This window comes from Aulonocara sp. 'chitande type north' Nkhata Bay, linkage group LG3, assembly GCF_057382095.1.
Source record: "Aulonocara sp. 'chitande type north' Nkhata Bay isolate Kocher_YH1m ecotype deep benthic linkage group LG3, A_spYH_male_GT1.1, whole genome shotgun sequence".
Taxonomy (NCBI): Eukaryota; Metazoa; Chordata; class Actinopteri; order Cichliformes; family Cichlidae; genus Aulonocara; species Aulonocara sp. 'chitande type north' Nkhata Bay.
In genome coordinates, this window is record NC_141346.1 from 66,704,560 (window position 1) to 66,992,917 (window position 288,358).

The 288,358-nt window shown below is 41.8% G+C and overlaps 9 protein-coding genes, 1 non-coding gene and 3 pseudogenes across 12 annotated transcripts; 3 read left to right on the plus strand and 10 right to left on the minus strand.

The window, feature by feature from the left end:
- Positions 1-3,443: 3,443 nt before the first annotated feature.
- On the minus strand, positions 3,444-210,323 carry LOC147336683 (NACHT, LRR and PYD domains-containing protein 12-like). The gene is made up of 12 exons (XM_086285538.1): positions 210,247-210,323; positions 207,183-207,318; positions 202,678-202,754; positions 200,701-202,561; positions 194,111-194,287; positions 192,184-192,360; positions 189,495-189,671; positions 173,200-173,376; positions 97,897-98,073; positions 12,747-12,923; positions 6,208-6,381; positions 3,444-5,533 (listed from the first exon to the last, which is right to left on the minus strand). The coding sequence occupies exons 2-12, from the start codon at positions 207,290-207,292 to the stop codon at positions 5,521-5,523; spliced, it is 3,297 nt and encodes a 1,098-aa protein (XP_086141664.1). The 5' UTR covers positions 207,293-207,318; positions 210,247-210,323; the 3' UTR covers positions 3,444-5,520.
- Positions 26,762-37,673, minus strand: LOC147336684 (protein NLRC3-like). The gene is made up of 6 exons (XM_086285625.1): positions 37,591-37,673; positions 32,603-32,734; positions 32,341-32,490; positions 32,121-32,234; positions 28,710-28,786; positions 26,762-28,593 (listed from the first exon to the last, which is right to left on the minus strand). The coding sequence occupies exons 2-6, from the start codon at positions 32,689-32,691 to the stop codon at positions 26,762-26,764; spliced, it is 2,262 nt and encodes a 753-aa protein (XP_086141751.1). The 5' UTR covers positions 32,692-32,734; positions 37,591-37,673.
- On the minus strand, positions 44,012-45,683 carry LOC147336685 (uncharacterized; annotated as a pseudogene).
- Positions 78,998-83,822, minus strand: LOC147336686 (uncharacterized; annotated as a pseudogene).
- On the minus strand, positions 81,128-95,554 carry LOC147336687 (uncharacterized). The gene is made up of 2 exons (XM_086285559.1): positions 95,385-95,554; positions 81,128-94,709 (listed from the first exon to the last, which is right to left on the minus strand). Exon 2 carries the CDS (start codon positions 86,469-86,471, stop codon positions 84,396-84,398), a length of 2,076 nt encoding a protein of 691 aa, XP_086141685.1. The 5' UTR covers positions 86,472-94,709; positions 95,385-95,554; the 3' UTR covers positions 81,128-84,395.
- On the plus strand, positions 112,253-115,113 carry LOC147336688 (uncharacterized). Its single transcript, XM_086285578.1, has one exon. The coding sequence runs from the start codon at positions 113,107-113,109 to the stop codon at positions 114,730-114,732; it is 1,626 nt and encodes a 541-aa protein (XP_086141704.1). The 5' UTR covers positions 112,253-113,106; the 3' UTR covers positions 114,733-115,113.
- On the minus strand, positions 119,974-124,078 carry LOC147336689 (protein NLRC3-like). Of its 2 annotated transcripts, none has more exons than XM_086285587.1 (3): positions 124,005-124,078; positions 122,052-123,885; positions 119,974-120,154 (listed from the first exon to the last, which is right to left on the minus strand). In XM_086285587.1, the coding sequence occupies exons 2-3, from the start codon at positions 123,686-123,688 to the stop codon at positions 119,974-119,976; spliced, it is 1,818 nt and encodes a 605-aa protein (XP_086141713.1). In that variant the 5' UTR covers positions 123,689-123,885; positions 124,005-124,078. The 2 variants fall into 2 exon arrangements, with proteins under 2 accessions (XP_086141713.1, XP_086141712.1); XM_086285586.1 differs by having other exon boundaries at positions 122,052-123,888.
- On the minus strand, positions 127,395-137,787 carry LOC147336690 (uncharacterized). Its single transcript, XM_086285615.1, has 5 exons — positions 137,756-137,787; positions 135,816-135,947; positions 135,639-135,731; positions 132,130-132,231; positions 127,395-127,512 (listed from the first exon to the last, which is right to left on the minus strand). The coding sequence occupies exons 2-5, from the start codon at positions 135,902-135,904 to the stop codon at positions 127,395-127,397; spliced, it is 402 nt and encodes a 133-aa protein (XP_086141741.1). The 5' UTR covers positions 135,905-135,947; positions 137,756-137,787.
- Positions 210,324-214,605: 4,282 nt separating the features above from the next.
- Positions 214,606-216,319, plus strand: LOC147336691 (uncharacterized; annotated as a pseudogene).
- Positions 216,320-216,386: 67 nt separating this feature from the next.
- LOC147336692 (uncharacterized) lies at positions 216,387-218,298 on the plus strand. The gene is made up of 4 exons (XM_086286219.1): positions 216,387-216,443; positions 216,541-216,719; positions 216,816-216,909; positions 217,924-218,298. Exons 1-4 carry the CDS (start codon positions 216,387-216,389, stop codon positions 218,296-218,298), a joined length of 705 nt encoding a protein of 234 aa, XP_086142345.1.
- Positions 218,299-234,990: 16,692 nt separating this feature from the next.
- LOC147336693 (protein NLRC3-like) lies at positions 234,991-247,730 on the minus strand. 2 transcript variants are annotated; one of them, XM_086285547.1, is made up of 6 exons: positions 246,242-247,730; positions 244,304-246,122; positions 241,911-242,087; positions 239,990-240,163; positions 236,573-236,746; positions 234,991-235,897 (listed from the first exon to the last, which is right to left on the minus strand). In XM_086285547.1, exons 1-6 carry the CDS (start codon positions 246,507-246,509, stop codon positions 235,888-235,890), a joined length of 2,622 nt encoding a protein of 873 aa, XP_086141673.1. In that variant the 5' UTR covers positions 246,510-247,730; the 3' UTR covers positions 234,991-235,887. The 2 variants fall into 2 exon arrangements, with proteins under 2 accessions (XP_086141673.1, XP_086141674.1); XM_086285548.1 differs by lacking the exons at positions 234,991-235,897; positions 236,573-236,746; positions 239,990-240,163 and having other exon boundaries at positions 241,907-242,087; positions 244,304-246,125.
- A 932-nt stretch (positions 247,731-248,662) lies between these two features.
- LOC147336694 (uncharacterized) lies at positions 248,663-251,940 on the minus strand. The gene is made up of 4 exons (XM_086285614.1): positions 251,815-251,940; positions 251,632-251,730; positions 251,375-251,473; positions 248,663-248,862 (listed from the first exon to the last, which is right to left on the minus strand). The coding sequence occupies exons 1-4, from the start codon at positions 251,901-251,903 to the stop codon at positions 248,712-248,714; spliced, it is 438 nt and encodes a 145-aa protein (XP_086141740.1). The 5' UTR covers positions 251,904-251,940; the 3' UTR covers positions 248,663-248,711.
- Positions 251,941-284,680: 32,740 nt separating this feature from the next.
- LOC147336695 (5S ribosomal RNA) lies at positions 284,681-284,799 on the minus strand. Its single transcript, XR_015128691.1, has one exon. It is a non-coding gene; the product is annotated as a 5S ribosomal RNA (ribosomal RNA).
- Between the last annotated feature and the right edge of the window lie 3,559 nt (positions 284,800-288,358).

Here is a 288,358-nt window from a genome sequence, read left to right on the forward strand (position 1 = left end):
CAAAGAAAAGCATCTGGACTTCTTTGAGTTGCTTGAAGACGTTTCACCTCTCATCTGAGAAGCTTCTTCAGTTCTAAGGGTCAGTTGGTGGGGAGTCCCAGATTTAAACCCAGTGGGAGTTTCCCCCCAAAGAGGGACAAAGGACCCCCTGATGATCCTCTACGTAATCACATGAGCCAAGGTGTGAAAGTGGGTGGGGGTCCTAATCAGCCAGGGTTTCGGGTGAGCTCATTGTGAAACCTGGCCCCACCCTATCATGTGATTTCCTGAGGTCAGATGGCCCAGGATGTGAGTGGGCGTTAAGGCGTCTGGGGAGGGAACTCAAAACTGGATTATAGATTATTTATATTATATATTGATATTATTTATCTGAATATTTATCTATCATAACTGTTTCTACACTCACTTTATATGAGTGCTTGTTGTTTCTTGTATATTTGCTGCTATGACAACTCAGTTTCCCTCCTGGATTAATAAAGTTTCTCTGATTCTGAAATACAGTGAGCCATTATATTTGTAGTTTCTAACTAACAATATAAAGGCTCAGAAACCGATAGAGCCACAGCACGTCCCACTGGCAGCTGAAGGAACTTTTAAACAAAGGACTTTGTAATTGAAGCTTTATTTATACAGGTCGGCTCATTGAGACTCAATGTCTCATTTACAAGAGAGACCTGTTCCAGACAAACATATTAAAATTACAACAATAAAAGAAAAGTTTGTGTAATGTACTCAGTCACATTAAAAACGAGAACAAGTTCCCAGAGATGGTTTCACCAAAACATGTGTACGTCTTTTGAAGTCTGCAAGTGAAATCAACGGAGAGCCTTAAATCTTTCGGTTATGTTTTCCATGAAGACGGAGCAGAAAAGGAGAACGCCTTCTTCCCAAGCTCTGCATGAACTGATGGAACAGTGGATGTAATGATGTCCTGAGACTGCAGGCTGTGACTAAACTGTTTGCCTAACATGTACTCTGATAAATAGGAGGCAGTAACCCAGAAACAGATTGATCGATAAAATGATACTAATGGACCATCCTGTGTAAGACCAATGAGGACCAGTTAACCAGAGAACACAGAGTACAGTGATGTGTTAAAGGTTTACAGACAGTTATAAATCTTAATGCCCCATGATGGACAAAATCCAACAGATGAAGAGAGCGAGCAGAGTCATTCATATAAATCATGTCACTGTAATCCAGGGCAGGTAAAGAAAAGGTGGCAGCAACAAGCTTTTTCCTGTGAAACATGATCTGTTCCTGGAAGAGAAGCCCAACTTCAGCCTCAGTGTCTTTATTAGATGTTCAATGTGTGGCTTATAGGAACGACTGTCATCAACCACAATACCGAGGTATGTGTACGAGGCCACAGTTTCAATAGAAATACTTTGAGCTGAACGCACTGCTGATGTCCAAAAGAACATTAGAGAAGCAGCCAGCTGCTCGGTTTGAAAGGCCTATTTCCAGTAATCTATGACATAAAATGCTGTGGTCAGCAGCTCAGCTCATAAACCAAGGGACTGGGAGCAGCTGCTGCTGAGTGTTGCTGGAGTTCCTGTGCTGTTAGATCCTCATCCTCTCCACGCAGCTTGGAAGTAGGTGAAGTTGTGCCAGAAGAGTTTTTGTTGTGGTCGACAGTGTCAAAGACTTTGATAGATCAATAAAAAGAGCTGCACAGTAGTTCTTTGCATCCAGCGCTTCATAGACGTCTTTGAGAACTTTTATCGAAGCAGTTCCAGTACTGTGCAGTTTCCTAAAACCAGACTGGAAGGGAGATAAAATCCTATTTTCATCCAGATAACTTTGAAGTTGATTATTTACCAGCCTTTGAAGAACCTTAGATAAGACACAGAGTTTGGAAATTGGCCTGTAATTACTAACTGTTGAAGAATCACCAGCTTTCAGTGGGGGAGTACAGAGGCACACTTCCACATCTGTGGTAAAGCCTTCTGTTGTAGAGAAAGATTAAAAATATAAGACACTGGCTCAGCTATGATATTTGCAGCCAAGTGCAAGAAGGAAGGAGAACGATTGTGAGGACGAGTTTCTGGTGTTGGGGCTGTTCAAAGCCTTACAAACCTCTTCTACTGTGACAGGTGTGAAGGAAAAGGTATCAGTAAGCAGGAACTACGAGCAGAGTTGTGTGCAAGAGGTTTACCATCAGATACTGTGCTGAACAAAGAACAAGAAGCAACAAAGTGTTTGTTAAAGCAACATTTCAGTTTTGTCTGACACAGGAGTGGAGTCGATATTTAAGTGAGGAGGAAGCTCTGAGGAGTCACAGCTGGCAGAGACACTTTATAGTTTGCCAAAACCTCCTACGGTCGTTTGGACTGTCAGTCGTTAAAGTAAAAAATAGTTACATTGGATCTTGATGATGGAGGCAGTAATCCAATTACACAGCTAATGAAAACGTAGCCAATCAGCATCCGAGCCAGACTTCCTGCCCAGGCCTGGTTTCTCTCATGTAGGAGATCGGCCGGTACTGAACCAAACCAGGCCTGTCCCGACCTTTCACCCTGACCTGGCAAAAAGGGGCGTGTCTGTCCACAAAGTAGACACAACTCTCCTGTAAATGTTCCCAAACTGACATTGTCAGCCTGTTTAATACGACCCCAGTTCAAACTGATGCGGGGCTCGGAGCGTGAGATTTTAGTGTTTCTCACAGCACCAACTATGCAGTGATCACTCAGGTCGTTGGCAAAAACTGCAGATGTGGAAAACTTACGCAGCATATTAGTTAAAAAAGGTCAATAAGAGCAGATTTATCTGGGTGTTTAGGATCAAGGCGTGTGAGGCTTTAAATAATTTGAGTCAGTTTTAAAAACAAGCAGCGTGCCTTAAACTCATCAGACACAGAAGAAAGCCAGTCCCAATGAAAATCATCCATCTGAAAGACGTCATTAAAATGCAGCTCAGATAAAAGTTGAACCAGAGACGGTGATGTGCTGGGGGAAGCAGGTGGAGGCTGATAGCAGCCAACAACAGTCTGATTTCCAAACAGATCAATAGTTAAGGCCAAGATTTCAAATGGCTGAGGTGCAGATGGAGAGAACAAGACTTGAGCAGCAAGACAGACCTTCACATAAACTTCCAGACCTCCGCCTTTTCTGGGACAGTCTGAGTGCTAAATGTTAAATCCATCAGTTGCTACGTTTTTATCCAGTAAAGATTTGGAAAGTCTCAGAAACAACAATGATACCAGCACCGCTTGAACAGGCCCAGATTCCAATCATATCCATGTCAGGAAGCACACGACGTGATGCACGTGTAACCCAGACAGTTTTTAACATCTGCTGGTGTTTCACATTCAGCCAGAGGCCCAGGGTTAGGTTGGATACCAGACAATAATAAAAGCATCGTTATTAGACTCTAGAGCTGGTTTATAGCTGACACCACATGTAGAGTTTAAGTTCACACAGAGACGATGACATTTTTCTACAACCAGCAAACAATAAACAAGAAATGTAACAAGAGTTTCAGAAGAAGCTGTTTTACAGAGAAATGATTCCCTGAAGACAAAATTATTATTATCATCTTTATTTCTCCAGGTGAAAATTTAATTGAGATTAAAAATGTTGTTTTCAAGAGAGACCTGGCATCATGGCAGGAAGAGTCAGAAATACATCATAATTCAAACAAATACAAAATAGGAAAAACATCCTACATAAACTTCATAAAGTTTCATTAACAGACTTTGAACAATGGACTTCAAACTTCCCCCCAAAACAACAGAAACACATTTGAAGATAATGAATGACATTTATCCCTCTAAAGAAGGACTTAGAATACGATTTAATATGAATGAGAACATGTTCATAAATGGATGCAACCAAAGATTTCATCAATCCCTGATTTAGAGACAACAGAACATTTGGTTTGATTTCACAAGATAAGAATGACGACTGAGTTGGAAGATTGTTTTATGTTTAGTCAAATCTTTCCTACATAAAGTCGGATTACAAAATCATCCCCTAAGTTTGTTGTTTTATTCAAGGAATTGAAATTATAGAGAAAATCTGTGAAATGACTTAAAGAAAACAAACCACAAAAACTCTATGATGCTCTAAACCCCCTGGTTTAGGTCGGCAACCTTTCTGATGATGAGTGCATCTAAAATCCTCAGAAGTCAATGTGCCATATGATTGCATTAGCAATAAATTACACACTATATAGAACCACTTTATAGGATTATATTTGTGCGCAGATGTTTGCAGCTATCAGCGAATAGTTATCAGCTATTTTGAAACAAAAAAAGACTTTTTATCCATAACAGCAAATGAACTGTACAGCAGAAAATACAAATGCTATTTATGGTCTCCTCACAACAATGATAAGAAAAATAAACTGGGCCAAAATGGCATGTTTGTTAATACAGTGACCAGTGTTGGTCAAGTTACTTGAAAAAAGTAATCAGTGACTAATTACTGATTACTTCCACAAAAAAGTAATCCCGCTACTTTACTGATTACTTATTTTCAAATCCTCCTCAAATCCTCCAGGGTTGCCGACCCCTGCTCTAAAGCATCTGATTTGGATTCCTGAGATCAAATATATTTTCCTTTGCCTTTGTTTTCTTCCCATTTGTGGCTTTAATGTAGTGTTACATCCTGTTTGTTTGCTTCCATCTGTATACATGTCCAGATTCACTGTTATGTTTCTATTCTTACATTGCTGTGTGATCACTGTTCCCTCTGCTGACTGATGTGACCTTTTGTATCTTACACTGATATTTGTCATATCTGTATCTGCGCCTAAAAGATAAAAAGTTTTCCATGCTAAAACACAGCTCCACCTCCTGCAGTTCTCCCTCTGAACCACTAGATGTCTCTGTTATCTAAATGAAGACGTGCAGCACAGCAACCACAGCAGCTCTCAGATCACACGTGTCCTGTTATTATGTATAAAAGCATGAAACAGGTGAGACAGGTGGGATCAATATTAATGTTGTGGAAATATATGAAAAAGCAACAGAAGAGTGAAAACATTTCGTGTTTCTAGAAAGATCTTTCAGCTCACAGCTGCTCACCGACTGTATTTACAAGTGACAAACTGCAACTCTACAGTACATCTACAGTATACATCAAATATATTCTGTATTCAAATCTATTGAGTGATGTTTGAAAGTCTTTCCAGGTGAGTTTGATCCAGGAGGGTCTGAAGCCAGAGTCAGACAGAGACTGTGCAGAGACTGTAGAAGGACAGAGCAGCAGCAGAGCAGTCCAGATACACTGATGATCCTCTGTCAGATCCAGAGGGACACACAGGGATGATGCTGGACTCTACATTGTGTCTGACAGTGGAGCTGTTCTCAGAGCAGTTCACTCTGCAGCACTGACAGTCATCTGCACGTCTTCTCATTCCTCTGTCAGTCACTGCTGGATGAAGCTCTCCTCTCCACCTCCCAGTAACATGGCCCAGTCAGAGCGTCTCTACACACAAGCTGCTGCTGCTTCAACCTCTCTGGATCATCAGGACACAGCTCCTCCTCTCTCAGCACACACACCGTCCTGTTTACCATCATTGCCTCCACCTGCAGAGAGAAGAAGGAAGAGCAGAGGAGATAAACGAGTGTTTCCAGAGACTCTTCATCAGCTGTCAGTCAGTGATGCAGCACATCCAGTATAAAGAGCAGCAGGGACTTCAGTGCTGGGACTGTACTAGGACTCATTGTTGCTTCACTTTTTCTAATTTTAGATTTTTATTGAAGTTGATGAAAATGTTTTTCCCTCCTAGTTTGAGTTTGGACTTTCATTCATTAGAAGAACCTTGGTGTGTCCACTCTGAGCTCTGTAGGAACCCCAACAACAAGCCCAACAATCCAGATGGACGGTTCCAGCTGTTAACTGGAGGAATTCCATCCAAACATCTGCTCTCACTAAATTCTTCCTCACCTACAGACTGTGTTCTTCACTGCTTTAAACTTGGAAATGAATGCAGTCATTGGTCTGCGTGCTGCTTTGTTCAGAGAGCTGATTGGCTGTTGACAGCGTTTGATCAGAGCCTGTCAGCCGTTACTATGGTGACCATAAAGGTCAGAAACAGGAAGTGTTTGTGTCCAATCCTGAAGCCTGTCACCATTCTCCTCTCACAGCTTCACTGAGAAGCTGCAGCTTTACAGGAAACACTGGATCTTTGTTTCATACTGACTGTGTTTAGTACAATACTGCTGACAGCACCACCCACTCACTCCATCACTCTACCGACCTCAGAGTCTCCAGTCTGTAGTCTGGACTCTGCTGAAGATCAGACAGCTGCTTCACATCTGGATACTTCAGGTAGTTTCCTCTCAGGTCCAGCTCTCTCAGATGGGAGGGGTTGGACTTCAGTGCTGCTGCCAGATAATCACAGCTGATCTCTGACAAACCACAGCTCCTCAATCTGTATAAAGAATGAAAGATGTAAGTTTATTAGACAAAGTGTGAGCTTGAAATCATTCAGTGTTTCATCATCTGTTCAGAGCTGAAGAAGGTTCAGAATGTAGAAGTTTAGAAAATGGAAACTCCAAACAGCTGAAGCCAACAGGAAGCAGCTTCAAACAGGAAACTGTGCAGAGTTTCAGACTATATGTCCTGATGCAGCCAGTTGGATTTTGGAGATTTGAATCTCTGTTCTGTGACTAAGTCCTTGAATCATTTCTTCCAGTTGGTCCAACAAGACAGACTAAGTGTTGGACATGTGTTGTGGCTCCATTAGGGGAGCTTTTAAATGTGATGTGATGGCCCCTCTGGGTCTGTCAGGTCACAGGACTGAAGAGAGCTCAAACTGGGCACACAGTTGTTCCAGTCTGGACCAAAGACTCTATACTGGGACTGAGGGACTGCTTTGACTGCACCCACTGGGACGTTTTAAAGGCTCATGTTCTCACTTAGATCATCGATTTCTACTGACATTTCTTTCTGGGGAAAATGGGGATTACTTTGGAAACAGGAAGTATTTTCCCCAATAAGCAGCCCTGGATTAGTAAATCACTCCAACATGTTCTCAGGCAGAAGAAGCTGTCTTGTTATGAGGGAGAGAAGAAAAAGATTGAGGCACAGAAACTTGTTGAAAGAGAGATAAAGCAGCTAAAATCAGGTGTAAAAGTAAAGCAGAGGATGAGCTGAATAAAGGACACTCAAGGCTGGCTTGGACAGGAATGAAGTCCATGGTGGGGATGCAGAACAAGGAGCAAAGATGAATGTGATGCTGAATCAGCAGAAGACTTGGACTCATTTGATTCCAGCTTTGATATCATTGATTTCAATGAAGAGCTTTGTGATTGTAGCAAAGGGCTGGTAGCTCTGAGAGTCCCACTGATGAGGTGTTTGTGTGGAAATCTCTTAGTGGGACCAAAGAGAGAAAAAGCCCTGGTTGTCACGGTCCTGGGTTTCCTGACCCAGCGTTTTTAGTTCTTTGTGATGTTTGTATTATTGTACTTGTGTGAGTTATTCTATGGTTTCTGGTTTCGATCCCTTGCCCTTCATGTTTCTCTGTGTCCCCTCTGTTCTGTGTAAGTCTGTGTCTGCATGTTTGAGTTCCCCTCTGTGTCTCTCGGTTCTTAGAGTCCTCTGCCTTATGGTTTATGTCTGTATCTTTCTTAGTTGCTGTTTCCACTGTGTCAAGTTCGCGTCTCTGTGTGATACTTTCTGTTTTACTTTGAAGGTCCATGTCTTATGTGAATGTGTCCTGCTTTGCTTGTCTCGTCAGTCCTGATTTCTCCCAGCTGTGCCCTCCTGTGTCTCATTCCCCTCGTTACTCCCCAGTGTATTTAAACCCTGTGTTTCTCTGAGTCAGTGTCGCGTCGTCCCTCATGCTGTGTGGATCTCCCTGTGTCGCTCTGTGAGTTCTTAGTTTGTTGTTTCCCAGTTTAGTTTAGTTTAGTTTGTATGTTTGTCCTACCAGCAAATAAAACTGTGGTTTTTGAGTTCTTCCCCTGAGTCTGTGAGTCTTGCATTTTGGGTCCACATCTCCTGCCTGCCGCACAGCGATTCATGACACTGGTCCTGATGCTGTGGGGGGGAAATGATTGAAGTGTGCTGTGAGGAACTGACTGGGAGATTTTCACACATTTTCCAGTCCTCCTTGGAACAACAGGAAGTTCCCAGCATATGGAAACAAAGGTTAAGTGTCCTATGGCACTCAGTGATGATGGTGCTGTGGCCCCACCACCTCCACCTCTTTGTAAAGGAACTAAGTGTAATCTGAAGCTTCAAATAGAACTAAGACTTCCTCCACTAGGTGGAAGTGTCTGATGAGAAAGTGTTAGTGGAGCTGGCCTGGAGTCAGAAACGGGAAGATACAGGAGGATGCGGTGCCATCTTATTATACCAAGATGGTGCCGCATATGGATGCCCTGGTGCTTCAGTGCGTTACTTTTGTTTTGTTTTTGTGCATTTCTTCTGTGTCTGGGCACTCCTCTGGATACTCTTACACCAGAGAAGAGCTCCTTAACTACAGGACTACAACGCCTGTGGATTTATTTCCAATATTTGTCACATCTGCGGCAGATTTACTGCAGACTCTGACCAGGAAAGCGAGACGCCGAAAGAGAGGGAAGCGAACCGGCGTACTCGTGCGTTTGAGGAGACGCGGACTGCGAACTGCTCTTCCTGGGATCTTCCTTTCTAATGTACGCTCACTCGGGAATAAGATTGACGAACTGGCCCTGATGAGAAGCATGAACAGAGACTTTGCCTCCTCCTGTGTCTTATGTTTTACGGAGACGTGGCTCTGTGAGGACATCCCAGACTGCGCGCTCAAGCTGGAGGGCTTCCATCTGCTGCGTGCGGACCAGCAGGCCGCTCTTTCCGGTAAGTCCAAAGGTGGAGGTGTCTGCTTCTACATCAATAGTGGCTGGTGCACAGATGTGACAGTGATTGCTCAGCACTGCTCTTCCTCTCTGGAATATCTTTTTATTCACTGCAAACCGTTTTATTCTCCGCGGGAGTTTGCTTCATTCATCCTGGCCGCTGTTTACATCCCGCCAGACGCGGATGCGCAGGCAGCTCAGTGCGCACTCGCGGAGCAGATTCTCCACATGGAGCGGACATTCCCGGACTCTCTCATCATTGCTCTTGGGGACTTTAACAAAGCCAATCTGAGCCATGAGCTTCCGAAATATAAGCATTATATTAAATGCCCGACCAGAGAGGAGATGACACTGGACCACTGCTACAGCACGATCAGCGGGGCCTATCGCGCGGTGCCCCGCGCTTCACTCGCACTTTCTGATCACGTCATGATCCACCTAATCCCCGCGTACAGACAGAGGCTGAAGCTCTCCAAACCTGTCGTGAGGACTAAAAAACTGTGGAGCAACGAGGCTGTGGAGGAGCTTCGCACGTGTTTGGAGTCTACAGACTGGGACACAATGAAGGCTGCTTCTAACAGCTTGGACGAGTTTACGGACACTGTCACCTCCTATATCCACTTCTGTGAGGACAGCATTGTGCCATCACGCACCAGGGTGAGTTATAACAATGACAAACCCTGGTTTACTCCTAAACTCAAAAAGCTGTGGCTGGAAAAGAGAAAGGCGTTCAGAAGCGGAGACAGGGACTGCTACAGAGAGGCCAAGTACAGGTTCACTAAAGAAGTGGACATTGCTAAACCTCAGCACTCTGAGAAGATGCAGCAGCAGATCTCAGAGAATGACTCGGCCTCTGTGTGGAAAGGTTTTAGGAATATCACCAACTACAAGCCTAAAACCCCCCACTCCACTGATGACTTGCTCTTAGCCAACACCCTTAACGACTTCTACTGCCGTTTTGACGAGCCATCAGGCAGCCTTCACACCTCCAACGGCCCCAACAATAGAGGCACTTTGGACACTAATTCCCCCACCTCTCCCCCCTCCATAGGGCCATCACCACCTTCAAACTGTTCACCTACAACACCCCCCTCCTCACCCCACACAAAAGAGGATTTCACACCACCTCCTCCCACCACAACTCTTCATATTCATGAAGCAGATGTGAGGAAGCAGTTTAAGAATCTGAATGCTCGGAAAGCTCCCGGCCCAGACGGCGTGTCTCCTGCCACCCTCAGACACTGTGCAAACGAGCTGGCCCCAGTGTTTTCTGGCATTTTCAACTCCTCACTGCAGGCATGTCATGTGCCTGCCTGCTTCAAGTCCTCTACCATAATCCCTGTCCCCAAGAAACCTAGGATCACTGGATTAAATGACTACAGACCTGTGGCTCTGACATCTGTGGTCATGAAGTCATTTGAGCGCCTAGTTCTCTCCCATCTCAAGACCCTCACGGCCCCCCTCCTGGACCCCCTGCAGTTTGCATATAGAGCCAACAGGTCTGTAGACGACGCCATCAACATGGCCCTACACTTCATCCTGCAGCATCTGGACTCCCCAGGAACCTACGCCAGGATCCTGTTTGTGGACTTCAGCTCTGCCTTCAACACCATCCTTCCAGACCATCTCCGAGGCAAGCTTTCCCAGATGAATGTGCCTGATCCCATCTGCCGGTGGATCACTGACTTCCTGACGGACAGGAAGCAGCATGTGAGGCTGGGAAAGAATGTCTCGGACTCCCGGACCATCAGCACCGGCTCCCCTCAGGGCTGTGTTCTTTCTCCTCTGCTCTTCTCCCTGTACACCAACTGCTGCACCTCCACCCACCAGTCTGTCAAGCTAATCAAGTTTGCAGATGACACCACCGTTATTGGGCTCATCTCGGACGGGGATGAGTCTGCCTACAGGAGGGAGGTTGAACGTCTGGTGTCCTGGTGCAGCCACAACAACCTGGTGCTGAATGCCCAGAAGACAGTGGAGATTATTGTGGACTTCAGGAAGCACACAGCCCCACTCCCCCCCATCATCCTGACTGACACCCCCATCACCTCTGTGGACTCATTCCGCTTCCTGGGTACCACCATCACCCAGGACCTGAAGTGGGAGCCCACCATCACCTCCAAGAAAGCCCAGCAGAGGATGTACTTCCTGAGGCAGCTGAAGAAATTCAGCCTGCCAACACGGACGATGATGCAGTTCTACACTGCAATCATCGAGTCCATCCTCACCTCCTCCATCACCGTGTGGTACGCTGGAGCCACTATCAGGGACAAACAGAGACTGCAGCGTGTTGTGCGCTCTGCTGAGAAGGTGATTGGCTGCAGACTCCCATCTCTGCAGGACCTGTACACCTCCAGGACATTGTGGCGTGCAGCTCGGATCTCAGCTGACCCTTCTCACCCTGGACACAGTCTGTTTGACCTGCTCCCCTCAGGCAGGAGGCTCCGGTCCATTCGCACCAGAACCTCTCGCCATAAGAACAGTTTCTTCCCCTCTGCTGTTGGACACATGAACAATAACCGTATGACTGTTCCCACCACTAACACATGACCCTACGCTGTGTTCACTGCATCATTCCATGTTTGGCACTGATCACCACCTGCACTCATGTATATATCTTTCTACGTAGCGCTCTTAATTCTTATTCTCATGTATATATCTCATGTATATCTCATGTATATATCTTTCTACGTAGCACTTTTAATTCTTATTCCTACTTTTATTTTTTTCATGTCTATTTAAGTGCTATTTATGACACTATGTTTGCACTGAAGCACCGCAGCAATTTCCTAATGTTGTAAACCTGCTCAACATTTGGCAATAAAACCCTTTCTGATTCTGATTCTGATTATGATTCTGATTTGGGCTGAAATGGGGAAAGGTGGTTAGCACTAGTGCCTTAAAGCAAGAAGGTTGTAGGTTGAAGCTTGTTGGCCTTTCTGTGGAGGTTGGATGTTCTCCCACAGTCCAATGAAATGCTGCTTAGGTTCATTGGTGCTTCTAAATTGGCTGTAGGTGTGGATGTGAGAGAGTGCTTCTCTGTCTCTCTCTGCTGGCCCTGTGATGGACTGCTCACCTGTGCAGGTGGACCACGCCTCTTGCCCTGTGACAGCTAGGGCACAGGCTGCAGCCCTGTGAGCCTAAGCTGAATAAACAGTTAGCAAAAATGATCCATAGATGGCCTGAAACCCCCCAGTTAGCAGTTTGGTAGATAGCTATGACATGCTAATCCCATCCAGCAGCTGTATTCTACCTGTAAGCTGATCCCTGCTGAGCCAAAGCACTTTTTCATATACAAATTACAACCTTTAATATAAACCTATTGGTCAGCATCTTATTAGCCTGCTGTTAGCTTCATTCCACAGAAAACTGAGAGAAACTAACAGAGTTGATAAAGAATAAAGAGAAATGTGCTGATTTAAAGCCTTTGAAGTGCTTCAGATGATCTCTGTCCACTTCTATCCACTCATTCATTCATGTAAGCTTTCTAATGCAGCTTTGATCTTCACAGCCTGCTTCATGAAACTCATTCTAACCCTGAATGTCAGAGTGTTCCTCCTTCTCTTTCCCATCATTCATGCTGGCAGTGGAGGAGATTTGGATGTTGGACTGTGTTTTGGATGATGTGTGTATGTTTGTGTTGGACTGCTGTCTGTAAAGCAAACGCACATTTTGCTTTGGATTTCAGTGTCAGACAGACTTTAAGGTGGAATGAAGAGTTGGAGAGTTTTACAGTGAATTATCCAGTGGAGGATTTGTCTTCTTCTTTGAAGGTTTGAAATGTGAACATTGTTCTGCTGCAGTCAATGGACTAAACCAGAGAAGAAGAAAACAGACTTTACCATGAAGATCCTCAGTGTGGATCAGTATAATATCAGCCTGATGTCTGCAGTTTAGTGTCAGCACAACTTTCACATCATATTAATCTCAGCACAACTAAAACATGCTGACTGACCTCAGAGTTTCAAGTTTACACCCTGGACTCTCAAGGAAACCACACAGATGCTTCACTCCTGAATCCTGCAGCTTGTTCTTGTAGCTCAGCTCCAGCTCTCTCAGATGGGAGGGGTTGGACTTCAGTGCTGCTGCCAGATAATCACAGCTGATCTCTGACAAACCACAGTACCTCAATCTGTATAAAGAATGAAAGATGTAAGTTTATTAGACAAAGTGTGAGCTTGAAATCATTCAGTGTTTCATCATCTGTTCAGAGCTGAAGAAGGTTCAGAATGTAGAAGTTTAGAAAATGGAAACTCCAAACAGCTGAAGCCAACAGGAAGCAGCTTCAAACAAACACAACAAGAGAAAAAACTCTGAATGTTTCACATTAAAGTCGTACATTTCTCATAAAAACAGGACAAAGACTTGAAAAAGTCGTGTTTTTCCTTCCAGGAACCACAAGGCTTCACTTTTAAAGGTGAAGTGTGAAAGAAATGGACATATTTGAAGTCCAACACCTTTTTCCAGTCACATTATTAAAGCAGACAAACTACAAGCTCATTTTCATTCCAACAAGTCATCTTCTGACCTGGACTAACAACACTGGTCTCTATGTGCAGCTGACTGTGAGAGCAGTGCTCAGGGAGCGTCTACAAAGTGCAACACTGAAAGAACATCACACACTCATTTGCTTCCATCATCCAACCTGAAGAGGAAACAGAGACGCCTCCCCTTCAAAGTAAAAGCTGCTCCTTTTGGACACAGTATCAAAGAAAGTCTACAGTATAACATAGAAAAGACAGAACAAAGTTTTGGTTGTTTTTAAATTGTGCAGAAATGAAACTACACTAAGCTCAATTATGTGACAGACATTTCATCCCATGTCAGTTTGGCCTCATCCTGGGCCGGATTATCCAGCACACACTCTGACCACAGGCCCAGGGGCCATGCACAGCTGGCTCCATCCAAGAGACAGGAAACAAACCAACATAATAATAAAAAGCACCATGTGATCTTCTTACATCTTCAAGACAAACATAGTAAAAACATGAGCATATTTGTTTCCTGATAAAATGATGTGACAGGTAGAACAGAGTAAAGTGGTGGTGTTACAGCCTTTCTCCCCTCTGCTGCCGAGGCTGTTAGTCTCTCCCAAACTCAGCTACAGGACTTCCAAATGAATGAAAGCAGCAGAAGTGGCTTTACAAATGAAAGAGGAAGAGGAGAAGAAGAGGAGAGGGAGGCCACCCTGACCATCACTCCAGCTGAAAACATCACACTTCCATTAAAGTTGGTGAGGAAATGTTGAGCAGGATGAGCTGCTGGCTAATCTGGAGGCTGTAGCATCAGCTCACAGTCACAGTGGATTTCCACTCATGAAAAAGCTCTGGCTGCTTCATTTCTCATCTCATATCAGAGACTTTAAAGCTTCACTGAAGCTGTACTGTGATGCTTCCATATCCCAGTGAGGCCTCCATAATGATTTCAGCTGTTCTGTACACACACTGTGTGCCCTGTATGACTCAAAGTCTCTGCAGCCTGTTTTTACCTGCTATCATCAGATCTTCATCATCCTCATTCACATCCCTCACACACTCTACAGCCTCATCAGCACTGACTTCATCTTCACTGACTGATGGAGCACAACATGAACCTGTGGAGGCTGAAACACTGTCCTGTCAAACATCTCCCCGTCACCACTCCACTTCTGTCAGCCTTTAAATGAACCCTGCTCAAGTCTGTCACTTCTGTTTGGAGCCAAAAGGAAAAACTGTTGTTCAGTCGTTTGGAAAGACAACATTTCTGAAAGCACTCAAACTTCTTCACATTTGTCTTCAGACACATCCTGAAAGTTTAGGAACTAAAGAAATTTTCAAACATCAATCAAAGACCTGAAATATAGAAAAAGTACAACAGCTGCAGTCAGTGAATTCACCTCAGAGTCTCCAGTCGACAGTTTGGACTCTCCAGTCCAGCACACAGAAGCTTCACTCCTGAATCCTGCACCTTGTAGTTTCCATTCATGTCCAGCTCTGTCAGATGGGAGGGGTTGGACTTCAGAGCTGAGGCCACAACTTCACAGTGAGTCTCTGAGAGTAGACACTCAGTCAGTCTGTGATGATAGAAAATATAAAATGTGTTATTATAAAAGCAGAAAATCTGCATTATAAACACAGACTGAATGTATATGAAGACAAAACAGAGTGAGGTCATAATCTGATGAATCTGCTCTTCACATCTGTGCTTCAGCTCCTCTTACTGTGTTTGACATGACACAACGATTGAGTCTCTCTCAGACCTGCAGACTTTTAATGAGAATCTTTGTTTGGCTTTAATCTGCAGATGAAGGAGGAAGATGGTGTCACATTTAGGCTTCCATAATGTCCACAGTCTGTCACTGAGATCTGATCCAGAGTCAGAGTGAAGACACACATTTGGACTGTTTCCTGTTTTGACTCCAGAACATTTTGAATGAGTTCAGCTCAGTGAAGAGTTCCAGCTGGAAAGATGATCTCTGTTTGCTACCTGCTGTCAGGTACGACTGTTCACGTCCACACGCAGGAAAAACCTGCTGACTGTTACCAAACGGAGCAGAAATCTCATCACTGGACAATAATGATGAATGAACTCAGAGCTGCTGATATCAGATCTGATTTCAGGGGAACTAAACACAGAAATGATTGGCTCATTTGAGCTTTCTGAGCCATTATCTGCTGGTGTGTCGCTAGTTGGCAGAAAATGATTTGTATTCCTGTTCAGGGCTTCAGTGTTTATGAGTCCAGATCCAGATGACAGCAAGTCAAAATGATGTTACCTGTCTGTGTCCAGCAGCAGCCTGTATTCACTTTGAATATTGTTATAACCTGACATGGATCAGTTTGTCTTTGATTGGTTTGTAAATGTCACTGTTTCCATTGGACCTGAGTGACGTACAAAGACAGAGAGGGAGAGAAAGGAGAGAGAGGATGGAGACAGCAAAGAGAGAGCAAACACAAACAGGTGAGAGTGGACAGGTGACCAAGGTCAGCAACCAATCAGAGAGCTTCTGTTTGACCCACAGTCACTGATGATGACTGCACATAACCAAGCAGTGTGTTACTCTGATATCAAATATGGATCCTGCTCTTATAATAATGATCATCAGATGATGTTATTGTGTTATTTTATACCTTGTGTGCCACAGACTGCTCCCAAACACGAGGGGACAAGTAATGCCTCTAAAACACTTAAGTTGGCTTTATTAAACGTTAGATCTTTAGCTGGGAAAACATTTTTAATTAATGATGTAATCACTGAGCACAGCCTTGATTTTATGTTTTTAACTGAAACTTGGTTGGACCAAAGTAACAGTGGAGCTGTTCTCATCGAGATAACCCCTCCTAACTACAGTTTTATCAGTGCAGCCAGGGTGAGCAGGAGAGGAGGAGGGGTTGCTGTCTTATTTAATGAATCATTTCAATGTAAGCAGCTATCTCCTGGAAGTTTTCAGTCTTTTGAATATGTGGCTTTACAGCTGAAGGCCCCATCCAAAGTTGTGTTTCTTAATGTTTACAGGCCTCCCAAATACTGCACAGACTTTTTTAATGACCTCAGTGAACTGCTGTCTGTGATCTGTGTTGATTTTGACTGTGTAATTATTGTTGGGGATTTTAACATCCATGTGGACAACCCTCAGGACAAAGGGACTAAAGACCTGAGTAACACTCTGGGCAACTTTGGGCTGACTCAGCATGTAACAGAGGCCACACATAATAGAGGACACACTCTTGACCTACTGATCTCCAAGGGCCTGAGCATTTCAAAGGTTACTGTGTCTGATGTGGGCGTGTCTGATCATTACGGTGTTTTCTTTGAAAGTAAAATCTCAGCCCACATAAATATATCAACAACAGTGATCACAAAACGGTGTATAACTGAACACAGTAGTGCAATTTTTAACCAGGTCTTCCCATTAACACCTGACCTGTCCAGAGGGTCAGTCAATGAGCTCGTCAATAGCTTCAATGCTAACGTGTTAAATGTAATGGACACTATTAGTCCCATTAAGGTGAAGGTTATCTCTGTGTTACATCCCCCAGGAGGATGTCTCTTCTCCCTATTAACCCTTTGTTTTGTCCAGGCTCCTCCACCTCTGTCCTGATTGGCTGTTGCGCAGAGTCCGGCTAATTGGTAATCAGCAGAGCACTACTTAAGGCCTGTGGAGCTGTGCTTCTGTGCCCTCTGGCCATTTTGGTTGCCATACTTGTGCAGGCTTGCATGCCTTTGTATTTTGTGTGAGCATTGTTGTTTCATGTTCAGACTGCTTGTAGGGGAGAGCTGCCTTTTGTTTTGACACCCTGTTTTCTCCTGTTTATGTGTTGTTAGGTAGGTTATGGTTATAGGTTGTATATTTTGTTTCTTTGGAGTTAGGTAAGTTTCTTTTATTTCAACATCAGGGATGTTTTGTTTGTTATGTTGGCCTTGGCTCTCCCTGACGTTATACCTCAGTCTGATCCCATCACCAGTATGAAATAAACCTTCTAAAATTACCATCTCGGCTCCTCCTTCTCCATCTACCTTTATGTTCGTCCGTTCAACCCCCTAGACTAGCCAGGGGACGTAACATAAACTGGCGGCTCGTCCGGGAGAAAATCCTGTTTTATCCATTTTTAGATGGTGAAGGTTTGGAGTTGTTTGTTTCTGCTGGTGTATTTGGCAGAGGTAGTTAGTATGGTGACTGGTGTTTTCACTTTGAGTGCATTTCTGAGTAATCCTTCTTGGGAGGAGCTACATGTGTGTAGAAAACATGATTTGTTTGCTATAGCAGCACACTTTGAGTTAAATGTATCAAGGCAAATGGTGAAAGATGACTTGAAAACTGTTGTTTCAAACAAACTTGTAGAAGAAGGCCTGCTTCCTGTTTCTAAATCACCTCGTTTGCCAGTTCCTCTTGACAGGTCCCCTAATGAAGGACTGAAGCCTGCTGTGTTAAAGGAAGAAGGGCAAAACCCTGCTGCTGGGGAGCAGCAAACGGTGGAAAATTTAAGCACTAATGGCTCACCTTCTTTTGCTACTCCATCTTCTCCTCGTTCAAGACAGGAAGTATTACTCAAGGTACGTTTGGCTAAATTACAATTGGAGGCTCAGGATAAAGCCCAAGCTTGTCAGGCAGAGTTGGAACTTCGCAGGTTGGAGTTGGAAACAGAGACAGAAAAGGTGTTAAAGCTGAAAAGGTTGGAGCTGGAGTTGCAGATTGAAAGGGAGGTCAGACTGCGTCAGTTGGAGTTACAGGCACAGACTTCAAGAAGTACTACTCAACCTAGTTCTGCAAATTCATCTGTTGACCAAACAACCTCCTCCCATGTAAACCCAGGTGGTTTCAATGTGAGTAAAAACATTGTGTTGGTACCTCCATTTCGTGAATCAGAAGTTGATACATATTTCAATGTGTTTGAACGTGTTGCGGTGTCATTGCACTGGCCGAGAGAAGTTTGGCCATTGCTTCTTCAGTGCAAATTGGTAGGCAAAGCACAAGAAGTCTGTTCTGCTTTGTCTTTGGAAGAAAGTTTGAAATATGATGTAGTGAAGTCTGCCATCCTTGCTGCTTATGAACTTGTTCCCGAAGCGTATAGGCAACGCTTTCGCAATCACAAAAGAACAGCAAATCAGACTTTTGTAGAGTTTGCTCGTGAAAAAGCTACTCTTTTTGATAGATGGATAACAGCAAGTAAAGTTCCTGACTACAACTCTTACGTGAACTGATACTGCTGGAAGAATTCAAAAATGGCCTGCCAGAACGCATTGTTGTACACCTTAATGAACAGAAGGTTTCCACTTTGAAAGAAGCAGCTGTGATAGCTGATGAATTTGTGCTGACTCATAAAACTGTTTTTGTGCAGAAACGTGAAGTTATCACCAGAGAACCTCCCCCACGAAAGGATCCTTCAAGCCCACGACGGACTTTTGCTTCAAGGACTGAAAGGGAATGTTTCTATTGTCATAAACTTGGTCATGTTGTTGTTGAATGTCCCGCTTTGAAGCGCAAGAACCAGTCACCAAAAGGAATAGGTTTAATTAAAACCATTCGTGCTGAGAGAGGGGACCAAAGTGAAGGAGTTGATCCCTGCTTCAAACCCTTTCTCTTAGATGGCACTGTGTCATTGACTGGGAAGCCTGAGGATGAAAAACCCATTCAAATACTCAGAGATACGGGAGGGTCACGATCTGTGATTTTATCTGATGTATTACTCTTGAGTGACCATTCCTCTTGTCGTGGTAGCATTCTGATTCAAGGAGTTGAAATGGGCTATGTTGAAGCTCCTTTGCATTATGTACACATCAAATCAAAGTTGGTTAATGGCATCTTCTCTGTGGCAGTACGCCCCTCACTTCCCATAAAAGGGGTGCAGTTTATTTTGGGAAATGATATTGCTGGTGGAAAAGTGCAACCTGTTCCCGAAGTAACAAATGATCCAGAATCAAACTTGAAGAGCAACGACCTAGCAACATGTTTCCCATCTGTTTTTCCTGCTTGTGTTCTCACCAGGGCTCAAGCAAGACGTAAAGCTGCAGAAATTGATTTGTCAGACTCTTCGTTGGCTCAGGCTCTGGCTACAGATGATTTGCAAACCCTGATTGATCTTAAGTGGTTCAAAGGATACTACTGAGAAGTGGAAGGATCTCCATCTCCCACAGTGAGACTTGCCAGTCACACGTGAAAGCCTTGTTGCTGCTCAGAAGTCTGATCCCTCATTGACTAAATGCTTTACTTCTCTTTCTGAAACAGGAAATAAAAAGGCTTCTTATTTCTTGGAAGATGGGGTCTTGATGCGCAAGTGGACTGCCCACCCAAGTCTAACAGCGGACGTAGAGGGAAGCTGTTCTGATGACTGTGACTGGAGCACTACTTATCAGATTGTTGTGCCTCTTGAGTATCGTCACTACGTAGTCTCCCTTGCACATGAGCACCCCCTGTCTGGTCATTTGGGAGTTACAAAAATGTACAACAAGATACTCAACCATTTCTTTTGGCCAGGATTGAAGGCTGATGTAGTTGAGTTTTGCTGCACTTGTAAAACATGTCAGATTGCAGGAAAGCCAAACCAGACAGTTCCTATAGCTCCTCTTAATCCTATACCAGTACTTGGTGAACCTTTTGAACGTGTCAGTGTGGACTGTGTTGGTCCATTGCCCAAGACAAAGAATGGTAATCAGTTTTTACTGACTGCAATGTGTACTTCGACTTGTTTTCCAGAAGCTGTCCCACTCAGGAGAATAACTGCACCTTTGGTGATTAAAGTTTTGACAAAGTTCTTCACTACTTTTGGTTTACCAAAAGTAGTCCAGACAGACCAAGGAACTAACTTTCTGTCTAAACTTTTCAAGCAGGTCATGCAGACTCTGGGGATTAAGCATGTTGTGTCAAGTGCATACCATCCTGAGTCTCAAGGAGCATTAGAGCGCTGGCATCAGACACTCAAGGCAACTTTGCAGAAATACTGCTTGGATACTGGAAAAGAGTGGGATGAGGGAATTCCCCCGATGGTGTTTGCCATGCGTGAAGCTAAGCAAGAGTCCCTTGGGTTTAGCCCAAATGAACTAGTGTTTGGTCATTCTGTTCGGGGGCCTTTGAAGTTGTTGAAAGAACAGTTCTTGTCAACAGATCATGTTGTGAAAACTAATGTTCTGGATTATGTTTCACAGTTCAGAGAGCACCTCCATAAGGCCAGGTTGGCAGCTGCAGAAGCCCTCTCCTCTGCTCAGGGGAAGATGAAGAGTTGGTATGATAAGAAAGCCGTTCCTCGATCTTTCAATCCAGGTGACAAGGTTTTGGTTCTTCTACCAACTGCTAGCTCTGCATTGTCTGCCCGCTTCTGTGGACCATATCAGGTGGATAAGAAAGTAAATGACACTGACTATGTGATTAAAACACCAGATAGGAAGCGTAAAACACGCTTGTGCCATATCAATATGCTCAAATCCTTTCATTCTAGAGCTGACTCTTTCTGTGGCACCGCAGATAAGTCTGTGGCATCTCCGTCAGAGCAAATCTCATCTCCAGAAACTCTCTTGTTGAACTCTTCCTTAGGATTGAGGTCAAGTTTAGATGAAGACGGGCTCAAACTTTGTGATGCCAGCTACCAGAATGCCAGAATGCTTAATTCTGAGGTACTGTCGCAGTTGTCTGTATATCTGTCCCACTTGACCCGTGAGCAACAGTTGGACATTGAAAGGCTCGTCAACATTCATTTAACACTCTTTGGGGACATGCCTTCCCGTACTACTGTAATAGAGCACGACATTGATGTTGGGAATGCAGTGCCTATTAAGCAGCATGCTTACCGTGTGAATATGGCGAAAAGGGAAATGATGAACACAGAAGTAGACTACCTTCTGAAGCATGGATTGGCTATCCCAAGCTATAGTCCATGGAGTTCTCCGTGCCTGGTTACGCCAAAATCAGATGGAACACCTCGCTTTTGCACAGATTTCCGCAAGGTAAATGCAGTAACAGTACCTGATTCCTTCCCACTGCCCCGTATTGAGGACTGTATTGACAGTGTCGGATCTGCTGCTTATGTGAGTAAGCTTGATCTTCTTAAAGGTTATTGGCAAGTACCTCTGACAGAAAGAGCATCAGAAATCTCAGCTTTCGTAACACCTGATCACTTTTTACAATATACAGCCATGGCATTTGGAATGAGAAATGCTCCTGCTACCTTTCAGAGGTTAATGTCAACTGTATTATCTGGTGTGGCGAACTGTAATGTTTATCTTGATGATGTGGTCATCTATTCTTCCAACTGGTCAGAGCATGTCAACACTTTAACCACTGTGTTCAAGCGTTTAGCTGATGCTTCCTTGACCCTCAACTTGGCTAAATGCGAGTTTGGTAAGGCTACAGTGACCTACCTTGGAAAGGAAGTTGGACAGGGCAAGGTTCGCCCTATCAGTGCAAAGGTTAATGCCATCCTCAACTTTCCTGTGCCAACAACACGCCGTGAGCTGCGCAGATTTCTGGGGATGGTTGGTTACTACAGGTGTTTCTGTAGGATTTTTTCTGAAGTCGTAACACCACTGACAAACCTGTGCAGCCCGAAGGTACCATTCATTTGGAGTCCTGAGTGTCAACATTCTTTTGAATGTGCAAAAGGTCTTCTGTCGAGTTCACCTGTTCTTGTCGCTCCAGACTTTTCTAAACCTTTCAAGCTTGAAGTGGATGCCAGTGAGGTGGGGGCTGGAGCTGTTCTTCTTCAGGATGATGGACAAGGAGTGAGTCATCCTGTCTGCTTCTTTGGCAAGAAGTTCGATACTCATCAAAGGCGGTACTCGACAATTGAAAAGGAGACTCTGGCCATGCTTCTGGCTCTTCAGCATTTTGACGTGTATGTGGGATCTACTTCCCAACCTTTAGAGGTCTTCACTGATCACAATCCTCTCGTGTTCCTCTCTCGTATGTATAACAACAATCAACGATTGATGAGGTGGGCTTTAATTTCACAAAACTACAACACTGAAATAAAGCATAAGAGAGGATGTGAAAATATTGTGGCCGATGCCCTCTCAAGAATGTGATGGTGTAAGGTTAACAAACTTATACGTTTGTTTTTCTGGGTGGGGGTGTTACATCCCCCAGGAGGATGTCTCTTCTCCCTATTAACCCTTTGTTTTGTCCAGGCTCCTCCACCTCTGTCCTGATTGGCTGTTGCGCAGAGTCCGGCTAATTGGTAATCAGCAGAGCACTACTTAAGGCCTGTGGAGCTGTGCTTCTGTGCCCTCTGGCCATTTTGGTTGCCATACTTGTGCAGGCTTGCATGCCTTTGTATTTTGTGTGAGCATTGTTGTTTCATGTTCAGACTGCTTGTAGGGGAGAGCTGCCTTTTGTTTTGACACCCTGTTTTCTCCTGTTTATGTGTTGTTAGGTAGGTTATGGTTATAGGTTGTATATTTTGTTTCTTTGGAGTTAGGTAAGTTTCTTTTATTTCAACATCAGGGATGTTTTGTTTGTTATGTTGGCCTTGGCTCTCCCTGACGTTATACCTCAGTCTGATCCCATCACCAGTATGAAATAAACCTTCTAAAATTACCATCTCGGCTCCTCCTTCTCCATCTACCTTTATGTTCGTCCGTTCAACCCCCTAGACTAGCCAGGGGACGTAACACTCTGGAAGGAAAAAGTCTCCATGGAGAAACTCCACACTGGTGAAAAATGAAAAAAGAGAGTGTAGGAAAGCTGAGCGCAGATGGAGAAAAACAAACCTCCAGGTTCACTATGACATCTATAAAGAGAAACTTCACATTTATAATTTACAACTGAGGAGTGCAAGGAGGTCCTACTTCTCTGACATCATCACTAAAAACAGCCATAATGCTCGGGTCTTATTTTCTACAGTTGACAGGCTAACAAACCCTCCTGTGTCAGTGGCAGCTGAACTTCATTCGACCATGGCCTGCAATGATTTTGCCAAATTCTTCACAGAAAAAATCCAAAAAATTAGACAAGCAATTGGTACATCAACAGCAGATCCAGGATATGTACTGTGTCCACCAAAAAACTGTTTAAACACCATGAAACAGTTTCACCCGATTAACAGCAAAGACCTGGAGGACATCTTAGGTCAACTGAACTCCTCCTCCTGCTGTTTAGATGTCCTGCCAACAAGTTTTTTCAAAAAGGTCTCAAAGACTTTAGAGTCAGACCTGTTACAGATCGTCAACTTTTCTTTATTATCAGGTGTGTTTCCAGAATCACTAAAAACTGCTGTAATAAAACCTATACTGAAAAAGGACAATCTTGACAAGACACAAATGAACAACAACAGGCCGATCTCAAATCTCCCATTTTTAAGTAAGATCACTGAAAAAGCAGTTTCTCAACAGCTCAGTTACTTCTTAAAACAGAATAACTGCTACGATGCCTTCCAGTCAGGTTTTAGACAGAACCACAGCACTGAAACTGCTCTGACCAAAGTATTTAATGACATATGTCTGAATACAGACAGTGGAAAAATGTCAGTCTTAGTTTTACTGGATCTCAGTGCAGCATTTGATACAGTTGACCACAACATATTACTCAAACAACTGGAGAACTGGACAGGTCTTTCAGGAACTGTACTAAACTGGTTCAAGACATACTTAGAAAACAGGAAATACTTTGTATCAATAGGTAACTTCACATCTGAGCAGACAAGTATCACATGTGGAGTTCCCCAAGGTTCCATCTTGGGACCCCTTCTGTTTAACATTTACATGCTCCCACTGGCACAGATTATAAAGAACAACAAAATAAACTATCATAGCTATGCAGATGACACACAAATATATATCACAATGTCACCAGGAGACCAAGGCCCTGTACAGGCTCTTGGTAAATGCATTGAGGAAATTAATGACTGGTTGTGCCACAATTTTCTCCAGCTAAACAAAAACAAAACTGAGGTAATAGTCTTTGGCGCCAAAGAAAAACGATTACAGGTCACCAGAGAACTTCAATCTATACATCTAAAAACCACAAACCAGGCGAGAAATTTGGGTGTAGTGATGGATGCAGACCTAAACTTAGAAAAACACATTAAGACAATAACAAAGTCAGCTTACTATCACCTCAAGAATATTTCAAGGATAAAAGATCTGATGTCTCAACAGGACCTGGAAAAACTAGTCCATGCATTCATCTTTAGTAGGCTTGATTACTGTAACAGCATCTTTACAGGTCTACCTAAAAAAAATCAGTCAGACAACTACAGCTCATTCAGAACTCTGCTGCTCGAGTCCTCACTAAGACCAAAAAAGTGGACCACATCAGTCCAGCTCTGAGGTCTTTACACTGGCTGCCTGTCCGTCAGAGGATAGACTTTAAAGTTCTAATGCTGGTCTATAAAGCTCTGAATGGTTTAGGACCAAAATACATCAGTGACCTCCTGACCCAGTATGAACCTTCCAGATCCCTCAGGTCATCTGGATCCGGTCTTATATCAGTTCCCAGAGTCAGAACCAGACACGGAAAAGCCGCATTCAGCTTTTATGCTCCTTATATCTGGAACAAACTCCCAGAAAGCCTCAGATCAGCTGAAACACTCAGTTTATTTAAATCCAGGTTGAAGACTCACCTATTCTCAGCTGCATTTGAATAAAGCACCAAATCCACACTTTAAAGCTTAAATTTCAAAACTTACATTAACTACTGATTTTATCTACTGTTCTGATTTTATCTGTTTTGATTTTATATACTGTTTTGTTTGTTTGTTAATTAGTTAGTTAGTTTGCTTGTTTTAATCAATTTTAAATCATGCTTTTTATTTGTTTTTGTTTCTAATGTCTCTGTAAAGCACTTTGAATCACCTTGTTGTTGAATTGTGCTATACAAATAAATTTGCCTTGCCTTGCCTTATTTTGTAGCTGAATACGATGTTTGTGTGATTATCAGTGAAAGAAGCAGTGAGGAGGATGGAGAGAGAGAGAGGACAGAGGGTGAAGTTAGAAACACTAAAAGGATTTTTCATGGATTTCATGGATGATTTGAGTGATTTCCAGCAGGACACTTAAACATTAGGGGTGCAACGATACACAAAATTCACGGTTCGGTTCGATACTTTGGTGTCACGGTTTGATATTTTTTCGATACAAAAAAATGTTCATGCCTTTTTAATTTGTCATTTATTAAAATTATAAATATATATTTTAACTCAAAAGTACAGTTTTTTAATTTAACCTTAACCCTTGTGCGTGTTTTTTATTTTGACAGCGAATGCGCACCACTTATGTGCACCCCTGGTTATTTAGCTCGTCATATTGCAGCCACAGAAATTCTGTTGTCCATGAAACCATAAAGCTGCACTTTCTTTTTGCCTTATAGTCTGATTTGTCATAACTTCTCCGTTTTGTGGTAAGCTTTTCTTTGGCTGTCACTTCTTCACCCTGACCTGTCTTATTTGGCTCAGCAGAACTAAAATAATATAAAATATATATCATATATCCTGCTGCTTTTACACACGCACTCACATAAGCTCAGCGATTCTCTGTGCGATCAACCTCTCACATGTTCAAGCTTGCTGCGGGAGATTTCACTTGTCATGTTTGCATAGTAAGCTAACGATTAATAAGACGATGTCAGAGGAATTGGTGCACAAATTATCATCACTCACAGATCAGTGCTGTCGCTCTCTATACACAGTTCGCACGATTGCAAAGTGAAAGCAAAAAAACAAGCGCAAATTCAAACGCGATTTCAATATGTCACATATTGACATTGGCTCACCGATGCCAATGACATAATTACCCAGCTACATTTCTGAAAGAATGCAAAAGCATTGACATATATTTTTCCTTCCTACAATAGCCCGACGGGCAGGGCAGAGATAGATTTTGGTACCCCGACTGAAAAAAATCGCTAGCCCGACGTCCCGGGGCTAGCGATATTGCGAGCCCTGTATCTGATTGAGGAATCACTCATCTTTGTCTTTGCACTAGGATGATGTCGGCGTAAATGTGCAGTCATATTCGTTGTGTTCCCACTAGTGCTTTCAGGTTAATCTCGTTGAACGCTCAGTGGATCTGCGCTGGACAGTGCAGCCTAGGCGGAGTAGTCAAACGCAGATTCACTGAGCGCTCAACACAGACAGCATCGTCAGAAGGAAAGTTGATAAAATAAATTACAAATTTTGTATTGTTCGATACATATGCGTACCGAACCGAAAGCACTGTATCGAACGGTTCAATATCGATACGAATATCGTTGCACCCCTATTAAACATGTCAGTGGACGTCCTAAAGAACATATTCACTGATATGAAACATGTCATTGAACAGGATTAATATCAGTGGAAACATGGTGGAAACAGCTGTGACTGCATGGATGTGACACACTTCAAATCTGTTCTCCACTCTTGGATTTGGGATCCATGGAGCTGCTGCTGAGTCTGTACAATAAAGGAATGGTGTGGAAGGTTGCAGCGTACGGACACAAACACTTTGTGGTTACAATCTGATTTTATTTTCAATATTAAACTACTAACCTACACTGATCAATGATGTTAATGATCACATCTGGACTCACCGAGCCTTTCTGCAGTTCCTCACAGCTGGAATCAGTCTCTGTCGTCCCCGCTTTGATGTATTGTACTTCTGCAGGTCCAACTCATCCAGAACCTCCTCTGACATCTGCAGCATGAAGGCCAGAGCTGAGCACTGGATCTCAGAGAGTTCCTTCTCTGATCTGTTCTCTGACTTCAGGAACTCTTGGATCTCCTGATGTACTGAGAGGTGGTTCATCTCCATCAGACAGTGGAAGATGTTGATGCTTCTGTCAGGAGAGATTTCATCACTGTTGATCTTCTTCAGGTTGTTGATGACTCTCTGGATGGTTTCTGGACTGATCTCTGTCTGACCCAGCAGACCTACTAAGAGTCTTTGGTTGGACTCCAGACAGAGGCCATGAAGGAAGCGAACAAACAGGTCCAGGTAGCCATTTTTACTCTGGAGGGATTTCTCCATGACTCTCCTCAGAAATACATCAAGTGATTGGAGATCTTTGTCATCAAAAACACTGAAAATCATCTTGGTGAAAGATTCTGATTTTAGAAACATCTTCAGCACCTCTGTCTTCCTGTTGGTGTGACATTGGAACATGTAGACAGCAGCCAGAAACTCCTGAATGCTCAGATGAACAAAGCAGTAGACTGGTTTCTGGAAGATCACACACTCTCTTTTGAAGATCTCTGTACAAACTCCTGAGTACACCGAGGCCTCTGTCACATCCAGACCACACTGCTCCAGGTCTTCTTGGTAGAACATGATGTTTCCTTTCTCCAGATGTTCAAACGCCAGCCTCCCCAGCTTCAGAAGAACTTCCCTGTCAGCCTCCGTCAGCTCCTGTGGACTCGTCTCACGTCCCTCATGGTACTTGTTCTTCTTCCGTTTTGTCTGAACCAGCAGGAAGTGTGAGTACATGTCAGTCAGGGTCTTGGGCAGCTCTCCTCTCTGCTCTGTAGTCAACATGTGCTCCAGAACTGTAGCAGTGATCCAGCAGAAGACTGGGATACTACACATGATGTGGAGGCTCCTGGATGTCTTCATGTGGGAGATGATTCTGCTGGACAGCTCTTCATCACTGAATCTCCTCCTGAAGTACTCCTCCTTCTGGGCGTCAGTGAAGCCTCGTACTTCTGTTAGCCTGTCAACACATGTAGGAGGGATCTGATTGGCTGCTGCAGGTCGGGAAGTTATCCAGACGAGAGCCGAGGGAAGCAGATTCCCCTGGATGAGGTTTGTCAGCAGCTGGCTGACTGATGACTTCTGTGTGACATCAGACAGCAGCTTCCTGTTGGTGAAATCCAATGAAAGTCTGCTTTCATCCAGGCCGTCAAAGATGAACAAAAGCTGAGAGACAGCCAGCTTCTCTGCTGTGACCTTCTGTAATGTTGGATGGAAAACATGGAGCAGCTCCAGAAGACTGTACTGCTCATCTCTGATCAGGTTCAGCTCCCTGAATGAAAGCAGAACAACCACACTGACATGTTGGTTCTCCAAGCCCTCTGCCCAGTCCAGAGTGAACTTCTGCACTGAGAAAGTTTTTCCAACACCAGCCACGCCGTTGGTCAGAACCACTCTGATGGGTCTCTGTTGGTCAGGTAAGGCTTTCAAGATGTCCTGGCACCTGATTGGAGTGTCATGGAGGGCGTCCATCTTGGAAGCTGTCTCCAGCTGCCTCACCTCATGTTGGGTATGAACCTCTTCACTCTGTCCCTCTGTGATGTAGAGCTCAGTGTAGATCCTGTTGAGGAGGGTTCCACTTCCTGTTTCATCACTTCCTTCAGTCACACGTTCACATCTCCTCCTCAGACTGATCTTATGTTCATCTAAAACCTCCTGCAGACCAACATCTGCTGAAAGAAAGAAAAACAATGAGACTAAAGAGAAAGAAAACTCTTCAATGTCTGAACAACACAAGAAGTCCAGTTTTCAGAAATGAGTCCATCAGCAGACAGATGTTCAGTCTTACTTTGTACACAGCTGCTCTGACTGGCTGTCTGCAGTCCAGCTCTGCTTCTGGATCTTTCACCACACTGTGCAGAAGCTCTGATGGTGACACAGAAAAGTCAAAGTGGAGATACTTCTGTGCACCTTTGATTAGACTCATTATAAAAAGGAAAACAAAGTTTGAACACAGTCATGTTTCCAGTTCACTGACTTACATTTATTCCATGGACACTCACTCTAACCTGAACCACAGCTACAACCCAACATTGTTGAGGCCTCATCTCCTCCTTTCCTGACTGTAGAGGTTAAATATGCAACAACCAACAAATAAAAGAATTTGGTTCATTTCAAAGAAATTCACACGGTGACCAAGTAAAGTAACCGTAGTAAAGGAGACAACATCCCGTTGATGGTGGGATTATTTGAAAGATTTACTTTAGTCACGTCACCAAATGCAGTTGAACCACCCCTGGATCCATGTTTGACCATTCTACCACTCTGAGCTCTGCTTTTTAATCATTTTATTATTATCATCATTCATTTATTCATTCTTTGGAGGGGGGCTATTTCCTAATGCCGCCCTAATAAGCTGATGTTCAAGGGGAAATATAACAGAAACTCGTTCAGTGTTATTCATTAATAAATTAACAGATAAACTGTGAAGAAGAAAAAAAACTGAGATTTAAAGGAGAGAGTGAGAAACTTGATCATCCATCCTCATAATACATGTTTATCAGTATCTGCTGTGACCATACTGCAGTAATAACTACAAGTCTACATTTCTGTGACTGTTGATCAATCACAGCAGGAATCTGAGCTCATCTCTGCACACAGAGCAGCTTCAGCTCTGGGATAAACTGCTCGCTTCACGTCCTTCTCAGCTCACAGACACTCATCCTGATATTTTCCTTTAACATTTGATGGTATAATTCATCTGAGTTTACACTTTATCTGCATGAATACAGAAAAACAGACCCAAACACCATAAACCATCAGTTTCACCATGTAGAATATATTGTTGTTTCCTTGCTTTTAATTCAGAGAAAAACTCTGATTTGGATTTTCTCTGTTTTCTTTGCCACAGCCCATCCCAGCAGCAGCTGAAGCAGCTGACTGTCACAACACTGAATAACACTTTAGGAGGAACGTCTTGATGCATTCTCAATCATCCAGGAAAGTAAATCTCCAAAAGTTGATTCTGTTCATCGGGACGTAGCGCAAATGTGGTTATCCCAGCTGGACTTTTGTCAAAGCTGGAAAGGTTCCTAAAGAAAGCTCCAGCCGATCCAGGAGAGAAGGACAACCACTGCCTAAGAGAAAACCTGTAGCTATCCCGTATGTGTCAGGAGTATCGGAGCAGTTGAGACGCATTTTTTTTCTAAACACCGGGTCTCTGTGGCTTTTAAACCCCAAAACACGCTGCGCCAAAAATTGGTCCACCCCAAGGATCGGGTCCCCCGACAGAAACAGAGTAACATAGTGTACGCTGTTAAGTGCAGGAGGATTGCCAGGATTTATACATCGGGGAAACCAAACAACCTCTGGCTACAACACAGAAGAGCCACCTCGTCAGGCCAGGACTCTGCAGTCTATTTACACCTACAGGCCAGTGGACACTTTTTCAATGATGAGGATGTAACATCCTGGACAGGGAGGAACGCTGGTTTGAGGGCGGAGTCAAGGAGGCCATTTACGTGAAAAGGGAAAGACCATCTCTGAATGGAGGAGGGGGCCTAAGGGTACATCTGTCACCATCTTACAATGCTGTGATTGCAGCCATTCCCCAACTCTCTGGGAATGGGACTCACGGCCATTGATCTTTGATCAGTGGTTGTTGATCAATGGTCATGAGAATTTTCATAATTAAGATTAAGGAACTGACCTCCCAGCCCCTTGTTCCTTCAGTGGGCTGGTTTCAGTCATTATGCAAATGTCCTGTTTATAAGATTGAAACCTGCTGTCAGCTGAGACTGAAGGAGTCACCTGGATGAGTGACGAAATGTTTCTCTCACAAAACGCTACGAACAGATGAACAGAATCAACCTTTGGAGAAAGTTAAATCAGTATTTAAGCTTTAAGAGGGTATTTTAACACAAACATCAGTCCTTCTACTTAAGTATGTTTGCCACTTTGTTTACGCCTAAATTAACTTTACTGTTAACGAGTTTTCATGTTTCTGTAATCCACCAGTGTGCTCATGCTTTTTTAAGTGAAAACATATTTTTAATGATCAAATATAATTATGTTTGTTATTTGTGGATTTTAAATGTCCTTGACAGAGACAGATGATAATCATTATCCTGCACTGTGGTCTCAGGTTTGGTCAAGCTAGCACAAAGAATGGCTATGTTGAACTTCCTCCTGGGATCCACACTAAGAAGTGAGTCCAACATTAGCAGGGTCTCTTTCCTTTATCTGGATTCACTTTAGCATTCACAGTCACGTGAAGCTTGTTATTAACTCGATAAGTCAACCCAGGGTTTCAGCTGAGCGCTCACATGAAACACATGGTGTTGGCAGCATCTGATCAATCATATTCATGGAGACGTGTATCAGCAACAGAGCAGCTGAGTTTGCAGAAGGAAGTCAAACTAAACCACAGGAACAATATGAGGAGATTACACACATAATAAAATACTAGCAGTAACACAGCTGCTGCAGACAAATCAGTCGTGTGATCGTGTGTGAGAGGAGAAGGGCTGTAAAGGAGTTTGGTGTTAAAAGGTCTGTATGAATGTGGGAGACTTTGAAGGGCTTTAAAAAGGCCAATATAAAATAAAAGGCAGCAAAATTGCTGAGTGTGAAAGTCACCAGACTTATCAGACCTTTGTGATTAAGACCTGTAAGAACACCTATTTGTACTTGTTGGCATTATATCAAACACACACGTATATTAAGCCTTTGTTTGAACTCTGGTTGAATTTGTTACTTTCAGACTGTGAAACATCACAGAGGCTGCAGCTGCAGATCTTTTATTCACCTGGAAATTTACTTTAAATGTTAGATGGAAAATGTATTACTCAGTTTCACCAAAGTAAGAACAAGAATCCATAAACCTTCATAAAGACAAACATCTCCCAGAATTGAGCAGCTGAAGTGTCACTGAAGGGAAAAACTATTTGTCCTCCTCCATCCAGCAACACCTGAAACACCTGAGTGGAAGCTCCTCCCTACACTGTGTTTGAAGCAAAGCACAAAGGAGACACCTGCTGGAGCAGCTGGAGTCCTACGGACACTCAGCCTCTTCACTACACAAACACCTCCTACAACATCCACTCTTTCCACTCTGACTGCTGTGTTTGTGGAAACACTCCAACACACACCGCTTCACATACCAACATAGAAATGTGTGTGAAAAAGAGCTGAGCTGATATTAAACATGAGGATTTATTCAAAAATACAGAGTCAGGAACAACATCTGGACACACATTACCTCTCAGCAGCAGAAGAACAGCCTTTAAAGTCTTCACCAATACCCTTCGAGTCGTTGCTCTTTAAGGAAACACAGCTGGGTTCAGGTCCAGGAGATTCTGGCCTCTTATTGATCCTAAAAGAAAAACAATAAATGTAACAGTTTCATGAGACAGGAAGGAAAAACTGGAAATATTAAATTAAAGACATGATGAACAATCTCATAAAAATAATGTACTTACTCTTTGTCACATAACAGTCTTTTGTTAAAGTTTTCACCAATTTCCTTCGAGATGTTGCTCTTCAAGGAAACACAGCTGGGTTCAGGTCCAGGCTCTGGATTAGTTTCAGGGTTATGTCCAGCTGAGCCTGGTACGCCCCACAGCTCTGGGCTTTAAAACAACACACACAGAGGTATGAGTGTGAATAATGATGGAGCAGTGATGTGAGTGCTGAGCTGTGACATGGAGAAGAGTCATGGACAGTTAGAGATGGTCATCTCACCTCTGAGCTTTGGTCTGGCTCTCATGTTCCCCACACAGAGTGCTTTTAGAGGGAGGGACTCCCTCCTCTCTGTCCTCACACTGATCCATGCTGCTCAATTCACATCAGCTCACACACACTTTCTACCTTCACCTGCAGAGGAAACACAAATCATTCATGTGCACATCAACTGAGAGCTGCAGAGGTCGTGTCTGATGTGTTGGACTAACATCCATCTGAGACGCAGCTTTCATCAGTTCACTACAAAAAGTGTCACAGAGCCGAGTTCAGCCTCCAAATCCTCCATTACTGTAGTCCTACAAAGCAGCAGGTCAAACATGGCTGCAGAGAGCAGCTTTATGTCAGTAACCATGTCCAGGACCGAGCTGACTGCTTACAGAGTTCATACTCTAACTGCTAGCTGCTCTGCTAGCCAAGCTAACTCAGTAACAGTGACTCTGACAGCAGTTACTGTGGAACAGCGGCCGAGCTCAGGACACATTCAGTGTGTTTAGTCTGAGTACTGGACTCTGATTCAATGGATTCAATCCAGCTCAGAGTTTCATGTGTTCATCAGAATAAAATACATGTACTAATATAACAAAAGTAATGCTCTGAATGCAGGACTGTAATGGAGGATAAATAAGGTTTTACAGCCTGAAAGAAACATTCAGTTCATATATTTAATGCAGATCTGTTAAATGATGATGGGTATGTTAAGATAGTTAAAGAGCTCCTCCATAATTTACAACAATGTAACAATTGGCAATTACATACATAGATGGGATTTTTTTTTAAATTTAAAGTTAAAGAATTTTCAATTACGTTTAGTAAAATGAAAAGTAGACAATAGAAGGAATTTGAAAGTAAATTACTTTACAATATAAATAACTATTGTAATAGACATTTTATGTCAGAGGCTGATAAGAAATCCCTGTTGTCTTTACAGGCTCAATTAGATGATCTATACAAGAAAAAGGCTCATGGAGATTACATTAGAGCTCGTGCAAAATGGATAGAAGGTGGTGAAAAAGTGCTTCATATTTCTACAATTTGGAGAAACGGAAGCAAGAAAAGAAATCTATCAATACAATAATCGTAAATGGGGAGAAATGCACAAATCATAAGACTATAGCAGAAGAAAAACATAAATTTTACTCAAATTTATACTCCTCGAAATATTTAATCACTGATTCATTAACTTGTTTTGATCAGATTGAATCTTATATTCCAAAAATCGATTCTGTATTCAGAGAAATGTGTGATTCTGATATATCACTGGATGACTGAGATCAAGCCTTAACCCTTTAAGACCTACCATAGAACCAAGTCCGCCAGAGCTTATAGTATATTTTTACATGCTGCGGAGCCATTTTTGGGAGCATTTCAAGTTGCTATACATCAATACAACCATTATAGCCCACATTTTAATAATATGTATTCATTAAGTGCATAGTAATTACATAAATTGCAAAAAAGTGCAATAAACTACAAAAAAATTGAAAATCGTTTTTGCTTTTTTAACATATATTTGTAGTTAGAGAAATTTAAGAGGCTTATCCCTCAAAACTGTAAATACAAAAAAGTTGCACAAAATAGTTTCCCACCACAGGAAATTTATTTTGAGTGTCTTCATAGTTTTATTTTTGAAATACACCAATTTTTATACACTGCAGGAAAAACGAAAATAAATATTATACTGCAAATTTGCAAAAAAGCAGCATATGCATCAAAATAAACTATTTCCAGCAGTGCAATATGAGTCCTAAGCATCCCAGAAACGACACAGAAAGTCATAAAGTCAAAGATAACTTTTAAAAAGACCAGTATAGGCCCTGAGGCCCTGATGGTAAAAAAAGACTACATTTCCGCGAAAATGACGTCACTTCCGGTTTCGGGCAGGTAATGGCGGAAATGCAAAAGTTCGCGCTGACGTCTATTCCAACGTAGGAAGTGTTATGAACAGCTGATCGGATTGGCAAAGCGTGTTTCTGGAATATTATGTTTTTGTTCCTGCAAGCGCTTTTTATGCAGTTTTTGCAAAGCTTTATGTGGAAGGAAACCGTGACCTAGGACAAGCTGATGGCATAAGATGTAAGTACAACTCCTCCGGTTTCATATGCAAAAAAATTTTTTGGGCTAGCTTACGTGGTTGCAGTGCTACCGGGATTTAAAAATAGTTACACCAAACAGAGCGTGCCCGCTCCGATCGGCTCTAAAGGGTTAAACAAACTGAAAATGGACAAAGCTGTTAGAACAGCTTTGAAATTCATATGAGTTGTTCGCACTAAAGAAAAAATGTGAATTATTAACTATTCATGATTGTGACCTAGTAGCTCTCTTAACATAGCTATTAAAACTGACATTAAATATTTGGGTATTATAATGTCAAAGAACACAAATAATAGAGAAAATCTAAATTTTGAGCAAATTACCCAGAAATCTAAAAAGATTTTAAACAGCTGGCTACAAAGACACCTCTCCATCTTTGGACGTCTCATGCTTACTAAAACAGAAGGTATCTCTCGATTGATTTATCCATCACAATGGTTATATGTTTCCAATGGTCTAATCAATAATATAAATCGAATTAATTTCAATTACATTTGGAGAAACAAGCAACATTATGTTGGGAAGAAAGATATAGTGAAGTCATTTGAAGAAGGAGGTTTGAATGCGATTGATTTTGAAGCAATGATGGTTCCATCAAACTCAAATGGTTGCAATCTTGCATAAATATTTCAAACGGTATTTTGGTTTTATTTCCCCAAAGTAATTTTCAAGAAGCAGGGTGGCATTGAATTTCTTATAAAGTGCGAGTTTGAAATATCCAAATTAAATTATCCAATTTTCACAAACAGGTTCTCCAGTACTGGAAAATGATATACAAGCATATTTTTTCTCCACATACAAATTCGATTTGGAACAACAGATGTATACGATAAAAGAAAATCCATCTTTTATAAGGATTGGATGGATCATGGAATTTGGACGGTTTTACACCTTTTAGACAATGACGGAAATGTGTTAACATATAACAAATTCATAGATAATTATGGCATATCATGTACTCAGAGTAAATTCATTAAAGTTGTGAAAGCCATTCCCCCTACAATGATTCAGATGTCTTCCCCAGATTGAACAACAACCCGTCAACAACATGCTGAGCTGTGACTCTTCTTCCCTCTAAAGTCCTGGTGTTAACACTCACCCTGCATCAGCTTCACCTTTTTTAAATTGTTTTTACTTTTCAATTTTGTGGAATCCCTCTTTGATAAATCTTGTGGGTCTGTGACCGGGGAACACCACAGACGAGTGCAGGAGACGTTTCAGTGCAACTGTAACATTCCTGACTGCCCGACAGACGGTAGCCTTGGAAACGTGCTCAGCGTCACCAATATTATACAGAAAGCTCCCGTTTGCCAAAAAACGAAGTGCAATACAAATAATATGTACAGAACTGAGAGAATGTCCGCGATGTGTCACATGAGCAATATTAGGCCTGAGGATGTTATTCAAATAAATTATAGATTGTGCTGAAAAACGGTAACGTTCACACAGAAAATCATCAGGAAATGATAAAATGTCCGAACGCGCTCTAATCACTCTCTCCCGGCGGAGAGCTCTGCGGAGAATTTGGGCTTCAACATCTACTGGCTCTTCAAGGACGGGGCACGCCATGTCTGACACTTCCTACAGTCAGGTTTCCGACAAAGAGGCGGAGAAGGTCAGGGTTAGTTGAAGTAAACCTGCTAGGGGGCAGGTTAGCTTCACGGAGTGTGTGGTCATAGTGACTCACTCAGGATTAATCTAAACTCGCTTTGTGAAACCAAAAACCCAGAGTTTTCGTTAACTCAGGGTATACTTACTCAGAGTTTGCACTAAACCGGCTTCCTGAAATAGGGCCCAGGCAGAGCTCTTTGAGTTTCTTGTGCATGAGGGAGAGAACTGGACAAAACTCATACTGGAGACATACAAACACATCTGTGTTTGTATGTCTCCAGTATGAGTTTTGTGTGGGGGTCAAGATGTGACCCCATAAACAACTTCCCTAAACCTGCAGTCCAGCTATTGTTGGGATTTAAATATATATTCTTAATTCTTATTTACTCATATTTTTTTATTTATTTTAATATGAGATGCCTTCAGAAACTGAGCTCAGAGGAGACAAGACTAGGCATAAAACAATAAAATAAGGTACGACCTCTCTCATGATCCCAAGTTGTGTGTGCATGCCAGAGCACTCTGGAAGGCACACAGAGTCTTTACAGACTACTAAGGATCAAACCTCTATCATCATGCAATCGATTATAAAACTCTAAGCATATATGAGTAAATATTTCTAAGCATAAATGACAATCAACAATATTAACCTTACAATTGGCATCAGGGATTTACTCTTAGGCAATAGGGCAGTTTTACTTGCTGCTCAGCAAAAACATATTTATGTTACAGTTTTTTCAGCTAAGAAGAGCTTAAAGACTCTCAGCTTTTATACTCAAGCCCCTGTAAATAGTTGGACAAAAAAATAATTTTCTCAGAAGTGTTCATGTTCATGTTCCTTTATTCACAGATTATTTCACAGATAGAGACTGAATAACATTTGTAACCCGGCACTTTGCAAAAACCAATGACTTTAAATAAGTATTGTATTATTTTAAAAGTCGGAAAATAGTATAAATACTATGCCTAACCAGAAACTTGTGACTTTTATTAAAAAAATATTTTTAAAAAATTGATCGTTTAAATGCATTTATCTTTAAATAGTTTTTGTCATTAACCAAAATGCAGTGAGTTTATTTTCGAAATGTAAAACCTGTCAAACCCGTTTATGGTGTGAACAAAGCGGACATTTTATGACGCAGTATTTTAAAGCAGAGTCAGACATAAGAATCTAGAAACTATCAACTACATGTAGGTAAAAGACTAACTTGTGACTTTTTTTTAGCTTGTGCTGTTTCCATGAATACAAAGACAAACTGTTAAAGGAGGAAACAAAGCAAACTTACAGTTTCTTCACACACCAACAAGCTCCGCTCCACACCTGGACACTAAACACGGACACACAGCTGAGCTTCTTCCGGGAAGGAGGCGGGACTCCACCTGAAGCTCACAGGTGGGAGGGGCTCAGCTCTGTGTGTGCTGATGTGTTAACTTTAAAAATATGCCGTCTGACTGCTCAGACTGAGTCAGAGTAAAGTTCACATGCTGACGTGTGGAGACATGAAACCTTGTTGTAGCTGCAGGTGTGAACACACTGATCCCAGATCAGCTCTGCTGTATTTGTAACATGAACATTTCTGCTGCAAAGCTTCAAATGTTCAGCATGTTTCTTTGTTTCCAGTCTATAGAGCCAGTCACACTTTCTACCTTCACCTGTGCAGCAGAGGCGGAGGCAGACATTTGAAACCAACCGTCCAATCAGTGAGCAGCATCAACACCTGAGCTTCATTCAGACTCTGTTATTGAAGATGTTGTTGGTACAAAGTTCATCTGCTGCTCACATGAATCCTGTGATGAAAGCTTTGTTTCACTGAATGTTTCTTCAAAGCTCATTTCAACCTGTTGAAGTCATGAATGAAAGTGCAGACTGAGAGTGGATCACATGATGTTTAAGGTGTGTCATGTGACATGTTCAGTATTGTCACACATGTCTAGTTTGTCCCTGATATCATAACTGCTCAAACACTGATGATTATATTTGAAGAATTATTACTGATGGCAGCAAAGTTTGAATTGAGCTCTCTGTCTGTGCAGATTTGTCGCCCTCTGGAGGTCAAAGCACAAACTGCATGATGTCACTGTAACCAGTGACATCATGCAGATATATATACATATATATACATATATATATACACACATATACATATATCACTGACTTTCAGCTTGTTGTGTTTGTGGATGTATGACTGACTTTAATTATTAAACATTCGCACATAAATAAGTGACGTCATATTCAGTACTTTTGACAGTTCACTCTTCAGCTGCTCCATCTTATTAGGGAAATTCCATGTACATAAATGTAAATTTCAAAACTCAACCCCATCATTTAATTTGTTTTTGATTGAAATTGAATATTACTTAAACTCTCTTAAATTAACTTCCAATAAAAAAGGTTTATCATTGATTTAAATTCATTCAGAAATGTTTAATGAATGAGCTGTCACAATTTTCAAGTACAAAGTTTTTATGAAGTCTGTCACATTCCCCCCTTTTTTTTCTTTTTTTCTCCTTTATTTATTTATCCTTCTTATTTCATTGTACTGTATATTGTTACTCTTATTTGCCTTGTATGTCTACTGTACAAACTGAACTGGAATGACTGACTGTTCACTTTTTAATTTCAATAAAGTTTTGGGGGAAAAAAAGAAAATCTCTTCGGCCGCTCCCTTCTGCCGTATTTTGCGGCAAAATTATCCACACCCACCGCTGCGCTATGAATTGTGGGATATATGGGACCACGAAGCATGCGCCGGACCACGCTTGATATTTGGGGAAATCGACGGCTCATTTGGAGTATGCATTTGAAGTACACTTCGAATTGGGACAGCCGTCGTTGCGTGGCGGTGACGTAACCGCACTTAAAATGCGTACTTCAAGCATGCAGACCCTGAATTGGGACAGAGCCATCAAGCCATCCTGTCACACTGAGCATGTGCAAACACAGCAGCCAACATCCTGTTGCACTGAGCATGTGCAAACACAGCAGCCAACATCCTGTTGCACTGAGCATGTGCAAACACAGCAGCCAACATCCTGTTACACTGAGCATGTGCAAACACAGCAACCAACATCCTGTCATACTGAGCATGTGCAAACACAGCAGCCAACATCCTGTCACACTGAGCATCTGCAAACACCGCTCTCAGCTTCCATCACTCATAAGCTCCACCCTCCACTTAAAAGCCCAGAACAAAGCTTGTGACCAACACAGCGCAGACAGAGGTGATGTTCACGCTCTGTTTCTGGGTGGGAAACTCACCTGTGGGTGTGGCTGTTCCTCCCCTACAATCTCTGATGTCACAGCTGCTAAATTAGACTGAACTGAAGCCAGACTCAAACAGAAAACATCCTCAAAGACTTAGAGAGAGCGCTGCTCTATCTCTGGACCCAAAATATATGTTCCACCACCACGCTGCAATGCATCTTGGGATAGGGTGGGCCCACCTGTGCTTCAAATCCAGGGAGAAGGTGGACATGTTTGTGGGAGGCTAGGATTCTGGACGCCCTTTGCGGCCACACTGTGATGTCATGGACCTCCAGAGGAAGCAGAGGCTGAATTTAAACACACCTGCTGACTTCATGTGTTCTGCTCTGACAGCTGCCATGTGTCACAGCGTGGATAATAAATCCATCAAACTTCACTCAGCTCCAATAACACCATCAGTGTTTGATGTCCAGAGGATTCATCAGCTTTAACCATGATAGAAGCAGGAAGTTAAGATGAAGATGATAAACCACACTGAGCGACACACTGCGAGCAGGTTCGCAGAGATCTGAGCAAGAGCGAATGAAAAAACTGAGCGAGAGGGGCTGTTATTAAATGAATGAAGTCCTCACCTCCCAGCTTCAGTCAGACTGGTTCACCTGTCCCCACACCAGTCACACCACTGGCTGAGAACATGGATCAGCACTTGCACTTGAGCACATGGATAATGTGACTTGGAGCTCTTTTGGTTCAGAGACAGCAAGCAGTTAGGCAAAGAGAGAAGAACTCAGCCTGTGGGATTCACTGAAAGATGTCATATAAATCCTCAGCACCATCCACAAGCATTTGCATTATTTGCAAAGAACATGGAGAACATCGGTGTATGAACGCAGCAGTACTCGTCTATATTGGAAAACAACATTTACAGCTACATTTACCAGAGGATCACAGACCCGCGCAGTAAACACAAGAGAGATAAACATGTTTGTGAACTCAGGTTTGTTCTTACAGATTTATGACTTAATGCCAAACTATTCTGATCTCATTTTAAAATGAAACATGTCCATGTAATGACTGCATTAACCTGATGGGCCTGAGGTCAAGTTTAGAATATATTGTTCATTTCTTCAAAAGATATTTCAGATTGGTCGTACCTGATAAGTAGAAAAAGTAAAAATTATCTTTGAATGGTGTTTTTGTGTTTATTTATTTCTAAATGCTTGGACTGGCCAAAATGAAAAGGATTAGCAATGAGTATGTAACACTGGTGGTGCAATACTAGTAATGGGCATGTAAGACCTATTAGTGCTACTTCTTGCCTTCGTTGCCTGTAGTACGGCAGTATAGTTACCTTTAACCACAGTACGAGGACAGAAGGGAAATATGGACCAGATCAGACAGGTTCTAGATTTGTAGGAGCTAAGGGTGTATGACAACAGAGGACTTGTACACAGTAGGTGTAGAAAACACAATTGCATTTATTAGCAATTATTAAAGTTGTGCACATTTAACAAAAGTAGAGTGCGCTTCTTGAAAACAAAATAAAATAAAATAAACCCCACAAATGGTTGACCCAAGGATATATTGTCTTTTGTGTCTTTTTTAAAGTCAATTTCAGTCTTTCAATGTTCAATAGTCACTCAGTGTGTTTGTAACCAGTCGGGTTAAAAACTACCAGTTCATCCAGCTATTTGGGCTGGGCTCGCCATCCAGTACTGGAAAAGGGATCCTCGATTCTTCTCAGGTCCTCAAAACCAATCCAATCCAAATAAGCAAAGGGAAAAAACCTGACCTGGGGACCAGGCCAGAACACAGTAGTTCAACATTTAAGCTATCATGCCTGTAACTTATTATTACTACTGGTTGCTTGTAGTGCTTCTAAATTTCTTTCAAAATATTCTATGTTGTACAACAAATTATTCTCATTTCAAAGGGAAAAAGTGCATAGGAAATACACATTTAAAACAATACTAAATAGCTCAGCAGTGCATTAAAAATACACATTGGCTTGAGACTTATCAAGTTTCAGCTAAGTACAGTGCAGGTGAAGGCACTTAATTTCACGTTGCTAATACTTAATTGTGCAGAACTATAATTAGCACCATGAGAAAAGTGAACATGTGCTAACATAACAACTTCGCACAAAACCATACATCAATACCACAGTAATGTGACATAAACCTTTAAAGAACATCTCGTATAAAGTGCAGCAGACTCAGTGCTAATTGCTTTAGCCTCGGAAAAGGGACTTTCATTGCAAAATGGCTAACGGAAGTTAGCATCGGAGCTAGCGGCAAGTAGCATGCTATGCTAGCGCACGTGTTTGTTTTTTTTGTTTTTTTTTTTGCGATCAACTTTTTTTTTTTATTAACAATTGAAACAATACAGTCACAAACAACATAACACATTATAGTGCAAATGAACTCTCGTGGAGGATAAAAAAAAAAAAACAGTCAATACAACAAAACTAACAGCAAGGATATGGGGGGAGGGGGCTAGACAAAAAATCCACAGTATTAACGGGGAAGAATTAAAAAAAGAGCACAGGTTGATACACAATAAAGGTAATAATCAAAACAGTAGCAAATGGGAAATGTCATCATAGATTGTGGCAAATCTGCTTGACTTCAGTTTTTTAAGTGACATGAAATAATGTTTAAAGTCATTGATGAACCATGTAAAGGATGGTTTTCTATTCCTCCATTTACAACAATGTATATGGTATTTACCTAACAGGATGACAATGTTAATCACAGTAGAGACAGATGGATGTTGTTTAGCCATATAGAAAATAATATCAGAAATATTAAACTGGGGAATATCGTTGATCTTGAGGGATAACCAACTGTGTAGTTCTAACCAAAAGGCAGCTGATACAGGACATGAGAAAAACAAATGGTGTAATGTTTCACAGGCTGAATCACAAAATGCACACTGATCAACCTCAAATTTAAACCTCCTCTTCAAAAATTCAGACACAGGATATATATTATTAATTATCTTGAAATGAGTTTCTTTTACTTTTGGGGAGACAGGCCACTGAGTGAATTTTGAGAACGCCTTTTCCATGAGTGACTGGTCCCCATGAAGGGCCTGCAAATATCTACCTGAGTTAAACCCCTGGAAAAGAATAGATTTAAAATTCACACTGATAAATTTATTGTTACATTTACTATCATTTAGGATGGAAAACAACACTAAGCTTTCTGTCTTTATATGCTGGCGATAATCAAGCATATCAAAAATCAATCTAATGTGATTGTGTATATGTCTTCCTTTTATAAACGCCGACTGACATTCATCCACTAAATGTGATAAACAATCATTTAAGCGGTTCGCATATACATGAGCCAGTAATTTATAATCATTACACAGAAGGGTTATGGGTCTCCAATTATCCAGAAGTAGTTTGTCTTTGTTGGGTTTTGGAATTAAAGTAATTAGACCTTGTTTCATTGTAGGTGAAAGATTAGTTGATGAGATACATTCTAAGTAAGCACTGTAAAGAGTTAATCTAATGTCATGCCAGAAAAAGGAGTAAAATTCCACTGTTAGCCCATCAATACCTGGTGATTTGCCCCTGGGCATTTGTCCGATTGCCTTGTCCAGCTCTTCGATTGCAAGTTTACTCTCCATACGAACCTTTACATCCACATCCAATGTCCCATTAAGGCCTCTAAGACTTTCCAGAAACACAGTGCCATTCTCCGTTGAATAGGTTGACTTGTAAAGGTTACTGTAAAAATGAAGTATTTCCACGTTTATTTTGTCATGGTCCTCAGTCAAAACCCCCTTGATATTCAGTGATTGGATCTTCTTATTTGATTGTCTGTATTTCTCTAAATTAAAAAAGTAGGAAGAGTTTTTCTCACCCTCCTCAATCCACCGGGCTCTTGAACGAACATAGGCACCATTGGCTTTCTCTAAGAACATTTTGTCTAGTTGAGATTGAAAAGTGTTTAGTTGTATATGTTCGTCCAGAGATAAATCCTGTTTGCAGCATAGCCTGTTAATTCTTTCTATAATGCTTTGTTGCTCCTGTCTTTTCTGTTTAGCAATGGATTTGCTAATTTGAATTGCTACCTGTTTAACTTGGAATTTAAACCATTCCCATTTGCTCACATGTGACATATCTAGTTTAACAATTTCTACAATTAAATTTCTCACTTCAAGGCAGAAGTTGTCATTATGCAGGAGGTTGTTGTTGAATTTCCAAATAAGGGATTGATGTTTCACCTTGGTTAATGAAATGAATAAGGAAATCAAACAGTGATCAGTTAGAGGGGAAGCTGAGATTTCACACTTAGAAATGTTGTTGATCAAATTGTTAGAGACTAACCAGTAATCAATCTTGGAACACTGACCATTATTAGATGAATTAAACCAAGTAAATTGAGATACAGATGGATTTTTCAGCCTCCAAATGTCACAGAGACTAACTTTGTTGACCAAATTAAGGATACTTTCATCGTAACTGTGGCATGAGGTCCCGGATGGAAGACGATCAACAGAGGGATCAGGAGCTAAGTTAAAGTCTCCCCCCACAACAACTTTGTCAACAAGATAGCTCAATTTCCATTGCTCTAACTGTTCGCAAAGGAAGGTTAGAAGTTTCTTATTCTGAGCTCTATTAGTATAACCATATACACACAGCAGAATGTATTTTGAACCATTAATCTCTGACACTATCATCAGCCAATGACCATCAGAATCACTTTTACAGTCTATGACATTTCCCAGAAACCTATTAAATAAAATCATCACTCCAGCTGAGTGAGACGTACCATGACTAAAGAAAACAGATTCACCCCACTGTGTTTTCCAGAACTTTGTGTCTGCCTCTGCCGAATGGGTCTCTTGTAGAAAGACACAGTTAGCCTGTTGCTCCTTGCAAAAAAGAAAGATAGCCTTACGCTTCACAATGTTTCTTAGCCCCCTGACGTTCAAAGAAATAACAGATAACATATAACACTATTACAAAAGTATTGGGGAAAAAAAAAGAAACTTAAGAAGACACGCAGGAACGAGCAGCTGTGTCCTGTATAAAAGAACTATTCAGTGCAATAACCCATAACAACCGGGAAATTTTTAATTAAATGACATGCTAAGCAATAGGCTTAATCAACAGCAGCATACCTGAGAGGTGAAAAAGGTCACACAAAAGAAAATCAGTTCGGGTCCACTCTTTGGTTATCAATCAGAGCGTAGCCGTCCTTCAAAAACGCTCTCTTTCCCTTACTCCTGGCGTCCTGGACCAGCGGCCACAGCTTCACTCGAGCCTCCCGATCTTCCTTGGAGAAGTCTTCCTTGAAGCGGATGTTCATCTCCATGCCTCGATTTCTTCCAGACGTCGTCCCGGACCGTTCTCATGCCAAACTGGATAATTATGGCTCTCGGGGACCCGGAAGATGCAGCGTTCCCCTTCTTTCCCAGCCGATGAACAGTATCAACAGTCTCTCTCAGTTTATCCACAGACAAGGGCACAACTCTGGTGAGAATCCCGATAACTGACTCTCTCGTGTTTTCATCATCTTTCTCAGGAAGACCAGTCAGCCTTAGGTTCCATCTCCTCTTATATCGAGCATGTTCCTCACAGGAGCTGCGCAGGGATTTGTTTTCTTTCTGCAGCTCACCAACTTTCTCCTGGAGTTCTACTATACTCTCTTTATTTTTTCTTATTTCCGCCGTGTTCATATCAATGCGCTTTTCAAACTCACGCAGCAACGCCGTCTGTTCATCCATCTTATGCTTTAACACATTGACTGCTTGCAAGATAGCTGCGGCGGTGTCCTCTTCCTCCAGCGGCTGCGCTCGCACCCCTCTTGCTTTCTTCGGGTTAGGGCTTTTCGTCGGAGTGTGAGCCCAGTTGATTCTGGAGTCATTGGAAGTTATGTCAGTGATCTCCAAATCTTGAATATCCTCCTCGTCACACGCCTCTCTCAACACCGAAGCGTTGTAGTCATGATCCATCGTGGTCATAGGACAAGTATCAAAATTAACCCCGGAAAAATTACAACTTAAAGCTGGTTTATAGTTAATTCTTCAGTGGCTGGTTGAAGTGCACAAAAAGCGCAAAAGACGGGTTATTGCTTTTAATAAATTCACAGTTTCAGGACAAAAGAAAGCCAAAAAATTTCGGACGCCTGCAGTAAAGTTGCTGCACACTCCGCCATCTTGTTTCCTCCCCTGAGGGAAGAGGTCTCTCAGTCCTGACAATCCACATTTTTTTTAATTTATTTTTTTAAGGAACTTTATTTACAAACAACAGTATAACATACAAGGCACCATCATTAATCCGAATATGTAACATCCTCGGTTGAGCATTATTGCAAGAAAGAAAAGGAAGAAAAAAACAAACAAAAAAAATAAAAATAAATAAACACAAAGCCAAAAGAGCTAGCACAAAAAGAAAGAACAGTCGTTGAAGGATTTGAACCAAAGGCAAAAAATAACATGAACAAAAAAGGGCAGTCAAGATTATAAATTAGGGAGGTTTCTTTTTTAACATAGATTAAACTCTTTAAATAAAACAACAAGTTTATGAGCTTTCTTGTTATTCACAAGTTTCAGCGATTTAGCCCAGAGTTTAAAGTCATTCAGCCATCTGTTTATACATGGTTTAGCTTTAAAGTATCTGCATTTCTGAATAAAAAAGATTTCTCATTAACAAAAACGTCCTAATCAACAGGTCGAAATCTGCATTCTCAGCAAGAATTCCAAACTTTATTACTGTCACCGTCAAATGTGGTAACTGAATTCTCCTGGACTGTAGCCAGCTCCACATGTCAGTCCAGAAGGAGTGCACTGATTCACAGTAGAAAAACAAGTGATCCAGACTTTCAATATCATTTTCACAAAATGTGCAGGCGTTCACATCTAAGTTTAATTTCCGTCTTAAGAATTCATTGGTTGGATAAACCTCATTAATGATTTTAAAGTGAACCTCTTTTACTTTAGGGGAAAGAGGAAGTGAAGTATACTTTTTTCTTATCGCCTTAACCTCCATGGTCTCAAATTCTTTAAGGATAAAATTTCTTTTAACCGGATTAGGGCAAATTTCATTTATCAAAATATAACTGATCACTTTGTTTGTAAACCTGCTATCACCAAATTCAGCTCCAGCTATGCAGAGCTGTTTGACAATCCACATTGATGGTACATGAGCATCTGGCTGCAGCCACAGGGGGGCGCCATATTGCGACCGGAAACACGTCACTTCAGTTAAATCGACTTTGACAGCGAAAACTAAATTGCATTTTTGTTACTATTGATGCTGCTGATAAATAAATTTGAGTCTAAGTGTTTTTTTTTAACAATCTGGGTTCATTGAAAAAAATCACCATCCCTTCAGCTTGTTCGTGGCCAAAAGTGTCCATGTGTTATGTGTTTGTTTCTTTGCTACTTTTTCTGCATAAAGTTTTTTCATAAATATAAAATAGTCATTACTTTTTACATTTTTAATCCTTCAAACACCCTTTTCTAGTACAATGCACTTGTTTGAAGACAACCTCAAAACTCACCATTTCATATACCAGCAGTGCTACTGGACATTATTGTACAGCGGTCCCTCACTGTAACGCGGTTCACCTTTCGCAGACTTGCTGTTTCACTGATTTTTTTTTTTCTTTAACAGCACATTGTGTTGTGCGTTCTGATTGCTGTAGACCATTGTCAATCAATCTAGTGCCGCGTATTTTTGTTCTAATTATTTAAAATTTTAACTGAAAATTTATGCGAAGTAACGGTGCTGTTAATTCTCATGTTGGCAATGCTGATAATGTGGGTGATGACGGCGGTGAATGCAATCACACACCATCCTCTACAGAATGGTTTGATGAAACTGGTGATATTGATGCCACACCTTCTGAAGGGCATTTTGACATTGATGAGCTTCTTTCACAATCTGTACTTTGGTATCAAGCAATTGACAGTGTTAATGACGACCTCCTATCGTCACCTACTGTGCATTCTGATGCAACTGGTAGTCTTGATGTTGTGTCCTCTGCTGACCATTTTGACTCTCATGAGCATCCGCCTTCTCCTAGCAATGATTTTGATGCAGGTGTTGATGTATTAGATAATACGAATGAAAGTGACACTGTGCAGATTGGCGGCAGCAGTGGTGATGGCAGCGGTGGGGTTAGGAGTAGGGACATGCCTCATTTTAATTCCAGAGAACTGCGTCAGTGTCTTGATTTTAGAGAGACTGGTCTAGATAATCTGCAACAGGTTCCCTGCAGGGTGCGAGAGAGTTTAGCTAATTTAGGTAATTAAATGTAATTTAATTCAATTGACCAAGCCTTAGAAGATGCATGACATCTGTATAATCTGTATAATGACATCTGTATAATCCTCAAAATAGTAATAACAACCTGTGTTTTTGTCTGTGCTTGGCGCATGCTCTCAATGCTGAGGTGTCTGAGGATGAGAAACTACTCTGTGCAAAGCAGCTACACATTGATGCAGGGCTCGACCCCAGGCAGCAGGTTTCTTTCACCAATGTCAGCAGTTTTGAAAAACAGCTAAATGTTAAAATCGTTATTTTCCATCATACTGCAGGACGAAAACAGCTACGGTGTTTCAAAACACACGACACACCGCAGCCTCAAACCATATATATGTATTTACACGATGGTCATTATTATGTCATTGAAAGCACAACAGGGTTTTTTGGAGTTAGCTATTTTTGTAATTATTGTTATAGTACATATCAGACTCCACTGTGCCACACATGTAGATTCAGATGCAATGTATGCTTTACACTGTGTCAAAACTACCCGTCACAGACTGTGAAATGTGCAGACTGTAAACGTGTCTGTAAGTCGCAGCATTGCTACCATCAGCACAAACTAGTAGAACCGGTACATAATCTAATACCGTGTGATCGTATGAAATACTGTGAAACATGTGGTACGGTATACAGGAAGTCAGACAAATCAGAACACAAATGTGCCCCAAGTGCATGTACACTCTGTGGAGAACGCCTGGTAGACACTGGCATGAATCACGAGTGTTTTCTTCAGCCTGCTGAAATGAAACAACCTCATGAAAAATACATAATATATGATTTTGAGACCCGGGATCATGACGGAAAGCATGAGGCCGTTTTGGATATGCATGGGAAAAAATTCTGTTTCAACAAATTGAATTGTGTGTCTGCATTCGTTGGGCACTACAGAAGGCCTAAATACCGTGGCTATACATTTATAGCCCATAATTCTTCGGGTTTCGACAGCTATATTCTCCTGGAATACCTCGTTAAACAGGGTATTGCTCCGGGTGTAACAATGAGAGGGAGTCGTGTCGTTCTAATGTATGACAAATCCTATGATCAGAGATGGATGGACTCATTTAGCTCTCTGCCCATGCGTTTGGCCAAAACACCTTCTGCCTTGGGATTCGAGGACCTTGAAAAAGGCTTCTTTCCACACACATTTAATACAAGGGCTGACGAATTCTATGTAGGTCCTTATCCTGCCCCGTCTTTTTACGGGTATGAAAAAATGTCTGAATTTGAAAAGGAGAAATTTATGGCGTGGTACAAGCCTGCCTGCGAGAAACCATTTGATTTACAGGCTGAAATGCGTAAGTACTGCATTAATGATGTCGAAGTGTTGAGAATGGCTTGTAAAATATACCGCGAGACCTTGATGGAGTGCACGCAGATTGATCCATTTTCACACGCCACCCTGGCATCATACTGCATGGGGATTTTCAAAACCTTGTTTCTTCCAAAAGACACCCTGGCATTGACTCATCACGGTGCGTATGTTGATCAGAATAAGACATTTTCAGACGTGTCTCTTGAATGGCTTCAATACGAAACAAAACATTGTTATCAAGCATGCTCTCAGAGGCGGCGAACAAAAAGTAGGACCTTATTTTGTGGATGGATTTGATGCTTCCAGCAGAAGTGCATATGAATTCTTTGGGTGTTTCTATCATGGCTGTCTCCGCTGCTACCCGGAGAGTGATGTTAACCCTGCCGCCAAGCGGTCATATGGCGAGTTGTATCATGCAAGTTGTGAGAAGGTGAATGCTCTAAGAATGCATTATGGTCTTAATGTCGTGCTCATGTGGGGGTGTGATTGGTCATCATTAAAGTCGACTGATCAGTCAGTCAAGGACTTTATGCACAAATACAAAAAGCCTGAGCCTCTGGACCCTAGAGACGCGTTGTTTGGGGGGAGGACTAATGCGATGAAACTGTACCAGAAGGTTGATGATGGTGGAGATGAAAAGATCAGATACTATGATTTTACAAGTCTTTACCCCACTGTTCAGTGCACGAAACATTATCCAATAGGTCACCCTCAGATCATATCCAATAATTTTGACAGAGTTGAAAATTATTTTGGGTTTGTTAAGTGCACTGTGCTTCCTCCAAGGGGTCTATTTCATCCTGTTCTGCCCTACAAGTGCCACAATAAGCTGATGTTTCCTCTCTGCAGAACGTGTGCTGAAGAGCAGCGCCAGCACAGTGTGCATGCTGAGAGTGAGAGGCAACTGTCAGGTACTTGGGTTTCCTTTGAGCTTGAAAAGGCTATTGAAAAAGGGTATCAGATTGTCTGCATCGCTGAAGTTTGGCACCTCCCTAATAAGACTGACACACTCAAAACATTTTTGAAATTGAAGCAGCAGGCATCTGGATACCCGAAAAATGTCAAAACAGCTGAGGAGCAGCAGAAGTTTGTTCAAGACTATTATGAGAGAGAAGGCATCAGACTTGACCCTGCTAAGATTTGTGTAAACAAAGCAATCAGAAGTTGTAATAAACTGCTTCTGAACTCTCTCTGGGGGTGATTCTGCATGCGAACAAATATGCAATCTTGCGAGCTGATTACAGACCCTGCCAGATTCACACAGCTGATGTTCAGTGACCATTATGACGTTCGCCAGTTTTGGTTCATCTCTGATGATGTTGCAGTGGTTCAGTGGTGTCATGCTGATGGTAGAGGGTCGCGGGTGAAGGATGTGAATGTCTTTGTCGGTGCTATGACTACGGCCTATGCGAGGCTCACTCTGTAGGACTTGTTAGACAAGCTGCAGGAACGCATTCTTTACTGCGACACAGATTCAGTTATCTTCACCTCTCATCCCGGGGAGTGGGTACCCCCTTTAGGACCATACCTCGGTGAGCTGACTGATGAGCTCAATGACGGCGGGTCTGGAGAGGATGATCACATTACTGAGTTTGTCTCTGGAGGTCCAAAATGCTATGCTTATTACACAAAACAGGGCAAGACTCAGGTTAAGTGTAAAGGTGTAACACTCAATGATGTTAATTCTAAAGTTGTTACCCACGAATCGTTGAAAGGCTTAGTCAAGGCATTTGTGGCCAACAGGGATGCGCGTTTAGTTGCAGAGTCTGACACCATCAAACGCAATAAGAAGAGGTTTCATCTCAGGAATGAAACAGTTGTAAGAAAAGTTCAGGTGGTCTATAACAAGAGAAGGGTGCTGCCTGACTATACAACACTCCCTTATGGATACTGATCAGGATCAAGCCTTTGATGGGAGGCTCCAGCACCCTTTAGTTTAGTTATTAGCGGGCCGAGTAATTGTGGAAAGACTTTCTTTGTCAAAAGCATAATTGAAAAAGCATCTACTATTATTTCAGCCAAAATTGACAATATTGTTTACATCTACTCCTGCTGGCAGCCTTTATACAATCAACTTCTTCAGATAAGAAAAATCACCTTTGTGAATGGTATACCGGAGTCTCTGAGTGACGATGTCCTTTTACCTCCGGATAAGAACAACTTGCTCATTATCGACGATGTGATGAATACTGCGTCTGACAGCATAGAAGTTCAAAATGTGTTCACACAATATGTTCATCATAGGAACTTGGGCTGCATGTGTTTAGTTCAGAATTTGTTTATGCAACAATTTTGTTGAACACTAATTATTTAACTCTGTTTAACAACCCGAGAGATAAATATCAAATTTCAGTTTTAGGTAGACAGATGTTTCCAGGTAATACAAAATACTTCTTAGAAGCTTTTAATGATGCCACATCCACCCCATACGGGTATCTTCTAATCGATTATAAATCTAAGACGCCTGAGTATTTAAGACTCAGAACCAATTTGTTGTCGGATCGTCAAGTTGTTTATATCCCCAAAAAACGGCTAAAGCGGTAAGAAGGATGTCGTATTCACGGATGCAGAGAAACATTGCACTGTTGGAGTTGTTGTATAAATCCCCACGCAGCGTACGGAGGAATATTATTTGTAATGCAAGCAGGGATTTTATTAATGCTCTGTGTGAGATATCGCTCAATGTTTTGAAAGGTGTTATCCCGCTGACTGATCAACAGTACAGACAACTAAAAAAGAAAAAAAGGAATCAGGCTGGTTGCAGACAAAAAGGTCAAAATTTTGAAAAAGAGAAGATCCATCAACCAATCTGGAGGATTTTTGCTACCGTTATTAGGGGCTGCCATACCCTTCATCACCAGTCTTATAGCAAACAGGTGAAAATGGAGCACACACAGAAAATGTTTTTGGTCCCGCAGCATCAGTTGGACATGTTAAACCATCAGCAGCAACAACATACAGGCTCCGTCAGACATGTAGAGCAAAACGAGCGAGACAAAGCTATGGTTGAAGTGCTGCAGCTGCAGATTTGGATGTGTATGAGAGGCTAAAAAGTATTCTGCCATTCTTCAGAGATACCGTTCACTTGTGAAACAAGGCATGAGTGAAAAAAATGTGCTAACACTATCTTTGCCTTCTGAAACCGGTCAGGATGCATCTGACCGCCAAAGCAATGTTGGTGGCGACAGACAAAAAGACATGTTTGGGATGAGATTTTGTCCTATATGGCAAAAAGGAGCAGAAAGAATGCAGAGCTTATTTTAACAGCGCTCACTCGTGCGTCGGGAGTTTCTTGGAATGATAGGGGTGAGATTATTATTGACAACCAGAGAATCAGAGGTTCGCATCTCTATGATTTGATCAAAAGTGCAACAGCAACACGTAGAGCAACAGATGTTTCATGGCCTGCAGGGTGGTCGACATTTCTAAAAACACTCGCTCGCTTAAATGTTCCTCTGTCTGCTTTTCCTAATGCTGAGGTGAGGAGGACTATTAGCCAATATAAAGGCGACACTGGCGACCCGAGTGTTGAAACAAATGGTTTGCACAAGAAGCGGTCACTGAGCGATCAAAGCTTATTTACCACACATAAAAAATCAAGGCAGAGTAGAAGCGGGTGGATCGATTTTTAATGAATTTTAAAATTATGTTTGTTTTTCTTATTCTTGAAAAAAAGATCATTTAGCCTCGCATTTGTTTCCCTTTTTATATACTACTACTTATGTGTTTTTTTCTTATTTATGTCTATATTGTTTTGTTAAACAGATGACAGTTTTCCCCTTTTTACTACTTTTTGAACTCTATGCTGATGTTTAAAGATTTTATTATTACTAAATAATGTTTTTAGCAATTAGGTGAAAATAAATACCAGATGAAACGATATTCTCTTCTGTTATCTTTTATTATTTGTTACTTGAATCAGTATCCGCACTGCACACAATCAAAGTTATTTTCAAAACATGCAGAAACAGGTCTTATTTTGTTAACAAAATGACAAACCATTGCATCGTTACAAACAAGGTTATCACTGTACATATTAATTAGTCTTGAATAAGACGCTCCTTTTTGGACATGATATAGAAAAAACACACATTGTTGTCCGCAGGTTACTGAAAAGTCCTTCTGAACCTGTCTCCCAGAATACAATATCCGAGCGGTGTTTTTAAAAGAAAAAGTTTTATCTCGGGTGAAAACGTATCAGGTGAGTTACCGAAGCTGTCAAAAAAGTGCCCTTGCTTGTCTTTGTGATATTGAATGCCAACCAGTGCTTCCCAGGTAAGTCTGATGGATCTGTATTCACAATGCCCATGCATGGATATCTGATGGGCTTTGTTGGCAGCTGGTCACATGCTAAGACGCCTAGAAGATGAGCCCTGTTACTAATCCTTTTAACAATGCTGGTTAGTTCTATTTTTATGGACAGGATTTCTAGGCGCAGCCAAGTGGCGGAGGGCTTTCGCTTTGGTGGCCTCAGAATCTCATCTCTGATTCTTGCAGATGATGTGGTTCTGTTGGCTCCATCGGGTGAGGGCCTCCAGCTCGCACTGGAACGGTTCGCAGCCGAGTGTGAAGCAGCGGGAATGAGGATCAGCACCTCCAAATCTGAGGCCATGGTTCTCAGCCGGAAAAGGGTGGAGTGCCCACTCTGGGTCGGGGATGAGTTCCTGCCCCAAGTGGAGGAGTTCAAGTATCTCGGGGTCTTGTTCGCGAGTGATGGGAGAAGGGAGCCGGAGATCGACAGACGGATTGGGGCTGCGGCTGCAGTAATGCGGACGCTGCACCGGTCCGTCGTGGTGAAGAGGGAGCTGAGTGTAAAAGCGAAGCTCTCAATTTACCGGTCGATCTACGTCCCTACCCTCACCTATGGCCACGAGCTGTGGGTAGTGACCGAAAGAACGAGATCGCGGATACAAGCGGCAGAAATGAGCTTCCTCCGAAGGGTGGCTGGCCTCTCCCTTAGAGATAGGGTGAGAAGTTCGGCCATCCGGGAGGGGCTCAGAGTAGAGCAGCTGCTGCTCCACATCGAAAGGAGCCAGCTGAGGTGGTTCGGGCATCTGACAAGGATGCCCCCTGGGCGCCTCCTGGGTGAGGTGTTCCAGGCATGTCCCACTGGGAGGAGGCCCCGGGGCAGACCCAGGACACGCTGGAGAGATTATATCTCTCGGCTGGCCTGGGAACGCCTTGGTGTTCCCCCGGATAAGCTGGAGGAGGTGGCTGGGGAGAGGGAGGTCTGGGCCTCTTTGCTTAGGCTGCTGCCCCCGCGACCCGGCTCCGGATAAAGCGGATGAAGATGGATGGATGGATGGATGGTTAGTTCTATTGTATTCATTTTGAATCTTTAGTAGTCGTCCAGCAGCACTTGTCTCATATTAGATATTTGGATGACTGAATCAAATACAGAGTAACACACCAGGTTCGTTGTTCGGGGTAGCGGATTTCTGAAACGGGTTTCCAGCCTCACATTCCCTGTTTGAACTAACGATACATTCCCTGAATGTCCTTCATCAGCTTCCAGATTGAAACAGAATAATGTGTAGCCAAAGTCCTCACGTGTTATGGCCAATGGTCTATCCTTTAAATGTCTTCCAGTGGTTTGTATCAGCTGATAAAATTCTCTGGTGTAGTGTTTTCTCTGAAAATTTGGCTGGAATTGTTTGGCCGGATACGACTGTCCATCAGCATATAAACACATGAATTCTATATCACAGTTTAAAAATTAAATGGATTACGTGTAAAAGAACCAGGATAAGCTTCGTTATCCACGAAGGCGATGATGACAAACTTAGGCAACCTGCCCATAAATAAATTAGTTGATATTGTTGCCCCAGCAGGTGTGGAGGTCTTTAAAGAAACTCTGTCTACAGCATATTTTGCATTTGCATGATGCAGCGCCTTGCCGTGTGCCAGCCTGACACTTGGTGAGACACTGATTCTTTTCACAAATAAGCTGGCAGAGACAATTTTAACTTGATACGCGGTGTTAGCTCCAGTCATGAGAGCAAATTCGTCTTTAGAGCGCACAAATTTCAGCGACAGATCGATTCCATTAAGTAATAATTTTTCTTGAAAAAACAGGTCTGCGTGTACTGGAGCAATCAATTCAACAACATTCTTTTCACATACATATTTTGCTTCATCTGTGTTGTAGACAGACATCCTTATTTTTTAAAAATGGTGTCTTATGGGTCGGAAGTGGAGCTTGACAAACACCTTCCCGTATAAAAAGGGTATGTGTTGATTTTGGTCGTCTTTCAAATCAATTTCTATGTCATCGATTAAGGATTTGGTGTGTAGTGTGGGCTGTCAAATTGAAGAATGGCTACCCGACGGTCATCGTCTGTTATATTTATTGCTCTTAATAGCCGCGCATGGACGTCACGCACAAGCTGGTAATCAACGATATCTGCATAAATAAAAATTTTCTATTTTCCTCCGTATATGTCTGCAGGATGTGGTGCGTATGTGTTTTTATAATGAAGTACAAACGGGTCTTCTGATTTGAATCCTAAGATTCCTGCCAGTCTCCCTCTAAATGTGAGAACTGTGCCCCTATAGGGCCCATAACACTAACATAGTTACTAACTTCACTGTATTGTGTTTTAATGTCGGTGTTATGTTTTAATGTTTTATTATCTGCGCCACAGATGCATAACGCCCCACAGACAGCTCAATCACGGTTATGGACAATGCTCCATCTTTGACTGGATCATAAATTTCCACTCGCGAATCTGATTGTGGAAAAGACAACCATAGTCTTGGGTATTGAAATTCTATAACACCGACCTCATACGGTTCATTTAAAACAATAGGTTTTGCTAGCTTTGTTCTAAAATTAGATATCGTATTGCCTGGATAAACATGTGCTGAAGCATTCGAGAAGAGGCTCACATAAAAGCCTGCGTTGTTGTTCGTTTTATCCATTCCTTCCTTCCTTCCTCAGTCTTTGTCTAGTGCAGAATGAAAGTATGCAGAGCTGCGGCGTCTCTGTTAATCACACTTCAATGATGTCTTTTTCAGGGATCCATGAATTCAAATGAGAAGGCCAACCGAGCCATTTGACCAGCGCTAACTTTTTCCGGTCCTCTTTTTTTCTGCCAAGTATTTTCTCTATTTTAAACCTTTTGTTTTTGTCAATAGTCACCTGCTGTGTATTCATAAATTACACCTTTCACTGCAGCTCCTGTGAGATCCTCTAGTTTGTATACGGGAGGGTCTCTTCCTAAACGCTCCTTTATGGTAAAGTACTCGTCTGTGTAGGTCTGATGGTAACCCTTTCAGAATATGCCTCGTAGTTTAGATATTCTCTCTGTATCGCCCACATTAAATTTAAAAGTCACCGGTTTTTGGGGTTTCATTTTGTACAGGGTGTTAAAGACTGCTTTCTCATTATCTTTGCACACCTCGGTGGGGGTCATTTTGATAGAGCTGTGATAAGACAGGTTATAGGACTGTACAAGATCTTGGATCACATTAACATATCTTGGCGAGTTAACTGATGTTAAGTATTTCCACATTTTCCCCTTTAAGGTGCGGTTAAAACGCTCTACCACACATGATTTCATTTCACTAAAGGTTGAAAAATGTGTGATGTTATGCTGCTCCATTAGTTTTTTAAAATGTTTATTATAAAACTCTTTCCCTAAATCTGTTTGGAGTTTTTCAGGCGCACGGCCCTCTCTCAGAATATCACCAAAAGCCTCAGCAACAGCCTGTCCTGTCTTGGTTTCAAGGCACCTAACCCATGCATACTTAGAAAACACATCTATGCATGTCAATAAGTACCTAACATTATCATCATCCGCAGAATATTCACGCATGTCAACCAAACCAGCTTGAAACGGTTTGTCAATCCCGTTGTCAGAGATTTACAGTTAACAAACAGTCAGGTGAATAAACAACACTGAGACACTCGAGATAGTTAACGTGCTGCACGGGTGAAATACTCAGAGAGCAATCACACCGAGCTGCAGTAGTCGTTTATTTTTATATAAAGCAGTTTCCTCTAATTTTGCATATGTGTGTGTGTGTGTGTGTGTGTGTGTGTGTGTGTGTGTGTGTGAGAGTTTGCTTGTGTCAAAATTGGGGACTTCTGTCAGCTCACACACCAGTCAATTGGGGACACCTCTACCTTTGGGGACCAAAACCACCGTCCCCAATTAGATTTACCTCTAACAACGTTCAGCATGCTCTAAAACATATTTTAATCCAAAAATCTCACCTGTCCCCAAAAGTGACATTTTTTAGATTTTTTGTGTATGTGTATGACATTGCCCCCAAAAATTTTTGCAATCTGTGTATAACTCTATGTTGCCCCTAGTGGAAGTGTGTGAAATTGCAAGAATTTCCACTGTCCCCAAAAGTGACATATCTTGGATTTTTTTGTGTGTGTATTACCTCTCCCTAACCCTTATATTATTATAGTGTAAGATTTCTTTTAATATATTGATCTTTTTTGAAAATCTTATTCAACATTCTTCTGTATGAATGGTTTTATATAAACAAACATTTGTTCTCTTGACTAAATAATAGAAATCAGTAGACTATTTAGTAGATTATATTTTTAAAGGGTAAAGAAGACACTAGAAAATACAAAAGAGTCATATTTCACGTAATTATGATATAAATAGTTTTAATATTTTTTAAAGAATTATTTGGCATGATGTGAAGCAGATGCATAAAATAATGGAGCACTTTAGGTTCATATTTGCTTTCTGAACTGCAGCTTGACATAAATTAGTCTAAATTCTTGATACTTTTAGTGCAAAATATTTAAGATGTTTCTTGAATTTCTGTTGGATGGTGCAGGGATCCAAAATTTGGTGAAACAGCTGAGCTAAATTTAAATTTCAATGTTAATACCTAAAAAGCATAAAAAGTCACAAGCATATGGCATAAAACTTAATTCTCACCAAAGTTTCTTTAAGAGCTGATCAAAAACTGTGTAAGACAATGGTCATTACATATGGATCATGACAGAAAAAAAAATTATATCCTGGATACAAGTGGGAAAGATTAGCTTCTGTAGCATGGTTGACTGGGTCTTAGAGATATGTGCAGAGCTTGACTCAAGTCAAGTTCAAAGTCAGCTTTATTGTGAAAACCCACATGTACAGATGATACACAGGAATTTTAAATTGTAATGCTCCCACGGTCTACAGTGTACAGTGAAAACCTTAAAGATAAAAACAAAACAAAAGTCCTATGTACAACATAATACAATGAACACTAGTGTCATACAATCAGAGTGCTTTCAGGAAAGAGTTTGTGTGCAAGTGGGGGTGGGGCAGTAAGTCAAAGGGCGATGTTTAGAGTTTTGTATGTCTGTCGGGTGGGGGGGCTCAGAGGAAAGAGATGAATGCAGGTCTGGAGTTCGTGTGTGTGTGAGAGTGAAGAGGCACAGAGCAGGGACAGCCTAAAGATAGGGGAGGTGAGGTAAGACCTCTATGTCACCATAGGCCTTGATCGCAGCCATAGAGGTGTGTGCAAGCAGCAGCATGTAGAGCAGCTTTAAAGGTATGAAAAGTGATTAAAACTTTTTTAGTTTTTTATACCTATATCTTAAGGGTTCTGCTGACAAGTTTCAGCATTTTCTGTTTGAATGTAAGAAAGTTATTTAGTAATAACTGCTAATACTGGCTTGCTAGATGTGCCCTTGATGATTTGGGAAAAAAAAGATTCGAGCTAATTAGCCCGAAAAAACTAGCCACATATAAGTTACACATTCAGAGCCGTCTTGGATTAAACATCAAGGGATGTTTGAATGAACCAAACATTCAATATTTTAGGGGATTTAATTTTTTTTATGCTTTTATGATTCTAAAATAATAAAGGATGTTTATTAGCATCCTTAAGTTTTTCATGTGCAAGCTAACAATGAGGATTATCTTGTTAATTAAGAGAGGCTAATGAAATGGAAAAAATAAATAAGCTTTATAAAGAGGAATATTATGCTATTTGTTTAATTTATTTATTTATTATTCTGAAACAAAGAAACATAAATAAACTGCAGGATTTTGAATGTCCCCATTTAGGTTAAAGTGGAGTGTATTTGTGTTAGAAACGTCCCCAAAAGTCATAAGAATATGGCATACTAGTGACTATAGTTGGATATAGTTTTGTATTTTTTTTTTTGATATCATGTCCCTATTTTCTGTATAAAACTATCCATGAAGTCAGAGAACAATTTATCAATGATTCCCACACTCAAGTAAGGGCTATGTTGTAAAATCCTTCATTATGTCTAAGATTTGAAAATATGGAACAAATACCAATCAGAATGAGGATTAAGATAAAGCAATCCATCCCCCACATCATTACACATACCTCAACATATGCATATGTTTAATAATCAGAGTTCATTGTATTTACCAGTTCCAGTTATTTACCAGTTATTGTATTTTTAAAAATAATGTCATGTCCCTTTTTCAGTATAACTCCATGCATGAAGTTCGAGAACAATTTATCAATGATCCCCACACTCAAGTAAGGGTTATGTTAAAAAAAACCCAACCCCTTCATTATGTCTAAGATTTAAAAATACAGAACAAATACCTTAATATATGCGTGTGTTTAATAATCAGAGTTCATTGTATTTACCAGTTCCCTAAGGAAAGTTTCCCATTCAATGTCCCCATTTAGGTTAAAGAGGAGTGTATTTGTGTTAGAAACATCCCCAAAAGTCATAAGTATATGGCATACCTATGACTATAGTCGGATATGTTTTTGTATTGTTTTTTAAAAATAGTGTCATGTCCCTTTTTCAGTATAACTCCATACATGAAGTTCGAGAACAATTTATCAGTGATCACCACACTCAAGAGTTATGTTGTAAAATCCTTCATTATGTCAAAGATATGAAAATATGGAACAAATACCAATCAGAATGAGGACTAAGATAAAGCAATCCATCCCCCAAATCATTACACATATCTTAATATATGCAGATGTTTAATAATCCGAGTTCATTGTATTAACCAGTTCCCTAAGGAAAGTTTCCCATTGAATGTCCCCATTTAGGTTAAAGAGGAGTGTATTTGTGTTAGAAACATCCCCAAAAGTCATAAGTATATGGCATACCTATGACTATAGTCGGATATGTTTTTGTATTGTTTTTTAAAAATAGTGTCATGTCCCTTTTTCAGTATAACTCCATACATGAAGTTCGAGAACAATTTATCAGTGATCACCACACTCAAGAGTTATGTTGTAAAATCCTTCATTATGTCAAAGATATGAAAATATGGAACAAATACCAATCAGAAGGAGGATTAAGATAAAGTAATCCATCCCCCAAATCATTACACATACCTCAACATATGCATATGTTGAGGTATGTGTAATGAGTTCGTTGTATTTACCAGTTCCCTAAGGAAAGTTTCTCATTGAATGTCCCCATTTAGGTTAAAGCGGAGTGTATTTGTGTTAGAAACGTCCCCAAAAGTTTATGGCATTCTAATGACTATAGTTGGATATGCTTTGGGATTTTTTTAAAAGATGTTATCATGTTCCTTTTTTCTGTATAAATCTACCTATAAAGTCAACAAACAATTTATCAGTGATCTCCTCACTCAAGTAAGGGTTATATTTGTAAAATCCTTCATTATGTCTAAGATTTGAAAATATGGAACAAATACCAATCAGAATGAAGACTAAGATAAAGCAATCCATCCCCCAAATCATTACACATATCTTAATATATGCAGATGTTTAATAATCAGAGTTCATTGTATTAACCAGTTCCCTAAGGAAAGTTTCCCATTGAATGTCCCCATTTAGGTTAAAGAGGAGTGTATTTGTGTTAGAAACGTCCCCAAAAGTCATACGCATATGGCATACTAATGACTATAGTTGGATATGTTGCAGGATTTTTTTTCTAAAAATAGTATCATGTTCCCTTTTTCAGTATAAATCTATCCATGAAGTCTGTAAACAATTTATCAATGATCCCCACACTCAAGCAAGGGTTATGTTAAAAGAAAGAACAACCCCTTCATATTGTCTAAGATTTAAAAATACAGAACAAATACCAATCAGAATGAGGACTAAGATAAAGAAATCAATCCGAAAAGTAGTTACACATACCTTAACATATGCATGTGTTTAATGATCAGAGTTCATTGTATTTACCAGTTCCCTAAGGAAAGTTTCCCACTGAATGTCCCCATTTAGGTTAAAGAGGAGTGTATTTGTGTTAGAAACATCCCCAAAAGTCATAAGTATACTGTACGGCATACCTATGACTATAGTCAGATATGTTTTTGTATTGTTTTTTACAAATAGTGTCATGTCCCTTTTTCAGTATAACTCAATAGATGAAGTTCGAGAACAATTTATCAGTGATCACCACACTCAAGAGTTATGTTGTAAAATCCTTCATTATGTCTAAGATTTGAAAATATGGAACAAATACCAATCAGAATGAGGACTAAGATAAAGCAATCCATCCCCCAAATCATTTGTGTTAAAAACGTCCCCAAAAGTCATAAGCATATGGCATACTAATGACTATAGTTGGATATGCTTTGTAATTTTTTTAAAAATAGTATCATGTCCCTTTTGCAGTATAAATCTATCCATGAAGTCTGTAAACAATTTATCAATGATCCCCACACTCAAGCAAGGGTTATGTTTTCATTATGAAACATATGCATATGTTGAGGTATGTGTAATGAGTTCGTTGTATTTACCAGTTCCCTAAGGAAAGTTTCTCATTGAATGTCCCCATTTAGGTTAAAGCGGAGTGTATTTGTGTTAGAAACGTCCCCAAAAGTCATAAGTATATGGCATTCTGATGACTATAGTTGGATATGCTTTGGGATTTTTTAAAAGATGTTATCATGTTCCTTTTTTCTGTATAAATCTACCTATAAAGTCAACAAACAATTTATCAGTGATCTCCTCACTCAAGTAAGGGTTATTGTTGTAAAATCCTTCATTATGTCTTTGAAAATATGGAACAAATACCAATCAGAATGAGGACTAAGATAAAGCAATCCATCCCCCAAATCATTACACATATCTTAATATATGCAGATGTTTAATAATCCGAGTTCATTGTATTAACCAGTTCCCTAAGGAAAGTTTCCCATTGAATGTCCCCATTTAGGTTAAAGAGGAGTGTATTTGTGTTAGAAACATCCCCAAAAGTCATAAGTATATGGCATACCTATGACTATAGTCGGATATGTTTTTGTATTGTTTTTTAAAAATAGTGTCATGTCCCTTTTTCAGTATAACTCCATACATGAAGTTCGAGAACAATTTATCAGTGATCACCACACTCAAGAGTTATGTTGTAAAATCCTTCATTATGTCAAAGATATGAAAATATGGAACAAATACCAATCAGAAGGAGGATTAAGATAAAGTAATCCATCCCCCAAATCATTACACATACCTCAACATATGCATATGTTGAGGTATGTGTAATGAGTTCGTTGTATTTACCAGTTCCCTAAGGAAAGTTTCTCATTGAATGTCCCCATTTAGGTTAAAGCGGAGTGTATTTGTGTTAGAAACGTCCCCAAAAGTCAGAAGTTTATGGCGTTCTAATGACTATAGTTGGATATGCTTTGGGATTTTTTTAAAAGATGTTATCATGTTCCTTTTTTCTGTATAAATCTACCTATAAAGTCAACAAACAATTTATCAGTGATCTCCTCACTCAAGTAAGGGTTATATTTGTAAAATCCTTCATTATGTCTAAGATTTGAAAATATGGAACAAATACCAATCAGAATGAGGACTAAGATAAAGCAATCCATCCCCCAAATCATTACACATATCTTAATATATGCAGATGTTTAATAATCAGAGTTCATTGTATTAACCAGTTCCCTAAGGAAAGTTTCCCATTGAATGTCCCCATTTAGGTTAAAGAGGAGTGTATTTGTGTTAGAAACGTCCCCAAAAGTCATAAGCATATGGCATACTAATGACTATAGTTGGATATGTTGCAGGATTTTTTTTCTAAAAATAGTATCATGTTCCCTTTTTCAGTATAAATCTATCCATGAAGTCTGTAAACAATTTATCAATTGGATCCCCACACTCAAGCAAGGGTTATGTTAAAAGAAAGAACAACCCCTTCATATTGTCTAAGATTTAAAAATACAGAACAAATACCAATCAGAATGAGGACTAAGATAAAGAAATCAATCCGAAAAGTAGTTACACATACCTTAACATATGCATGTGTTTAATGATCAGAGTTCATTGTATTTACCAGTTCCCTAAGGAAAGTTTCCCACTGAATGTCCCCATTTAGGTTAAAGAGGAGTGTATTTGTGTTAGAAACATCCCCAAAAGTCATAAGTATACTGTACGGCATACCTATGACTATAGTCAGATATGTTTTTGTATTGTTTTTTACAAATAGTGTCATGTCCCTTTTTCAGTATAACTCAATAGATGAAGTTCGAGAACAATTTATCAGTGATCACCACACTCAAGAGTTATGTTGTAAAATCCTTCATTATGTCTAAGATTTGAAAATATGGAACAAATACCAATCAGAATGAGGACTAAGATAAAGCAATCCATCCCCCAAATCATTTGTGTTAAAAACGTCCCCAAAAGTCATAAGCATATGGCATACTAATGACTATAGTTGGATATGCTTTGTAATTTTTTTAAAAATAGTATCATGTCCCTTTTGCAGTATAAATCTATCCATGAAGTCTGTAAACAATTTATCAATGATCCCCACAGTCAAGCAAGGGTTATGTTTTCATTATGAAACATATGCATATGTTGAGGTATGTGTAATGAGTTCGTTGTATTTACCAGTTCCCTAAGGAAAGTTTCTCATTGAATGTCCCCATTTAGGTTAAAGCGGAGTGTATTTGTGTTAGAAACGTCCCCAAAAGTCATAAGTATATGGCATTCTGATGACTATAGTTGGATATGCTTTGGGATTTTTTAAAAGATGTTATCATGTTCCTTTTTTCTGTATAAATCTACCTATAAAGTCAACAAACAATTTATCAGTGATCTCCTCACTCAAGTAAGGGTTATTGTTGTAAAATCCTTCATTATGTCTTTGAAAATATGGAACAAATACCAATCAGAATGAGGACTAAGATAAAGCAATCCATCCCCCAAATCATTACACATACCTTAACATATGCATGTGTTTAATGATCAGAGTTCATTGTATTTACCAGTTCCCTAAGGAAAGTTTCCCACTGAATGTCCCCATTTAGGTTAAAGAGGAGTGTATTTGTTAGAAATATCCCCAAAAGTCATAAGTATACTGTACGGCATACCTATGAGTATAGTCAGATATGTTTTTGTATTGTTTTTTTACAAATAGTGTCATGTCCCTTTTTCAGTATAACTCAATACATGAAGTTCGAGAACAATTTATCAGTGATCACCACACTCAAGAGTTATGTTGTAAAATCCTTCATTATGTCAAAGATATGAAAATATGGAACAAATACCAATCAGAATGAGGACTAAGATAAAGCAATCCATCCCCCAAATCATTACACATATCTTAATATATGCAGATGTTTAATAATCCGAGTTCATTGTATTAACCAGTTCCCTAAGGAAAGTTTCCCATTGAATGTCCCCATTTAGGTTAAAGAGGAGTGTATTTGTGTTAGAAACGTCCCCAAAAGTCATAAGCATATGGCATACTAATGACTATAGTTGGATATGTTGCAGGATTTTTTTTCTAAAAACAGTATCATGTTCCCTTTTTCAGTATAAATCTATCCATGAAGTCTGTAAACAATTTATCAATGATCCCCACACTCAAGCAAGGGTTATGTTAAAAGAAAGAACAACCCCTTCATATTGTCTAAGATTTAAAAATACAGAACAAATACCAATCAGAATGAGGACTAAGATAAAGAAATCAATCCGAAAAGTAGTTACACATACCTTAACATATGCATGTGTTTAATGATCAGAGTTCATTGTATTTACCAGTTCCCTAAGGAAAGTTTCCCACTGAATGTCCCCATTTAGGTTAAAGAGGAGTGTATTTGTGTTAGAAACATCCCCAAAAGTCATAAGTATACTGTACGGCATACCTATGAGTATAGTCAGATATGTTTTTGTATTGTTTTTTACAAATAGTGTCATGTCCCTTTTTCAGTATAACTCAATACATGAAGTTCGAGAACAATTTATCAGTGATCACCACACTCAAGAGTTATGTTGTAAAATCCTTCATTATGTCTAAGATTTGAAAATATGGAACAAATACCAATCAGAATGAGGACTAAGATAAAGCAATCCATCCCCCAAATCATTTGTGTTAAAAACGTCCCCAAAAGTCATAAGCATATGGCATACTAATGACTATAGTTGGATATGCTTTGTAATTTTTTTAAAAATAGTATCATGTCCCTTTTGCAGTATAAATCTATCCATGAAGTCTGTAAACAATTTATCAATGATCCCCACACTCAAGCAAGGGTTATGTTTTCATTATGAAACATATGCATATGTTGAGGTATGTGTAATGAGTTCGTTGTATTTACCAGTTCCCTAAGGAAAGTTTCTCATTGAATGTCCCCATTTAGGTTAAAGCGGAGTGTATTTGTGTTAGAAACGTCCCCAAAAGTCATAAGTATATGGCATTCTGATGACTATAGTTGGATATGCTTTGGGATTTTTTAAAAGATGTTATCATGTTCCTTTTTTCTGTATAAATCTACCTATAAAGTCAACAAACAATTTATCAGTGATCTCCTCACTCAAGTAAGGGTTATTGTTGTAAAATCCTTCATTATGTCTTTGAAAATATGGAACAAATACCAATCAGAATGAGGACTAAGATAAAGCATTCCATCCCCCAAATCATTACACATATCTTAATATATGCAGATGTTTAATAATCCGAGTTCATTGTATTAACCAGTTCCCTAAGGAAAGTTTCCCATTGAATGTCCCCATTTAGGTTAAAGAGGAGTGTATTTGTGTTAGAAACATCCCCAAAAGTCATAAGTATATGGCATACCTATGACTATAGTCGGATATGTTTTTGTATTGTTTTTTAAAAATAGTGTCATGTCCCTTTTTCAGTATAACTCCATACATGAAGTTCGAGAACAATTTATCAGTGATCACCACACTCAAGAGTTATGTTGTAAAATCCTTCATTATGTCAAAGATATGAAAATATGGAACAAATACCAATCAGAAGGAGGATTAAGATAAAGTAATCCATCCCCCAAATCATTACACATACCTCAACATATGCATATGTTTCATTATGAAACATATGCATATGTTGAGGTATGTGTAATGAGTTCGTTGTATTTACCAGTTCCCTAAGGAAAGTTTCTCATTGAATGTCCCCATTTAGATTAAAGCGGAGTGTATTTGTGTTAGAAACGTCCCCAAAAGTCAGAAGTTTATGGCATTCTAATGACTATAGTTGGATATGCTTTGGGATTTTTTAAAAAGATGTTATCATGTTCCTTTGTTCTGTATAAATCTACCTATAAAGTCAACAAACAATTTATCAGTGATCTCCACACTCAAGTAAGGGTTATATTTGTAAAATCCTTCATTATGTCTAAGATTTGAAAATATGGAACAAATACCAATCAGAATGAGGACTAAGATAAAGCAATCCATCCCCCAAATCATTACACATATCTTAATATATGCAGATGTTTAATAATCAGAGTTCATTGTATTAACCAGTTCCCTAAGGAAAGTTTCCCATTGAATGTCCCCATTTAGGTTAAAGCAGAGTGTATTTGTGTTAGAAACGTCCCCAAAAGTCATAAGCATATGGCATAGACTATAGTTGGATATGTTGCGGGATTTTTTTTCTAAAAATAGTATCATGTCCCTTTTTCAGTATAAATCTATCCATGAAGTCTGTAAACAATTTATCAATGATCCCCACACTCAAGCAAGGGTTATGTTAAAAAAAGAACAACCCCTTCATTATGTCTAAGATTTAAAAATACAGAACAAATACCAATCAGAATGAGGACTAAGATAAAGAAATCAATCCGAAAAGTAGTTACACATACCTTAACATATGCATGTGTTTAATGATCAGAGTTCATTGTATTTACCAGTTCCCTAAGGAAAGTTTCCCACTGAATGTCCCCATTTAGGTTAAAGAGGAGTGTATTTGTTAGAAATATCCCCAAAAGTCATAAGTATACTGTACGGCATACCTATGAGTATAGTCAGATATGTTTTTGTATTGTTTTTTTACAAATAGTGTCATGTCCCTTTTTCAGTATAACTCAATACATGAAGTTCGAGAACAATTTATCAGTGATCACCACACTCAAGAGTTATGTTGTAAAATCCTTCATTATGTCAAAGATATGAAAATATGGAACAAATACCAATCAGAATGAGGACTAAGATAAAGCAATCCATCCCCCAAATCATTACACATATCTTAATATATGCAGATGTTTAATAATCCGAGTTCATTGTATTAACCAGTTCCCTAAGGAAAGTTTCCCATTGAATGTCCCCATTTAGGTTAAAGAGGAGTGTATTTGTGTTAGAAACGTCCCCAAAAGTCATAAGCATATGGCATACTAATGACTATAGTTGGATATGTTGCAGGATTTTTTTTCTAAAAATAGTATCATGTTCCCTTTTTCAGTATAAATCTATCCATGAAGTCTGTAAACAATTTATCAATGATCCCCACACTCAAGCAAGGGTTATGTTAAAAGAAAGAACAACCCCTTCATATTGTCTAAGATTTAAAAATACAGAACAAATACCAATCAGAATGAGGACTAAGATAAAGAAATCAATCCGAAAAGTAGTTACACATACCTTAACATATGCATGTGTTTAATGATCAGAGTTCATTGTATTTACCAGTTCCCTAAGGAAAGTTTCCCACTGAATGTCCCCATTTAGGTTAAAGAGGAGTGTATTTGTGTTAGAAACATCCCCAAAAGTCATAAGTATACTGTACGGCATACCTATGACTATAGTCAGATATGTTTTTGTATTGTTTTTTACAAATAGTGTCATGTCCCTTTTTCAGTATAACTCAATACATGAAGTTCGAGAACAATTTATCAGTGATCACCACACTCAAGAGTTATGTTGTAAAATCCTTCATTATGTCTAAGATTTGAAAATATGGAACAAATACCAATCAGAATGAGGACTAAGATAAAGCAATCCATCCCCCAAATCATTTGTGTTAAAAACGTCCCCAAAAGTCATAAGCATATGGCATACTAATGACTATAGTTGGATATGCTTTGTAATTTTTTTAAAAATAGTATCATGTCCCTTTTGCAGTATAAATCTATCCATGAAGTCTGTAAACAATTTATCAATGATCCCCACAGTCAAGCAAGGGTTATGTTTTCATTATGAAACATATGCATATGTTGAGGTATGTGTAATGAGTTCGTTGTATTTACCAGTTCCCTAAGGAAAGTTTCTCATTGAATGTCCCCATTTAGGTTAAAGCGGAGTGTATTTGTGTTAGAAACGTCCCCAAAAGTCATAAGTATATGGCATTCTGATGACTATAGTTGGATATGCTTTGGGATTTTTTAAAAGATGTTATCATGTTCCTTTTTTCTGTATAAATCTACCTATAAAGTCAACAAACAATTTATCAGTGATCTCCTCACTCAAGTAAGGGTTATTGTTGTAAAATCCTTCATTATGTCTTTGAAAATATGGAACAAATACCAATCAGAATGAGGACTAAGATAAAGCAATCCATCCCCCAAATCATTACACATACCTTAACATATGCATGTGTTTAATGATCAGAGTTCATTGTATTTACCAGTTCCCTAAGGAAAGTTTCCCACTGAATGTCCCCATTTAGGTTAAAGAGGAGTGTATTTGTTAGAAATATCCCCAAAAGTCATAAGTATACTGTACGGCATACCTATGAGTATAGTCAGATATGTTTTTGTATTGTTTTTTTTACAAATAGTGTCATGTCCCTTTTTCAGTATAACTCAATACATGAAGTTCGAGAACAATTTATCAGTGATCACCACACTCAAGAGTTATGTTGTAAAATCCTTCATTATGTCAAAGATATGAAAATATGGAACAAATACCAATCAGAATGAGGACTAAGATAAAGCAATCCATCCCCCAAATCATTACACATATCTTAATATATGCAGATGTTTAATAATCCGAGTTCATTGTATTAACCAGTTCCCTAAGGAAAGTTTCCCATTGAATGTCCCCATTTAGGTTAAAGAGGAGTGTATTTGTGTTAGAAACATCCCCAAAAGTCATAAGTATATGGCATACCTATGACTATAGTCGGATATGTTTTTGTATTGTTTTTTAAAAATAGTGTCATGTCCCTTTTTCAGTATAACTCCATACATGAAGTTCGAGAACAATTTATCAGTGATCACCACACTCAAGAGTTATGTTGTAAAATCCTTCATTATGTCAAAGATATGAAAATATGGAACAAATACCAATCAGAAGGAGGATTAAGATAAAGTAATCCATCCCCCAAATCATTACACATACCTCAACATATGCATATGTTTCATTATGAAACATATGCATATGTTGAGGTATGTGTAATGAGTTCGTTGTATTTACCAGTTCCCTAAGGAAAGTTTCTCATTGAATGTCCCCATTTAGATTAAAGCGGAGTGTATTTGTGTTAGAAACGTCCCCAAAAGTCAGAAGTTTATGGCATTCTAATGACTATAGTTGGATATGCTTTGGGATTTTTTAAAAAGATGTTATCATGTTCCTTTGTTCTGTATAAATCTACCTATAAAGTCAACAAACAATTTATCAGTGATCTCCACACTCAAGTAAGGGTTATATTTGTAAAATCCTTCATTATGTCTAAGATTTGAAAATATGGAACAAATACCAATCAGAATGAGGACTAAGATAAAGCAATCCATCCCCCAAATCATTACACATATCTTAATATATGCAGATGTTTAATAATCAGAGTTCATTGTATTAACCAGTTCCCTAAGGAAAGTTTCCCATTGAATGTCCCCATTTAGGTTAAAGCAGAGTGTATTTGTGTTAGAAACGTCCCCAAAAGTCATAAGCATATGGCATAGACTATAGTTGGATATGTTGCGGGATTTTTTTTCTAAAAATAGTATCATGTCCCTTTTTCAGTATAAATCTATCCATGAAGTCTGTAAACAATTTATCAATGATCCCCACACTCAAACAAGGGTTATGTTAAAAAAAGAACAACCCCTTCATTATGTCTAAGATTTAAAAATACAGAACAAATACCAATCAGAATGAGGACTAAGATAAAGAAATCAATCCGAAAAGTAGTTACACATACCTTAACATATGCATGTGTTTAATGATCAGAGTTCATTGTATTTACCAGTTCCCTAAGGAAAGTTTCCCACTGAATGTCCCCATTTAGGTTAAAGAGGAGTGTATTTGTTAGAAATATCCCCAAAAGTCATAAGTATACTGTACGGCATACCTATGAGTATAGTCAGATATGTTTTTGTATTGTTTTTTTACAAATAGTGTCATGTCCCTTTTTCAGTATAACTCAATACATGAAGTTCGAGAACAATTTATCAGTGATCACCACACTCAAGAGTTATGTTGTAAAATCCTTCATTATGTCAAAGATATGAAAATATGGAACAAATACCAATCAGAATGAGGACTAAGATAAAGCAATCCATCCCCCAAATCATTACACATATCTTAATATATGCAGATGTTTAATAATCCGAGTTCATTGTATTAACCAGTTCCCTAAGGAAAGTTTCCCATTGAATGTCCCCATTTAGGTTAAAGAGGAGTGTATTTGTGTTAGAAACATCCCCAAAAGTCATAAGTATATGGCATACCTATGACTATAGTCGGATATGTTTTTGTATTGTTTTTTAAAAATAGTGTCATGTCCCTTTTTCAGTATAACTCCATACATGAAGTTCGAGAACAATTTATCAGTGATCACCACACTCAAGAGTTATGTTGTAAAATCCTTCATTATGTCAAAGATATGAAAATATGGAACAAATACCAATCAGAAGGAGGATTAAGATAAAGTAATCCATCCCCCAAATCATTACACATACCTCAACATATGCATATGTTTCATTATGAAACATATGCATATGTTGAGGTATGTGTAATGAGTTCGTTGTATTTACCAGTTCCCTAAGGAAAGTTTCTCATTGAATGTCCCCATTTAGGTTAAAGCGGAGTGTATTTGTGTTAGAAACGTCCCCAAAAGTCAGAAGTTTATGGCATTCTAATGACTATAGTTGGATATGCTTTGGGATTTTTTAAAAAGATGTTATCATGTTCCTTTTTTCTGTATAAATCTACCTATAAAGTCAACAAACAATTTATCAGTGATCTCCTCACTCAAGTAAGGGTTATATTTGTAAAATCCTTCATTATGTCTAAGATTTGAAAATATGGAACAAATACCAATCAGAATGAGGACTAAGATAAAGCAATCCATCCCCCAAATCATTACACATATCTTAATATATGCAGATGTTTAATAATCAGAGTTCATTGTATTAACCAGTTCCCTAAGGAAAGTTTCCCATTGAATGTCCCCATTTAGGTTAAAGCAGAGTGTATTTGTGTTAGAAACGTCCCCAAAAGTCATAAGCATATGGCATAGACTATAGTTGGATATGTTGCGGGATTTTTTTTCTAAAAATAGTATCATGTCCCTTTTTCAGTATAAATCTATCCATGAAGTCTGTAAACAATTTATCAATGATCCCCACACTCAAGCAAGGGTTATGTTAAAAAAAGAACAACCCCTTCATTATGTCTAAGATTTAAAAATACAGAACAAATACCAATCAGAATGAGGACTAAGATAAAGAAATCAATCCGAAAAGTAGTTACACATACCTTAACATATGCATGTGTTTAATGATCAGAGTTCATTGTATTTACCAGTTCCCTAAGGAAAGTTTCCCACTGAATGTCCCCATTTAGGTTAAAGAGGAGTGTATTTGTGTTAGAAACATCCCCAAAAGTCATAAGTATACTGTACGGCATACCTATGACTATAGTCAGATATGTTTTTGTATTGTTTTTTACAAATAGTGTCATGTCCCTTTTTCAGTATAACTCAATAGATGAAGTTCGAGAACAATTTATCAGTGATCACCACACTCAAGAGTTATGTTGTAAAATCCTTCATTATGTCTAAGATTTGAAAATATGGAACAGTTACCAATCAGAATAAGGACTAAGATAAAGCAATCCATCCCCCAAATCATTACACATATCTTAATATATGCAGATGTTTAATAATCCGAGTTCATTGTATTAACCAGTTCCCTAAGGAAAGTTTCCCATTGAATGTCCCCATTTAGGTTAAAGAGGAGTGTATTTGTGTTAGAAACATCCCCAAAAGTCATAAGTATATGGCATACCTATGACTATAGTCGGATATGTTTTTGTATTGTTTTTTACAAATAGTGTCATGTCCCTTTTTCAGTATAACTCCATACATAAAGTTCGAGAACAATTTATCAGTGATCACCACACTCAAGAGTTATGTTGTAAAATCCTTCATTATGTCTAAGATTTGAAAATATGGAACAAATACCAATCAGAATGAGGACTAAGATAAAGCAATCCATCCCCCAAATCATTACACATATCTTAATATATGCAGATGTTTAATAATCAGAGTTCATTGTATTAACCAGTTCCCTAAGGAAAGTTTCCCATTGAATGTCCCCATTTAGGTTAAAGCGGAGTGTATTTGTGTTAGAAACGTCCCCAAAAGTCATAAGCATATGGCATACTAATGACTATAGTTGGATATGTTGCGGGATTTTTTTTCTAAAAATAGTATCATGTCCCTTTTTCAGTATAAATCTATCCATGAAGTCTGTAAACAATTTATCAATGATCCCCACACTCTAGCAAGGGTTATGTTAAAAGAAAGAACAACCCCTTCATTATGTCTAAGATTTAAAAATACAGAACAAATACCAATCAGAATGAGGACTAAGATAAAGAAATCAATCCGAAAAGTAGTTACACATACCTTAACATATGCATGTGTTTAATGATCAGAGTTCATTGTATTTACCAGTTCCCTAAGGAAAGTTGTCCACTGAATGTCCCCATTTAGGTTAAAGAGGAGTGTATTTGTGTTAGAAACATCCCCAAAAGTCATAAGTATACTGTACGGCATACCTATGACTATAGTCAGATATGTTTTTGTATTGTTTTTTACAAATAGTGTCATGTCCCTTTTTCAGTATAACTCAATACATGAAGTTCGAGAACAATTTATCAGTGATCACCACACTCAAGAGTTATGCTGTAAAATCCTTCATTATGTCAAAGATATGAAAATATGGAACAAATACCAATCAGAATGAGGACTAAGCTAAAGCAATCCATCCCCCAAATCATTTGTGTTAAAAACGTCCCCAAAAGTCATAAGCATATGGCATACTAATGACTATAGTTGGATATGCTTTGTAATTTTTTTAAAAATAGTATCATGTCCTTTTTGCAGTATAAATCTATCCATGAAGTCTGTAAACAATTTATCAATGATCCCCACAGTCAAGCAAGGGTTATGTTTTCATTATGAAACATATGCATATGTTGAGGTATGTGTAATGAGTTCGTTGTATTTACCAGTTCCCTAAGGAAAGTTTCTCATTGAATGTCCCCATTTAGGTTAAAGCGGAGTGTATTTGTGTTAGAAACGTCCCCAAAAGTCAGAAGTATATGGCATTCTGATGACTATAGTTGGATATGCTTTGGGATTTTTTAAAAGATGTTATCATGTTCCTTTTTTCTGTATAAATCTACCTATAAAGTCAACAAACAATTTATCAGTGATCACCACACTCAAGAGTTATGTTGTAAAATCCTTCATTATGTCAAAGATATGAAAATATGGAACAAATACCAATCAGAATGAGGACTAAGATAAAGCAATCCATCCCCCAAATCATTACACATATCTTAATATATGCAGATGTTTAATAATCCGAGTTCATTGTATTAACCAGTTCCCTAAGGAAAGTTTCCCATTGAATGTCCCCATTTAGGTTAAAGAGGAGTGTATTTGTGTTAGAAACATCCCCAAAAGTCATAGGTATATGGCATACCTATGACTATAGTCGGATATGTTTTTGTATTGTTTTTTAAAAATAGTGTCATGTCCCTTTTTCAGTATAACTCCATACATGAAGTTCGAGAACAATTTATCAGTGATCACCACACTCAAGAGTTATGTTGTAAAATCCTTCATTATGTCAAAGATATGAAAATATGGAACAAATACCAATCAGAATGAGGACTAAGATAAAGAAATCCATCCGAAAAGTAGTTACACATACCTTAACATATGCAGATGTTTAATAATCAGAGTTTATTGTATTAACCAGTTTCCTAAGGAAAGTTTCCCATTGAATCTCCCCATTTACGTTAAAGCGGAGTGTTTTTGTGTTAGAAACGTCCCCAAAAGTCATAAGAGTCAGGTATACCAATAACTATTGTTGCATATGTTTTTGCAATTTTTAAATGGAGGTATATTTCTGTATTTAGTATTAATCTACCCTTGAGATCAGTGACAAAACCGTTAATGGTCACTGATCGTTAATGACGATCAGTTAATGATCACTGTACTCTGGTACTATATCAATTCAATTTCATTTATGTATATCCTTTTGATTGTCCTCATTCAGGTTAACGCAGTGCATTTTTGTTAGAAATGTCCCCGGAAGTCATAAGAGTCATCTTCTTTGGCAGTTTTTAATTGTCGCTTGTCTATTTGTTATTCATGTTAAATCTACTCGTAACATCAGTGAAAACTAAAATTAAGATATCCATTCTAAAATCGTACAGCTTGTCTTATCACTCACAGATCTTTAATACTGTACTTATTGGTGCCCTGATGTAAAGGATATTTTGATTGCTTCTAATGTAGGTTAAAGTATTGTGTTTATTAATAATTAAATTAAATCTTTTATGATAGGTTTGGATAGTTTCTGAAAATCAAATGAACTCTTGGTAATTGTGTTCAAATTATCTGTGTTAACAATTCATAGGTGAAATTAGAAATTTCTTTTAGTTTAAATAGAATATAAAAACTAGTTTAACTGTCTAATGTTTGCCTATTTAACTGATGTTTATCTACTCAAGACTAACCAAGCTGAAGCAGCATCATGAGAAATGCCTGAAATGTAAAAAAAAATTGATCTGCAAAATCCAGATTCCTCAAGCAATGAGATTGAGTCTCTTCTGTCAGGTATGGAGCCAACAAAAACACAATAGAACAAGAAAACGGATCAAGATGAAGACAGGGGACCAGGGACTTCTTCCCAGTGAACATATTTGGAAGCAAAGTTCTTGCCTTACAATTTGCTGGTAACAAACACTCAATAGTACAGATGATTTTTTTTTTATCCAAGTTTCTCTGCATTAATGATGTGCATATAAACTCCCAAAACAACACAGTAGTAATAAATGCAGTCAAAAATTTAAATTGTTCTGTGGCCGAGACATTGGACATAGTTTTGATTTCTTCAAGATAAATAGAGACCTTAATTATTGTTTAGATTATTGTTAGATTGGGTAGTTAACATTACATTGTACTTTGAAGGAATTGCCTTTAAGGGAAGTATGGTCCCCAAAACTGACATAAAATAACTTGTGTATGTGTGTATTGCTGAAGACCCCGAATGGAAGTAAGGTCCCCAAAAGTGGCATAAAATAGTTTGTGTATGTGTGTGTCGCCGAAGACCCCAAATGGAAGTAAGGTCCCCAAAAGTGGCATAAAATAGTTTTTTTTATCTGTGTATCGCTGAAGACCCCAAAGGGGACATTAAACATTCCAAGTCCCCAATGGGAAGGTAAAAATACTGTCTGGACAAAAGTTGCTTAAAATTAAAATCTCAAGTGATTTTTTATTTCTGTGGTCTTGGAGGAGTAAAACTGAGTTGCCAGCTTGCTTCTAAACCATACAGAAAGTGGTGTCCCCAAAGGGGGGGAGTTAAGATATGCGACCCCAAACGGGACTTAAGCGAGTATGTGTGTGTGTGTGTGTGTGTGTGTGTGTGTGTGTGTATAAATGTCACTGGGTGCACTTCCTGTTTCTAGAGACAGTGTGTTATTTGAGAATTTGAGGTTTGGTGGGTTTTTTTTTTTTTTTTATACACTTCTGTCTTTACATTTCTCACAGTTCATAGCTCACAGCTCTAAAACTAGGCATTTATAAATTATATGTCTAATCACTATGTGTAATTGTGATTCACAAATTTGTTTCCAAACCAACAAAATAAAATAATCAAACAAAACCGAAAACATACATGAGTCAGGACACAAAAAGAAAAATGCTGCTACTAAAACAGAGCAGAAGTGTGAGGAAAAACTGAGCACAGACAGCTGCATGTGTTGGCTTTTAATAGCATGCAGCCTCTGCTCTAAAAACAAATAAATCAAAATAAATGAAAATGTGTAACATGTTCATCAACTTAGCGGTGTCCACATATTTAATTCAGCTCCTCAATCCTGTAGGTTTAGCTATTATCTACAGGGTTTGGCTTATTAGTTGTTATTATAAATGTGCTCTACATCTCAGTAATATTTATCTAGGATAAATGACAGGTTTTCAAGCAGGTTAAGTGCCTCTATGCACCTAATTGGTTTAGATATTGCCTTTATTTTCTTCATCTCATATGTCATTATGCTGAGTTTGAGCAAACCTTAAGCTTGATGCAGACTACGTCATAACAATTGTCCATCTCACATCATACTGACTAGGATACTTCTTGTCATTAATATTATATTTTTATTAATATTATCATCTTTTTCTTTTCATATAATAACAACAGTATATTACAACATTTTATCAGTGTATCTCACTATACTACTACTGAGCCAATTTAATAGTTAGATCATCTTACTCAGCAAACAGATAATTTAGAATTCATTCAACCTGTACAAATTTGCTTTTTCTCTGAACAGGTTTGTGCCTACTTTTAGACTGGTCTTCTGTTTGCCTCATGTCAGATCCAACTTTCAGTCACATTCATTCACTCTGTTGCATGTCGAACCAAGTAATTTATTATTATATATTTTATATTTTATTTTGTATCCATCAAGGGCTTCGGGTGATCTGCAGTTTCACCCGTTCCCAAGCTGGAGACATCTACCCTTCTACACACTTTCCTTGGCTGAACAGTGACACAGCCTTAATCTACCTTATGCATCTCTCTTTTTTATAGAAAAGGTTTTCATGTGAATGATTTCCTTTTATTTATTTTATACAATCTGGGCATGATCGTCATGCCAACTATATTTCATTGTTTAGTTCTGTTTGTAAGGTTCCTCTTAGAATAGTTACTGCAGAGGGACTGCATTTCCCCTCCCACGCAGGACAATTTAGTTTTTTAGGATTTCTCCAACGATTTGCGCTAATTAGTCCTGCGCCTGAACATTTTATCTCTAACCACTGTTCATCAGCTGTTAGGTCAGGCTTTGTTTGTTTGTTACCCATTTTAATTTATTAAATTATTCACAGAACTGTGAAACTGTCTCTGGCACGAGAGTCAAGAGAGGTTACTAAGACACCCTTCAACCCCTGTCCTATTGTCAGGGGCGGTCTCAGTTTTATGTGATGAAACACAACCTTTTTTTCTCTTTCCTCACCAGTACGTAAGTTATCACAGGAAAAACAGTGAGAACGGTGTAGGGTCCTAAAGTCCCTTCAAAGGTCACTCATTCTCTCAATACATTTATTCAAACAGTTCGCGCAATTTCTATCCTATGTTAGTTGACACTTTCGTACACTTATTTACCTTCTAGTAAATTTAGACTTCCAGCTTTTTTTTTAACTGCGAAACGAGTGTCTATTACACTGCCAGTTTCGTCTTACAAGCGAGTCTTAAAACTGCCAGTCCCCGTAGGACGAGTTTTCTAGGAACAGTGTCACCCTAAACACCGATAATTTTACGCAAGGTGTGTCAAATGTGGAATAATCACCTGGCTTCGCTGTTGCCGGTCTGTCGGGTGTCCTCCTTCAAGCCCCACCGCCGTGGGCCTTAATAAAACGTTGGCCAGGACCTGAATTTTAACGTCCCTGGACTTTCAACCCTTCCTGGAGGGTGCTCTGCAGAGGCTTCAACGCAGGTTTGTCACGGTGTAGGGACTTGAGGAAGGATACCACTGTGAAATGGAGCATAATATTATTATTAATACCAGTCCATTAACGGCTTCGAAGGACCAATTAAATGTCAGAGATTTACAGTTAACAAACAGTCAGGTGAATAAACAACACTGAGACACTCGAGATAGTTAACGTGCTGCACGGGTGAAATACTCAGAGAGCAATCACACCGAGCTGCAGTAGATGTTTATTTATATATCAAGCAGTTTCCTCTAATTTTGCGTGTGTGTGTGTGTGTGTGTGTGTGTGTGTGTGTCTAAGTTCGTATAAATGTCACTGGGTGCACTTCCTGTTTCTAGAGACAGAGTGAGTAGTACATTTTGTTCTTGTCTTATTAAGAGTAAAATATGAACATATACTTTAATGCAACATAAAACTCATAAAAGCGTTTGTTCTTTGACACCCGTTAACCAAAACTCTATTTCTGTATCCTTGCATTTCTGTGTCCTCTATCCTTGCAGGTTTATGAAGAGTATATGTGTCATCTCCTTTTAAAAACGCTCCACGTCAGGTAATGACGGCTTTAAGCCTGTTGCCTCACTGACAGCGATACGGAGCTTCTTTACACTTCCTAAACCCCCTGGGTGTGCAGGGTTGGGATATATTTTTCTCAGCGTGTTTTCCATAATCACTTTGACCAAACACAAACACAAATGACCAGAAAAAAGTGTTAGCATACGTTTTTATTAAATTTTCTGTGTAGTGCACAGTAAGGTTTTTATAACAGATGTACATTAAATCTTGTGTCTCCCAGACCAGTAGTTTCCAATCATGTGGAGCAGCGCTGATTTAACTCCGCGGGTGTGATGATTGGTATTTAGCAGGTATCCGACATTCTCATCAGTGGTGCAAACAATGTGCGGCGCTGATCTCAGTTCACACAGAAGACGCTCTGCAGTGCTGATGATTTGTGCTTTAGCCTCACTGACACTGTATGAGCAAACAAACAGACAGATGGCCGGGATGAATCGGGGCATCCGGAGCTTTTCCATCACCTCATCATAGTAGGTCTCGAAGAAAAACACAGGCAGCTCAAACAGGCAACTGTGTTGTAACTGGCTGGGGTGACCGGATTGGCATCCATAACATATCTCCTGCACATACTCACTCAGTGCCATCGACAGCAGGTGGAAGGTTGCGAGTTTAATGTTGAGTTCCGTTTCCTCAGACGGGTTCGATCCTGCAGAGTCCTGTGAGCATCCTGGAGAGGGGGGCGGAGTCGGTGTGGTCTGGATTAGCAGTGCTGGAGGGGGAGACTCTGAGCGGTCCACAACATGGCAGATGTTGTCTGTAAAAGAAATCCACACATTGCATTTTTTAAAATATCAGGTATAATGCCAACGTCTCTCACACAGAGACAACCTACCATTTGTTTTTTCTTTTTTTTCTTTTTTCTGTCCTCAGGGTTTTTGATGATTTTTGGCCTGAACATGGCAGAAGGTAAACCAATCTTCGGGCCATGTGTGAGCTGATCATATACAAGACGCTTCCTAATATTCTCATAAGAAGAGTTGACCTTGTCTCTCTTGATAGTCTTATCGACCTCATTAAACACCCGCTGCAGTGCTCTCCAGTCTGAGCACTGAATAAAAACAAATCCTTAAAACACGATAAACGTTCTTCAAGGGTGAGGGGGTATGGGTTCAACCTCCAGTTTTCAAGGCCCCTGTCCTCAATTACACCCTCCCTGTCTTCACACACACTAAGAAAAATGAAGTTGTCACCAGGACGATTGAAACGGTCCGCTTCTACACCGTAGAGTTCAGGTCCTGTTGGACTGACCCTATGCGAAACATAAAGCATCTCCGGGACCCCTGGTTGATCCAGGTCCGGACAGACGACTGAGCGAAACAGTTTCCAATTTTTGATAGACATAGAGTGTGTCCCGCCAACTCCCCAAATCTCCCCCTCACCAGAATCTACACCAGAGGTGGGGGCAGACATTTGATACAACCCGGACTTAGCTCTAAAGGATAGTATGCATGAGGGATTTGGGGGGGGGGGGGATGACTGAAAGATTAATTGGCTCTGTTTTGAGTTTTGTTCAAAAGAGAATGACTTCATATAGGGAAAAATATATATCACATATGCAGGACACCTTAAACTAGTTTTTAATTAAGCAGCAAGGCAGAACAAAGTCGGGCTGTATCAAGACACGAGGACTAAACCCCAATTCAACCAGACCCAGAACTGATCCAGAAATAAAACAGGACTACAACAGTTCAAAATCAGGACTACTGAGGACTTAACCAAGACAGAACCAGAATCAGAACAATAAAAAGTAAAAATAATTTGAGTCAGTTTTAAAACAAGCAGCGTGCCTTAAACTCATCAGACACAGAAGAAAGCCAGTCCCAATGAAAATCATCCATCTGAAAGACGTCATTAAAATGCAGCTCAGATAAAAGTTGAACCAGAGACGGTGATGTGCTGGGGGAAGCAGGTGGAGGCTGATAGCAGCCAACAACAGTCTGATTTCCAAACAGATCAATAGTTAAGGCCAAGATTTCAAATGGCTGAGGTGCAGATGGAGAGAAGAAGACTTGAGCAGCAAGACAGACCTTCACATAAACTTCCAGACCTCCGCCTTTTCTGGGACAGTCTGAGTGCTAAATGTTAAATCCATCAGTTGCTACGTTTTTATCCAGTAAAGATTTGGAAAGTCTCAGAAACAACAATGATACCAGCACCGCTTGAACAGGCCCAGATTCCAATCATATCCATGTTAGGAAGCACACGACGTGATGCACGTGTAACCCAGACAGTTTTTAACATCTGCTGGTGTTTCACATTCAGCCAGAGGCCCAGGGTTAAGTTGGATACCAGACAATAATAAAAGCATCGTTATTAGACTCTAGAGCTGGTTTATAGCTGACACCACATGTAGAGTTTAAGTTCACACAGAGACGATGACATTTTTCTAAAACCAGCAAACAATAAACAAGAAATGTAACAAGAGTTTCAGAAGAAGCTGTTTTACAGAGAAATGATTCCCTGAAGACAAAATTATTATTATCATCTTTATTTCTCCAGGTGAAAATTTAATTGAGATTAAAAATGTTGTTTTCAAGAGAGACCTGGCATCATGGCAGAAAGAGTCAAAAATACATAATAATTCAAACAAATACAAAATAGGAAAAACATCCTACATAAACTTCATAAAGTTTCATTAACAGACTTTGAACAATGGACTTCAAACTTCCCCCCAAAACAACAGAAACACATTTGAAGATAATGAATGACATTTATCCCTCTAAAGAAGGACTTAGACTACGATTTAATATGAATGAGAACATGTTCATAAATGGATGCAACCAAAGATTTCATCAATCCCTGATTTAGAGACAACAGAACATTTGGTTTGATTTCACAAGATAAGAATGACGACTGAGTTGGAAGATTGTTTTATGTTTAGTCAAATCTTTCATACATAAAGTCGGATTACAAAATCATCCCCTAAATTTGTTGTTTTATTCACGGAACTGAAATTATAGAGAAAATCTGTGAAATGACTGAAAGAAAAAAAACCCACAAAAACTCTATGATGCTCTAAACCCCCTGGTTTAGGTCGGACACCTTTCTGATGATGAGTGCATCTAAAATTTCCTCAGAAGTCAATGTGCCATATGATTGCATTAGCAATAAATTACACACTATATAGAACCACTTTATCTGATTATATTTGTGCGCAGATGTTGGCAGCTATCAGCGAATAGTTATCAGCTACTTTGAAACAAAAAAAGACTTTTTATCCATAACAGCAAATGAAATGTACAACAGAAAATACAAATGCTATTTATGGTCTCCTCACAACAATGATAAGAAAAATAAACTGGGCCAAAATGGCATGTTTGTTAATACAGGGACACACATGTTAATGTGATCTCTGGTCTCCCAGTCAGAGACAGAGGTCTCCGAGTGTCCAGCATTCAGACCTGAGGACTCTCTTCATGTGAGAGAAAATCTGCTCACACAGATATGTAGAGCCAAATACTGTCAATAAGGCCTCTGCAATGTTCTGAAGACAGTTAAACCTGTCAGGTAGTCCAGCAGGTGAACATGCAACTCCATGAACACGCACAGCTGTGGATTCCAGCTGTGTTCATAGTTCTGCAAACTTTGACCCCACAGAGTCGAGCTTTTCAGTTCAATCAGCTGCATTTCGATGTCCTCTGTGTCCAGCCAGTTAATGCGACACAAATCCAGCTGCTCATTAAAGCTTTCTGGTTTGATCAGAAAAGAAAACATTGGTCCAAACACCTGACGCTTCGGGTCTCTCCTCCTCCTGGGTTACCGACCCCTGCTCTAAAGCATCTGATTTGGATTCCTGAGATCAAATATATTTTCCTTTGGCTTTGTTTTCTTCCCATTTGTGGCTTTAATGTAGTGTTACATCCTGTTTGTTTGCTTCCATCTGTATACATGTCCAGATTCACTGTTATGTTTCTATTCTTACATTGCTGTGTGATCACTGTTCCCTCTGCTGACTGATATGACCTTTTGTATCTCACACTGATACTTGTCATATTTGTATCTGTGCCTAAAAGATAAAAAGTTTTCCATGCTAAAACACAGCTCCACCTCCTGCAGTTCTCCCTCTGAACCACTAGATGTCTCTGTTATCTAAATGAAGACGTGCAGCACAGCAACCACAGCAGCGCTCAGATCACACGTGTCCTGTTATTATGTATAAAAGCATGAAACAGGTGAGACAGGTGGGATCAATATTAATGTTGTGGAAATATATGAAAAAGCAACAGAAGAGTGAAAACATTTCGTGTTTCTAGAAAGATCTTTCAGCTCACAGCTGCTCACAGACTGTATTTACAAGTGACAAACTGCAACTCTACAGTACATCTACAGTATATATTGTTGTGAATTTTAGCACTACGGTTAGCATTTACAGGATATTGTTTTATATCTTTTATTGTTTCTGAGTCGGGAGCAACCCTCAGCACAAACGAAAGCTAAGCCATCACTTTCTGGGCTATACTGAGACGGAGATGCTGGCACAACTACCGGCACGGCGGACAGCGCAGCGGGGGATGAGGAGGAGTTTACACCTGCATCACGAACAAAATAAGGCTTCATCAAATTAACATGACACACACGATGCTTTCTCCTACGGTCTGGGGTACCTATAACATAATCTGTGTCACTCAGTTTCTCTTGAACCGTATAGGGCCCACAGAACTTTGCCTGGAGAGAGGATCCAGGAACGGGTAGGAGAGTCAACACTTTGTCACCCACTTCAAATTTTCTCTGCACGGACTTTTTGTCGAATATCCTTTTCATTTTTTCCTGAGACGCGGAAAGAGCCTCGCGTGCAATTCCGCATGCTTTATGCAGACGCTCCCTAAAACAACTTACGTAGTCTAATACGTTCTGCTCGGGGGTAGCTGTGTCGGACAGATATCTCTCTTTAAGCAGCCGCAGGGGACCACGCACTGTGTGTCCAAACACCAGCTCTGCGGGACTGAAACCTGTGGACTCCTGCACACTCTCCCTCACCGCTAGAAGAAGAAGTGGCAGACCTTCGTCCCACTCTCTTCCTGACTCGAGGCAGAACTTCCTCATCATGGCTTTTAAAGTCTGGTGGAAACGCTCAAGCGCACCCTGTGATTCGGGGTGATATGCACTGGATTTTTGATGCTTGATGGATAGCGATTTTAAGACCTGAGCGAATATCTTGGACATGAAGTTAGACCCTTGGTCCGTTTGAACTGATTTAGGCAAACCGAAAATGGAGAAAAAGTTTACTAATGCTCTGACAATGGCTTTGACTTTGATAGTGCATAACGGAAAAGCCTCGGGGAAGCGTGTGGCGGCGCACATCAAAGTCAAGAGGTACTGATGTCCTGACTTTGTTTTTGGAAGCGGACCGACACAATCGATGATTATGTGCTCAAATGGTTCGCCTAAGGCTGGGATTGGATGCAATGGAGCAGGAGGAATAACCTGGTTGAGTTTTCCGCTGACCTGGCAAACGTGACAAGAGCGGCAATATTTGGTCACATCAGTCTTCAAACCTGGCCAGAAAAAGTGACGCAGAATACGAAGGTAAGTTTTCCTAACTCCTAAATGTCCAGAGAAACTGTCATGTGCTAGGCTGAGTACTTGGTGTCGGAAATTTTGCGGTACAACCGCTTGTTAAAATACGTTCCAGCCAAGATCACTAGAGGAGGGAGGATGCCATTTGCGCATTAACACATCATTTTCGATGCTGTAGACACAGGGATTCTGATCGCTTGAGTTTGCGGCAAGTAAACATTTGGCCAAAGTCGGGTCATTCTGTTGCGCATGAATAAAATCTGTTTTGTTTACCTCAAAAGACAGGTGAGGTGTAGCGGGTAGCATTTTATCAGACACACATTTTTCAGCTATTTCCACAGGCAGTTCAGCTTTCTCAGGAACAGCTTCAGAACATAGAAAAGAGTCAGACAAGTCAACATCACCATATTTGCGCTTGTGGGCGCGTGTGACAACACAGGCAGGAAAAACAGAGGGCAGACTGTCAGCAGCAGGCTCAGAAACAAAAACATCGACGGGGTTTTCAATTACTTCCGGGATCGGGAAAACTTTTCCATTGGCTAGATCATTCCCCAGAATCATAGTAACCCCCTGCACGGGCAAGCGAGCGTGCACCCCAACTGTTACCGGGCCCGAAACTAGAGGTGACTGTATGAAAAGTCTGTGCAGCGGAGCTCGTAACACACTCATTTTCACTCCCCACACGAGAGCATCAGCACCACAAAACGAGTTACTTGAAAAAGGCAACGCGCTTTCCAAAATGAGAGACTGGGCAGCCCCAGTGTCGCGCAAAATTACAATCGGCACGCGATCCTCCTCTATTCCAGTCAGTGAGGCGAACCCTTGTGAAATGAATGGTCGGTAACTGCTGTCAAGACTGTCATTTCCTGGTTCATCACTGACGGGATTAGGAGTAGAAACCGACTGAACAAAACCAATGCTTTTTGGCTTTTTCCATGTGTGAGTTTGCTCTTTGCGACGGAGCGACGGACAATTGGCAATGAGATGGCCAGTATCATGGCAATAAAAGCATTCTCGGACAGTCATGGGGACCTGATCAGGGCGCGTTTGACGCTTAGGAGAAACCCTCAGACTCCTCGCAGGTTTCGACAACGGGGCACATTCACGGCGCACAGCTGAAAACGCAACGCGATGGGTCAACACAAACTCATCTGCGAGAACAGCAGCTTTAGACAACGAATCCACCTTTTGCTCATTGATATATACAACAACATTCTCTGGAAGACACGTTTTGAATTCCTCCAGCAGGACCAATTCTCTTAGCTGAGCCAAGTCCTTCACTTTACTTGCAGCTAACCACTTATCAAACAAGACAGTCTTCTCCCTGGCAAACTCTACATGTGTTTGGTTGGCAGATTTTTCACATGACCGAAACTTCTGGCGATATGCCTCCGGAACTAGCTCATAAGCCCTTAAAATAGTGGATTTCACAATTTCATAATCCAGGCTGTCATCAATAGATAAGCTCGCACACACTTCCTGTGCCTTCCCCACCAATTTACACTGCAGCAACAAACTCCACACATCCTTGGGCCATTTCAAAGTGGTTGCGATGCGTTCAAAGGCATTAAAGTAAGAGTCAACCTCACTTTCTCTGAAAGGTGGCACTAAAGCAATTTGCTTGCTTGCTTCAAATTGGTCAGAGGAGAACGAATCAGAAGATTTACTCACAATTTTACTCACTGGGGTAGAGGTAACCGTGCGTTGTCGGGAAGGATCCAGCTCCATAGCCCTTATGCGGAGATGCATAAGCTCAACGTCTTTGGCTTTAGCCGCAAGCTCCACCTCTTTCAGGCGGAGGGTGAGCCTAAGATCCTCCGTAACCAATCCTGTTGATTGTCCGGCTGGGCTAACGTTTGGGATCTGAATGACAGCAGGAGCCTCCGCCCCTGGCGACACCCGTCCACTGGCAGCTTGCGGGGTGGTTGCAGCAGCTTCTGCCCCCGCATCCACCACCAAACTTCCAGTCGCCTCAACCGGCCGAGGTTTCGACTCCGCAAATACCCCCTTATCCACCAGCTGAGCTGTCAGGCACTGCCTAATTTCTGCCTTTTTAGCATGTAAAGGCACACTAACATTAAACAAATCCGCCACCAACAACAAATCTGCCTTTCTGCATCGATCCAACTTATCCATGGTGGGTCGCAGTGCAAAATCATCCACGTCAAAAGTCATCGTGACTAGATCACCCCCAACACCACAAAAAAACTGCCAACCAAAAACTGCAGACAACCCACAAAACACAACGAGCAAAAAGAACGGCAAAAGAAAAAAAAAATGGACGAGCCCCCACTTTATGTTACGCCCCAGTCTAGGGGTACAGGAACGCAACACAAGTTTGGAAGGATTGCCCCGCCCTGGTCCCCAAAACCATACACAAAGGGAAACCAATTTCTTAGTGAATCGTGATTTATTTTCCTGCACTGCACAAAAAGCTCCGGGGTGATCAAAGGCCAAAATAACAAACAAAACAAGCTAAGTCAGGAGAAGGTGTTATCTAAAACCCTATGTGAAATCAAACATCAAACGAAAGACAAGCGCTACACCTAACTCCCTAACTGAAATAAACAGGAGAAAACAGTGCAAGGGAAAACAATAAGGCAGCTCACCCCTTCTGTTGCAGTGATATTTACAATGTGCTATTTACAATGAAACTAATGTACACACTATATACAAAACTCAGAAAAGTCGCACAAAGTCACAGGCACAAATGTCTCAGGTTTTTGAGGCCAGGGTCAGGTCTGCTGCTGCTGTCAGTGGCTGCCCCAGGACAACTGCTGGTGAGGGATTTGAAGAGGATCACATGGCCAGGGGACCAATCAGCAGCCGTCAGCTCATCCACTCCGGGACCTGCAAAACTTAAAGGCACAGACAACAACAGCCACCAAAACAGATTATGGACAGGGCCATAACAGTGATATTATACAGGAAAACTGTTACTCAATAAGGCCCATTTACTAGTTGTTTTTCTCTTTCTCTGTGACCCAAGAATTAATGTGTAAGAATCACAGGCTGGTACTTCAAGGTCGAAAATACCACAGAGACCACTTCCTTACTCCCATCCTCCCTTTCTTATCTCTTAGGAAAGGGCTTGTTAAAGGCCAGGTGGTTCGTTTCAGAATTCACTAATGAAAGAACTCTGTATTCTATGTCTAGGAGTGTATTTTGCTGGGATGATCATAAATTGTAGCTGAACTGATAAACTACACAAAGGATACTTCTTTGCTCAGAGGGCAGGAAGACGTTTCCTTATTTGGTCTGTACCGGTCTGAACTGAGAATCTGTTGACACACGAACCTCTTTCCTCTATATATACTGTTGTAAGATGAATAAACCTTTGAGTTGGTTTGGGAAGGCAACCTGAAGCAGTCTGTGTTTCCTTGTTCTCCCAAGCTACTCCCGGCGCTGTAACTAACCCGCTGAACGGCATACCTGAGTGTTACTTGAGACTAATTTTGAATCTTAAACAAAACTCTGCTTATCGGTGCTCACGCCTCGAAGGAAACCCGATCCACGGACCTGGGACGGAGATTTCTTTCAATTTGGAGTCAGAAGTGGGATCCGCTGACGAAGGTAAATACGTGTCTTTTATATTTATATGGGACTGTATTATACCTTTCTCAGTGATCGATCCATAAAGAAACGGGATATGCTGACGAAGTTTCACTTAGTGGCCCAGATAAATGGGATACACTGACGACTTCCTTAGTCCCCGATTAAAGTAAATTAAAAGCAGAGAGACACAGGAAGTTGCCTGTTGTTTTGCGAGAAGTTGCTCGTTAAGTGAGAAGTTGCTCACCCAAAAAAAAAAAAAAAAAAAATATTGCTAGCAATAAATCGAAAGTAACCTCAGCTGTGCCACAGCGAAATACTAACATAAATCCTTCAAGCGTGTAAACCCCTCTGGAAATCACTGAACATGGGTCAGAATAATTCAAAGACCTCAGACAGGTCCGATGAAAAATCGAAATTAACTGTAAAACCAAAAAAAATAAAATATAAAGTCACAAATAACGGCTCAGTACGACTCCCACTTCCGGTTACGTGTAACCCACATTCGCGAATCGGTGAAGACTTCCATGATTATGTATCCAGAACATGCGGAAGTACTTACGTGACTGACTTTGTCTACAACTTAAGAACTGTAAGTTCAATGCATTCTAATTTATTTCCGGAGCCCTATCCCGAACGATTATCGCCAGAAAACAGGTCAGTAAAACTGAAGGCCAGTGCAGAACTTTTCCCTACTACCACGAAAGCTAAAAGTGTTAAAATGATGCAGCCTCCAATAGAGCACGCGCGCCTCAACCACAAAATGCAGGACAAGTTCCTGCCACTAGGCGTCAGCAGAGCTCTTCCAGTCAAGGTAACTGGCAACAACGGGAAGCATGCAATAATGGCCCCACATACAGGCTGCAGTCTTACAACCCGAATTTTAACCAACAAGGTAGACAAGCTAGAGGTGCAAATTTAGCTCAGTCTTCCAGCAGCCGCAGACACCCAGAGCAAAAATGAATTTGTGTAACACAAAGGGTGAAATGTTTGCTGACACTGATAACAGCTTATGTTTTTTCTGCCCTATGCACCGACATCATGGAGAAGGAACAGCCTCTGTGTCAGCTGGACGCCTCAGCAGAGAATGAAATCAACATCCTTTTTGTCCGGTACTCAATGTCACACTGTGCCAAACACGTGTACAGACACAACTAACAGGTAATCGCACATCTGGGAGCCACACTTTTGTCTCTCTCACACTGTTCAACAACATGATAACTGCTCACACCAGTGAAGGTCAAACAGTGGTTTTGTCACATAACTCAGACATAGGTCTAACCTACTCTATCCACTGTACTATTTCTGCAGTTACGTTGCCAGCTGAATACCAGAATATGACATTATGGTCAAAGGGTGAGAATGATGTAGGATTTATTGACTTTACACCTTATCACGCACAGCTGAAACACAACAAGCCAGTATATGTCAAGCAATGTCCCATTTCCACCGAAAAAGCCGCAGCCCTAGATGTCATCATAGGAGATTTATTGACTACAGGAGTAATAAAGCCCACAGTATCTCCATATAACACTCCTGTCAATCCTGTGCCAAAGCCTAACAAACCTGGCGTATGGTGCTTTACACAAGACTTAAGGCAAGTTAATGCAGTCATTATGCCTCTGCCACCTCTCGTCCCAGACGTTCCCAGCATATTGACATCCATTCCATCCACAGCTACACATTTTACCGTGGTGGACCTGTGCTCCGCTTTTTTTCTCAGTGCCTGTGCATGAAGACACACAGCCGATATTTGCATTCACACATAGAAATAAGCAGTACACTTGGACTCGTTTGCCCCAAGGCATGGTAGATAGCTCTACTGCTTTCTCAATGGTGGTCCGTGCTACCCTGGACAGCTTCACTCCTCCGGAGGGCTGTACCTTGATACAGAAATGACAGATGACCTCCTCCTCTGTGCTCCGAGTGAGGAACTATGTCAAACTGCTACACACATGCTTCTCCAGCACCTCCAACAGACTGGCCACAAAGCATCGGCAAAGAAAATGCAGTACTGTCAGACTTCTGTTCAATATTTGGGATTCACACTGTCTCACGGAAAACGTTCCATGACTGCAGACAGGGTCAAAGCTGTGACCTCCGTCCCTCGGCCCACTACACAGAAGGAAATGTTGTCCTTCCTAGGCATGGTGAACTATTGCAGACAGTGGATACCAGACTGTTCTTTTCAGGACCACATTCTGCGTGACTGTTGTAAAAAAAGACAAGCCTCCTCAAATACTGTGGTCCACAGAAATGACTGCCTCTTTCAATACATTAAAGGGAGTGCTGACCTCCGCCACTCAAAGGTGCTGCCTGTGGTTGTTCAGGGGATGCCGGCCTGCCCGAGGACAGTAGCAGCTTGCTCTATCATGATAAGGGACTGCGAGAAGCTCACACTCTCACATGACACTATTCTACACACCAATCACCAGGTCACGACCATTCTAGCAAACATAACTACACAACACATGACCGCACAAAGTCGCTAAGGTTATGAAGCTACACTGACCTCCACAGCTAATCTCACCATAAAAGCGAGCAGCACACCCAATTCGCCAGCACATTTATTGATTCGTATGCTGTGTTCCTCTGACCGACAGGATGGCTCAGACGGGCTTGACGTTCATGACTGCATGACACGCATACAGGAATCCACAGCACCACGTCCAGATCTAGAGCAAACACCTATTCCAGACTCAGCCACGGTTTATGTGGACGGGTCCTGTTCAAGGCCGAATGACAGCTCATTTCTTTGTGGCTATTCAGTGGTGACATTGCCTGACATTATACTAGAGGCTCATTCATTACCATTTCACTCAGCACAAAAAGCAGAGCTCATGGCTTTAATACGCGCCTGTGAGCTACATGTGGATAAGCGTGTGACAATTTACACAGACAGCCGTTATGCGTTTGGCGTCGTACATGACTTTGGCACATTGTGGAGACAAAGAGGATTTAGATCTGCTGACGGAAAATCAATTGCTAGATTCTGATCTTGTGCAAAGACTTTTGCAGGCTATACAGCTACCATCGGCTGTTGCAGTCATGAAAACGAAAGGACACAGTACAGCTGACACAGACGAAGCAGCAGGTAATGCCCTAGCAGACGTGACTGCCAAGGCTGCAGCTGCGTCACAGCTCCCACCTCCACAGGAAGTATTATCTGTGCCCCTACAGCTGCCACTTGTTACACTTCCAGACTATTTAGAAACAAATGTTGATTTGAAATTTATACAAGAGCAGGCCTCTGCATCTGATTACACCTATTGGGAGGATAATGACTGTACCTTAGATGACAGAGATGGCCTATACAAAATCTTAAGGGTTTGATTGCCCTCCCATCTTCCCTGCTGCCAGTCCTTGTCCGACATTTTCACGGTGTGAGTCATGTCGGACAGGGAGGGGTAATAGGGGCAATAAAATCAAGATTTGTAATTGAGAAAACATCACATGCAGTAAAAAGCATATTAGCAACCTGTCTAACATGTGCACGAATTAATGTAGGGAGACCAAAAGCGAAACATCAGCATTTATCACAACCAGATTTTCCATTTCATACATTATGACTCCATCCGCAGCAACCAAATTATCTCCATTTGAAATAATTATGGGAAGACCATTCCCAACACCATGGTCAGCCTCCAGAGGGGCACCGCTATTGGAAGGGGACATAGACACTGCATTGTCCGACTATGTTCACAATTTGGTAGAAACACTGAATAATAACTATCAGAAAGTTTGTCTCTCTCAGCCTCTCCCCTCCACAGTTCCATCAGTGGAGACAAGGAGATGCGGTGTTGGTGAAGTCGCTAAAACCAAGGAAACTCGGGGAGGCCGCGTTTTCCAGCCCCCAGACTGTACTGGCAGTGACGAAGAACCAGCATCCTCACAGACGGACAACCTCAGTGGATTCATGCCAGCAGGGTTAAGACCAGCCCAACCAGACCACCTCAGGTGTCGGATCAAGCAGATGACGTCTCCGGCGAGCCAGCGCCCGGATCCAATACACCTACACACACGCAATCACTGATTAACACACAACGCCTGAAAGAGCCAAGGCTCAGAGCTCTTTGATCCTCCACGTGAACAACAACAAGGTACTCGAACATTCAGCAGGAACAGAAAGCCGAGAGTACCACACGATGTCTAACCTGATAAAGATAGACTCATTCCATCCTGATAATGGAGAAAATGAAATGCCCATTGTCATCATACGACGCTTATTCTATGTCTCTCGAACCTGGGACCAGGCCAGGAGACAACTGAAGAACTGTTTCTCTTATATTTTTTCTTATATATTTAGGTTATTTATCATATCTATCGCATTAACTTTAGGATTTTTCTTTGCTATTTTGTATTGTAAACTGCAACCATGTTCACATTTCTGCAGGTCATATTTTGCTGACAATACCTCATGCTCTATTTTGCGAGACACCTACTTAATACGCTCCTCACAATCAGTAAATGGCAACATAGACGCCACTAATAAACCATTTTATGCGCCCTCTAGAGCAGGAGTTAACTCCTGGTATGAAAATGCTAGAACAGCTGCTCGTGATTTAGGAAACAGTAACTGTTATGTCTGTTCAAAGGGTAATCCAGAACAGGTTATAGTAGGATACCCCATATCCGGTTTCCCCCTCACTGAGGGACTAGAGAAAATCGGCGGAGATAATGCTCTCCTTAAAGACACTTTACAGTTGACTCTGAGCCCTCTCGACTGCCTACTTAGACACACACACACACCAACTAACCCTGAGACTCCATTAGGCGAATTATTGAAGTTATCTAATGACACCGCAGGGACCTGCGCCCCAATGAAACGCCCTAAGAATAGGTTAAAGCCCTCACTACCCCTAGGACAGATCCCTTCCCATTTTAATACTAGTATGATATGTCTGCGCAGACTAAAGTTAACTGGCCCAGACACCCACATAGATTATACAAAGGATAACTATACATTCTTCTCTGACTCCCCAGGTGCACGCTGTAATGAGACATGGCTAGCTGTCTCTGTGGCTGAAGTTTTATCATATCTGGAGGAACACACACACAGTTCAAGTTCGAGCGGAGAATCGATCATTGTTCCCCCAGAGGGTGTATTAAATGATACTGACTGGGGGGAGTTAGTTAAATCACACATGGTCACGCGCTTAACTAGAGCAATCCCTAACGGTTATTGGTTGTGCAATAATACTCTTAGATTAGCTTTACCTGTTAATTGGACCGGTACCTGTGGTCTAGTAACTTTAGCCCAAGAACTACTAATACAACAAACCTCTGATCCGCCTGTATCCAGCAGACGTACAAAACGCTCCGCTTACTCACATAACGTTTACATAGATGTATGCTGTACTTTCATTTCCAATAATACCGCCCCTAACGGTTCATTCACACAAGCTATGAATAGACTTGAAGCATTGCAGATAGAACTAAGAGCCAATACAGGTCACGGTCAGTGGCTAGACAAGTGGCTACAGGACACGTTTGGAAAATGGAAGGAACTAATTGTAGCCTTTGTAACCGTTGCAGCATGTTTTATTTTGTTTTTGATTATTATTGTCTGTTGTGTGATACCATGTATACGCTCTCAGAATTTTTGATATTAAGCTTGCTCGAAGGACTAGTTACATTTATGATTTGTTTTATGTTTATGATTTGTCTGTAGATTATGTTATTACATTCTGTCTTTATACTATGTTATCATTTTATGATAAAAGGAGAGAACTGTTGTGAATTTTAGCACTACGGTTAGCATTTACAGGATATTGTTTTATAGTGACATTATACAGGAAAACTGTTACTCAATAAGGCCCATTTACTAGTTGTTTTTCTCTTTCTCTGTGACCCAAGAATTAATGTGTAAGAATCACAGGCTGGTACTTCAAGGTCGAAAATACCACAGAGACCACTTCCTTACTCCCATCCTCCCTTTCTTATCTCTTAGGAAAGGGCTTGTTAAAGGCCAGGTGGTTCGTTTCAGAATTCACTAATGAAAGAACTCTGTATTCTATGTCTAGGAGTGTATTTTGCTGGGATGATCATAAATTGTAGCTGAACTGATAAACTACACAAAGGATACTTCTTTGCTCAGAGGGCAGGAAGACGTTTCCTTATTTGGTCTGTACCGGTCTGAACTGAGAATCTGTTGACACACGAACCTTTTTCCTCTATATATACTGTTGTAAGATGAATAAACCTTTGAGTTGGTTTGGGAAGGCAACCTGAAGCAGTCTGTGTTTCCTTGTTCTCCCAAGCTACTCCCGGCGCTGTAACTAACCTGCTGAACGGCATACCTGAGTGTTACTTGAGAATAATTTTGAATCTTAAACAAAACTCTGCTTATCGGTGCTCACGCCTCGAAGGAAACCCGATCCACGGACCTGGGACGGAGATTTCTTTCATATATCAAATCTATTCTGTATTCAAATCTATTGAGTGATGTTTGAAAGTCTTTCCAGGTGAGTTTGATCCAGGAGGGTCTGAAGCCAGAGTCAGACAGAGACTGTGCAGAGACTGTAGAAGGACAGAGCAGCAGCAGAGCAGTCCAGATACACTGATGATCCTCTGTCAGATCCAGAGGGACACACAGGGATGATGCTGGACTCTACATTGTGTCTGACAGTGGAGCTGTTCTCAGAGCAGTTCACTCTGCAGCACTGACAGTCATCTGCACTTCTTCTCATTCCTCTGTCAGTCACTGCTGGATGAAGCTCTCCTCTCCACCTCCCAGTAACATGGCCCAGTCAGAGCGTCTCTACACACAAGCTGCTGCTGCTTCAACCTCTCTGGATCATCAGGACACAGCTCCTCCTCTCTCAGCACACACACCGTCCTGTTTACCATCATCAGCTCCACCTGCAGAGAGAAGAAGGAAGAGCAGAGGAGATAAACGAGTGTTTCCAGAGACTCTTCATCAGCTGTCAGTCAGTGATGCAGCACATCCAGTATAAAGAGCAGCAGGGACTTCAGTGCTGGGACTGTACTAGGACTCATTGTTGCTTCACTTTTTCTAATCTTTGGATTTTTATTGAAGTTGATGAAAATGTTTTTCCCTCCTAGTTTGAGTTTGGACTTTCATTCATTAGAAGAGCCTTGGTGTGTCCACTCTGAGCTCTGTAGGAACCCCAACAACAAGCCCAACAATCCAGATGGACGGTTCCAGCTGTTAACTGGAGAAATTCCATCCAAACATCTGCTCTCACTAAATTCTTCCTCACCTACAGACTGTGTTCTTCACTGCTTTAAACTTGGAAATGAATGCAGTCATTGGTCTGCGGGCTGCTTTGTTCAGAGAGCTGATTGGCTGTTGACAGTGTTTGATCAGAGCGTGTCAGCTGTTACTATGGTGACCATAAAGATCAGAAACAGGAAGTGTTTGTGTCCAATCCTGAAGCCTGTCACCATTCTCCTCTCACAGCTTCACTGAGAAGCTGCAGCTTTACAGGAAACACTGGATCTTTGTTTCATACTGACTGTGTTTAGTACAATACTGCTGACAGCACCACCCACTCACTCCATCACTCTACTGACCCCAGAGTCTCCAGTCTGTAGTCTGGACTCTGCTGAAGATCAGACAGCTGCTTCACATCTGGATCCTTCAGGTTGTTGTAGTACAGCTCCAGCTCTCTCAGATGGGAGGGGTTGGACTTCAGAGCTGCTGCCAGATAATCACAGCTGATCTCTGACAAACCACAGCTCCTCAATCTGTATAAAGAATGAAAGATGTAAGTTTATTAGACAAAGTGTGAGCTTGAAATCATTCAGTGTTTCATCATCTGTTCAGAGCTGAAGAAGGTTCAGAATGTAGAAGTTTAGAAAATGGAAACTCCAAACAGCTGAAGCCAACAGGAAGCAGCTTCAAACAGGAAACTGTGCAGGGTTTCAGACTATATGTCCTGATGCAGCCAGTTGGATTTTGGAGATTTGAATCTCTGTTCTGTGACTAAGTCCTTGAATCATTTCTTCCAGTTGGTCCAACAAGACAGACTAAGTATTGGACATGTGTTGTGGCTCCATTAGGGGAGCTTCTAAATGTGATGTGATGGCCCCTCTGGGTCTGTCAGGTCACAGGACTGAAGAGAGCTCAAACTGGGCACACAGTTGTTCCAGTCTGGACCAAAGACTCTATACTGGGACTGAGGGACTGCTCTGACTGCACCCACTGGGACTTTTTAAAGGCTCATGTTCTCACTTAGATCATCGATTTCTACTTACATTTCTTTCTGGGAAAAATGGGAATTACTTTGAAAACAGGAAGTATTTTCCCCAATAAGCAGCCCTGGATTAGTAAATCACTCCAACATGTTCTCAGGCAGAAGAAGCTGTCTTGTTATGAGGGAGAGAAGAAAAAGATTGAGGCACAGAAACTTGTTGAAAGAGAGATAAAGCAGCTAAAATCAGGTGTAAAAGTAAAGCAGAGGATGAGCTGAATAAAGGACACTCAAGGCTGGCTTGGACAGGAATGAAGTCCATGGTGGGGATGCAGAACAAGGAGCAAAGATGAATGTGATGCTGAATCAGCAGAAGACTTGGACTCATTTGATTCCAGCTTTGATATCATTGATTTCAATGAAGAGCTTTGTGATTGTAGCAAAGGGCTGGTAGCTCTGAGAGTCCCACTGATGAGGTGTTTGTGTGGAAATCTCTTAGTGGGACAAAAGAGAGAAAAAGGGAAATGATTGAAGTGTGCTGTGAGGAACTGACTGGCAGATTTTCACACATTTTCCAGTCCTCCTTGGAACAACAGGAAGTTCCCAGCATATGGAAACAAAGGTTAAGTGTCCTATGGCACTCAGTGATGATGGTGCTGTGGCCCCACCACCTCCACCTCTTTGTAAAGGAACTAACTGTAATCTGAAGCTTCCAATGGAACTAAGACTTCCTCCACTAGGTGGCAGTGTCTGATGAGAAAGTGTTAGTGGAGCTGGCCTGGAGTCAGAAACAGGAAGATGCAGGATTTGGGCTGAAATGGGGAAAAGTGGTTCGCACTAGTGCCTTAAAGCAAGAAGGTTGTAGGTTGAAGCTTGTTGGCCTTTCTGTGGAGGTTGGATGTTCTCCCACAGTCCAATGAAATGCTGCTTAGGTTCATTGGTGCTTCTAAATTGGCTGTAGGTGTGGATGTGAGAGAGTGCTTCTCTGTCTCTCTCTGTTGGCCCTGTGATGGACTGCTCACCTGTGCAGGTGGACCACGCCTCTTGCCCTATGACAGCTAGGGCACAGGCTGCAGCCCTGTGAGCCTAAGCTGAATAAACAGTTAGCAAAAATGATCCATAGATGGCCTGAAATCCCCCAGTTAGCAGTTTGGTAGATAGCTATGACATGCTAATCCCATCCAGCAGCTGTATTCTACCTGTAAGCTGATCCCTGCTGAGCCAAAGCACTTTTTCATATACAAATTACAACCTTTAATAGAAACCTATTGGTCAGCATCTTATTAGCCTGCTGTTAGCTTCATTCCACAGAAAACTGAGAGAAACTAACAGAGTTGATAAAGAATAAAGAGAAATGTGCTGATTTTAAGCCTTTGAAGTGCTTCAGATGATCTCTGTCCACTTCTGTCCACTCATTCATTCATGTAAGCTTTCTAATGCAGCTTTGATCTTCACAGTCTGCTTCATGAAACTCATTCTAACCCTGAATGTCAGAGTGTTCCTCCTTCTCTTTCCCATCATTCATGCTGGCAGTGGAGGAGATTTGGATGTTGGACCGTGTTTTGGATGATGTGTGTATGTTTGTGTTGGACTGCTGTCTGTAAAGCAAACGCACATTTTGCTTTGGATTTCAGTGTCAGACAGACTTTAAGGTGGAATGAAGAGTTGGAGAGTTTCACAGTGAATTATCCAGTGGAGGATTTTTCTTCTTCTTTGAAGGTGAACATTGTTCTGCTGCAGTCAATGGACTAAACCAGAGAAGAAGAAAACAGACTTTACCATGAAGATCCTCAGTGTGGATCAGTATAATATCAGCCTGATGTCTGCAGTTTAGTGTCAGCACAACTTTCACATCATATTCATCTCAGCACAACTAAAACATGCTGACTGACCTCAGAGTTTCAAGTCCACATCCTGGACTCTCCAGGAAACCACACAGATGCTTCACTCCTGAATCCTGCAGCTTGTTGTTGGAGCTCAGGTCCAGCTGTCTCAGATGGGAGGGGTTGGACTTCAGCGCTGCTGCCAGATAATCACAGCTGATCTCTGACAAACCACAGCCCCTCAATCTGTATAAAGAATGAAAGATGTAAGTTTATTAGACAAAGTGTGAGCTTGAAATCATTCAGTGTTTCATCATCTGTTCAGAGCTGAAGAAGGTTCAGAATGTAGAAGTTTAGAAAATGGAAACTCCAAACAGCTGAAGCCAACAGGAAGCAGCTTCAAACAAACACAACAAGAGAAAAAACTCTGAATGTTTCACATTAAAGTCGTACATTTATCATAAAAACAGGACAAAGACTTGAAAAAGTCGTGTTTTTCCTTCCAGGAACCACAAGGCTTCACTTTTAAAGGTGAAGTGTGAAAGAAATGGACATATTTGAAGTCCAACACCTTTTTCCAGTCACATTATTAAAGCAGACAAACTACAAGCTCATTTTCATTCCAACAAGTCATCTTCTGACCTGGACTAACAACACTGGTCTCTATGTGCAGCTGGCTGTGAGACCAGTGCTCAGGGAGCGTCTACAAAGTGCAACACTGAAAGAACATCACACACTAATTTGCTTCCATCATCCAACCTGAAGAGGAAACAGAGACGGCTCCCCTTCAAAGTAAAAGCTGCTCCTTTTGGACACAGTATCAAAGAAAGTCTACAGTATAACATAGAAAAGACAGAACAAAGTTTTGGTTGTTTTTCAATTGTGCAGAAATTAACCTACACTAAGCTCAATTATGTGACAGACATTTCATCCCATGTCAGTTTGGCCTCATCCTGGGCCGGATTATCCAGCACACACTCTGACCACAGGCCCAGGGGCCACGCACAGCTGGGCTCCATCCAAGAGACAGGAAACAAACCAACACAATAATAAAAAGCACCATGTGATCTTCTTACATCTTCAAGACAAACATAGTAAAAACATGAGCATATTTGTTTCCTGATAAAATGATGTGACAGGTAGAACAGAGTAAAGTGGTGGTGTTACAGCCTTTCTCCCCTCTGCTGCCGAGGTTGTTAGTCTCTCCCAAACTCAGCTACAGGACTTCCAAATGAATGAAAGCAGCAGAAGTGTGTGACCAGGAGATATTTTATTTTGTATTCTTATGATCACAGTTATAATCAGAAGTATCAATCATTAATCCTTTACCATTGTTGAACCAGTTGACAGAATAATCTTTGAACCACATCTATGTTAACATTAGTCTACACAGATTATCAGTACTTTAATCAGTCTATTGTTGTTCTGTACTATTCATGTTATTTGCTTAAAGCTGTTTCACAGTTCTGTAACCACTCAGAAGCCTGTGGGTCCTGCTGGACCCTGCCTTAGTTCTATGTTCAGTTCTGCACGTACGCCGGCCTGTAACTACATGCACGCACTTATGTAACACACACGCACGTTCACCTACACACTTAGTAATAATAGGAGGGTCGTCTGAGGACAGTTTTCTGATAGATATACTTTCACAAAAGGCACGAATGTAATACACACTTGTTTTTCTCTAACAACTAACAGTTGATGTCCATATTAGGTAAACTCTCTGAACAGGCCCAAACGGTTATCATTTCCAGTAAGGTCTGACTGTGTGACGTCATCATGGGTTATATAAGGATGGGGAGCTGTCCACTCTTTGGAGATCTGTGGCTGTACGCTTGTCTTCCCATGCTTCAGTCTTAGAAGTGTGTAATAAAATCACTATGTTTGTCACCTACACGGACTCGGCTGTTTTTCCTTCTTACCCAAACTGAACCAGACGTAACAACTTGGTGCCGAAACTCCGGTTGGGGGAGGAGGGAGCTTGCAGCTATCGTGTGGGTGACAAACAGGGGCGAAGGCCAGCAGCCTATCTGAGTGACGCCAGGCGACATAAGAAAGGTGAGTGCCACCTGTTGATTTTTATCCGAAGGCGCTATATTGGAAGTTAAGACTAAATTTAATTAAATAATATTCACTCGGTCTGGGTTTCTGGTGTTTGTCCATAGTGATTTTTTTGGGTAATTTGCGTTTAAAGTTTGGGGAACATTTGATTGATAAAATTTATTGCTGTTCATTGTGGGAGCGAATTTTAAGAGGTTTAAGAGGTTATATGAGGTTAAACTAATACGGTTTAAGGTGTGTGGAAACCGATGTGGGTGGCTGGATGCCAGCAGTCACCTGGGTAGTGTAGGGGATTTGGTTTAATCGATTAGCAGAGACTGGGTCTTGGGCGTCAGATAATTAAACTGGAGGCAGCGACCTCACAGTGACGCTTATAATATATTGAGTAAATCTGTTTAGGACTGGGGACCGGGTCCCCTAAGGGCGCAGCCGCTCAGCGCCGTGGCGGCGACACCTAATCGCGGACGCGTGGCTAGGCTTTTTGCTCGGTTGGATTGCCGGGGGAGGTCGAGCACCCCGAAGAATCGGAAGTGATCGACGGAGATCGCTTTCTTTACTGCGCCAGATTGATTGAGAAGGTTAGACCTGGCTGCATCCTATCTAACGTTGGGCACACTGAGCTTTAAGTAAAGCCAAAAGCGTGATCTGTGATGTGTCACGTGGCTGGTGGAGCTCCGTGCTTTCCTGGCGGGGAAGTAGTTTTAAAGTAATTAGAATTTAGTAATCTGACCGTTTTCAAGGTGGCGTACTTGAGACGTTAATTGATCAGCAAGGCTAGGCCTGGGCTATAGGTGCTTTTAAATTAGTCAAAAAGTTAGGTGTAACCTCTTCTGGCATATGACGTCTATGCGGGCCCGTGTGTATATAGAATATAAATTACCCGTGTGTGTGTGAATTTAAGAGTGTAAATTGTAGAAACTGTCTTGTGTTGTTGAATTTCTTCTGTGTGGATCCAGAGTGTGACAAAACGAAAACGCCTTTCTCTTCTCTCGCTGTTAGAGAAGAGGAGAGTGTGTGTGTGTATTTCTCCTTAGGAGAAAGGAGGGGTTGTGTGGTGCTGCGCGGTAGCGGGCACACGCGCGCGAGTACGAGCGGAGTGTGTGTGTGTGTGTACAGCTGCGGCCCTTGGTTTCATCTCCCTATTTCTCCATTTCTGTCCTTCTGAGCTTCTCTTCGTTAGGTGAAAGGGGGTCACAGAAGTATGGTTAAAATATTTCAGTATATTAAATAAACTAAACCTTGTAGTCTTGTGTTTGTGATTTCCTAATGTGACTATGGTTTAATAGAATTCCATGAGTAATGATCCCTTGTGTAAAACTCCCGTAAGGTAGGAGTGCGGGGATAAATATCTTGACAAAATTTGAGAACTTTGTGTGATTGCTGGGAGATTTTTAGTTGGGTCATATTTCCTTCTCTACCTGGAAAAGGCAGAGATCTGTGCTTTATTTGATGATGTGTATATAAAGTCTTTTAAAAGTTGGTTGAGTCTCTCGTATGAGGAGGGAAAACGGTGCATGGTAGATTGTCTGGATTAGTTTTGTATGTGAAAACTTTGTGATTGTTAGGGACGTGAATGTGAGAGTGAATTTTCGCTGGCTTTGCGTGCTTAAAACTGTTGCAGTAGACGTTTGTGAAGTTTTGTTGTGAAAGGACGATTAGAGTGTGTGTGTGTGTAGGTGTGTCTGTGAGAGAAAGACAAGGTGGGGGCCGAGTGCTGTGTGTGTGTGACTTTCTGCATGACAGAAGAGGAAGGAGAAGTAGGTCAGTTGATTTTCTGTGAAATAATAATAGTCAAGGAAAAGGGAAAACAATAAAGTGTGGAAGTGTGAGTGAGATATTGTCTCTGACTGGGGAAGCAGTGAGAGTAGAGGTCACCATATTCCCCTGCTGGACACAAGAGAGAACATGATTTGGAGTGTTGTGGAGGAAAATGATTAGTAATAACATCAAGCAGTTTTTGTGTTTGCAGTCAAGAACATATGAAATTTTTACTTGTGGGGTTTAAAGTTAGTAAAGAGTTAAATCTACCCTCCTCAAGACTAGGAGTGAGTGATAAATACGGGAAATGAAGCAGGATTGATAAGGTCTTCAACTGATGCTTGGTTCAGTTCAATAATATAGGCAGTTATGCTTATACAAATACTAAGTGTATGTTTAGTGTATTCATACAGGTGGTTTTTTCTTAACCTGGAAACCTGAGTACGGCAGCAGAAAACAGGCCAAGCTTTGGCTCAAAAATTCACGGCAGGACACCAGACACCAGACAAAAAGAGGGAAGCCAAGTTTTAGGCAAGTTTTTCTCGCTGAACTGCTCTGGGTGCTGTGTCCCTGAATCTCACCAGTGTTAACCTCTGGCGGAAGACATGGAAAAAAGGAAAAGATGTTCCTGGTAAATGACTGAAACAAATAAAACCACACACAACCAGAGAAAGGTATGAGAAGTGTGAGGAACAGACACATGTGCGTGTTAGAGAAATGCCTCATTTGAGAAAAAGTTAAATTAACCCATACACTGCATTTCGTTGCCCTGTACCTGTGCATGTGCAATGACAATAAAGTTGAATTCTATTCTATTTTATTCTATATACAGACGCACCCATACATGCAATGAAGAAACAGCTTACATACATGTGCACGTACATGCAAGGTTAAAGTAGCGACACTTAACATACACCTGTTTTTAAATGATATAGTTTATCCACTACTGACAAATAAACTCTCTGGGTTGCAAGACAACAACTTAACGTCAAAAGACAAAGACACTGGTCTGATGATTAAGTGAGGATACGACAAATTTAGTGGTTAAATTGGGACATGTTTTTGTTGATTGTTTAAGACAAATGACTACTGAATGGTAGAAAATTCCTTTTTAGGTTTCTAAACAGGATCTTAAGAATTTTAACACGTATCTGTGTTGTCCTGTCAACTTGGGGGGTTATGAGTTGATTATATGGTGAGAAAAAACAAAAAAGGGGGGAGAGGAGACCCCGTTGTTTCTCCCCTCTCTGGATAACACAGCCAACACAACACAGTCAGCACAACATCATTTTCCTGTTCGCCTGTTTTGTTTTGTTTTTGTTTTTTCTGAAAGCCGAAGCTGACCAGGGGCCCGTTCTTCGTACCTCGCTAAGTAAGTTAGCTGGATTTGATTGTTGACGATTTCGCCTGATCTTGGATCGTTCGGTTCCCCGAAGCTCATCCGGGACTTGCTGTCATAGCAACAGAGCCGTAAGCGTAAACCTGCTCGGGAGCAGGTTTACTTTATGTAAACAGGATTAGATCGCGGCCACGCAGGTATGTCCGCTTCATTTATACGAAAGCAACAGCGATATTCCACCACTGTTTCACCATAAATAAATAACATCAATGTAACTAAAGATAATGCAGCACTTGATCCTTTTATTGATTTCACACAGATACATACAGGTCATTTCCTAAAAAAGGGAAATGTACTATTAACATTCTATCACATGTATGTGATTATTACAGATGTAATTCATATTTCAGAGTAGCAATTGCAAATTACTTTGTGTAATCAAGATGAGAGACCACGGCTATAAAAGCGAAGGTGGATTTGGGAAGCCTGTCGCAGCCATGTCCTGTCCGTATACGCGAGCCACCCATTGCGGAAGGTGCAAGATTGATAAGGAGAGTTTTCAGAATCCAGCGTATATTGCGGGACAGACAGGATCCTTTAGCTCAGCGCGACAGTGTGCTCATAGAGAGATATCGATTTTCCCATGAGGGTATTATTTACTTAACCAACTTGTTGACGAGGGGGTGCAGGACCACCACCTGTCTTTTTTTTTTGCTCTGCCCTTTTCTTGGTTGCTGTTATGAACAAACAGATTATTTCAGGGTCTCTTTCCAAGAGACGAAAAGCAATATAAGTGATAAATATTACCATTCTGTAGAATATTCTTATATTTCACTTTTACCTGTTCCCATGTTCTAGTGGGTCCTGTTGTGGCTCTAATGTGAAAGGGGATATAATATAACATATTATAATATAATATAATGTAATATAATATTGGATAATATGGTGTGATATGATAAATCTACCCTACCGCCTACTGGTGTTGGCCAGAGGGGCCGATGGCGCGATATGGCAGCCTGGCTTCTGTCAGTCTGCCCCAGGGCAGCTGTGGCTACAACCGTAGCTGCCTCCACCAGTGTGTGAATGTGAGAGTGACTGAATAGTGGCATTGTAAAGCGCTTTGGGTGCCTTGAAAAGTGCTATATAAATCCACTCCATTATTATTGTTATTATTAAATTACTTACGAGTTTAATTTGTCAGCAACTTTCTGCCAGCCCTCTCTCCTTGCTTTTGCAGCCTTTGCAGTGTTCCCTTGCGTTCTGATTAAACTCTGAAACTCCTGAAATCCCTCACTCAAGAGTTCTTGCTCTGCTGCCGAAAAATACCGAGCCGAGCGCGCTCCGTCGACATTTTCGCCGACCAATCAGAGGGTTGCCGATCAATGTTTCCACTATCGATGCGTAGCCCCTTTTACGACACCCAGTGATGTCACATTACTGCGTCCAGCTGTACTAATCGTCAACAGCAGGTGTGTTCGGGGAACCGGATTAGCGAGCTCACGGTTAGCGCGATGGTTTGGTCTCGGATGTGTCATTTGATCTTGGATGTAGTGAGCGACGTACGAAGAACGGGCCCCTGGACTCCTACCCTCCCCGCTATCATCGTTGCCCTCTCCGCGACCATCTTTGACCCTTTGACCCCTGAAGGCCACAGCAGCTGGACTCACAACAACAACTTGAGGATGTCAACAGTGCTGCAAAAAAGCGATCTCATGCAGCAGAGACGGAGAGCACTAAACCTAAAGCCCGTTTCACTATACGGGGGAAATTCCCAGAACTGCGTCAGCTGACAGAGCTGTGACGAGATGCGCATTAAGCCCGGAGGAAAAGGGAGGGTGAGCAAAAGAATGCTGACCTCTGAAAAGAGCCGAACAGCAGAGCTGCAGAAGGCCGTGGAGCAAAGTAAGGACAACATAAACAGACTCCAATCTGACGTGGAAGGAAAAGACTCTGAGGTTTTTGCCCTCAGTAAGAGCTCAAGGCATCAGAGCAGAAATTGAGCATGGCTCCGGAGGAGCTGGCTGCTAATTGAACTCATCAGTCAGACTTGGAGTTTCACGTACAGGACTTGAAATCAGGCGGAAGCTTGCTGGAGCAGGAGGTCGTCAGACCTGACGCAAAGCTCCAACAGCAGGAGCAAACCCTGAAAGAGTTACAGAAGCAAAAGGGTCAAGTTACAAGGAGAAGATGCAGGCAGCTGCAACAACGGATGAAAACAGACCCAAAGAGGAGGGGAGGACCCCAGGGCATGCTTCAGGCCGCTGGTTTACCTAAACTACAGAACAGGAAGGTGATGAACACAAACATACACCAACCCACAAACACACACTTCTGCATGCTCCGACTTAGAATGAAGAGAAACACACACATGAACACTTATGCACTCGTTGAGGGAGTGAAAACTGATACATACCCATGCACCAAAATCAAAATGTTGATTTAATTCACTAAGAAGTGACACACAATGCTCCAGCTGCTGCAATGAAGAATGCTTTACTGACAAAGGCTCAATGCTGCACACAACAAATTCAAATATAGAATCTGTTACAATAATAAGCCCAGAGGGCATTTGTGTGGTCTGGGGAGCAGAGTCCGGAGCGGTTTGGTTATGAAAACGATGCCTGTGCGAGATATCTGGGGCTTAAGGCCTCGACTCAATTGTTTACTGTACACTAAAAAGAAAAGAAAACAGCCTGAGCAGTGGTGCAGAGTGAAAACGATGAATTAACAGTGTGAGTCTTATTTCAGAGCGCCACATCATTGTGATGGAGACTTAATAAAAGGAGGAACACACGGACAAAGAAGAAGAGAAAGGGGGGGCAGCCCTTGAACACGATTGCCTGAGGTATTAAAGTGCTGTACTAAATTCTGGTTTCCAGTGTGAGAAAAGTCACGCAGTGCCAGTAGTAGAGCTAGGTTGAGTGATGATTCTAAATTACTGTAAGTAAATCATCGTACACCCGTTCAAGTTTCATGATAACGGGGATCTAGACTTTGTTGAACTCTAGGCAATTTGAACAGCTAAAATTCGAGTGACCAAGTAGCAGTTGAATAAAAGTCATTGAATAAGTGTTGAAATAAACTGGCAGAATTAAGAGAATTAAAACATTTCAAGAGCTCAAATACTTAATATGGAAACGGGTCTATTTTGTTTCACGAACGCAAAACATATAGGTTTAGGAATATGAAAAGGTTGAGGTGGTGTTGATTTGACTCTGTGTAGGTTTAGGTTGGTATTTTTATTGATGGGAGGAATATTCAGTGACAAGTCCTAAGACCCGGGCGTTGGTATTTTTGTTTTTGTTATCTTTCATTTTATTTTGTTTTATATTTTGAACAGTGCACTGATTTTTGTTTGTGAATCTTTTCTTTAAGCAGATCTGCACATCGGAAATTACAAGCATTACACGTCGGCGAGAAAATTGTTGTAAGTGAGTTTCTCCGCATTGAAATGGGTTCTGGAGGAAACACTTGTGGGGACAATTAGAAATGAGAGTCCCTGTCTAAAAAAGGATTCAGCGAGGTAATCCAATTTCAAGTTCTTGTTTTCTTTTTGAGATGACGTCATTTTGCTGAGTGTGGAAACTAAATGCGACGACAGGTTTCACTATCAGCAAAGAAAGAAAGAAATGGATGAATGGATGAATGGATGAAAGACTGGAAATAGAAACAAACGGACTGACTGGTAAAAGATGACGAGACTTGACCATGACTCAAGGTTAACCACCTCCACCTAGATAGGATAAAAGGGTGGATGAATTTATGTGTGTTTCTTTTTACAGGAGTAGAAGGATGACAAAATATTCGAGGATGAGTGAACCTGTAAATGCCATTTTTGTGTCTTGTGTTGTTTACAGAGGTAACTGCGCAGCGTTACCATTTACATTTTCTTCCCTACAGGGTTACAGTTTTTAATGTTTTTCTATTACAGGATTTCTGGGCGGATGTGTGAAGAAACGGTGTTTATGGGTTAGGAGTTGATGATGCTATTACACTGTATTCTGGTGAGAGTGTTGGGGGAGACACACCCTGCCTTGAAAACTGTGATTCTTTTACAGGAAATGTTTTTATAGCACCTATGGGATGTGGATGGCTGACTACGGTCAATGTGCTGCTAATGTTTGCTTTGCTTTGGTGAGAAGGGTGCAGTAGAAAACAGACAAGTGACATGAAAACAAGTAATAATAACAAATAACAAATTTGGGGACAGTTTAACCTAGAGCCCACTAACTGGCCATTAGGGGCTCTCTCTCTTGGAGTAACATTGCCCAAAGGGTGAATAAAACAAATTGTGGCAATAATAGTGATTTAATGATCAGAGAAATCCTGAACATGATACTTGTCTGTTGTGCTGAATCTTTTTATTACTCTTATGATTTGCAGATGGTTGTAAATAAGCTGTTTGCTTTAACAGGTTTGCTTTTTAGCTGAATTGCAAAATACAACTAGAACGATTAATTGAGACTAATCGCAACTAACCTGAAACTGAGGAGGTTCTATATAAGGAAGAACTAAAACAGGTATAAAGTGCATTTGATCTTTAATTGCAGGTGTGACCATGAAGATTTTTGGTACAGATTGCAGGTTGTTGCTCATTATTGAAGTGTGCTCATAAAGGCAAAAGCTATATAGGGGGTCTATGATTTGGTTTGTGTTTTAATAATTTAGGTATGGCAAAATTAAAGGTTTCTAGACAATTTAGGGAACGTGTGAGAAGCATAATTAGATGATCAGAAACTGAGTACTACACTCAAGTTAGAATTAAGAATGCCCAATTTGTTTGAGTTCTGTTGTTCATTTTTATACACACATTGCAAATGTGCTTATAAGGAGCTGGCACTTAGTCTGTGAAGGTCAAAAGCTTCATCCGACAACGGATCGGATTGATATATTGGAGCTATTGACTTCACGTGCAGAGGGTTAAGTGCATGCACGCTTACACACATAAGCATGGCATAGGATTGGAATAAACAAAGTCAACATCATTTGGTTAGGAGAGCCAGCGCAGGAGAGGTGTTGGCTTTCTGTCTCTTGCAGAGAAGGGAACAGACACCAGACGGGGACACGGAGATATGGGGACCCTTCACAGCAACTGGGGTCAAGTGTCATGGCCTTGGGGCTCCTTGAGAAGATGGATCCCATAACCACAGCGATAACCAGGAAGGGGTTGACGAAAACTAGGAACACCAGAGACCAACGAGGTTCGAGAGGCTTTTGGCAAAAAGGGGGACACGGCGGTGACAACGGACAACAAACACACAGATCTTTGTTTGAAAGTGGGGCAGAATAATCCCCAGATCTGTGTAACGACTGAAGGGTGGTCTAACCCCGGAAGCCGAAGAAAGAAGAATCCGAGGGCGTTTCTTCACTCCAAGAGGAGGTGGTAAAGGGGCCTGAAGCGTGACAGGCTGAAACTCGTGTCTGAAGCTAAAAGAACAGCTGGGTTGTGGGAAAATTGGAAAACAACGGAGGTGTTGGGGTTGATAAGTGTCATAACGTGTTTGTTTGGTTTGGAAACAAATCCTGGTGTGAGTTGGGCTGGCAAGCCAGCCCAAAGAGGAGGAATGTGACCAGGAGATATTTTATTTTGTATTCTTATGATCACAGTTATAATCAGAAGTATCAATCATTAATCCTTTACCATTGTTGAACCAGTTGACAGAATAATCTTTGAACCACATCTATGTTAACATTAATCTACACAGATTATCAGTACTTTAATCAGTCTATTGTTGTTCTGTACTATTCATGTTATTTGCTTAAAGCTGTTTCACAGTTCTGTAACCACTCAGAAGCTTGTGGGTCCTGCTGGACCCTGCCTTAGTTCTATGTTCAGTTCTGCACGTACGCCGGCCTGTAACTACATGCACGCACTTATGTAACACACACGCACGTTCACCTACACACTTAGTAATAATAGGAGGGTCGTCTGAGGACAGTTTTCTGATAGATATACTTTCACAAAAGGCACGAATGTAATACACACTTGTTTTTCTCTAACAACTAACAGTTGATGTCCATATTAGGTAAACTCTCTGAACAGGCCCAAACGGTTATCATTTCCAGTAAGGTCTGACTGTGTGACGTCATCATGGGTTATATAAGGATGGGGAGCTGTCCACTCTTTGGAGATCTGTGGCTGTACGCTTGTCTTCCCATGCTTCAGTCTTAGAAGTGTGTAATAAAATCACTATGTTTGTCACCTACACGGACTCGGCTGTTTTTCCTTCTTACCCAAACTGAACCAGACGTAACAAGTGGCTTTACAAATGAAAGAGGAAGAGGAGAAGAAGAGGAGAGGGAGGCCACCCTGACCATCACTCCAGCTGAAAACATCACACTTCCATTAAAGTTGGTGAGAAAATGTTGAGCAGGATGAGCTGCTGGCTAATCTGGAGGCTGTAGCAGCAGCTCACAGTCACAGTGGATTTCCACTCATGAAAAAGCTCTGGCTGCTTCATTTCTCATCTCATATCAGAGACTTTAAAGCTTCACTGAAGCTGTACTGTGATGCTTCCGTATCCCAGTGAGGCCTCCATAATGGTTTCAGCTGTTCTGTACACACACTGTGTGCCCTGTATGGCTCAAAGTCTCTGCAGCCTGTTTTTATCTGCTATCATCAGATCTTCATCATCCTCATTCACATCCCTCACACACTCTACAGCCTCATCAGCACTGACTTCATCTTCACTGACTGATGGAGCACAACATGAACCTGTGGAGGCTGAAACACTGTCCTGTCAAACATCTCCCCGTCACCACTCCACTTCTGTCAGCCTTTAAATGAACCCTGCTCAAGTCTGTCACTTCTGTTTGGAGTGTCGAGGAGGGAAATTATTTTACTGCTATTGTCAAATAATTGTCATTGCATTAATAATATAATCTGCAGCATGGATATTGCATTCCAAGGTTTAAACAGTGTCTCTTTCAGAAAGACTGAGTTGCAGGCTGACAGGAAGTTGTATGCAGAAAGAAGCAGGAAGTTATTTTGAGCCGCAGGCTAAGACGAGGCTTTAACAATGTAACAGATAGCTTTAAGAAGGCCTTAAGCAGTTATGACTATTTTATACACAATGCATATCTGTGCTTATTAAAGAGTTGGAGCTCGGTCAATTAATTGGGGGTCGGAAGCTTTGTTCGGCGCGATGTTCGGACAATCTATTGTGCAAGTGACTTGGAGCCAGAGAAGGAATTGCAATACATGCTTACAAAACACTTATATATCAGATCATTTTATATTAAGGTTTTAGTAGAGGTTCTTGATTAAAACATTTATTTAGTAGAAGACATACACATAGTCTCAGTGAGCTTCTGGTCTGGTAAAAGGTCAGAAGTGCAACAGGTGAATTGAGAAAGAGCATTTGAGGACGAGACACAGACAGTAGGTGAAGAGATGACACAAAGAGCATGTGAGGTCAACACACACACACACACACACACACTTTAAATTAGATTTATTTAGAGGAGAGGTTAGTTATGTTTGGCTGTAACTGCAAAATTGTCTTGGTAAAAGAGGAACCGTTTCTTGGTGTCTCGGCAAGAAAGAGGAACAAGACAAGAACTGAAAGGTAGACAGGAAGGGCTAGCCATGAAAATAGAAGATGATTTTCTAGGTGAAAAGTCATGATGATGTTGATCTGATCTATGTATAAAATGTATCTGTGACGTATGAAGGGGCGTCAGTAAATAAACCCTGATGCTATAAAATATCTGTTCATGCTTTGATTAAGTCGAAGACTACTTCCTGTCTGCGTACAGAGTTGTCTTCCCACGCGTGTATTCATTAAAATCTTCGTTTGACTTCACCCGGCCGGATCGGTGTGGTTATTCTTCGATCACCTCTTGTACCCTTCCTCAATATTGAATCCTAACATTTGGGGGCTTCGTCCGGTTATTGAGGAGGGAGAGTTGGAGGTTTGGACGGAGAAATCCGGGGTCTTGGGTGGTCTGACGGGCAGACATGAATTCCAGTGGTCTAAGTGAGTGGGCATAAGCCGGCTTATCCAAAAGGTAAGGCACTACCTGTTGAATTATTTCCAAAGTGTGCCAAATTGGATATGATAAAATTTAAGTCTACTCACTGAAGTTACTGGTGCATGTCTGTTTTGATTTTGATAAGAATCTGAGGATTTAAAGCAGTTGGACTGCTGGTAATGATTGAATGCGGTTGGACCGTTTAGTAGGTTAGGGAATTTGGTTATTTTTTGGTTATAAGGTTGGACCTGCTTCAGTCTTACACTTGGTTGGGTGTTTTACTGTTGTTCCAAAGTATTATAAATTACTCAAGAACGCCAGTTGGACTGGTAGGAAGCGCAGAGCCCGGAGGTTACGCTCCCTCCTTGTCGTGGACGCGCGACATTGACCTCTCGGCGAAGAGGGTTAGTTCAGTGTGGTTTAGCTGTGGGGTACAGGGCATCCCGGAATTAAGCTAGGAGATAGAGTCTCCTTACCGTTTGGAACGGTATCTGCGCTTTTTTGGGCAGCAAAGGTTGGACCTTGGGTGTTGGACACTTTTAAATTGAGTTAGGGAGTTTAGAGATGAGGCCAGAAACTGTTGGACAGATACTGGTTAATTGATCGTAAAAAACTCAGGGAGTTTATCAGTTAAACTGTTATGTTAAATTTGTCGAAATTCGATAGGTGTTAAAAGGTTTAAAATCTGTGCAGTTGTAAATATAAGACGTCTCTGTATTAAAAAAGATCTCTGTGGGTCGAGTCAGCAATGCACTGACTGCCTGCTGCTATTCTTAGATGAAGAGTGTGTGTGCATGCAAATGAGGCAGCTGATGCAGAGCGCATGAGAGGACTATGCTTTCGGTTTTGTGTGTCATTCAGCTCTATAACTATTGTTTGCAAATGTGGATAAATGTCTGCAATTAAAATGCTGGCTTAGTAAATAATAACATTGTAAATATATGAATGGTGACAGCGTTTCAAAATAGAATATAAGAATTGTTTGTGTTTAAAACCAACGTTTAGGTAAAGAAGATTTAAGGTGGATTTGAAGGCATAAACAAAAAATAAAAGGGTTACAGTCTGCAAGTGTTGTTAATTCATGAGCTGACTGGATGCAGAGTAAGTGGAGTGGTCATCCTGGGAGGATTGAATGATGCTCTAACTCTGTGGTCAAGTCAGACATAGGCTTTAAGCAACCATGAGCCACTAATAAGCGTGACAAATTAATGAGTATGTGTAAATTGAATTTGTTAAATAGTTTTGATAGGAGTAACTCAATGAGCACGCAATAAAGTGGACTTTTTAGGGGCAGTTTATCACTGACACCATAAAAAGCAACTTAATTAGTAGTTCAATAACAAATTGTAAAGATAACCTTTGTTATTTGATAAGAGAGAGAAAATTCAGGTTACATATAGTGAATAAATAAGGAAATGTTAATCTCTGCGTCATTCCACACTGAAATTTCAATTGTAGGGGATCATTTGGAGGTGAATTGTGTAGGACACGGGGAGACAGAAGAATCTCCCCATGAGTTTTCAGTGTGCATAGAAATTGAGGAGGCTGAACTGGAAGCCTGCCTGGGTCGTTGTTTTTGTTTATTTGAGGGTCTGCTGGAAGTTTGTGAAAACGACCACCTTGATATGTGGGAGCCTTCTCGGGCAGCGATTTTTTGTTAAACCTGTGGCAGGCTGTGCAACATGGAGAAAGCTTTGACATAATGTCATAAAGGTGATTTCTTGGTTTTAGACTTATTAGTACGGGACAAGTTGAGGGACCCTTGAGGGTGTGTTGCTGTAAAGTATATAAGGGACGCGCAGCGCCGTTAATGGGTTTAAAATAAATGAAAAAACACTAATCCGAGGAACTATTGGAGAGGTAAGTATACGGAGGTGAGCGCGTTGCGCATAAGGGTTGCTGGTGTCATATATTAACACTTTGAGGGCGAATAATTTTGATTGAGTGTCAACGCTTGAGAACGCGAGGACAGCGTCTAAAGTGCTGGGTTAAACTTTGTGTATCACCGAGCAGGGGAAGAGGAGCCAGTGGTTGCGAGAACAGCGAGACGAAGACTGAAACCGAAAGTTAAGCGTGTCTGGGTGACCTAGACCAAGAAGGTGGAGTCGACCAACGCCATTGGAAGAGGTAAGTCTGTGTTTCAGAGAATGGCTGACAGCTCGGGTGCGACACCTAGTGGGAAAAGGGGATGCAAACCTCTGAAGGATCAGCTTGAACAGCTTAAGAAAGCTATTCGTTTGGCTTCCCCTGGAGTATTAAAATCAGCAGAGAAAGAGTGCCAAGCGATGGAGGTTGAGGTAAGTAAACTTATTACATCCCAACAGAAAGGGCTGGGTGTTAAAATACCGCTGAGCTTGGTGTTAAAAACTGAAGGAGAAGTGTACGGACAAATGCATGAGGCCCTACGTGCGTCCATAGAGGCATTAACGGCATTGGAGGTTATAAAGCAGAGAGTAATGCAGGGAGGGCCAGAAGAGGAGAATGAAGACCGTGCGACGTCATCAGAAGAAGAAGACGATGAGGAGGACGAAGATGGAGGACCTGAGCCCCAACCAAGTACAAGCCTAATTTTGAGGAAAAGAAGTGTGAAGAGAGACCAAGCACAGAGACAGCCCATATTTAGGAGCTCAAAGGGAAAAGGAAAGTCGAGGAAGAGTAGAAAAGTGAGTTTTGAACAAGGAGCTCCTGACCCTGGTTTAAGTCTGCCTCTAATAGCAGGTCCAAAGAACGAACCAGTTTATCGCGCCTATAAGGTGAGAGATTTGGAAGCATTGGTTAAACAACTTCCACCAATAACCAAGGGAGAACATTGGGAAGGAGAAGAATTAGCGCTGGGCGACTTTCGCGCTTTGGCCGGACGTTGTATGCTGGGTGGTGGGTTAGCAGATGTAGAGCAGATAGCTCAAACAACTAGATATGCAAATGACCTGAAATATCATGAGGTGCAGAGTGACTTAGCAGATGCAGTTCGGGAGAAGGACCCAACTCCTAACTTTGGAGCCATTCCAAAAATTATTTGGGATCCTAAAAACACACCCAGAGAGTGTTTAGCTAAAGCAAAGGAACAATGGTTGTTAGGAACAGGAATACATCCGGGGAAGGAGGGTGAAAGTAGAGCGTGGTTTCGTTCGGCAGTGCTGGCAGGGCTGCCCAACCAGGTTGCAGTTGACTTGGAAAAGAACCCAGATTTTGCCGTTGCAGACTCGGTGCAGTGGGACAGACATGTGACCCACAGACTTCAGCAGGAACAGGATTTGGCAAACAAACAAAAGAAAGAGTTGGAGGAAGCCCAGGCGTGGCTGGTCAAGTTGCAGCTGGCAGAAGCAAAAAACAAAGCAGGAGACAGAAAGAAAGAGGATAAAGAGAGCGCAAGGAAAATAATGGTGGCAAGGCCTCAGCCCGATCCTGTGCCTGACTGGCCAGATCAGGATCCGGGTCTCTACCCTGATGACCGTTGGCCCGCCAATGCACCAAGGCAGCGTCAACCCGTAGGGAATTGGGGGACCGGTGGACCGCAGAGAGGGCGTGGTGGATCCGTGAGGGGAGGACAAAGGGCTCGGAATCCGGGGAATCCTGGCAGTGTGTCTTGGACTGGCTGTTACAGCTGTGGAGCAGAAGGACACTGGTCCCGAGAATGCCCTGAATCGCAGCGAAATTATCAGAGGCGAGGCTATCAACCCCAGGCACGAGGAGGCCCAAGACAAAGAGTTGCTTACAGGGGAGCACATCAAGCTCCAAACCCGAATGCAGCACCAGCCCCCAGTACCCAGTAGCCGACTGGGGCTGGGAGGGGGAGCAATACTGATGGAGCCCGGAGAAACTGAACAGCGTGGGGACGGCAGAACCTATGCTGTCAATGATGATGATCCAGCATTGACACAGCTGGGAAAACAGACTTTGAAGCACCAATATGTGGTGTCCTGACAGGTGCCTGGAAAATCTCATGGGCAGGGACCTGCTTGTGAAACTGGGATCACCTTCAAAGACTCAATATCTAGTCCAGAACTCTGAACAACCCACTGTCGAAATCTACTGGGGGAGGCTAGTGGAAGAAGGCATTTTGAGACATTATCAGCTGTGGAAACCCTGGGTAATGAGCCTGGCCGTCTATTCCCCCCCGCGAGATCCTTTCCACGTTACACTCTTTTATGATAGGGAAGATAATGATATCTATCGGGAACAGTTCCAGTCTGATCTTGAGGGACAGACGTGGAATGTGCAAACACATAACATTTATGTTGGACCAGAAGGTGTGGCCGCGGCTGTGAAATTTACTGATGAACAACTGCCTTGGTACAATGTGGGAGAGGATTCAGCCCCTCACATTACATTGGCGGTCCACGAGGGTCATGGGCCAAGAGATCTGGGACCAATGGTCAAGCGGGCGCTGGACAACGCATGCTGGCAAAGCACCCAAATTCCAAATGTCTGGTATGCACCAAAATGTAAAATATATCGCATAACTTGTTTGTCCAACGATGCAGTGATCTTAGAACATAAAGAAATCTCCAGAATACATGGCAGGGAAAGAATGGATCATCCTGATGCAGTAGCTGAGCTCTCAAAATTGCCTGGTACTTTGTGGTCTGCAGGGCCCACAGATGTAGGTCTAGCTAACTGTTCGCCTGTCCTGTTCCAGCTGAAGTCTGACATACCATTTAACAGACCATAATAGAAGCACAAAACTGAAGACCAAAAGTGGTTCACATGTATTGACCTAGCGAATGCATTTTTTGTCTCCCACTGCACGAGTCACTCAGAGACATTTTCTCATTCACATACAGAGGCCGCAAATTTAGGTACACACGCCTACCACAAGGCTTTGCACTCTCACCAGGAATTTTTAATCAGGTGTTGAAAGAGACATTGTCCCCATGTCAACTGCCAGGGGGCTGTACATTAATAGAGTATGTTGATGATCTTCTTATTGCAGCCCCGTCAGCAGCGGCCTGTACGGCAGCATCGCTCGTGGTGTTGAACAGATTGGCGGAGTGTGGCTTCAAAGTGAGCAAAGAAAAACTGCAGTTGGTCCGGCCAGAGGTAACATTCCTGGGCCGGGTGATCGCACACAGATCAGTGGGGTTAATGAACACACACAGAGACCAAATTCTGACACATCCAAAACCAAGAACTGTGAAGGAGTTGCTTTCCTTTCTTGGCTTGACAGGTTACAGCAGGCAGTTCATTCCGAACTATGCGGGTAAAACGGCCCCTTTAAGGGACATGATCAAGAAAGTTGGTGTTCGAAATCTGAAGGCTGAATTGCCTTGGACGCCGGACACAGAGACAGCGTTCATTTCACTAAAACAGGATTTGTCAAGAGCCACAGATCTGGCCACACCTAACTATGATGAGGCATTTTACCTTGATGTTTCAGAAACAAAGGGAGTTGTGAATGGTGTGTTGTTTCAGAAAAAAGGGGGAGGTAGGGATGTACTTATGTATGTCAGCATAAGATTAAATTCAACAGAAGCAAGGCATCCCACATGCACACAACACGCAGCAGGAGTAGCAAAGATAATTCAGAAAACAGCACATATAGTGAGGGAACACCCACTGAAAGTGCTTACTACACACAGTGTAGTGGCCTATGTGAACTCACAGGCATTCACAATGACTCCACTGACGCAACAAAGGTTCAGCAAAATTTTAGAGGCGCCAAATCTGATATTCACACATGAAGGAATAAATATGGCAGACCTAATGGGGTCAGGAGAACCACATGACTGTATTAAGAAAGCCCAGGTTGAAGGAAAAATCGAGGGACAACAGTCGGCCCAGAGAGCTGAAGTGATAGCCCTAACTCGAGCCCTGAGGTTGGCTAAAAACATGAGAGTGAACATCTACACTGACTCAGCATATGCGTTTGGAGCAGCTCAGGTGGAACTGGCTCAGTGGAAGAGAGCCGGGTTCAGAACGGCCACTAAGGCACCCATCTGTCACAAAAAGGCCCTGGAGGACCCAGACGAGGTAAGTATTATAAAATGCAAAGGCCACTCACAAGCAGACAGTATGGTGGCAAGAGGAAATCAGAAAGCTGACGAAGCCGCAAAGGAAGCAGCGGGCTACAAAGGACAGAGACAACTGGTGCAGGTAACCCCAGAAGAGGAGGTTAGCACTAACAGCATGGAAGAAGTTAGACAGGCTCAGGAGGAGACATCCCCAGAGGAAAAGGGGGTGTGGGAAAACAAAGGAGCCTGGCAAGATGGCGGTTTGTGGAGGGGGCCAGATGGGCGTCCCGCTTTAACGGCCAAAATGGCGGAACAAAAGGTGAATGAGGCTCACGGGCTTGGTCACGTGGGAGTGGAACAGATGGAGAGAAATTTGTGCCGATGGTGGCATCCTGATTTGAGAAGGATGATACTGGAAAAGGCCAGAACGTGCCTAATTTGTGGGGCACACAACCCAAAGCCAGCAGTAAAACCTGAAGCTGGTAAGTTTCTCATGCCAGAAAGGCCAGGAGAAGAGGTCGTGATTGATTATACCGACATGATTGATACAGGCCCAGGTGGGGTGAGGTATTTGCTGGTGTGTGTGGATGTTTTGACTGGATGGCCCGAAGCATGGGCGACTAAATGTGAAGACGCGAAAAGCGTGATTAAGTGCTTAATCAATCATTACATTCCAAGGCATGGGTTTCCCAAGAGAATTAGATCAGACAATGGTACTCACTTCAAGAATAAAGATTTGCAAGAGGTAGAGAGGATGTTGGGAGTGCAACATAAGTTCGGGACGGTCTTTCATCCTCAATCTCAAGGAAAGGTAGAGAGGATGAACCTAAATTTGAAAAGCAAGTTGGCTAAAATTTGTGCGCAGACAGGGCTAAATTGGGTCGCAGCCCTGCCCATTGCTTTGATGACCATAAGATGTTTATGATGATGTTAACTTTGTATTTCAGGTGCAGTTATAACTATTTTATACATATTGCATTTTGTGCTTTTAAAGGAGTTGTGGCTCAAATTTGTCTCTGGAGGGTCATGAGCCTTTGGCTAGCGCTATGATTAGCCAATCTACTGTGAGGATAATATGAGTTCATGAAGGATTGCACACGCTTACAGACACAGAGTTAAGAAACACACATGACAGTATTGATTCCAGGCAAAAGGCCCTAAATTCATTTAGCTTTTAACTGAACTTAAAGAAGGACCAAAGAGGAAGGAAAGCATATATTTTGGTTAAGTCTGATACATTAGAATTAGAAGGTATTGTTACATTAAGGGAGCAAAATGAAATAAAAAGGTTATACCAAAACAGGTGATAACATAGGAAATGTGAGGTTTTAAAATGAAGTTAGTGTTAACACATAGGAGTTGTTTCAAGGCAGCATTTAGCTATGATGAAATGTATACAGGAGTAATTGCTTATATGCTTAAACTTAATTGATTAAAGTGGTTGTTTTCTTTTGGAGTAGATTAACTTGCAGCAGCGACAACTTGTGCACAGGATGTTGATGATCAGATAAGGGAAAGTAGAGCGAGCAACTGGACGTGAAACCAGCGCTTAAAAGAATTTTAAAGTGATGAGTAACGTTGAAGAGTATACATAAATACAAGTCAATAAGTTAAGAAGGTAATTAGGATCAGGCTTTTGATTAAAGAGTCCCAGATAGGATAAGTTAGGGAGATGCAAGAAAAGGTGTTTTGTTTCCTTTGCAGAAGATCGATCTCGGCGACCACAGGAGGGGCGAGGATCCTGGAGATCTCGAGGTTCGAGACCACCAGAGAAGGGTCTGCGTGAGGACACAATGTATTGTGACCTCTGGTGTTCCAGAGGTCAAAAGGGGGAGTGTCGAGGAGGGAAATTATTTTACTGCTATTGTCAAATAATTGTCATTGCATTAATAATATAATCTGCAGCATGGATATTGCATTCCAAGGTTTAAACAGTGTCTCTTTCAGAAAGACTGAGTTGCAGGCTGACAGGAAGTTGTATGCAGAAAGAAGCAGGAAGTTATTTTGAGCCGCAGGCTAAGACGAGGCTTTAACAATGTAACAGATAGCTTTAAGAAGGCCTTAAGCAGTTATGACTATTTTATACACAATGCATATCTGTGCTTATTAAAGAGTTGGAGCTCGGTCAATTAATTGGGGGTCGGAAGCTTTGTTCGGCGCGATGTTCGGACAATCTATTGTGCAAGTGACTTGGAGCCAGAGAAGGAATTGCAATACATGCTTACAAAACACTTATATATCAGATCATTTTATATTAAGGTTTTAGTAGAGGTTCTTGATTAAAACATTTATTTAGTAGAAGACATACACATAGTCTCAGTGAGCTTCTGGTCTGGTAAAAGGTCAGAAGTGCAACAGGTGAATTGAGAAAGAGCATTTGAGGACGAGACACAGACAGTAGGTGAAGAGATGACACAAAGAGCATGTGAGGTCAACACACACACACACACACACTTTAAATTAGATTTATTTAGAGGAGAGGTTAGTTATGTTTGGCTGTAACTGCAAAATTGTCTTGGTAAAAGAGGAACCGTTTCTTGGTGTCTCGGCAAGAAAGAGGAACAAGACAAGAACTGAAAGGTAGACAGGAAGGGCTAGCCATGAAAATAGAAGATGATTTTCTAGGTGAAAAGTCATGATGATGTTGATCTGATCTATGTATAAAATGTATCTGTGACGTATGAAGGGGCGTCAGTAAATAAACCCTGATGCTATAAAATATCTGTTCATGCTTTGATTAAGTCGAAGACTACTTCCTGTCTGCGTACAGAGTTGTCTTCCCACGCGTGTATTCATTAAAATCTTCGTTTGACTTCACCCGGCCGGATCGGTGTGGTTATTCTTCGATCACCTCTTGTACCCTTCCTCAATATTGAATCCTAACAGGAGCCAAAAGGAAAAACTGTTGTTCAGTCGTTTGGAAAGACAACATTTCTGAAAGCACTCAAACTTCTTCACATTTGTCTTCAGACACATCCTGAACATTTAGGAACTAAAGAAAGGTTCAAACATCAATCAAAGACCTGAAATATAGAAAAAGTACAACAGCTGCAGTCAGTGAATTCACCTCAGAGTCTCCAGTCGACAGTTTGGACTCTCCAGTCCAGCACACAGAAGCTTCACTCCTGAATCCTGCACCTTGTAGTTTCCATTCATGTCCAGCTCTGTCAGATGGGAGGGGTTGGACTTCAGAGCTGAGGCCACAACTTCACAGTGAGTCTCTGAGAGTAGACACTCAGTCAGTCTGTGATGATAGAAAATATAAAATGTGTTATTATAAAAGCAGAAAATCTGCATTATAAACACAGACTGAATGTATATGAAGACAAAACAGAGTGAGGTCATAATCTGATGAATCTGCTCTTCACATCTGTGCTTCAGCTCCTCTTACTGTGTTTGACATGACACAACGATTGAGTCTCTCTCAGACCTGCAGACTTTTAATGAGAATCTTTGTTTGGCTTTAATCTGCAGATGAAGGAGGAAGATGGTGTCACATTTAGGCTTCCATAATGTCCACAGTCTGTCACTGAGATCTGATCCAGAGTCAGAGTGAAGACACACATTTGGACTGTTTCCTGTTTTGGAAAAAAACCACAAACCAGGCGAGAAATTTGGGTGTAGTGATGGATGCAGACCTAAACTTAGAAAAACACATTAAGACAATAACAAAGTCAGCTTACTATCACCTCAAGAATATATCAAGGATAAAAGATCTGATGTCTCAACAGGACCTGGAAAAACTAGTCCATGCATTCATCTTTAGTAAGCTTGATTACTGTAACAGCATCTTTACAGGTCTACCTAAAAAATCAGTCAGACAACTACAGCTCATTCAGAACTCTGCTGCTCGAGTCCTCACTAAGACCAAAAAAGTGGACCACATCAGTCCAGCTCTGAGGTCCTTACACTGGCTGCCTGTCCGTCAGAGGATAGACTTTAAAGTTCTGATGCTGGCCTATAAAGCTCTGAATGGTTTAGGACCAAAATACATCAATGACCTCCTGACCCAGTATGAACCATCCAGATCCCTCAGGTCATCTGGATCCGGTCTTTTATCAGTTCCCAGAGTCAGAACCAGACACGGAGAAGCTGCATTCAGCTTTTATGCTCCTTATATCTGGAACAAACTCCCAGAAAGCCTCAGATCAGCTGAAACACTCAGTTTATTTAAATCCAGGTTGAAGACTCACCTGTTCTCAGCTGCATTTGAATAAAGCACCAAATCCACACTTTAAGCTTAAATTTCAAAACTTACATTTAACTACTGATTTTATCTACTGTTCTGATCTGTTTTGATTTTATATACTGTTGTTTGCTTGTTTGTTTGTTTGTTTGTTTGTTAACTAGTTAGTTAGTTTATTTGCTTGTTTTATTCAATTCATGGACCAGTTTGTCTGTCTTTGATTGGTTTGTAAATGTCACTGTTTCCATTGGACCTGAGTGACATACAAAGACAGAGAGGGAGAGAAAGGAGAGAGAGGATGGAGACAGCAAAGAGAGAGCAAACACAAACAGGTGAGAGTGGACAGGTGACCAAGGTCAGCAACCAATCAGAGAGCTTCTGTTTGACCCACAGTCACTGATGATGACTGCACATAACCAAGCAGTGTGTTACTCTGATATCAAATATGGATCCTGCTCTTATAATAATGATCATCAGATGATATTATTGTGTTATTTTGTAGCTGAATATGATGTTTGTGTGATTATCAGTGAAAGAAGCAGTGAGGAGGATGGAGAGAGAGAGAGGACAGAGGGTGAACTTAGAAACACTAAAAGGATTTTTCATGGATTTCATGGATGATTTGAGTGATTTCCAGCAGGACACTTAAACATGTCAGTGGACGTCCTAAAGAACATATTCACTGATATGAAACGTGTCATTGAACAGGAATAATATCAGTGGAAACATGGTGGAAACAGCTGTGACTGCATGGATGTGACACACTTCAAATCTGTTCTCCACTCTTGGATTTGGGATCCATGGAGCTGCTGCTGAGTCTGTACAATAAAGGAATGGTGTGGAAGGTTGCAGCGTACGGACACAAACACTTTGTGGTTACAATCTGATTTTATTTTCAACATTAAACTACTAACCTACACTGATCAATGATGTTAATGATCACATCTGGACTCACCCAGCCTTTCTGCAGTTCCTCACAGCTGGAATCAGTCTCTGTCGTCCCCGCTCTGATGTGTTGTACTTCTGCAGGTCCAACTCATCCAGAACCTCCTCTGACATCTGCAGCATGAAGGCCAGAGCTGAGCACTGGATCTCAGAGAGAAACTCTGATCTGTTCTCTGACTTCAGGAACTCTTGGATCTCCTGATGTACTGAGAGGTCGTTCATCTCCATCAGACAGTGGAAGATGTTGATGCTTCTGTCAGGAGAGATTTCATCACTGTTCATCTCCTTCAGGTTGTTGATGACTCTCTGGATGGTTTCTGGACTGATCTCTGTCTGACCCAGCAGACCTACTAAGAGTCTCTGGTTGGACTCCAGACAGAGGCCATGAAGGAAGCGAACAAACAGGTCCAGGTGGCCGTTTTTACTCTGGAGGGATTTATACATGCCTTTAGTCAAAAAGACATCCATTGATGGGAAGCTATAAGACTTGAACATGTTCTTAAAAAAATATCTGTTTTTGTTTTCTTCTCGGAAATTCCCTAGAAAACCTTCTACCACCTCTGTCTTCCTGTTGGTGTGACAGTGGAACATGTAGACTGCAGCCAGAAACTCCTGAATGCTCAGATGAACAAAGCAGTAGACTGGTTTCTGGAAGATCACACACTCTCTTTTGAAGATCTCTGTACAAACTCCTGAGTACACCGAGGCCTCTGTCACATCCAGACCACACTGCTCCAGGTCTTCTTGGTAGAACATGATGTTTCCTTTCTCCAGCTGTTCAAACGCCAGCCTCCCCAGCTTCAGAAGAACTTTCCTGTCAGCCTCCATCAGCTCCTGTGGACTCGTCTCATGTCCCTCATGGTACTTGTTCTTCTTCCTCCTTGTCTGAACCAGCAGGAAGTGTGAGTACATGTCAGTCAGGGTCTTGGGCAGCTCTCCTCTCTGCTCTGTAGTCAACATGTGCTCCAGAACTGTAGCAGTGATCCAGCAGAAGACTGGGATACTACACATGATGTGGAGGCTCCTGGATGTCTTCATGTGGGAGATGATTCTGCTGGACAGCTCTTCATCACTGAATCTCCTCCTGAAGTACTCCTCCTTCTGGGCGTCAGTGAAGCCTCGTACTTCTGTTAGCCTGTCAACACATGTAGGAGGGATCTGATTGGCTGCTGCGGGTCGGGAAGTTATCCAGACGAGAGCCGAGGGAAGCAGATTCCCCTGGATGAGGTTTGTCAGCAGCTGGCTGACTGATGACTTCTGTGTGACATCAGACAGCAGCTTCCTGTTGGTGAAATCCAATGAAAGTCTGCTTTCATCCAGGCCGTCAAAGATGAACAAAAGCTGAGAGACAGCCAGCTTCTCTGCTGTGACCTTCTGTAATGTTGGATGGAAAACATGGAGCAGCTCCAGAAGACTGTACTGCTCATCTCTGATCAGGTTCAGCTCCCTGAATGAAAGCAGAACCACCACACTGACATGTTGGTTCTCCAAGCCCTCTGCCCAGTCCAGAGTGAACTTCTGCACTGAGAAGGTTTTTCCAACACCAGCCACGCCGTTGGTCAGAACCACTCTGATGGGTCTCTGTTGGTCAGGTAAGGCTTTAAAGATGTCCTGGCACCTGATTGGAGCGTCATGGAGGGCGTCCATCTTGGAAGCTGTCTCCAGCTGCCTCACCTCATGTTGGGTATGAACCTCTTCACTCTGTCCCTCTGTGATGTAGAGCTCAGTGTAGATGGTGTTGAGGAGGGTTCTACTTCCTGTTTCATCACTTCCTTCAGTCACACGTTCACATCTCCTCCTCAGACTGATCTTATGTTCATCTAAAACCTCCTGCAGACCAACATCTGCTGAAAGAAAGAAAAACAATGAGACTAAAGAGAAAGAAAACTCTTCAATGTCTGAACAACACAAGAAGTCCAGTTTTCAGAAATGAGTCCATCAGCAGACAGATGTTCAGTCTTACTTTGTACACAGCTGCTCTGACTGGCTGTCTGCAGTCCAGCTCTGCTTCTGGATCTTTCTCCACACTGTGCAGAAGCTCTGACGGTGACACAGAAAAGTCAAAGTGGAGATACTTCTGTCCACCTTTGATTAGACTCATTATAAAAAGGAAAACAAAGTTTGAACACAGTCATGTTTCCAGTTCACTGACTTACATTTATTCCATGGACACTCACTCTAACCTGAACCACAGCTAAAACCCAACATTGTTGAGGCCTCATCTCCTACTTTCCTGACTGTAGAGGTTAAATATGCAACAACCAACAAATAAAAGAATTTGGTTCATTTCAAAGAAATTCACACCGTGACCAAGTAAAGTAACCGTAGTAAAGGAGACAACATCCCGTTGATGGTGGGATTATTTGAAAGATTTGCTTTAGTCACGTCACCAAATGCAGTTGAACCACCCGTGGATCCATGTTTGACCATTCTACCACTCTGAGCTCTGCTTTTTAATCATTTTATTATTATCATCATTCATTGATTCATTCTTTGGAGGGGGGCTATTTCCTAATGCCGCCCTAATAAGCTGATGTTCAAGGGGAAATATAACAGAAACTCTTTCAGTGTTGTTCATTAATAAATTAACAGATAAACTGTTTAGAAGAAACAAACTGAGATTTAAAGGAGAGAGTGAGAAACTTGATCATCCATCCTCATAATACATGTTTATCAGTATCTGCTGTGACCATACTGCAGTAATAACTACAAGTCTACATTTCTGTGACTGTTGATCAATCACAGCAGGAATCTGAGCTCATCTCTGCACACAGAGCAGCTTCAGCTCTGGGATAAACTGCTCGCTTCACGTCCTTCTCAGCTCACAGACACTCATCCTGATATTTTCCTTTAACATTTGATGGTATAATTCATCTGAGTTTACACTTTATCTGCATGAATACAGAAAAACAGACCCAAACACCATAAACCATCAGTTTCACCATGTAGAATATATTGTTGTTTCCTTGCTTTTAATTCAGAGAAAAACTCTGATTTGGATTTTCTCTGTGCTCTTTGCCACAGCCCATCCCAGCAGCAGCTGAAGCAGCTGACTGTCACAACACTGAATAACACTTTAGGAGGAACGTCTTGATGCATTCTCAATCATCCAGGAAAGTAAATCTCCAAAAGTGGATTCTGTTCATCTGGACGTACATAAATGTGTCCCAGCTGGACTTTTGTCAAAGCTGGAAAGACTCCTAAAGAAAGCTCCAGCCGATCCAGGAGAGAAGGACAACCGCTGCCTAAGAGAAAACCTGTAGTTATCCCATTTGTGTCAGGAGTGTCGGAGCAGCTGAGTCGCATTTTTTCTAAACACCGGGTCTCTGTGGCTTTTAAACCCCAAAACACGCTGCGCCAAAAACTGGTCCACCCCAAGGATCGGGTCCCCCGACAAAAACACAGTAACATAGTGTACGCTGTTAAGTGCAGGAGGATTGGCAGGATTTATACATCGGGGAAACCAAACAACCTCTGGCTACAACACAGAAGAGCCACCTCGTCAGGCCAGGACTCTGCAGTCTGTTTACACCTACAGGCCAGTGGACACTCTTTCAATGATGAGGATGTAACATCCTGGACAGGGAGGAACGCTGGTTTGAGGGCGGAGTCAAGGACGCCATTTACGTGAAAAGGGAAAGACCATCTCTGAATCAAGGAGGGGGCCTAAGGGTACATCTGTCACCATCTTACATGCTGTGATTGCAGCCATTCCCCAACTCTCTGTGAATGGTACTCATGGTTATTGATCAGTGGTTGCTGATCAATGGTCATGAGAATTTGCATAATTAAGATTAAGGAACTGACCTCCCAGCCCATTGTTCCTTCAGTGGGCTGGTTTCAGTCATTATGCAAATGTCCTGTTTATAAGATTGAAACCTGCAGTCAGCTGAGACTGAAGGAGTCACCTGGATGATGACGAAACGTTTCTCCCACAAAACGCTGCGTCCAGATGAACAGAATCAACTTTTGGAGACAGTTGAATCAGTATTTCAGCTTTAAGAGGGTATTTTAACACAAACATCAGTCCTTCTACTTCAGTATGTTTGACACTTTGTTTACGCCTAAACTAACTTTACTGTTAACGAGTTTTCATGTTTCTGTAATCCACCAGTGTGCTCATGCTTTAAGTGAAAACATATTTTAATGATCAAATATAATGATGTTTGTTATTTGTGGATTTTAAATGTCCTTGACAGAGACAGATGATAATCATTATCCTGCACTGTGGTCTCAGGTTTGGTCGAGCTAGCACAAAGAATGGCTATGTTGAACTTCCTCCTGGGATCTACACTAAGAAGTGAGTCCAACATTAGCAGGGTCTCTTTCCTTTATCTGGATTCACTTTAGCATTCACAGTCACGTGAAGCTTGTTATTAACTCGATAAGTCAACCCAGGGTTTCAGCTGAGCGCTCACATGAAACACATGGTGTTGGCAGCATCTGATCAATCATATTCATGGAGACGTGTATCAGCAACAGAGCAGCTGAGTTTGCAGAAGGAAGTCAAACTAAACCACAGGAACAATATGAGGAGATTACACACATAATAAAATACTAGCAGTAACACAGCTGCTGCAGACAAATCAGTCGTGTGATCGTGTGTGAGAGGAGAAGGACTGTAAAGCAGTTTGCTATTAAAAGCTCTGTATGAATGTGGGAGCATTTGAAGGACTTTAAAAAGGCCAATATAAAATAAAAGGCAGCAAAATTGCTGAGTGTGAAAGTCACCAGACTTATCAGACCTCTGTGATTAAGACCTGTAAGAACACCTATTTGTATTTGTTGGCATTATATCAAACACACACGTATATTAAGCCTTTGTTTGAACTCTGGTTGAATTTGTTACTTTCAGACTGTGAAACATCACAGAGGCTGCAGCTGCAGATCTTTTATTCACCTGGAAATTTACTTTAAATGTTAGATGGAAAATGTATTGCTCAGTTTAACCAAAGTAAGAACAAGAATCCATAAACCTTCATAAAGACAAACATCTCCCCAGAACATTAAGCTGCTGAAGTGTCACTGAAGGGAAAAAACTATTTGTCCTCCTCCATCCAGCAACACCTGAAACACCTGAGTGGAAGCTCCTCCCTACACTGTGTTTGAAGCAAAGCACAAAGGAGACACCTGCTGGAGCAGCTGGAGTCCTACAGACACTCAGCCTCTTCACTACACAAACACCTCCTACAACATCCACTCTTTCCACTCTGACTGCTGTGTTTGTGGAAACACTCCAACACACACCGCTTCACATACCAACATAGAAATGTGTGTGAAAAAGAGCTGAGCTGATATTAAACATGAGGATTTATTCAAAAATACAGAGTCAGGAACAACATCTAGACACACATTACCTCTCAGCAGCAGAAGAACAGCCTTTAAAGGTTAAAACAAAATCCTTCGACTCGTTGCTACTTAAGGAAACACAGCTGGGTTCAGGTCCAGGAGATTCTGGCCTCTTATTGATCCTAAAAGAAAAACAATAAATGTAACAGCTTCATGAGATAGGAAGGAAAAACTGGAAATATTAAATTAAAGACATGATGAACAATCTCATAAAAATAATGTACTTACTCTTTGTCACATACCAGTCTTTTGTTAAAGTTTACAATAACACCATTGCTTAGTCTTTGCTCTGTACTGCAGTACTTGCACTGGTTTCACTGGACAAGTCTGCATGTGAATCTACAACTGATCTGACATTGTGGCACAATCACACACATACTACGACCACCTTGTTTCATGTGCAGTGGCTTTCTTCTCATTCTGTTACTGAACACTGTATGAAAAGCCTCTCACTGCCAGCATCCTTCCAGCCCCACGACAACAAGACCAACTCACATCTTCACAACACCAAGAATTTTTCCCCTTTTCTTTGGAGAAACTGAGAAGCCAATAGGATTGTAGCTCAAACTTGCCCACAGTCCTGCTTCATCACTGCTCACTCCTACCTGTGTTGGTGCTCAGTGGACAGTCATAGCCTGCTGCTAGCATGAATGCTAAATGTACTGCTGTGGATGATCAGCAGAAAAAGATCTTGTCAGTTTGACTGTTTGCTGTATTTAAAGTGTTTTTCTCAGTTCGTCTGTATTCAAAGTGCATTCGGGGCTTTAGCTGACAGCTCTTTGTGCTAACAAACTAAACTCTCTTAGTTTAAGCCAACATACTTTACCAAACACAAAGCCTGCTGCTGCCTCCATGGGTTAGCTTGTGTGACTGGTGTTTGCACCACTGAAATCTAAATCACACTGTGTCCTCCAAGGTGTTTGGTGGGAGCACTGAGTGAAACATTAGAGCTCTGGTAAAATAACAAACAGGGCTGTGAGAGCAACTGAAGTGATAAAAATACTGCTTAAACTCAACTTGGGATCAACTTGATCCCTATTTTCTTAAGTTGGCTGCAGATTTTATAGCAGAACCAATAACTTACATTTTTAATCTTAGCCTCTCGAAAAGTGAGATCCCTGTAATATGGAAATCTGCCTATGTTCTCCCTTTGCTGAAAGGAGGTGATCCTTCAGATGTTAATAATTACAGGCCCATATCTAAATTGTGTGTTCTAGCAAAAGTTCTAGAAAAGTTCATTAGTGAACAACTGAAAGACTTTTTGGACAAAAATTCAGTTCTTTCCCAACATCAGTCAGGATTCAGAAAACAACACAGCACAATAACTGCTGCTATTAAAGTGGTTAATGACATTGTTGAATCAATGGACTGCAAAAAATACTGTGCTGCTCTTTTTCTTGACTTGTCAAAGGCTTTTGATACAGTTGACCATGCTATTTTATTAAATAGACTAATCAATATTGGTCTATCTCTAAATGCTGTAAGTTGGTTTTCAAATTACTTGTCAGCAAGAAAACAGTGTGTCCATGCTGCTGGGTCTTCTTCCTCTTTTCTCCCAGTGTCCAAAGGAGCTCCGCAGGGCTCCATATTAGGACCATTGCTATTTTCTCTTTACATAAACAACCTTTGTGATAATTTGTCAAATGCAGCATTTCATCTTTATGCAGATGACACAATTATTTATTGTTCATCCCCTTCAGTAGCACAAACCCTGCAGTTTCTTCAGTCTGCCTTTGATGTCGTTCAGTCCCATTTAACTCAAATTAAGTTGGTGTTAAATCCAGAGAAATCCAAGTTCATGTTATTCTCAAATGGCAAAGAGTTGTTAGCTACGTCTCCTAAGATTAAAACAATTCAAAGAACCGAAATTGAAATGGTCACGTCTTACAAGTATCTAGGGATCATTATAGATCAGAATTTGTCATTTAAGTCTCACATTCAAAGGCTTGTGTCGAAGTTAAAACTAAAACTAGGTTACTTTTTTAGAAACCAATCCTGTTTCTCCCTCCAAGTGAGAAAACATTTGATTCGTGCAACCTTTTTACCTTCATTGGATTATGGTGACCTGCTTTTTATGAATGCACCTGCCCACTACCTAAAGAGGTTGGATACTGTATACCATTGTGCTTTACGTTTTATTACTGGCTATGGAAATCGTGTACATCATTGTTCTTTGTATGCTGCTGCTAAATGTCCATCTTTGCATATTCGCAGACTCTCCCATTGGTTGATCTTTATCTATAAATCTCTCCTTGGGCTGGTTCCATCTTATTTATGTGTTTATATGTGTAAAAACCACAACCAATACAGCCTTCGTTCGCACAAAATCATACAATTGATTGTCCCAAAAATCAGAACAGAATTGGGGAAAAAGGCTTTTAAATACGCTGCCCCTGCTTATAATAATAATAAACTGCAGAAGGAACTGAAATTATCAGAATTGGTTACCTTGGGAGAGTTTAAGTCTGTCTTAAAGGAACGAGAGAACAGCTCTTTTACTCAGTGTGATTGTTTTTAATGTACTCTTAATTTGATCTGTTATTGTATATTTTACACATGTTGGTATGGGATATTCAGGGCTCTAGAGTACGACCAAATTTTTCAGTGGTGCGACTAAAAATAAATATTTGGTCGCACCTGTGTGACCAACTGTTGGGGTAACAAAAAATAAATAAATTCTCTGCAACTCTCCATGTGGTCAACAACAGACACACATTATGCCCCTATCGTGGACTAAACCAATCAGAGATAGTCAGGGGCGGGACCTCTCTGATTGGCCGTGGTCCAGTTGAAAGTGCAGGTGGAAGAGAGAGGTGAGTAGCTTGAATAAAGCGATATCAATTCATTAACGGATTCCACACAAAGACGTAAACACAGAGCGGACCCGACGCATCAGAATTAGCTTTGTCTTTCTCAGCTTTCTCACCTGACGGCCCGTAGACGGACACACTGTCGGAGCTCAGCGATTCTGATGCGTCGGGTCCGCTCTGTGTTTACATCTTTTTTGCGCTGATTCTGAGCTGCAGGTTTTGCCTCTCTCCAACCAAAATTTGCCGAGCCAGCAGCAAAAGAAGCAGCAAACTACGCTTCACAGTTGATCAATGTCGTCATGAATTCCCTCTGAGTTTTGCTGTTTTGCTTCCACCACGATAAAAATCACACTTCCTGCACAGCTCTCTCTCTGTGTACTTCAGGAACAGTTTCCCGTCTCAAATCTGTTTTCTGCATTATTCATTTGCTTATTACCCACCAGTCTACCCTTGTTTACAGCGCTGTCTTTTTATTTTTTCACTTAAATGACCTCGGACAAGAAAGCCTAATTTCTGCTGGTCAATACTGAAGAAATTTAAACTTCTTAAAATCATGCAAAATTGCAGAATATTGCAGAATATTTTTAAGGTTATCTGCTATAAAAAGCCAGACCAGGAAAATCTCCTTCATGTTTTTCTGTGTTTTATTCTCAGTTACTTTCACACAAAGGCATCTACTGTGATGTTCACAATTCTGATGAAGTCTCATGTACTGATAAATGATCAGAGTTATAATATTTCTGACTGTCTGAGGCTAAATTGAATCAAATCAGGACTTTGAGAACCGGAATCGAATGGATTATAGAAATCAGTGATGATACCCAGCCCTAGTGAGCAGCCTACGCCCGACAGAAGTGGATGTAGCTGTGGGTAATAAGAGAAGATGAAAAGAACGATTGATAACTTTTTTGTTAAGTTAAGGCCTGAACCGTCTGAAATTCATAGCCAGTGCTCTGACATGGTGCCATCAATCTTTGAATGCTGACAAAGCACAGTGTATCCAGGAAACACATTATATGCTGCAATAAATGCACTGCCCAAGTGTCCCCTCTCCCCACTGCCTTTCAGCAACAGACAGCAGCAAAGAGGTCGTCAGAGGAGGCCGAGATGATGATTAAGTTTAACATTTTCTACAATATTGAATAAGCACTTTAAGCACAAGTTTGTTAGTTAATAATTTAGAAATGAATATTGTCTGTATGGACTTCCCCCCCAAAGAAAGTGCACATGTAAAACTGCGGTGTTAAGCCATGCGGTTGAAAAATTTGAGTGCGCCTAACTTTTGTGCTGGTACGCCTAAATTTTTAAAGTTAGGCGTACCGGTGCGCCCATGTCAAAAAGTTAGTCTAGAGCCCTGATATTGTATTTGTTTTAAATGTTATATACCTATGTGGTATGTGACTTTTGTTGCCATGATGCCAGGTCTCTCTTGGAAATGAGATTTTTAATCTCAATGAGATTTTTTTACCTGAATAAATAAAGGACTAATAAAAATAAAGATAAAAAACACTTTGATGTTCTCTCGTCACCTAACAAAGTCCAAACCCTGTGAACTATTTTAGCTTTAATAACTGTGGATTCAGGTATCCTGAACCCATCTTTGGACATTTGTAATTAAATATTTTAAAACTCCATCAAAGACTCCTGATGTGGCTGTTTGGAGAAGGAAAAGAGGGACAAAGTGGAGCGTCGAGCTGAGGCTTCATTCACTGCAAACCTACAGTTATGTTTCCTTATTTCTGCTGTTTGCATGTTCACAGCTGAAATAAAGCTGCCTCTTTGACTTCATCCTGTTGTGTTTGGGTCCAATCCTGCCTGCCACACAGCGCTACAGGACAAAGTTTAAGATTTTTATCTTTTTAATGAATCTTTGGTCATATTTATCCAGGAAAACACAAACATGTAAAGGAGTCATCACAGTTCTCTGACCTCGTTGGTCCAGGTTCAGCACTGAAGTCTGGAGGGTGATGTATGGACCAGTCACTCCTCACAGACGGACAGCTGGATCCTGCAGACTGTGACCTCTGACCTCTGCAGACACAAACATGTTTTATTCAATGATCAATTCTCTGATAAAGTGATTGAAGCAGCTGTGATCACACAGACTGCAGATAATGCAGCTGTTTGCTGTCAGTAACAGTCCTCTTAGATTAGAGTTCAGCTTTTTACAGGAAAACAAATGTCCCTGAATGCAACAGTGAGACACAGTCTGCCTGTGTGGCTGTGATAGCTGCCGTTAGGAGCGCTCATGTGTTTGCAGTTAGACGAGGAGATGTTACCATCATGGACATGTTAACAAATCCTGCAGCATCACGTGGCACAAACACTTTGTGTTCCTGTCATCTGCAAGCAACAGGAAGTTCATTAATAAAGGCGGGATGGAGACGTGACTGTGATGGTTCTCCTTCATCCAGCTGTTACACACATCTGGGCTCACACGACAAGCCTTTGTCTAATACAGCAGCTGCTCTCTGAACACTTTTTTTTTCTTTTTTTTTTTTTGCCTGTCCCGTTTGGCTCTTTTGCCATCAGAATTGTTGTCTAAAGGCAAAGAAAGATGCCCAACGGATTTACTTTACCAAATTGACCATCCCAGCCTTGCCGTAATGGTCCATTTGATTCACCTTTTATTGTTTATTTTATTTTCACTTGCTGAATACGGGACAGACTTGACTGGGGGAAAGAAGGGGAGAAAGAAAGAGGGAAAGAGAAACAGCTGAGAAGAGGGACGGGGGAGAAGGGCAAAAAACAAAAACCAACAGAATGGGCAGAAAAAAAAAATGCATATATCGATCACCTGGATCACCTGTTGAGAAAGAAAAAAGAGAACAAGCAGAAGAAAACAAGAGTAATATAATAAACAACATCACAATGATATATGGGAATATGACAGTAAATACTAAATATTAAACATTATTGTGCAGCACATAAGATCAACAGAACACAGTGTGCTTTGAGGTAGGAGCCAAAAAGGGTGTAGTTTGTGGGTGTGATCACCCGTGTGTACACCTGTGAGCATGGACGCGCTTGTTTTTAAAAGGTTCCTTCATGTAATGATCTGCTAGAGGGTGTGGGGGGGCCACAGCCCCGTCCTCCAGGGCATGAAGCAGGTATGGAGGAGATCAAAACTCCAGACATCCAGAGGCCCCCAGAACACAAGAGACCAAGGAAGACCAACAGAGGGGCAGCCGCGCCACTGTCCCAGAAAGAGCTGAGGAGAGTCCCAGATGAGGGCTCACCCAGCAGCCGCGGAGCAGAAGCCAGGGGGGGTTGCAGTGACGCGCCCGTGAGCTCCGCCGGCAGCCAGCTGTGCCTGAGTGACCGAGCCCCAGGCCGAGAGGTCGGGGGCACCCCACCTCCGAAGTGGCCCGAGCGAGCCCCGGGCTCCAGGCCCCGATAAGCGGCGCCAAGGAGTGAGCCGGTGTGTACCTGGACGCCCATCCCCAGACACAAAGAACCACCAACACACCGATGTCTGAGGGAGTCCGCCACTGGCAGGGGAAGTGGTGGTGGTGGTGGTGGTGGTGGGGGGGGGGGGGTAGGACTCCAAACCTTGGAGGGCCTGAGATGTCCCCAGAGAGGTGGCGTCTCAGCAGGCCGCAGAGAACGGGGGTGAGAGAAGACTCCAAACCTCCCTCCACCCGCTCATTGTAGTGTTGATGCATGTGTGTTCTAAGGTGCATTTAAAACCCAGGAGGGCATGGAGCTACCTGCCAGAGAGCAGCAGGTAAGCGCATAGTCCCTCCTGCTAGCCCTCAATGTCTACGTGTATTTAAAATCGAGAGGTGGGCAACGACGCCAAGGGTGAGGTGTACACCCTGATGGTAACTTGGACTCCGTGTATCGTGCCCACCCCCAAGATCCTATATCTATGTGTAATGAGGGTGTGAGTAATGTGAATGTCTAAGTTGTGGGATAAAATTGAGGCAGAGGCAGCCGGAAGGGGACAGAGGGGGGGGGGGGGTAGCCTCCTCTGCACCGTGGTGACATACCCCTACTCCAAGGCCCTGCATGTGTGGGTGGTTGTGGTGGAGCGGGAAGAGGGAGGCAGCTGGAGATGGGGTGAAGGTGACCCCTCCCTGGGGCCAGCTCCCCCGCTGACCCCAGTAGGCACCCCCATACTCCGCGACCCGCCAGGGAAAGGGGGCCCAGGCCCATCCAGACCGGGGCCCAGTGCAGCAGCACCGCCCGGCCCCACAGAGTCCGGGACAGTCCACCCAACCCCACCACAGAGAAAACTGCACCCACTCCACCATCCACTCATCTTCCAGACTACATAAGACAGTAAACGCCCAGGCTGAGATCTTCCTCCACCTCTCCTGTATCTCCCCCTCCTGCAGAGAGAGTTCCTGAGGAGAGGAAAGCTCCTGCAAGGTGTGACAATCTCCCCCACCAGTTGAAGAGCCCCCCAGGTGGCTCGACGCACCGGCGGCACCCTGCGCCAGGGCCAGGCCCCCATGCACCCACCCGCCCACCACCCCGGCAACACACCAACCAGGACCCAAGCCCCTGAGGCCCGGCCAGAGCCCCGGCCCAGAGACGGAGCGCCTCCAGACCCTCACGCCCATCCCGGACCCACCCAGGGGCAGCCAGGCTACCAGGTCAGTAACCCACGTCCGTCAGCACAGACCCTCCCCTAGCCCCGCTGCACGCAGCCACGAGGAAACAGTCACCTAAGAGCCAACAGAGCCCCCAATGGGACATGACCGCTACCCCGGGTTGAGCCCCCCAAGGAAGATGCCTCCGGGGAACCCCCCGACGCCCTAAGCCTGTCCCTACCCCCACACCAATCACAGCAGTGAAGGCGGGACCAAACTATGACCCCCTACCCCCACTAGGTGATGGAGCTGATCAAAGGAGCCCAGAGCAATTGATCTGATGTGGTGGCAGAGGCTGTATCAAGACTAATGTAATCTAATAGATAATTTCTATATTGGTTAGAATTAAGATTATTTTTATTTTTCCAGATCATGAGGACAGTTTTCTTGGCTATGCATAGGGCAGTGAAAATCATATGGGCTATATTCTTTTCTGAAGTGACATTATCTAAGCTGCCCAACAAACACACTAAAGGGGAAGTTGGAATGTTACATTTCAGACACTTTGATAAGTGTCTGAACACTTTTCTGAAGAGGAGCTGCACAAACCTTTGTTTGCTTTCTAGAGCAGCGTATCAGAGTCAGACTACCCACTGCTAGCAGCTGTTTCTATCATAGTTTAGGATCCAGATGTGTGAGGTCTAGATTTACACCTCTGATTAAAATAAATAGTTAAAAACAGCCAATTGAGTCCAAATGTGTCTTAAAACCAGATAAACTGACAGTTACTGCTGAGCCTGTGTGTCCTTGGAGACACTGCTCTGCTACAGAGATGCATTTTAGAAACCAGGAAACATCAAAATCATTTAAATCAGAGAGTTCTTGTTACTAACAGCTCACCTCTCTGCAGCAGAGACTTTAAACTCAATGATGAAATCTTTAGACCGGTCACTCTTACAGGACACAGAGCTGGGTGGAGGTCCAGGCTGGTTCCTGTGAATAATGATGGAGCAGTGATGTGAGTGCTGAGCTGTGACATGGAGAAGAGTCATGGACAGTTAGAGATGGTCATCTCACCTCTGAGCTTTGGTCTGGCTCTCATGTTCCCCACACAGAGTGCTTTTAGAGGGAGGGACTCCCTCCTCTCTGTCCTCACACTGATCCATGCTGCTCAATTCACATCAGCTCACACACACTTTCTACCTTCACCTGCAGAGGAAACATTCATGTGCACATCAACTGAGAGCTGCAGAGGTCGTGTCTGATGTGTTGGACTAACATCCATCTGAGACACAGCTTTCATTTCAGTAACAGTGCCCAGGACCAAGCTCACTGCTTACAGAGAGTTCATACTGTAACTGCTAGCTGCTCTTTGGGCTCCGCCTCCAAGACGGTGTTGTAGGTTGAATGGCTTCTTTGTGAGCGCGGCTGCTGAGTTATTGCATTTATGTGCAAGGAATTTAATTTTACCCATGAAATGAAATTATTTGCTCGGATCATGTTTTTGCTAATGCTTGTGTTATGACATAAAAAACAAACAAACTGTAGGACAGGTGAGAAGTGGGAGGAGATTTTCAAATTAATTTGTAGCTGTTTATCTTTGTGTTGTCAGAGTTAAATGTATCTTATATCTCCCTTTTTTCACTGAGCAGTTTCAACTTCATTAAAAATAGAATGATATTTTTTTAAGTCTGCAACTTGTGGATTATCAATAAAGTGCATTTATTTTTTCAACACGAATAGTGTACCACTCTTCAACCTTCTGCATGACTTGACTTTGTTTTCTTTTCAAACATACTTTACTAAGAGCATGAACAGGACATAATGCCAGCATAAAGATGATGGTTGGTGATGGGTCTGCCTCGCACAACCCCTCGCTGGAACAGAGACAATTGAACTACAACAGCAAAAAGCTTTGAACACCAGGCAGAGCTCTTTGAGCTTCTCGTGCATGAGGGAGAGAACTGGACAAAACTCATACTGGACACATACAACCACAGATGTGTTTGTATGTGTGGGGGTCAAGATGTGACCCCATAAACAACTTCCCTAAACCTGCAGTCCAGCTATTGTTGGGATTTAAATATATATTCTTAATTCTTATTTTCTCATTATATTTTTTTTATTTATTTTAATATGAGATGCCTTCAGAAACTGAGCTCAGAGGAGACAAGACTAAGTTAAGGTATAAAACAATAAAAGAAGGTATGACCTCTCTCATGATCCCAAGTTGTGTGTGCATGCCAGAGCACTCTGGAAGGCACACAGAGTCTTTACAGACTACTAAGGATCAAACCTCTATCATCATGCAATCGATTATAAAACTCTAAGCATATATGAGTAAATATTTCTAAGCATAAATGACAATCAACAATATTAACCTTACAATTGGCATCAGGGATTTACTTTTAGGCAATAGGGCAGTTTTACTTGCTGCTCAGCAAAAACATATTTATGTTACAGTTTTTTCAGCTAAGAAGAGCTTAAAGACTCTCAGCTTTTATACTCAAGCCCCTGTAAATAGTTGGACAAAAAAAATCATTTTCTCAGAAGTGTTCATGTTCATGTTCCTTTATTCACAGATTATTTCACAGATAGAGACTGAATAACATTTGTAACCCGGCACTTTGCAAAGACCAATGACTTTAAATACGTATTGTATTATTTTAAAAGTCAGAATATAGTATAAATACTATGCCTAACCAGAAACTTGTGACTTTTATTAAAAAAATATTTTTAAAAAATTGATCGTTTAAATGCATTTATCTTTAAATAGTTTTTGTCATTAACCAAAGTGCAGTGAGTTTATGTTCGAAATGTAAAACCTGTCAAACCCATTTATGGTGTGAACAAAGTGGACATTTTATGACGCAGTATTTTAAAGCAGAGTCAGACATGAGAATCTAGAAACTATCAACTACATGTAGGTAAAAGACTAACTTGTGACTTTTTTTAGCTTGTGCTGTTTCCATGAATACAAAGACAAATCGTTAAAGGAGGAAACAAAGCAAACTTACAGTTTCTTCACACACCAACAACAAGCTTCACTCCACACCTGGACACTAAACACAGACACACAGGTGAGCTGCTTCCTGGAAGGAGGCGGGACTCCACCTGAAGCTCACAGGTGGGAGGGGCTCAGCTCTGTGTGTGCTGATGTGTTAACTTTAAAAATATGCCGTCTGACTGCTCAGACTGAGTCAGAGTAAAGTTCACATGCTGACGTGTGGAGACATGAAACCTTGTTGTAGCTGCAGGTGTGAACACACTGATCCCAGATCAGCTCTGCTGTATTTGTAACATGAACATTTCTGCTGCAAAGCTTCAAATGTTCAGCATGTTTCTCTGTTTCCAGTCTATAGATCCAGTCACACTTTCTACCTTCACCTGTGCAGCAGAGGCGGAGGCAGACATTTGAAACCAACCGTCCAATCAGTGAGCAGCATCAACACCTGAGCTTCCTTCAGACTCTGTTATTGAAGATGTTGTTGGTACAAAGTTCATCTGCTGCTCACATGAATCCTGTGATGAAAGCTTTATTTCACTGAAGGTTTCTTCAAAGCTCATTTCAACCTGTTGAAGTAATGAATGAAAGTGCAGACTGAGAGTGGATCACATGATGTTTAAGGTGTGTCATGTGACATGTTCAGTATTGTCACACATGTCTAGATTGTCCCTGATATCATAGCTGCTCAAACACTGATGATTATATTTGAAGAATTATTACTGATGGCAGCAAAGTTTGAATGGAGCTCTCTGTCTGTGCGGATTTGTCGCCCTCTGGAGGTCAAAGCACAAACTGCATGATGTCACTGTAACCACCACAGTGACAGGAAGTGTTTTTATGACTGAAACACTGAAATGATGCTAACGGCTGTCGTTAGGCTCACTGACAGCAGTGCTGATGTGTTCATGTCAAACACTGGCTCAGGTCAGACTCCTTCATCCTTCTCCAGCGTGAGGCTGCCCTCAGACACACTGAAGCTCTGATCTTTGACCTGCTGACCCTAACCATTTCAGTCTCGTTGCATCTTTAAATGCAAATCCATCCAAACTGTAGCCGAGCAAAAGAAGCTGGAAGCTGTTCTATGAATGATGTTCATCCCAGAGTTTCTGTTTCCAGCTCAGACGTGTTAAACGCTGCTGCTGTGCTACATTTGTTATTTCCTGCTTTCACTACCATCCATGTTACTTTAATGCAGTAAAACAGGAGCTGTAAGTCTGACATTTATTTACTGTCATCACAAACACACACAGCTGGACTAACATCCAGACAAAGGGCTGAAAAGATGAGAACCAGCATTTGATTATTATTATTATATTTCCTGTTTATGTGGATGCACTTTTCTGTCTGTCAGTGCTGAAGCAGGCGTCACTGATGACATGACTCTGAGGGATGTTTCCAGCACCTCGCTGAATCTGAGCCATGAAGGTTTAAGGTATCTGTAAAGGCAAAGCAGGTCTGAGCCTGTGTTAGCAAGCTGTACCTAATAAAGTGGCAGCAAGGACTCAGTCAGTAATGATAAGAGCCAGCAGGGGGCAGCATAGAGAGGTGAGGCGCTGTCAGAGAAGCAGGCTGACATCAGACTGGTCATATTCCATCATCTATACCTGAAATAATCATCAAACACACGCAGAGCAGAAACATGTGGAAACATCTGGAGCTCAGTCTCAGTTTGATCCCTCAGAGGTTTACCTCAGTCCTGCTCCTCTGCTTCCTGTTTACAGCGCACACATCATGCTGTGTACTGAGAGTCATGTGGTCAAAGCGAGGCCCTGGTACTCTGACAGAAAGCTAGCACAGTTATCCTAATGTGTGACATCACTTCTAACCAGAGAGCATTCAGCTTTCACAGCAGCCAACATCCTGTCACACTGAGCATGTGCAAACACAGCAGCCAACATCCTGTCACACTGAGCATGTGCAAACACAGCAGCCAACATCCTGTCACACTGAGCATGTGCAAACACCGCTCTCGGCTTCCATCACTCACAAGCTCCACCCTCCACTTAAAAGCCCAGAACAGGGTACCTAGACCCGGTTTGTAGAGTACGCTTGGGGAGTGTGATTGTGTGTACAGCGTCTCTTTATGTCTGTCTCCACGTTGGTTGAGTGTGGAGTAAGTGCATATGAGAGCATGAGGGGGGGAATGGATGTTTGTGTCTGTGTGTGCCTGTATGTCTGTGTCTATATGTCAGGTTGGGTATCAGACACCACCTCTCTGGGGACACCTCAGGCCCTCCAAGGTTTGGAGGCCTATCTCCACCCACCACCACTTCCCCTGCCAGTGGCGGACTCCCTCAGGTGTCGGTGCGTTGGTGGTTCTTTGTGTCTGGGGGTGGGCGTCCAGGTACACACCGGCTCACTCCTTGGCGGCCGCTTGTCGCTCGGACCACTTCGGAGGTGGGGTGCCCCCGGCCTCTCGGCCTGGGGCTCGGTCACTCAGGCACAGCTGGCTGCCGGCGGAGCTCACGGGCGCGTCACTGCAACTCCCCCTGGCTTCTGCTCCGCGGCTGCTGAATGAGCCCTCATCTGGGACTCTCCTTAGCTCTTACTGGAACAGTGGCGCGGCTGCCCCTCTGTTGGTCTTCCATGGTCTCTTGTGTTCTGGGGGCCTCTGGATGTCTGGAGTTTTGATCTCCTCCATACCTGCTTCATACCCTGGAGGACGGGGCTGTGGCCCCCCCCACACTCCCTAGCAGATCGTTACATGGAGAAACCTTTGGAATACAAGCGCGCTGATCCACACAGGTATGCACACGGGTGTTCACTGCTCGTAGACTTAAATTACACCTTTCTTGGCTGCTACTTCGAAGCACATCTGTCCTGCGTGCTGCACAACAACATTGAATATTTAGTATTTACTGCTGTTTACACTTACCTCGATTAATGCGATGGTGTTGTGTTTAGTATGTTGCTTTGTTTTTTTTTTGTTTTTTTGCTTGTTTTCTATTCTTCTCTCAACAGGTGATCCAGGAGATTTTTTTTTCTCCCCCCCTTTCTCACTGTCCCTCTCCCCTTCTGTTTTTCCTTTCCTTCCTCTTTCTTTCTCCCTTTCCTATCCCTCACTCATGTCTGTCCCGTCTGTAACATCTGAAAATAAAATATAATAAATAATAAAAACAAAGATCGACCAAATGGAACAATACGGCAATGCCACGATGATCCATTTGGCAAAGTAAATCCATTGGGTATCCTTGTTGGTCTTCAGACAACAATTCTGATGGCTAAAGAACCAAATGGGACAGGCAACAAAAAAAAAAAAAAAAAAAAGCCCAGAACAAAGCTTGTGACCAACACAGCACAGACAGAGGTGATGTTCACGCTGTGTTTCTGGGTGGGAAACTCACCTGTGGGTGTGGCTGTTCCTCCCCTACAATCTCTGATGTCACAGCTGCTAAATTAGACTGAAGCCAGACTCAAACAGAAAACATCCTCAAAGACTTAGAGAGAGAGAGCTGCTCCATCTCTGGACCCAAAATATATGTTCCACCACCATGCTGCAATGCATCTTGGGATAGGGTGGGCCCACCTGTGCTTCAAATCCAGGGAGAAGGTGGACACGTCTGTGGGAGGCTAGGATTCTGGACGCCCTTTGCGGCCACGCTGTGATGTCATGGACCTCCAGAGGAAGCAGAGGCTGAATTTAAACACACCTGCTGACTTCATGTGTTCTGCTCTGACAGCTGCCATGTGTCACAGCGTGGATAATAAAGCCATCAAACTTCACTCAGCTCCAATAACACCATCAGTGTTTGATGTCCAGAGGATTCATCAGCTTTAACCATGATAGAAGCAGGAAGTTAAGATGAAGATGATAAACCACACTGAGCGACACACTGCGAGCAGGTTTGCAGCGATCTGAGCAAGAGCGAATGAAAAAACTGAGCGAGAGGGGCTGTTATTAAATGAATGAAGTCCTCACCTCCCAGCTTCAGTCAGACTGGTTCACCTGTCCCCACACCAGTCACACCACTGGCTGAGAACATGGAGCAGCACTTGCACTTGAGCACATGGATAATGTGACTTGGAGCTCTTTTGGTTCAGAGACAGCAAGCAGTTAGGCAAAGAGAGAAGAACTCAGCCTGTGGGGTTCACTGAAAGATGTCATATAAATCCTCAGCACCATCCACAAGCATTTGCATTATTTGCAAAGAACATGGAGAACATCGGTGTATGAAGGCAGCAGTACTCGTCTATATTGGAAAACAACATTTACAGCTACATTTACCAGAGGATCACAGACCCGCGCAGTAAACACAAGAGAGATAAACATGTTTGTGAACACAGATTTATGACTTAATGCCAAACTATTCTGATCTCATTTTAAAATGAAACATGTCCATGTAATGACTGCATTAACCTGATGGGCCTGAGGTCAAGTTTAGGATATAATGTTCATTTCTCCAAAAGATATTTCAGATTGGTCGTACCTGATAAGTAGAAAAAGTAAAAATTATCTTTGAATGGTGTTTTTGTGTTTATTTATTTCTAAATGCTTGAACTGGCCAAAATGAAAAGGATTAGCAATGAGTACATGGCAGGCACAGCTCAGGTTTGAAAGTCTGAGAGGCTGAGACAGATTGTGCAAAGAGGGTTAGTGGATATATTGGAAAGAGGAGGATGAAGATGGAGCTACCATCATCACCATGTCACCATATGAGCGCAGTGGGTCTCAGGAGGTTCATAAAAACAATTGTGGGATGACTCACTGTCTTACTTTTCTGGAGGTCATTTAATACTTTAAGTTCAACATTTTCCAACCTGACATCGTATCGACATCAGAAATGAGTCATTCTGTTATGCTGCTGTATCATCGATTGATATAAATTTATGTTTCTGTAGCTAATCCAAAAAAATCATTGTTGTCTTCATACATTGACAATAATTCTTTACTCCTAAAGCTTCAAACGAGCAGGTTCATATCTCAGTATTTCACCAACAACTGAGGACACTAGAGTGTCATTCCTCAGTGCAACACAATGCAGTTCATACAGTTTAACAGCATTTGACACATTTCTCTATATAAAAATGTTTCAGGCTAAAAAGTCCATAAATGTTGACACTAGATCATATTTTCTACTCTTATGTGCACTGGAGTGGGTTGGTGATCAGTCTGTGAGGTGTTATCTAATGATCTACCAACCAAGTTAATAATCCTGTCATAAGATTTGGTTCCATCAATGACAGAAATGGATGAACCAGTGTTGATGTTTGGTTTCAGACTGATGGCACAATGATTGTGAGCATGGATGCCTACTTTGGTCTTGGAAGAAAAAGAAGAAGTATTATTGAACGCTTTCATGGAAACATCATGTTTGTAAGAGACAAAGATGTAGAGGAATATCTGCTGTCTCATCCTGATAGCTCCAAACCAGCTGAGCTGAGGAAAATGTGTTCTCCTAAATAAGTCATAGTTTTAAATGGATTGGTTATGTAAGAAACAACATTTGAAGTATTTGTGATGGAAACAGATGTTTTTGAATGTGCAGATGTTGAGTGCCCCCCCCCCCCCAACACACACACACACCCCTATTTTTTATTTTATTTTAAAGATAATTTCTGTCATGTTAAAGTTATTATGGCTGATTGAGGACTACTATTTCCTTTTGTAATTAGGATTGTAGCAACTTTAAAGCTGGAAATTTACTTCAGTCACAAAACCAGCCAAAAACACAGGATGTAACTGGTGTAACTGGTGTAACTGGTGTATTTGGAGCCTCCTGTCGTCATGAAATTCCCTTTATGTTTTTGAACATGATTCATGGAGAACGCTGAGTTGTTAATCAATGCTTACGTCATTAACCTACAGTCAACAATGTCACCAAATGTTTCCCAAAAATATTATTTCTCTTATTGACTCGAAACCATTGAGATGATCTTTTTATTTAAACAGGCGAGCAGATCCAACGTATGTCATCAGTGAGCTGGTGAAAAGATACCAGGACAAGAACATCAAGCTGAATTTCATATACGACACCGTGTGTGTGCCGTCCTCACATATACATGTGAGTATTTTCTTTTACTATATGACACAAGAACAACATTTCCTGTTTATAAAACACTGTTTGGTGTTTATCAGACAAGTGGAGGAGGAACACCTCGAGGTATTTCCCTGGCTGTCCATGTTTATGGACATAAACTGCAGTGCCAGCTATGATTTATTGGTCAATGTACACAAACTGACACACATGTCATCCTAAGCACATGCACACACTATTCAGTCCATACTTTGATAAACTCTTGTACAGTAAACAGTAAATATGTGTTAATCAGAAATCTTTTAGAGCACACGACGGCTTCCTGGGTTTGGGCTGAACGATGGAGAAGGCATGGAGAGGTTCTGCTCCTTCCTCAGAAGATCTGCAGGAGTCACAAAGAGATGACTCCATCAGATCGACTGGAAATTCTGACTGATGCATTATTGCATTATGGGAGGAGGAAGTCATCGGATCTAGGTACACATGTTTCTGTATTAGTAGTTAAAATGACTCATTTACATTCAAACTGAGAGAGCTGACAGTTCCTACTGATAGAAGTGCAGCTCCTTCAGAGATGGGACAAAGAGGAGAAGGTCACAAGTCTGCTGAGGAGGAGATTTCTGCCATCCTGAAAGAGTCCCCGAGAAACCCGACTTTAATGGAACGTATGCTTGTAGTCGCAAGTGAATCTTTTCTCTTCCATGTTTGTCCAAGTGACTATTTCAGAACAAGACATCCAACAGTGGATGGAAAGAGAGACAGAAGCTGACAAACATGCACTTTTGAAAACGAGACCCAAAGGTTTGTTGATTTTGCCTAATTTGTTTCTTATTGGGTACTCAGGAAGCTGACAGTGGCTACTTCCTGTCTTTAGATTCTGTTCCCAGATGGAAGAGGAAGTATGTCATGAAACTGGTCGGGCATTGCACAGCTACAAGCATTTCACCTCATGTCATACTGTGTATGGTTTTGTGTGTAATAAATACAATTTGAACTTGAATTTGAAACTGGTTCAATTCAACCAGCTCAGGTAGGATTGAATTAAACTATATTTAGTGTTTTGTTGATATTCCAATCGTAAGAGTTCAAATGTTAGCAAACATAAAGGTTAACAGTTGTGCTTAGTTATGTCGACCATATGATGGGAAAACCTTGCTGTCAGTTTTACATGTGCGTTTTTAAATGTAGATCCCTGAATCACGAGTTACCCACTGCAGACCAAACACAGGAAGTTAACGTGTTAATGTTACCATTTCCAATTACGGTGCCATTCATCTAATCTGGAAATGTTTGTTTTGGGGCGGTGTTGATCTTCCTATTGTGTTTAGGCCAGAGAGTGCTCTTCAAACAACTGACAGACACGCCCACATTACAAGCAGATGGTGTGAGTCTGATTTGATTTTCCAGTCAACGCTGAGAGACTGCGAGCAAGAAATGAAGCAAGGAAGAAGGATCGCTCTACTCAATCTCAAGCACTTTTTCATTGTCACATTGTATTTTCTGCATCACTTCCTCACAGAAAAGATATCTGTACCCATTCTGCAGGTAAACTGTTGATGGGACAATAAACAAATTTCACTTTGCAAAATGTTCTGCAGGGAGGTTGTGGTTGCTTCTTGGACTACCATGACCTGGATGACTGAGAACCTACGCAGACACGTTCTCAGGGAAGGGCTCCACACTTATTGTACTGATTTAACTGAGCTTATTGTCATCAAGCAAAGTTTGCTTTAATGTGTCTCTATTGACAACACAAAGAATTTTTGTCACTATTCATAAAATGTAGAAATCTTCAAATATATCTGAAGTGCTTGATGTAAATTCAATGATTTAAGCTCCAGTTGGTTGTCATCTTCATTGAAAAATAAATATGAATAAATGATTATAATATATAATAAATAATATCATGTGTTGTTGGTGTTTTCTGTAAATGTCTTTTTGAATGCTTTGTTTGGGACAAACAGGGAATCGCTATAAAGCTGTCCAATCAAATCCACGTCTGTAACAGAGACTGAAGAAGATTGTAACAGAGTCCAACAGTCTGCAGTGGCCACCACAGGCCACCGTCTTCACATCACAATTTCAACATGTCTGTGAAGTCTCCTTGCCCTTGGGCTCATGCCTCGATGAACAAGTAGGTAGAGTTCAAATGTGGGTTTTCAGTGAATGTATAAGTGCAATTTACTGTTACTGCTGCTGTTTGTGTTTTGTCAGGTTTGTTTCATTAACATTTCTCAGACAGAAGAAGGTGATATTCCAACAGAGCTGAAAAGGAGAGCCGTCGATTCCTTACATTTGAAGAGCAGAGCAGCTGAAGAGAAGCTGTGACTCCAACGTGAGATGGACCCTGTGATTCATCACCTCCACCAGCAACACACTGACCTGCATTCATCCATAGATGCCACTCAGGACCCTGGTTCCACAGCTGTTCTTGTTCACAGCTGCGTCCAGTTAGAGAGGAAACTGTATAATGCAATGATGATGTTCCAGCGTCATGTTGTTGCTCCTCCTCCACATGCTTACCTGCCACAGTTTAACTCCGCCTCTCAGACAGTCATGTCACCTGATCTGCACGTTTTGCTGTACGATGACGTCATCTAGACGTTGACGAGGAGAAAAACTAGTTTTGTCCTGCAGATGGTGATCTTGCACCGTGTTCAGAGAGCCGACACTTTGATGATGATGCTCTACTCAGTTTACTTTTAGCCTGGGTTGGACTCTATATGAGCAGCTTCCACTCTGGTTTCACTGTTAAATACACTTGTTTGATTTCACTTGTAAAAGCTGAAAAATAAATATTTTATTGCAAAAATATTTGTTGGTACATTTTCTGAGAGTCAAATATCTTGTTTGATTTGAGGAATGAACTGTTAAGGTGGAAAAAATGAATCAGGTTAAAATAGTGGTGCTTTAAGTCAGTGAAGATGTATAATGTAATTTAACATGTTGATAATGGTTGTAGTGGGCTTGTAATGTAAATGTGGTCTGATTAAATGTGACATTAATGGTGACGCTGCATAAACCTGATAAAACAGTTCTATTAGTGGGTCTGTGTGATCAGCATCAGTGGGTGAAGGTGAGGCCTTGACTAGTAGAACGTCATGTTGGTGTATGACAACACATGAGCCAACATCAGACTCCGAGCGCTACGATGCTCAAGATCAGAAGATCCAGTGTGACATCATCGTTACCTGGCAACAGCAGCCCTCAGCCCATCTGACTTTATTGGAGGATATTTACACCAGCAACACTGTTTAGTTTGATATGACGGACTAACAACATGCTGTGATATCCAGTTCATCTGTAATAGATACTGGATCTAATCATCCATCCATCCATCCATCTTCATCCGCTTTATCCGGGGCCGGGTCGCGGGGGCAGCAGCCTAAGCAAAGAGGCCCAGACCTCCCTCTCCCCAGCCACCTCCTCCAGCTTATCCGGGGGAACACCAAGGCGTTCCCAGGCCAGCCGAGAGATATAATCTCTCCAGCGTGTCCTGGGTCTGCCCCGGGGCCTCCTCCCGGTGGGACATGCCTGGAACACCTCACCCAGGAGGCGCCCAGGGGGCATCCTTGTCAGATGCCCGAACCACCTCAGCTGGCTCCTTTCGATGTGGAGCAGCAGCTGCTCTACTCTGAGCCCCTCCCGGATGGCTGAACTTCTCACCCTATCTCTAAGGGAGAGGCCAGCCACCCTTCGGAGGAAGCTCATTTCTGCCGCTTGTATCCGCGATCTCGTTCTTTCGGTCACTACCCACAGCTCGTGGCCATAGGTGAGGGTAGGGACGTAGATCGACCGGTAAATTGAGAGCTTCGCTTTTACACTCAGCTCCCTCTTCACCATGACGGACCGGTGCAGCGTCCGCATTACTGCAGCCGCAGCCCCAATCCGTCTGTCGATCTCCGGCTCCCTTCTCCCATCACTCGCGAACAAGACCCCGAGATACTTGAACTCCTCCACTTGGATCTAATCAGTCAGCAGATATTTGATCACCTTATTTATAACTACACTAGAAACAAACACAACTGTGTTGGTGATTCATGCAAACTTGCATATCAGCCTTTTAAGGTTTTGTAGTATTGAGAACAAAGAGGTTGTGTCAGGGCTGAAAAGCCTGACTTGTTCTCCTCTGCAGGTCATCAAATGCACCACAGAAGTTTGTATTTGCAGAAGCCTGTATATGTTTGATGGCTTTATTATTCTCTGTTCAAAGACAATAAATGTGGAAAATGTCTCATGTAGTATCAGCGTCATTTAAAAATGACTGCAAACATTTAGAGAACATGTGCTGCTGTTTGTCCTACATTTCCAACACTGAACTAACCCTGAAAACGTGATGGCAGCTGGCAGATTGGAGTTCACATGAAATATCGGCTGCATGAAGACTGGAAAATATAGATGATAAAAATATGCAGCCAAACATTTGTGGACATGGATAAACTATCTGATCCAAAAAGCAGGAAGTGACACAGCTAGAAAATGAAAGTGTGTAACAGCTGAAGTCAAATGTAATGCAGAGTTGAATCTGCACTTGGATCCATCTGTGAAAGGTCCACATGTAGGGATCACATGAGTCATGATGTTTGTCAGTCCAGCTTGAAAACTCCATCTACTATGGGCTACATATACTGGGCTGGTAGCTCCATAGTGCTGGAAAGAAACTATTCAATGTGCATATTTTAAAATCAGAGGCTCTTCTAACACAGGAGCCATGTTGAGTTTAGATTCCAGCCGACCACCGGCAGTCTGAAATGGAATGAAGCCCATTGACAGCCAGCAGGTCTAAACAGGAATGGAACGCATCCATGGATAATACACCACTTTATTTGAAGACATCTGTAGCACTGCCTCAGTTCTGGATGTTTCCACAGACTCCTCTGGCCTCTGTGCACCTAAAGAAAAGGTCAAAGGTCAGCAGCACATGTAGTTGGGATAAGTTTTCATTTACAAACAACAGTCGCACTGTGACAAAGTGGAGGAGCAGTTGCAATGCTCTCCATTTGTCCCATATGTGTTTACCTTTTCTTGCACATTGTACACATTATTCTGTTTCTATGTATTTGCTATGATTTGCTATTTGTCAAGTAACATTGCTTCACTCACTATCCCGGGTTTGTTTGTGTAAGCGTTCTGTTGCCGGCAAATCAAACATTCTGCAAATTAAGACAAATACTAAGTTATGTTTCTTTATATTTTATTATGTTACAGATTAAGTCATTTGTTCATACTTACTTTGTTTGTCTTTTCAGTCGTCCTAAGGGTCAGGTGTGGGGAAACGCCCGCCTGGGATTTCCTCATTTTAAAGTCCTGATGATGTCACATATGACATCAGCAGGTCAAACAAAGTGGAGGGGTTTCTTTTTCCATAGAGATGCTTCCTTTTGTTTGTGTTAAGGTTTAAAGGGATTTGTTGAATGTTTTTCCTTTCGTTAATACTGCCATTTAGTTGTGTAAATGTGCATGTTAGAAGTGTGTAGAGGTTTTGTGTTTTTTTGGATAATCTGTGTAGCGTTTTAGATCCCTCAGTTGAGTGAGTGGTACTGGCTGGGCAATTGGAGGGAAATTGGTGGCCGTATTTAATGCCAGTCTCTATCAGATGCAGGAGAGAGGAGAGGTGAGCTGTGTCACCAGATCCATGTTATGTTGAGTTTTGTTAATAGAGTTTATTTGGGGAGGAAGTTTTGTTAAGTTACATTAAATTAACTTCACTGTAAATAAGTTGCTCACCTTGGAAATCTGAAATGTCTGCTTCCCTACCACCTTCCTTGACGTTCGAGTCTGACTACTTCACACGCACAAACTATACAATTATTTTCCTTCAATTTTCACTTGCAGAAATGGTCCTGTGTGATCTCTAGGCTGTGATATGAAAAACTAGTTCCTAATGGCAGCGATTCACTCAGTAAATATGTGTTTCCTTCACCAACCTCACACACAGATCCAATAAGATCAGGAAGTGGGCAGTATAGTACAATATGTGTTATTTTGTGCTGTACTGCCCAAACTAAAGATCTGCTGAAGTGTTGGAAATGATTCATATGTTTATTTTGGACGATACAGCAGAAGATCAGACATGAAAGTGGAGATAACACAGAAGACATGCAGCAAAGGGTCAGAGGTCAGACTGGGCCACTGGATTCAACAATGAGCCAATGATCATCAAGTAGTGACTAAAGCAGAGCCCTGACGTTCTGACATTTATCACACAGTTAAAACAAATGTCTGCTGATGACTTCATCTCATGAAACGACTGATAGATGTCAATTCATTGATCAGCTGAGCTGCTGCTGCTGATCTTCTTCATCGTGCACAGAAACATTCAGCTTGTTTCAATCAGTAAATAACTTTGAACTGTCCCCACTCAAAATGCTGTCAGAACAATGATCATTGTTACTCCCCTCGAGTCTTAATGAAGCTCAACTTGTTCTTTGTGTTTAAACTGACATTTATTTCGGACAGGAGGATTCTTCCACATCTTAACATGTAATGATGTCCAACCACAGCCGATACAATGCCGTCAGAACTAAAAGGAAATACAAACTTAAATGAATATTCTTACTAAAGTCCTTAAGCATTATATACAACGAAACATTCCAACAAAATGATCACTAAAGTACACATTACACCTCACACTGCGGCTATTGCATTTACATACAACGATAATCAATAAAACATTTACCTCATTGGCCTCACTCAAAGGGAATAAACTTTCATTTTTACGTGGTGGGGAGGTCCAAAAAAAGGCACTCTTTATTTATCTTTCTGCACACGTGCAAACCTCGTGGCTCGTCTCTTAATTAGCTTGCTGAGTGTGACAGCCAAAAAATGCCCTCTTAGCCACAACACAACTTTAGAAAAGGTTCCTATCTAATTGCACAATTAGCACAAATAACACATTTAAACATATAAATCTAATCAACAAACATGAATTACTATTTATTTCTTAATATTTCAACTCAGGGGCGATTTTAGCCAAAATGAATCAAAGCACCCCCAAAGATTTCTTACTTTTTTGACAATATTTGCTGTTTGTGTGACACACTACTAAAAATATTAAAAGCATACAGTATGTCAATGGAAAATTGTATTCAGTATAATCTTTTAGTGATATAAGTTTTCATATGGTAGAATACTATATGTAGTTATTTGTATTAGGAAATATTTAACCATATATTTTTAGAGGTGTATAATCAATTGTGTAGTGAGGATGTGTGATCTTTAACAGGCTACAAAGGCTTGGTGTGTATTCCACACCTACATCCTGGGGGCATGGGAAAAGGTCGTACCTTGTTTTATTGTTTTATGGTAGGATTAACGTAGTTACGTTTGTTTTAGACTAAGTGCTTTAACTGCTGGACTTCCTCACCCTTCTCCTGACCAAGGATGTACCTTTTATGACCCTTTGACCAGCAGGACACACACACACACACACACACACACACACACACACACACACACACACACATACGTTCAATGGAGTATAAAAATAAAGACAGGGGCGGTTCCTCGCTGGAGTCTCTCAGTAGGGAGCTGCCCTTGCTAGCAAGAACTCTGTGTTTCTTTTCTCTGAGTCTTTACTGAAGAAGTGTTTTAGAATATTTTCCCTAACACAGTATTTGGTTGAGACCTAACATTTTAACAACAAAAGTATAGATACCCCCCCTCCCATAATGGTTTGTTCCAGCTCGCCTCTCCTCTACTCTGGCTCTAGCGGAGCGGAGGTGTAAGTGCCTGGCTTAAAACAGGACATATTAGCTACATTTAACCTTCAGTTACTCTTTATATAGTTAGGTAGGAGTCAGACCATGTTTCTTTTTAGCTGAAAAACATTACACCAGGTAACCTGCAGTGTTGAAAATGTGTTTTCCGATGATGTTTGCTACCCTACAATCCGTCCTGCTCTGTAGTAAAATCAGCGAGATTTGACCGTCCTGTTGCTCCCATTGAAATGCATACAGCCTATTTAAAATCTAAAACTTAAAATTGTCCGTAGCCTGCTGTTGTTACCACTGTCCTGTTTGAAATGGATACTTACTAGCTAACTGACTGGATCAGAATCAGAAAGGGTTTTATTGCCAAATGTTGAGCAGGTTTACAACATTAGGAAATTGCTGCGGTTCTTCAGTGCAAACATACTGTCATAAATTACGCTTAAATAGACATGAAAAAATAAAAATAAGAATAAGAATTAAAAGTGCTACGTAGAAAGATATATACATGAGTGCAGGTGGTGATCAGTGCAAACATGGAATGATGCAGTGAACACAGCGTAGGGTCATGTGTTAGTGGTGGGAACAGTCATACGGTTATTGTTCATGTGTCCGACAGCAGAGGGGAAGAAACTGTTCTTATGGCGAGTGGTTCTGGTGCGAATGGACCGGAGCCTCCTGCCTGAGGGGAGCAGGTCAAACAGACTGTGTCCAGGGTGAGAAGGGTCAGCTGAGATCCGAGCTGCGCGCCCCAGTGTCCTGGAGGTGTACAGGTCCTGCAGAGATGGGAGTCTGCAGCCAATCACCTTCTCAGCAGAGCGCACAACACGCTGCAGTCTCTGTTTGTCCCTAATAGTGGCTCCAGCGTACCACACGGTGATGGAGGAGGTGAGGATGGACTCGATGATTGCAGTGTAGAATTGCATCATCGTCCGTGTTGGCAGGTTGAATTTCTTCAGCTGCCTCAGGAAGTACATCCTCTGCTGGGCTTTCTTAATGACGGAGGTGATGGTGGGCTCCCACTTCAGGTCCTGGGTGATGGTGGTACCCAGGAAGCGGAATGAGTCCACGGAGGTGATGGGGGTGTCAGTCAGGATGATGGGGGGGAGTGGGGCTGTGTGCTTCCTGAAGTCCACAATAATCTCCACTGTCTTCTGGGCATTCAGCACCAGGTTGTTGTGGCTGCACCAGGACACCAGACGTTCAACCTCCCTCCTGTAGGCAGACTCATCCCCGTCCAAGATGAGTCCAATAACGGTGGTGTCATCTGCAAACTTGATTAGCTTGACAGACTGGTGGGTGGAGGTGCAGCAGTTGGTGTACAGGGAGAAGAGCAGAGGAGAAAGAACACAGCCCTGAGGGGAGCCGGTGCTGATGGTCCGGGAGTCCGAGACATTCTTTCCCAGCCTCACATGCTGCTTCCTGTCCGACAGGAAGTCAGTGATCCACCGGCAGATGGGATCAGGCACATTCATCTGGGAAAGCTTGCCTTGGAGATGGTCTGGAAGGATGGTGTTGAAGGCAGAGCTGAAGTCCACAAACAGGATCCTGGCGTAGGTTCCTGGGGAGTCCAGATGCTGCAGGATGAAGTGTAGGGCCATGTTGATGGCGTCATCTACAGACCTGTTGGCTCTGTATGCAAACTGCAGGGGTCCAGGAGGGGGGCCGTGAGGGTCTTGAGATAGGAGAGAACCAGGCGCTCAAATGACTTCATGACCAAAGATGTCAGAGCCACGGGTCTGTAGTCATTTAGTCCAGTGATCCTAGGTTTCTTGGGGACAGGGATTATGGTAGAGGACTTGAAGCAGGCAGGCACATGATATGCCTGCAGTGAGGAGTTGAAAATGCCAGAAAACACTGGGCCAGCTCATTTGCACAGTGTCTGAGGGTGGCAGGAGACACACCGTCTGGGCCGGGAGCTTTTCGAGCATTCAGACTCTTAAACTGCTTCCTCACACCTGCTTCATGAATATGAAGAGTTGTGGTGGGAGGAGGTGGTGTGAAATCCTCTTTTGTGTGGGGTGAGGAGGGGGGTGTTGTAGGTGAAGTGTTTGAAGGTGGTGATGGCTCTATGGAGGGGGGAGAGGTGGGGGAATGAGTGTCCAAAGTGTCTCTATTGTTGGGGCCGTTGGAGGTGTGAAGGCTGCCTGATGGCTCGTCAAAACGGCAGTAGAAGTCATTAAGGGTGTTGGCTAAGAGCAAGTCGTCAGTGGAGTGGGGGGTTTTAGGCTTGTAGTTGGTGATATTCCTAAAACCTTTCCACACAGAGGCCGAGTCATTCTCTGAGATCTGCTGCTGCATCTTCTCAGAGTGCTGATGTTTAGCAATGTCCACTTCTTTAGTGAACCTGTACTTGGCCTCTCTGTAGCAGTCCCTGTCTCCGCTTCTGAACGCCTTTCTCTTTTCCAGCCACAGCCTTTTGAGTTTAGGAGTAAACCAGGGTTTGTCATTGTTATAATTCACCCTGGTGCGTGATGGCACAATGCTGTCCTCACAGAAGTGGATATAGGAGGTGACAGTGTCCGTAAACTCGTCCAAGCTGTTAGAAGCAGCCTTCATTGTGTCCCAGTCTGTAGACAAACACGTGGGAAGCTCCTCCACAGCCTCGTTGCTCCACAGTTTTTTGGTCCTCATGACAGGTTTGGAGAGCTTCAGCCTCTGTCTGTACGCGGGGATCAGGTGGATCATGACGTGGTCAGAAAGTCCGAGTGAAGCGCGGGGGACCGCGCGATAGGCCCCGCTGATCGTGCTGTAACAGTGGTCTAATGTCCTCTCCTCTCTGGTCGGGCATTTAATATACTGCTTGTATTTGGGAAGCTCATGGCTGAGATTGGCTTTGTTAAAGTCCCCAAGAGCAATAATGAGAGAGTCCGGGAATGTCCGCTCCATGTGCAGTATCTGCTCCGCGAGTGCGCACTGAGCTGCCTGCGCATCCGCATCTGGCGGGATGTAAACAGCGGCCAGGATGAATGAAGCAAACTCCCGCAGAGAATAAAACGGTTTGCAGTGAATAAAAAGGTATTCCAGAGAGGAAGAGCAGTGCTGAGCAATCACTGTTACATCTGTGCACCAGCCACTATTAATGTAGAAGCAGACACCTCCACCTTTGGTCTTACCAGAGAGAGAGGCCTGCCGGTCCACGCGCAGCAGATGAAAACCCTCCAGCTTGAGTCGGGATGTCCTCACAGAGCCACGACTCCATAAAACATAAGACACAGGAGGAGGCAAAGTCTCTGTTCATGCTTCTCATCAGGGCCAGCTCGTCTATCTTATTCCTGAGTGAGCGTACATTGGAAAGGAAGATCCCAGGAAGAGCAGTTCGCAGTCCGCGTCTCCTCAGACGCACGAGTGCGCCGGCTCGCTTTCCTCTCTTTCGGCGTCTCACTTTCCTGATCAGAGTCTGCAGTAAATCTGCCGCAGATGCGACAAATATTGGAAGTAAATCCACAGGTGTTGTAGTCCTGTAGTTAAGAAGCTCTTCTCTGGTGTAAGAATATCCAGAGGAGTGCCCAGACACAGAAGTTATGCACAAAAACAAAACAGAAGTAACGCACTGAAGCACCAGGGCATCCATACGCGGCGCCATCTTGGATTTGGATGCCCATTAACCTGATAACTCCTGGTGTGTGTGAGTGTGTGTGTGTGTGTGTGTGTGTGTGTGTGTGTGTGTGTGTGTGTAGAGAGAGAGACAGCCAGGTTCATAATGGATATAAGGAAGTTTTTTCCAAAAAAAGGAGCCACATTCAGGTAAAAGTGTAAAATCAAATGATCCGTCAATCAAGAATAATGTTGGATCAGTGTTTCAGTATTTATATCTTTTATGTGGTTGGGTTATTTGCCTTTTGGTTGAAAGTACACTGAGAGAGGACTTGTTGTTAGTGATCTTAATAGGGCTTTGGAGTTGACGCCACGCTGCAATGCATTGTGGGAGCGCAGCGCCATTTTCGGGGTCTACGAATCAAAACAAACACACTGTGTTGGAACGACGACTACAAGAAAGATGCTTAAGAGCCTCTCAAAAGAGAATGAACTGTATAGAGACCGATTGCGTCCAGAGGCGAAGCAGCGGTACTTGCATAAAATAGCGTGCATTGGAAATGTGGACCCGTATGAAATACGGCCGTGGAGTAGAAACCCTGAAGACCAAGCGCTACTGACGTAGCCTGACATATTTTTGTACCTTGTCTGTGGAGTCAGCGCGTACAAGTCGTCATTCAAACAAAGGTAAGTCAGCTCGAGTACTGCGTGTGAAATGCGTTTGATTTCCCTGCAAACATTCACATTAGTGCAGCATAAATTCATTCATGAGGGGAAATTACAGTGAGAACATGTGGAGGCTGTTAGAGGGATAACATAGTGAGTTCAGTGCATTGATGTGACATTGTCCTGAAGGATTTAGTTATTCTTTATGGTTAAAGAAATTGCACTAATTAATTCACATTTATTATAAATAATTCTAATTATACATCTTGCTTCCATGTTTGTATCCTGTGTCACTAAAATACATTTTATTTTAGTTTTATACATTGATTAATGACCTGCAGAATCTCCTTATCATATTAAGTGATTCATAATTGTCACTTTATGCTTTCTCCATCTCTAAAGTGATGACATCCTTGCATTACATGCTTTAGGTTCATTTTCTGCAGGCAGGTTTCTGACAGAGAACAGGCAGATTTACACTATAACATGCAGCGTTCTATAGATGGACACATAAAGAAATGAAAAATGACATGTATGTGCTAACTTTCTAAACACTTTGTTACATTTATGATAAAGTAGATAAAACATATTTACGTCGGCCTTGGCTCATAGTTCTTGTCTTTAAATGAACTTTGTCTGTGTGTGTTTCAGGTCCTGCACTCTAAGACTGAATGAACCAGCATTGCAGCCATGGGTCACTGTGAGCATCACAGGGAAGGTTGAAGCCGCCCACTGCACCTGTATGGCCGGAGTCGCAGAGACCTGCAGCCATGTCGCTGCTCTTCTGTTTAATGTAGAAGCAACAGTGCTGATCTGTGGCACAAGGACTGTTATAGATGAACCTGCATACTGGGTTTTGCTGGGTAATATGACCAAGATACAGCCAGAGGTTGGCCATGAGATGGACTTCTCCTCTTCAGCTGCCCAAAAAAAAGGCTGTTGATCAAAACATAAACAGACCATCCGTATTGACAGGTAAAAGGAGCCGTCCTCAAAGCAGAAAAATCCCACCTGCTACTGTGGAGGAGTTGTCACTGCTATTGGATACTTTGCTGGAACACAGTAAAGCTGTGGGTTGTGGGAATGACCCATAATGTTTTATCTAGGGGTCTAGATTTATGCCTGTAGTGCACTGCCGTGTAAATAATTTGCATTTACTGAATATCTACTGACTGAGTCCCACTGTTCAAAAGTTGAATAAAGAAACAAACTAATTTTTGCCTCTTTTTTTTATTAAAACCACCTTATAGAACATCACATCAGTTCCAATGTAGAATCCATGTCATTTATAGTTTACAAATGACAAAATGTTTACACAAAATCATGAGTGTTTACATGATATCACCCACTACTAACATTACTTTATTTACTGTATCTTTTGAAAAAATATAGCAATTTTAACAGCACAAGACTTAAGAATATTTAACAGGAGCATGTTAAGATGCCTGGGTCGTTGACCCAGGGTTTTTGAGTTTATTATATTATTTATTATTTCCAGTCTTTGGTTTCTTGGTTCTGTCTTATGGTTTATGTCTCTGTCTTCTCTAGCTGCTCTGTCTCCCCTGTCAGCTGTATCCCCTTGTCTAGTTCGCGTCTCTGTGTATCCTTAGTTGCTATATCCCCGTGTCCAGTCAGTGTTTGTGTCTGCCCTGGTCCCACGTCTCTGTTCCCTCTGTTGCAGTGCGTGCGAGTCTGTGTCTTTGTTCAGTCTGTGTTATGTGTTTCCTGTTTTACTTTGAAGGTCTCTGTCTTTTCTCAGTGTGTTCAGGTTACGCTTCTTTGGTCTCGTCAGTTCTGATTTGTCCCAGCTGTGTTTCCCTCCTGTTACTCATTTCCTGATTGCTCCCTCTGTGTATTTAAGCCCTGTGTTTCTCTGTGTCCGTGTCGCGATCTACCGTTTATTTTGCTGTGTGTTTTGTCAAGCCGCTGGTGTTAGTTTATTTTTGACCTTTTTCCAGTTATGTTATGTTTGAGTTCAGCATTAAAGCTGTTTTGGTTTAAGTTCGGTCTCCGGAGTCTGCACCCTGGGTCCTATTCCTGTCTGCACACAGCCGTCACCTAACAGGAGCAGGTTTCTTTTTTCCCTGGTTTTATTACCACACTGTTCACCAAAATGCAGCAAACCTTCACCATCTTATCCAGAAGGGTCACCTCTTCACCCTCACATGGAAGTAGTAATCTGATTGGCATGGTGGTATGTTTGAAGCAGGTCCCTTGTGTAGCGCTGGAACTCAGTCACAATGTGTTTCATCCATTTCATGGGCTGGTTTGCTGCAATAATGCCAAATAATTAGCAACTCTATAAATAGAAGGTAGTTCTGCAAAATCACTCAGTAGGATGTTTGTTCTAATTTGCTATGAGCTCAGAGCGCATAGAAAATAAAACTAATAGGCTATAAAGAGTGATATGAACATATTTAGAACTTACCGGAATGAAAATGTCTGGAGCACCAACAGATATCTGGAGATGGAAGAGAACTGCACGTCAGCTCGTCTCACAGCTGCTCTCCAGGCTGGACGCCTTCGTTTGGTAACATCGATACACGAGCTGCCTCATGTTGCTTCCAGGTTGGGAAAGAATGAAAAGATAAACCATTTTCAAGCTTATTCTCTTGCCGGTCGTGTGATCGAACATTGCAGCCAACCACACAGCAAATACGAACCATGGCTGTTGTGTGTGCCTTCGCTCCCTTTTCACTTGCGCTAGACCCCCAAAATGGCAGATCGGGCCAAAATCCTTTCCACGCCCACCCCCGTGACATCACGCTCCAAAGCCCTATAGTATTTTTTTCATATTAATGTAATTTTTCATCTAATTGAATACAATCTATTTGTGTATGATTGTCACTCCAAAGAGGGAGAGAGGAAAGAGAGGAACGTGAGGAGAAGCACAAGGTCAGGAAGAACTAGGTAAGCAAACAGACAGGGAGCAGTGACAGGCACAACAGAAACTGTTAAACTGACAAAGAAAAAAAACCTGATTTTACTCACAATCAGGAAGTTGTGTCCTCCCTATATTAAAGCTGCTGTACAGAATCTGCAAAACAAACTGGGTTGAAACATTTTTGACCCTCTTTAACAACATTTCAATATAACATGATCATTGATCGGGGAGATTAAAATTAATTATATATTTTTATATGGTTCAGCCACAACTCTACTAAAACCTCAGCCAGTAATAGGTAGGCTAACTTTTGGACCGTCCAGTTGTCTGTATGACTGCCGCAGTACGTGCACCACATTTGCACACTATCAGAAAGCACCAAACAGCCCTGGTGGAGTGAGGAGCTGTAAAGAGAAGCAGAGTGCTCTGTTTCTAAAAATGTTTTAAGCTTAAAATTAGCATCTGCAGTAAAGATTTTTTCATACATTGTATACATTCTACCACAGGCAAAGTTGTCTCCATTTTTATATATATTTTTTAAATATGTTGTAATAATTTATTTGTAATAATTTATTCTGTTTCGGGAGTGTTTTTTATGCATCTGTATTATATTATACATACACATTAAAAGTGGATCTCTGTCCAAAAAATGCACTCAGTTTACTTTTTACTCACTGTGAGCATCATTCATTATTCTCCCCCAGTAATTAAGGTTAGGATATGTATTTCTTTTATTCTAATCCATTCTTCTTTCGCAGCATTTAAATAACCTTCATCAGATTTGATGGTTTTGTTACAGACTTTTCAAAAATAGTGTTTTGCTTTTCTTTCACAAATGTTGTGATTAAATTGTGTTAAAATGTACAAAACAGTGATGTCATGTTTTGTGACGAGGACCCAGGCACAGAGAGACTTGATGAATTTAAGAATCTTATGATTTAATAAAGAAATTTGCAGGCTTGCACAGAGATGGTAAAATTATGACTGATAACAGAGACGAAGACAACAGACGATGAGGACAGGGAGGAACAGGGGTTTAAATGCACCAAGGAGACAGTCAGAGAGAACTCGGGACAACTGGAGGCATTTAGGGATGCAGGGACTGACAGAAATGGGGAAGAAGTCTCATTGTGACAAGTAAAGTTTATCTTGCCTGGCTGGGCAGCTCTCCTGGTGCTCAGCACCCCCAAAGCTCTGATCCTAGAATCGCCCCTGTTTCAACTACTTATTGTTTCAAACTTAACTATCTAATAAAATGAACTTAAATGCGAGAGTTGCCTATGACGGCAGCTGCAATCATTGTAGAACTCCACAAACATCACGTGTTGTTTTCCACATGTAAGATCAGCAAACACACAGAAACTTCCTGTTGCCACACACGGCCTCTAAAATTTCTTCCACGCTTTCTGTCTGAAGTCCACTCTCTGTGTCGGATCCACAGGAAACAACAAGATCTTATTAACATGGTTTTCAATGTGTCTCCTTACAAAAAGTCCAACCAATGAACAAATGTGTGTATTTGTGGAGGCCGAACAAAAGCATGACACATTTCTCTGTTTCTATAAACTGGAGTCAAACACAAACATGAAGAGTTTCACTGACAGACTCCAAAATGCCCCCACAGTGGATCAAAGGGAAATCCTACAGTGTGGCCAGAGACTCTTAATGGCTCCAACATCAACACATCCACAATGTTGGATCCAGTTCTGCCTCACAGAGTTACTAAGACACACCCTCTGCCAGCATCACAACAGCTCCACCTGCTTCACCTGCCTCCTCAGCATCTGTACACCTGAAGAGAAAAGAAAGGCTCCAACAGCTCAAATCTACAAAGGATTCATGAAGTTTCATCCAACAATAACATGTTTGCCTTCCACAGTGTGCTGTTAGACACCACTGTACCTCTGCCATTTCAAAAAGAGCAGCTTGGGAACATTTTGGCTCCAAACACTTTGTGTTTAAGTTCTTTGTTTTCTTTGTGAAGCCGACAACATCTGGAGCTTTGTGACTCATAGAAACATCATTTTGTTCTTTAGATGACAGCAGATTGGGACTGAATAATCAATCACTATCAAACCAATAAAGACAAACATGCTGATTTTACAGGAACTTTGTTGGAGAAGCTGTAAAGACATGAAACTGGTGGAGATCCCAAACCAGTTGATAGTGCTGGTTATTCCAAATAAAGCTGTTTTCATTTGAGATGAAATGTCTTTCTGTCCTGATATATAATAAAGATGTTGTTGTTTTTGAGCCCCTGTATTAAAAGTAGTTTAAAGTCAGCTTGAGTTTGATGTCTTTATGTCAAAGCTGCTCATGATGTTGAGCTGCTGATGGAATAAAAACAGTGAAAAATCTCCTCAATATAAAAGCATGTAGTCCAGACTTAAATGTAGCCTGTTGTTAGCTGAGGTCCACACACAGTGTTTGACAGTGTAAAGTGTGTGAAAGGGCTGCTGGTGGAGCTCACTAGGATGAGCAGGTGACCATGTGCCACGAGGTGGAGAGCAGCTGGCCTGGTTTGATTCTGACCCGGGCCACGCCCCCTTTCTCTCTGCCTCTGCTTTGCTGTCACTTATCTTCACTGCTCTGTCCAATAAAGCTGAAAAAGGCCCCAAATCAAAGAAATCTGCTGCAGCCTCTGAAATGTCTTCTGTTTCCTTCCAGAGGCCGACGGCTTTTTCACCGTCATACATACATGAAACTATCAAAGCTGACAATCATTTCATTCCAATAACATCTAATGGTTCATATATATAGACACAGGACTACAAGTAAATGGCTCTCAGCATCTGGCTGTGGTAACAAATGTCCCTGTTTTGTGTTCAAATTGTGTGCATGTTTTAGACGTGTGTCACATGTAGAAACACAAAAATCCCACAATGACACAAAGATTGGTTTGACACAACTGTGCAGATGTAAGTTGTTTCTAATGATTCATTGAAGCTCTTCTAACATTCTGGAGACGATCAGTACATGAATCTGTTCAACACGACAACAATTTGACTCATGAAGCATGAGATTCTGTTTGTCATCTTGTCCAAGTCACTAGTAAGATGAAAGTGATACATAGACTAGTGGACGAATATTATTTTGGAGGACAGATGGTTGCATCATAGAGGAGAAAACAGGATGCTGATGAGGGGTCTTGAATGAGTGAGCTGATTGTTGAGTTTCTGATGTGTGAAGAAGTTTTAACATGGCACACATTTGGTTACATGAGAAGAAAGTCGTTATGTGATGAGACAACAGGGTTATGTTGTGTGGTGTGAGGTGTGTGGCTGAGTGGATGAATGTTTGAGATTAATCTGGCTGATGATTTGTCTTTTGTTGCAAAGTTGAACCTGCCAGTTAGGTTTGGTATGATTTCCCCTCCTGGGATGAAGAACACGTGTCATGACTTAACAAGGCCTTTCTTTCTTTTTTCCTTTTTATTTTGTTACTTTCACAGTGCACTGAGAGTTTGTTGCTAAATCTCTGTCATTTAAAGCACATCTGAACATTTGAGCAGGAAGAACTACACAACATGTTGTTGGGAACGGTTGCAAAGTGAGTTTCTCCAAAATTAAAATGGGCTCAGGAGAAAGCCACTTATTGGGACGATTAGGAAGCGAGTCCCTGTCTGAAAGGATGCAGCGGTGATCCAGTCGAAATTCTTTTTCTTTTTTTGAAATGGCGTCATATTGCTGAGGGTGGAAACGAAATGCGACGATAGATTCCACTATCAGCACTGAATGAATAAATGAATAAAAAATGAGTGAAAAAAATGGGGAACTGACTGGACTGCTGAAAGCTGACAAGAGTTGACTGACTTAACACCACTATGCAAAGGTTAACCCCCACCCAGATGTGACAAAGGGGTGGATGTATCTCTGTGTGTGTCTTTTGTTGCAGGAGCAGGAGGAGACCAGAGGAGGAAACTTTGGGTCACATGACTGTGTGAACTCGGCAAATTTAAGCTTTTAGCTGTAATTTTTCTGTGTGTCTGTGAATTTAACAGCAGTGTGTTATTCATGATCCTGTATTACTCACAATGCAGACGTCACTGTGAGAAAGTGTGTACACACCTGCGCAGCGCTAACATTTACATTACTTTTCTACAGCAGAGGGTTAATCATGTGATTTGATCATGTGATTTACAGCAGGACACAACTTAATAATGTTTTTCTACCACAGGATTACTGAGTTTTTGTGTGAAGGAAACTGTGTTGACAGGCTGTATGTTGGTGATGAAATTACACTGTGTTGTTGAGGAATGTGAATATTACAGTGGAGATGTGAATACAGTGTGAGAGACATCCTGTGTTGAAGCCAGTGTTACTTCTTTTACAGCAGAGTGTTAACTTTATGACCTTTTACAGCACCTCTGGAGTCTGGTGACCCAGGCCTGACCTAGGATGCTACTGCTAATGTTTCTCTAATGTGCTTGTAAAGGATTCAGCACAGACAGACAAGTGACAACTGAGCAGATGTGCAGGGTTATAGAATAGTTAAAATGGGGCTCATTATCTGACCACTATTGAGCTCATAGTGATGAAACAAAATGGTAATGGTAAATGGCCTGTATTTGTATAGCGCTTTACTAGTCCCTAAGGACCCCAAAGCGCTTTACATATCCAGTCATCCACCCATTCACACACACATTCACACACTGGTGATGGCAATAGTGGTGTCCTTTATAACTAATAATATTAATAACTAATAATATTAATATCATAGTCTGTCTGCAGCTGAGACAATACAAACTCAAACTGTGGGGAGAAGATTATATCACTTCAGTTTAAATTGACCTGGAAGCGCCACATTTTCACAGACTTCTTTATTTACAGCATTTTTTACGTGCTGTATAGATTATACAGTTAGGTCCATAAATATCTGGACAGAGAGAACTTCATTTCTGATTTTGGTTCTGTACATACACTAAAATCTATTTTAAATGAAACAACTCAGATGTGTTTGAAGTGCAGACTTTCAGCTTTAATTCAGGGGGTTGAACAAAGAGATGCAGAAAAATGTGAGGAACTAAAGCATGTTTAACACAATCCCTTCATTTCAGGGGAAATGTAGAGGAAAAAGTAGAAAAATTAAATAACTTAATTAAATTAATTAAATAATAAGATTCTCAGCTGGTAACCAGCTGGTAACCACCTTCATGCGACCGCTTATCCTGGTCCCAGTGTTAGGGTCAGTGAATCCAGTTAACAGAAAGATATCCTGGATATACTTGACTGACTTTTTAGACTCAAGATTAATAATCATAATAAAAATTATAGTCTAACATCCAGAAGTCTGTACGATGTGTTTCATTATGTCTAACAAGCCTTGTACAGTTAAAGCTAACAGTTACTACATGACTGAAACACCAACATTATCTCTTTTATTAAAACATGCATATCAGGGCTGGCATCGTCACTCATGTCTAGAATCGATTCGATTCAATTTGATTCAATTTGAATCGGGGAAATTTGGCCTCAGACAGTCAGAAATATTATAATTCAGGTCATGCATCAGTACATTTCTATATTTTATATCTATAAAAAGAAATCTGGCACTTGCCAGACTTTATCAAAGGTGTGAGCGTCACAGCAGATGCCTTTGTGTCAAAGTAGCTGAGGATCAAACAGAAAAAAATGAAGGTTTTCCTGGCCTGGGATTTTATACAAATATTCTGCAGTACATCAAAAACAAAAGAAAACCATTAATGAACATATGAACATGACCTGATGCTGCTGACGTGAAGCAGAGCAAAGTTACAGAGGTTTGATTACAGACACAGCTGAGCATTTTGCAATTTTGCATCATTTTAAAAAATTTAAATTTGATCAGTATTGAACGGCAGAAATGAGGCTTTGTTTTCAGAAGTAAGTAAAAGAAAAAAAAAAACAGCGGCCGACAGGCTGCAAGAACGGTAGACTTGTGCGTAACAAGCAAGCGAATAATGCAGAAAACAGGAAACTGTTCTTGAAGTACAGAGAGAGAGAGAGAGAGAGAGAGAGCTGTGCATGAAGTGTGATTTTATCCTGGTGGCAGCAAAACAATCAGAGGGAATTCATGACGATGTTTATGTGAAGCGTAGTTTGGAGCTTCTTTTGCTGCTGGTTTACTCAATATTGTTTGGAGAGAGATCAAACCTGCAGCTTCAGAATCAGCGCAAAAAGGGCGTAAACACAAAGCGCGGAGCCGCCGAAACATCAGAATCAGCGAGCTGTCGGCTTTCAGCTCGTGTCCGTGCCGTCAGGTGAGAAAGTCACATCTCACTGATTCTGATGCGTCGGCGGCTCCGCGCTTTGTGTTTACGTCTTTGTGCAGAATCCGTGTTCCTGCTCTCATTTACTGTTTTAGCTGTTTGGTGGTTGTTGAAATTTTGGGAGGTTTAACCTGAGATTCTGGCGTTTTGGTCAAAATAAATTTATATTAAAAAATCGATTCAGGATTTTAATGAATCGATATCACGTTATCCAAGCCAGAATCAATTTTAATCGATAAATCGATAATCAAAACCACCCCTGATGCATATACATGGGTCACACTGCTTATTGAAACCCCCCAAACATCAGATCTTAATCAGACAGGTTTTTGTTTTTTGTTTTCAAAGTTTAGACTTTGCTTCTATTGGACTTTTTATCAGTAACACGTGCTTACTTTTTGCAGGAACAGTTGAAACTAACATAAATAAATAACTCCAGAGGTGATAGTCAGCAGGGGGTTTACAAGTTGTGTGCCGCATTGTCGGCGGTGTAAGCTCGACCACTTGCAAGGTGAGCTGGCAGACATCACTGAACTCATCAGAGATGATTAGGTTCATTTTGACAAAGTGAGCAGATATTTAACCTCCTAGGACCTGGCGTCCACATATGTGGACATCACATTTTGGGTTGTTTAGACCAAAATACTACATTTTGCTCTACAAGGGCCTGATATCCACTTACGAGGATGTTACACTGCCACTGTGCTATCGAAATTTTAGACAAATATCCTCATATGTGGCTCTCATTTTTCTCAGAAACAAAAATTTGGTAAAAAAAAAAAACATCTGGTAATTCTTTGTTTTTACATTCATCAGGTCCCAATCAGCCCAAATATCAAAGAGAAACTAAAAATGAATGGCACGGAGGAGTTTGGGTCTTAGGAGGTTAAAGATTATGCCACTACATTCTTGTCTAGAAGATATTAAAGTGTATTTGGTGACACAAAAAAGGGTAAAGTTTAAGTATAGTTTGGGTCCACACATGTCCAAACCCTGGTGTGTAGGCCTACTTAGTTTTGAGGAATTGTCATGGGACCGGGGTCTGGGTGACCCAGGGCCTGTAAGAAGTTATGGACATGTGTGTTTTTGGTGCTGCTGTCTCCTGTTTCCATGTTTGTGTATCTAGGTGTGTGTGTGGGTGTGTCAGCCAGGAGCCTGGCCACACCTGCGGAGGAGAATTACTCACACCTGCAGCTGATCAAGCCTCGTCAGAGGAGCTACTTAGGAGTGTGGTGGAGCTGTCTCCGATGCTGGACCATTGCGTAACTTCACGTTAGTCTCTTGGCGAGTTAGTTAAGGTTAGTCTGCTGCATTGTGGCGTTGCTGACGGCTGCCTCTTTGTTATTCCCCAGGAGGAGTGTGGAGACGAGAGGGCAGCGAGCACGGGGTGCTCAGACACTGAGGAGCGGAGACAAAGAACACTAACACTGGCAAGAGGACATGTCAGAGTCGGGAACGCACTGGGGATTTATTGTTGTTTGGATTATTTTGCATCACTGTAAATAAACGCACTGACCTCATCAAAGAGTCCAGCATTTGGGTCGTCCTTCCCCTCATCATAGTCTGCCACGCAGGCCGTGACAGAAAAGCCCACTAAAAGAACGCCCACCAGACCAAAGCAATGGTTTTGACTTGATCAGCATTAACCCCGCCCCCTGACTTTGATGGGTGAAGCTGACAAATAAAATGTATTTATGAACAGCGATGCAGGGCCAGGAGTAGCAACGTGAATTAAATAAATACATCATTAAATAATTCATTAAATGTGTCAGTAAAATAATTAAAATAGAAAACAAACCAATAATTGATTAAATATGTAATTAACTAATTATAATTGTATATAAACAAATAATGAAATATTTTAAATAAAATTAATGGATAATTCATTATTAATATATTTCTTTAATTGATTATGTACATTTTTAAATGAATTACTGAAATAATTAATTCATTAGTGATGTCTTTATTTAATACAACCATATAAATATAAATATAAATTGAAGACATCAATTTTAAAGGTTAAATTATGATAATGAATACATGCAACTATAACTGATGACATAAAAATGAGGATTTCTTCAGCTAAAGCCAAAGTGCTGACTCATTTGGCATGTTACTCTCAAATGTTTTCCCTAATAACAATAACATAATTACACTTTAATTTAATTTGGCTTCCCTTCATTGGCTTCCTGTTAAATCCAGAATTGAATTCAAAATCCTGCTCCTCACATACAAGGTCTTAAATAATCAGGCCCCATCTTATCTTAATGACCTTGTAGTACCATATCACCCTATTAGAGCGCTCCGCTCTCGCTCTGCAGGCCTACTTGTTGTTCCTAGAGTATTTAAAAGTAGAATGGGAGGCAGAGCCTTCAGTTTTCAGGCCCCTCTTCTGTGGAACCAGCTTCCAGTTTGGATTCGGGAGACAGACACTATCTCTACTTTTAAGATTAGGCTTAAAACTTTCCTTTTTTCTAAAGCATATAGTTAGGGCTGGACCAGGTGACCCTGAATCCTCCCTTAGTTATGCTGCAATAGATGTAGGCTGCCGGGGGATTCCCATGATGCATTGAGTTTTTCCTTTCCAGTCACCTTTCTCACTCACTATGTATTAATAGACCTCTCTGCATTGAATCATATCTGTTATTAATCTCTGTCTCTCTTCCACAGCATGTCTTTATCCTGTCTTCCTTCTCTCACCCCAACCGGTCGCAGCAGATGGCCCCGCCCCTCCCTGAGCCTGGTTCTGCCGGAGGTTTCTTCCTGTTAAAAGGGAGTTTTTCCTTCCCACTGTCGCCAAAGTGCTTGCTCATAGGGGGTCATATGATTGTTGGGTTTTTCTCTGTATCTATGAAGCGCCTTGAGGCGACTTTTGTTGTGATTTGGCGCTATATAAATAAAATTGAATTGAATTGAATTGAATTGAACTTTAGCCACAAGAGGGCAGCAGCATTAATATAAGTCGCATGTATATAAAGGTACAGTGATTATATTACAGTGATTTTGACAAAACAAAACAGAAGTTGATGGCAGTGTGTTTTTCCGTGACAGAATAATTACGCACACCCCACTTTGCAGTTATTTATTTGTAAAAAATGTTTGGAATCATGTCTGATTTTTGTTCCACTTCTCACGTGTTCACCACTTTGTGTTGGTCTTTCATGTGGAATTCCAATAACATTGATTCATGTTTGTGGCTGTAATGTGACAAAATGTGGGAATACTTTTGTAAGCCACTGTAAAGTTCACTATCAGTAACATCATAGCACCACCCAGCTGTATAGAAACTCCGTCATGCTAGCTAGTAGCAGTACGAGTTATTGTAACTGACTGTAAAAAGTCAGCACAAGGAAAATAAACTCCACCTAAACTTGGTTTATATCTGACCCAGACAGACTGCAGGTCATAACTTCTTACCTGAAGTTCAGTTCACCTGACACTCGGACAGGCGGCCGCCTCGGGTCTCTGCTCCTCCTGCCTCCCCTTTTCCCTCATCCACCTGCTGCCTCTGTGGAAGCTCCGCCATAGCCACCACCAAACAACTGACTTATTTTTACACATTGACCAGCATCCGGCCAATCCACCATCTTTCATTGTTATACCGTTACAAAAAAATAAAAAAAACATCATCGGCCCATAAAAATGAAAAATCACCATCAGTATGCCCGATGGCCAGTCCAGCTATGGTCGTGGCATCAGTTAACCCTTCATGTGCCAGCTGTGACACGCGTGCCCAGGGTTGCCGACCCCTGCTCTAAAGCATCTGATTTGGATTCCTGAGATCAAATATATTTTCCTTTGGCTTTGTTTTCTTCCCATTTGTGGCTTTAATGTAGTGTTACATCCTGTTTGTTTGCTTCCATCTGTATACATGTCCAGATTCACTGTTATGTTTCTATTCTTACATTGCTGTGTGATCACTGTTCCCTCTGCTGACTGATGTGACCTTTTGTATCTCACACTGATACTTGTCATATTTGTATCTGCGCCTAAAAGATAAAAAGTTTTCCATGCTAAAACACAGCTCCACCTCCTGCAGTTCTCCCTCTGAACCACTAGATGTCTCTGTTATCTAAATGAAGACGTGCAGCACAGCAACCACAGCAGCGCTCAGATCACACGTGTCCTGTTATTATGTATAAAAGCATGAAACAGGTGAGACAGGTGGGATCAATATTAATGTTGTGGAAATATATGAAAAAGCAACAGAAGAGTGAAAACATTTCGTGTTTCTAGAAAGATCTTTCAGCTCACAGCTGCTCACAGACTGTATTTACAAGTGACAAACTGCAACTCTACAGTACATCTACAGTATATATCAAATATATTCTGTATTCAAATCTATTGAGTGATGTTTGAAAGTCTTTCCAGGTGAGTTTGATCCAGGAGGGTCTGAAGCCAGAGTCAGACAGAGACTGTAGAAGGACAGAGCAGCAGCAGAGCAGTCCAGATACACTGATGATCCTCTGTCAGATCCAGAGGGACACACAGGGATGATGCTGGACTCTACATTGTGTCTGACAGTGGAGCTGTTCTCAGAGCAGTTCACTCTGCAGCACTGACAGTCATCTGCACTTCTTCTCATTCCTCTGTCAGTCACTGCTGGATGAAGCTCTCCTCTCCACCTCCCAGTAACATGGCCCAGTCAGAGCGTCTCTACACACAAGCTGCTGCTGCTTCAACCTCTCTGGATCATCAGGACACAGCTCCTCCTCTCTCAGCACACACACCGTCCTGTTTACCATCATCACCACCACCTGCAGAGAGAAGAAGGAAGAGCAGAGGAGATAAACGAGTGTTTCCAGAGACTCTTCATCAGCTGTCAGTCAGTGATGCAGCACATCCAGTATAAAGAGCAGCAGGGACTTCAGTGCTGGGACTGTACTAGGACTCATTGTTGCTTCACTTTTTCTAATCTTTGGATTTTTATTGAAGTTGCTGAAAATGTTTTTCCCTCCTAGTTTGAGTTTGGACTTTCATTCATTAGAAGAACCTTGGTGTGTCCACTCTGAGCTCTGTAGGAACCCCAACAACAAGCCCAACAATCCAGATGGACGGTTCCAGCTGTTAACTGGAGGAATTCCATCCAAACATCTGCTCTCACTAAATTCTTCCTCACCTACAGACTGTGTTCTTCACTGCTTTAAACTTGGAAATGAGTGCAGTCATTGGTCTGCGTGCTGCTTTGTTCAGAGAGCTGATTGGCTGTTGACAGCGTTTGATCAGAGCGTGTCAGCCGTTACTATGGTGACCATAAAGGTCAGAAACAGGAAGTGTTTGTGTCCAATCCTGAAGCCTGTCACCATTCTCCTCTCACAGCTTCACTGAGAAGCTGCAGCTTTACAGGAAACACTGGATCTTTGTTTCATACTGACTGTGTTTAGTACAATACTGCTGACAGCACCACCCACTCACTCCATCACTCTACTTACAGCAGAGTCTCCAGTCTGTAGTCTGGACTCTGCTGAAGATCAGACAGCTGTTTCACATCTGGATCCTTCAGGTTGTTTTCGTACAGGTTCAGCTCTCTCAGATGGGAGGGGTTGGACTTCAGTGCTGCTGCCAGATAATCACAGCTGATCTCTGACAAACCACAGTCCATCAATCTGTATAACGAATGAAAGATGTAAGTTTATTAGACAAAGTGTGAGCTTGAAATCATTCAGTGTTTCATCATCTGTTCAGAGCTGAAGAAGGTTCAGAATGTAGAAGTTTAGAAAATGGAAACTCCAAACAGCTGAAGCCAACAGGAAGCAGCTTCATAGAGGAAACTGTGCAGAGTTTCAGACTATATGTCCTGATGCAGCCAGTTGGATTTTGGAGATTTGAATCTCTGTTCTGTGACTAAGTCCTTGAATCATTTCTTCCAGTTGGTCCAACAAGACAGACTAAGTATTGGACATGTGTTGTGGCTCCATTAGGGGAGCTTCTAAATGTGATGTGATGGCCCCTCTGGGTCTGTCAGGTCACAGGACTGAAGAGAGCTCAAACTGGGCACACAGTTGTTCCAGTCTGGACCAAAGACTCTATACTGGGACTGAGGGACTGCTTTGACTGCACCCACTGGGACTTTTTAAAGGCTCATGTTCTCACTTCGATCATCGATTTCTACTTACATTTCTTTCTGGGAAAGATGGGGATTACTTTGGAAACAGGAAGTATTTTCCCCAATAAGCAGCCCTGGATTAGTAAATCACTCCAACATGTTCTCAGGCAGAAGAAGCTGTCTTGTTATGAGGGAGAGAAGAAAAAGATTGAGGCACAGAAACTTGTTGAAAGAGAGATAAAGCAGCTAAAATCAGGTGTAAAAGTAAAGCAGAGGATGAGCTGAATAAAGGACACTCAAGGCTGGCTTGGAAAGGAATGAAGTCCATGGTGGGGATGCAGAACAAGGAGCAAAGATGAATGTGATGCTGAATCAGCAGAAGACTTGGACTCATTTGATTCCAGCTTTGATATCATTGATTTCAATGAAGAGCTTTGTGATTGTAGCAAAGGGCTGGTAGCTCTGAGAGTCCCACTGATGAGGTGTTTGTGTGGAAATCTCTTAGTGGGACCAAAGAGAGAAAAAGCCCTGGTCCTGATGCTGTGGGAGGGAAATGATTGAAGTGTGCTGTGAGGAACTGACTGGGAGATTTTCACACATTTTCCAGTCCTCCTTGGAACAACAGGAAGTTCCCAGCATATGGAAACAAAGGTTAAGTGTCCTATGGCACTCAGTGATGATGGTGCTGTGGCCCCACCACCTCCACCTCTTTGTAAAGGAACTAACTGTAATCTGAAGCTTCAAATGGAACTAAGACTTCCTCCACTAGGTGGCAGTGTCTGATGAGAAAGTGTTAGTGGAGCTGGCCTGGAGTCAGAAACAGGAAGATGCAGGATTTGGGCTGAAATGGGGAAAAGTGGTTAGCACTAGTGCCTTAAAGCAAGAAGGTTGTAGGTTGAAGCTTGTTGGCCTTGCTGTGGAGGTTGGATGTTCTCCCACAGTCCAATGAAATGCTGCTTAGGTTCATTGGTGCTTCTAAATTGGCTGTAGGTGTGGATGTGAGAGAGTGCTTCTGTAGCAGTCCCTCGGACCAAGGAAGAAATAGAGAGAGCCTCGACGGGTGCAGTAATTTTTACTTTGAGATTCATTCAGAATCTAACAGTGCTGAGGTGCACCAATGCACCGTGAAAACTAAACAGAAACACAAAATACATTTTCTTAGACGCTTATTACAAATATGAACTCAAATAATGCAGAAAATACAACAAAATATCAGTTAAGCAAACAAATACAACTTAAAACATGTACCTCGCTCCGCATTCCAAGGGCTGCAAATTGTTAATTTTGCTAGAGTCCGGTATCACGCTGCTTCACGCTTCATTGAGAGCTGCCTACTGGGACATGTGCGCCACAAAAACCGGTCTGAGCTGGAAGTGCAGCTTGCCGCTAACTAAACAACAGAGCCCTCTACTGGACCCTACGCGTAGCTGTTCAGGCTTAGATCAATAAACAAAACTGGACATTTACAGCTTCTCTGTCTCTCTCTGTTGGCCCTGTGATGGACTGCTCACCTCTGCAGGTGGATCACGCCTCTTGCCCTATGACAGCTAGGGCACAGGCTGCAGCCCTGTGAGCCTAAGCTGAATAAACAGTTAGCAAAAATGATCCATAGATGGCCTGAAATCCCCCAGTTAGCAGTTTGGTAGATAGCTATGACATGCTAATCCCATCCAGCAGCTGTATTCTACCTGTAAGCTGATCCCTGCTGAGCCAAAGCACTTTTTCATATACAAATTACAACCTTTAATAGAAACCTATTGGTCAGCATCTTATTAGCCTGCTGTTAGCTTCATTCCACAGAAAACTGAGAGAAACTAACAGAGTTGATAAAGAATAAAGAGAAATGTGCTGATTTAAAGCCTTTGAAGTGCTTCAGATGATCTGTGTCCACTTCTGTCCACTCATTCATTCATGTAAGCTTTCTAATGCAGCTTTGTTCTTCACAGTCTGCTTCATGAAACTCATTCTAACCCTGAATGTCAGAGTGTTCCTCCTTCTCTTTCCCATCATTCATGCTGGTAGTGGAGGAGATTTGGATGTTGGACTGTGTTTTGGATGATGTGTGTATGTTTGTGTTGGACTGCTGTCTGTAAAGCAAACGCACATTTTGCTTTGGATTTCAGTGTCAGACAGACTTTAAGGTGGAATGAAGAGTTGGAGAGTTTCACAGTGAATTATCCAGTGGAGGATTTTTCTTCTTCTTTGAAGGTTTGAAATGTGAACATTGTTCTGCTGCAGTCAATGGACTAAACCAGAGAAGAAGAAAACAGACTTTACCATGAAGATCCTCAGTGTGGATCAGTATAATATCAGCCTGATGTCTGCAGTTTAGTGTCAGCACAACTTTCACATCATATTCATCTCAGCACAACTAAAACATGCTGACTGACCCCAGAGTTTCAAGTCCACATCCTGGACTCTCCAGGAAACCACACAGATGCTTCACTCCTGAATCCTGCAGCTTGTTGTTCCTGCTCAGCTCCAGCTGTCTCAGATGGGAGGGGTTGGACTTCAGTCCTGCTGCCAGATAATCACAGCTGATCTCTGACAAACCACAGTCCCTCAATCTGTATAAAGAATGAAAGATGTAAGTTTATTAGACAAAGTGTGAGCTTGAAATCATTCAGTGTTTCATCATCTGTTCAGAGCTGAAGAAGGTTCAGAATGTAGAAGTTTAGAAAATGGAAACTCCAAACAGCTGAAGCCAACAGGAAGCAGCTTCAAACAAACACAACAAGAGAAAAAAAATCTGAATGTTTCACATTAAAGTCGTACATTTATCATAAAAACAGGACAAAGACTTGAAAAAGTCGTGTTTTTCCTTCCAGGAACCACAAGGCTTCACTTTTAAAGGTGAAGTGTGAAAGAAATGGACATATTTGAAGTCCAACACCTTTTTCCAGTCACATTATTAAAGCAGACAAACTACAAGCTCATTTTCATTCCAACAAGTCATTTTCTGACCTGGACTAACAACACTGGTCTCTATGTGCAGCTGGCTGTGAGACCAGTGCTCAGGGAGCGTCTACAAAGTGCAACACTGAAAGAACATCACACACTCATTTGCTTCCAGCACTTTCACACAAACATCTACTGTCATTATTGTCACCAAACTCTGTGGATCCTTTACTGCAAATTCAAATGGGATCAAATGGTCAGACAAAAGAGGGTTATGAGGAAATATGATGAAATGTTGTGTATTAGCAGCAAGTTATTGAATCATTTTCCTCAGAAACCAAACAAAATGATTGACAAACATGTTTTTACAAACTCAGTGTTGGACTTGGATCAGCAGGATAAGCTGATGTTTAAAGGCATTTGAGTCTCGCTGTACGAGAGTCCAGTTATTACTCAATATTTATGGATGATGTTCTTTCAGTGTTGCACTTTGTAGACGCTCCCTGAGCCTCACAGCCAGCTGCACATGGACCAGCTGACATTACCCAGCATTAGAGGCGGGTGTAAAAAAATGGATTTTCCTATTTAAATGGTTTTAATTTGAATAAAGCGATGTTGATTCATTCAATCCTGAAACGATTTTTAATATAAATGTATTTTGCCAGAATCTCAGGTTAAAGCTCCCAAAAGTATTTCAACAACAAGCAAACAGATAAAACAGTAAATGAGAGCAGCTAAACACACAAAGATGGAAACACAGATCGTGGATCGTTCACTCGACGGCACGTACACGGACACGCCGTCGGGGCTGAAAGTGGACAGCTCACAGATCCTGAAGCTGCACACAGCAAAATCAAAAGTGTGAGTGTGGACGCTTCATCTCTTTGCTCTTGAATGCTTTGCTTCTTATATTGATTTTTATTGATTTTTATGCTGATTTTTTCCCTTTTTTCCGTGTGAGCTTACCTGCGATAACTTCTGGACACTTGTAGATCATTAGGACTAGAGTGTTCTTAACAGAAACAGCAACATTTTATGGTTACCTTGTCCTCAGCGCTCCGTGTGTCTGTGGCCTAGACACAGCTGAAGCCTGATTACAGCGTCTGGGCACCGAGCAGCCTCAATAGCCTGGAAAGGTGCTAACCGCTAGGCTAACTAGCAACAAGATGCCTTCCCTCTCCACAGATGACTACCACAGCCTCCTGCAGAAGATTGCAGTACTGGAGACAAAAATTCATCGCTTAGAAGTAAACGTGGAGGTAAATGGACTGTGTGGAAATGAAACAACCTTGCCTTTGATTCAAAACAATGGCGATGAGCAAGCTAGTACACAGCTAAGGAGCACAGATAACATGACCAAGAAAGTAGACTCTGTGCATTATTATAAATCCTCAAGTGATAATCCCCCCTTAGACTGTCTTGGTGCAAAACCAAGACATAAATCATGTCTCCTGGAAGGGGGAGGACGTATCACAGGCAGGGCACAGCGAGCTGAAATCTCTGAAACCGACTGGCCTTCACTTCCTACGAGACAGAGAAGCTCTTCTACCCCTGTATACGGGAGGAAACAGGACTGGACAACCGTGAATAGGAAGGTTAACAACAAACCTCCAAAACAACTGAATGTGAAACTGCAGAACAGATTTGCTCCACTATCAAAGGACCCTGGATCTATATCGGACAACCATCCATCTAAAAGCAGCGAAATAAGGTCTGAAAATCTGTTAAAAAGTGAAAGGCCACAGGGAAAGCTAAAGGCTAGGCCTGAAACTCTGATTGTGGGTGACTCTGCCGTAAAGGATGTACAAAGGATGTGCGGTAAGAACACTAAAGTCCTCTGCTTTCCTAACGATATGGTCAACAACCTGAAGGAGAGAATTCTTCAAATTGCAGATGAATATCCAACTGTGACAAACATTGTCCTGCATACAGGGTCAAACGATGTGTCCAAACAACAGTCGGAGGTTCTGAAACGGGACTTTACTGGATTATTAAATACTGTAAACTCTCTGAATGCAGCTGTATTCATCAGTGGACCTGTACCGCCGGTCAGAGGAGGAGACGAGAGATTCAGCAGGTTGTTTACACTGAATAAATGGCTTATATCAGCATGTGCTGACCACTCAGTGCACTTTATCGACAACTTTAATATTTTTTGGGAACGCAGGCATCTGTTCAAAGCAAATGGATTTAATTTTAACAAGTCAGGGGTGAAAATGTTCACCTCCAACTTGTTTTATTTCATACGTCATCCATCCGTGCTTGGTGCCAAGGCTGAGATAAACGAGGAGTTATCTCATAAAGAGGAACAAACAGAACTCCAAGAACAGACAAAGCCCAGCAGAAACCTTGAAGAGGAGCTCCATTTGCCCCCACCCGGGAAGAGCCTCAGAAAGGAGAGACATCCATGGCATCTGAGGAAGAGCCTCAGAAAGGAGAGACATCTAAGGCAAGAAGAGGGGTCCCTATTTGCCTCCAACTCTCTCAACAACACCAACGACCAGGACAAGGGACCACGACCTTCCCCAGTCCCCCAAACCCCTGACAGGCCATCACCCTCCTCCCCCTCCCTTTCTCCCTCCTCCCCACACCTGAAATTCACTGAGGTGATGATGGAGCGGGTCAATGCTGGGCTCAGATCTACCCCCCGTCCCAATCCCTTTTTGTCCCCCATAAACCCCCCACCAGAGCGGCCAAAGGTTCGCCATCGAGCCCCACCCTCAACAGAGCAATCGAAGTCACATTGCCCAGCCTCGCCCCCCTTAGTTCCTCTTCATGCCCTGTCTCCGCAGTCTGATGCGTGATGTGTGAAGGGTCCGGGCTGTGAGGATTATGGCAGTGATGACTTTTCCCAGGAGAAGCTGGGACCCTGTTTACTAGAAGGTTTTAAAATTTCTGTACTTTTAGGTGACAGGAGACATGTGGCCTGGTCAAAACACAGAGAGCTGCACTCTAAAAGATCTTTAAACATAGTAAACATACCTTGTGTGCCACAGACTGCTCCCAAACACGAGGGGACAAGTAATACCTCTAAAAAACTCAAGTTGGCTTTATTAAACATTAGATCTCTAGCTGGGAAAACATTTTTAATTAATGATTTAATCACTGAGCACAGCCTTGATTTTATGTTTTTAACTGAAACTTGGTTGGACCAAAGTAACAGTGGAGCTGTTCTCATCGAGACGACCCCTCCTAACTACAGTTTTATCAGTGAGGTCAGGGCGAGCAGGAGAGGAGGAGGGGTTGCTGTCTTATTTAATGAATCATTTCAATGTAAGCAGCTATCTCCTGGAAGTTTTCAGTCTTTTGAATATGTGGCTTTACAGCTGAAGGCCCCATCCAAAGTTGTGTTTCTTAATGTTTACAGGCCTCCCAAATACTGCACAGACTTTTTTAATGACCTCAGTGAACTGCTGTCTGTGATCTGTGTTGATTTTGACTGTGTAATTATTGTTGGGGATTTTAACATTCATGTGGACAACCCTCAGGACAAAGGGACTAAAGACCTGAGTAACACTCTGGGCAACTTTGGGCTGACTCAGCATGTAACAGAGGCCACACATAATAGAGGACACACTCTTGACCTACTGATCTCCAAAGGCCTGAGCATTTCAAAGGTTACTGTGTCTGATGTGGGCCTGTCTGATCATTACTGTGTTTTCTTTGAAAGTAAAATCTCAGCCCACACAAATATATCAACAACAGTGATCACAAAACGGTGTATAACTGAACACAGTAGTGCAATTTTTAACCAGGTCTTCCCATTAACACCTGACCTGCCCAGAGGGTCAGTCAATGAGCTCGTCAATAGCTTCAATGCTAACATGTTAAATGTAATGGACACTATTGCTCCCATTAAGGTGAAGGTTATCTCTGGAAGGAAAAAGTCTCCATGGAGAAACTCCACACTGGTGAAAAATGAAAAAAGAGAGTGTAGGAAAGCTGAGCGCAGATGGAGAAAAACAAACCTCCAGGTTCATTATGACATTTATAAAGAGAAACTTCACAATTATAATTTACAACTGAGGAATGCAAGGAGGTCCTACTTCTCTGACATCATCACTAAAAACAGCCATAATGCTCGGGTCTTATTTTCTACAGTTGACAGGCTAACAAACCCTCCTGTGTCAGTGGCAGCTGAACTTCATTCGACCATGGCCTGCAATGATTTTGCCAAATTCTTCACTGAAAAAATCCAAAAAATTAGACAAGCAATTGGTACATCAACAGCAGATCCAGGATATGTACTGTGTCCACCAAAAAACTGTTTAAACACCATGAAACAGTTTCAACCTATTAACAGCAAAGACCTGGAGGACATCTTAGGTCAACTGAACTCCTCCTCCTGCTGTTTAGATGTCCTGCCAACAAGTTTTTTCAAAAAGGTCTCAAAGACTTTAGAGTCAGACCTGTTACAGATCGTCAACTTTTCTTTATTATCAGGTGTGTTTCCAGAATCACTAAAAACTGCTGTAATCAAACCTATACTGAAAAAGGACAATCTTGACAAGACACAAATGAACAACTACAGGCCGATCTCAAATCTCCCGTTTTTAAGTAAGATCATTGAAAAAGCAGTTTCTCAACAGCTCAGTTACTTCTTAAAACAGAATAATTGCTACGATGCCTTCCAGTCAGGTTTTAGACAGAACCACAGCACTGAAACTGCTCTGACCAAAGTGTTTAATGACATATGTCTGAATACAGACAGTGGAAAAATGTCAGTCCTAGTTTTACTGGATCTCAGTGCAGCATTTGATACAGTTGACCACAACATATTACTCAAACGACTGGAGAACTGGACAGGTCTTTCAGGAACTGTACTAAACTGGTTCAAAACATACTTAGAAAACAGGAAATACTTTGTATCAATAGGTAACTTCACATCTGAGCAGACAAGTATCACATGTGGAGTTCCCCAAGGTTCCATCTTGGGACCCCTTCTGTTTAACATCTACATGCTCCCACTGGCACAGATTATAAACAACAACAAAATAAACTATCACAGCTATGCAGATGACACACAAATATATATCACAATGTCACCAGGAGACCGAGGCCCTGTACAGGCTCTTGGTAAATGCATTGAGGAAATCAATGACTGGTTGTGCCACAATTTTCTCCAGCTAAACAAAAACAAAACTGAGGTAATAGTCTTTGGCGCCAAAGAAAAACGATTACAGGTCACCAGAGAACTTCAATCTATACATCTAAAAACCACAAACCAGGCGAGAAATTTGGGTGTAGTGATGGATGCAGACCTAAACTTAGAAAAACACATTAAGACAATAACAAAGTCAGCTTACTATCACCTCAAGAATATATCAAGGATAAAAGATCTGATGTCTCAACAGGACCTGGAAAAACTAGTCCATGCATTCATCTTTAGTAGGCTTGATTACTGTAACAGCATCTTTACAGGTCTACCTAAAAAATCAGTCAGACAACTACAGCTCATTCAGAACTCTGCTGCTCGAGTCCTCACTAAGACCAAAAAAGTGGACCACATCAGTCCAGCTCTGAGGTCCTTACACTGGCTGCCTGTCCGTCAGAGGATAGACTTTAAAGTTCTGATGCTGGCCTATAAAGCTCTGAATGGTTTAGGACCAAAATACATCAATGACCTCCTGACCCAGTATGAACCTTCCAGATCCCTCAGGTCATCTGGATCCGGTCTTTTATCAGTTCCCAGAGTCAGAACCAGACACGGAGAAGCTGCATTCAGCTTTTATGCTCCTTATATCTGGAACAAACTCCCAGAAAGCCTCAGATCAGCTGAAACACTCAGTTTATTTAAATCCAGGTTGAAGACTCACCTGTTCTCAGCTGCATTTGAATAAAGCACCAAATCCACACTTTAAGCTTAAATTTCAAAACTTACATTTAACTACTGATTTTATCTACTGTTCTGATTTTATCTGTTTTGATTTTATATACTGTTTTGTTTGTTTGTTTGTTTGTTAATTAGTTAGTTAGTTTATTTGCTTGTTTTAATCAATTTTAAATCATGCTTTTTATTTGTTCTTGTTTCTAATGTCTCTGTAAAGCACTTTGAATCACCTTGTTGTTGAATTGTGCTATACAAATAAACTTGCCTTGCCTTGCCTTGCCTTAAATGTTTTGGTGTTAGTAGTCTTCTTGCAAAAGTAGAGTTAATTTTACTCTAAGTAGAGTCACATTCTTTTAATGTAACTCTGAGGTGTAAAATGATAGTAGTTAAAATCGAGTGTTAAAAATGAGTGTTTCTATGTCAAATCTGGAGGTGTTAAAATGGAAACATTAACTCTTGACCTCTTAACTCTGAACTCCTACAGGGGCTATGACACCAATAGAGTAAATTCACAGACTCCGCCCCCAGCACAGCTCCAATTGAAGCTGAAGTGAAGCCGTTTCAGAACATTTTGCTCTACATATTTGAGTTGTTTGCCATGCTTGGTAAGTCATTTTTTCAAAGGTTGTTTCAATTATTATTATTAGCTTTTACTTCTGTGGCTCTTTGGAGTTGAGACAAAGCTGTGTGAAAGGCATTAGCCATGTTGCTCGCTGATAGCACAATATTCTGTTTTAGTTAGCTGAAAGGTATTGTTTGCGGGCAAATACCACAGCCTTGAAAAAAAGCTTGCATGTGAATTTTCAGTTAAACTTTTGGTCAAATACACCTAAAACAATGTCTAGAATGTGAAATGTTGGTATAATGGTGCTACTTGAAGCCTGAAAACGATCTCCCATAAAAAACGAGCAAACAGCAGTAGCAGGCGTCCTGACTGGGTTCTACGTTAGCATAGATCCCTCCAGAGTTTTGTGCACACGGTTTAGGTAAAAATGAAAAAGGTTGAGGTTTTACATTTAGTCAGTATTACCTGTTGCCTGCGTCCTTGTCTTTTGGGAAAATACTTTACACAAGTAATGGCTCAAAAAGCATTCCTTTTTTTTTTTACTGTGCTCCACTTGTTTAGTGGATTATTTGTGCCATTAATTAGTGTCAACTAATCTTTATTCAATCTCCGCACAGGATATGCTTGTGAAGATGGAATATGGGGGAGAGCAGAAGTGCGTTGAAGTTCCACAAAGTGATGAATGAAGGACATGCATATTGTATTGAAGAAATAAGTGATGAGAATGCTGTTATTTGCATTTACCAGCTCACCTATGTCAGACCTTTTGATAAACACAATTCTAATGAAAGTGAGAACATGTACACTGTTACATCTTTCAGAAAATGTTTTGAAATTGTGGTGCACAGTTCAGAATAAATGTTTTTCAAAAACCGTTGCGTCTTTTTAGTAAATGATTATTTTCAAAATAAATTTCTAGAAGTTCAGAAGAGTAAAATTCCCGCTTTTTGGAAGGAATTAGAAGATAACTCTTATGTAGTTAAACTAAAATACTCTTTGAGAGTTAATATATAAACTCTTCACACCAAGTGTTAAATTATCAACTCCAGACAGATTTGGTGTTTAACACTAAATCAGAGTTAACGTACCAACTATCCAAAAAGAGTTAAATTAACACTCTCTGGTGTGGACCCATATAGACACTTTAATAGTGTTGAAATCAAATCCGACAGTGTTAATTTGGACATGCTGGATTTGCTGTGCAGGTTTTATCTGTCTCCAACCAAAACTGACTGAACCAGCAGCAGAAGAAGATCCAAATTACGCTTTACGTTTGATGAACATCGTCATGAATTCTCTCTGACTTTGACGTTTACTTCCTGCACAGCTCTCTCTCTCTCAGTGTACTTCAAGAACAGTTTACCTTCAAAAATCTGTTTCCTGCATTATTCACTGCTTATTACGCACCAGTCTGCTGTTGTGTTCACTGCTGTCGGCCTCCGAAAACAAAGCCTCATTTCTGCTGTTCAATACTGAAGAAATGTAAACCTTTTAAAATGATGACAGATTACAAACTCTCAACTGTGTCTGTAATCAAACCTCTGTAACTTTGCTTCACTTCAGCAGCATCAGCTCATGTTCACATGTTGATTCATGGTTTGCTTCAGTTTTTGATGGACTGCAGAATATTTTGAAGGTTATCTGCTATAAAAAGCCAGAACAGGAAAATCTGCTTCATGTGTTTCTGTTTGATCCTCAGTGACTTTGACACAAAGGCCTCTGCTGTGATGATCACACCTCTGATCAAGTCTCACAGTATCAGCTTTGTTTTTATACATATGGATATGTGCTGATAAATGATCAGAATTATAATATTTCCCACTGTCTGCTGTGTGCCGTGACCTTTGACCTGCTAAAGACAGTCAGCTGTGGATTATTCATTGTTGTGTCTGATACTTAGAACTGTGAGGAAGAACACTACACAGTTAATCAGGGTCCCCTCTCTCTGAATCAGGAAAGGTGGGCAGGCCGCGTGTGGGCCGCGGGCCATACGTTGAGTCTCACTGTTTGAAATGTGAACATTGTTCTGCTGCAGTCAATGGACTAAACCAGAGAAGAAGAAAACAGACTTTACCATGAAGATCCTCAGTGTGGATCAGTATAATATCAGCCTGATGTCTGCAGTTTAGTGTCAGCACAACTTTCACATCATATTCATCTCAGCACAACTAAAACATGCTGACTGACCTCAGAGTTTCAAGTCCACATCCTGGACTCTCCAGGAAACCACACAGATGCTTCACTCCTGAATCCTGCAGCTTGTTGTTGTAGCTCAGGTCCAGCTCTCTCAGATGGGAGGGGTTGGACTTCAGTGCTGCTGCCAGATAATCACAGCTGATCTCTGACAAACCACAGCCCCACAATCTGTATAAAGAATGAAAGATGTAAGTTTATTAGACAAAGTGTGAGCTTGAAATCATTCAGTGTTTCATCATCTGTTCAGAGCTGAAGAAGGTTCAGAATGTAGAAGTTTAGAAAATGGAAACTCCAAACAGCTGAAGCCAACAGGAAGCAGCTTCAAACAAACACAACAAGAGAAAAAACTCTGAATGTTTCACATTAAAGTCGTACATTTATCATAAAAACAGGACAAAGACTTGAAAAAGTCGTGTTTTTCCTTCCAGGAACCACAAGGCTTCACTTTTAAAGGTGAAGTGTGAAAGAAATGGACATATTTGAAGTCCAACACCTTTTTCCAGTCACATTATTAAAGCAGACAAACTACAAGCTCATTTTCATTCCAACAAGTCATCTTCTGACCTGGACTAACAACACTGGTCTCTATGTGCAGCTGGCTGTGAGACCAGTGCTCAGGGAGCGTCTACAAAGTGCAACACTGAAAGAACATCACACACTCATTTGCTTCCAGCACTTTCACACAAACATCTACTGTCATTATTGTCACCAAACTCTGTAGATCCTTTATTGCAAATTCAAATGGGATCAAATGGTCAGACAAAAGAGGGTTATGAGGAAATATGATGAAATGTTGTGTATTAGCAGCAAGTTATTGAATCATTTTCCTCAGAAACCAAACAAAATGATTGACAAACATGTTTTTACAAACTCAGTGTTGGACTTGGATCAGCAGGATAAGCTGATGTTTAAAGGCATTTGAGTCTCGCTGTATGAGAGTCCAGTTATTACTCAATATTTATGGATGGTGTTCTTTCAGTTTTGCACTTTGTAGACGCTCCCTGAGCCTCACAGCCAGCTGCACATGGACCAGCTGACATTACCCAGCATTAGAGGCGGCTGTAAAAAAATGGATTTTCCCATTTAAATGGTTTTAATTTGAATAAAGCAATGTTGATTCATTCAATCCTGAATCGATTTTTAATATAAATGTATTTTGCCAGAATCTCAGGTTAAAGCTCCCAAAAGTATTTCAACAACAAGCAAACAGATAAAACAGTAATTGAGAGCAGCTAAACACACAAAGATGGAAACACAGAGCGTGGATCGTTCACTCGACGGCACGTACACGGACACGCCGTTGGGGCTGAAAGTGGACAGCTCACAGATCCTGAAGCTGCAGGTTTCATCTGTCTCCAACCAAAACTGAGTGAACCAGCAGCAGAAGAAGATCCAAACTACGTGTTAGAAAGGCCACTGTTTACACATTATTTGCTTGGTTGAAGTGTTGTGGTTTGTTTATAGATAGTGTTTGCGCTGTGGAAATTGATATGTCCTACGTCTTTGAACTCACCATGTCTATGCTGACGCTCCTTGAATGCACCACTCTGTGCTGTGTGCTGCTAGTCTGCCTTTATCGCTGCTGCTAGCCAGCATTGCTCCTCGTGTCCTCTCATCAGCATTTTGTGGGTTTTGGTTTATTGCTGTGTGTGACTGCCAGAAGGTGGGTTCTGTTTACATGATGTTGTGTATGTCAGATAGTGATGTGACGTTCTGTATCGGGGCTTCGAAGCGTGTGTCGAGTAATGGAGGGGGCGTTTCCGCGAAGCGCGTATCGAGGCTTGCTTCATTTATGGGAGGAGCTGAAAATGATGACGTCCGAAGCCTCGCTGCCCGGCTGTACCACGTGACTGGTTCATGAAGTGGTTCGAACTTTGCCGCAAATAATCATTTTCCACACTGCCAGCATAAATATACACAGTATACTGCCATCACTACACTATAGGTGTTTTACACACTCCTTTTGTTGTTGACATTTACAGGCTGTGTGCAAAATGCCACACTCTTCAAATTCATGCCAACTAATATTTTTACGTCCAGTAGGTGTCCTGCTAGAGCAAATGAAGCTTCAAGAAGCTTCGCGTTGGGGTGAACCAATTGGATGAAAAGCATCAGTGCTTCATGAGGCTTCATCTGCCCATCACTAATGTCAGATGCTATTGTGTGTATTTGTTCCCTCTTGACTATGCTAATGTTATCTTATGCTAATACGCTAACATGCTATGTAAGCTACTAAGCTAGTTAATGCTAATCATAAATCTGGTGTAATTATTGAAGTTGTTATAGATGTGAGTGTTGAATACAGTTCCTTGTGCTATCTCTGTGCTAGAATAATGTCTGGGCATGTTGAATGTTTTATGTGTGCTGTACTGATAGTTGCTTTATGTATCGTTACTACAGACCACAGCTGAATAAATCTCCTAAACGTGGAAGCTGCCTCCGTGTTCTTTAACCGGAACACACCCACCATACCTTGCCGCTCTACATCAAATCAGCTAAATTCCCGGAGACAACATTCTCTCCATTTTACTACGGTTTACGTTTGATGAACATCATCATGAATTCTCTCTGACTTTGACGTTTACTTCCTGCACAGCTCTCTCTCTCTCAGTGTACTTCAAGAACAGTTTACCTTCAAAAATCTGTTTCCTGCATTATTCACTGCTTATTACGCACCAGTCTGCTGTTGTGTTCATTGCTGTCGGCCTCCGAAAACAAAGCCTCATTTCTGCTGTTCAATACTGAAGAAATTTAAACCTTTTAAAATGATGACAGATTACAAACTCTCAGCTGTGTCTGTAATCAAACCTCTGTAACTTTGCTTCACTTCAGCAGCATCAGCTCATGTTCACATGTTGATTCATGGTTTGCTTCAGTTTTTGATGGACTGCAGAATATTTTGAAGGTTATCTGCTATAAAAGGCCAGAACAGGAAAATATGCTTCATGTGTTTCTGTTTGATCCTCAGTGGCTTTGACACAAAGGCCTCTGCTGTGATGATCACACCTCTGATCAAGTCTCACAGTGTCAGCTTTGTTTTTATACATATGGATATGTGCTGATAAATGATCAGAATTATAATATTTCCCACTGTCTGCTGTGTGCCGTGACCTTTGACCTGCTAAAGACAGTCAGCTGTGGATTATTCATTGTTGTGTCTGATACTTAGAACTGTGAGGAAGAACACTACACAGTTAATTCAATTCAATTCAATTCAATTTTATTTATATAGGGCCAAATCACAACAAAAGTCGCCTCAAGGCGCTTCATAGATACAGAGAAAAACCCAACAATCATATGACCCCCTATGAGCAAGCACTTTGGCAACAGTGGGAAGGAAAAACTCCCTTTTAACAGGAAGAAACCTCCGGCAGAACCAGGCTCAGGGAGGGGCGGGGCCATCTGCTGCGACCGGTTGGGCTGAGAGAAGGAAGACAGGATAAAGACATACTGTGGAAGAGAGACAGAGGTTAATAACAGATATAATTCAATGCAGAGAGGTCTATTAATACATAGTGAGTGAGAAAGGTGACTGGAAAGGAAAAACTCAATGCATCATGGGAATCCCCCAGCAGCCTACATCTATTGCAGCATAACTAAGGGAGGATTCAGAGTCACCTGGTCCAGCCCTAACTATATGCTTTAGCAAAAAGGAAAGTTTTAAGCCTAATCTTAAAAGTAGAGATAGTGTCTGTCTCCCGAATCCAAACTGGAAGCTGGTTCCACAGAAGAGGGGCCTGAAAACTGAAGGCTCTCCCTCCCATTCTACTTTTAAATACTCTAGGAACAACAAGTAGGCCTGCAGAGCGAGAGCGAAGTGCTCTAATAGGGTGATATGGTACTACAAGGTCATTAAGATTAGCTGGGGCCTGATTATTTAAGACCTTGTATGTGAGGAGCAGGATTTTGAATTCAATTCTTGATTTAACAGGAAGCCAATGAAGGGAAGCCAAAACAGGAGAAATATGCTCTCTCTTTCTAGTCCCTGTCAGGACTCTTGCTGCAGCATTTTGGATTAGCTGAAGGCTTTTCAGCGAGTTTTTTGGACATCCTGATAATAATGAATTACAGTAGTCCAGCCTGGAAGTAATAAATGCATGAACTAGTTTTTCAGCGTAACTCTGAAACAGGATATTTCTAATTTTAGAGATGTTGCGCAAATGGAAGAAAGCAGTCTTACATATTTGTTTAATATGTGCGTTGAAGGACATATCCTGGTCAAAAATGACTCCAAGGTTCCTCACCGCGTTACTGGAGGCCAAGGTAATGCCATCCAGAGTAAGAATCTGGTTAGATACCATATTTCTAAGATTTTCAGGGCCGAGTACAATAACCTCAGTTTTATCTGAATTAAGAAGCAGAAAGTTAGCGGCCATCCAGGTCTTTATGTCTTTAAGTCATTCCTGCAGTTTAACTAATTGGTGTGTGTTATCTGGCTTCATGGACAGATAGAGCTGGGTGTCATCAGCATAGCAGTGAAAATGTATGCTGTCTTCTAATGATACTGCCTAAGGGAAGCATGTATAATGTAAACAGAATTGGTCCTAGCACTGAACCCTGTGGAACTCCATAATTAACCTCAGTGTGTGAAGAGGACTCTCCATTTACATGCACAAACTGGAGTCTATTAGATAGATATGATACAAACCACTGCAGCGCGGTAGCTGTAATACCTACAGCATGTTCTAATCACTCTAATAGGATATTATGGTCAACAGTATCGAATGCTGCGCTAAGGTCTAGCAGGACAAGCACAGAGATGAGTCCACTGTCAGATTCCATAAGAAGATCATTTGTAAATGGTAAATGGCCTGTATTTATATAGCGCTTTACTAGTCCCTAAGGACCCCAAAGCGCTTTACATATCCAGTCATCCACCCAGTCACGCACACATTCACACACTGGTGATGGTAAGCTACATTGTAGCCACAGCCACCCTGGGGCGCACTGACAGAGGCGAGGCTGCCGGATATTGGCGCCACCGGGCCCTCTGACCACCACCATTTGTAACCTTCACTAAAGCTGTTTCTGTGCTGTGATGAGCTCTGAAACCTGACTGAAACTCTTCAAATAAACCATTCCTCTGCAGATGATCTGTTAGCTGTTTGACAACTACTCTTAAAAATGATTTTTGATATGAAAGGAAGGTTGGAGATTGGCCTATAATTAGCTAAGACTGCTGGGTCTAGAGATGGCTTTTTGAGTAAAGGTTTAACTACAGCCAGCTTGAAGGCCTGTGGTACATAGCCGATTATTAGAGATAGGTTGATCATATTTAAGATCGAAGAATTAATTAATGGCAGGACTTCTTTGAGCAGTTTTGTAGGAATGGGGTCTAAAAGACACGTTGATGGTTTGGAGGATGTAATTATTGAAGTTAACTCAGAAAGATCAATTGGAGAAAAAGAGTCTAACTTAACATCAATGGTACTAAGAGTAGCTGTAGATAATATTACATCTGTGGGATGATTATTGGTAATTTTTTCTCTAATGATAAAAATTTTATTTGTGAAGAAGTTCATGAAGTCATTACTAGTTAACGTTAAAGGGATGGTTGGCTCAAAAGAGCTCTGACTTTTTGTCAGCCTGGCTACAGTGCTGAAGAGAAACCTGGGGTTGTTCTTATTTTCTTCAATCAGTGATGAATAGTAAGATGTTCTGGCTTTGCGGAGGGCTTTCTTATAAAGCAGCAAACTATTTCTCCAGGCTAAATGATGATCCTCTAGATTTGTGACACGCCATTTCTTCTCCAGATTACGAGTCATCTGCTTTAGGCTACGTGTTTGAGAATTATACCACGGAGTCAGGTACTTCTGATTTGAGGCCTCAGTTTTCACAGGAGCTACAGTATCCAGAGTCGTACGTAGTGAGGAGGTGAAATTATTAACAAGATAATCGACCTCTGTTGGGGTAGTGTTCAGATAGCTGCTCTGCTCTGTGTTGGTACAGGGCATTGGAGATGATAACAGTGGGTGGATTATATTCTTAAACTTAGTTACAGCACTTTCAGAAAGACATCTACTTTGATAAAGTCTACTCTCCACCGCTGTGTAATCAATTATTGTAAATGTAAATGTTATCAGGAAATGATCAGACAGGAGAGGGTTTTCAGGAAACACTGTTAAATGTTCAGTTTCTATGCCATATGTTAAAACAAGATCTAGAGTGTGATTAAAGTGGTGGGTGGGTTCTTTTACATTTTGAGATAAACCAATTGAGTCTAATAACAGATTAAATGCCATGGTGAGGCTGTCATTTTTAGCATCTACATGGATGTTAAAATCACCCACAATAATTATTTTATCTGAGCTCAGAACTAAATTAGATATAAAGTCTGAGAAATCAGACAGAAACTCTGTGTAAGGCCCAGGTGGACGATAGATGATAACAAGTAAGACTGGTTTCTGAGTTTTACAGCTGGGGTGGACAAGGTTAAGCATCAGGCTTTCAAATGAATTAAAATTCTGTCTTGGTCTTTCATTAATTAATAGGCTGGTGTGAAAAATTGCTGCCACACCGCCCCCTCGGCCTGTGCTTCGAGATTTCTGGTAGTTAGAATGACTCTGGGGTGTTGATTCATTTAAACTAACATAATCATCCTGCTGCAACCAGGTTTCTGTAAGGCAGAGTAAATCGATTTGTTGATCAATTATTAAGTCATGTACTAACAGAGACTTGGAGGAGAGAGACCTAATATTTAATAATCCACATTTCACTGTTTTACTCTTTGGTTCAGATGTGGATACTGTATTGTTCTTTCTTTGTGATTGTTTATGTTTAAGTTGTTTGTTGCTGGTTTTTAGTTTGTTTTTTGTCTTTTTGGAAGCTGACACAGTCTCTATAGAGATGGGTTTTTGGGGGGGTAGCAGGAGGAGAGAAGCTGCAGAGAGGCGTGTAAGACTGCAACTCTGCTTCCTGGTCCCAACTCTGGATATTAATCAGGGTCCCCTCTCTCTGAATCAGGAAAGGTGGGCAGGCCGCGTGTGGGCCGCGGGCCATACGTTGAGTCTCACTGTTTGAAATGTGAACATTGTTCTGCTGCAGTCAATGGACTAAACCAGAGAAGAAGAAAACAGACTTTACCATGAAGATCCTCAGTGTGGATCAGTATAATATCAGCCTGATGTCTGCAGTTTAGTGTCAGCACAACTTTCACATCATATTCATCTCAGCACAACTAAAACATGCTGACTGACCTCAGAGTTTCAAGTCCACAACCTGGACTCTCCAGGAAACCACACAGATGCTTCACTCCTGAATCCTGCAGCTTGTCGTTGTAGCTCAGGTCCAGCTGTCTCAGATGGGAGGGGTTGGACTTCAGTGCTGCTGCCAGATAATCACAGCTGATCTCTGACAAACCACAGTTCATCAATCTGTATAAAGAATGAAAGATGTAAGTTTATTAGACAAAGTGTGAGCTTGAAATCATTCAGTGTTTCACCATCTGTTCAGAGCTGAAGAAGGTTCAGAATGTAGAAGTTTAGAAAATGGAAACTCCAAACAGCTGAAGCCAACAGGAAGCAGCTTCAAACAAACACAACAAGAGAAAAAACTCTGAATGTTTCACATTAAAGTCGTACATTTATCATAAAAACAGGACAAAGACTTGAAAAAGTCGTGTTTTTCCTTCCAGGAACCACAAGGCTTCACTTTTAAAGGTGAAGTGTGAAAGAAATGGACATATTTGAAGTCCAACACCTTTTTCCAGTCACATTATTAAAGCAGACAAACTACAAGCTCATTTTCATTCCAACAAGTCATTTTCTGACCTGGACTAACAACACTGGTCTCTATGTGCAGCTGGCTGTGAGACCAGTGCTCAGGGAGCGTCTACAAAGTGCAACACTGAAAGAACATCACACACTCATTTGCTTCCAGCACTTTCACACAAACATCTACTGTCATTATTGTCACCAAACTCTGTGGATCCTTTATTGCAAATTCAAATGGGATCAAATGGTCAGACAAAATAGGGTTATGAGGAAATATGATGAAATGTTGTGTATTAGCAGCAAGTTATTAAATCATTTTCCTCAGAAACCAAACAAAATGATTGACAAACATGTTTTTAAAACTCAGTGTTGGACTTGGATCAGCAGGATAAGCTGATGTTTAAAGGCATTTGAGTCTCGCTGTATGAGAGTCCAGTTATTACTCAATATTTATGGATGATGTTCGTTCAGTGTTGCACTTTGTAGACGCTCCCTGAGCCTCACAGCCAGCTGCACATGGACCAGCTGACATTACCCAGCATTAGAGGATAAAACAGTAAATGAGAGCAGCTAAACACACAAAGATGGAAACACAGAGCGTGGATCATTCACTCGACGGCAGGTACACGGACACGCCGTCGGGGCTGAAAGTGGACAGCTCACAGATCCTGAAGCTTCAGGTTTCATCAGTGTTACGACTTTTGTCGTAATTATATGTAAATTTGAGTGTGCAGGTGCTCCTCCATGATTGGTGCATCCAGGGTGGATGGCTGGCAGCAGATAAGAAGATACCGCCAGGGACTGCCATGTCATTCATCTTTGGCCCAACCCAACCGGCAAAACGTTAACTGTGTCACTATGTTGGTTAATGTAAGAGCATGTAGGGGTGGACCGCCTTTTTGTTTGATCAGTTTTCTCCTGTTTTTGTTAGGCAGGGAGGAAAGTGATTGTCGTTTGAGTTAGTTCTTTTGCGTAGGTAAGTTGTATTTATTCCTGAGATAGGCTACCTTATGTCTGTTGTTTTGGCCTTGGGTTCACCCTGAAGTTATGATATGCTCCCTTCCTTTGTTTAACTGCACTCATTGTAAATAAATCACTGTTACAAAGTATTAAGTGTGTGACGTGATGCTTGGGGTTGGACGGGGATGGATCACCCTTTATGTTGTGGTCTGGCCGCGCCTAGACGGGCCATAACAATCTGTCTCCAACCAAAACTGACTGAACCAGCAGCAGAAGAAGATCCAAACTACGCTTTACGTTTGATGAACATCGTCATGAATTTTCTCTGACTTTGACGTTTACTTCCTGCACAGCTCTCTCTCTCTCAGTGTACTTCAAGAACAGTTTACCTTCAAAAATCTGTTTCCTGCATTATTCACTGCTTATTACGCACCAGTCTGCTGTTGTGTTCACTGCTGTCGGCCTCCGAAAACAAAGCCTCATTTCTGCTGTTCAATACTGAAGAAATGTAAACCTTTTAAAATGATGACAGATTACAAACTCTCAGCTGTGTCTGTAATCAAACCTCTGTAACTTTGCTTCACTTCAGCAGCATCAGCTCATGTTCACATGTTGATTCATGGTTTGCTTCAGTTTTTGATGGACTGCAGAATATTTTGAAGGTTATCTGCTATAAAAAGCCAGAACAGGAAAATCTGCTTCATGTGTTTCTGTTTGATCCTCAGTGACTTTGACACAAAGGCCTCTGCTGTGATGATCACACCTCTGATCAAGTCTCACAGTGTCAGCTTTGTTTTTATACATATGGATATGTGCTGATAAATGATCAGAATTATAATATTTCCCACTGTCTGCTGTGTGCCGTGACCTTTGACCTGCTAAAGACAGTCAGCTGTGGATTATTCATTGTTGTGTCTGATACTTAGAACTGTGAGGAAGAACACTACACAGTTACTCAGGGTCCCCTCTCTCTGAATCAGGAAAGGTGGGCAGGCCGCGTGTGGGCCGCGGGCCATACGTTGAGTCTCATTGTTTGAAATGTGAACATTGTTCTGCTGCAGTCAATGGACTAAACCAGAGAAGAAGAAAACAGACTTTACCATGAAGATCCTCAGTGTGGATCAGTATAATATCAGCCTGATGTCTGCAGTTTAGTGTCAGCACAACTTTCACATCATATTCATCTCAGCACAACTAAAACATGCTGACTGACCCCAGAGTTTCAAGTCCACATCCTGGACTCTCCAGGAAACCACACAGATGCTTCACTCCTGAATCCTGCAGCTTGTTGTTCCTGCTCAGCTCCAGCTGTCTCAGATGGGAGGGGTTGGACTTCAGTTCTGCTGCCAGATAATCACAGCTGATCTCTGACAAACCACAGTCTATCAATCTGTATAAAGAATGAAAGATGTAAGTTTATTAGACAAAGTGTGAGCTTGAAATCATTCAGTGTTTCATCATCTGTTCAGAGCTGAAGAAGGTTCAGAATGTAGAAGTTTAGAAAATGGAAACTCCAAACAGCTGAAGCCAACAGGAAGCAGCTTCAAACAAACACAACAAGAGAAAAAACTCTGAATGTTTCACATTAAAGTCGTACATTTATCATAAAAACAGGACAAAGACTTGAAAAAGTCGTGTTTTTCCTTCCAGGAACCACAAGGCTTCACTTTTAAAGGTGAAGTGTGAAAGAAATGGACATATTTGAAGTCCAACACCTTTTTCCAGTCACATTATTAAAGCAGACAAACTACAAGCTCATTTTCATTCCAACAAGTCATCTTCTGACCTGGACTAACAACACTGGTCTCTATGTGCAGCTGGCTGTGAGACCAGTGCTCAGGGAGCGTCTACAAAGTGCAACACTGAAAGAACATCACACACTCATTTGCTTCCATCATCCAACCTGAAGAGGAAACAGAGATGCCTCCCCTTCAAAGTAAAAGCTGCTCCTTTTGGACACAGTATCAAAGAAAGTCTACAGTATAACATAGAAAAGACAGAACAAAGTTTTGGTTGTTTTTAAATTGTGCAGAAATGAAACTACACTAAGCTCAATTATGTGACAGACATTTCATCCCATGTCAGTTTGGCCTCATCCTGGGCCGGATTATCCAGCACACACTCTGACCACAGGCCCAGGGGCCACGCACAGCTGGGCTCGATCCAAGAGACAGGAAACAAACCAACACAATAATAAAAAGCACCATGTGATCTTCTTACATCTTCAAGACAAACATAGTAAAAACATGAGCATATTTGTTTGCTGATAAAATGATGTGACAGGTAGAACAGAGTAAAGTGGTGGTGTTACAGCCTTTCTCCCCTCTGCTGCCGAGGCTGTTAGTCTCTCCCAAACTCAGCTACAGGACTTCCAAATGAATGAAAGCAGCAGAAGTGGCTTTACAAATGAAAGAGGAAGAGGAGAAGAAGAGGAGAGGGAGGCCACCCTGACCATCACTCCAGCTGAAAACATCACACTTCCATTAAAGTTGGTGAGAAAATGTTGAGCAGGATGAGCTGCTGGCTAATCTGGAGGCTGTAGCAGCAGCTCACAGTCACAGTGGATTTCCACTCATGAAAAAGCTCTGGCTGCTTCATTTCTCATCTCATATCAGAGACTTTAATGCTTCACTGAAGCTGTACTGTGATGCTTCCATATCCCAGTGAGGCCTCCATAATGATTTCAACTGTTCTGTATACACACTGTGTGCCCTGTATGGCTCAAAGTCTCTGAAGCCTGTTTTTATCTGCTATCATCAGATCTTCATCATCCTCATTCTCATTCACATCCCTCACACACTCTACAGCCTCATCAGCACTGACTTCATCTTCACTGACTGATGGAGCACAACATGAACCTGTGGAGGCTGAAACACTGTCCTGTCAAACATCTCCCCGTCACCACTCCACTTCTGTCAGCCTTTAAATCAACCCTGCTCAAGTCTGTCACTTCTGTTTGGAGCCAAAAGGAAAAACTGTTGTTCAGTCGTTTGGAAAGAAAACATTTCTGAAAGCACTCAAACTTCTTCACATTTGTCTTCAGACACATCCTGAACATTTAGGAACTAAAGAAAGTTTCAAACATCAATCAAAGACCTGAAATATAGAAAAACAACAACAGCCGCAGTCAGTGAACTCACCCCAGAGTCTCCAGTCGACAGTTTGGACTCTCCAGTCCAGCACACAGAAGCTTCACACCTGAATCCTGCAGGTTGTAGTTGTTACTCATGTCCAGCTCTGTCAGATGGGAGGGGTTGGACTTCAGAGCTGAGGCCACAACTTCACAGTGAGACTCTGAGAGTCGACACCGAGTCAGTCTGTGATGATAGAAAATATAAAATGTGTTATTATAAAAGCAGAAAATCTGCATCATAAACACAGACTGAATGTATATGAAGACAAAACAGAGTGAGGTCATAATCTGATGAATCTGCTCTTCACATCTGTGCTTCAGCTCCTCTTACTGTGTTTGACATGACACAACGATTGAGTCTCTCTCAGACCTGCAGACTTTTAATGAGAATCTTTGTTTGGCTTTAATCTGCAGATGAAGGAGGAAGATGGTGTCACATTTAGGCTTCCATAATGTCCACAGTCTGTCACTGAGATCTGATCCAGAGTCAGAGTGAAGACACACATTTGGACTGTTTCCTGTTTTGACTCCAGAACATTTTGAATGAGTTCAGCTCAGTGAAGAGTTCCAGCTGGAAAGATGATCTCTGTTTGCTACCTGCTGTCAGGTATGACTGTTCACGTCCACACGCAGGAAAAACCTGCTGACTGTTACCAAACGGAGCAGAAATCTCATCACTGGACAATAATGATGAATGAACTCAGAGCTGTTGATATCAGATCTGATTTCAGGGGAACTAAACACAGAAATGATTGGCTCATTTTAGCTTTCTGAGCCATTATCTGCTGGTGTGTCGCTAGTTGGCAGAAAATGATTTGTATTCCTGTTCAGGGCTTCAGTGTTTATGAGTCCAGATCCAGGTGACAGCAAGTCAAAATGATGTTACCTGTCTGTGTCCAGCAGCAGCCTGTATTCACTTTGAATATTGTTATAACCTGACATGGATCAGTTTGTCTTTGATTGGTTTGTAAATGTCACTGTTTCCATTGGACCTGAGTGACGTACAAAGACAGAGAGGGAGAGAAAGGAGAGAGAGGATGGAGACAGCAAAGAGAGAGCAAACACAAACAGGTGAGAGTGGAGAGGTGACCAAGGTCAGCAACCAATCAGAGAGCTTCTGTTTGACCCACAGTCACTGATGATGACTGCACATAACCAAGCAGTGTGTTACTCTGATATCAAATATGGATCCTGCTCTTATAATAATGATCATCAGATGATATTATTGTGTTATTTTGTAGCTGAATACGATGTTTGTGTGATTATCAGTGAAAGAAGCAGTGAGGAGGATGGAGAGAGAGAGAGGACAGAGGGTGAATGTTATATCTTCACTCCGGGTTACTAGTATAACAATGATACTCGGACCACGACGTAACTTGAGGTATTTATTATAACGGCATAACTTAACATGGAGCTAGCCCGAGCAACAGCCTTAAGCATCTTTCCTATAATGCATCTGGGCATGCCCACTACGGATCCTGTTATAACCCAAAATACACAACATCTCCTCCCCTCTTACAAAGGATGTACTACGAAATAAACAGGTGATCTACTCACAAACTTCAGTCTTCACTGGAACATGACAGTAATAGCCTCACAAACATTTCACCTCTTATTAACTGTAAGGTTACAACACCAACTCTTTTAATTGCTATCTTGGGAGTGAGGGTGGACTACCTCAACCTCCCCCATGACCCATGGGGATTATTCTGCCCCGTTCATTTGGGTCAGGTGCCATCTAATAACTCAGACGATCAGGAGGCCGCCGCTCTCTGTTGGGGTATCGGCGGTCTGTGGTAACGTCAGTCTGTGTGCTCTCTTGTGGAGCCTTTGTTCCTGACACCGAAGATGTCTCAGTCTCTCTTACAGTCTCATTTACATGTGGAACCACTGTTCCTGATGTGGTGGAGTTCTCTACTTGTGTGTGTGAAGGGGCTGACGAGTCGATGAGTGCATTTCCAAGATCTCCGCAAGACCCTTCTGCAGACACTGGTGCGGACTGGAGTAGCTGATCCACGTGTCTTCTCCACACTCCATCGGCCACCTGAACTGTATATGAAACTGGACCAGTTTGAGCAATGACAGTTGCAGGAACCCACTTGTGTACTCCTCGGTAGTTCCTGGCCTGCACTGACTCGCCGGTGCTGAAGACTCTGTCTTTGACCTTTTGACCCCTGTACATGATTTGTTTCTCTTGTTGTTTTTGTACAGTGTCCTTCACAGTTGAGGGTTTCAAAAGATCAAAGCTAGTGCGCAGATCTCTTTTGAACATTGCGTTGGCAGGAGATGTCCTTGTGGTAGCATGTGGGCTATTCCGGTAGTTAAGCAGAAACTTGTGCAGTCTCTGATGCAGTGTCCCTTGGCCTTGTGATGTTTTCAGTGCATGTTTCATTGTCTGAACAAACCTTTCTGCAAGACCATTCGTTGCAGGATGGTATGGAGCTGACGTAATGTGCTGCACTCCATTAGCCTGTAGGAAAGCCTCCATTTCCTGTGAAACCAGTTGAGGTCCATTGTCAGAGACTATCTGAGTAGGAGATCCACACCTACTGAACATTTCTCCTAGAGCTTCTATGGTCTTTTCAGTGGTGGCTGATTTCATGATGGTCACTTCAGGCCATTTACTGTGTGCATCAACAGCTACAAGAAACATTTTGTCCTCGTATGGACCTGCAAAGTCAATGTGTACGCGATGCCATGGCTCCTGTGGGAACTCCCAGGGATGGAGAGGAGCAAGTGGTGGGTTGTTCCGGACCATCTGACACGAAGAACAGTTTTTAGCAATCTCCTCAATCTGTTTGTCCATATTTGGCCACCAAAAATAGCTTCTCGCTATTTCCTTCATTTTCACTATTCCACTATGTCCTGCATGCAGTTGCTTCAACAGTTTTGGTCGCAATGACATGGGAATGATGACTCTCCTCCCCCACAGCAAACATCCCGCCTGAACAGAAAGCTCCGCCCGCTTTCCCAGGAAAGCCTTCAAGTCTACACCCTTACTTGCAGGCAGACCCTTAATGATCCAGTCCAGCACTGCTGACAACACAGGGTCATTTCTGGATGCCTTTTTCACCTGCACAGCCGAAACAGGTGCTGTCTCCACCTCCCTGAAGTAGAGGATCTCAACTGTGTCAGAGACGGGTTTTTTAACAGGAAGGGGTAACCTGGACAACCCATCTGCATTGCAATGAGACTCCGATTTGCGATACTTGATGTCATAAGAATGTCCTGACAATATCAACGCCCACCTCTGGAGACGTGAAGCAGCAAGAGATGGAATCCCTGTATAGGGTCCCAGGATGGTTGTGAGAGGCCTATGGTCAGTAAACAGTGTAAACTTCCTACCGTACAGGTACTGGTGGAATTTCCGAACACCGAATACAATGCTCAGCGCCTCTCGTTCCAGCTGAGCATAGTTGGACTCTGCTGTGTTTAATGTCCTTGATGCGAATGCAATTGGCCTTTCTTCGCCATTTGGGAGAATGTGGGAAATCACTGCCCCCACCCCATAGGGAGAAGCATCACAAGCAAGCTGAATTGGGAACTTGGGATTGAAGTGGGTTAGCACCTCAGATGCAGTCAGTGAATCCTTTGCCTTTTGAAAGGCTTCTTGGCAGCTTGCTGTCCACTCCCATGCTTCTTCCTTGCGTAGCAGGTTGTGCAGTGGTTTCAGGAGTGATGCCAAGTTGGGTATGAACCGTCCGTAGTAGTTCAACAGCCCTAAGAAAGACTTTAACTGACTGACATTTCGTGGTGGGGGTGCATCCACGATTGCTGTGATCTTCGAAGGTGCAGTGTGAAGTCCATTTGCATCAATCATGTGCCCTAGATATTCCACAGATGACTGGAAAAAGTCACATTTCTCCTTACGGACTCTCAATCCGTATTCCTTCAGCCTCTGAAGGGTCGCATCCAAGTTGCGCAGATGCTCTTCATCATCTGCTCCTGTACACAGGATATCATCCAGATAGCATTGCACACCAGGTAATCCGCTCAGGATTTGATCAATCGCTCGTTGAAATAATGCTGGAGCTGATGTGATGCCAAAAGGCAACCTGCAGAATCTGAAAAGTCCCTTATGTGTGTTAATAGTCAACATGTCACTTGACTGCTCTTCAACGTGAATTTGCAGGTAAGCTTGGTTGAGATCTATTTTGCTGAACTTTTGTCCTCCACTCAGACCAGCAAATAAGTCATCAATCAGTGGAAGGGGATACTGCTCTGCTGTTAATACAGGATTCACGGATACCTTGAAGTCTCCGCAGATCCGGATTCCGCCGTCCTTTTTAGGAACTGGAACGATGGGCGTGGCCCACTCGCTGGTCGTAACCGGCTCCAGAACACCATTCTTGACCAATGCGTCTAAATTAGACTCCACCTTGGGCCGAATGGCGTACGGCACAGGTCTAGCCTTCATAAAGACTGGCTTGGAGTCAGGCTTGAGATGCAGCTTCACTGTAATTTTTTTCATGCTGCCCAGTTCCTCACGAAAAACCTCCTGGTGTTTTCCCAGTATGGCCTGTAGCTGAGAGGAACCATGCGACAGCTTTCTCATTTCTTGCCAGTTGAGTCTGATTGTTTTGAGCCACACACGTCCCATTATAGCAGGGCAGTTCTTCTGCGTAACATACACAGGCAGCTTAGCAGTTTGGCCATTGTATTGAACAGTCACCTCTGCCATTCCTTTCATAGGCACTCGATGTCCAGTATATCCTTTAAATACTGTGTCGGAGGGTTTGAGTGGAAGGTGCTTCAGACATGTCCTATAGACATTATATGACACTAGTGATGCTTTTGACCCAGTGTCAATCTGCATTTTTACAACATGTCCCTCCAGTTTGGGCGTGACCCAAAAGCCGTCTGAGGTTTCATCCACCTTCAGTATTCGCACAGTATTTATTGCAGACAACACTTCTTCATCTGAGGAGTCATTTGCTCTATCCTCATGAAGCTTAACTGTGTGAACATGTCTTTCTTTTTTGAATCTTGCAGTGCCTCTTTTATTTCCAGGCTTTGAGCCCTTATCCTTGCACCTTTTGTTCCTACATGCCCGTGCTACATGACCTTTTTTTCCACAGTTGTTGCAATCCATTTCTTTGCACCAGCAATCACTAGTAAGGTGTCCTAACTTGCCACAGCGGAAGCATGGTCCCTGTGCATTTGCTTTACCATTGTCTAGTTTGTGTACTCTGTCAGTAGCATGTAGCGCATGGGCTTCTTTTGATGCCATTTCCATGGTCACACTTATATTAATTGCCTTCTCAAGAGTCAAGTCACTTTCCGTGAGCAATTTCTTCTGTGCAGCTTCATTTCTTAAACCACACACGAGTCTGTCTCTTAATGTATCATTTAAAACATCATTAAACTCACAGTGTTCAGCTAATTTGCGTAACGATGCAACGAACATTGTAACAGACTCACCTTCTTCTTGGTTTCGCTTGTGAAACCTGAACCGTTCAGCGATCACGAGGGGCTTGGGCGAGAAGTGTTTGGTCAGTGTGTCCACGATCTCTGTGAAACTTTTATTGCCTGGCTTTGCTGGCTGTAGCAGGCTCCTTAGCAGGGTAAAAGTCTTTGGGCCTATCACACTCAAAAAAATGGGCACCAGTTTAGCATCCTGTATGTCGTTAGCCGCAACGAAATATCCAAAATGCTCCGTATATGAGCTCCATTGCTCCGTGCTTTCGTCGAAGGGACCGATAGGGCCAGTAACTCCAGCCATTACTCGGCTCCTGGTTGAATGGCACTCTTCCCCTCACAACAGTTCCTTTTCGTAATGTCTCTTTTATCCGTTTATGTTTTGGTTAACGTCACTTACGGAGTCTGCCTTCGTCGTCCTATCCGCTGTACATTCCTCCCCGTTTCGCTGAGAAAAAAAAAAAAAGCGGCATCCACCTTCGCACACCGGGAGCGTCGTCCTCCCTCCGGCGCCGTCTAACACCAGGTCAGCGCGAGGCATCAGCAGGAAAAAAAAAATGTAAAACTCCAAAGCGGACTGCAGCGTCGGTCCAGACGTCCTCGTCGCCACTTTTGTTATATCTTCACTCCGGGTTACTAGTATAACAATGATACTCGGACCACGACGTAACTTGAGGTATTTATTATAACGGCATAACTTAACATGGAGCTAGCCCGAGCAACAGCCTAAAGCATCTTTTCCATAATGCATCTGGGCATGCCCGCTACGGATCCTTTTATAACCCAAAATACACAACAGTGAAGTTAGAAACACTAAAAGGATTTTTCATGGATTTCATGGATGATTTGAGTGATTTCCAGCAGGACACTTAAACATGTCAGCGGACTTCCTAAAGAACATATTCACTGATATGAAACGTGTCATTGAACAGGATTAATATCAGTGGAAACATGGTGGAAACAGCTGTGACTGCATGGATGTGACACACTTCAAATCTGTTCTCCACTCTTGGATTTGGGATCCATGGAGCCGCTGCTGAGTCTGTACAATAAAGGAATGGTGTGGAAGGTTGCAGCGTACGGACACAAACACTTTGTGGTTACAATCTGATTTTATTTTCAACATTAAACTACAAACCTACACTGATCAATGATGTTAATGATCACATCTGGACTCACCCAGCCTTTCTGCAGTTCCTCACAGCTGGAATCAGTCTCTGTCGTCCCCAGTCTGATGTGTCGTACTTCTGCAGGTCCAACTCATCCAGAACCTCCTCTGACATCTGCAGCATGAAGGCCAGAGCTGAGCACTGGATCTCAGAGAGTTCCTTCTCTGATCTGTTGTCTGACTTCAGGAACTCTTGGATCTCCTGATGTACTGAGAGGTCGTTCATCTCCATCAGACAGTGGAAGATGTTGATGCTTCTGTCAGGAGAGATCTCATCACTGTTCATCTCCTTCAGGTTGTTGATGACTCTCTGGATGGTTCCTGGACTGATCTCTGTCTGACCCAGCAGACCTACTAAGAGTCTCTGGTTGGACTCCAGACAGAGGCCATGAAGGAAGCGAACAAACAGGTCCAGGTGGCCATTTTTACTCTGGAGGGATTTCTCCATGGCTCTCTTCAGGAAAACATCAAGAAAAGAGTTGCCTGCATCATCATCATCATCATCGTCATCACTGTCATCGTCATCACTGTCATCGTCATCACTGTCATCGTCATCACTGTCATCATTCCAGTTCTGCAGCACCTTTGTCTTCCTGTTGGTGTGACAGTGGAACTTGTAGACAGCAGCCAGAAACTCCTGAATGCTCAGATGAACAAAGCAGTAGACTGGTTTCTGGAAGATCACACACTCTCTTTTGAAGATCTTTGTACAAACTCCTGAGTACACCGAGGCCTCTGTCACATCCAGACCACACTGCTCCAGGTCTTCTTGGTAGAACATGATGTTTCCTTTCTCCAGATGTTCAAACGCCAGCCTCCCCAGCTTCAGAAGAACTTCCCTGTCAGCCTTCGTCAGCTCCTGTGGACTCGTCTCATGTCCCTCATGGTACTTGTTCTTCTTCCTCTTTGTCTGAACCAGCAGGAAGTGTGAGTACATGTCAGTCAGGGTCTTGGGCAGCTCTCCTCTCTGCTCTGTAGTCAACATGTGCTCCAGAACTGTAGCAGTGATCCAGCAGAAGACTGGGATACTACACATGATGTGGAGGCTCCTGGATGTCTTCATGTGGGAGATGATTCTGCTGGACAGCTCTTCATCACTGAATCTCCTCCTGAAGTACTCCTCCTTCTGGGCATCAGTGAAGCCTCGTACTTCTGTTAGCCTGTCAACACATGTAGGAGGGATCTGATTGGCTGCTGCGGGTCGGGAAGTTATCCAGACGAGAGCCGAGGGAAGCAGATTCCCCTGGATGAGGTTTGTCAGCAGCTGGCTGACTGATGACTTCTGTGTGACATCAGACAGCAGCTTCCTGTTGGTGAAATCCAATGAAAGTCTGCTTTCATCCAGGCCGTCAAAGATGAACAAAAGCTGAGAGACAGCCAGCTTCTCTGCTGTGACTTTCTGTAATGTTGGATGGAAAACATGGAGCAGCTCCAGAAGACTGTACTGCTCATCTCTGATCAGGTTCAGCTCCCTGAATGAAAGCAGAACCACCACACTGACATGTTGGTTCTCCAAGCCCTCTGCCCAGTCCAGAGTGAACTTCTGCACTGAGAAGGTTTTTCCAACACCAGCCACGCCGTTGGTCAGAACCACTCTGATGGGTCTCTGTTGGTCAGGTAAGGCTTTAAAGATGTCCTGGCACCTGATTGGAGCGTCATGGAGGGCGTCCATCTTGGAAGCTGTCTCCAGCTGCCTCACCTCATGTTGGGTATGAACCTCTTCACTCTGTCCCTCTGTGATGTAGAGCTCAGTGTAGATCCTGTTGAGGAGGGTTCTACTTCCTGTTTCATCACTTCCTTCAGTCACACGTTCACATATCCTCCTCAGACTGATCTTATGTTCATCTAAAACCTCCTGCAGACCAACATCTGCTGAAAGAAAGAAAAACAATGAGACTAAAGAGAAAGAAAACTCTTCAATGTCTGAACAACACAAGAAGTCCAGTTTTCAGAAATGAGTCCATCAGCAGACAGATGTTCAGTCTTACTTTGTACACAGCTGCTCTGACTGGCTGTCTGCAGTCCAGCTCTGCTTCTGGATCTTTCTCCACACTGTGCAGAAGCTCTGATGGTGACACAGAAAAGTCAAAGTGGAGATACTTCTGTCCACCTTTGATTAGACTCATTATAAAAAGGAAAACAAAGTTTGAACACAGTCATGTTTCCAGTTCACTGACTTACATTTATTCCATGGACACTCACTCTAACCTGAACCACAGCTACAACCCAACATTGTTGAGGCCTCATCTCCTCCATATGCAACAACCAACAAATAAAAGAATTTGGTTCATTTCAAAGAAATTCACACGGTGACCAAGTAAAGTAACCGTAGTAAAGGAGACAACATCCCGTTGATGGTGGGATTATTTGAAAGATTTGCTTTAGTCACGTCACCAAATGCAGTTGAACCACCCGTGGATCCATGTTTGACCATTCTACCACTCTGAGCTCTGCTTTTGAATCATTTTATTATTATCATCATTCATTTATTCATTCTTTGGAGGGGGGCTATTTCCTAATGCCGCCCTAATAAGGTGATGTTCAAGGGGAAATATAACAGAAACTCTTTCAGTGTTATTCATTAATAAATTAACAGATAAACTGTGAAGAAGAAAAAAACTGAGATTTACAGGAGAGAGTGAGAAACTTGATCATCCATCCTCATAATACATGTTTATCAGTATCTGCTGTGACCATACTGCAGTAATAACTACAAGTCTACATTTCTGTGACTGTTGATCAATCACAGCAGGAATCTGAGCTCATCTCTGCACACAGAGCAGCTTCAGCTCTGGGATAAACTGCTCGCTTCACGTCCTTCTCAGCTCACAGACACTCATCCTCATATTTTCCTTTAACATTTGATGGTATAATTCATCTGAGTTTACACTTTATCTGCATGAATACAGAAAAACAGACCCAAACACCATAAACCATCAGTTTCACCATGTAGAATATATTGTTGTTTCCTTGCTTTTAATTCAGAGAAAAACTCTGATTTGGATTTTCTCTGTTCTCTTTGCCACAGCCCATCCCAGCAGCAGCTGAAGCAGCTGACTGTCACAACACTGAATAACACTTTAGGAGGAATTTCAGAGGTCAGTAAAGCTCCAGTTTCAACATCAGTTAATTAATCATAGTTCATCATAAATGTTAACCTGGCTGGCACACATGTTAATGTTAGCCATTTAAATATTAGCAGTTAGCTGAGGCCACAAGAAGAAGAGGCCCTAGAAGAACAATGGATGATAAGATTAGATTTTCAAGACTAGGCAGAGACGTTATTGAGAAAAACATGTTATTTTACAGTCACTTTGTTATCATTTACATGCACTGTCATTATTTCATCATTACTTCATTAGTCTGTATTACTTATCTTCAGTTTATCATGTATCATTTATCATTTATTTTAGAGCACGCAGGATAAAACCCATTCTAGATGTAATATTCTATCATGTGGTGAAAAGCACCAGCAGAAGCTGTACCTCCAGGCAGCCCATAGTCATATAAGGACATTCAACTCTCTTTGGCCTAAACCCACAATTACACAGAGTACACACATTTAAGTCCACACTACACGCACCTACATAGTCATAGACACACACACACTTATGGAGAACTGTGAGGGCGTCTCAGGACATGCTCCCTGTTTGACATACACACACTCACAATAGACACGAATAGATATACACACCACACACACTGTTTTCTCCGAGTGCTGGACTGAGTGGAAACATCTGGAGCCCAGATAAGGGGAACTTCCTGAGTTCTGAGAACTGACTGATACTCGTCATGTGACTTCAAATCAAATCAAATCAAATCACTTTTTATTGTCACATCACATGTGCAGGCACACTGGCACAGCACATGCGAGTGAAATTCTTGTGTGCGAGCCCCACAAGCAACAGAGATGTGCAAACACAACAACACAAACGAGCAAAATACAAGAATGGCCAACCTGAAACTAATAAATATATGTACAATATATAATAGTATATGCATTTCTGGATGTGTATACTAAATATTTTCCTACGTGTGTGTGTGTGTGTGTGTGTATACACATTTTTACAAATTAAATAGTAAAAAAATAAAATAAAATAATAATAATAATAATAAAATATATAAAATATACAGAGTTGAATATGTGCAAAACAAGTGGCATTTATATACAGTGTGGAGTGCATAATGTTGAAGTTCCAGTAGTGAAGCTGAGGTGTCTATGACGTGTTCAGCAGTCTGATGGCCTGATGGAAAAAGCTGTCTCTCAGTCTGCTGGTACGGGACCGGATGCTGCAGAACCTCCTTCCTGATGGAAGCAGTCTGAACAGTTTATGGCTGGGGTGACTGGAGTCCTTGATGATCCTCCCCGCTTTCCTCAGGCACCGCTTCCTGTAGATGTCTTGGAGGGAGGGAAGCTCACCTCCAATTATCCGTTCAGAGCACCGCACTACTTGCTGGAGAGCTTTGCAGTTGTAGGCGGTGCTGTTGCCATACCAGGTGGTGATGCATCCAGTGAGGATGCTCTCAATGGCACAGCGATAGAAGGTCCTGAGGATGCGGGGGCTCATGCCGAATCTTTTCAGTCTCCTGAGAAAGAAGAGGCGCTGCTGCGCCTTCTTCACTGTTTTGTTTGTGTGTACTGACCACGTAAGATCCTCAGCCAGATGTACGCCAAGGAACCGGAAGCTGCTCACTCTCTCCACAGCAGCGCCGTTGATGGTGATGGGGGTGTGTACTTCTCTGCACCTCCGGAAGTCCACTATCAACTCCTTTGTCTTTGCGACGTTGAGGGTGAGATGGTTGTCTTGACACCAGTGGGTCAGGGCGCTGACCTCCTCCCTGTAAGCCGTCTCATCACCGTTGGTGATAAGACCCACCACTGTAGTGTCGTCCGCAAACTTCACAATGATGTTGGAGCTGTTAGTGGCTGTGCAGTCGTAGGTGTAGAGTGAGTACAGGAGAGGGCTCAGTACACACCCCTGTGGAGCACCAGTGTTCAGTGTGATGGGGGATGAGGTGATGCTGCCCAGTCTGACCACCTGGCGTCTGTCAGACAGGAAGCTAAGGATCCAGCTGCAGAGGGAGCTGCTCAGTCCTAGATCCTGCAGTTTCCTGTCCAGCTTCGAGGGAACGATGGTATTGAATGCTGAGCTGTAATCTACAAACAGCATCCTCACATACGTGTCTCTCTTCTCCAGGTGTGACAGGGCAGTGTGTAGTGTCAGGGCTATGGCATCATCAGTGGACCTGTTGTGGCGGTATGCGAACTGTAGAGGGTCCAGTGAGTCGGGTAGTGCAGAGCAGATGAAGTCCCTGACCAGCTTCTCGAAGCATTTGCTTACGATGGGGGTCAGGGCTACAGGTCGCCAGTCGTTCAATGAGGAGATGGTGGAGGATTTGGGTACAGGGACGATGGTGGCCATTTTGAAGCAGGCTGGGACTACAGACAGAGAGAGGGAAAGGTTGAAGATGTGCGTGAACACTCCAGCCAGCTGAGCCGCGCATGACCTGAGGACGCGGCCGGGAATCCCGTCCGGACCAGTAGCTTTGCGTGCGTTCACCTTCCTGAAGCACTTCCGCACATCCTCCTCAGACACAGTGTGCGCACTGACGTCATCCGCGGTGCGCACACTGTCCGGTCTCATGGTGTTCGCTGCGTCGAATCTAGCGTAGAATACGTTTAGATCCTCACACAGAGAGGCCGTGGTCTGCGGTGTGCTGGTTTTCCATGACTTGACGTCATCATTGCAATAAAAACCTTGTGAAGAGATTGTTCGGGGGAGATCAGCTCTTAAAGGCTTGTGATGCTCATCTTCCCCATATGTACATATGTATAATAAAAATCACTATTTTGACATCTACTGAGGACCATGCAGTCGTTTGTCTCCTCCTCAAATTCGAACCATGACAACGTGTTTTCCTTTACTGTCTCTTACAGAGGAGGGAGCAGATACCAGACGAGGTCACGGAGGTACGGGGAGGATTCGCAGCAGACAGCAAGACTGCCACGTCCATGCGAGAGAGCGATGGCTACGATAATCTCTGTTTTTGTCTCCTTATATAATGTTGTACAGCCCATGTGAGGGTTATCCTCTCTGTGAACCAGATGCTTGATTTCACACAGAGGTCCACCAACTGAATTTGATCAGTTATGGAACGATTTACCTCGACAGGCTCCTTCACTCGCTGCTTTTAAACCTCCTTTAAAACACACTTTTACTCCCTGACCTTTGACCCAGTGTGACATGTTGACTCACTACCTCAGACAGCTTAAAAACAGTCTTTTTGTTTTTTGGTGCTGCCTAAAAGAACCGTAAAATATCTGTCCTATATACAGTTATGTTCATATATTTTTGTACTACATCAGGAAACTCAAAAATATAGTTTTTAATATTTTAATCCTTATTTTTAAAACTGTTTTTGTCATTTTTCTTCTCCCATTGCATCAAAAATCATTATTTACACTGAATAAATGAGTCAGCAGCTCTCTTACATTGTTGCTGCAGGTTCATTACTGAAGTCTGGAGTTTCTCCTTTGGACCAGTCACTCCTCACAGACACACAGCTGGATGCTGCAGATCCTGCTCCATCCTCTTCCTCCATCTTCTTGATGTCAGGGTGGAGTTAGTCTGAGAGGCAAACACACACACTCAGAGGTGCTGTTGTACTGGAAGCATCACACTGACGGGTTTCTAAAGTTCTCATTGATCATTTCATGGAGTTTCTGTGGTAAACACTGTCCTGTGACGTATGTGTTATGGTGAGGGTCATGAGGGCTAACCAGCCCCACTCCTTACTCCTCATATTTCAGCCTGAAGCACAATAACAGCCTAAACCTAACCAGGAGGCTGTAACCTCAAAGGGACTTCATGGTTAGAAATAAAGGTTCAATGAAATGAAGCAGATCATAAAAACATGAGTTCCAACTTTAAAAGAAGCATCCACACGATGACGGCACAGCAGAGGAGCACTTTCTCTAACACACTGATTCAGTTCCACTGACACAAGGACACACACAGGAAGGCACACACACACAAGCCTTTATAAGAAACAACACAATCATCTGCGCTTGACTTGTCAATCCAAGTCCTTAGCCCATGAGCCCGCGGTATCAGACCACAGATATTCCCTTACTTTGAAAAAATAAAGCCTGTTTTCAGAACAGACCTGATGTTTATGCTACAGCCTGTTTACCAATATAATCAATATCAGGGCCCTATTTCAGGAAGCCGGTTTAGAAAACTCAGAGTGAAAAACGATAGGCAGGGTTGAGTAACCCCGAACTGTCCAACTCGGAATATTCGGTTTCAGAAAGGCTGATAACAATTAGTTCAATCAACGCGGAGTTGCTTTAACCCCAAGTTAAGCGCGCGCACGAGGATACATAAAGCCCTGATTAGTGGAGCACAGATTAAGCGAGTCACCATGGAGACGGAGGGAAAGAAGGCGCGGTCAATGTATTTTACAGCGCTTGACGCCGAAATTCTGATGGCAGCATATGCTGATAACATGCAAATTTTGCAGAAAAAAAGTAACACAGCCTCAGCTGCAAAAAAAAGGGAGCATGCATGGCAAAACATAGCCGACAGAGTCAATGCGTGAGTGTTAATATAAACATTGATCTAGGGATTTCCACCCATTTAACACGTTATTTTATTATATTTTATTATATTTTATTTTATACATTTTATACATTTTATTTTGTGATGATGTGAGCACAAGTGCAACCCAACAGGCCCCAAACGTTCCTGGCAGCAAGTAAAAATGAAATATAAAAATATAGTCCAAACAGGTAAGGTGTAATTGTATTATGAGCCATAGTGCTTGGTCTGTTTGTCCTATGTAAATCAATTGCAGTTAGAGGCTACATTAATTTTCATTCTGTAAGCACTTATTGAAATTATCTGAGCACATTACAAGTAAATATTTGCTTACTCTGTATGCTCAAATGTGACCCGTTATGGCCACTAGAAAAAAAGCGGAGGCCCGAAAAACAGGTGGGGGTCCTCCACCACCACCAGTCACAGAGCCTGGCCACTTGGCTTCCACATTTGTGATAATGTTGGCAGCATCACATATGATCTTCACAGTGCAGAGAACACAAATTAGCATCCATTACTATAATGAAATAATTTGTTAGTTTGAAATGCTACAGGGAACTATGTACCTGCACATTAATGCTGTGGAAAGACTTCCTGTTCACATAGTCTCCTTCATTTACTGAAGGAGCAATGATTGGAATTTGAGTGCCATCTATACAGCCAATCACGCCTGGGAACCGTGAGAATAAATGTAAAATTTAAGTAGTAGTTCAAGTATCACCACATCATGAATTAAGTTTTGTTCATCCTGATACCTGCAATTTTGTGGAATCCCTCTTTGATGAATCTTGTGGGTCTATGACCGGGGAACACCACAAACGAGTACAGGAGACGTTTCAGTGCAACTGTAACATTCCTGACTGCCCGACAGACGGTAGCCTTGGAAACGTGCTCAGCGTCACCAATATTATACAGAAAGCTCCCGTTTGCAAAAAACCGAAGTGCAATACAAATAATATGTACAGAACTGAGAGAATGTCCGCGATGTGTCACATGAGCAATATTAGGCCTGAGGATGTTATTCAAATGAATTATAGATTGTGCTGAAAAACGGTAATGTTCACACAGACAATCATCAGGAAATGATAAAATGTCCAAACGCCCTCTAATCACTCTCTCCCGGCAGAGAGCTCTGCGGAGAATTTGGGCTTCAACATCTACTGGCTCTTCAAGGAAGTGGCACGCCATGTCTGACACTTCCTACTGTCAGGTTTCCGACACAGAGGCGGAGAACGTCAGGGTTAGTTGAAGTAAACCTGCTAGGGGGCAGGTTAGCTTCACGGAGTGTGTTGTCATAGTAACTCACTCAGGCTTCATCTGAACTCGCTTTGTGAAACCGAAAACCCGGAGCTTTCGTTAACTCAGGGTATACTTACTCAGAGTTTGCACTAAACCGGCTTCCTGAAATAGGGCCCAGATATCAGAGCAACAGAAACCTCGGTGATCAGGACGCTGGGACTGAGAACAGGAAGTGGCTCAAACGTCACAGTTTCATAACGTCACCCTGAACTCCACTCACGGAGTTTCTGTCTCCATTGTAGTTTTTAAAGTCCCGTGATAAAGGCGGGTCTTTCTGTGAATCCGCACGCTCATTGGCTAATAGCTCGAGATTGACACATCGTTATCCAATGAGCGTGCGGGAACTTCCGACATAAAGTTGTTTCCTTTGAAAAACCAAAGTCTGATTATTTTTGCCTCCACTGACGGAGCCTGTTGTTCCCGCCACAGAGACACAGTAATGTCAGAGCGGTGTTAACACTCACCCTGCCTCAGCACAGCTCTCACTCTCCTCCTGCTCTCTCACACTAAACGGAGGCTCAGCTAAACTCACTTCCTCTCTACTTACAGGAAACCAGCGCTCAGAGGAGCCGACCGGCCTCACATTTCACCCACAGACACGAACAGCGTGGAACTATTTTATGTCATAAGAAGAAACATATTCATGTTAACACTCACCCGCCTCAGCTCCACCTTCCTCCTCCTGCTGCTCTGAACGGAGGCTCAATACTTTCACTTTCACTACTGCTCCCTAAACACAGAGGATGCTGGGACTTGTAGTTGTTTCCTTCCGGTGCGGTCTTCCTCTTTGTTTTTTTGTGTTTGTGTTCAAGTTATTTCGATCATGTAAACATCAACAGAACACGTGAAGCCACACAGAGTTTGTATGTCGCGGTGGGTAGGAGGGTTTGAGGGTTTGGCGAGGGGTCATAGGGAAGTCTCTCAGTCTGGACAATCCACATTGATGGCACAAGGCTTCAGGCTTAAAGTTAAATTTAAATAAATGTGAACTATTGGCATTAAAGGAGTGTCATTCACAATTACTGTACGGTATAAAGGTGAAGAAGGAGGTAAAATATTTGGGCATCACAATTTCAAAAGATCACAAAGTCTTAGAAAAAGTAAATATTTCAGATAATGTTGACAAATGTAAGACAATCTTAAATAAGTGGTTACAAAGAGACATCACCATTTTTGGAAGAATATTATTAACCAAAATGGATAATTTATCTAGATTTATATATCCAGCTTACTCTTTATCAATATCAAATAAAGTTATTAAAACAATTAATAGCTTGAATTTTAATTTTATTTGGAGCAATAAGTGCCATTATATATCTAAAGATGATTTGGTTAAACCATACAATGAAGGTGGTGGAAACGCAATTGACTTTGATATAATGAATGGTGTTTTGAAACTTAAATGGTTAAAATCCTTCCTAAATAATCCACACTCCATTTGGGTTTTTTATACCAAGTAAGGTCTTTGACACATTGGGGGGTATCGATTTTCTCCTAAAGTGTGACTTTGAAATTACTAAGCTACCTGCTAAACTCTCTGAATTCCATAAACAGGTCCTTCTTTATTGGAAAATGTTATTTAAACATAATTTCACTCCACATAATAGATAGATAAGATAGATAAGCCCAATTTGGAACAATAGATATACTGATGAACAGAAAATCTATTTTTATTCAAGATTGGTTATCAAAAGGTGTTTGGGCAATTGCCCATTTTGTAGATGAGGAAGGACATGTTCTAGGACATCAAGATTTTTGCCAAGAGTTTAATATCCAATGTTCTAAAAGTAAATTTAATCGGGTCATAAAATCCATTCCATTGTCACTTAAAAACATAGTTGTAAATGATATATATTCTGACATATCCCCCAAGTTAAGGCAATTATATATAGATGGTATTCGATTTTGTGATGTTAAATGCAATAATAAGTTTCTAAGATCTTCATTAAGGAGTCTTTATTCTCCAAATTTACTTAGATGTAATTAGATATTTAAAAGATTTCCAAAGGGAAGAAAGTAAAAAAATAAGAACTGATTATATCCCCTTCCCTCTCCCTCCTAAAGGGAAAGAAGTCCAATTTAAAATTTTGAATAAAATCTACCCAACAAATAGACTTCTTGGTGATAGATTCAAAATAGAAATGGGTAATTGTGTATTTTGTGAAACAGAAGAGGAGGATTTGGACCATCTATTCTTTTTGTGCAATGTTATACAAATATTTTGGTTGGATTTTCATACCTGGCTTTATTCCAGTGGGATTCAAATTACCCCATTTACCTTAAATATGATAATGTTTGGAGTGTTTTTGAAAGAAAAGAAAGCTAATTATGGTGTTAATGTGTTATTAATCTTGTGCAAGCAATTTATACATAAATGTCGTTTTTTTTTTAAGACCAAACCAACACTAGCTTACTGGAAAAATGACTTAAACCTGTTGGTTAAATCTTTGACTTTAGTTAAAAAGAAAAAGGCTACTTTTTTTTGTTTCCTTTGTGGATTTTGATTTAGTGAGTTAATAATCTGTTAAATTATGTGACCCCATCTTTATATTTTCTTTTTCCTATGTATGAAAGTTGCAAATATGTAAGGAATGTTTATTCTCTGAATGTGTAATATATGGTGCATTTTGTTTGTATGTTAATCTTACTAATAAAAACAAAAACAAAAAAAAAACATTGATGGCACAAGAGCATCTGGCTGCAGCCACAGGGGAGCGCCATATTGCGACCTCCACACTAACCGGAAACACGTGACCTCGACAGTAACCAGAAACACGTCACTTCAGTTAAATCGACTTTGACAGCAAAAACTAAATTGTATTTTTGTTACTATTGATGCTGCTGATAAATAAATTTGATTCTAAGTGTTTTTTTAAACAATTTGGGTTCATCGAAAAAAATCACCATCCCTTCAGCTTGTTCGTGGCCAAAAGTGTCCATGTGTTATTTTTTTTTCTTTGCTACTTTTTCTGCATAAAGTTTTTTTCTGAAATATAAAATAATCATTACTTTTTACATTTTTAAACCTTCAAACACCCTTTTCTAGTACAATGCACTTGTTTGAAGACAACCTCAAAACTCACCATTTCATATACCAGCAGTGCTACTGGACATTATTGTACAGCAGTCCCTCACTGTAACGCGGTTCACCTTTCGCAGACTTGCTATTTCGCTGATTTTTTTTCTCTTTAACAGCACATTGTGTTGTGTGTTCTGATTGCTGTAGACCATTGTCAATCAATCTAGTGCTTTGTCTTCTGCACGGCAGCGGTCACCAACACCCGGGCCCGTTTGGTGCCGCGAGAGTTGAGGCTCGGGTGTGAAGTGTATGGTTTTCAGGGTTTTTAATCGTTAAGTCGGGTTCCCTGGGTCTTTTCCCGTGTTGTGGTCATGTGTCTTATTTTGAAAGAACTATTTTACCGTTACCATAGCGACCAGAGAGCATTAAGAAGCAGAGAGGAGGATGTTACTCTCAATGTTGTTGGTGCATTTCAGGAGGACGCTGCTAATAAAGTTACACAATCACACAGTAATTTACAAAATACCACCGTTTTTGTCTTTGTCTCTATCATTTTATTTTGTTGTATTTATCTGCGACACCTTAAAGGCCGCTCCGTGAAAATATTGTCTGACATTAAACTGGACCGTGGTGCAAAAAAGGTTGGAGACCGCTGCTGTACAGTACAGAAGGAGTTTAGTTTGTCTAATTTATATAAATCTTCGATCGCTAGCAGTGTAACTCTGAAGTGCTGCACTGTATGTTTGTACGTTTTCTCCCCGACAAACACAACAATGCAGACGAAACGTTTTGCACGGTTTCATTGTATAATACTGGACTTATGTTTCTACGAAGGTTTGAACTTTAAGAGTGTTTAAACAAAAGGAAAAAGTGTGAAAATGTTTGTGCCTGTCTGAGGAAAGTGTATAAACAACCCGTTCTCACTCCCGACGCGTAAAATACTGACGATTTTTCACGTCCCTTAACTTCTCATGCTGACGCTAAAGGTACCCTTCCACGTTTTTATGAGACGCTGTGGGTTGTCAATTCATTCCAATATGAACCCGCTCGCGGCGATAAGACACGCTTCGAGCAGAGGCTCCAGCCATCCATTTACTCCAATAATAACATGACGAAACATGACGCCGTGAAGCACGATCTAACTGGAGAACTGGGGACCCTCTCCCCTGACGTGTTTTTCTCCCTAATTCAAAGCTTTCTTTGAATGACATCGTTAACATTTCTCAACAAAAACACATGAACGTGTCACTGATAATTCAACAATAAAATCGCTTCATGTTGTGGCCATCACACAGTGTTTTCCAAATTGATTCACGATCTGAGAGTGCGCAGATTTAACGTACATAATCCTTGGTTGGGTTTATTATTTTTATTTCACACGTAAGACACATTTATAGTTTTATTCACCAATCCTGTTAGTGTTGGATGCGCTCGGCTCCAACCAATCAGACGCCACATGTGTAAGCAAAGGAGAGAACGGAGAGACCCGTTTATAAGAATAAGAAAAAGGAGGCGGAATTGATTAATTCTAATGCAGGTATGTAAAAAATACATGACTACAAAGTAGTCATATATTTAGAATAATAGCTTGATGTGTGTTTCAAAGTTTGTTTTTCATAAAAGCTTCAAACAAACAGAGATGACTGATCTCGGAAATGATTTAAGTCATTTAAAAATGGCTACAGCTACCGTCAGCATGCTTGCTGGGTAGAGCACGGTAACGACTACACGTGGCTACTGCAGCATTAGCCATTTAATCCAACGATGGATTAAATCTATTACAAACATTAAAGCACTTGTGTGTTGCAAAATGGCCTCACATGGTGTGTAAAGCAGTTTTTGCGCTAAGAGTTCTGCTAGCTCTTTACAAACTGATGATGCTAACGTTAATTGCTAACGTTAACCAGAGTGTCAAGACTGAAAATCATTTGAATTGCGTTAGTTATGTGTTTATGTCACTGAGTTCTGCAAAAATCTCTTTCCTCATTAGTTTGAAAATGAGTGATTCAGAGGATCCCGAGCTGGAGGAAGAGCGTCAAGCTGCTGACAAACTCCTTCAAGACATGCAGGTAACATTTTTTTTTAATGTGATGTAGTGGAAACAATTGTTAAAGAGGGAACACACTTGTCTAATTTATTGTTCGTAGTAAACGTTATATTATTTGATATACATATATTTTTTTAAAAATTTTATATATGTGTATGTAAGTTTATGTGAAATTAAGTTGGTTAACTTAAGATGTTTGATAATCTTTGCTTTAATCATAGACTGTATTTTAGGTGTTGCATTTTTTCTTGTTAATTGCGTAGAATGATGCACAGAGTGAACCTCAGCCAAGACCAGTGCGCTGGAAAAAACGTGACAGACAGGGAGCTTTTATTCCTCAAAGACCATCATCCAGTCAAAGTACTAGTTGCCACGTGGTCAGTATTCACACAACCATTGATTTTATCTCACAACTTGTTTTCACCAAAGAATTTCAGTAAGTAAATATTCTTCAGTCTCCCCCCCCCCCCCCCCCCCCCCCCCCCCCAGTGTCTGCAGATCAGCATCAATGTCCACGTGAAGAACCTAGTTATGTTGCCAGTGTCAACCCAACAAAAGGTACTTTACCTTCTTTTATATGTTGTGATTCCTTTTTTAAAGTTTGCTTTTATATTTGTTGTTATAGTTGAGTTAGGCAGGGCTTTTGTGCAGTCCTAAGAAACATACTGCCTAGAGTGTTTTTCACTTTGTGGAAGAGTTTCTTTATTTTTTTTCTGTTAGTGTGTGGAACTGAGGTGCTTCGTCAGGAGCTCCTTCAGTGGTTGGAGGATGGAGAAGAGGACGCAGCCATGACTTGTGAGATGTCGTCTGAGGCAGCTGCTACTCACTGGGCGATCAGAAATATGGTGTCCTTGCAAAAGTGGAAAGAGGCCAGGCCTTGTCTTATAGACAATATGTTAGCTACTCTGGATCCACAGTCACACCGTGTGTGTCAGTGTGGCAAACAAGTAGTTGTGAGGTGTCTGGACTGACTGCCTTTTCCATTTGTTTGTGCTGACTGTGATATTGCAGTTCACACACGCGTTGTCCTGCACAGCAGAGAGGCAGTAACAGGAGGGTTTTTGCAGCCTTCATCAGAGTTTCACAAGCCAATAGGTACGGTTTTTAAGTCCTATGCATTTATTGCTATGTACTATGAGTGTGTGCTGTTATTGTATATTTATTGTGTATCATTTAATTTCCAATTCTTTTTGTATATATTGTGTGTTTTAATGTTAGTTCGGCTGTTGCCTGTGCAAAGGCCAGACTGTGTGTGACTGCCCAGCAGGTAACGTTGAGGTTTCACCCGGTGCAATTGTGGCTCTTGTAACCATAAATGGTAAGTTGCTCTTTTGTCACACACTACATACACAATAGATGTGTTTGCAGGTTTTATTGCAAATTGTACATTGCTACATTGTTTTGAATTACCCTCGGCCCGCAGTATATGTGGGCACCTGTCAAAGGTCATTTGGATTTACCTGACCGCTTTGAAAACAACATGAAATCTTCACAACACGAAAAAAATGAATGTCTTTGTTGAGCCATGACTGGATTTCTCCTTATCCTTCCTAAAGGCCGTTATAACCTTGCACTGCCAGTGGTGAGCTGCACCAGCTGTGACCTAATGTGGTCCCCCTCAGTTAAGGACTTCCAGGGTGGTGGATATTGGCCTGGCACCTTAAATTTCTGCACCCTGTTTTCAATGGATGTCTTCCAGTCTTTCTATGACATTAAGAAGCTGCACCAGGGATGTCACTTAAGGCATTTGTCAAAGTGCTGGATGAAAGAACAGCCCATTTTGGAAGGGTGAGTTTCTAAATTTGTCAAGTTTAAGGAAATTGTGCAAATCAATGTTTATGATGACTGTCCTTGAATATTCTGTTGTTTGTCCTCTACTTAAAAGACTAGCCGAATATCAGCTGATGCCTTCAGTAAAAGTTTCTTGCAGTGGAGTGCTGTAAAGTGTGAGGTGGACAGGATGTGCAAGGAGCCATGCTTTAGCTGCCCTGCCTGCACTCCAGCCATGCTCGCCGTGTCAGTTGATGGAAACCACAAGCTTTATCGCTTTCAATCAAATGCAAGGTACGTTATGCATTGTGGACATAAATCAAATATGGATTTGTACAAAAATTGCATTTTGATGTTTCTTTTCAAACAACTGTCACTGTGTTCGTTCAGCACTTCAGAGCAGGGGAACTTTGAAGGTGTCTTCATTGAGAAAGATGAGGAAGTTGCTGAGTTTGTGAAATACATCCAGAGACACACAAATGATGTAAGATACACATATATATCAGTACTGTCAGCGTTAATCTTGTTAAAATGACGTTAATGCCATAACCATATACTTGTCATGGTCCTGGGTCGTGCGACCCAGTATTTTGTGTTTAGTCTATTTTGATGTTTATTGATTGTTTAGGTTCATTTAGTTATTCCAGCTCATTTGTAATTATATTACCCTTGTATATAGCCTCCCTTGCCCTTCATGTGTTTATGTCCGTGTGTCTTGTGTTGTCAAGTTCATGCTGTCGCTTCTGTGATCTTCCCCTGTACTGAGTCTCCCTGGTTCATGCGTCTATCTGTCATGAGTCATGTCTGCATGGTTATGTTTAGTTCATGTCATGTCTAATCTCCATCTTTCCTGTTTTACTTTGAAAGTCTGTATTGAATGTCAGTGTATTCAGTTTCACTCCTCCTGTCCTGTCGTTAAGTTCATGTATATCAGCTGCGTTCCCATGTGTGGCCACTTCCCCTGATCATCCCTCATGTGTATTTAGTCTCTGTGTTTCTTACAGTCTGTGTCGCGTCGTCTGTGTTCCCACCCTCCGTGTTTCCATGCCTGGTCTGTTGTCTTCCAAGCCATAGCCTCACCATAGTTTGTTCCCAGTTTAGGTTTTTGTTTAGCCACGCCATCCCTGCTGTATTTGCACACCTTGTTTTCAGCCATATTAAAGGCTCGCCTTCTGTTAAAGCTCACCCCCGTCTGTTCACTTGTGTACGCACCTGGGTCCATTACACGCATTCTCCACTCGGTCCGTCACAGCGGACCGTGACAATACTCATACGTGTGTGTGTGTGTGTGTGTGGATACATATTTGGATGGGTGGATATTTTGTTTTTCTCTTGGTGTTGTCGTAATACTATTTACTTGACTTTATCTTAATGCATACTTCATTTTGTCACCATGTGTATTTAAAAAATAAAAACATGGTTTTTATGAGGGGTTGTGTGAACGTGACTTAAGGCTAATTCAGCTAATTCTTTTGCATTAGTGTTAAAAAGTGTGTAGGTCCCAGGGAAAGGGTTGTGTGGATCTTCATCTTGGACTGCAGCAAAGGAGTCGAGCAAAAAGTCCACTGGGAAGTTGGATGAAGAGGGCATGGAAAGAGCTGTTTGTTTGCTGTTAGTCCTCCTAGCTGCATTGGACATGTTTCGAGGGGAGATCTTTGCTTACCCCCTTTTTCTCCAGAGGAAGTTGGCAGCTAGCGTCCCAGGACATATTATGTTCCTTTGCTCCGATGTGGCCTGTAAATATTTCCCATATTTAACCAGCGTGGCTCAGCATTGGCCTGAGCTGAGGAACCTCTTGTCAATGCGTCCTTTTCTCTCCGTCATGCATGCTAAAGCTCACACTTGGATGTGCGAGGTATACTGCAGCTTGTAGTCTTGGATACGTTTAAGACATTTTGTTATAAGGTTGAATGAATTCAGCAGTCATGTATTGTGACCTCCTTTCTATAGATCAAATGGGGAGGTGGCAAAAGGATAGATTAACAGAATTGGGGAAACAGGCCAGATTTTGGCTTAAAATTTTACAGCTTGACCTCCCACTTTGTCCCGATCCTGAGAAGAAGCTCAAAGGACAGTTAATCTCCTGATGAAGACCAAAAGAACATCGTGGACTTGAAGAATTAACAGCAGGCAAAAGACAGTGCAACTGAACCATTAACACTGACGACGACTGACGACACCAGTAGCAGCATAGAAGAAACCACGTGATGAAAACATGTAGGGTGAACTGCAGGCTGGTAAGGACAGTGTGACATGACTGTTTGAAGGCACTGAATGTGATGTTTGGCCAGGCTGGGACTTAATCTAAAAGGCAAATACTGAAAAGAAACAGAGAAGAAACAGACTGTGTTGTTGGAGATTTGAAGGCCACACAGGACACTGTGAAGGAAAAAGGACCAGTGAGAGGTGAAGCCCAGAGGAGTTCGAGTGACTATAGGGTATAATTGGGTTGAATTTGAATCCTGAACTTATGATGGTTTAGAGATGTCCACCAGATCACAACAAAGAGGTAAACAAAAAATTGAAAACACACATACACAAATTGTTACATGTGAAATTAATTTTTGGAAAGAATCAGAAGTGAGATAGTTTGAATCAGAACTCAGTGAAAAGATGCATGAATTAAACCTGATTATAGCATACCAAGGCAATGAAGAAACAGCTTACACACACTAAAAATGAACATGAATACATAAAAATGCATGGAAGAAACAGGAAGACCATGGCCTGAATGCATAGGCCTAGTAAAAATGTGGATGAGATTAACACAAGGCTCTCAAAAACTTACACCATTCGAGGTTGTTCATGGTAGGCCTTTTCCACTACCAGTGATAAGTGAACCTCTAGACAAATCCGTCAGAGAAACAACTCTTGCAGAATGGATGGCAAAACTACTAGAAAATAAGGATATTGTTTTGAACAATAAACTGCCGTACGACTCTTCTCCAGTCTCTTGCAGATTGAAACCAGGCAATTGAGTCCTAATACGAGTGCTCCAAAGGAGAAATTGGAGCTTGCCTCGCTGGGAGGGTCCCAATCAAGTGTTATTGACTACACCCACAGCCTGTAAAATTGACGAGAGACCATCTTGGATTCATCAGAGCCACTGCAAGAAAGTAGAGCTTGAAGCCCAGACCAGCAGAGATTCACAAGTGTAAGGGGTGTTTCACCAGGTGTCAGTAGGTCCAGTGGCGAGGGAGGAGTGCTGATTGAGCTCAGCTCGCACTCTCATTCTCTCCAGCCACGGACCAACTTTAGGCTTACTGATACATTTGGGTGAAACAAACCTCAAGCATGAAGTGTTCTCAGGTGATGACTGGCGTCTTACTACTGGCAACGGCTCTATTTATCAGACTATCCGACCTGGAAGACGGCAGAAACCCATACACAAGCCGAGATAAGAGATGGACACATGACAACTCACATCTAATGGACATGACACAAGACTACATCTATCCGTGGATGAAAAATGCCTGATACAGATACGTGCTTAACAGGACCACAGAGAAAGACTGCTAAGTCTGCTCACACATGCCGAGCACATCAACATACCCAACCATATATGGGAAACACACTGGAACATGTGCACCAATTCTGATCTCTGGGGTTGGCAAGATGGCGTCGTAGCGCGAACACCCGTCTCGCTGTGCCCCGGTGAGGTCCCCCGATTATCCGTCTAAAATACGTGTTCACCTGGTGAAACGTTACAAATGTGCGTGGGAGTAACTCTATAATGAGTCTGGACGACTATTTTTCTAAAATGCCTAACGTCAGGTCTAAGAAAAAGACAGCTCCGGTTGTGCAAGCTAGCGACATTGTGGGTCCTATGGCGGCTGAGCCTGAAGAAGCTAACGCCAGCGACACAGAAATCTCCGCTGACGCTGAGGAAACTGGGAGTGATATCGACCCGAATATCCTTGCGGCTCTGAGTAAGATAACTGACAGCATTACAACTTTATTGGATGTTAAAGTTGATACTGTGCTGGCCGCAATCCGTGAACAGACGTCTCGGATCCAGGCTCTGGCGACACGGGTGGGAGACGCCGAGATACGGATTTCAGGCGTGGAAGACACGGCAGGTGTATTGCAGGCGAAAGTGGCTCGACTCGAAAAACAAGTAACTGACATGGCAGACCACATGGACGATTTAGAGAACTGCAGCCGCAGATGTAACCTTCGCCTGGTCGGGCTTCCCGAGGGCACGGAGGGAAATGATGTTGTCGCCTTCATGGAGTCATGGCTCCCCTCCTATCTCGAGCTCACAACTAAAAATGGGAAGATCAAACTAGACCGCGCTCACCGCTCTCTAGCACCGAGGCCGGGCCCCAGCCAGCGCGCCAGACCCATCATTATGAAGCTTCACAACTTTGCTGATAAACAACGTGTGATGGCCGCAGCTCGGCGCCTGGCTACGCAGCCGAACCAACCAACAAGTCGGATCAAAGTCTCCTTCTTTAATGATTATTCAGCGGCGGTAGCCAAGAAACGCAAGGCTTTCGACGAGGTGAAAAGCTGCCTGAGGAAGAAGAATGTGGATTATGCGCTTCTCTACCCCGCCACACTGAGGCTGTTTGCCAACAGCAAGGAGAAGAGATTTAACACACCGGAGGCAGCTGCGTCCTACGCGGACTCGCTGCCCTGAATCCCCGTAACCACCGGAGTACTCCTTTTCTTCACACTATGCCTTAATTAACCGGTGTGAGTACTTGCCGAATCTAGGCGTATATGACTCTTTTTTTTTTTTCGTCCTCGCTGCTTATAAGCGACCAGGTGAAATCTTCCACCCCATCGGGCACCGGACGGACTGTGTTTTCGTCTATGGGTAGGCGTGAGTTACGCGCGTGCAATGCCCTTCGGCTTTCCCGACGGGCAGGAGGAGATTGGTTTTTCCCTACATGTTTAGTAGGGCTGTTGCCAAATCACTGTTCTTTGAATGTTCCGTCACACAGCTCTTTCATGCCTTTTTTATTTTTATTTTATTTATTTATTTTTTCAACCAGGGTGTGGTGAACCCTTTGGCTCAATATGCTTTGTGTGATAAATGAATAAGTCTAATAATGAGTAGGCTGCGAATATGCACCTGGAATGTACGAGGGGTTCACAGCCCTATTAAGAGGAGGAAGATATTTATTGTCTAAGAAAGGACGGTGTAGATGTTGCTATGTTACAAGAGACACATCTTGATAATAATGAACACTTGAAGTTGCAACAAGGATTATATGGACAAGTGTTTTTTTCATCCTTCACTACAAGAAGTAGAGGAGTGGCAGTGTTGATTAGGAAAAATGTACCTTTTGTAGTAACTGATTGCGTTAAGGATCTGAAGGGCCGCTACGTGATAGTCAAAGGGATTTTGCAAGGCCAAAATATCTTATTACTGAATGTTTATTTTCCACCTGCCCACCCAACTACCTTTCTTACCAAAATGTTTCTGGAATTAGCCCCATTTCTTCCTAACTCTACCGTTATTATTGGTGGTGATTTCAACTTAATGTTAAATCCGCTTATGGACAGATTTCCACACAGCATTGCAACTCCTTCTCCTCAGGCCAAAGCGCTTCATGCTCTATGCGACGAGTTTGGACTTGTGGATGCTTGGAGATATACTCACCCCTCCGATAAGCAATACACATTTTTTTCGGCTCCGCATAGGTCCCAAACTAGAATTGATTACTTTTTTCTCCCGAAAACTGACTTAGGTTCAGTAGTATCGTGCGACATAACAAGTATAATCATCTCAGATCACGCTAGGGTAATCATGGATCTCGATCTTAAAGCTGCGCTTCATAGGTCCCGCCACTGGAGGCTTAATACCATTATTCTTAAGGATGAGGAATTTACCTCTCACTTCTCTGCAGAATTTAAAGCGTTTTTGGATATCAACACCCCCTCAGCTACTACTGCCTCTGTTTTGTGGGAAACATGCAAAGCTTATGCGAGGGGCCTAATTATTTCGTATTCTGCGACAAAGAAGCGACAACGGATGGAGGAACAAAAATCTTTAGAGAGCGAATTGGTGGATAAGGAGAAAACATACATTGCCTCCCCATCACCACCATTATGGCAAGAAATAACCGCACTCAGGTCAGCGCTGAATTGCCTTCTTACCAGAGATGCAGAGAAGAAACTTAAATACACCAGACAGAGGTTCTACGAGCATGGAGATAAGGCCGGTAAATGTCTGGCGTACTATGTTAAGAAGCGCGCAGAATCGAATACCATTGCAGCGATATCTGATGAAGGTGGCCACAAGATATATGAAAACAAACTGATAAATGACTGTGTTAAGAAGTTCTACGAAGCCTTGTACTCTTCTCAACAAGTCCCGGAGGGGGTGCAGCTGATGCATAATTTCTTCACCCAATTCGACTTACCAAATTTGTCAGAGGAACAGAAGACTGCCCTTAACAGCCCTATAACTAAGACCGAAGTGTTTAAGGCTATTAAATCACTGCGAAGTGGAAAGTCGCCAGGGCCTGATGGCTTCTGTTGTGAATTTTATAAACAGTTTCGGGATATTATTGTGGAACCGCTTCTTGATATGTTCAACCACTCCTTCATTACGGGTGAATTCCCGCAGACACTGAAGGAAGCCAACATTTCCCTAATTCTAAAGAAAGGGAAGTGTCCTGATTTGTGCGGATCCTATAGACCTATAGCCCTCTTGAATGTAGATAGGAAACTGCTTTCTAAAATTCTGGCCACCCGCTTAGAAATTTTTTTACCTGTGCTGATAAGGGAGGACCAGACAGGCTTTATAAAGGGTCGAAACTCAGCCACCAATGTTAGACGCTTATTGAACGCTATTGTAGCTTTCAAGCAAAAATCTATTGACGGCCTGGTGCTTTCTCTCGATGCGGAGAAAGCATTTGACAGAATTGAGTGGTCTTATTTGTTGTATACTCTGGGCAAATTCGGCTTAGGGGAGAATTTTATAAAATGGGTCAAAGTTATCTACAATAATCCACAGGCAGCAGTCCTGACTAATGGACTTAGGTCTGATTACTTCAACACTCATAGGGGAGTTATGCAGGGCTGCCCCTTATCGCCCCTTCTATTCGCTCTAGCCATAGAGCCTCTTGCTGAGGCCATAAGGGCGACGCCCACAATACGTAGTTTAGAGATTGGACAGCTGTGTCATAAAATAACCTTATACGCGGACGACATCTTGATTCTTTTGACTAACCCTGTAACATCCGTACCCAGTCTCATTGAGGTGATTGACAGGTTTAGCCATTTCTCTGGCTATAGAATCAATTTGGCTAAGTCAGAGGCCATGCCTCTCGGTACTCTTTTCACAATGCCGGCTACTGTTCCTTCCTTTCCTTTTAAATGGTCTCCTAATGGATTTGTGTATTTGGGGATCTTTATTACCCCGTCTCTCGACCAATTGTACAAAGCCAACTTCACACCCTTATTTGGCAAACTCAAACAGGACCTAGAGTGGTGGGCGTCACTTCCTGTCTCCTGGCTAGGACGTATTGCCCTGATCAAAATGAATGTGCTGCCCAGGCTATTGTATCCTATCCAAATGATCCCCGTCTTGTTCTCTAAGAGAGTACTGAAGGACATAAATGGTTGGCTCACCTCTTTCATCTGGAACAAGCGCAGACCCAGACTCAAGATGGCAGTGTTGCATCTGCCAAGCTCCAGGGGCGGCTTGGATCTACCTAATATTAGATTGCATCAGCTTTCTGCCCATTTAAGATTTGTGAGCGACTGGGTTAGGGGTAAAACCTCAATCTGGTCGGATATTGAGACAGCTCTGTCACAATGCAAACTGAGCGATCTATTATTTTGTAATGATTTTAACGGAATTAAGGCCCTTTGTACAAATCCTGTAACAATCAACACCCTAAAAGCGTGGCGAATTGTCCGCCGTCTTGAGGGAAGATCGAGAATAACATCAACCTTTACCCCTATAATGAATAACCCTGCTTTCCCTCCGGGTTCTTTGGACCCCGGCTTTCAACGATGGTCTGATAAGAATATTAAGTCTCTTGGTGACCTTTTCTCGGGTGGTGAACTCATGTCGTTTGAACAGCTTACCAACAGTTACGGCTTGCCTAGACAGGATTTCTTTCGTTTTTTGCAAATACGACACTATATCACTCACAATACAACCCTTGCTGAGCACCCTGAAGTATCTGATGTTGAGAGGGTTTTGTTTGGGCAACAGCTGACGGTGTCTCTGAGTTCATTTTACCATGTGCTTAATGCTTTGACTACCACTGATGCGCAGGGGATTAGAGGTGTGTGGGAGAGGGAACTGTCGGTAACCATAGATGAAGATAAGTGGGATACCGTTTGGTCTCTCGCAAAAAGGATTTCAATTTGTACTCGGACAAGAGCAATCCAATTTAAGATTTTACACAGATTACACGTATCCCCTCACCGCAGACACCTCTTCAGCCGCTCTCTTTCCCCTGTGTGTCTTAAGTGCAAAACTGATGTAGGGACTTTAACTCACTGTTTTTGGTCCTGTTATAAGCTTCAAGAATACTGGGCTGACATTACAGGTGAACTGGGGAAAATCTTCCACGTTGATATAGAGATGGACCCTTTGTCCCTGATTCTAGGTCTTCCAAGTGACCGCCTAAAAGCGGCGGCCAACAAAAGATTGTATAACACTCTAACATTTGCAGCCAGGAAAAATATCCTCTTACAATGGATCAACGATAGGACTCCCACTGTCTGTGGCTGGCGCAAAATAGTTTTTGAACTGATTCCTCTGGAATACCTCACACACGTTATACACCACAGTGTGGGTCAGTTCTATGGGATGTGGCACCCCTTTTTGGACTATATTGGACCGGATCTTTCCGCTATCTTATTCAAAGGACTACTACACACGTGATCACCACCCGGGCGCTGTAAGACTGACTCACCACCTCTTGTATGTTATATTTTGTATTTTGTATCTTGTATTATGCCTTATTTAAGAGCTGTTGTGTACGTTTTGTGTTTGTACTGTTTTGTTGTTCTGTGTCTACTGTCGAGACACTGTCGTGTTAAAGGAAAATCTGCAATAAAAACAATAATGAAAAAAAAAATTTCTGATCTCTGATCACACCTTCAGAGTGACTTGTGTAAACTGCACATCAACATCAACATCCTCATCCAGGAAGAAACGCACTCAGAATTGTGTAATGCAACATCGTGTAGCACTGGACATGATCCTGGCTGAGAAAGGAGAATTGTGTGTCTTATTCAACACCCTATGTTGCACCTACATACCAGATAATGTACATTCTTTAAACATGGCTTCAGATGCCATAGAGACTGTTGATCAGCGTTGGAGTTTTATTTTGTTTTACTTTATTCTATTTTATTTTGTTTTGCTTTTCTTTACCTGTGTTATTCCTTGTTTAAAAGCTGTAATTTCACAGATGATAAGTTTATCACTCACAGCATATGCAGATGTACCCAAACCGATGAAGATCATGAAGACTTCTTTTCCTATTTGTAAGATGAAGATGAAGTGCAACCAATTATGTAGTTACTTACTGATGACTTGTATATTTCATTTTTCTGTTCAACAGGAGGGAATGTCAAAAGAGTATTGTTTTTATATAATGTGATCAGCTTCATGAAATGTATTCTTTTATTTAACCACTAAGCAAACGTCTACATGACTTTTGACATGTACTTTTGTGTGATAAACAACTGACAGCTTCCTCTTTTTGTAAGAACATACAGAATTAGAAAAAGGGGAACCTCAGCTCAGAGTTCTTAGAATAAGAAGCTATTTGTACACACACACACACACACACACACACACACACACACACACACACACACACACACACACAGAGAGAGAGAGAGAGAGAGAGATATACAGACATGTATAAATAAAGAGCACAGGCAGTGATGAGACGCAGATCGCAGAGTGTGCGTCACTGCCCACGCGTGTAAAGACAACTGCAGTGTTTGTGTTTTCTAACTCAGGTGAAGAACTACAGGGTGATTTAAAGAAATCCCCTGTCACTGAGCCTCCTGGCTTTGGGCTGGAACAAAAGGAAAGTGGAACAACTGGGCCGCACTTTGAGCCAGAGATATCTAAAGGTCATTTTTTCAACACCCATTTTAATGTGTGTGGTAATGGGGGAAAACACCAGTACTCTAAAAATGTCCATATGAATGACATTTATTAATGTATTCTTAGATCATAAGGATCCTTAGAGAACAAGTGGAGAGCCTGAATGCGAGCAGAAATGAGCTGGGTGTGGATGACGACACGCTGCAGCAATGGGTGGCCGATGTGCAGCAATGGGCTGAAGGTGAGTCTCAATATAATGCACTCGTGTATAACAACAGGACCCACCATGGCCTCATTAAAGAACTTAGAGTTAAGATCTTTCTGACAGTGTCAACAAACAATGAAAAATAAGCCTTGTAAAAGCAGAATTGATGGCAGAGTTGTTGCGTTTGATCAAATTGGATTGGACCTGGGTTGAAGTGATGTCGTACTAGTTGGTTTTATAAAGCTGAACACCAACATACTTGTTATCTCATGATAATGCAGCACATGAAGGCTCCAGATGTCTTATAATGAATATCATCAAGTCAGTGATTACAGAGTCCACTGTAGTTTGGTGACTGTTACTCATCCTGTGTTCTGATTAATATTCCTCTCACTTAGAAACGGATCAAACTGATGGCAGCCTTGGAGCGTTGCAGGCACGAGTAGAGGAGCTTGTCGTCATCATCAGAGTGCGAACACAAAGTCTTTACAGACAAAATGGTGTCACAGTTTCTTTGAAACGGACCGTTTGATGCTCAGTTTGTACAGCTTGTACAGCTACTTTGTAAACAGAATAAAATCAGATCCAGGTTTGTTTGAGCTGGATGTGATTTGTTCTAGCAAACAAATTGATGAGTGTAGATTAAAATGTAAATATATGCATTATGTGAAGGTGTTCCTTTTTATGATTATTTACAGATAGCAACAAGAGGCGACAGAATTCACAAGGTCATCTTAGATGAGAAGAAACGCTTGGCGGCTGCTGTTGACGACTACAACAAGTTCGCTGAACCAACAAAGCAAATCGTATCCAGTGATGCCCTCATGCAGACCGACGTTTGGCCCTGGCAGAGCACAAGTGAACGTAAGCTCTTGATTTCTAAATATCCTTTTTAAACAAACTCCTAGTATCTGAGCAGTAGTTGAATGTTTTGTTCTTGAATCATAATATGCTACTATGTTTTCCCATCTGATGCTGTTAAACTGTAGCTGCTGCTGACCTCCGGACAAAGAGAAAGGTCTTTGAGAAGGTGATGGCTGTGAGGCGCCTGAGAGAGGAGGAGATGATCCTTTGCAGGGAGATGCAGCATCACTGGACAGTGTTGCGAATGCGATCTGTGGTGTTGGGGACAATCTCCTCAGACTGTAAGCACATCTTTTATTTATTTATACATTTGGTGATGAATTGATTGAAAATAATAGCAGATGCTAAAGTCTTACTGGATCTTTTACCTATATTTGGGTTGCTAGCTAACACTGCCTTCTCCCTTAAAAAAAAGTTTAATCACATGATCCTAATTCCTTGTGTTTATGAGGTGAGGTTTTTTTTTGTTTGTTTGTTTGTTTGTTTTACTTATATTTAATAGTTTTGTTGTTTTTACAGCCTCCCTTGTTGGCATGTCGGAGGATGCACAGAAAGGACTCCATAGCCTGGTTTAAAACAACAAAGTGAACAGAAAGCTGAAACGCTCAAAGTAAAGGACGTGTACAAGAGAATCCTCAGCCACCAACCACTCCTGGAAATGGACTCGGAGGAGGAGGAGGACGTTCCAGACGATGCTGCTGAGAGTGATTTGAGCACTTCTGATGAAGACTGATTGTGTCATCATTGATGTTATGTTTGCTAGAATAAAAAGTTAATCACATCTGTTTAATGTGATTTTTATAATATCTGTTTCAGAAATTGCTTATCAACAGACATTTTACATGTTGAGAAGAAAAATGTAATTCCCTTGGTGCAGTTGTTTACCCTGAATCATTCTTTCCCATCTAATTTAATGACTAGTGCACATGTCAGATACAATAACATAATTGAATTCATGGGATGCTTTCTGGGCTGCTCAAATGATCACAAAATGTAAAAGCACCAGGCAGCACACTCACAAGGACATGTTTTGTTCAGTGTTTTGTTGAAGAAATCAACAAGTACAACTGAGATGTTTGCTGTAGTGGTGTGTTTGTTAAGAAGCATGCCAGCACACTGGTGAACTGACAGTCCCAGAATGCACCCGAGCCAGTGACTCGCCCCAGAACAAATGAAATTAATTATCTAGAAAGACAACCGTGATCAAAGACTAAGTAAAAGAGTAGGAAACAAAAGATAAGGAAAGGTACTGTGGGGTAGGAAAGAAAGGCCAGAGCCGTGCAAAATGACCTCCAGCAGGCCACAAATATGCACGTCTGTTCAAACGGTCAGATACTGACTCCATGAGGGTGGTATGAGGGCCCGACGTCCACAGGTGGGGGTTGTGCTTACAGCCCAACACCGTGCAGGATGTTTGGCATTTGCCAGAGAACACCAAGACTGGCAACTTTGCCACTGGCGCCCTGTGCTCTTCACAGATGAAAGCAAGTTCACACTAAGTACTTGTGACAACGTCTGGAGACATATTGGAGAACCTTCTGCTGCCTGAAACATCCTCCAGCATGATGGTTGGGCAGTGTGTCACTAATGGTGTGGGGTGGCATTTCTTTGGGGGACCGCACAGCCCTCCATGTGCTCGGCAGAGGTAGCCTGACTGCCATTAGGTGCTGAAATTAGATCCTCAGACCCCTTGTGAGACTATATGCTGGTGCGGGTGGTCCCGGGTTCCTCCTAATGCAAGACAGCGCTAGACCTCATGTGGCTGGAGTGTGTCAGCAGTTCCTGCAAGACGAAGGCATTGATGCTGTGGACTGGCCCGCCCATTCCCCAGACCTGAATCCATTTGAGGACATCTGGGACATCATGTCTCACTCCATCCACCAACTGCACCACAGACTGTCCAGGAGTTGGCAGATGCTTTAGTCCTGGAGTCTGGGAGGAGATCCATCAGGAGACCATCTGCCACTTCATCAGGAGCATGCCCAGGTGTTGTAGTGAGGTCATACAGGCATGTGGAGGCCACACAGACTACAGAGCCTCATTTTGACGTGTTTGAAGGACATTACATCAAACCAGATGAATGATTCTGTATTGCACTGATCAAGGAACCAACCCAATAGGAGCTAAAGGCATCCTCTTCACATTACTTCACTCAGTAAGTTTATACTATGTTTAATGTGCATTTTCTTCATCAGTTTAGAACATAACATGTTAGCGCTCCCTGGTTCTTTTTGGAGACAGATCCTGAGACAGCAGGCAGCTTTGGAGAACTCATGCCAGCTGTGGTCATTAAGGAATACTTTGATTTAATATTGATTTCATGACAACTATCCTCAGGCACATATTCCTGGATATACACAATGACACGAGTAAACTCCCATTTTAGAATCATTGCCTTCTTCGATCTGACTTACTGCCTCAGACTTTGGACCTGTGTCCCCAAAACTACAGAGAATCCATGACACTGGGTAAGAGGCCTTGATCATGTTATAAGTGAGAGAGTTTGGTGTAACAGTGGTTGAACATGCCAAATCAATCCACAACATACTGCCATTCCCCAGCTGTAACCTGCATATGCATCAAACCAAAACCCAGTACCACAGCCACATGATAGACATACAGATGAGGTTAAAGGGCTGTGTCATGTTGCCAGATAGCTTCATCCCAAAAAAGATCAGCATTCTTCAAAAACAAAAGTTTGTGAATATTTGCTGTATTGCCAGGCCTGAACCAACCTGTTAAACTTATCAAATTATTGTCATAGATATGAACCTATTGACTGAAACAGAATAATCCATTCAAGCCTCCATCATCATCCAAGATCACTGTTAGTATTCAGATTATTTTATCTCTATTTTCCTCTAGAATGTTTTGAAAATCAGTATTTGATCAACAGACTTTTTAAAAGTGTATTTTGATCCTACTGTTTACGCGTGTAATTGCATTTTTATTGACATTTTGACAGGAAAACCCTTAATCAAATTGTATCTTTGGTATCTAATAATAATATTAACAATAAAAGTAATGTTACATATGCAATATGCACACAATAATGATGTGAAAACAAACAAGAATAATAGAAAAAAATGACAATTAAAAGAAAAAAATAATACCCTGTATATAAAAACCACATATGACCACGACTCCAAATGTGCAATTGTCACTGCATCTAAACATGACAGATGACATATTACAAACAGGTAGAAACGTATAATATACAACATGTTGTGAAGCTGGTACTGGTGCAGTTAACTTTGCTTTAGGCTCCCATACACAGCACTGCTGACCCTAATCACCTCATACAAGATGTTACTTACTTTACGTGCAGTGCAGTATTGCTTTAACTTGCAATATGTTATAATAGCCAAGTCACTTCTATATTTATGAGCATGTAGACAATAATGTTGGCTGATATGTAAAACTATGAGATATCGAGTGCAGGGAAGATATTATTGATGGATCAGATTCATGAGTGTTTTATGTACTTAAGCCACAATTAGAGAGTGAAACAGAGACTGACACTGGTTAGAATTGTACAGTAAATATTTTATTTTGAACTTTTATGCTGAACTACAAACTGTGAACTGTGCGATCTCTGCCACCTGTGGTGCCTGGTTTACTGTGTGTAAAACTGCGCAGGTTCCCATGTGTCATCCCACACTTTGCCACTGTCAGGAGAAAAACATAACAAACAACAACCACACACACAAAATAGGATCATTTAGGTTGTGACATATGACAATTTTTTAGGATGAAATATCTTCTATATTCATGTCATGCTTTATACACCTTCATTGTAATATAAATGAATCAAATCAAGTCAGAGAGTAATAATATATGAAGCAGACGTCAAGCAGGACCACAGCAGCAGCCACGATCCTTCAGAACCTGCTGGATGAGAGAGCACAGAAACTCCAGGGAAGAAGTTTAGTTAGTAACATGCATGAACTGCATTACTGAGACATGTGTGTTTACAGATGGTGGTGAGGGAGAGGGGGAGAGTTTTTAGTAAAAGGAGACGTGACTGCATCTTCAACCAATAATGAGCCTGCATAACCTGAAAGAGACAGACAGAGGGGGGGGGGGGGCACTAACCCCCAGCAGTCTGGTGCTATGACAGCATAACTAAGGGCTGAGCTGAACCAGCCCTAACTATAAGCTCTATAAAGAAGTAAAGTCTTACGCCAACTCTTAAAAGTGTTGACCATGTCCACCTCCAAAACTCATAATGGACTTTGGAGGTGGACAGCTATCAAGCTCCTCACAGAAGAGCAGCTTGACAGCTAAAAGCTCCCAATTTACTTTAGTCCAAATACATGAGTTCAAATTGAGGTGATAACTATTTATCAACAGTATGAATGTCTGTTCCCGTCCAACAAAGTTGTTACTACATACCATGTTGAGCAGGGCTTCCACTTGACTTTAACTTCTTCTTTTTCCTGAAAAACATGATATAAACAAACATTTAGTTAAGAAAGACATGCAAGTTGCATACAAAAAGGAGCCTACAAACATTTGTGTACTATTGAATGGCTCAATATATTATACAATTAGTTTACAAACACATAAGAACCACTACAATGCTTGTACTGCCAGCATCGAGTGCATGTCAGCAAAGCAACACTGCTTACATTGTGGCTCACAAGCAAAACTAACTGAAGCAGATGTTACTGAATGGGAAGGAGCACCTCCACATCAATCACTCCTTCTGAGCATGATGTCAGGAGGACTTTAAAGAACGTAAACATCAGGAAGGCAGCACGACCAGGTCGTATCAGGTGGTATGTTCCTATTTAATGTCCTATTTGGAGCGAAATCCAGACTCAGTGGCTGAATTAGTGAAGATTCATCAAATACAAAAGCTTATGGATAGTCAGTCAGGCACAGTTCAAATCCGGGAAGTCCAAAGATGCAAACAAATCTGCACAGCAGCAGGCTAAATTACTTACATTTACAACTCTCCTGTCTACTATCTCTTCATATTTGAAAATCTTCTGTGTACGGTGTTTCAGCATTCTGAAAAATAACAAAGGAAATATTTACATGAGGTCTGTAAAACTGGAGAAAATGAAAGAATGAAACAAAATGAAAAAAGAAATCTTATCAAACTTAATGAACCTGTCATGTGTTTTGTACATTTACAATAACATAACGTCTAACCTTTCCTTTTCCTTTTTTTGGTTGGGACATCCGAGGTGTACGCCGTAAAAATCGAGGGAGATGCAGGAAGTGGAGATGGAGAGGAAGATGCAGGAGGAAGCAGAGATGAAGAGGAGGATGCAGGAGGAAGCAGAGATGAAGAGGGGGATGCAGGAGGAAGCAGAGATGCAGGAGAAAGCAGAGACAGAGAGGAAGATACAGGAGGAAGCAGAGATGAAGAGGAGGATGCAGGAGGAAGCAGAGGTGAAGAGGAGGATGCAGGAGGAAGCAGAGGTGAAGAGGAGGATGCAGGAGGAAGAACAGACAAAGAGGAGGATGCAGGAGGAAGCAGAGATGAAGAGGAGGATGCAGGAGGAAGCAGAGATGAAGAGGAGGATGCAGGAGGAAGCAGAGATGAAGAGGAGGATGCAGGAGGAAGCAGAGACGAAGAGGAGGATGCAGGAGGAAGCAGAGACGAAGAGGAGGATGCAGGAGGAAGCAGAGATGAAGAGGAGGATGCAGGAGGAAGCAAAGATGAAGAGGAGGATGCAGGAGGAAGCAGAGATGAAGAGGAGGATGCAGGAGGAAGCAGAGATGAAGAGGAGGATGCAGGAGGAAGCAGAGATGAAGAGGAGGATGCAGGAGGAAGCAGAGACGAAGAGGAGGATGCAGGAGGAAGCAGAGACGAAGAGGAGGATGCAGGAGGAAGCAGAGATGAAGAGGAGGATGCAGGAGGCTGACAGAGGAAGATGTTGGTTCAGGCTCTAAATGAAGAATAAATTCCTGGTTTAGAGCCTCTGGGTCTGGGACTGGTCCAGCATCCACACTGTCAGCAGAGGATGGTCCAGCTGCTGGTGGAGAACTTTTAGCAGGAGGTGAAACTTGTAATTCTGCAAAATTTTAAATACTAAATATTCATTAAAACTGATGCAGGCTCGGAGCGTGAGATTTTAGTGTTTCTCACAGCACCAACTATGCAGTGATCACTCAGGTGTGGAAAACTTACGCAGCATATTAGTTAAAAAAGGTCAATAAGAGCAGATTTATCTGGGTGTTTAGGATCAAGGCGTGTGAGGCTTTAAATAATTTGAGTCAGTTTTAAAAACAAGCAGCGTGCCTTAAAATCATCAGACACAGAAGAAAGCCAGTCCCAATGAAAATCATCCATCTGAAAGACGTCATTAAAATGCAGCTCAGATAAAAGTTGAACCAGAGACGGTGATGTGCTGGGGGAAGCAGGTGGAGGCTGATAGCAGCCAACAACAGTCTGATTTCCAAACAGATCAATAGTTAAGGCCAAGATTTCAAATGGCTGAGGTGCAGATGGAGAGAACAAGATTTCATCAATCCCTGATTTAGAGACAACAGAACATTTGGTTTGATTTCACAAGATAAGAATGACGACTGAGTTGGAAGATTGTTTTATGTTTAGTCAAATCTTTCCTACATAAAGTCGGATTACAAAATCATCCCCTAAGTTTGTTGTTTTATTCAAGGAATTGAAATTATAGAGAAAATCTGTGAAATGACTTAAAGAAAACAAACCACAAAAACTTTCCTAGATCCGCCCCTGCACAGTTACCAGCTGTCAGCTACTTAGAAAAGGATCCTGGTGTTATTTGTCTCTCAGAAACAGCTCATAACTTCAACTCATTCATGTCACCTAAAAGGTAAACCTGTTTCTCCATCACCTGTTCAGCTCTGATGGTTCAGTAAGGACATCTCCTGGTTTCATCTTCATGTTTCCCTCTAACCACATATTCAAACCGACATCATGACCAGCAGGTTTACAGCTGTGGCTCCAGCAAACATCAGCTGATACTAGAAATTAATATTAAATAAATTCTAACAACAGCTGATCAAGCTTAAAAGTGCTGCTGTTGTTTAGGGCGACATCCACTGGTTTCCTCTTTCTGGCGCAAAGTGGATGATAAAAAAACAAGAGAGAAAAGCCGATCAGCTGATCATTGATCAGTTTCATGATTGAAGTAGCAACAGGAGAGAGAGGGGAGAGAATGACAGTGTAAAGACAGAATAAATCCAGCTTTGTGTCTTTTCTATTCTAGCTGAAGTCCGGGACAAACTGTGTTCCTTCTCAGCTCAACACGAAACGCGTAATATTTTCTCTGAATACGAGACGATTCTGTTTTTTACAGGATGGTTGGAAACTCTACTAAAATAAAGTTCACTATCAGTAACATCATATATGCTCTAAAGCATCTGATTTGGATTCCTGAGATCAAATATATTTTCCTTTGGCTTTGTTTTCTTCCCATTTGTGGCTTTAATGTAGTGTTACATCCTGTTTGTTTGCTTCCATCTGTATACATGTCCAGATTCACTGTTATGTTTCTATTCTTACATTGCTGTGTGATCACTGTTCCCTCTGCTGACTGATGTGACCTTTTGTATCTCACACTGATACTTGTCATATTTGTATCTGCGCCTAAAAGATAAAAAGTTTTCCATGCTAAAACACAGCTCCACCTCCTGCAGTTCTCCCTCTGAACCACTAGATGTCTCTGTTATCTAAATGAAGACGTGCAGCACAGCAACCACAGCAGCGCTCAGATCACACGTGTCCTGTTATTATGTATAAAAGCATGAAACAGGTGAGACAGGTGGGATCAATATTAATGTTGTGGAAATATATGAAAAAGCAACAGAAGAGTGAAAACATTTCCTGTTTCTAGAAAGATCTTTCAGCTCACAGCTGCTCACAGACTGTATTTACAAGTGACAAACTGCAACTCTACAGTACATCTACAGTATATATCAAATATATTCTGTATTCAAATCTATTGAGTGATGTTTGAAAGTCTTTCCAGGTGAGTTTGATCCAGGAGGGTCTGAAGCCAGAGTCAGACAGAGACTGTGCAGAGACTGTAGAAGGACAGAGCAGCAGCAGAGCAGTCCAGATACACTGATGATCCTCTGTCAGATCCAGAGGGACACACAGGGATGATGCTGGACTCTACATTGTGTCTGACAGTGGAGCTGTTCTCAGAGCAGTTCACTCTGCAGCACTGACAGTCATCTGCACTTCTTCTCATTCCTCTGTCAGTCACTGCTGGATGAAGCTCTCCTCTCCACCTCCCAGTAACATGGCCCAGTCAGAGCGTCTCTACACACAAGCTGCTGCTGCTTCAACCTCTCTGGATCATCAGGACACAGCTCCTCCTCTCTCAGCACACACACCGTCCTGTTTACCATCATCACCTCCACCTGCAGAGAGAAGAAGGAAGAGCAGAGGAGATAAACGAGTGTTTCCAGAGACTCTTCATCAGCTGTCAGTCAGTGATGCAGCACATCCAGTATAAAGAGCAGCAGGGACTTCAGTGCTGGGACTGTACTAGGACTCATTGTTGCTTCACTTTTTCTAATCTTTGGATTTTTATTGAAGTTGATGAAAATGTTTTTCCCTCCTAGTTTGAGTTTGGACTTTCATTCATTAGAAGAACCTTGGTGTGTCCACTCTGAGCTCTGTAGGAACCCCAACAACAAGCCCAACAATCCAGATGGACGGTTCCAGCTGTTAACTGGAGGAATTCCATCCAAACATCTGCTCTCACTAAATTCTTCCTCACCTACAGACTGTGTTCTTCACTGCTTTAAACTTGGAAATGAATGCAGTCATTGGTCTGCGTGCTGCTTTGTTCAGAGAGCTGATTGGATGTTGACAGCGTTTGATCAGAGCATGTCAGCCGTTACTATGGTGACCATAAAGGTGAGAAACAGGAAGTGTTTGTGTCCAATCCTGAAGCCTGTCACCATTCTCCTCTCACAGCTTCACTGAGAAGCTGCAGCTTTACAGGAAACACTGGATCTTTGTTTCATACTGACTGTGTTTAGTACAATACTGCTGACAGCACCACCCACTCACTCCATCACTCTACTGACCTCAGAGTCTCCAGTCTGTAGTCTGGACTCTTCTTAAGATCAGACAGCTGCTTCACATCTGGATCCTTCAGGTCATTGAGGGTCAGCTCCAGCTGTCTCAGATGGGAGGGGTTGGACTTCAGTGCTGCTGCCAGATAATCACAGCTGATCTCTGACAAACCACAGTCCCTCAATCTGTATAAAGAATGAAAGATGTAAGTTTATTAGACAAAGTGTGAGCTTGAAATCATTCAGTGTTTCATCATCTGTTCAGAGCTGAAGAAGGTTCAGAATGTAGAAGTTTAGAAAATGGAAACTCCAAACAGCTGAAGCCAACAGGAAGCAGCTTCAAACAGGAAACTGTGCAGAGTTTCAGACTATATGTCCTGATGCAGCCAGTTGGATTTTGGAGATTTGAATCTCTGTTCTGTGACTAAGTCCTTGAATCATTTCTTCCAGTTGGTCCAACAAGACAGACTAAGTATTGGACATGTGTTGTGGCTCCATTAGGGGAGCTTCTACATGTGATGTGATGGCCCCTCTGGGTCTGTCAGGTCACAGGACTGAAGAGAGCTCAAACTGGGCACACAGTTGTTCCAGTCTGGACCAAAGACTCTATACTGGGACTGAGGGACTGCTTTGACTGCACCCACTGGGACTTTTTAAAGGCTCATGTTCTCACTTAGATCACTTGATATTAGTGGTGCAACGGATCAAAAATCTCATGGTTCGGATCGGATCACGGTTTTAAGACACGGATCGGATCATTTTTCGGATCAGCAAAAATAGAAAAAAAAGATAAAAATTCGACTCTCCATTTACTTATTTAAGTATTTTTTGTCTATTAAAAAACATTCAACTGAAGACTCATTTCATGCACTTATATAAATACAAATCACGGTGCAATATGGACATTATGGACCATGCTGGGCAGCTTCTGCATCCTCTGCACACTGCCATAAACAACCAGAGGAGTCTGTTCAGTGACAGGTTGCTTTATCCAAAGTCACGGACCAGCAGACTTAAAAAGTCCCACACACCATTAAACTGTTTAACTCCTCGTTGGAGGGGAGAGGGAGTGGAAACAGGGACAAAGGAGGGAGGAACAATTAAGGTGTAGGGCCTTTTCACTGGGCAATAGTTTTTGTTAATATCCAACGGTGTAATAGACTCACAATACTTAAAATGTGCCGTTCCCTTGTATTATTATTCCTATTTATTCTATTTATCCATTTTGTATTCTCTGTATTTATATATGTGTATATATGGTATATTTCTGCTCACATTCTGCCGGTGCTGTGCTACTGGAAACTGAATTTCAGTTTGAACTCACCCAAGGGATAAATAAAGTTTCATCTAATCTAATGTAATGGGCAGTACAGAGCTTTGAATCTACCACTCCGCTGTGATATAATGAGCGGTCACGGTCACGTGGCTTTCCGTTGCCCTGGAGGTCCACCCATTTGTAGTTAGAGCAACAGAAGATGCCTGGGACAGTTCAGCCATAACTTTAAACTTCTCCTGCTCATACATGCTTGGAACGATATTGTCACACTGAAGTGGACGCGCAACGAGATATCATAGCGTGGCTAAAGCACGTTCATCACAGTTTAAACCCGTTTTTTTTTTTTCAACGGAATACGGCCTCCCGTCTGCAGCTAAACACCCCAATAGCTTTTGTAATAGCTTTAGCCCAGTCGGATTGGGCAGCAAAGAGCTGCTTAAATGCCACAAACTCCTCTGCTCCGCCACTTGAACCGCTAGCGCTGACCATAACTACAGCTTGACAAACTGACCACGCGCACCATACACATACTTTTTTTTCTTTTTTGTATCTTCGGACCACGTGCGTACTGAACCGTGGAGTGGGATAGGTTCGGATTTCGGATCAACCGTGATCCGTTGTACCTCTACTTGATATCATTGATTTCAATGAACAGCTTTGTGATTGTAGCAAAGGGCTGGTAGCTCTGAGAGTCCCACTGATGAGGTGTTTGTGTGGAAATCTCTTAGTGGGACCAAAGAGAGAAAAAGCCCTGGTCCTGATGCTGTGGGAGGGAAATGATTGAAGTGTGCTGTGAGGAACTGACTGGGAGATTTTCACACATTTTCCAGTCCTCCTTGGAACAACAAGAAGTTCCCAGCATATGGAAACAAAGGTTAAGTGTCCTATGGCACTCAGTGATGATGGTGCTGTGGCCCCACCACCACCACCTCTTTGTAAAGGAACTAACTGTAATCTGAAGCTTCAAATGGAACTAAGACTTCCTCCACTAGGTGGCAGTGTCTGATGAGAAAGTGTTAGTGGAGCTGGCCTGGAGTCAGAAACAGGAAGATGCAGGATTTGGGCTGAAATGGGGAAAAGTGGTTAGCACTAGTGCCTTAAAGCAAGAAGGTTGTAGGTTGAAGTTTGTTGGCCTTTCTGTGGAGGTTGGATGTTCTCCCACAGTCCAATGAAATGCTGCTTAGGTTCATTGGTGCTTCTAAATTGGCTGTAGGTGTGGATGTGAGAGAGTGCTTCTCTGTCTCTCTCTGTTGGCCCTGTGATGGACTGCTCACCTGTGTAGGTGGACCACGCCTCTTACCCTATGACAGCTAGGGCACAGGCTATAGCCCTGTGAGCCTAAGCTGAATAAACAGTTAGCAACAATGATCCATAGATGGCCTGAAATCCCCCAGTTAGCAGTTTGGTAGATAGCTATGACATGCTAATCCCATCCAGCAGCTGTATTCTACCTGTAAGCTGATCCCTGCTGAGCCAAAGCACTTTTTCATATACAAATTACAACCTTTAATAGAAACCTATTGGTCAGCATCTTATTAGCCTGCTGTTAGCTTCATTCCACAGAAAACTGAGAGAAACTAACAGAGTTGATAAAGAATAAAGAGAAATGTGCTGATTTAAAGCCTTTGAAGTGCTTCAGATGATCTCTGTCCACTTCTGTCCACTCATTCATTCATGTAAGATTTCTAATGCAGCTTTGATCTTCACAGTCTGCTTCATGAAACTCATTCTAACCCTGAATGTCAGAGTGTTCCTCCTTCTCTTTCCCATCATTCATGCTGGCAGTGGAGGAGATTTGGATGTTGGACTGTGTTTTGGATGATGTGTGTATGTTTGTGTTGGACTGCTGTCTGTAAAGCAAACGCACATTTTGCTTTGGATTTCAGTGTCAGACAGACTTTAAGGTGGAATGAAGAGTTTGAGAGTTTCACAGTGAATTATCCAGTGGAGGATTTTTCTTCTTCTTTGAAGGTTTGAAATGTGAACATTGTTCTGCTGCAGTCAATGGACTAAACCAGAGAAGAAGAAAACAGACTTTACCATGAAGATCCTCAGTGTGGATCAGTATAATATCAGCCTGATGTCTGCAGTTTAGTGTCAGCACAACTTTCACATCATATTCATCTCAGCACAACTAAAACATGCTGACTGACCTCAGAGTTTCAAGTCCACATCCTGGACTCTCCAGGAAACCACACAGATGCTTCACTCCTGGATCCTGCAGCTTGTTCCAGCTCAGGTCCAGCTGTCTCAGATGGGAGGGGTTGGACTTCAGTGCTGCTGCCAGATAATCACAACTGATCTCTGACAAACCACAGTCCCTCAATCTGTATAAAGAATGAAAGATGTAAGTTTATTAGACAAAGTGTGAGCTTGAAATCATTCAGTGTTTCATCATCTGTTCAGAGCTGAAGAAGGTTCAGAATGTAGAAGTTTAGAAAATGGAAACTCCAAACAGCTGAAGCCAACAGGAAGCAGCTTCAAACAAACACAACAAGAGAAAAAACTCTGAATGTTTCACATTAAAGTCGTACATTTCTCATAAAAACAGGACAAAGACTTGAAAAAGTCGTGTTTTTCCTTCCAGGAACCACAAGGCTTCACTTTTAAAGGTGAAGTGTGAAAGAAATGGACATATTTGAAGTCCAACACCTTTTTCCAGTCACATTATTAAAGCAGACAAGCTCATTTTCATTCCAACAAGTCATCTTCTGACCTGGACTAACAACACTGGTCTCTATGTGCAGCTGGCTGTGAGGCCAGTGCTCAGGGACCGTCTACAAAGTGCAACACTGAAAGAACATCACACACTCATTTGCTTCCATCATCCAACCTGAAGAGGAAAAAAAGAAACAGAGACGCCTGAGCTTCAAAGTAAAAGCTGCTCCTTTTGGACACAGTATCAAAGAAAGTCTACAGTATAACATAGAAAAGACAGAACAAAGTTTTGGTTGTTTTTAAATTGTGCAGAAATGAAACTACACTAAGCTCAATTATGTGACAGACATTTCATCCCATGTCAGTTTGGCCTCATCCTGGGCCGGATTATCCAGCACACACTCTGACCACAGGCCCAGGGGCCACGCACAGCTGGGCTCCATCCAAGAGACAGGAAACAAACCAACACAATAATAAAAAGCACCATGTTATCTTCTTACATCTTCAAGACAAACATAGTAAAAACATGAGCATATTTGTTTCCTGATAAAATGATGTGACAGGTAGAACAGAGTAAAGTGGTGATGTTACAGCCTTTCTCCCCCCTGCTGCCGAGGCTGTTAGTCTCTCCCAAACTCAGCTACAGGACTTCCAAATGAATGAAAGCAGCAGAAGTGGCTTTACAAATGAAAGAGGAAGAGGAGAAGAAGAGGAGAGGGAGGCCACCCTGACCATCACTCCAGCTGAAAACATCACACTTCCATTAAAGTTGGTGAGAAAATGTTGAGCAGGATGAGCTGCTGGCTAATCTGGAGGCTGTAGCAGCAGCTCACAGTCACAGTGGATTTCCACTCATGAAAAAGCTCTGGCTGCTTCATTTCTCATCTCATATCAGAGACTTTAATGCTTCACTGAAGCTGTACTGTGATGCTTCCATATTCCAGTGAGGCCTCCATAATGATTTCAGCTGTTCTGTACACACACTGTGTTCCCTGTATGGCTCAAAGTCTCTGCAGCCTGTTTTTATCTGCTATCATCAGATCTTCATCATCCTCATTCACATCCCTCACACACTCTACAGCCTCATCAGCACTGACTTCATCTTCACTGACTGATGGAGCACAACATGAACCTGTGGAGGCTGAAACACTGTCCTGTCAAACATCTCCCCGTCACCACTCCACTTCTGTCAGCCTTTAAATGAACCCTGCTCAAGTCTGTCACTTCTGTTTGGAGCCAAAAGGAAAAACTGTTGTTCAGTCGTTTGGAAAGACACAACATTTCTGAAAGCACTCAAACTTCTTCACATTTGTCTTCAGACACATCCTGAACATTTAGGAACTAAAGAAAGTTTCAAACATCAATCAAAGACCTGAAATATAGAAAAACAACAACAGCCGCAGTCAGTGAACTCACCTCAGAGTCTCCAGTCGACAGTTTGGACTCTCCAGTCCAGCACACAGAAGCTTCACTGCTGAATCCTGCAGGTTGAGGTTGTAACTCATGTCCAGCTCTGTCAGATGGGAGGGGATGGACTTCAGAGCTGAGGCCACAACTTCACAGTGAGACTCTGAGAGCCAACACTGAGTCAGTCTGTGATGATAGAAAATATAAAATGTGTTATTATAAAAGCAGAAAATCTGCATTATAAACACAGACTGAATGTATATGAAGACAAAACAGAGTGAGGTCATAATCTGATGAATCTGCTCTGTTTGCTACCTGCTGTCAGGTACGACTGTTCACGTCCACACGCAGGAAAAACCTGCTGACTGTTACCAAACGGAGCAGAAATCTCATCACTGGACAATAATGATGAATGAACTCAGAGCTGCTGATATCAGATCTGATTTCAGGGGAACTAAACACAGAAATGATTGGCTCATTTTAGCTTTCTGAGCCATTATCTGCTGGTGTGTCGCTAGTTGGCAGAAAATGATTTGTATTCCTGTTCAGGGCTTCAGTGTTTATGAGTCCAGATCCAGGTGACAGCAAGTCAAAATGATGTTACCTGTCTGTGTCCAGCAGCAGCCTGTATTCACTTTGAATATTGTTATAACCTGACATGGATCAGTTTGTCTTTGATTGGTTTGTAAATGTCACTGTTTCCATTGGACCTGAGTGACGTACAAAGACAGAGAGGGAGAGAAAGGAGAGAGAGGATGGAGACAGCAAAGAGAGAGCAAACACAAACAGGTGAGAGTGGACAGGTGACCAAGGTCAGCAACCAATCAGAGAGCTTCTGTTTGACCCACAGTCACTGATGATGACTGCACATAACCAAGCAGTGTGTTACTCTGATATCAAATATGGATCCTGCTCTTATAATAATGATCATCAGATGATATTATTGTGTTATTTTGTAGCTGAATACGATGTTTGTGTGATTATCAGCAGTGTTGGGAAGGTTACTTTTAAAATGTATTCCATTACAGAATACAGAATACATGCCCCAAAATGTATTCTGTAACGTATTCCGTTACGTTACTCAATGACAGTAACGTATTCTGAATACTTTGGATTACTTAATATATTATCATGCTTTTTACAACAACGTGAATGTATTATTGCTGTGTGATTTATTACTATTACTGAAGGTCCGCGACTCCGAACTGTAGTAAAGGGACCTCTGACTAATACAGCGGGGTCCCTGTCGGCTCATAGCCAAAAAATAGCTTTACTTTGTTGTGTGGGTCAACTTTTCTTGCGAGAGACAGAGAGAGGCGTTGAAAGGCTGCTCCAACGGAACTTATTGTTTTCGGAGGAAAACACGAACACGGTGTACAGTCGAGTCTTAATAACTTACTTACAACTGGGCTCGTCAGGCTCTCTTCTTGGCTGAAGTGGTTATTATTATATTTACATGCTTCCAGCTCCTGTTTTTCCTCGACGACAACTCCTACCTTTCCACTCTCCTTTTTCTCCCTCCTCGCGCTCATAGACCCATAACGTGTATGGCAGTCCATTCTCCCTGCAGCACGGACTACACTGCCCATGATGCTACATTCTTTAGAGCTATGCTTGTAGCATTCTGCCTGTTAGCTTAGCACAACAACAACAACAACGAAAAGTCGCTCTCTCACCCAGGAAACACACAGTCGCAGAGAGAGAGAGAGAGCGTCGCCCTGTAACCATGGCAACCGTAACGCTGCCGCCTGGAACAACAGAACGTAGCTGTCAAACAAAACCCAAACAGTCCTGACCCGCGACAAAATGAAACAGGAAAGTACCGCAGTGTAATCCATTTATTTCAACAAAGTAACTGTATTCTGAATACCACCTTTTTAAACGGTAACTGTAACGGAATACAGTTACTCATATTTTGTATTTTAAATACGTAACGGCGGTACATGTATTCCGTTACTCCCCAACACTGATTATCAGTGAAAGAAGCAGTGAGGAGGATGGAGAGAGAGAGAGGACAGAGGGTGAAGTTAGAAACACTAAAAGGATTTTTCATGGATTTCATGGATGATTTGAGTGATTTCCAGCAGGACACTTAAACATGTCAGTGGACGTCCTAAAGAACATATTCACTGATATGAAACGTGTCATTGAACAGGATTAATATCAGTGGAAACATGGTGGAAACAGCTGTGACTGCATGGATGTGACACACTTCAAATCTGTTCTCCACTCTTGGATTTGGGATCCATGGAGCTGCTGCTGAGTCTGTACAATAAAGGAATGGTGTGGAAGGTTGCAGCGTACGGACACAAACACTTTGTGGTTACAATCTGATTTTATTTTCAACATTAAACTACTAACCTACACTGATCAATGATGTTAATGATCACATCTGGACTCACCCAGCCTTTCTGCAGTTCCTCACAGCTGGAATCAGTCTCTGTCGTCCCTGCTCTGATGTGTTGTACTTCTGCAGATCCAAGTCATCCAGAACCTCCTCTGACATCTGCAGCATGAAGGCCAGAGCTGAGCACTGGATCTCAGAGAGTTCCTTCTCTGATCTGTTCTCTGACTTCAGGAACTCTTGGATCTCCTGAAATAATGAGAGGTGGTTCATCTCCATCAGACAGTGGAAGATGTTGATGCTTCTGTCAGGAGAGATTTCATCACTGTTCATCTTCTTCAGGTTGTTGATGACTCTCTGGATGGTTCCTGGACTGATCTCTGTCTGACCCAGCAGACCTACTAAGAGTCTCTGGTTGGACTCCAGACAGAGGCCATGAAGGAAGCGAACAAACAGGTCCAGGTGGCCATTTTTACTCTGGAGGGATTTCTCCATGGCTCTCCTCAGAAATAAATCAAGTGATTGGAGATCTTTGTTATCAAAAACACACATGTGGGTCACATATTTTGGTTTAAGGAAGTTCTTCAGCACCTTTGTCTTCCTGTTGGTGTGACAGTGGAACATGTAGACAGCAGCCAGAAACTCCTGAATGCTCAGATGAACAAAGCAGTAGACTGGTTTCTGGAAGATCACACACTCTCTTTTGAAGATCTCTGTACAAACTCCTGAGTACACCGAGGCCTCTGTCACATCCAGACCACACTGCTTCAGGTCTTCTTGGTAGAACATGATGTTTCCTTTTGCCAGATGTTTAAACGCCAGCCTCCCCAGCTTCAGAAGAACTTCCCTGTCAGCCTCCGTCAGCTCCTGTGGACTCGTCTCATGTCCCTCATGGTACTTGTTCTTCTTCCTCTTTGTCTGAACCAGCAGGAAGTGTGAGTACATGTCAGTCAGGGTCTTGGGCAGCTCTCCTCTCTGCTCTGTAGTCAACATGTGCTCCAGAACTGTAGCAGTGATCCAGCAGAAGACTGGGATACTACACATGATGTGGAGGCTCCTGGATGTCTTCATGTGGGAGATGATTCTGCTGGACAGCTCTTCATCACTGAATCTCCTCCTGAAGTACTCCTCCTTCTGGGCGTCAGTGAAGCCTCGTACTTCTGTTAGCCTGTCAACACATGTAGGAGGGATCTGATTGGTTGCTGCGGGTCGGGAAGTTATCCAGACGAGAGCTGAGGGAAGCAGATTCCCCTGGATGAGGTTTGTCAGCAGCTGGCTGACTGATGACTTCTGTGTGACATCAGACAGCAGCTTCCTGTTGGTGAAATCCAATGAAAGTCTGCTTTCATCCAGGCCGTCAAAGATGAACAAAAGCTGAGAGACAGCCAGCTTCTCTGCTGTGACCTTCTGTAATGTTGGATGGAAAACATGGAGCAGCTCCAGAAGACTGTACTGCTCCTCTCTGATCAGGTTCAGCTCCCTGAATGAAAGCAGAACCACCACACTGACATGTTGGTTCTCCAAGCCCTCTGCCCAGTCCAGAGTGAACTTCTGCACTGAGAAGGTTTTTCCAACACCAGCCACGCCGTTGGTCAGAACCACTCTGATGGGTCTCTGTTGGTCAGGTAAGGCTTTAAAGATGTCCTGGCACCTGATTGGAGTGTCATGGAGGGCATCCATCTTGGAAGCTGTCTCCAGCTGCCTCACCTCATGTTGGGTATGAACCTCTTCACTCTGTCCCTCTGTGATGTAGAGCTCAGTGTAGATGGTGTTGAGGAGGGTTCTACTTCCTGTTTCATCACTTCCTTCAGTCACACGTTCACATCTCCTCCTCAGACTGATCTTATGTTCATCTAAAACCTCCTGCAGACCAACATCTGCTGAAAGAAAGAAAAACAATGAGACTAAAGAGAAAGAAAACTCTTCAATGTCTGAACAACACAAGAAGTCCAGTTTTCAGAAATGAGTCCATCAGCAGACAGATGTTCAGTCTTACTTTGTACACAGCTGCTCTGACTGGCTGTCTGCAGTCCAGCTCTGCTTCTGGATCTTTCTCCACACTGGGGACAGGAGGAGTCTCCTGATGAAGCAGACTGGTCCCAGTATGAGGAGATGCACTGTCTGCAGAACCAGTGTCCACAGCTGGTAGAGACTGGATCCTTCAGGACATCCTGACACAAAGCACAGAAGGACAGCTGCTCCTTCTCACAAACACCACTCCTCTTCCTCTCTCTGTGAACACATTTCTTTATCACTAAAAACATTTACTGTCAGTGAAAAACATCCAGATGTGACCAAACTGCAGTTCCTCACAGTTCCTTTGATTTCATCAACACTAATGAGCTGCTCTTCCTGTCTGCCTGTCTCATTAAACACTGAGTGATGAATACAAACTCAACACTTCCTGCAGACTTCCTGACTTCACAATAAAAGCTTTCCATCAGAGAGACAGTTATGACTTTCACTGTTTTACAGCCGCTGTGTGCAGATTATCTGGGTCAGTTCACTCTGAAGCAGCTTAGAAGTGTCCGTGTAGAGCCGTGGTCTGACACACAGAGACTTCTGATTTTCTCTATTTAAACAAACATGATGAAGATGAGCAGGTTTCTCTTCTAGTATGAACTCTGTGTCTCTCTGGCTGGCTCATGATGGCTTTTCAGGTTTTATGTTTTGCTCTCTCCTGCTATGGTTTTGCCTGCCTGGGTGGAGCTTGTAATGGCCTCTCGCTCTTGGTCCACACAGTTATGATGATTACACCACCTGTTGGTGATTCACCTGGGCTTACCGGTAACCATTTAACGCTGCGGCATGGAGCAGTTTGTCGCTGGGACATTGACCCTCCTGTGTTCATGATCTCAGCTCCTTGCTAAGAAATCTCTCTCTAAATTCGACAGTTGGGTTAACTTTGTGTATACTTTGAGTATATATTTCCCCGGACCTGGTTACAGACACTTACCTGTGACTCCCGTGTGTGGCTGTGTGAGTGGAGAGCAGGACAAGAGTGACTGAAGAGGAGTGAGTGTGGACTCCCTTCCCTCTTTTCCCTGGAGCCCTGGACCCCCTCCCCAACTCACTGTACACATATAGAGCACTGTGGTTCACCCCTTTGGCAAATAAACTGTCACCTTTTTGATTGTCAGAACTCAGTCTGTGCTTGAGTTCCTCTGTTAGCCATGACATTTTGTTGGTTCTCTCTCTTCAGGTCCCTGTAAGTGTTTGATCTAAAACATTATATTTATTCTGCTTTGATTGTTTTGTGTGCTGAGGGACATTGTTGCACGATCCACTTTTTCTTATCACTCAAATATCCTGATACTTTCAGAAAGTTGGAGAGCTCTCCTGGCTTGCTTAGTCTTTGCTCTGTACTGCAGTACTTGCACTGGTTTCACTGGACAAGTCTGCATGTGAATCTACAACTGATCTGACATTGTGGCACAAACACAGTAAACAAACACTACGAGCACCTTGTTTCATGTGCAGTGGCTTTCTTCTGTTACTGAACGCTGTATGAAAAGCCTCTCACTGCCAGCATCCTTCCAGCCCCACGACAACAAGACCAACTCACATCTTCACAACACCAAGAATTTTTCCCCTTTTCTTTGGAGCAACTGAGAAGCCAATAGGATTGCAGCTCAAACTTGCCCACAGTCCTGCTTCATCACTGCTCACTCCTACCTGTGTTGGTGCTCAGTGGACAGTCATAGCCTGCTGCTAGCATGAATGCTAAATGTACTGCTGTGGATGACCAGCAGAACAAGATGTTGTCAGTTTGACTGTTTGCTGTATTTAAAGTGTTTTTCTCAGTTCGTCTGTATTCAAAGTGCATTCGGGGCTTTAGCTGACAGCTCTTTGTGCTAACAAACTAAACTCTCTTAGTTTAAGCCAGCAGACTTTACCAAACACAAAGGCTGCTGCTGCCTCCATGGGTTAGCTTGTGTGACTGGTGTTTGCACCAATGAAATCTAAATCACACTAATGTGTCCTCCAAGGGGTTTGGTGGGAGCACTGAGTGAAACATAAGAGCTCTGGTAAAATAACAAACAGGGCTGTGAGAGCAACTGAAGTGATAAAAATACTGTTTAAAGATAAAAAACACTTTGATGTTCTCTCGTCACCTAACAAAGTCCAAACCCTGTGAACTATTTTAGCTTTAATAACTGTGGATTCAGGTATCCTGAACCCATCTTTGGACATTTGTAATTAAATATTTTAAAACTCCATCAGAGACTCCTGATGTGGCTGTTTGGAGAAGGAAAAGAGGGACAAAGTGGAGCGTCGAGCTGAGGCTTCATTCACTGCAAACCTACAGTTATGTTTCCTTATTTCTGCTGTTTGCATGTTCACAGCTGAAATAAAGCTGCCTCTTTGACTTCATCCTGTTGTGTTTGGGTCCAATCCTGCCTGCCACACAGCGCTACAGGACAAAGTCTAAGCTTTTTATCTTTTTAATGAATCTTTGGTCATATTTATCCAGGAAAACACAAAAATGTAAAGGAGTCATCACAGTTCTCTGACCTCGTTGGTCCAGGTTCAGCACTGAAGTCTGGAGGATAACCTTTGGACCCATCACTCCTCACAGACGGACAGCTGGATCCTGCAGACTGTGACCTCTGACCTCTGCAGACACAAACATGTTTTATTCAATGATCAATTCTCTGATAAAGTGATTGAAGCAGCTGTGGTCACACAGACTGCAGATAATGCAGCTGTTTCCTGTCAGTAACAGTCCTCTTAGATTAGAGTTCAGCTTTTTACAGGAAAACAAATGTCCCTGAATGCAACAGTGAGACACAGTCTGCCTGTGTGGCTGTGATAGCTGCCGTTAGGAGCGCTCATGTGTTTGCAGTTAGACGAGGAGATGTTACCATCATGGACACGTTAACAAATCCTGCAGCATCACGTGGCACAAACACTTTGTGTTCCTGTCATCTGCAAGCAACAGGAAGTTCATTAATAAAGGCGGGATGGAGACGTGACTGTGATGGTTCTCCTTCATCCAGCTGTTACACACATCTGGGCTCACACGACGAGCCTTTGTCTAATACAGCAGCTGCTCTCTGAACACTTTTCTGAAGAGGAGCTGCACAAACCTTTGTTTGCTTTCTAGAGCAGCGTATCAAAGTCAAACTACCCACTGCTAGCAGCTGTTTCTATCATAGTTTACGATCCAGATGTGTGAGGTCTAGATTTACACCTCTGATTAAAATACATAGTTAAAAACAGCCAATTGAGTCCAAATGTGTCTTAAAACCAGATAAACTGACAGTTACAGCTGAGCCTGTGTGTCCTTGGAGACACTGCTCTGCTACAGAGATGCATTTTAGAAACCAGGAAACATCAAAATCATTTAAATCAGAGAGTTTTTGTTACTAACAGCTAGAGCTGGGCGATAGAACGATAACGATATGTATCGCGATATAACTTTTACTCGATAGAGAAATTAAGCTATCGCGATAGACCTCGCCGCTCTTGTCCTCTTAAAAAAAAAAAAAAAAGGTCAGCCAATCCAAATTAAGTAGCGCAGAGCCGAACCAATCACAGCCGCAGCGTCACGTCGCGTGACTTGTTACGTACAGCACAAGTGCCAAGCCGCACGTGTGTTTGTTTGGGAAGCAGCCAGCGGATAATGGAGCCAGCGCGTAATGGAGGAAATGAGTGTGCCGACTAGAAAAATCAACCGAGCGTGACCGAAGAGAAAACAGATGATGGTTCCAATGCCGGAGAGATTGTCGAACGGAAGAGCCATAGAAGTTCCATAGTGTGAAGGTATTTCGGCTATTTCAAGTCTGACAAAAAACAGAGTAGCGTGCACTGTAAATTGTGCCGAAAGCAAGTCTGGAAATACAATAAACTGGTGCATGCGTCACACTGTGCGCCACGTTATTGTTTCGGTGAAATGAATTTCTTTTTTTTTGTCCCGTTTGGATCTATAGCCATCAGAATTGTTGTCTTAAGGCCAAGAAAGATGCCAAGCGGATTTATTTTACCAAGTGGATCATCATGGCCTTGCCATATTGGTCCATTTGATTGACCTTTATTATAATTATGAATTTGTTTTATTTTCAGTTGCTACAAACGGGACAGACATGACTGTGGGATAGGACAGGGGGAAAGAATGAAAGAAAGAGGGAGAGAAAAAAAGAAAACCAAAGGGGAGAAGAGACGGTGAGAAGGGGGGGAAGAGAGAAAAAAACAAACAAACAAAAAAAAAAAAAAACTCCTGGGTCACCTGCGGTGAAATGAATTTCTACAATACTGTTACTGTTAATTCTACTCTCTGCAGTGTTTAAATGCTTACATATACACACAGTTACTGTCCCTCCACACATACGACTCGGTTCTGCTTCTATGCCCCAGCTTTGTTTACTTTTTCCCACCGAGGCTTCTAGACTTCTGATTGGCCAACATTTCTGCACGGTTAGGAATCTAGCTCCACCTGCTGCTTTGGCATGTTCATAGCAGCGTTTTCCTTCATTTCTGCCTTTATGTGTGGATGGGATTATTTTTTAAAACGAAAACGGAAAATTTCCGTTTTCAAAAATACCCGTGTACGTGTGGACATAGCCTCAGTCTCTGACTGGAAGCGCTAATTCGTCATTCGGCTTTTGTCAGACTAAAGTAACTGTTAAAACTGTTTGAAAAGCTAAGCTATACAACAAGGAGAGATTGAGAATTTCCTTTTAGTTCTCAGTTTATTTGATATTGACAAAAGTTAGTCAGTTTTGTCTGTTCTTCTGTAAAACAAACTAAGATTTATTTTTAGAATTAACATTTTGTTTCTAAGTGGAATTGACAATTTAATAGTCTGTTTTGTTTGTTCTATTTTGAAACTTAAACGCTTTAGCGGCTGCCTTTTGTGTAGTTTGCAATATTTGCCTTTATTTATCTGAAAAAGTCTCATGTTCCTTAAGTACATCTACCCTGTTGAACTTATTATGGGAAATAAATATTTAAATAAAAACAAGCTGCTGGTTATTTCACATTTTACTTGTGAGCAACGGCACATTTAAATCTTACAAATATAGTTATTTGGCTTATATAGTGATAGATATCATTATCGCCTGAAATGAAAAAAACATATCGTGATATGAAAAAAATCTCATATCGCCCAGCTCTACTAACAGCTCACCTCTCTGCAGCAGACACAGGCTGGGATTTAAAATCAATGCCTCGATGATTGGACCGGTCACTCTTTAAGGACACAGAGCTGGATGGTTTCTCATTGACGCTAAAAGTAAGTGAACATGAAACATGTGTCACATCCAATGTGTGCAATACATTACATAAAAAGTATAAACAAAGTATGTAAATAGTATATTATTTAAATCGTTAAATAGTAAAAAGCTGATTAAAATTTCAAACATTTTAATACTGATATGAACTTACTTTTCGTCAGATGACTTTTTTCGCCCTAAATTACGAAAGAAATGCTTCACCCGTTTGCTCTTAGAGGACACACTTCTGGGTGGAGGTCCAGGCTGGTTCCTGTGAATAATGATGGAGCAGTGATGTGAGTGCTGAGCTGTGACATGGAGAAGAGTCATGGACAGTTAGAGATGGTCATCTCACCTCTGAGCTTTGGTCTGGCTCTCATGTTCCCCACACAGAGTGCTTTTAGAGGGAGGGACTCCCTCCTCTCTGTCCTCACACTGATCCATGCTGCTCAATTCACATCAGCTCACACACACTTTCTACCTTCACCTGCAGAGGAAACACAAATCATTCATGTGCACATCAACTGAGAGCTGCAGAGGTCGTGTCTGATGTGTTGGACTAACATCCATCTGAGACGCAGCTTTCATCAGTTCACTACAAAAAGTGTCACAGAGCCCAGTTCAGCCTCCAAATCCTCCATTACTGTAGTCCTACAAAGCAGCAGGTCAAACATGGCTGCAGAGAGCAGCTTTATGTCAGTAACCATGTCCAGGACCGAGCTGACTGCTTACAGAGTTCATACTCTAACTGCTAGCTGCTCTGCTAGCTAAGCTAACTCAGTAACAGTGACTCTGACAGCAGTTACTGTGGAACAGCGGCCGAGCTCAGGACACATTCAGTGTGTTTAGTCTGAGTCCTGGACTCTGATCCAATGGATTCAATCCAGCTCAGAGTTTCATGTGTTCATCAGAATAAAATACATGTACTAATATAACAGAAGTAATGCTCTGAATGCAGGACTGTAATGGAGGATAAATAAGGTTTTTACAGCCTGAAAGAAACATTCAGTTCATATATTTGTAGACAGTGAAGCAGTTTTTAATACTGCAGCTGTTTCCTTCACCTGTGTGTGTGTGAGCCACACCTTTATGTGCTGCTTTAGAAATATGTGGTCTGACTGCTCAGACTGAGTCTAGGAGGAAAGTTCACACGCTGGAGAAAGTTTTGTTCCTAACTTTGTCAGAGTTCGGCTCCAAAGACAAAGAAGACGGAGCTCACAGTCTGTAGATGGTCCTCAGTGTGTGTGTGTGAAGCCAAGAAAGCACACAGGAGTGTGTTTATGTCAGCAAATCAGTGTGTGTGAAGAGTCTGAGGGAGTGTGTGAATGAGACTCAACACTGAAACCAACAGTCCAAGAAAAGCGTCTGGATTTCTTTAAGTTTAACTTAAAGAAATCCAGCCTGTTTACAATGTGTTACATACTTAAAAGGATAAATCAATATGAAGAACATGAAAGTAATTTGGGCTAAATGTGGAAGGAAAAATCTTCATTGACATTTAGTAGTGCTGTATATTGCTGATTATCCTGATTTGTTGTTTAGTTTTGCATTGTTACATAAAGATACATGTTAGAGGGACTTTTGGGTTGTTGGCGCCCTCTTGTAAGAATAATTAGATTGCAGATAAGGGGGCAGGTGCTGAGAAGAATTTTTTCTTCTTGATCAGGACGCTGGGACTGAGAACAGGAAGTGGCTCAAACGTCACAGTTTCATAACGTCACCCTGAACTCCACTCACGGAGTTTCTGTCGCCATTGTAGTTTTTAAAGTCCAGTGATAAAGGCGGGTCTTTCTGTGAATCCGCACGCTCATTGGCTAATAGCTCGAGATTGACACATCGTTATCCAATGAGCGTGCGGGAACTTCCGACATAAAGTTGTTTCCTTTGAAAAACCAAAGTCTGATTATTTTTGCCTCCACTGACGGAGCCTGTTGTTCCCGCCACAGAGACACAGTAATGTCAGAGCGGTGTTAACACTCACCCTGCCTCAGCACAGCTCTCACTCTCCTCCTGCTCTCTCACACTAAACGGAGGCTCAGCTAAACTCACTTCCTCTCTACTTACAGGAAACCAGCGCTCAGAGGAGCCGACCGGCCTCACATTTCACCCACAGACACGAACAGCGTGGAATTATTTTATGTCATAAGAAGAAACATATTCATGTTAACACTCACCTGCCTCAGCTCCACCTTCTTCCTCCTGCTGCTCTGAATGGAGGCTTTCACTTTTCCTACTGCTCCCTAAACACAGAGGATGCTGGGACTTGTAGTTTTTTCCTTCCGGTGCGGTCTTCCTCTTTGTTTGTTTGTGTTTGTGTTCAAGTTATTTCGATCATGTAAACATCAACAAAACACGTGAAGCCACACAGAGTTTGTATGTCGACGTGGGTAGGAGGGTTTGAGGGTTTGGGGAGGGGTCAGAGGTCAGAGGTCTCTCAGTCTGGACAATCCACATTGATGGCTTTGCAACTTTCAACGTGTTTGTGGGTCGATTTGGATGCTCCAGGTGTAAGAGCAGCCACTCAGCCTCTGCTGCAGATGTGTGTCACAAGTTCATCTAGTAGTAGGCTATGGCACTTGGCCACAGGTGGGAGCAGTGGACTGGTATTAAAACCCGATTCTTTGATCCCCATGATAGAACAGCGAAAACCCAACTCAAAACACTCAAAACATTCATAATTCTTTATTCAATCATCTTCCGGATGAGATCAGATGGGCCCAATGGCAGTTGCAGGATCTCTAACATTAGAATCTAAAAATGTGTCTCATATAGGTGTTATTTTGGTACTTTACACGTCACACAGTTTCAACAACTCCTTATACGGCACAAGTTCATCTTTTCTGTCTGGCTTCCCGTATTTATTAATATGCTTGTATATTTCTACACTAACTTCCTGTTTTTCAGTCTGGCTGAGCACTTAGTTTGTGAGTCAAAAGTGGCCTTGCTTTACAAACATTCATTATTAAAGTACATAAAACAATATAATCAGAAAATAAGCACTAAGAATATAATAATTACGTGACAGTTCTCCCCCTTTTCATGTTTCCTAAGAAACACGACATAATTCCTAATTTATCCCATTAAGTTTACCTGCATGTTAAAAGGCTAAAATATAACAAAAGAGATTATGCTAAACAAAATGAAACTTTTCAATTGCCCAACCCTATCGGTCCCCTCAACGGGTTGTATGTTTTCAATGTTTCCTTATTATTCCGTCATAATTACTTCTATCCACAACAAATAAATCAAGCTCTAAGACAGCACCTGTGAAATGTGAAATGTCCTAAATCTACTTCCTACACCCCCTTTTTTACCCAGAATCCCAGTTTAAACCCACTCCTGACTTCCTCAGTGCTCACTGTAAACTCCAAACAGATACAATTAGCTTTTCTGGTAAAAGGTCCTAGATTATTTTGTCAATCTTTGGAAACATCCTCTACAGAGTTTCATTTTTAAAACCCCTTTAACAGGTTGAGCATATCCGGCCTGAACAGTGTGTTTGGGCAATTTACATAACATAGAAATCCTACAACTATTCCTAAAGTCCCTCTCATTACTCTTCATTACTTTTATGCTCACATTTAACCTGTGTCTAACGAGCTTTTAATCTCCTAAACAACACATTTTCTGGAACTATGGTTCTCTGTGCTTCTTTTGGTTCCCCTTTCTCTGGTTGGTTCCGTTCGGTCTGGGGCTTCCGGGATTCTCGCCACCAATGTGGTCGCTGTGGTCCTGAAATCTTCTCCTGTAAAGGATAGAAAACAAAACGCCTCTCTCTGCTACACCTCAATAATCTACTGTGTTCATCTATTGTTCCCTTAATTATTCAAAGTTGGTTCAAAATATCATGTTCTGGGCTCTGTCCTTTATATTAACTTTACTTAATCTTTACTTAACCTTAATTTACTTAATCTCAATGTTCTTTATGTGTGTGAGCAACACTTTTAATTTTATTAAACACACCCAGGGTCAGATATACACCATCACCCTATCAGCATAAAAACAGACAGAGACGTTCCTCTTTCTGTCACATTCTTCCATACATGGCAATTTGTTTCACCTTCCAGATGATTCCTGGGGACTTACAATTTCTTGACTCTTCTTCTGTCACTTGTTACTAGGCAGCTCAAATGCAGTTAGAAGCAAAATGAATTCCAGGCCCTCGGCCTGGCCTATGTTTAAATCATTTGTGTTTGTAAGCGTGTATGCGGTTTAACCTTCTGCTGCTCCAAGTCACTTACACAATAGATCGTCGGGACATCGCGCCTGTTACGAGTTCAAATATTGGGGATGGATACAAGAGGAAAAACCACAATAACAACACTGGTCCGGCCGGGTTGAGTCAAACGATGATTTTAATAGTCACACGTGTGGGAGATGGACACTGTATGCAGACAGCCTCAGATCTCAAAATGGTGGAGCATTGATCAAACTCTTATAGCCTCTGGTGCCCCCACCTTATCATAAAAGCCTAAACATTCACATGCTTTTCTCTCACACGGCGCCTAAGCTACGACCTTGGCTCCCTGTTTATCTGCTCCTGCTGAGATGGGGCAGAAAACTCCAGCATGTTCTGTTCTCTTCTAATCAGACAAATAAGGCGATGACTTTCTGCAAACAGTATTTCTTATAACATCATAAAACAATATCATTCATCCACAATAAATCAGCAGTCTAATGTAATGCAAATCAGTTTAACTAATGCAATAGTTATCAGCTTCTTCTAATTCAGGAGAATAATGCAAACTAAAACTACATAATAATTCACAATCTTTAATTAGAGGTATAACATGGCATAAAATAATATTATAACTTAACACTCCCCCTGTTGAGCTCGTTAGAATAATGAGCTCACCAACACCCTGTAATCCAGTGTTGCCGGGTTCATCTCTTCTCACTCCTGAGGTCCTTTGTCCCCCTGTTGGGCGAACCATATGTGAGATGACCTCTGTGTTTGCGCAGGTCAGATGCAAGAAAAACTATTATTCCAACAATAGCAGGTACAGATGACACCCCCCAGTTCTCCCACAGCTTTATTTGGTGCTACCTTATACCCTCCAGACGTACTCAGACTAGAACCTCTGTCCAAAGAGCTTTTAGCCTTTATTTTATTGCTGCAGCTACCAGTGTCATCCAGTTGGGTGATCCTCTGCTCTTCATTCTTCAACCTTAGGGGTTAGACAACCCTTCAGTCGTGGCACAGATCAGGGGATTATTCTGCCCCGATTTCAAACAACGATCTGTGTATCCTCCAGAAAAAGGAACCGGAACGTGTCCCCCTTTTTGCCCAAAAGCCTCTCGAACCTCGTTGGTCTGGTGTTCCCGGATTTCCCCTTCATGGTTATTGCTGTGTTTATGGGATCCATTCTTTTGTGGTGACTAGCCGGAGCCCAAACGCCATGACCCTTGGACCCAGTTGGTGTCTCGGCAGTCACTGTGTCTGTCTCTGCTGCGAAGGATCCTCGCATCTCTGTGACCTCGTCTGGTGTCTGTTCCTGTTTCTGTAAGAGACAGAAAACCAAAACACCTCTCTTCCTAACCCTAATAATCTAATGTTGTTATCTACTGACCTTCTAGTGATTCAGACTTGGTTTAGAATATTCAGAATGTCCCAGGGACTTATTCTAATCATATCCTATGTGTGTGTAAGTGTGTTTGCATTTAGCCCTCTGCACTCAAGGCATTTCCTACACTTTATCAGTCCGGACCATCACGCCGAACGAAGCTTATGACCTTCAAAAGGCCGAGTGCCAACTCATTATAAGCACATTTGCAAGGTGTCTCTGAAAATTACTTAAACCGCTCACATTAAGAAAAGACATCAAAAACAAATTAGCCATTTTTAATCCTCACATTTGCCCCCCAAAAGTCATGTGTTTGCTTCCGCCTACTGTCCCTTATGGAGACACAATATTGCAGCTACAAGGTCTCCCAGGTTGTTAAGTTGATCTGCGTGTGATGCTCTGACTCAAGAATATAATCTTAAAAGAATCTCGTTTAATTAACTACCACTACTTAAAACTTGACTTAACGATATAATTGAATAAAAGATCACAAAGAATAACATGATATCAGTGTTATGTAAGCGCGTGCGGCCTTCTATGCTCGAAGTCACTCCACACCATAGATCAGCCAAACATCGCGTTGACTGTAGCTTTTAACCCTTATTAACTTGAGCACAACTCTATAATGAGCAACAAACTGCAATATGTCTGAAAATGATCATGGTTACACCTGCAATAGAAGATCATTTGATTATCCTGACACCGGTGAATATACGATTAAGAAAGAAGATTAACCTGCGGTTATAATAATCACTGGAACACAAACGTTAGTACAATGTCAAAAGCTTCAATAAATGTTTAATGCAATGCTTGTTATATGATTCTGATGCAATAATAATGCTGATATTAAAATAACAGTAAAACACCCCCTTTTATCCCGTTTAACTTGACGCATAAACGTTTATAAATGCCTCTTTTAAATTTTATTTCCCCCTGTTTTCCCCTCACTGACCACAGCAGGGGAATCTTAGTTTTGAATCAGCCATGAATCCAGCTCACCTGATTCATCAGTGAGCTCCACCATCACTGGCGTCTGACAGGGTGGCGCTGCATACTCTTCCTTTAATGTCACTATTTTCAACCTGTTGATTAGAGTGCTTAAACCTGAAGTCGACTACGTCCACAACAAGTCAATACAGCTGTAAATGTGGCCAATTATCAATCTATTACCAATCAATAACAACAGATAGCTTTTATTTTATGCATGCTTTCAGTCAACCACTCACCCAGAGGATCTCCAATCCCAGGAAATTCCCTCTCCTCATTCAATGAGTCTGTCCTCCTTCCATGCCCTGGTAACTGGTCCATCCAGAGCCATATGATCTCAAAATATACATACAACAAGCCAAACCACACCTTGGTCACACCAACCCTTTTCCGCCCTGAAGATGTTCAACGCCATCTTAGTCTGGACTGTCAAATTGACTTTAACGCTGACTGTTCCGACAATCCATTTTATAACGTTTCCTGGTCAGATTCGCCAATCTCTGCACCAGGGTTTTAATCGTTTTGCCATTTTCATTAGTTGTTATTTTTTATTTAGTTTCGACTCCAGATTTTCAATTTTTACCAGTTGTAATTAGTTTTTACCAATCATTTGCTAGTTTAGTCTAGTTTTTATTTTCTGAAAATCCTTAATTTCAGTTTAGTTTTGATTAGTTTCAGTTATAGTTTTAGTTGTGTTTTGCAAAAATTAAGTGTAACCAAATCCCAGTTCCATCATATCAATCATGCTCTTCCGCTTATCCTTGGGCAGGGGTGCCCAATCCCGGTCCTCAAGAGCTACCGTCCTGCAGCTTTTAGATGCATCCTTGTTCCCACACACCTGAATCAAATGAATGGCTTGTTATCAGGCCTTTGCCAAACATGATGGCATGCTGAAGAGATCAAACCATTTGATTCAGCTGTGTTGGAGTAGGGATGCATCTAAAAGCTGCAGGATAGTAGCTCTCGAGGACTGGGATTGGGCACCCCTGTCCTTGGGTATTGAGACTATTACCTCTCGCAGCACCGGGTGCTCCTAATTTTGGTTCAAGTGAATTGATAACCTTTTTGTAGGCGATTGACTCACACAGTTATTTAGATGTCCCAGTCCTTATCCGGGGTTAGCTGTTTTCTGGGGATGCTGGTTAAGTGGGGGAGCTCTTCAAGGAGGGGGAGTGTGCTCCCCCTAATGAGCTCTTCAAGGTAAGCTAGGTTAACCTTCTTGTGTGAGCTTTTCAAGTGCACTTCAAGGTTTGTGGGATTTTTCGTGTCATAAATGTCCCTCATAACCCCCTGATGACCCAGTAATTCATTTTTGCGCACTGTAGTACACATTTAGTTTTTTCTTGTAGCTCTCCTACTCTACTTGCCACTCCTCTAAGTCCTGATGTTTCTTAGAGAGGACAACAGTACCTTTAACCTTATATCACATGTGTGGGGGTGTGGCCTTGCCAATTGTTTTTCCCACCTTTTCAAAATGGCTGGCATGCCCACAAGCACATTTTATGGAAGAAAGAAAGGTAAGCTTGATATTTACATTTAAAATGTTTTGTTAAACTCAGATTTTTATTAATTTTCAAAAATAAACATCTAGTAAATAATTTGAGGGGTCTTTAAGAATTAAGCTTATTTAGTTTCACAGAGGAAATGACTAATTTATTAATGTGTACTCTAGTGCACGTCAGGACTTTGTACTTATATTTATTTCACTTTTTCCTAGTAGACAACTCTTTGACAAAGGCAGAGAGAATTCTTAACAGAATAATTGAGCGAGATTCAAACATAGATTTTTCAGAAGATGAGAGTCATGTGAGCCAGATATGAGAGGGTGAGAACCCAGTAGGAGCCACACAAAGATTATCGAGATGCAGTGGCAGATGTAATAGAGAAAGACACAGGGCCACCTGAAATCTGTCATCCTATCTGGTCCGAAACCAACATGTAGGAGAATCTGGAATTTTTGATTTTGAGTTAAAAATAAAATATGGGTAAAATGCAGAAATGTTTTCCAGTAAAGTAAAAAATAAGAGTCGCATTTATAGCTGAATCCATGACACCTAATTGTTTCTACAAGATCACGTCAAGTTACCAGTGATCTCAATGTGCGAAAAGAACTCTCAGTATCTGGAGTTCAAGCTCCTCCTGGCTGAGAAACCTGGGACAAACATGTGAACAAGACCTGAATAGTACCAGTAATGAAGAGTTCTCTCCAAAAATCAAGAAAAGGAGGCCCCAATCAGATGAGAGTCTAGCAAAATATGGTTCACTCCACTGGCCTGAAATGGTTAACAGTCCAAGGCATTTCAGTTGTAGAATGGTTGGGTGCAACAGTAAAACATATGTGAGATGTGGGAAGTGCCAAATGTTCCTTTGTGTGTCCGAATAAAAAAATCACAGTACTTCCTCAGATATCATAAATGAATTGACTTTTGTGAAATAGAAAGCCATAGGTTCAGGAACAAGTGAATAGGTTCACTTGTTCCTGAACCTATGGCTTACAGCTAGTGAAGTGTCAGTGACTTCTAAGTTGATCCCTAATCTACATTTTTGTGATATTGATATATAAATAAGTTTTTTAATATCCTGCTTACAAAAATTTCAGTGGAACATGTAATTTTCTTAAATAGCTCTTGAATGTTGTTAGTTTCACATTCGTGATCAATGAACTCCCCTTGTGCACTGTAGTGCACATGTTGTAAAATTTAAATAAAATTAGTTAAAAACAATTTTGTTTTTGTAATGTGTTTTTATTACTGTCCCAACACTTGATTTATCTTAAAAAGAAAAAAGAAAAAGAAAAAATGAAAATACTTTTCCTTTTTTTCTTTTTCCTTCCTCCCTGGGTCTCAGGAGGACATTGTGTCTCTTTCCACTACAAGACTCTTGCTATATCTAAAAAACAGTCATATTCAAAGTAATCCTAAATTGGACTCTGGCGCTTTCTCCCGACTTTTCCTGACATGATTCTGCGCGTCGACGGAGCAGCAACACAGACGACTCGACAAACTTACTGCGTTGACTTCTATTGTAGGGCACGCACACATCAATGAAACTAAACACATTTTGCTATAAATCCAGTTAATTTTAGTTAGTTTTGTGAACATTCATTACAGTTTTAGTTAGTTTTCCTTTTTGTTTTGATTTTATTTCCGTTAACGTAAATGTTTTTCCACTTCTAGTTTTCGTTATTTCATTTGTTTTCTTTAATAATAATAATCTTGCTCTGCACACTGGAATAAACATAATCAACATGATCCACATTTTGCTGCGTATCAATTCACCATGTTATCGATTCAAGTGCTCCATCCTTATGTGGTTTGTGACATTATATTTATCTAAACCTCCACTCTGTCTCCAAATGTTTGAAGAATTTTTCAAGTTCGGGGTCAAATTTTGAGAATTTGACCATAAGTGAAAGTTATGGTGTTATCACCCCCTTTGGGGCTTACCTTTCCCAGTTTTGATGATATTCCTCCCTATTCTTTGCCAGTACCCCCTTTCGGTGGCGAGAAACTGTTGGTGTGATCAAGTGGGTGCTGTAAAAACAGAACAGTCACCAGTCATGTACTTCATACAAAATTAGCATATATCGAACTTCATATTGATCCTCTGAGTGTAATGGTACATTTTAATTTGAACTTCTCAAAGCTAAAAACAATATTTTTCTTTATCTTGCTCTTGCTCTTGTGCAGCACCACCCCTCAGCACATGCCCCTGTCGGTTCTATCTTACTTTTAAATTGCTGACTATTTCAAGAAAGTGCCCAAAAGACGGGGACCAGTGTTTATCATTACATATCTCCATTTTGAGTGTGACAAGTCTATCATTCCCCTGTTATTCATAGACCTCAGTGGAGGGTTTTTTTTTTTTTTTTTACCTCTATAAAAGTTAATTGACTCTTTACAGTGGCCCACTATGGTTAATAATAATCTGCTCACTTATGAGTGAAATCAAACCTTTTCTTCACTTTAGCATTTAACATTCCCAACCATATAATATGATACATTAATCGAACTACAGCTACTAAAACACAATTTTCTTAATGTAAACATCAGTAACTCAAAATTAGCAACCAAAGGGTTCAGTCTGCAGTTCACACTCATGTGACGCTACAGCCTCCCCCTTTAGTCTCTGTCATCCTTCTGTTCTTGCAAAAACAAAACAAAGCAAGACAAAACCTCCACCCTTCTTTTACAGGCTGGGTGAATTGTTTGTGGACATTCACTAATCCTAAAGTCGGTACCGTTTTTGTCTCAGTATCAAGTCAGTTAAAACTTTTAGTCGTCAGTCCGTCACAGTCCAGTCACATGCATACATCCACACACATTCATACCAGATATTACTGATAATGGAGTCTCACGCGCAACCTATTTGAGCCTCCCTCATCAGCAAGATGACGTCATCATTTTAAAGGAAACAGTTCCTTGTTTTAGGACTGGATTGACTCACTGCAATCCTTTTAGGCTCAGGACTTCTCATTCGATCAGTGTCCCATATAAGTGAATTTCTCCCAAGCCCATTATAATCATGGAGAAAAATACTTTGCGACTGTTTCCAGTAAGAATATTTTATAGCGCTTTAAAGTTCAATCTCTCAGGCCTGGATTAAAGAGCCGATTTGTTAAATCAGGAACTCACAAAATACCAAAATATCACCACCGGTGGATCACACCTCTCTGATGTTCTTATCTCAGTGCACTGTAACAAAAGCAAAAACAAACGTAACCAATAAAACACTCATATAATAACAAATACTGGGGCCCATTGCAAACATGTCCAAGCATAAAACCATCTTTCTCTCTCTTAGAGAAAGAAAACAATCCAAACCTCACTGATAGAATCAACCTAGTGTCAAACAAAACCCAAAGATCAACCAAAACTTCACCAGAAAGTTTTCCTCCCTCCCGGGACAATATTGTGTAGGCATACAGGTACCGTAACTCCTTTTTGCACTGACAAAAACATGTTGGATTGACTTAAATAGTGGACACTGGTTGCACACAAATGCTTTGCTTTGGCAGAAACTTAAACAACTGAGTTAAATCAACACAACCTTTTCATATTCTCTCCGAAATAAAACTCACACTGTTAATTCATCATTTTCACTCTGTACCACTGCTCCTTATCAGGCTGTGTGAAGCACCGTAAACAATTCAGTGGAGGCCTTAAGCCATAAACAGACATCACAGACATTGTTTTCATAACAAACTGCTTTAGACCTTGTCCCCTAAATCTACACAGATGCCCTCTGTGTGGCATGAAATGCATTTAACCAATAAACAATCAATGGCTTCTTGTTGTTGTAACCGACTCCATATTTGGATGTTTGTGTGCAGCATTTGTTAGTAAAGCATTCTTCATTGCATCAGCGTGTGTGTGTGTGTGTATCACTTCTCAGTGAATTGAATCAGCATTTTGATTTTTTTGCACGTGTGTGTGTCGTTTCTCACTCAATCAACGAGTGCATATGTGTGTTTCTCTTCATTCTGAGTCAGTGCATGTAGATGTGTGTGTTTGTGTGGGTGTTTGTGTTCATCACTTTCCTGTTCTGGTGTTCTGGGTGAACCGCAGCCTGAAGCGTGCCCTGGGTCCTGCCCTCCTCCTTTTCAGTCTGTTTGCATCCGTTGGTGCTGCTGCTCAAAGTTCTGTCCATACTGGTTCTGGCCCCAATTGAGGCAGTCCTTTTCTCCAGTGTCCTGCATCTTCTCCTTGTTCCGCTCCTCCTTAACTTGACCCTTTTGCTTCTGTAGCTCCTTCAGGGCTTGCTCCTGCTGTTGGAGCTTTTTGTCAGGTTTGGCGACCTCCTGCTCCAGCAAGCTCCGGCCTGATTCCAAGTCCTGTGTCTGGGACTCCAGGCCTGATGGGTTCGATTATCAGCCAGCTCCTCCTGAGCCATGCTCAGTTCCTGCTCTGATGCCTTGAGCTCTTACTGAGGGCAGAAACCTCAGAGTCTTTTCCGTACAGGTCAGATTGAAGTCCATTGATGTTTCCCTTGCTTTGCTCCATGGCCTTCTACAGCTCTGCTGTTCGGCTCTTCTCAGAGGTCAGCTCCTGGCCGAGCCCCGACACCTGTGCCTTCAGCTTATTTTCTCCTGGTGCTTTTGTCCATTCCGAGGTGCCTCCTGACCTCAGTTACTCCTCCTGTCTCTGGCACGCCCTTTTTGCTGCCCGATCATCCGTGTTGGTCCGTCACTGTCCTGCACAGTTTTAATGCAGAATTGTTAAGGTCAGCATTGTCTTGCTCAGCCTCACTTTTCCTCCGGGCTTAATGGGCGTCTCGTCACAGCTCTGTCAGCTGAAGCTGTCTGGAAATCTCCCCCGTGTAGTGAAACGGGCCTTGGATTTAACGCTCGCTGTCTCCGCTGCATGACATCGTTTTCCTGCAGCGCTGTTGACATTTTCAGGTTGTTGTTGTGGGTCCAGCTGCTGTAGCATTTAGTCAGGGTCACATCAAAGCAATGGCGTGTCCAGCGGGGTGGCCTGGGGGGGCACAGGCCACCCCCCCCCAACCAGACTGGCCACCCCAGGTGCCACCCCAAAGGCAAAACAATAAAATTCAATCAAATATCAAATGTACGATTATGTTTTCACGGTGAAGCTCAGATATCCGAGTGTAAGTGAATGCAGCATCGGCTTCTGCGCTATGCGCATCACGTTAGCAAAGGTAGGAGAGCCAAGCACGAAAGACGGCACTGCAGGAAACAATTTTTCGGTGAAAGAAAATGAGGACAGAACAAATGTCCCGGTAAGTAATATTAAGTTTGTTGAGTTTAGTAAACTTCGGTGAAATTAGAATCCCAAGGAAAAAATAACACTTAAAGAATTTTTGCAGCCGTCGAATATTTCAGACAGTATGCTACTGAGCAGCTAACATAAGAGTTATGAGTTATAAGATGCAGGTCGATGTGTAAAAATAACTCAGTTGTTTGGTGGTGGCTATGGCAGGGCTTCCACAGAGGCCAGCAGGTGGATGAGGGAAGGGGAGGCAGGAGGAGAGCTCCGAGGCGGCCACCAGTCCGAGTGTCAGGTGAACTGAACTTCAGGTAAGAAGTTATGACCTGCAGTCTATCTGGGTCAGATTTAAACTAAGTTTAGCTGGAGTTTATTTTCGTTGTGCTGACTTTTTACTGTCAGTTGCAATAACTCGTACTGCGTTCTAGCCAGCTTGATGGAGTTTTTAGGTGGGTGGGTGCTATGATGTTACTGATAGTGAACTTTATTTTATTCATAAGGTTAGTTAGTAGAGTTGCCAACGGCTCCTTAAAAAATGGACTGGTCCCTCATTCAGAGAAAATATTACACGTTTCGTATTGAGCTGAGAAGAGACGCAGTTTGTCCCGGACTTTAGCTAGAATGGAAAAAGACACAAAGCTGGAGTTATTCTGTCTTTACGCTGCACAGCTGCCTCTTCTTCTCTCATTCTCTCCCCCTGCCTCTCCTGTTGCTACTTCAATCATGAAACTGATCAATGATCAGCTGATCGGCTTTTCTCTCTCATTTATTTATCGCCCACTTTGCTGGTCATGATGTCGGATTGTATATGTGGTGAGAGGGAAACATGAAGATGAAACCAGGAGATGTCCTTACTGAATCATCAGAGCTGAACAGGTGATGGAGAAACAGGTTTACCTTTTAGGTGACATGAATGAGTTGAAGGGAAGTTATGAACTGTTTCTGAGAGACAAATAACACCAGGATCCTTTTCTATGTAGCTGACAGCTGGTAACTGTGCAGGGGTGGATCTAGCAAATTTTTGCCAGGGGGCCAGGTAGGGCATTAACAGGGAAAGGGGGCACAAAGAAATACTTTTCTTTCTTATTCTCATTTAAAATATCTAGCTTTTATTAAATAATTATCTAAATCTTACAACCAAAGTTTTTATCTGACGTAAAATGTATAGAAATCATACATATACCAACAAAACTGTACATCACTGTCACAACAGCGTTTGTTTTCATTCAAAGTCTTTATGGCTTTACTACCTGGTGGGCCGGTCTGTAGTCAAAATGCCCGATTTTCTGTACCGGTCCAGCCCTGCAGGTTAATACTGGCAGTGTCACCATGCCAGCTGACTGTATTTCATCATCAGCCAGTGTTGTTCTTTATCAATATTACCAAAGTTTACCATAAGGAAGCAAAGAAAGTATTTACTTGCTTTCAGGTTTTATTCAAATATTAGTCTTTTCAGTTGTTTCCCCACTTTTTCCCTGTTTCAAAATCAAACACCAGTTTGTGAGAAGATTATCTTCTTTTTTTAACAGGCAGATAAAGTTTTGCATTGGCTAATTTGTCAATTGTTTGCTACAAATGTTCGTATTTTAATATTAAAAAATGTTTTTGCCCAAAACATATGTGCACTACATGTCAGTAAAAACACTATGCAAATATTGCTGTCCTTGAATGCTGAGTAAACACTGACAAAGCACTGATTGTATCTCTTGTACTTTATCAACGCAGTATCTAAAAACTTTGCACCGGAGTGGTTAAAATCTCATTCTAATAAGAGTTAAAAGCACATTCGGTTGTTAGGTTTACAGTGTTATTGAATTATGGTTAATGGTTGGTAGACATTTTTTTTAAACATTATCTGCCAATTACATCTGCCACCCTTCTCCAAATCTGTGCCCCTACCTGGCCCCCCCAACAAAAATTTTCTAGACACGCCACTGCATCAGAGATGGTAGAGGAGAGAGCAAAGATGGTAGGGTGGGGAGAGCAGGAGTCCAGGGTCAGCTTCGGCTTTCCGGGCCGACAAAGCAGCCTGTAATCAAGCATAAAGAGAAAAAACAAAACAAACACAAAACAAAAACAAAAACAAAAACAAACGAACAGGAAAATGATGTTATTTTGGCTTTGTTATTCAGAGAGGGGAGAAACAACGGGGCCAGGCCCTGTGTCAGCCTTTTCTCCCCCTTTTTTGTTTTTTCTCACCATATAATCCACTCATGACCCACCAAGCTGACAGGATAACACAGGTACATGTTAAAATTCTTAAGATCATGTTTAAAAGCCCAAAAATGGACTTTTCTTCCATTTATTAATCACTTGTATTAATCAATCAGCAGAAAACATGTCACAATTTGAATCTTTTTACCACTAAATTTGTCGTGTCTTCACTGGTTGGTCAGACCAGTGTCTTTTTTTGAAGTTAAGTTGTTGTCCTGCAACCCAGAGAGTTTATTTGTTAGTATTGGATAAACTTTATCATTTAACAACAGGTGTATGTTAAGTTTCGCTGCTTTAACCTTGTTGGAAAATCTTCACGTGTTCATGGATGTGAGCTGTTTCTTCATTGCGTGTATGTGTGTTTGTAGGTGGGTTAATTTAACCTTTTTTTTTTTTTCTCAAACGAGGCATTCCTCTAGCACCTGCCTCTCTCACATTACTCTGCTTGTGTGTGTTTTTGTTTCACCTTTTTGTTGTGATGCTCCGGACGCCTTCCCAACCTCCACAAGTCTGTTGGCCCCAATTTTATGTCTTAAAAACTTCTCTTACTTTCTCCTTTAATTCTCTCCTAGCTGCTGTCTTTTCCATAGCTGCTGATACTTGCTGAGTTTGGTTTCCATTACTATAATTTTGCTTCGGCCGCTGTGCTTGTGGGGGCAGTTGGTCCAGGCCCGTAGCCACCTGTATCAACACACTAAGAGATTTATTTAATATCATTTTCATCACAATCTTACTCTGCCGGCTGACTTGCCGGTCTTAATCATACACGATTTGTCTCTTTTATATCAAAACCCAGCCAAACATCAAACATTCAGCGTAGTCATTCAAAACCTTATTGGTAATATTATAATCAGCAAAATCAGCGTTTTAATTACAGGCATGTATCATTGTTTGTGATTACGTCTTTTTGCGCTGATTCTGAGCTGCAGGTTTTGTCTCTCCAACCAAAATTCACCGAGCTGAATTTTGCTGTTTTGCTTCCACGACTATTAAAATCACACTCCATGCACAGCTAGCTCTCTCTCTCTCTCTCTGTACTTCAAGAACAGTTTCCCGTCTCCAATCTCTGTTTTCTGTGTTATTCATTCACTTCTGCTGTGATGTTCACAATTCTGAGGAAGTACTGATAAATGATCAGAATTATAATATTTCTGACTGTCTGAGGCTAAGTTGAATCGAATCGGGACTTTGAAAACCGGAATCAAATGGATTATAGAAATCAGTGATGATACCCAGCCCTAGTGAGCAGCCTAGGCACGACAGAAGTGGATGTAGCTGTAATAGGAAAAGAACTATTGCTAACTTTTCTGTTAAGTTAAGGGGGTAGGGACAGGCTTAGGGCGTCGGGGGGTTCCCCGGAGGCATCTTCCTTGGGGGGCTCAACCCGGGGTAGCGGTCACGTCCGGTTGGGGGCTCTGTTGGCTCTCAGGTGACTGTTTCCTCGCGGCTGCGTGCAGCGGGGCTAGGGGAGGGTCTGTGCTGACGGACGCGGGTTACTGACCTGGCAACCTGGCTGCCCCTGGGTGGGTCCGGGATGGGCGTGAGGTTCTGGGGGCGCTCCGTCTCTGGGCTGGGGCCCGGGCCGGGCCTCGGGGGCTTGGGTCCTGGTTGGTGTGTTGCCGGGGTTGTGGGCGGGTGGGTGCATGGGGGCCCGGCCCTGGAGCAGGGTGCCGCCGGTGCGTCGAGCCGCCTGGGGGGCTCTTCAACTGGTGGGGGGGATGGTCACATCTTGCAGGAGCTTTCTTCTCTTCAGGAACTCTCTGCAGGAGGGGGAGATACAGGAGAGGTGGAGGAAGATCTCAGCCTGGGCGTTTACCGTCTTATGTAGTCTGGAAGATGTGTGGATGGTGGGGTGGGTGCAGTTTTCTCTGTGGTGGGGTTGGGTGGACTGTCCAGGGCTCTGTGGAGCCGGAGGGCGCTACTGCACTGGGCCCCAGTCTGATGGGCCTGGGCCCCCCTTCCCTGGCGGGTCGCGAAGGGTGGGAGTGCCTACTGGGGTCAGCGGGGGAGCTGGCCCCAGGGAGGGGTTACCTGCCCCCCCCTCCCTTCCTTCCCTCCCCATCTCCAGCTGCCTCCCTCTTCCCGCTCCTCCACAACCACTCACACATGCAGGGCCTTGGAGTGGGGGTATGTCACCAGGGTGCAGAGGAGGCTACCCCCCCCCCCCCCCCCCCCTGTCCCCTTCTGGCTGCCTCTGCCTCAATTTTATCCCACAACTTAGACATTCACATTATTCACACTCTCATTACACATACATATACATATAGGATCTTGGGGGTGGGCACAATCACGGAGTCCAAATTACCATCAGGGTGTATACCTCACCCCTGACGTCGTTGCCCACCTCTCAATTTTAAATACACTTAGTAATTGAGGGCTAGCAGGAGGGACTATGCGCTTACCTGCTGCTCCTTGGCAGGTAGCTCCATGCCCTCCTGGGTTTTAATTGCACCTTAGAACACATATGCATCAACACTACAATGAGCGGGTGGAGGGAGGTTTGGAGTCTTCTCCCACCCCCATTCTCTGCGGCCTGCTGGAGCGGGAGGGCTAGTAGGAGGAGTTGGCCGTCCGACTGCGGTCTGGGGTGTGGGGCCTCCCTGCTGCTGCGGAGTCGGGGTGGTCTGCCTCTCCCCACCGCAGGGAAAAGGGTAACACCACCTGGGTCTGGGTGCAATTCCCCCCTCCAGGGGCAAGGGTACCTAGACCCGGTTTGTAGAGTACGCTTGGGGAGTGTGATTGTGTGTACAGCGTCTCTTTATGTCTGTCTCCACGTTGGTTGAGTGTGGAGTGAGTGCATATGAGAGCATGAGGGTGGGAATGGATGTTTGTGTCTGTGTGTGCCCGTATGTCTGTGTCTATATGTCAGGTTGGGTATCAGACGCCACCTCTCTGGGGACACCTCAGGTCACGGGCGCGTCACTGCAACTCCCCCTGACTTCTGCTCCGCGGCTGCTGAATGAGCCCTCATCTGGGACTCTCCTCAGCTCTTACTGGAACAGTGGCGCGGCTGCCCCTCTGTTGGTCTTCCATGGTCTCTTGTGTTCTGGGGGCCTCTGGATGTCTGGAGTTTTGATCTCCTCCATACCCACTTCACACCCTGGAGGACGGGGCTGTGGCCCCCCCACACTCCCTAGCAGATCATTACATGGAGAAACCTTTGGAATGCAAGCATGCTGATCCACACAGGTATGCACACATGGGTATTCACAGACGCGGACTAAAGCTTTCTTGGCTGCTGCCTCAAAGCACACTGTGCGCTGTCTATCTTGCGTGCTGCACAATATCGTTTATTATTTAGTAAATATTGATATCTATGACTAGCTAGTTTATTGTGATGGTGCTTTGTTTTCTCTATTATTATGTTGCTCTTTGTTGTTTGCTGTCTCCTCTGTTTGTTTTTTTTGTTTGTTTGTTTTTTTTCTCCATACAGGTGACCCAGGAGTTCTTTTTTTTTCTCTCTCTCTTCCCCCCCCTTCTCACCGTCTCTTCTCCCCTTTGGTTTTCTTTCTTTCTCTCCCCCTCTTTCTCTCATTCATTCCCCCTGTCCTATTTATTAAAAAAAAAAAAAAAAAAATGACAAAGGATGAACTGAAGCTCTGCCATCACGTAATGTCGCATACTGCTGTTTCTGATGTCATTTAAAAAAAAAAAAAAAAAAAAAAAAAGTTAAGGCCTGATCCTTCTGAAATTCATAGCCAGTGCTCTGACACAGTGTCATCAATCTTTGAATGCTGAAAAAGCACAGTGTATCCAGAAAAACACATTATATTATATCAATTATTATAAAATTTGTGTGCGCCTAACTTTTGTGCTGGTACGCCTAACTTTTTAAAGTTAGGCGTACTGGTACGCCCATGGCAAAAAGTTAGTCTAGAGCCCTGACTCTGCTTCTAAATTGATTTACCAGCTGTTAGAGCATGAGGGAGAAGCGTCTCTTTACACTGTGGAAGCCAACCTACAACACCTTATTTCCAGTTACCCCTGGTTATTGGACTCACTGCATCCGCTCGTACAGAATTTTGTTCTTCACGAGCTTCACCTACACCCCCCTGCCGCTACCGCTCGCCTGCTCATGCAGTGATATCATCAGTGACAAGTCAGGTGATAGAGGCTAATGCAAAATGGTGTTTCAGTGAGGCAGAATTTATTATGACAATACATTTTTTTTAAATACTCAGTATGAATTAAACAGGTTAAAGGTCAATGCTCTGTTGTAATATAAAGACAAAATGATTGACAGCAGCCCAGCAATATCAGTAAAACGCAAATTAGCCACATGGTGCAATGTAAGGAGCTCTGTGATTGGTTAGGAAAGGACAGACTGGCCACCTCGATTTTTCTTCACTGCACATTGATCCATAGCTTTGCTCTGTAAAGGCTAACAAAGTGCTTTTGCTTTACAAAGACATTCAGCGTCGGTATTCACTCTTTTAAAGTGTCACTGAACACTGGAGTGAAATGGAGCCCTGATCCTCAGAGTTTTATTGCTGCTAACATTTCTTATAGATAGCACAGATAGTGCCCCACTGCAGTAATCACTCATGTCTAGATATTCCTGTTAAAAGGGAGTTTTTCCTCCCCACTGTAACATGGCAAACATAGCAAACGGATAATCCAGCTGAAGCTTCAGACAGCCGTCAGACAGTGAAACACTGCCATCTGCTGGACTCGAATAACAAAGACGCTGCTTTGACGGGTGAGGGAGTTTCAACAAGTCTGCAACGACTCAAACATCAAACTACAGAACTATTCTAGCGGACATGGTGCTTTAATGGCTTCCTTAACGCAGGTCAGAAAGGATAATAGAAACTCAATAAATTATGAAATACAAAACTTACTGGTTCACTGCACACACAAAACGTCTCTTATTAGCACAACACTGCTCAGGGCTCAGAGTATATTCCTTATAACCTATTAAACCTTAGCATGTTATTTTGAAGTGTTACAGGTGAAACAGCCAACCAGTGAAGTTAACTGTAATTTCAACATTGAGCTACAAAAACGTTTTTTTTAAATTCTTTTTTTTAAATTTCTTTTTACAGTTTTGCAATTTTACACAAGTTTTATCATCAGTGTCACAATGACTGCTGCTAAAATTGAGTATGAGCTTTTTGTTGGTCTGATTAAAAGGTTAAATGTAAAAGCATAATTTAAACATGTGATGTGAGGTCATTAATTACAGTGCAGGTGTCCTGCTTTAGGATCATAAATTAATACTTCCAAAACAGTAAAGTTGTAGAGAATCTATGTTCATTATCGTTGCTAATCATGGAAAGACAAAGACGTCAGACTCTGCTGAAAAATTTTACACCCTCCTACTCTCTGCACACAGCGCTCTGAGGGACCTTCCAGGATCGGGGATTTTATTTATTTTGTTCTTTTTTTGGTCTTACTGGTTAGTAGGTGGTGATTTTGTACCTGGTGATCTCACATTTGGAACATAAATTGCTTTGGAGCAGATTAGGTTCAAAGGATAACTTGGCTCTTGAAGTTAGCCGGATAAGACAGCGTTCTGCTTCACAGTTGAGGCCTCAGAGAGTTGTTGCTAACCAAAGTCTATCTTGTACGGCCATGCAGCATCTTATGACATTTTGTAACCTGAGCAGTGAAATGATTGCTGTTTTAGTGCACATACACTGTGTGGGGATCAGTATCAGGACAATAAAGTTATGGTGCAAAAAGCTGCATCTGGTCAGAAGGAAAAGCACGCACACTTGGAAGACTTGACCATTTGCACAAAATGAATGGCTGACACTGGACAGATGAGAGAATGTGGATGGTCACACCCTCGTGCATTAAAGAGGGCTTTCAGTTCATTGAAAACACAAAACCAAACACACAAAAGACACAATGAGACAGCTGATCAGTTTGCTTCACTAAATCATCGACACAAGCCGTGTTGTAGAGGGTACTGTAGCCGTGGCAGGTTATCATCTTAATGTGGCCCTGACACTCTATCGTACGCCACAAAGCTGTGAATAAATGAAAAGCAAAGAGGCATCATCACTAACATAATAACTGTAGAAGTTATCCCGCTGCATTACATTTATCAGGATATCGTAATAAATGTTCATCATATGTTGCTTTGACCCATCATTGTTGTCATTAATATCGGTACGTGACACTGGACACTTCCTGTCATTCATATGTCATGACTTTGTGATCAGTGTAGCAGCTTGAAAATAACTGCTTGGTTAACAGCAGGTGTACAGGCAGGTGCTCTGATCAAATAACATGTTTGGCTAAAGAAACAGAAAATAAAAATATGTAAATAGGAACACCCACATCTCTACTTCTTCTTCTATTTTCCATTTCACACTTACAAAAAAGTTCTCCTGCGTAGGTGTTGAGACAAATATATGTCAATTTAATACTTCAGACAGGCCCCAGAGCAGGTCTGAACAATTAGTCGACTTAAAATCAAAACTGCAATTTGAAACCATGCAATTAGCAATTTTGCAAAGAAAACTTGGCTAGGCTAAGCTAAGCTAACTGTTAGACAAAGTAGAGGAGTTGGAAGAGTAAAGGATTCTGGTTAACTCCAGTTCAACTTAACATTAAATTAAACTGACAAATATCATGTTTATATTCATATCTTAGTCTTTTGATGAGCTCTATCTTATAAATCTATTAGACTCAGACGAGGTCGGCACAGGGACAGGCCTCGGGGGTCCAGGCCCACCCGGTGAAGTCCTTCCTCCCCAACATCTTCTGATGTACTTCATTTATACATTTTGGTAATGAAGTACTTAAACTACCACCTCACTGATTAGTTATTGCAGTGTGAGCTCAGTTCAATTAATCAGGTCACAGTAGTTTAGCACTTCTACAGCAATCATGCAACCAGCATGACTGAGGAGGACACTGGGTGGACGGGCTTTGCAGGTCAGACTTTGAAACTATCTTTTATTGTCATTATGCCAAAAGCAGTGAAATTATATGCTGTCCCATTCAGTGCAAATAAAGAATCTGTGTTTACTGACAGGACAAAGCACTGAACATGATTTCATCTGTTAACCTGGACAAATTCCAAAACAATTCCTTATTATTTCTTTTTCTTAAGTAAAACCAGTAAAAGCTTCTACTTCAAAAATATGGACTTAACACTGAGATCCTGATATTTGAGACCAGTTGAATTTAGATTATCTTTTTTAGTTCATTCAGTTTGCTGGTTCTAACGACGACGGTCTTCATCAGTTTTAATGTCACTGTGACTCATATCTCTGCATGGCTGTTTTGTTCTGAGTGCACTGTGACAATTAAGTTAAGATCCAGTGATCAGCACAGCAGCCTGGGAGTGACTGCTTGGTTAACGACAAGGTTTGCAAGACCTGATCAAATGTCACACTGGAAATATTTTGCAAGTGAAACAGCAAAAGCAAATGAAAAAATGTAAATATGTTAATTGGACCACCTACATTGTTTCGAGAGCAGGGGTGAACTAAAGAGTGCGATCCATCACTTCAGTTTCAGCATATAATTTCTATTTAACACTCAAAAAAATCTGTTGTACAAGTATTAAAAATATATTCACAAATGAAATTTACATGCCTGAGATGAAAACATTACTCATACAAGTTGTCAGGTAAAGTCTATAGCACTGTTACATCTAAATATGGACACTGAGCTGGGACTTAACGATATCACAGATCTGAGCCTCTGCACCTTCACTATACGTTTGTGTATGTCAGGCCTGTCCTGTATCTCTCCACCACCTGATCCAACACACCACCAAATCCTGATCAGCTGATCATCTCTGCTCCTCTAATCACCTGAATATCCAAGTATCCGAAAGTGTCCATCGATCTGACAATACAATTGTAAAACCGATCATTGACCTGTGCCCTAATGTGTTCTGTGCACTTGTGAACACACTTCCTTATGGAGTACGTTTATTAAGGACACTCTTTCATTAGCACACAGGTTCAATAACACAACAAATAACCTCCAATAAACCTTTTAATAAACTGTCATTGGAGGCTGATGTGTTCTCTCTTGGCTTGTTTTCTTGTTGTGTGCCACACAGAAAATAAATGCATGGTGTCTTAACTCACTGATACTGGGATATCAATGAGCACAGAGTCCAGCCAACGATGGCACAAAGTCAAACCTCCTTCAAGGAAACTGGAGAGTCCAACACTGGCATTGAGGCTACCCCAACAATATCAATATGGTGTAACTTCCTGCTCTAACTCAGGCTCCTTCCCCACAAGAAAGATGATATTTTATGTACTCGAAGTCAGACCTGGAATCTGCGGGTCAGACTTCCTGGGCCCCCGACCTCTGAGATTTTCATGTCTTGTATTTTATAATATTTATCTTTTGTTCTCCTGCCAAAATTGTAAACACTGTCATCATGCCATATTGCACTGTTGTTCGATCAGCTTCATTAAATATACTTTTATATATACTTTTATCCTTTGTTTTGTTATACATCCATTTAAATCCTCATATGAAATTATTACAACCATCTGGTAGTAAAACTAAAATAAAAAGATTGTTCAACATTTTAACTGCAAATGGTCAAAACACTCACTTTATTTGCCAAAAATTATACTTAAAAAGGGGGAAAAAAGAAGTGTTAATAGTTTATTTGAAAGGTCAAAATATACCAACACATCTTTTTATTTTAAATCTATTTGTTTGTGCATTAATTTTTTTTCTAAAGCCATATGTGGAAAAACAGGCTGCATCTACATGCAGGTTCTTGTGGTCAGTGGTCATCATATTTGCATTATCTTTCTGAGTCACAAGCAGGGAAGTGTTAAAGTTTCCTAGAAGTGGTGGGCCAGTGATGTAGGTGTGGATGCAAAGGATTATTTGAGGTGGTGCTGATCAGAAGTATAAAAATCAAAGTGTCCAGATCCAAACACACTTTGTTCCTCTGTGACAGAAGTGAACTAGAACTCACAGCAGCATCTGAACTGCAGAAGAGATCTCTGCTCATCTCTGTCTGCATTCCTCTTTTGGTAAGAACTTATTATGTATCATTTAAAATGAATTTCCTTTTAAAGCTGGGCAGCAGGCTCACGTTGAACATCTCCATAAACTGTCATAATTCTGCTGCTACACTAAACACTGCATTCGGTGAGCATACTAAACTTACGTAAGCTGTATATTTGCACGGTGAGAGACCTGTTTTTGCTGATTTGTGTTCAAATACAACAAGATCTTATTTAAACTGACTGTCAGATGTTGCCTATCCAGTTATGTAATGAACCCACTATATACATTAACCACAGACCCTTCACGACATCTTCATCACCTGCTGTTCCAGACAACCAACTTATACCTGAACCACTGCAGGTTAATCATCATCATTAGTAAAGGAAAAAAAAGGTGAGTGTTTTAATTTGGAAAAGCTTGAAATAAAAAATCCTATAAATTACACAAACAGATACGAATTGGAGGAAAATCCATAGTGTCTTGAGTTCTGTTTGATTTTTATTTTGCAGTGTGTCATTGTTACTACAGAGCACACTGAAACATATGACAGGAAAGAATAACTGAGTGCAGAAAGGCATTTATATTAAATCTGATTTAAACTTTGTTCTCAATGAACCGGATCTATTATGACCTGGACTTTTATCTATAAAATGGGCTTGTGAAACCCAGAGAAAAACTCTCTCAATATATCTGGAGATATAAATATATATTTATCCAAATCACATCAAGTAAAAAAGGCAAAATGACAAAATTAAAAAAAATAATAACAAAAAGTATAAATTAAAACACAAAATTTTAAGGCAAAAACAAATATCTTGATGTCTTAATACGATGAATATAAAATATAAAGTAATACAACAAGGTTAAATATCTAAACATTTAAAGACAACTACTTCAGCTTTTCAAAGCTTCTTTTTCCAGTTGAAAATTACATCATCACACCTGAATCTGCTTCCAGGAGCCGTCCAGATCAGGCTTGTTCAGGATATTTAGAAATCGTCCTAACAGTTGAAAAATAAAAAATAAACAGAGAACAAAGTAATATATATGATTAGAAATAAATAAAAAAGAAAACTATAAATAAAACGACTTCTTTCATTTAAAGAAAAAGGTCTATCAGTCCTCTTGTCGTGTGTGTTTGCAGCTCACAAAGACGACTTACTGAGCTTCAGGATCCAAAAGGATGTATCTGCCAAATTCTTAATGTGGAAAAATGTCCATGTGTTTTCTTCTCCAGGAGACGATGAAGACACTGTTTGTCTGCATGATGCTCGTGCTGCTCTTTGCTTCCGGATTTTCCAAAGTGAACAATTTTCAACCAAGCGAGCACCGACCTGAAGAAACACCTTATGAAAAGTTTAGAAGACAGCATGTAGATGCTAAGATGACTGAAAAGCTGTGTAACACAGAAATATCAAATAGGAATATCTACAAAATTGACAACAGTTGTAAGGAAACCAACACATTCATCCTCAGCATTCCAGCAAAGGTCAAATCCATTTGTAGAGGTGATGGGAGGTACGATGAAAATAGCGGCATGACGTATAGTACCGCAACGTTTCGCATAATTAAATGTAAGCTAAAGCATCAGGGAGCCAGGAAACCCAGCTGCCAGTATGAAGGCAGGCTTCTCACTAACAGGATCATTGTCGTGAAATGTGAAGGGAAGTTACCTGTGCACTTCGATCGGGACCTTCTACCCTCTGAGCGCAACGATGGCGAGCAACTATGAGGAAAGAGTGGTGTGGAGGGGGGGCGTGGTCTGCGATGCTGCTGCAGGTGAGATGGATGTACCTGCGCTGCATTTGCTATCACACCTCGCCAACTTAAAAGGCTTTGTGCTGTCTGAGTTGTTGGTGTTGTGGATGTGTTGGCTGGCAGTCCACAGACAGACTGATTTACACAACTGTGGAAAAAATAAAATTAATAAATAAAAACAATTGGAAAACATAGATGTGTCATTATTTCATATAGATTTCAAATAACATACCATTTGATGTCAACATGTTTTAGTTGCATTTGCAGTGCTCGTGCTGTTATATTCTTATGATTCTGTTCATTTTATGAGTGTATCCTTCAGCCTTGCTTCACATATTTACTGCTGCTTGATCAGCTTTAGTCCTGCTAGCATCAGCACAGGTAGAAACAGATCACACATCAGAGAATCGGCCGTGCATCTAAATGCAAATGGAAACTAAAAATGAAAACATAGATAACTGAGCTGAACTTCATAGATCTGAAAGTTGACCAAAGCATACATAGTGCTAAAAATCAGGTATCGGGAAAACACATTATTTTATATTATGCTGAAGTCAATTGTTATCCTTTTTTAAAACTATATCATATAATAAAGTCTGTTTTGAAGTTTACTATGGTAAAAAAAAATATTTTAAGGCTCTTCAGATATACTGTAACTTCATAGCTATGAACCATCAAAGCATTTTCATCATAAATATAAAACTTCATTAGGTAGATCTGTTCAAATACTCATTAATGCAAATATCTGATCAGCCAATCACATGGCAGCAACTCAATGCAGGTGTAAAAGGTGAGGTCTAAAAAGAACCTTTAAGAAAATATGAATCCATCTTAATCAGTCTTTAATTATGAAGCAATCGCCTAACTCCCTCTGACAAACAGACCTGTGGCAAAATTTATAAACCACTTTTGACTTTTTCCAAGGTGAACATTGTCTGGCAGCAGGTGCCCTTCCCCTCCCAGATCACGGTTCATATCTGATTTTCAGCTCTAAAGTTTATTTTTCTCTTCATAACAACTGTGCAAAGGATGATTTCTGAGGATGATGACTCATTTAAAATGCTTGGATGCTGACAATTATGCAGAGTCAGGCATGGAAAGGCTGCTCTTTGTGACAGGTGGGTGCTGTCATACATGGGTGTAGCTGCCAGCTGTCCTCGAGGCTTCACCTCTGCTAAACGTGTGTCTCTGAACTTGACCTCGTCTCATAAACTCTCCTGTGATTTTTATTTTGCATCCTTGGTTATTCAAATGAATGATTAATATATTAATATAAATCTATACAGATTTGTCCACACTGGATATGACAGTAAGAGTTAGTAAAGCTTTGTTAACGTGTCCCTCTACAGCCTGTTGTTTCTTAGTTTCACCAGTGAAACTGAATTAAAAACAAAACATAGATGACATATTGTCGCCTAGGCAACCACCAAGCTCCCAGTGCCTACAGACATTCACTAAAACATGCTGGTCATTGGATCGTTTGAATAAATACCTTTAACTAAATATCAATGTTTCCGACATGTCTTAGTTTACATTATTACACAGTTATTATGAGAGAGCATGTCTAATATTTTTCCACTAAACAGTCGTCTTCTCCTTTGGTTAGGTTTGTTTGTAACAACCATTTATAAAAACTTGTGTTTTGCTTTTGTTTTATTTTTAACTGCAATTCTGGTCGAGTAGCTTTTATAGTGTTAATTCAACATATACTACAAAATAAAATGACTTTTTTTAAAGTACATTTGTGGACATTTTATTTTCAAATTATCCAATCACAGAATCAAATGCACAAAGCCTGTGATGTCATCAAAGGCACAAAGCTTGTGATGTCATCACATTCTGTCATTGGAAGGAGAAATTCAGTCAACTGTAGCAACTCTTTGGTGGCAGAACTACAAAACAACCTGTTTGTTAAAACCAAGATAAGGAAGACACAGAGACGCTGAAGCAGACGCTGAAGCAGACGCATATAAAATGGCAGAAGCACAGATGGAAGTGGTCGTGAGCCCAAATATAACAGTTTTGCAAAGATCGGAAAATGACCTCAAAAAAGCCCAAACACCAAATCCTGAAACACGTCCTCTGGCACAAGTTCAAACAGAAGTGGTCGTGAAAGGCAAGAAAAAAAGGGGGCAAAAACAGAAAAGAGTGGCTGAAGAACCCAGACGACCGATTACTCGGGCGTATGCTCGGGCTCTTCTAGAAGCCCAAAACAACGTGGCTGATGGAAGCAACCTGAGAAATGAAGAAGTGTCAGCTTCCGGCGCCCCCCGTGTGTGTACTGTGTACTGTATTTATTCTTATTGTATTCTAATTTTTGCGTCATAACTTTTGCACTGTCCACTTCCTGCTGTGACAAAACAAATTTCCCACGTGTGGGACTAATAAAGGTTATCTTATCTTATCTTATCTTATCTTATCTGAAACCCTGAAGGAACCTCTGAAAGGGAAAACCCTGAATCCCTCCCTATGTCAGAACCAAAGGACGACGTGAACATGGAAACAGAGGCAAACATGAATAACGCCAGTGGACAAAACCCTGGGCCAAATGGAGGGACGTGGCAACATCAGCCAAATCCCAGATTTATACCCCATCATGGCAGAGTCCAGTATGATTCATGTTGTGAGATTGCTGCTCTCAGGCATCAACTACAAGCTTCCCAAAACCACCAGAACGAGCTTTACTGGAAACTGGTAGCTGCTAATAAGAGGGCTTCTTATTACCAGTCTAAGGTGACCAAACTTCATGCACAGATGATCGCCGACAAAAAACAGCATGAAGAAACAATTAAAGAGCTCATAGAGCAACTGGAGGAGGCTAATGATAATAATAATCCTGATAAGAGCAAAACAGAGGTTCAAGCAAAGGACAACCAAGCAGTTGTCATGCTGGATGACATGATCCGTGTCCTGCACGAAGACGTCAGCGACCCTACCACAGAGCAGTGTGTGGATTCTTCTACACAAACCACAGAGGCTTCACACACGGACTGTGTAGGTCTGAAGGAGGCTCAATTTGAAGTCCAATACAAGACTCAACAAGAGCAAATAGGAACACTCCAACAACAGCTCCTAGAAGCTCAACACCAACTCAAGGAACAGGAAGATAAACATAGGCAGGACCAGGAGACACTGAACATGGAAATCAGTGAGCTTAAATCCCAGCTCTGCTCCAACAAGGAGCTTCATGACATGAAAGTAGAGACTCTTTATCAAGAGTTGAAAGAAGTCAAAGCGTCCTACATTAAAATCACACAGGAGCAAAATGAACAAAATTCCAACACAGCAAATGGAAAATCTGAGCTTCTGGTGGAAAAAGACACCAAAGAACAGGACAAGGAAGAAGAAGAAGACTCCCTGACATCAACTGAGATGTCTCTGCATGACTCTCTACAACAAATAGAAGACAGAGAGAAAACGATAACTACCAATCCAGCTGAACTCGAAACTGAAGCTAAGACTGTGCCAGAGAAAAAACCCAAGAAGAAGAAGAGGAACTGGCTGCGTCGGCTTTTCAGCTGTACCAGTCCACAGACAGACTGATTTACACAACTGTGGAAAAACTAAATAAATACAAAAAAAAAAACCATTGGAAAACATAGATGTGTCATTATTTCATATAGATTTCAAATAACATACCATTTGATGTCAACATGTTTTAGTTGCATTTGCAGTGCTCGTGCTGTTATATTCTTATGATTCTGTTCATTTTACGAGTGTATCCTTCAGCCTTGCTTCACATATTTACTGCTGCTTGATCAGCTTTAGTCCTGCTAGCATCAGCACAGGTAGAAACAGATCACACATCAGAGAATCGGCCGTGCATCTAAATGCAAATGGAAACTAAAAATGAAAACATAGATAACTGAGCTGAACTTCATAGATCTGAAAGTTGACCAATGCATACATAGTGCTAAAAATCAGGTATCGGGAAAACACATTATTTTATATTATGCTGATGTCAGGGCTCTGAGTGCGGGCAGGTGGAAATGTGGATCCAAATGCAGGACTCCGAGACGAAATGTAACTAAAACCACAGCTTTTATTGCTGGCATGAAACAAAAACAGAAACCAAACCATGAAACCAAGCAGGAACACACAGGCAGGGTCTGAGGGTACGACGCGACACCAAGCGTGGGAAAACACAGGGCTTAAATACACAGGGTAGTAATGAGGGAATGGGCCACAGAAGGGAGACACAGCTGGGGGAGCTGAACTTCATAGATCTGAAAGTTGACCAATGCATACATAGTGACAACACATTATTTTATATTATGCTGAAGTCAATTTTTATCCAATTTTATAACTATATCATATAATAAAGTCTGTTTTGAAGTTTACTATGGTAACAATTCATCTTTTTAGGCTTTTCAGAAACACTGTAACTTCATAGGTATGAACCAACAAACCATTTTTCATCATGAAAATAAAAAATAAATCTAAAGGAGATAAACATCACAACTGTTCAACCAAGCATTAAGTCCATTTTGAAACAAAGAACGATGTACACTCAGCCAATCACATGGCAGCAACTCAATGCAGTGTAAAAGGTGAGATGTAAAATAAAACAATTAAAAATATTAATTAATCTTAATCAATCTTAAAATATGAAGCAATCTTCTAACTCCCCTTTACATACAAAGCTGTGGCCAACCTTACAAATCATTTTGAATTTTTTCCAGCCGAGGCGTTCAAAATAACCAAACTGCTAATAGTCACGGTTTAATTTGGGCAGCTGCCTGCCTAATATAATGTAAAATCATCACAATATTTTACACAAAGAGAGTAAATGTATCCTTGTACTCAGCTAAGACAGCTGGGCTGCTGTGGCTTGTGTTTATGTTCAGAGTGACATCTGATTTAAAAGCAGGGTTGCGGCTGTGTGCAGGCAGGATGAGGACCCAAACGCAAGCTCACGGAGGCAGGAATGAACTCAAAACACAGCTTTATTGCTGGAGAGAAAAACCATACAACCTAAACGAGGAAACTATAACGTAATACACAGAGAAACACACGGCCATGAATGAGGGAGAACGCGACACAGAACTGAGGGAGACGCAGACATAAATACACAGAGGGTTAACGAGGGAAGTGGGAGCACACGGGGAACACAGGTGACACTGATAATCATAACAAGACACGGCAGGAGTGAACGCAACACTGACGGGAGACTGTCAAAGTAAAACAGGAAGTACACGGAGGTTCAGAGAGGAGGAGAGACAGCACGGGGAGAGCACGGACATAACGGGCTGGGAAAACATGGAATAAAACACAAGGAGGGGAAACGAGGGCTCACAGATAAACAGAGGGGCACACAGGAGGTAATCAAATAAGGAACATCTTAACAGAAGCCATGGCATAAATAAAGAACAACACACAAAACATACGAAAACTAAGAATGCTGGGCCAACATGGCCCAGGATCATGACAGACAGCAAAAGACACTGAGCAGCATATCAGTCAGCATGGGAAAAATGCCATAGATTTAAGGAACCAGGCTAAAATAATTGGTTTCTAGTGGGTTCTATTGTAAGTGCTCTATATTTCAGCATGACATACTGTATGCATCCTACACTGAGAACCCTTGAAGCTGATCATCAGGGTATGCTGTGTACTTCTTACACAGAAGATAAAATAACATGCAAAGATTTTAGATGGTTGTGGTTAGTCCTTACACACAGATGTAAGGTCAAAAAAAAAAAAATCACCCACAATGGATCGTTCACAGACGCTGGTCCAGTGGAACCCACTTCCACAAAGGCTGCACCTGCTCTGGCAGAACAGGAAGCATCAAATACATAGTAGCTATTTTCATAATTAAAACATCAACTATAGGTGTTCCCAAAATGTGCCATGTTGTCTGCACACCTGACAGTTCAATAAGTCCTGTGTTGATTACAGATGGTGGTTGTTTCCAGAAACAGCACTTGCATAAAATAAGTACAGAGCACTTTATGAGCCAACCTGCTTCTTTAATGAGCATTTAGGTTGTTTGTATTCAGTGTTCACAGATAATATGATCATTAAAAGGGGGGATCCACTATGTCCTTCTTCACAATCCTGTCTGCCAACTTTAAGAAGAAATCAGAATGACGCAGAAGCTTTAAAACAGTGTTCAGAATAATCAGTGATGCTTTTATCTGAACTGATGACAGATAAAGATGAGTGTGAGTGTGGCAGAAGAGTAAGTTCTCCCTCTTTCTTGGAAGTATACAAAAGTCTGTTGTTTATAAAAAGTTCATAAACAAACAACAAGTTCTTACAGAATGAGACGTGAAGCCTGGAGATGAGCAGTTCAGACACGCTGTTATTAAATTCTACCTGAGCAGGTTATAGTTCACCTCAGTTACGGAAGAACAAATAACGCTTGGCTCTGGGAGCTTCAGTTTTTATACACTGTCGTAGCACCACCCTAAGCCATCATTTGCATCAACACCTACATCACTAGCCCAGCAGTTCTAAGAAACTTCTCTGTTTGTGGTTCAGAACCTAATGTGACACCAATGACCACAACAGCATGCAGCTGCAGGTTGTTGTTCATACCTGGCTTTACAATAAAGAGCCACGTTTGCAGGCAGCTATTTGAAGTTTTGTGTAAAAGATCATTTTTATATAAATAAACCAAATGTGTCTAAATATATTAAGTAAACAATCAGAATAAGAACATTTTGAAATAAAATCCAAAAACTGCATCTGGCTTAGTTTTTGTTGAATAAATAATGACCCTGTGTAATATGTCATGTATTGTATATGGAAGTTGTATTTGTACAATGAAGCCAGGCTTTCTTTGTGTTAGCTGCCTGACAAAACCTAAAACTCTAGTCAGAGATTAAGCGAGGGACTGCTTCAGAAACAGCCTCTTTATACATGCTGTGATGACACAGTCATGCTTACATCTCACTCACACTCTGTGCACTCATATAAAAAAATCTTTAAAAAAAAAAATCACATGACTCTTCTTCCACACAACATGATCCCTGAGTGCCGCCTGCTCCAACCAGACATGTTATCACAGTGCAAAAGCTTACAGCACCTGGTATTCCCAGGCAGTCTCCCATCCAAGTACTGACCAGGCCCGACCCTGCTTAGCTTCCGAGATCAGACGAGATCGGGCACGTTCAGGGTGGTGTGGCCGTAAGCGAGGGACTGCTTCAGAAACAGCCTCTTTATACATGCTGTGATGACACAGTCATGCTTACATTTTTATGTCCTGTATATAAGTTGAATTGTCCAAAGCACAAAAATGTTGGACTTCCAAATGGTCCTAACACTACGGTGGCCCCTAGAGACAAAGCACGTACAAACTCCAAAACACTTGCAAACTCCAAAGCACATGCAAACTCCAAAACACATGCAAATTCCAAAACACATGCAAACTTCAAAACACTTGCAAACTAAAAAACACATGCAAACTCCAAAACACGTACAAACTCCAAAACACTTGCAAAATCCAAAACACTTGCAAACTAAAAAACACATGCAAACTCCAAAACACGTACAAACTCCAAAACACTTGCAAAATCCAAAACACTTGCAAATTCAAAAACACTTGCAAACTCCAAAACACAACGGAAGTGCTCCAGGACGCTAGGGGCAGTGTTGAGCTCGATTTGCAAAATAAACGGCAAGTTTGTCTGTATGGGACGGTCTAGTCTCCGTCGCGCTTCCCAGGTTGCCTAGCAACCATGATACTAACCGCTGGAAACGTGTCATACAACTTGGTTTGACAGAAATGAGGGAGAATATATTTTGTTCATTTGTTTGTTTGTTTCTACAAGAGCTTTGTGTGATTTGATAAGTATCTGAGGCTGAGACCACAGGACAGTAAAACATGATTTTTGGGCTTCATTTCTGTACTGAACAGTTATTTCAAGATTAGTTAGTAAATAAGAATTAGCTGATGTTGTTCATGAGACTAAAGTCATATCACTTTGGTAATGTAAATATAATATGGCCAATATTATAGTTATTATATTAATCATTATTAGCTATTACAGCAGTGAACATGAACTCTGTGTCAAATACTGAGCTTCAGTACAGATTCAAGTTGCAGTTATTTATATGTCTTATCACCTTAAATCTTCACTCAAAGACAAGTATCTTTGACAGTGCATATATAGGTGTATCATATATAAGAGACAAATGTTGTTACTTCAGTATGTTGGCATTACTAAATTTGGCTCATTGCTTGCATATATTTATAAAAAGAAAATGTACAAGCTGTGATAACTGTTTCTGATAGAATGAAGAGTTGACTGATATATGAAATATTCCTTTATTGGGTGAGAAAATCAGACCATGTCATAACTGCTGTAAGTCACACAGAATAGATATCAGAGCCTTAAACAGGCTGACTTCTGCTAAATGGGTCAAACTGGGCAGAAAGTATACAAACACATAACATCCTTATAGAATGTGATGTAACACTATAGATCAACTTACCTCAGAATATATAAAGCATATAAACAATTACAGCAATATGATGTAACAAACACAGCAGCTACTGATCCAAAATACTCAAAGCTTCATAGAACTGAAACAAACATTTATTTTTAGCTCCATTCTGCTGCTGATACAGACTTTAGGTTTCTGAACATTAAACTTGTTGCTGCCTTTCATAGTGTGTAACTTGAAGGCCCTGAGTACTTTCTCCCACACTGAAAACACTGGGAGGATCACATTATTTGAACATTACCTAATAAGACTGATTCAGGACAGACAGTTATGTTAAACTTTCCTAGCAGTCCTTCACAAACAGGGAACAGTCTGTCTATTCTCTCCATCTGTCAGCTGCTGCTGGCTCTTCCTCCTCCTCTTCCTCACACACTGCTGAGTTTGTCCTGGTAGATCATCAGGGCTGCAAAGCCTCACAGATGATGTGCAGCAGTGGGTCCCTCAGTCTGTCCTCACTCTGGACACTTGCAGTTGTCACACATGGAAATCAAATGTGTGATAAGCTGCAGGATTCAAACACAAGTGTAACTTATAAACACATGTTCATACTTTTATTCCACAATCAGAGAGAAAGAAACAGAGAGAGAGTGCAGGACAGACAGACGGATGGCAGTCTCAGGTGTATACACTGCTACAAAACAGCACAAAAGAAGGAGGATTTAGTGTTTGTGTTATTACGAAACAAGAAGAGTTCCCAGATGGTGCAGTGGACACATGTGTGACTGCTGTGATTAAAGCATCTTTCTTTCAGCTTAACGAGTGAACCGTCGGCTCGTTCAAACACACGTTAAAGTCCGTTTGGCTCGACACGACCGAACAGAGGCAGCAATATAACACAGCTAACATTAACAGTGCAGTGAATCCTGCTTGTGCCGTGATGTTCAGGACTGCAAACCGAGCAGAATCACTGACTTTCAGCTTGTTGTGTTTGTGGATATATGACTGACTTTAATTATCCACAAAATCATCACAATCTCTGTAAGATTAAGGTCGACTATATATATATTTATTAAAGTAAAGGCTTTAAAACCAAGTTAATTCTGAAAGTACAGAAATCGCTAATGTCAACTTTCCCGACATGTGGCCAACAATAATGGTTTAATGTTCTTCATTAAAAAAATATTTGCGCATAAATAAGTGACATTATATTCAGTACTTACTTCTGAAAGTTTACTCTTCCTCCGCTCCGCTTCCACCGTTTTTTTTCGGCAAAATTATCCACACCACCACCGCACTGGGATACGTTGGGCCATGAAGGCTACACCGACCCATCCTTAAAATTCAGGGAAATTAAGGACGCATTTCAGGGCGGCATTTCGGGCAGCCTTTGAATTGGGAAAGCCTTCTCTTGTCGCTGTGACGTAATCGGCCTTAAAATGCGGCCTTTAAGGCTGCAAACCCCAAATCCGGTCATTGGTACTTCCTGGCTTGTGTAGTTACTAGGTAACAAAAGCTCAACACTGCCCCTAACGTCCTGGAGCACTTCCGTTGTGTTTTGGAATTTGCAAGTGAAAGAAACTCCGTGCCGGGTCTGGTCCATGGATCGGGTTTCTCCGAGGCGTGGGCTTAGCTTTGTCTTTACCCTATAAGATTCAAAATTATTCTTAAATAACACTCAGCAATATATTCTCAAGTAACACTCAGATATGCCGTCAGCGGGTTAGTTACGACATCGGGAGCAGTTAGGAGAACAAAATGATACAGAGACTGTTCAGATTGCTTTCCCAAGATCAACTCAAAGTTTTATTCTTTTGTGCAGCGGTATTTATAGGCAGAAAGGTTCGTGTGTCAACAAGTTTCAAGTTAAAACCATATAAGGAAGTTCCCCCTCGCTCTGAAAGGGGCCTTCTACAATCGTATCTCAACATACCTTTGACAGGTCCGTTAAACACTAGACAGTTAGAATCCTTTGTTCTACAATTGCAGTAAGATGCACTCTCAAGGCCTATGAATCTTATACAGAGGTCTCCTACATCCTGAGTTCCTGACACAACCCAGATGGTCTTCACATAAACATCTTCTGCAAGGGAGTGATAAGTAAAAGAGTGATTTGTTGGTGTTTTCCTTCCAACCTTAGTATCTACTTTCACACCATAAAATCTTGAGTTGACAAAGCAAGAGAAAATGACCGTTAACATAAAGAGCCTTGTTAAGTCACAGAATCTTCTGTCTAATATCATCAAAAAAGAAGTACCCAGTACATGCTCCCATAATACTAAAATATCTAACAGTTCCCTTCTTTATT

What these genes read in the sequence shown, in the direction of transcription:
- LOC147336687 (XM_086285559.1), bottom strand. Translation starts at nt 86,471, where the DNA reads ATGACTTTTGACGTGGATGATTTTGCACTGCGACCCACCATGGATAAG.
- LOC147336694 (XM_086285614.1), bottom strand. Translation starts at nt 251,903, where the DNA reads ATGGATCAGTGTGAGGACAGAGAGGAGGGAGTCCCTCCCTCTAAAAGC. An exon ending in AAAAAGTCATCTGACGAAAA is followed by an intron (nt 251,474 to 251,631) that starts GTAAGTTCATAT and finishes ACTTACTTTTAG; the next exon opens with CGTCAATGAGAAACCATCCA. An exon ending in CCTGTGTCTGCTGCAGAGAG is followed by an intron (nt 248,863 to 251,374) that starts GTGAGCTGTTAG and finishes TTGTGTCTGCAG; the next exon opens with AGGTCAGAGGTCACAGTCTG.
- LOC147336692 (XM_086286219.1), top strand. Translation starts at nt 216,387, where the DNA reads ATGTCACTTAAGGCATTTGTCAAAGTGCTGGATGAAAGAACAGCCCAT. An exon ending in GAACAGCCCATTTTGGAAGG is followed by an intron (nt 216,444 to 216,540) that starts GTGAGTTTCTAA and finishes TCTACTTAAAAG; the next exon opens with ACTAGCCGAATATCAGCTGA. An exon ending in TCCAGAGACACACAAATGAT is followed by an intron (nt 216,910 to 217,923) that starts GTAAGATACACA and finishes AAAAGTGTGTAG; the next exon opens with GTCCCAGGGAAAGGGTTGTG.
- LOC147336689 (XM_086285587.1), bottom strand. Translation starts at nt 123,688, where the DNA reads ATGGACGCCCTCCATGACGCTCCAATCAGGTGCCAGGACATCTTTAAA. An exon ending in AGGAACTGCAGAAAGGCTGG is followed by an intron (nt 120,155 to 122,051) that starts GTGAGTCCAGAT and finishes CTATCATCACAG; the next exon opens with ACTGACTGAGTGTCTACTCT.
- LOC147336690 (XM_086285615.1), bottom strand. Translation starts at nt 135,904, where the DNA reads ATGGATCAGTGTGAGGACAGAGAGGAGGGAGTCCCTCCCTCTAAAAGC. An exon ending in AGCCAGACCAAAGCTCAGAG is followed by an intron (nt 135,732 to 135,815) that starts GTGAGATGACCA and finishes CATTATTCACAG; the next exon opens with GAACCAGCCTGGACCTCCAC. An exon ending in AAAGTCTCTGCTGCAGAGAG is followed by an intron (nt 132,232 to 135,638) that starts GTGAGCTGTTAG and finishes TTGTGTCTGCAG; the next exon opens with AGGTCAGAGGTCACAGTCTG.
- LOC147336693 (XM_086285547.1), bottom strand. Translation starts at nt 246,509, where the DNA reads ATGTTTTTAGTGATAAAGAAATGTGTTCACAGAGAGAGGAAGAGGAGT. An exon ending in TGTCGACTGGAGACTCTGAG is followed by an intron (nt 240,164 to 241,910) that starts GTGAGTTCACTG and finishes TTCTTTATACAG; the next exon opens with ATTGAGGGACTGTGGTTTGT. An exon ending in TGTGGACTTGAAACTCTGAG is followed by an intron (nt 236,747 to 239,989) that starts GTCAGTCAGCAT and finishes TTCTTTATACAG; the next exon opens with ATTGAGGGACTGTGGTTTGT.
- LOC147336683 (XM_086285538.1), bottom strand. Translation starts at nt 207,292, where the DNA reads ATGGAGGAAGAGGATGGAGCAGGATCTGCAGCATCCAGCTGTGTGTCT. An exon ending in AGGAACTGCAGAAAGGCTGG is followed by an intron (nt 194,288 to 200,700) that starts GTGAGTCCAGAT and finishes CTATCATCACAG; the next exon opens with ACTGACTCGGTGTCGACTCT. An exon ending in TGTGGACTTGAAACTCTGGG is followed by an intron (nt 189,672 to 192,183) that starts GTCAGTCAGCAT and finishes TTCTTTATACAG; the next exon opens with ATTGATGAACTGTGGTTTGT.
- LOC147336684 (XM_086285625.1), bottom strand. Translation starts at nt 32,691, where the DNA reads ATGGATCAGTGTGAGGACAGAGAGGAGGGAGTCCCTCCCTCTAAAAGC. An exon ending in AGCCAGACCAAAGCTCAGAG is followed by an intron (nt 32,491 to 32,602) that starts GTGAGATGACCA and finishes GTTGTTTTAAAG; the next exon opens with CCCAGAGCTGTGGGGCGTAC. An exon ending in TGTTCTTCTGCTGCTGAGAG is followed by an intron (nt 28,787 to 32,120) that starts GTAATGTGTGTC and finishes TGTCACCATCAG; the next exon opens with AGCTTCTGCACAGTGTGGTG.
- LOC147336688 (XM_086285578.1), top strand. Translation starts at nt 113,107, where the DNA reads ATGGCTGACAGCTCGGGTGCGACACCTAGTGGGAAAAGGGGATGCAAA.